Raw genomic sequence first — 288,358 nt, forward strand, 5'->3', positions numbered from 1 at the left:
GGATATATGCCTAGAGTGGTACTGCAGGGTCATATGGTGGTTTTCTTCCTAGTTTTTTAAGGAATCTCCATACCACCTTCCATAGTGGCTGTATCAATTTACATTCCCACAAACAGTGCAAGAGGGTTCCCTTTTCTCCACACCCTCTCCAGTATTTATTGTTTGTAGACTTTTTGATGATGGCCATTCTGACCAGTGTGAGGTGATATTTCATTGTGGTTTTGATTTGCATTTCTCTGATAATGAGTGATGTTGAGCATCTTTTCATGTGTTTGTTAGCCATCTGTATGTCCTCTTTGGAGAAATGTCTGTTTAGGTCTTTTCCCCACTTTTTGACAGGGTTGTTTGTTTTTCTGATATTGAGTTGTATGAGCTGCTTATATATTTTAGAAATTAATCCTTTGTCAGTTGTTTCATTTACTATTATTTTTTCCCATTCTGAGGGTTATCTTTTCACCTTGCTTATAGTTTCCTTTGCTGTGCAAAAGCTTTTATTTTTATTTATTTATTTATTTATTTGAACATGTAAGATTTCTTTTATCATAGTTTCAACCTTCCTTACAATATACACATTTTTTAATTAAAGAGAAAATATCAAAAAGAAAATTCAATTGACTATAGGTAAAGAAATTGCAGATTATTTTGCCCCAATCAAATGTTCATTGTTTGTGCAATGAAGCTCCAGAATCTGCATTTTCACAGGCACCTCAGGAGATTCTTAGCCTGGTGGTCTTCCTGCCACACTGTGAGAACCCAGCTCTGGGCTGACTTCACCCTTTAATCCACACACTCTTCTTATGGGAATGCAACCAATGAGGTTGTCAGAGTTAAATGCAACCAGCATTCAATTCTGCTTTGATGAGATGGTTCCTGTAGCACGTTGACTGGAGTCCTGGGTAGTTTTCCAACTCTTAACCAGGCATTGATTGAGAATCTGTTCCTTTCTCACCACAGATGGCTAATGACATCCACTGTGTGTGCGTTTATCTCATTTACCCTCAGGGGGCACCTTGATTTTCCTTCTCTTCAAGCTCTTGGGGGAGGTGACTGCTGCTGGCCCTGTGAAACAGGAGCTTTGTCATTTTCCTTTTGAGATGTGTATTAGGAGATGGTTTAATCGCTAAGTTGTGTCCAACTCTTGCGACCCCATGGACTGTAGCCCACCAGGCTCCTCTGTCCATGGGATTCTCCAGGCAAGAATACTGGAGTGGGTTGCCATTTCCTTCTCCATGCAAAAGCTTTTAAGTTTAATCAGGTCCCAGTTGTTTACTTTTATTTCCATTACTCTAGGAGGTGGGTAGTAGAGGATCTTGCTTTATGTCATTGAATGTTCTGTCTATGTTTTTCTCTAAGAGTTTTATAGCTTCTGGTCTTACATTTAGGTCTTTAATACATTTTATCTTTGTGTAGGGTGTTAGGAAGTGTTCTAATTTCATTCTTTTACATGTAGCTGTCCAGTTTTCCCAGCACCATTTATTGAAGAGGCTATCTTTGCCCCATTGTATATTCTTGCCTCATTTGTCAAAAATAAGGTACCCATAGGTGCATGGGTTTATCTCTGGGCTTTCTGTCTTGTTCCGTTGGTCTGTATTTCTGTTTTTGTGCCAGTACCATACTGTCTTGATGTCTGTTGCTTTGCAGTATAATATGAAGTCAAAAGGCTGATTCCTCCAGCTCCATTCTTCTTTCTCAAGACTGCTTTGGCTATTTGGGGTCTTTTGTGTTTCCATATGAATTGTGATATTTTTTGTTCTAGTTCTCTGAAAAATGTCATTGGTAATTTGATAGGGATCTCATTGAATCTGTAGATTGTGTTTGATAGTATAATCATTCTCACAATATTGATTGTTCCTACCAGGAACACAGAATATCTCTCCATCTGTTTGTCATCTTTGATTTCTTTCATCAGTGTCTTACAATTTTCTGTGTACAGTTCTTTTGTCTCCTTAGGTAAGTTTATTCCAAGATATTTTATTCTTTTTGTTGCAATGGTGAATGGGATTGAGTCCTTAATTGCTCTTTCTGATTTCTCATTGTTAGTATATATAAACCAAGTGATTTCTGTGTACTGATTTTGTATCCTGCAACTTTGCTAAATTCACTCATTAGCTCTAGTAATTTTCTGATACTATCTTTAGGATTTTCTATGTTCAGTATCATGTCATCTGCAAACAGTGAGAGGTTTACTTCTTCTTTTCCAATTTGGATTCCTTTTATTTCTTTTTCTTCTCAGATTGCTGTCGCTGGGACTTCTAGAACTATGTTGAATAATAGTGGTGGAAGTGGACACACTTGTCTTGTTCCTGACCTTAGGGGGAATGCTTTCAGTTTTTCACCATTGAGAATAATGTTTGCTGTAGGCTTATCATATATGGCCTTTACTATGTTAAGGTATGTTTCTTCTATGCCCATTTTTTGAAGGGTTTTAATCATAAATGAATGTTAAAATTTGTCCAAGGCTTTTTCTGCATCTACTGAGATTATCATATGGTTTTTATCTTTCAATTTGTTAATATGGTATATCACATTGATTGATTTGTATATATTGAAGAATCCTTGCATCCCTGGAATAAACCCAACTTGATCATGGTGTATGAGCTTTCTGATGTGTTTCTGAATTCTGTTTGCTAAAATTTTGTTGACAATTTTTGCATCTATGTTCATCAGTGATATTGGCCTGTAGTTTTCTTTTTTTGTGTTGTCTTTGTCTGATTTTGCTATCAGGGTAATGGTGGCCTTATAGGATGAGTTTGGAAGTATTCCTTCCTCTGAAATTTTTTGAAAGAGTTTTAGAAGGATAGGCATTAGCTCTTCCCTAGATGTTTGATAGAAATCTCCTGTGAAGCCATCTGGTCCTGGGCTTTTGTTTTTTGGGAGACTTTTGATCACAGCTTCCATTTCAGTGCTTGTAATTGGGTTGTTCATAATTTCTATTTCTTCCTGGTTCAGTCTTGGAAGATTGAACTTTTCTAAGAATCTGTCCATTTTTTCCAGGTTATCCATTTTGTTGCCATATTATTGTTCATAACAGTGTCTTATAATCCTTTGTATATCTTCATTATCTGTTGTAACCTCTCCTTTTTCACTTCTAATTTTGTTGATTTGATTCTTCTACTTTTCTTGATAAGTCAGACGAAAGGTTTGTCAATTTTGTTTATCTTCTCAAAGAACCAGCTTTTAGTTTTATTAATCTTTACTATTGTTTATTTCATTTCTTTTTCATTGATTCTGCTCAGATCTTTATGATTTCTTTCCTTTTACTAATTTGGGATTTTTCTGTTCATCTTTTTCCAGTTGTTTTAGGTTTAAAGTTAGGCTGTCTATTTGATGTTTTAGTTTCTTGTGGTAGGATTGTGTTGCTATAAACTTCCCTCTTAGAACTGCTTTTGCTGCATCCCACAGGTTTTGAGTTTTCATTGTCATTTGTTTCTAGAAAGGTTTTGATTTCCCTTTTTATTTCTTCAGTAACTCATTGATTATTTAGAAATGTGTTGTTTAATCTCTGTGTGTTTGTGTTTCTTATGTTTTTTTTCTTGTAATTGATATCAATGCTAGTCTCATAGCATGGTAGTCAGAGAAGATGCTTGATACAATTTCAATTTTCTTAAATTTACTGAGGTTTGATTTGTGACCCAAGATGTGGTCTATCCTGGAGAATGTTCCATGTGCACTTGAGAAGAAGGTGTATTCTTCTGCATTTGGATGGAATGTTCTGAAGATATCAGTGAGATCCATCTCATCTAATCCATCTCCTTTAAGACTTGTGTTTCCTTATTAACTTTCTGTTTTGATGATCTGTCCATTGGTGTGAGTGGGGTGTTAAAGTCTCCTCTATTATTGTGTTACTGTCAGTTTATCCTTTTATGTCTGTTAGTTTTGTCTTATATATTGAGGTGCTCCTATGTTGAGTGCATAGATATTTACAACTGCTATGTTTTCCTCTTGGATTGATCCCTTGATCATTACGTAGTGTCCTTCTTTATCTCTTGTAAACTTCTTTATTTTAAGATCTATTTTGTCTGATATGAGGATTGCTACTCCACCATTCTTTCACTTCCCATATGCATGGAATATATTTTTCCAACCTCTCACCTTCAGTCTGTATGTGTCTTGATGTCTGAAGTGGGTTTCTTGTAGACAGCATATATATGGGTCTTGTTTTTTTATCCATTCAGCCAGTCTGTATCTTTTGGTTGGAGCATTTAATCCATATACATTTAAAGTAATTATTGATATATATGTTCCTGTTGCCATTTTCATAATTGTTTGGGGTTAATTTTGTAGATCTTTTTCTTCTATTTCTTGACTATATAAGTCCCTTTAAAATTTGTTGTAAAGCTGGTTTGGTGGTACTGAATTCTCTTAACTTTTGCTTGTCTGAAAAGCTTTTTGTTTCTTCATAAAAGGAACCAAGGAAACCTAAAATTATATCTACCAGTTAAGAACAAAATTGACTAAAGCACAAACTGGAAAACAAAACTAAGGCAAGGTGTCAATTGGGGAATTAAGCAATGAAAATAAAACTAACAAATATGTTGATAGGAAAGGAAAGAAAGAATAGCTATGCAAAGTTAAACAGAGGTAGATAAAGAAGATTTATATACATTAAAGATTAAGTGCAGGGAGAAAAGAACAGTAGGAAAAGCAAACAAAAGAATAAATGTAGAAAAAATAACAATAGGTTTAAAAAAATTAAAACTAGAGAAAAGAAAAAAAAAAGAGAACTCCATAGAATTGCAAAAGCTCAACATAGAGGCAGAGGTTTATAACAACAATAAAAAAATGTGACTGAGGAAAAAAAAATGCTCAAAAGTTTAATTAGATTTCATGGTGCCAATAAAATCAACTACTAAACAGAGGGGGAAGAAAAAAAAGAAAAAAAATCCAAAAGAATCTACAGAACAAGTCAAAACATAAGAATAATAAATATTTTCCTTGAGTCACTGCTGTCAGGGTCCTTTCCCTTGCTGGGAGTCACAGTCCACCTCGCCTCCCTAGGATGCCCTCCAACTCTGTGTTGGTCTCTGGACCTGCTGTGCGGGCAGCTCAGAGTGTAATGTGGTCCTGCTCCAGAGTGTTCTTGCTTCCGAGGTCCACGGCTATCAGAACTAGTGCGATTTCTTCTGTGGGAGCTCTCAGTGGCCTTTTATATATTCCATACACACAGAGTCTGCCTAGTTAATCATGTGGATTTAATCTGCAGCTTCTACAGCTGGTGGGGAGGTTTGGGGTCTTCTTCCTTAGCCACACTGCCCCTGGGTTTCAATTCTGGTTTTATTTCCACCCCTGCATGTGGGTCACCCACTGGGGTTTGCTCCTGAGGCTGCCCTGGGGGAGCTTGGGTTTGTCCCCGTGAGGGCCAAGTGTGGAGGTGGTGCAGTTGCTTGGTTCGCAGGGGTTCCGGCAGCACCAGGTACTCAGGGGGGTTTGCGGCTCGGGCAGCAAGAAATGCAGTGCTCTAGAAGGTATGGCCACCGGTATTGGCCACTATGCTCCAGTATTCCTGCCTGGAGAATCCCCCTGACAGAGAAGCCTGGCAGGTCACAGTCTACAGGGTCACAAAGAGTTGGACACGACTGAAGACCCTGCACGTATAGATGCAAGACTTTTTTTCCTGTGGCAGCTCTGCCCCAGTAAGAATTGGGCATGAAGGTGGTGCAGCTGCTTGGCTTGCGGGGACCCTGGCAGTGCCAAGTGTGTAGGGACATGGACTGCCTCTGCCACAAGAGTTATGGCCCTATCAGAGTCTTTTTTCGAGAGGCTATGGTGATGGTTACACCTACGTGTGACTCAGCAGTATCGCCTTGCTTCCATGACTGCCTGGCTCTCCTCCACAGGCATTTCCCACCACAATCTCCTCCCTCACATCCCCTCGCTCTGTCTCTCCAGAGTCAATAGCTGCCCTCGTTCCAGGATTGTTCCATGATCCCTAAACTCCAGCTCCCAGCCACTGTGCCTTTCAGGGGACCTGTATCCCTGTCCGGGGTATGTACGGCTGTGGCAAGGACTGTCTGATTCTCTTTCCATTTAGGCTGCCATAGATCAGCTGTTTCACTCTCAGCCTTAAATGTTCCTCCTGTGACTCAGACAATTGCCCCAATGTGGGGATTGGACCCCTGCTTCAGTTCCCCCACCTCCTGAGGGCAGGTCCAGTCCTACTAACACTCCTGTTTCTCCCCCTAGCTCCTTCGTCCTACTGACTTTTGTGTGGTTCTATATATTCTTTTCTGCTGGTCAGGTCCTCCTGTCTGCTCTCAGCTGGTGTTCTGCATGCACTTCTGGGTCTGAAGGTGTATTCCTGATGTATCCGTGAAGAGAGATGTACTTCACGTCCACCTACTCCTCCACCATCTTGCTCTCCTTCATTGAGGTTTTGATTTGCATTTCTCTAATTCTTAGCAATGCTGAGAATATTTTCATGTTCCTATTGGTCATCTGTATGTCTTCTTTGGAGAAATGTCTATTTTGGTCTTCTGCCCATTTCCTTTTAATCAAGAAAAGTATACCCGGATATAACTGCCTGAAAAGTCTCTCCAGGAATGCTCTCACCCTGGTTTACCATGAGGCATGTCAGTTCCTTCCCATCCTGCAGGACCTGTCCAGTGTCTTCTTCTCTGAGAACTCTAAAGTGGTTTAACCCTCTTCACCTTATCATCTATCACAGTAAGTGACTCGAACTACAGTCCTTCATAACTAGCAATTTATATTTTTTTGGTCTACTTTTTTTTTTTTTTCTGTCTACTCTTTTAATGTCTATCTTTCTGCTAGGAAGTGAGCTCCATGAGGGCTGGAACTAGTCTGCCTCACCTGGGCCACACAGAGGTCCTTAAAAGAATGGTGAATGAATGCATGTGACTGCAACGGCAAGGGGAGAATGAGTGTCAAGCAAACAAAAGAATATCTGCTTGCAGATGATTCCAGCTTCTTATTAGGTAGCATATTTCTTATGAGGGAAGAATAGACTTTTATACTATCCCCTTCCAACCTAAGGAGACTGGTGTGCCAGAGTTTGATCGTGTTCAAGGAAAGGCTAATTCCTCAGTTTCTGTGGGTATTCTGTGCTACTAACAGGCAGATACCCAGAGAGAATGGCCTTTTGTTTAGCAGAGAGCCTTGATGAGGTTAAGGATTTACCAAGGGAGGCTCTCACGGGCTCCAAGCAGTGAAATGGAGAATAAAAGTGTTCTGCATTAAAAGCAGCAGCGTTGGCCAAGGCTGCCACGTGTGCCGTGTGTGCGCTTAGCCGCTCAGTCGTGTCCGACTCTTCGCGACCCCATGGACTGTAGCTCGGCAGACTCTTCTGTCCATGGGATTCTCCAGGCAAGAATACTGGAGTGGGTTGCCATGCCCTCCTCCAGGGGATCTTCCCAACCCAGGGATTGAACCCAGGTGTCCTGAGTTGCAGGTTGGTTCTTTACCGTCTGAGCCACCAGGGGTTGCCATAGCAAAGTAAAATAGACTGCACTGCTTTAACAACAAATTAAATTTCCCAGAGTTCTGCAGGCTAGGAGTTCAAGATCGATGTCAGGAGGGCGGGTTTCCTCTGAAGCCTTTCTTTGTGCAGACGGCCGTTTCCTCCCTCTGTCATCACACGGTCCTTCCTCTGAGTGTGTCTATTTCCTAACTGCCACTTACAAGGACACTCAGCATACTGGGTGAGGGCTCACTTTACTGACCTCATTTTAACTCAATTACCGCTTTAAAGACCCTATCTCCTTCTGTGACTGGCTCATTTCACTTGCATGAGGTCCTCCATTTGGACCCAGATTTAGTTGCTGTCTATTCTTTTTATTTACTTGTTTTTAAAAAAGTTTGGCTGTGCAAAGTGACTTGTGGGATCTTAGTTTCGCTACCAGGGATTGAACCTGGGCCCTCAGCAGTGAAAACTCCAAGTCCTAATGACTCTATCACCAGGGAATTCCCAGAATTTCCTTCTTTTTAAAGGCTGAACATTATTCCAGTGTATATATATACTACATTTGCTTTATCTATTTACCCATCAATGGATATTTAGATTGTTTCTATATTTTGGAAGTGTGAATAATGCTGCAGGAAGCATGGGAGTGCAGTTATCTCTTTGATACCTTTGGTATCTCTTCAACTTCCCTGGTGAGCCAGTGGCTAAGGATCTGCTTGCCGATGCAGGACACACAGGTTTGATTCCTGGTCTGGGAAGATCCCACATGCCATGGAGCAACTAAGCCTGTGCGCCCCAACTACTGAGGCCCATGTGCCCTACCGCCTGCGGGACACAGCAAGAGAAGCCCCCGCAATGAGAAGCCCATGAACCACAGCAAAGAGCGGCCCACACCTGCCACACTAAGGAAAGCCTGCTGGCAGCAGCAGAGACCCAGCACTGCCGAAAATACAAAGGTTAATTAAAAAAGATATTTCTTTGAGATCCAGACGCCAATCCTTTTGGACATATATACTCAGAAGTGAGATTGCTGGATCATGCGTGCATGCTAAGTTGCTCAGTCGTGTCCGACTCTTTACAACCCTGTGGACTGTAGCCCACTAGGCTCCTCTGCCCATGGGATACTCCAGGCAAGAATACTGGAGTGGGTTGCCATGCCCTCCTCTGCTGGATCATATGGTAGCTCTATTTTTAATTTTTCTGAGGAAGCTCCACACTGTCTTCCATAACAGTAGCACCTTATTACATTCCACCAACAACACACAAGGGTTTCAATGTCTCCACATCCTCTCCAACACTTGTTGTCTTTTGTGTTTTTGATAATATCCATCCTAATAGGTGTGAAGTGATATCTCATTACGATCCCACATAAATAACAAAGTATCTAAAATAGTCAAGCTCGCTGAAGCAGGAAGTAGAATGACACCAGGGGCTGGGGGGAGGAGGAAATGAGGAGTTGTTGCTCAGTGGGTATAAAGCTTTAGTTATGCTCGATGAGTAAATTCTGGGGAAATGCAGCACAACACAGTGCCTAGAGTTAACAAGACCGTAATGTATGCTGAAAAATGTGTTGAGAGGGCAGACCTCAGGTTAAGTGTTCTGCATACACATATCACAGGATACGGACAGGAGGAATCTTTGGGGGTGATGGCGATATTTATTTCCTGGATTGTGGTGATGGTTTCATGCGTGTTTGCCTATGCTCAAACCCATCAAATTATATACATTAAATATGTGCAGTTTTTAAACACATATCGATTACTCAGAGTAAGTTTAGCCACAACAAATAAGTAGAATACAGAGGTTGGAAAACTGGGAATGAGATGGATGGGGGAACACGGAAAACTCCATCCTATGGAGGGAGGCCAGGGATCCTGCAGGAGCAGATGGTGCTGGGAAGCCAGCTAGGGCCCGCTTCCAGAGGAGCAGAGTTCAGCTGTGCGCGGCTGCCAAGCTGAAGCTCCGCTCCCTGGTTGCCCTTGCCGCTGGGAGTGCTCCTGACCCTGGAATGAGAGCGCAGTGGCACAGGCAGCTTTTGCTCGCTCACTCAGAGAGAACTCGGGTGCCTGCGTTTCTGCTTTGTCTTGTCTGTCAACGGCAACCCAGCCTTGTCTGCAGCCCAGCTTTGGCTGTGCAGTGAAGAGTGGACAGTTCCCGGTCTTGTCGCAACCCATGAAATGGGTGGAGGACTATGAAAAATAGAGTATTTTTAGTTTGGCAGCAATTTATAAGTCATATGTGGCAGGAAGTTTTTTAAGCTCAGTGATTCAAATCTCACTTCTGTTTAAACTAGTCTGATTCCGTGCAGTGGATCAGACTGTACAGACAGAATTCTTGGTAAAAATCTCTGGAGAAAAGACCCTTTCAGGATTACCTGGTTTTATAGGGATCTGTGTCTTACATTGCCCCTCTTTTGGAAGTCTGGGGAAACTGAAGTTAACTTGTGAAAGGCTGATGATGATGCAAACAATTCCATTTTCAGAAATACAGTGAAGTTTACCCAGTGAAGGTGATCCGTTTCCACTCTGTGGGAGACGCCAGTTTTGTCTCTATCAGCAAATTCCCTTTTCCTTTCTGCCTGTATGTGTGCTTTTCATCTGGATTTTCCTTGGAACCACTTTTGAGTGCTCACTAGTTTCCTCACTAAATAATGAGTGGAATAAAATCTTTGACACACATTTTATACTTGTATGAGAGAGCACAATTTTAAAAAATTATTTGTTAGCACCCTGAGTTCATTCCCAAAAGTGGGTTGGCAAGGGGTTGGGGGAGATCCCTGAGTTTCTGATTGAGCATTTACCCAGAAGAGACTAGTTGAGTGAGCTAATAAAAAGGGAAAAACAATATCTACCCTCATTCCTGGACACAGAGGCTCTAGATTTGAGTTTATTTCAGTATTGAGTTATAAAAATCAAGCTTGCACAGCTGAATTTGAGGATTGCTGTGATTGGCCTCCTTTTTTTTTTTTTCCGACCCTACATGTTTAACTAGTTCACTTATATAAGAATAAAATGGTAATAACAGATGTTGTGCTGGGCTTAGAGAAATAGGATGGGAATCTGAATACCACTGGATATCTCTCTCTCTGCCTCCACCTCTCTCATCTCCCAGCACTTAAATCTTTACTGCTTCCTGTGTTAATCTCACTGTTTCTAAGACGACTTCTCCATCTTCTCCAAGTTGTGGACAGCTATTAGCATCTCAGCATCTCTTACGCAAATCCTTTGTGGAAAAAAACAAGAGTGCCATTAGCATAAGTCTTTTTTCAAAGCTGTCGGCAGGAGAAGGAGCTTTCTAACTTGGGAAGGAGGGAGGAATATTTTTACAGGGCTTCAGTAGGCAGGGTCAGCTGAAGTTCAGCTAGTTTCAAGAGTATTTGTTCCAAGAGGTTCTGGGGAAAAGCAGGAATTATTCTGAGTAATTAAGTGCCATTGTTCAGTGGAGCAATCTGGATTTTACTAAGAGGAGCGGGAAAAAAAGGGCGTGCAAGCAGGGGTGCAAGCTACCCTCAGCAAGGACACGCAGGGAACCGCTCCTCAGGGCCCTTTCTTTCTTATAAAGGAGAGACATGCCCGATGGACATAGTTACCACTGAAGAAAGATAAAGATTTAGGGGAAGGAAATATCTATTCTTATCACTCACATTTTGTTAGAAGAACAAGTTGGTTTCACACCGTGAGCTCTAGTCAAAATCCCCAGAATTTGAACCCTGACGTCCTACTGATTTTTTCCATGACCTTGGGCAAATACTTAACTTCAATAAATTCCAGTTTTCTCATTTAGTAAATGAAGAACATCTACTTCAAATTTAAATGGATTGTGTATACAAAGAGCACATCATTGTATCTGGAATATGTTCAACAATTATAATTTTTTGTGATGATGAAGATGATGGTGATATTATGAAACCTACTCATTTATACTTTTAAACCACCCCCTCATTATTATTTTTAAAATAGAATATTATGATTATAAGGACACTCACACATCACTTTAGCCAGTGATCAAGCCTCTCCAAAGAGACCACAAGGATCCAGGAAGGAGGGAATGGGGTGGGGATTCATGGGTGGTAACCTCTGCCCTACAGGAGAGGGTAAGTGAATATGGATAAGGGAACCCTCATTTTACAGTGGACTCCAAGCTCTCTCTTTGTCTTTTTGTGAGTGACAGAGAGTGTGAGTGTGAGTGTGTGTGTATCCATGTGCATTTACGTGTCTGGATCTAAGTATGCTCACAGGATGTGATGAGTAAACAGTATGTGGCATCAAGAAATTATCAACATTGACACTGATTACAGATGCTGGTGAATTAGCAATGTAGGAAGGAGAAATAAAATTTGGCTTAGCTATGAAAAAGTAATACTACAGTAGTTTTTTTTACAGTCCTTTTCATGAGCCCTTACCATTTATGCTAATTACCATGCAGCACAATCGTAATTACATGCATCATTAAATATATGCCCAGTTAGCTTTTGTGTAAGTTGTCTTGATTAGAATCATCATCTCTGCTTCACTCAAACACCTGTTCAGAAATATACTGTTTCAAGTCTTGCTACTTCAGGGACTATTGAGAGGGCCCTGAGTCCCTGGAGTTTCAGAACCGACTGCCAGGTCATATTGATACTAATTCTTGCTGGAGAGAACAGTTCTCTCAATCATGTCCCAGGGCAGGAGGAGGCACAAGATCTTTTTCTCTCTGCTTCCCTGCCAGCAATTCTTCAAAGGGCCGAGGGAGCTCACCTCCTACAGCTGAGGGGACCCACACACATGACAAGAGGCAATGACAGATACAGAGAGAAGCAGACAGGAAGAGTGGCAGAGAGAGGCAGACAGAAACCGTGGGGCGGAGGTATGAACAGTCTGCTCAGCGGGGAGAGTGGGTTCAGGGACCTTCACAAAGTGGCTTGTTTTTCTCTGATACTCCATGGGAAAAGAATCGTTCCCACAAGCAGACCCAGCTAGTTTTGGGATCCTTCACTGACTTGGATGGTGAAGACACAGGAAGAGGGGGATGAAAAGCAAAGGGCAGGCAGGGAGAAGGGAGGGAGGTAAAGTAGCAGAGAGACGGGGAAAGACAGGGGAGAGGAGGGAAGGCAAGAGGGCTGTGAGGGGCTGAGTCTGCTGGACGCTCAGTCAGCGCCCATCTGGTCACAGAAACCTAGGGGACACATTCATGTCCTCGTTCCTCTGTGATAAACCTGCCAAGTCCTTAATTAGCTATGTAGATGCAAGCAGTAACTGGCTTCCTGCCACAGACCTGGAACACAGCCAAGAGCCTTTACCTGGATTGACTCACTCAGTCCTCAGAATAATACAATCGTGATGCCATGTTATGGAAAAGGAAGCTGGCATGTGACTTGCCCACAGTCACCCAGGTAGTGAGTGAGATTCAAACCCTGCCATCTGGCCCCAGATCCCAAGTTCTCAACCACAACATAACACCACCAAGGCCAGTTACATAACAGCTCATAGTTAAGGGACCCCGGACTCAAAAACGTTGCTTAATTAAAATTTATTTAAAATTTATTTAACATACAAGTCAATCAACATTCGCAGAATAAGATATTTTCTTTTCCATGAAGATTTCACATTTTCAGTTCAGTCAGAGAAGCAGGGGCGGAATTCTAGTGTTGTGGTTAACAGAGAAACAGACGCCTCCAGGGGCTCAGTGACCCCAGGATTCCCACACGGAGGACAGTGCAGATTCCAGTGTTCCACCTCCTGTGTTTGGCTTCTGTTCCGTTTTTGTCAAAAGACATTGAAGGGGCTGGAATTTGGTACCTCAGTGGCCCCAATTTCCCCAGTATAAACTCATGCAAAATCTATCAGCTTTCAGCTTTCTAATTCATTAATAAGTAATGATAATTTTTAAAAGAAATCATTTGGTTATCATCCTTGGAGATTAATTGGGTAATTAATTTTAGCTAAGTACTTATGAAATATAAAGTGCTTCATAAGTCTTCAGGATTTATGCGCTCATGTTTCTCATCAGGCCTGTAGGGCAGAAAGTCTCCACCAAATGAGCAGCTGATTATGAATGGCCCTCATAAGGGCTGATTCTCACTAAATTGCACCAACCCCCATCAGAGAATCTTTTGGACAGGCAGAGGATTACCAGGGTCATTTTTATATCTCAGACTGAAACTCAAAGCACTGAAGTGCAAATCAAAGGAAACTGGCAAGAAAGGGCACTTGGTTTCCTGTTACTCTGTTGCAGGGCATTTACGCATCACACTGACTTTTCAACAGGGGAGACTTTGGGGGCTGATGGTGATGCAAAGGGGTTCTAATGTCTGCAGAACCCTTGCCAACCCAGGGACCGAGGGGATATTGGTATAACTTGACCCCATGCTTCCTTCCTGTAAATGTTGACTTCTACAATGTATCGACAGAATTAACATTTAAGAAGGGCAAGAAGGTGACAGCACCCATTTGTGATTAAAAGCATGAACTTCAGACTCTTACAGCCTGGCTTTGAACCTGGAATAACTGTTCACTAGCTGCAAGTTAGTAGGAGCTTCTCTTGTGGCTCAGCTGGTAAAGAATCCACCTGCAATCTGGGAGACCTGGGTTCTGTTCCTGGGTCGAGAAGAGCCCCTGGATAGGGCATGGCCACCCACTCCAGTACTCTTGCCTGGAGAGTCCCACAGACAGAAGGGCCTGGCGGGCTGCAGCCCACGGGGTTGCAGAGTCAGACACGACTGAGTGACTGAGCACAGCACTGCTGCATGTTCACAGCTCACCCACAACATCTATGCAAATAATTCCTAAATTCAGCTTCTATTACTATGTAAACATGACTATGCTAGAACCTTCAGAGAACTTGGTGACTGTAAAGACTGAACCAGAAAGATATGTGCACATTCGAATTCCCTGAACCTGTGAATATTATTTTACCATGGCAAACACTCAGGTATTTATCCTGAGTATCCAGTTGTTGATGTTCAGTTGCTAAGTCATGTCTGACTCTTTGCAACTCCAAGGACTGCAGCATGCCAGGCTCCCCTGACTCCAGTATCTTCTGGAGTTTGCTCAAACTCATGTCCACTGAGCCCGTGATGCTCTCTAACCATCTCATCCTCTGCGGCAGCTTTCTCCTCCTGCCCTCAATCTTTCCCAGCATCAGGGTCTTTTCCAATGAGTCAGCTCTTCACATCAGGTGGCCAAAGTATTGAAGCTTCAGCTTCAGCATCAGTCCTTCCAGTGAAAACTCACGGTTGATTTCTTTTAGGCTTGAGTGGTTTGATCTTGCAGTCTAAGGAACTCTCAAGAGTTTTCTCCAACACCACAATTCAAAAGCATCAATTTTTTGGTGCTCAGCCTTCCTTATGGTCCAACTCTCACATCTGTACATTATTATTATGGACCGTTGTTGGCAAAGTGACATCTCTGCTTTTAAATATGCTGTCTAGGTCTGTCATAGCTTTTCTTCTAAGGAACAAGTGTCTTTTAATTTCATGGCTGCAGTGATCATGAAGTCTGAAATGTAGTACTTGAATGCAATCTCAAAAACAACAGAATGATCTCTGTTCATTTCCAAGGCAAACCATTCAATATTACAGTAATCCAAGTCTATGCCCCAACCAGTAATGCTGAAGAAGCTGAAAGGTTCTATGATCTTCTAGAACTAACACCCAAAAAAGATGTCCTTTTCATTATAGGCAAAGTGAAAGAAAGAAAGTGAAGTCGCTCAGTTGTGTCCAACTCTTTGTGACCCCATGGACTGTAGCCTATGGGACGGATCCTCCGTTCATGGGATTTTCCAGGCAAGAGTACTGGAGTGGGATGCCATTTCCTTCTCCAGAGGATCTTCCCAACCCAGGGATTGAACCTGGGTCTCCCACATTGTAGACAGACGCTTTACTATCTGAGCCACCAGGGAAGTCCATTATAGGGAACTGGAATGCAAAAGTAGGAAGTCAAGAAATACCTGAATTAATAGGCAAATTTGGCCTTGGCGTACAGAATGAAGCAGGGCAAAGGCTAATAGAGTTTTGCCAAGAGAATGCACTGGTCATAACAAACACCTTCTTCCAACAACACAAGAGAAAACTCTACACATGCACATCACTAGATGGTCAATACTGAAATCAGACTGATTATATTCTTTGCAGTCAAAGATGGACAAGCTCTATACAGTCAGCAAAAACAAGACTGAGAGCTTACTGTGGCTCAGATCCTGAACTTCTTATTGCCAAATTCAGACTTAAATTGAAGAAAGTAGGGAAAACCACTAGACCATTCAGATATGACCTAAATAAAATCCCTTATAATTTTACAGTGGAAGTGACAAGTAGATTCAAGGGATTAGATCCAACAGACAGAATGCCTGAAGAACTATGGATGGAGGTCTGCAACATTATACAGGAGGCAGTGATCAAGACCATCCCCAAGGAAAAGAAATGCAAAAAGGCAAAATGGTTGTCTGAGGGGGTCTAACAAATAGCTGAGAAAAGAAGAGAAGCATAAGGCAAAGGAGAAAAGTGAAGATAAACCCATTTGAATGCAGAGTTCCAAAGAATAGCAAGGAGAGATAAGAAAGACTTCCTCAGTGATCAATGCAAAGAAATAGAGGAAAACAACAGAATGGGAAAGACTAGAGATCTCTTCAAGAAAATTAGAGATACCAAGGGAACATTTCATGCAAAGATGGGCACCATAAAGGACAGAAATGGTATGGACCTAACAGAAGCAGAAGATATTAAGAAGAGGTGGCAAGAATACACAGAAGAACTATACAAAAAAGATCTTCATGACCCAGATAATCATGATGGTGTGATCACTCACCTAGAGCCAGATATCCTGGAATGTGAAGTTAAGTGAGCTTTAGGAAGCATTACTATGAACAAAGCTAGTGGAGGTGATGAAATTCCAGTTGAGCTATTTAAAATCCTAAGACTGTGCTGTGAAAGTGCTGCACTTAATATGCCAGCAAATTTGGAAAACTCAGCAGTGGCCACAGGACTAGAAAAGGTCAGTTTTCATTCCAACCCCAAAGAATGCTCAAACTACCCCACAATTACACTCATCTCACACACTAGCAAAGTAATGCTCAAAATTCCCCAAGCCAGGCTTCAAGAGTAAGTGAACTGTGAACTTCCAGATGTTCAAGCTGGTTTTAGAAAAGGCAGAGGAACTGGAGCTCAAATTGCCAACTTCTGCTGGACCATCAAAAAAGCAAGAGAGTTCCAGAAAAAACATCTATTTCTGCTTTATTGACTATGCCAAAGCCTTTGACTGTGTGGATCACAATAAACTGTGGAAAATTCTGAAAGAGATGGGAATACCAGATCACCTGACCTGCCTCCTAAGAAATCTGTATGCAGGTCAGGAAGCAACAGTTAGAACTGGACATGGAACAATGAACTGGTTCCAAATAGGAAAAGAGGTATATCAAGGCTGTATATTGTCACTCCGCTTATTTAACTTATATGCAGAGTACATCATGAGAAACGCTGGGCTGGAAGAAGCACAAGCTGGAATCAAGACTGCTGTGAGAAATATCAATAACCTCAGATATACAGATGACACCACCCTTATGGCAGAAAGTGAAGAGGAACTAAAAAGACTCTTGATGGAAGTGAAAGAGGAGAGTGAAAAAGCTGGCTTAGAGCTCAACACTCAGAAAACTAAGATCATGGCATCTGGTTCCATCACTTCATGGAAAATAGATGGGGAAACAGTGGGAAAAGTGACAGACTTTATTTTCCTGGGCTCCAAAATCATTGCAGATGGTGACTGCACCTGTGAAATTAAAAGACACTTACTCCTTGGAAGACAAATTTTGAACAACCTGGATAGCATATTAAAAGGCAGAGACATTACTCTGCCAACAAAGGTCCATCTAGTCAAAGTTACGGTTTTTCCAGTAGTTCATGTATGGATGTGAGAGTTGGACTATAAAGAAAGCTGAGTGCCGAAGAATTGATACTTTTGATGTGTGGTGTTGGAGAAGACTCTTGAGAGTTCCTTGGACAGCAAGGAGATCCAACCAATTCATCCTAAAGGAAATCAGTTCTGAATATTCATTTGGAGTATTGATGCTGAAGCTGAAACTCCAATACTTTGGCCACCTGATGCAAAGAGTTGACTCATTGGAAAAGACCCTGTTGCTGGGCAAGATTGAGGGCAGGAGGAGAAGGGGACAACAGCGGATGAGATGGCTGGATGGCATCACTGACTCAACGGACATGAGTCTGAGTAAACTCTGGGAGCTGGTGATGGACAGGGAGGCCTGGAGAGCTGCAGTCCACGGGGTCACAAAGTGTTGGAGGCGATTCATTGACTGAACTGAACTGCACTGCAGTCATTGTGGAGCCCAAGCATATGAATCTGTCAATGTTTCCCCTTCTATTTGCCATAAATGATGGTACCAGATGCCATGATCTTAGTTTTGTGAATGTTGAATTTCAAATCAGCTTTTTCACTCTCCTCTTTCACCCTCATCAAGAGGCTCTTTAGTTCCTCTTCATATTTTTCCGTTAGAGTGGTACTATATGCATATCTGAGGTTGTTGATATTTCTCATGGCAATCTTGATTTCAGCTTGGGCTTCATTTAGCTTCGCATTTCTCATGATGTACTCTGCATAGAAGTTAAATATTCCAGATGATAATATACAGCCTTGTCATACTCCTTTCCCAATTTTGAACCAGTACATTGTTCTATGTCCATTTCTAACTGTTGCTTCTTGTCCTGCATACAGATTTCTCAGGAGACAGGTAAGGTAGTCTGGAATTCCCGTCTCTTTAAGAATGACCCACAGTTTGCTGTGATCCACACAGTTAAAGGCTACTACTACGTTACTACTTTACTTTTCTACTTCACTGAAGCAGAAGTAGATGTTTTTCTGAAACTCCCTTGCTTTCTCCATGATCCAATGAACATTGACAATCTGATATCTGCTTCCTCTGCCTTTTCTAAAACCAGCTTGTACATCTAAAGTTCTCAGTTCACGAATTGCTAAAGCCTAGCTTGAAGGATTTTGAGCATTACCTTGCTAGCGTGTGAGATGAGTGCCACTGTGCAGTAGTTTGAGCATTCTTTGGGATTGCCTTTCTTTGGGACTGGAATGAAAACGGACCTTTTTGAGGCCTGTGGTGACAGTTGAGTTTTCCAAATTTGGTGACATACTGAGTGCAGGAGTTGAGCAGCAGCATCCCTCAGGGTTTGAAATAGCTCAGCTGGAATTCCATCACCTCCACTAGCTTTGTTTATAGTGATGCTTTTTCCCACTTGACTTCACACTCCAGGATGTCTGTCTTTAGGTGAGTGATCACACCATCCTGATTATCTGGGTCATGAAGATCTTTTTTGTTTAGTTCTTGTGTATTCTTTTCACCTCTTCTTAATCTCTTCTGCTTCTGTTAGGTTCTCACCATTTCTGTCCTTTATCAGGCCTGTCCTTGCATGAAACATTCTCTTGATATCTCCAATTTTCTTGAAGAGATTTCTAGTCTTTCCCACTCTACTGTTTTTCTCCATTTCTTTGCACTGTTCATTGAAGAGGGCCTTCTTATTTCTCCTTGCCATTCTCTGGAACTCTGCATTCAGCTGGGTATATCTTTCCCTTTCTCTTTTGCCTTTCACTTTTCTTCTTTCCTCAGCTATCTGTAAAGCTTTCTTAGACAATCACTTGCGTTCTTTTATTTCTTCCTGTTTGAGATGGTTTGGTCACTGACTCCTGTACAATGTTACAAACCTTTGTTCAGAGTTCTCAGGCACTGTCTACCAGGTCTAATCCCTTGAGTCTATTCCTCACCTCCATTGTATAATCATAAGGGTGAATTTAGGTCAAATCCCCTTCATGGATCATAGTCTTCTCATGCAAAGGGGCTTATATGATTCAGTGAAGCTATAAGCCATGCCATGCAGGGCCACCCAAGACAGATGGGTCATAGTAAAGCATTCTGACAAAACATAGTTGACTGGAGGAGGGAATGGAAACCTACTCCAGTATTCTTGCCTTGAGAATCCCATGTGCAGTGTGAAAAGGCAAAAAGATGTAACATCAGAAGATGAACCCCCTGGTCAGGAGGTGTCCAGTATGGGAAGAGCAGAGGGCAATTACGAATAGCTCCAGAAAGAATGAAGCAGTTGGGCCAAAGTGGAAACAATGCTCAGTTGTGGATGTGTCTGGTGGTGAAAGTAAAGTCTGATACTGTAAAGAACAACATTGTATAGGAACCTGAATGTTAGGTGCATGAATCAAGGTAATTGGATGTGGTCAAGCAGGAGATGGCAAAAGTGAATATCAACATCTCAGGAATCAGTGAACTAAAATGGATGGGAATGGGAGAATTTAATTCAGATGACCACTATCTACTGCTGTGGGCAAAAATCCCTTAGAAGAAATGGACTAGCTTTTATAGTCAACAAAAGAGTCTGAAATGCATTACTTGAGTACAATCTCAAAAATGACAGAATGATCTTGGTTCGTTTCCAGGGCAAATCATTCAACAATACAGTAATCCAAGTCCATGCCCCAACCACTGATGCCGAAGAAACTGAAACTGAATGGTTCTGTGAAGACCCAGAAGACCTTCTAGAACTAATACCCGCCCCCCCCAAAAAAGATGTTCTTTTCGTCAGAGGGGATTGGAAGGCATAAGTAGGAAGTTAAGAAATACATGACAGAAAACTATAAGACACTGATGAAAGAAATCAAAGATGACATAAACAGATGGAGAGATATTCCATGTTCCTGGGTAGGAAGAATCAATACTGTGAAAATGACTATACTACCAAATGTAATCTACAGATTCAAAGCTATCCCTATCAAATTATCAATGGCATTTTTCACATAAAATAATCTCACAATTCATATGGAAACACAAAAGATTCTGAATAACCAAAGCAATCATGAGAAAGAAGAATGGAGCTGGAGGAAACAACCTTCCTGACTTCAGATTATACTACAAACTCCAGTCATCAAGGCAGTATGGTACTGGTACAAAAACAGAAGTACAGATCAATGAAACAAGATTGAAAGCCCAGAGATAAACTCATGCACCTATGGGTACCTTATTTTTGACAAAGGAGGCAAGAATATACCATGGGGCAAAGATAGTCTCTTCAATAAGTGTTGCTAGGAAAACTGGACAGCTACATGAAAAAGAATGAAATTAGAACACTTCTAACAGCATACACAAAGATAAACTCAAAATGGATTAAAGATCTAAATGTTAAGATAAGAAACTATAAAACTCTTAGAGGAAAACCTAGGCGGAACACTCAATGACATGAATTACAGCAAGATCCTCTATGACCCACCTCCAAGAGTAATGGAAATAAAAACAAAAATAAACAGGTGGGACCTAATTAAACTTAAAACATTTTGCACAGCAAAGGAAACTACAAAGTGAAAAGACAATCCTCAGAATGGGAGAAAAAATAGCAAATGAAACAACTGACAAAGGATTAATTTCCAAAATATACAAGCAGCTCATACAACTTAATACCAGAAAAACAAACAACATAATCAAATAGTGAGCAAAAGACCTAAACAGACATATCTCCAAAGAAGATACAGATGGCTAATAAGCACATGAAAAGATGTTCAAGATTGCTCATTATTAGAGAAATGCAAATCAACTACAAGGAGAAATCACCTCACACTGGTAAGATGGGAAGGATGGCCATCATCAAAAAATCTACAAACAATAAATGCTGGAGAGGGTGTGGAAAAAAGGGAACCCTCTTGCACTGTTGATCGGAATATAAATTGATACAGCCACTATGGAAGACAGTACGGAGATTCCTTAAAAAACTAGAAATAAAACCACCATATGACCCTGCAATCCCATGACTAGGCATAAACCCTGAAGAAACCAAAACTGAAAAAGACGCATGTACCCCAATGTTCACCGCAGAAATATTTACACTGGCCAGGACTTGGAAACAACCTAGATGTACATCGACAGATGAATGGATAAAGAACCTGTGGTACATATACACAATGGAATATTACTCAGCCATAAAAAGGAACGCCTTTGAGTCAGTTCTGGTGAGGTAGATGAACTTAGAACCTATTAAACAGAGTGAAGTGAGTCAGAAAGAGAAAAACTAATATCGTATATTAATGCATATAAATGGAATCTAGAAAGACAGTACTGATGAACCTATTTGCAGGGCAGCAAAGGAGACACAGACATAGAGAACAGAGTTCTGGGCATGGCGGACTGGGCGAGGGGAAGAGGGTGGGCTGTACGGAGGGAGCAATGTGAAACATGTACACTATCATATGTAAAATAGACAGCCAATGGGAATGTGCTGTCTGACTCTGGGAACTCAGACCAGGCCCTGTGACCACCTAGAGGGTGGGATGGGGAGGGAGGCAGAAGGGAGGACCAAGAGGAAGGGACATAGGTATACCTACAGCTGGCTCGTGCTGATATGTGGCAGACCAACACCATACTGTAAAGCAATTATCCTTCAATTAAAAGTAAATAAAATTTAAAAAAAGATACCTGGAGTAAAAGGCAAGTTTGGCCTTGGAGTACAGCATGAAGCAGGGCAAAGGCTAACAGAGTTTTATCAAGAGAACGCACTGGTCACAGCAAACACCCTTTTCCAACAACACAAGAGACGTCTCTATACATGGACATCACCAAATGGTCAACATCGAAATCAGACTGACTATATTCTTTGCAGCTGAAAATGGAGAAGCTCTATACAGTCAGCAAAAATGAGACCTGGATCTGACTGTGGCTCAGATCATGACCTCATTATTGCAAAACTCTGGCTTAAATTGAAGAAAGTAGGGACAACCACTAAGCCATTCTGGTATGACTGCAATCAAATCCCTTATGATTATACAGTGGGTTATCCAGATGGGTTTTAAATCCAATGACAGGTTTTCTCGAATGAGTGAGGCAGAAGGATATTTGACAGACAGATGAGGAGGAAGAGGAGGCAGTATGGGTCAGAGGTTCGGACCCATTCTTTACCAGCTGAGCCACAAGGGAAGCCTCGACGCATTCAGAGATTAATGTGGCCACAAACCAGGGAATTCCTGGTGTCACCAGGAGCTGAAGAGGCTAAGGATGGACTCTCCCCTAGAGTTTCAGAGGGAGCACAGCCCTGCCAATACCTTGATTTCACACTTGTGACCTCCAGAACTGTGAGAGAACAAATCTCTGTTGTCTATGTTAATTCGTTACAGCAGCCACAGGAAACGAATTCATAGGTTAATTGAGACGAGAAGACTACAACAGGGAGAAGCCTGAGACAACCGTCAGCTTTGCTTTGGGTGACTGGCGCAGAAGGTAGTGTCCTTCACCTAGACTGGAGACAGAAGAGCAGGTCTTCAGGAAGTTGGTAAGTTCAGTTTTGGTCATTCAGACCATTGGAACAATCTTCCACGGGGTCTCGCCCACTCCTACACATTTTGCAAAGTATGCTAAGAATGCAAGGCCCTGATTGCTCTTCATCTGGGTCATTTTTCAGGCGTGTTTTTGCTCTGAGTAACCGTGAGTGACTGTTTCCAGGACAGAGAGGAGGCTTGCTCACCACTGGCGATAAAACAGCAGGGTCCTCAGGCTCAGCGCCCCCTTCCTACAGTGCAATCCGCCGCACGGATACAGTGCCTCTGTCCGGCCCTCCATTCCACCCGTGGGACTTGAGGGTCTAGACTAACTGACGTCCACATGCTGATGGTGATGCTGCTTGCTGTGTTGGGAGGAGTAAGAACTTCTGTCTGAACCAAGAGCCTTACTTCTTTTGCCTTCATCCATGAAACAGCAATAAGCTAATTTACTGGCTAGAAAGTAGGGTAAAACCAGTCTCAACTGGAACCTGGGTTGAGGGTCCGTGAGTCCTCTTGGAAACATCACCTGGGGGGTGGTCTGTATCTCACCAAAGACATCTGGTTACAGATTTGGAAATCACCAGCTGAGACATCTTGATTAACACTACAAATGTGAATCATGTCACTCAGGAAAAATTTATGAGGTAGGAGAGGAAGGGACAAGAACAGAAGGAAAGGAAACTTGAGGAACACTGATATTTATGGGACAAGGAGAAGGACAATTTTAAAACGTAGACAAAAATCAGGCAAACATTTTCCTACTTAACCAGCCTCTGTATCTTAGTAATTCTTACCTATCTTTGCAAACTTCTGCATCTAATCTGTTGTCAGTTTCAGTTAATCAGTGTTTTCTTTTTTTTTTTTTTTTTACCATGCCACAGGGCATGTGGGATTTTAGCTTCCCAACCAGGACTGGAAACTGTGCCCCCTGCAGTAGAAGCGCAGGGCCTTAACCACTGGACTGCCAGGGAAGTCCCAATCCCAGGAACTTTGTCTGTGTCCACACCACACAGCAAAGGATATCTTAGTTCCCCAACCAGTGATCAAAGCCAAGCCCCTCACATTGGAAGTGCAGCGCCTTAACCACTGAAGAGCCAGGGAAGTCCCTACAATTAATCTTTGAATCCCACTTTGTCTCACACCCATCTATCTTTTCCATTCTTAGCTGATGTTCTACTTCAGGCTCCACATCTGTTATATACATTCTCTGCAATAATCTCCTAATTGGTCTCTATGCTGTCTTTTATATCTATGACAGTCCATCCTACACAGTGCTGCCAGATTAACTTCCCTAAAATATCACTTGGATTGACTCACTTTCCCTGGCTAGAAACCATGCACAGTTCCCCAGGATTCCTGATCTTTCTCTACCCATTGTTCTAGGGCTCTCATTACAGAATAGGAATTGGTGTCACAGGGAATAAAATATAACTGCGGAGAAAAGAAAAAAGGGGTAGAGGGAGGGAGAAAAGGAAAAGTCACAGGTTGTGAGGAGTCATCTTTGTGGGGTATCAGATGTCTTGTTCAAGGGTATGCAAGGTAGACCTGTGGGCCAAATCCAGCCTACTGTCTGTTATTATGACACAATCTTATTAGAACACAGCCACATTCATCATTCACACATTAGCCACGGCTGCTCTTATGCAGCAACTGAAGAGCTGAGTAGTTGTGACAAAGACTATCTGGTTCTTCATAGAAAAAGTCTGCCAATGCCTAGTCTAGTTACACCTGCAATATATGACGGGTTTTAGATCTTAAGGGATGAAGAAAGAGACGCTAAGGATTACCAATTGGCTGACTCTCTGTGGACAGTCTATGAAAGATTCCAGCAGAAATTCGATAACCTTTAACACTGGTGAGCCACAAGACAGTCCGCATTAAAGTGACTTTGTGCACTGATTCTTTGGAATCTTTGTTTACAGTGTCAATCTCTCTCCTGGGATTTTTCCTCACATTTTCAGGTCTACCGTATTCATTCAAATTCCTTCCTTCAAATGTCTATGTAACCTCTGTCTCCTTTAATAAGCTTTCTCTGTCCTTCACTGAACACAGTAAGTTTACCTCACATGCCAATAGTTGCATTTAATCAATGCTTCCCCAATTCAACCCGTATACAGTATACCCCTGTGTATTTTTGGTTAATCTTTTCATGGCTGGGTAATCTCCATATTAAATCAATAGCTTATTGAAGTTAAGGACTGTGTGTCATGTATTTTTTTGTTGCTTACAAGTTCTGGAAAAGGGACTTGAATAAAATTGTTCATAAATGTATTATAAATAGTCAAATCATGAAACAGATTTTCCAACTTCCCAGTCCTACAGAAATGCTATGAGCAAATATTTTAATACCTTATTGGTTGGATCATTTAAAAGTTTTAACTGGATTTATTATGTAAAATCCCCAATCTGTAATGAGAACATGAGCATGACTGGGCCATGAGTGACACCTCACCGATTCTGACGCTTGCGTTGGTGTTCCTGTGCTCCTTAACTCCTACCTAAACATTGCCTCTTGAAGCCACCTGCTCAAAGACGGTGGGGGGGGGGGGGGGGGCTTCTCAGACAGGAGGATGGCTCTGTGGTCACATGTGTGGTGGTGGTGGTGGTTTAGTTGCTAAGTTGTATCTGACTCTTGCTACCCCATGGACGGTAGCCCACCAGGCTCCTCTGTCCATGGGATTTTCCAGGCAAGAATACTGGAGTGGGTTGCCATTTCCTTCTCCAGGGGATCTTCCCGACCCAGGAATAGAACCCAGGTCTCCTGCACTGCAGGTAGATTCTTTACCGACTGAGCCATGAGGGAAGCCCCACGTGTGGTAGCCTGGTCTAATGTTCTAGTTTTCTATTTTAGGACACACATCTCCTATAGCTGGGCTTCCCCAATGGCTCAGCAGGTGTGCAGGAGACACAGGAGACATGGGTTCAATTCCTGGGTCAGGAAGTTACCCTGGAGGAGGAAATGGCAACCCACTCCAGCATCCTTGCTTGGAGAATCCCAAGGACAGAGGAGCTTGGCGGGCTACCGTCCATGGGGTCACAAAGAGTCAGACACAACTGAAGTGTCTGAGTACACATACATTCTCTTATAACTGTTCCATATATTTCTTTTTCATTTAAAAACATTTTTATTGAAAACACAATATATAAAAATGCACATATAATAAATGTATTGCTCAGTGACTATCACATTGAAAACCTGTACAAACAACTCCCAGATCAAGAAGCAGGACATTTGTTGTTGTTGTTTAGTTGCTAAGTCATGCCCAGCTCTATGACCCCACTGACTGTAGCCCTCCAGGCTCCTCCGCCCATGGGATTCTCCAGGCAAGAATACTGGAGTGGGTTGCATTTCCTTCTCCAGGGGATCTTCCTGATTCAGAGGTCGAACTCATGCAGGTGGATACTTTAACTCTGGGCCACCTTGGAGGCCTGTAACTACCTGACATTTTCAAAACAAGAAGCAGCTTATGAGTAACTACCACCGAATATTATTACATGATTTTAAAAAGTTTTGTTGGGAAAATCAATACCCTACCCTAAAAAATTAGCAGGTTCAATTATTCATTTATATCTATGCTCCAGACCAGTTAAATGTGGAATCTAAAATATGGCAAAAATGAACCTGTCTATAAAACAGAGACAGAATCATGGACATAGAGAACAAACTAGCAGTTGTCAAGGGTGGGGGTTAGGAGAGAGATGGAGTGGGAGGCTTGGGTTAGCAGATACAATCTTTTATATATAGAATGGATAAACTAGGTCCTACTTATAGCACACAGAACTACATTCAATATCCTATGATAAACCATAATGGAAAAAAATATATATATACATGTATATATATAACTGAATCACTTTGTTGTACAGTAGTAATTAACACAACACTGTAAATCGCCTGTACTTCAATTAAAAAAGAAAAGAAGAAAAGAATGTAATCCATCCCAAGAAATCCACATCATGCTCTCCTTCAGCTGCTCCCACAACTCCTCTCCACGGGGACTGCTGTGCGGACCTGTGACGCCGTGACTGGCTCTGTCAGGCGATGCACTTTATAAAGGGAACCACAGCAGGCGCGTTCTGGTGGCCGGCTTCTTTTGTTTGTGATTCACTCCCAGTGCAGTGCGCGTGCTGTAGGCTGTCCCTTCCACTGCTTTTCAATGAATAAATCAATTGTGATATATTTATACAGTGCAGTGCTACCCACTTCATTTTCATTAAAAATATTTTACATTGGAAACCTCAATGGCTTAGCTGTTGAAAGTGAAGTCCAGTGCTGCAATCAACACGGTGTTATTCTCAAATCTTAAATTTCATAATGGCCTCAGCATCTTGCATTAAGTAAAATATGGGTACTATCTCAGCTTCTGAGCCAGGAAAACCTGCTTTGCTTCATATCTGCTATTGGTTTTGTAACAAAATAACAGTCTCCTAAATTCCACTGTTAAGTACCATTATTAATCTTAGAACTCTATTCATACAGCAACATTCTTTCAGAATAAAATTAGACCAAACAAAAATATCAGCGTTTACATTCAAGTAACTTGATTTATTAACTCTGAAACTCTTCTTACCTTCACACTTTAAACACTTATGAAAACATGTTACTTTTAATGCCAAAAGTTCAGGTGCACTACATTTAGTTTTCTTTGATATGTGTTCAGTCTCTGTCCACCAACACACACACACACACACACAAGCACACACACACACATACACACACATACACACATACCTACACACACACATACACACACACACACATACACACATACATACATGCACACACACACAAACACACACACACATACACACACATACACACATACACACACATACACACATACACATACACACATACATACATGCATACACACACATACACACATATATATATACACATACATACACACACACACACACACACACACACACAGTACCACTCAGTAGGTTAAACTTCATTATGACAGTCTCCTCTTGATATTGCAGGAATTAATATTGCCTGGAAGAAACCCAAAACCTATATTATAGGAAAATTCAGAATGTCATGGTACCCTTCCATAAAAGTGCTTGCAGAAAAACATGTTTTTTAAAACTCAGGTTACGAAGGTACAATATAGTTTACATATGAAAGTGAAAGTGAAGTCGCTCAGTCACGTCTGACTCTTTGCGACCCCATGGACTGTAGCCTACCAGGTTCCTCCATCCATGGGATTTTCCAGGCAAAAATGCTGGAGTGGGTTGCCATTTCCCTCTCCAGGAGAGCTTCCAGACTCAGGCAGTGAACCTGGGCCTCCCACATTGTAGGTAGATGCTTTACCATCTGAGCCACCAGGGAAGCTCCCGTAGTTTACATATAGTAAACTATACATTGACTATAATATTATTATATTTACAATAAACCATATGTAAACTTACATAAAGTTTGCCCTCTTTAGTCTACAGTTCTGAGGTCCAACAAATGCATAGTCATGTAACCAGCACCACAATCAAGATACAGAACACCCCATCATCCCCAAACTCCCCTCGTGCCTTTTTGTACTCAGCTCCTACCCTTAACTCTACCTCCTGGTCACCATCTCCTGGAGCTTGCTCAAACTCATGTCCATTGAGTCAGTGATGCCATCCAGCCAACTCATCCTTTGTCATCCCCTTCTCCTCCTGCCTTCAATCTTTTCCATCATCAGGGTCTTTTCCAATGAGTCAGTGATGACATCCAACCAACTCATCCTTTGTCATCCCCTTCTCCTCCTGCCTTCAATCTTTTCCATCATCAGGGTCTTTTCCAATGAGTCAGCTCTTCACATCAGGTGGCCAAATATTGGAGCTTCAGCTTTAGCATCCATCCTTCCAATGAATATTCTGGACTGATTTCCTTTAGGATGGACTGGTTTGATCTCTTTGCAGTCCAAGGGACTCTCTGGAGTCCTCCAGCACCACAGTTCGAAGGCATCAATTCTTCGGCGCTCAGCCTTTTTCACTGTCCAGCTCTCACATCTGTACACGACTACTGGAAAAACCATTGTTTTGATTATACTTATCTTTGTCGGCAAAGTAATGTCACTGCTTTTCATGCTCTCTAGGTTACCATGCTTCCCTGATAGCTCAGTTGGTAAAGAATCCGTCTGCAATGCAGGAGACCCAAGTTCAATTCCTGGGTTGGGAAGATCCTCTAGAAAAGGGATAGGCTACCCACTCTGGTATTCTTGGGTTTCCCTGGTGGCTCAGCTGGTAAAGAATCCTCCTGCAGTGTGGGATACCTAGGTTCAATCTCTGGGTTGGGAAGATCCCCTGGAGTAGGGAAAGGCTACACACCCCAGAATTCTAACCTGGAGAATTCCATGCGGTCGCAGAGAGTTGGATACGATTGAGTGACTTTCACTTTATTTTCTAGGTTTATCATTACTTTTCTTCCAAGAAGCAAGCATCTCAGAAAAGTATGTAAAATATATCAATTCAGTTCAGTCACTCAGTCACGCCTAACTCTTTGTGACCCCATGGACTGCAGCATGCCAGGCTTCCCTGTCCATCACCAACTCCTGGAGCTTGCTCAAACCCATGTCCATTGCATTGGTGATGTCATCTAACCATCTCATTCTGTGTCATCCCCTTCTCCTCCTGCCTTCAATCTTTTCCAGCATCAGGGTCTTTCCAAATGAGTCAGTTCTTCACATCAGGTGGCCAAAGTATTGGAGTTTCAGCTTCAGCATCAGTCCTTCCAATGAATATTCAGGACTGATTTCCTTTAGGATTGACTGATTGGATCTTCTTGCAGTCAAGGGACTTTCAAGAGTCTTCTCCAACACCACAGTTCAAAAGCATCAATTCTTCGGTGCTCAGCTTTCTTTATAGTCCCTCTCACATCCATACATGACTACTGGAAAAACCATAGCCTTGACTAGACGGACCTTTGTTGGCAAAGTAATGTCTCTGCTTTTTAATATGCTGTCTAGGTTGGTCAAAACTTGTCTTCCAAGGAGTATCTTTCAATTTCATGGTTGCAGTCACCATTTGCAGTGATTTTGGAGCCCAAGAAAATAAAGTCTGACACTTTTCCCACTGTTTCCCCATCTATTTGCCATGAAGTAATGGGACCAGATGCCATGATCTTAGTTTTTGAATGTTGAGTTTTAAACCAGCCTTTTTACTCTCTTTCACTTTCATCAAGAGGCTCTTTAGTTTTCTTCACTTTCTGCCATAAGGGTGGTGTCATCTGCGTATCTGAGGTTACGGATATTTCTCCCAGCAATCGTGATTCCAGCTTGTGCTCCATCCAGCCTGGCATTTTGCATTATGTACACTGATGTAAGTTAAATAAACAGGGTGACAATATACAGTCTTGACATACTCCTATCCCAATTTGGAACCAGTCTTTTGTTCCATGTCCATTTCTAACTGTTGCTTCTTGATCTTCATACACTTTCTCAGGAGGCAGATAAGGTGGTCTGGTATTCCCATCTCTTTCAGAATTTTCCACAGTTTGTTGCAATCCACATAGTCAAAGGCTTTGGCATAGTCAATAAAGCAGAAGTAGATATTTTTCTGAAACTCTCTTGCTTTTTCAATGATTCAACGGATATTGGCAATTTGATCTCTTGATCCTCTGCCTTTTCTAAATCCAGCTTGAACATCTGGAAGTTCATGGTTCACATACTGTTGAAGCCTGGCTTGGAGGATTTTGAGCATTACTTCACTAGCATGTGAGACGAGAGCAATTGTGTGGTAGTCTGAACATTCTTTGGCATTGCCTTTCTTTGGGATTGGAATGAAAACTGACATTTTCCAGTCCTGTTGCCCCTGCTGAGTTTTCCAAATTTGCTGGCATACTGAGTGCAACACTTTCACAGCATCATCTTTTAGGATTTGAAAAAGCTCAACTGGAATCTCATCACCTCCACTAGCTTTGTTCATAGTGATGCTTCCTAGGCCCACTTGACTTCACATTCCAGGATGTCTGGCTCTAGGTGAGTGATCCCACCATCATGGTTATCTGGGTTAACTAAACAAGATCTTTCTTGTATAGTTCTTCTGTGTATTCTTGCCACCTCTTCTTAATATCTTCTGCTTCTGTCAGGTCCATACCATTTCTGTCCTTTACTGTGCCCATCTTTGCATGGAATGTTCCCTTGGTATCTCTAATTCTCTTGAAGAGATCTCTAGTCTTTCTGATATAAAATGTATACCCATCTCATAAAAGTATATAAAATGTTTTTCCTCCCCTCTTATTTCAGACACAGTAAGCAGAATTGAGGCTGGCTGCTTGCCACTCTGCACGTCCCCTGCACCAGCCACACCCCCTCCTCCAGAGCCTGGCCCTCTCCACGGTTCCACCTGTTAATCTTACCCCATCATCCCGTTTACCTAGAGCCCACTTCTCTTTCTTCTGTGCCCGGTCAACTCCTACTCATCCTTAAGATCTCAGTTTCAACGTTATTTCTTCAGAGAAGTCTTTCTTGTCTAGTTCCAAGCCCTCTACACTGCACTGTGCACATGTGAGGCAGTGATTTCATATTTATGTTTTATTTGATTAGCATTTATCTTCACATTCAACTGTGAGTTCATGAGGGCAGGGAGTGCATTTTGCTCAGGATCATATGCTGAGGATACAGCATAGTAGTAAACACTCAGTAAAGACTGAGTAAATGAGCATACAGTTTGAAACCAGCACTGTGCTAGGTGTTCACTTCTGATTCTTTCAAGGGCACATTAAGATCAGTATTAGTACTTCTGTTTTACTATGTGATGATCTTTAATCAAAAATTCTTTGACTTTCCTCCCTTCAAAGGACGGAGCCTAATTCCCTTCCCACCAAGCTAAGCTGACTCAGGGGCTTACTTACAATGGACAGAATGCAGCAGAAGCGACAGTATCATAAAGGGCACCGCGCTTCCGCCCTGTTCTCTCTGGGGTCACCCTCCCTGGGCACAGCCAGCTGCCGTGTCATTCAGACACACCAGCAGCCCTTTGGAGAGGTCCACACGGCGAGGAACCGGGGCCCCTGCCAGCAGCCACGTCAGTGAGCGGAGCAAGTCTTCAGATGATTACAGACCTGGCCAAAATCCTCACAGCAACCTCACGAAAGACCCTGAGCCAGAACCACGCAGCTAACCCACTTCCAGACGCCTGGCCCAAAGACACGGTGTGAGAGAATGAACGCTGCTTGGAGTTACCAAGTCTGAGGATAATATTGCTGTTACACAGTAGGTAACTGAAAGAACCGAAGACGGAAGTACAGTACAGCAAGTTTAAGTAGTTTGCTCAAGGTCATGTGACTAGTAAGTGGCAGATCCAGGATCAAACATGGGGCGGGGGGGACTCTGAAGCCCCTGGTTTCTGTACCAGGCCAGGCTGCCTCCTAAAGATGCTCAGTGTGGCAAAGACAAAATCGTCTGTCTGTGCGAGTGTAAAATCTTTGCACACTGGTTCAGGTTACAGTTTCAGGAGGTTGCTTTCTGGGTTTCCAAAGAAGCTGCTGACTTGAAGAATTTCTGAAACAGTGGTGGTAAAAAAGCAATTCTAATAAAGAAGTGTACTGCTCCATTTAAAGAATTTCTGTGAAGACATTTCATTGGGATAGAATGAAGCAAGTCTGTCATAAATCAAAAAAGAGCTAACTTCAAAGTAACTTTTTTCTTAAGCTTCTTATTATGGTATAATAGAATAGTTTTCAGGACTTCCCTGGTGGTCCAGTGGTTAAGAATCCACCTGCCAAGAGAGGGGGCATGGGTCTGACCCCCGGTCTGGGAAGATTCCTCATGACACAGGGCAACTGCACCCTTGAGCCACAGCTACTGAAGCGCACGCACCCGGAGCCTGAGCGTCACAGCCCGAGGAGCGCAGCAGCGGGAAGCCCACCAGCTGCAGCTAGAGAGTGGCCCCCTCGCAGTGGCTGGAGACAGCCCGAGCTCAGCAAGGGAGGCTCAGCCCAGACTGCAGAAATACATCAAACAAAAATAAGATAAAATAGTTTTCAGAGTGTGAAGAGATTGCTCCATTTTAAAATACATTCAGTGTATTTATATGTTCAATATTATTTATATACATCTTTAATATATTTGTATATATTCAAATAGTTATATTTAGTATTTATGAAGGAATTACTGAAAGGCAGTATTTCTCAGAGGTTTCTTAGTTACCATAGCAAAGGGCAAAATCTTGGAGTCGGCAAAGATTTCTTCAACAGGACACAAAAGGTACCAGTCTTAATAACACAACCTTGATTAGCCATTGTAAGCTATTTACATGCATGGTGTTCAGTGTAAGCTGATAAAACTTCATACCTTCATCCTAGCACTCTGGAATGATTCAATTTCCCTCCTCCTACTGTTCCTTCCATTTTCCTAGTCAAACTTAATAAAATGGTCCTTTCATCCAGTCATTCCACTAAGCTTATCATTAGTTCCCTCATCAGGAATATTACACTCTTTGCGCTTAAAAGAAGAGGAGTCTCCTGGCACCCCAAAGCAGGAATATTGCTGCGTCCCAGAGAGCTATGGAATTGTGAACTGGAGAGCTCTCTCTCTCCACTTCTTGTCTATGATTCCAACTTCATGTCTGTGGAGTAGGTTTAATGGAAGAATCTCTATTCAGTGGCAAAAAACATGCAACACTTTGGTTCTCCAAATAATTTTGCTTCTCCAGAGTCTTAGTTCACTCTGGAAATAGAAAAAAAAAACCTAATAATGTCAAGTAACAGCAACTTGGGTCTCTTTGGATAAATTAACTGATTCTGGTGATTGGTTTTAGACCTGATTACCAAAACCTCAGTCTCCTGACAAGTTCACATACCTTCTTCCCAAGGACAGCTTAGCTGTTAGTGATGTGGAGCCATGGGCCTTTCCATTTCCCTCTGTGGGCCTGCTTCATGACTGGAGGGATGAGTAGAGCCTGGGGAGAGAGTTCAGCCAGTGAGCATGTAAGTCCTGGCACATGGGAGGTCATGGTAAGGATACGAAGTAATTTCAATTGGTCTTTGCTGCTACTTCATCTAACACTAGCAACAAAACACTGGCGATGTCTGTGGCAGGGAATGGGTTTTAGGAGACTGAATAAATCACTCCCCTCCACTGGGATGCATACATGGAAGTCACGTTGAAGGAGACAGAAACACTAGATGCTCTGATGCTTATACTGGACCCGAGGGCCTAAAATGCCACATGGAGCAGGCAGGTGAATGCTCCACCTCTGAGTCAGACACATGGACCCAGGTATGGTTCCCAACAGTGCTGACTCCTATTCAGGGCCTCTGGGGGAGATGCTGACCCTGCTTCCTTTCTCTTAACCAAGAGAAAGAAAGGCAGTACTCAGACAGGCATCCACAGTTCCTCCACCCAAGTTCACCCATCTGGCAAGTCCATTTGCCTCCCTGGAGGGGCAGTGAGTGAGACAAACAGCTAAGAGAAATCTCAGCCAAGGTAAAAAACAACTCATATATTCATAAATGAAAATGAATGCATTTGTATTTGATTTTATAAGCAGCATAATGAAAAATATGCCAGGTAGGTGATTCATAGGATTAGCTGGTCTAGGCAGAATCATCTAAAGGACAACGTGAAAGAAAGTGGGAAGAGAATGGGAGATGAATGCAAAAGGAAAAGAAAGCAAATCACTACATATAGTATGTATACAGGTGGCCAACAGACCTGTGAAAATTTGCTCAATATTGTTGATTATCAGAGAAATACAAGTCAAAACTACAGTCAAAACTATCACCTCACACTGGTCAGAATGGCCATCATTAAAACCTCTACAAATAACAAATGCTGCAGAGGATATGGAGAAAAGGGACCCTTCCTACACTGTTGGTGGGAATGTAAGTTGGCGCAGCCACTATGGAAAATAGTATGGAGGTTCCTCAGAAAACAAAAAAAATAGACTTTCTATATGATTCAGCAATCCCACCCTTCAGCATATTCCTGGACAAAAATTTATAAAGATACACACACACCTATGTTCACAGAACCACCATTCACAGTAGCTGAGACATGAAAACAACCTAAATGTCCATCAGCAGATGAGTGGATAAAGACGTGGTGCACACATACAACAGAATACTCCTCAGCTATAAAAAGGAATGGATCTAACACCATACACAAAAATAAACTCTAAAGGATTAAAGATCTAAATGTAAGATCAGAAACTATAAAACTCCTAGAGGAGAACATAGGCAAAACACTCTCTGACATATATCACAGCAAGATCCTCTATGACCCACCTCCCAAAATATTGGAAATAAAAGCAAAAATAAACAAATGGGACCTAATGAAACTGAAAAGCTTTTGTACAACAAAGGAAACTAAAGCAAGGTGAAAAGAAAGCCTTCAGACTGGGAGAAAATAATAGCAAATGAAGAAACAGACAAAGGATTAATCTCAAAAATATAAAAGCAACTCCTGCAGCTCAATTCCGGAAAAATAAATGACCCAATCAAAAAGTGGGCCAAAGATCTAAACAGACATTTCTCCAAAGAAGACATACAGATGGCTAACAAACACATGAAAAGATGTTCAACCTCACTCATTATCAGAGAAATGCAAATCAAAACCTCAATGAGGTACCATTACACACCAGTCACAATGGCTGCTATCCAAAAGTCTACAAGCAATAAATGCTGGAGAGGGTGTGGAGAAAAGGGAACCCTCTTACACTGTTGGTGGGAATGCAAACTAGTACAGCCACTATGGAAAACAGTGTGGAGATTTCTTAAAAAACTGGAAGTAGAACTGCCATATGACCCAGCAATACCACTTCTGGGCATACACACCGAGGAAACCAGATCTGAAAGAGACACGTGCACCCCAATGTTCATCGCAGCACTGTTTATAATAGCCAGGACATGGAAGCAACCTAGATGCCCATCAGCAGACGAATGGATAAGGAAGCTGTGGTACATATACACCATGGAATATTACTCAGCCATTAAAAAGAATTCATTTGAATCAGTTCTAATGAGACGGATGAAACTGGAGCCCATTATACAGACTGAAGTAAGTCAGAAAGATAAATAACATTACAGCATACTAACACATATATATGGAATTTAGAAAGATGGTAATGATAACCCTATATGCAAAACAGAAAAAGAGACAGAGACGTACAGAACAGACTTTTAGACTCTGTGGGAGAAGGCGAGGGTGGGATGTTTTGAGAGAACAGCACTGAAACAAGTATACTATCAAAGGTGAAACAGATCACCAGCCCAAGTTGGATGCATGAGACAAGTGCTCGGGGCTGGTGCACTGGGAAGACCCAGAGGGATGGGATGGGGAGGGAGGAGGGAGGGGGGTTCAGGATGGGGAACACATGTAAATCCATGGCTGATTCATGTCAATGTATGGCAAAAACCACTACAATATAAAAAATAAAATAAAATAAAATTCTATGGCCATTAAAAAAAAAAAGGAATGGAATAATTCTCTTTGCAGAAACATGGATGAACCCAGAAATTATCACACTAAGTAAAGTAAGAAAGAGGAAGACAAATATCAAATGATATCACTTATATGAGAAATCTAAGCTATGACACTGGCGGCCAGTGGTTGAGACTCAGCACTTTCACTACCAAGGGCCTGAGGTTCACAGAACACAATATTCAAATTGCCCCAATTTTGTCTTCACTACACAGTTCATTTTGTTTCTTCAGATATATACATACATATATATATATATGTATATACATATGATCTCCTATTTCACTTCTCAAAAGGGTTAGAATAAAATATTGCAAATAACAGAAATAGATAAATTGATCTTCCCCCCCCCCAAAGTGAAAGTGAAAGTTGCTCAGCTGTATCCAACTCTTTGTGACCCCATGGACTATACAGTCCATGGAATTCTCCAGGCCAGAATACTGGAGTGGGTAGCCTTTCCCTTCTCCAGGGAATCTCCCCAACCCGGGGATTGAACCCAGTTCTCCTGCACTGCAGGCAGATTCTTTACCAGCTGAGCCACCAGGGAAGCCCAAGAATACAAGTGGGCAGCCTTTCCCTTCTCCAGGGGATCTTTTTGACCCAGGAATCAAACCAGGGTCTTCTGCATTGCAGGCAGATTCTTTACCAATTGAGCTATCAGGGAAGGCTTTCCCACCCTAAATAACCAAGAGAGTCTTCTCAAGGAGCACATCAGACAACACCCTTATCAAGTTATGCACAGGTTATCATTTGCTAATGTTCTTGTAGGCATTACTATCTTGGAGGATTGTATAAGAAACCCTGATTATTAAGACTAGGTATATTGCAAGTTAATGTAAATTTTAAGACATATAATACAAATTAGAAGAATCCAGTACAGGAGTTTAGTAAGTACAAAATGGCACGTAAATTGCGACAGAAACACAGGTAAAGTGTCAAGAAGTTTTACATAAATATACTTCTGAAATATGTATTAAGATTGCATATACTATGGGGTCCCCTTTTTAAAGAAAACAGACATTTCTGTTGCTGCAGTAAGGATTTCCCGATAGTGGGGGACAGAATGGAAACCACTCTGAGTAGTCCACAGAGTATACCCAATTACTAACTAGATATATTTAATCTGGGCATAAGAACCTTGATTGCTATAATCATTTGGGAGGCTTTCACCCAGACACTTGCCTATAAGGTCAGGCATTGCTGCCTGTTGATTTTACTTGGCGCTAAATACAAACATGCAAAGGAGGAGTCATAAGTGACAGAGACTAAAAAATTATGCATATTTGCTACACTGTTAAAATGCAAGTGTTTAGTCACTCAGTCGTGTCTGACTCTTTGCAACTCCATGGACTGTAGCCTGCCAGGTTCCTCTGTCCATGAAATTCTCCAGGCAAGAATACTGGAGTGGATTGCCATGCCCTTCTCTAGGAGATATTCCCAACTCAGCGATTGAACCCAGGTCTCCTGCATTGCAGGTGGATTCTTTACCGTCTTAGCTACCAGGGAAGCCCTTACTATACTGTTAACCTAAGCATAAATGTGATTCAACCACACGTCATCAATCCGTAAGGCTACAGGGAGGCCTTCGGCACAGACTTGGGAATAAAATTTCCTACTGAGAGCTGCTCTTTAAAATGAACAAATGACTATTTAGAACAGAGACATGCTAAGTCACTTGGAGGAAACGGAATGGCTTCCAGGATGGTAGAACGTTGCAGTGATTTAGTATTTTAAGAAGAAACTGGGTGCCTCGGTTTAGGTAGTGTTAGACACAAAAATGGAGTCACTGAGGCAAATCCAAATGTTGGTTGGCTCTCTGGGATCACTGCTCAGGAGAAGGGAGACTTAGTCAGTCTTTCCATTGGTCCATTTGTACTCATTCATTCACTGAACTTAGTAGAGTGCCTACTTGGCTAAGCAGTATCCTAAGTGCTGGAAATAGGGAAGTGAAAAAGTCCACGTTCTCAAGAAGTTTATTCTAGTGGGGACAGCAGTCATTGTAAAAAATAAACACACACACTAATAACATTAGATGTGTGCTTCAAAAAGAGCTTACCAAGGTAGCAAGGTCATGGAGAAGGAATGTGTTTAGATTGAAAAGTCAAGAAAGGTATCTCTAAGGAGATGACAACAAAGCAGTGATACCTGAATAAAGTGAGGAAGTGAGCCATGTGAAGGTCAGAGGGAAAGAAGTTTTTTTTTTTTTTTTAATATGGAACTCTTCATGAATTTGCACGTCATCCTTGCACAGGGGCCATGCTAATCTTCTCTGTATCGTTTCAATTTTAGTATATGTGCTGCCGAAGTGAGCACAGAGGGAAAGTTTTATGTAGACAGAACAGCAAATGGAAAACTCAGAGGCTGAGACGATGTGTGTGGTCAAGGGGCAGAGGGAATGCTGGTTTGGGTGTTCATTAGTGCTGTCTGCCAAGAGTTCTCTCCTCATCCAGGCGCAAGGAGGATGGAACCACCTGGTTCTTCTGTGAGTGGCTTAGCACCATGTGACTAATTCTGGGCAGTGAGTCATGAGTAGAAATGCCATGTGCTACTCCCAAACACAGCCAATGAAAGACCCTTTAGATCTCTTCTCTCTGGCATGATAACTGATAAAGTTAAAGACAGCAACTGCTCCATCAGCCCTGATCTAGGACTGAGGAAGAAAATCATGTGGGGTCAGAGCTCCTAGATGACCTTTAATAGCTATGTGAGGACATTAATATGAACTGTGGCAAGCCTCTTGAGATCTGGAGTTCTTTGTTACCTCAGTATGGCATAACTTGTCCTGACTGACAGTGTGACTGGTGAGGAGAAAGCTGCAGGGAGAGTAGCAGGAGGTAAGATTTAAGGATAAGCAGGAGATAGAACATGGACAGCCTTGTAGACTACGAAAAATTTGGATTTCATTCTGTGTGAAGGAAAAACCTTTGGCAGACTTTGAGCAGAGGGATGATATGACAGGATTTGCATCTTAAAAAGAATCATTTAGTCATGTAGGGGAAGCCTTTGTTCATGAGAAATACATACTGAGGTATTTAGGGATACAACTTGCTTTCAAGTAGTTCAGTAAAGTGTGGGTGTGTGCACACACTCATGCATGAACAAAGAGTTAAATGGTAATGGTGAATTGTGATGTAGGGTTTGTGGGTGTTGTGCTCTTTTATCAACTTTTTTTTGTGGAGTTAAAATTTTTGACATAAAAAGTTGGGGGTAGGGAAATCAGTGCAGGATAAAATCCAAGGTCTAGAAGCAAGACCATTAGGAAGCTACTGCAGGTGAGATGAAGTGACTGGAGGCTGGAAAGACAATCCTGAGAAATGGGCAGATTTGAAACCTACTTCATCTGTGGGGCAGTGGGACTTGCTGGTTGGCTGCAGGATGTGAAGGTAAGACGAGTCAAAACGGCTCCAGGTTTTTGTTCTGACTGAGAGGGAGACTGGTGATGCCACTAACTGATGGGACAGTTGAGGAAGCAGCAGGTTTAGACAACATGAAGCAGTCATCCTGCTTTGGACATGTTAAGGGTGAGCATCCGTGTGGACACTGGGCTGGGAGGTGGCTAAATGGGTTGGGAGGTGAGGGAAGAGTTTGGCTGGAAATACAAAGTTTGGAATCACTGGCATGTGGTGGCACCCACGTTATAGAACTAAATGGAACCTACAGAAGCAAGTGCAGGTGAAGGCCACGGCTGAGCACTGGGGAACTGGAGCATCACTGGCTGTGAGCGGGCTCACGTGGTTCATTTGATTTCTCCTGTTCTGATTCCATGCTTACTGAGCAACCACATGACTATTACTTGACTTCCCACATATAGGTCTGACTGGTCAGATGGACTTGGAATAATCTCGTTCCTGGGACAGTTCTTAATGTAAATAAATTGGTCACATTCACAAGTGTGGTTAGATTCAGTCCCTGAGACAGAGTCATTCTCGGCAGGCTGACAAAATCTGATGGTGAGTCTACATAAGGAGACATATGCAGGACTGGAAATTCTCCGAAGAAGTGAATGCCACACTGCTTGCCAGCACTTCTTTGGCTCAGAGTAACCTCCTGAGGAAGAATGCTTCCAGAATTGTTGCAAAAACCGCTACCTAGTTATGGCTAAGAGAATATTCCCCTTTTTGACTGTATCTTTTTTTTTTTTTTTTTTTTGCTGTAAAAGCACTGATCCATTAGTGTGTATCTCACATTGTTCTTCTTCCATCATAATCTTGCATTTCCTTAGATCAGGATCCTTATTTTATTAGCTATTTAATAGCTTATTTATTAGCTATCACTCCCAGCCAGTGATGCTCCAGTTCCCCAGTACTCAGCCGTGGCCTTCACCTGCACTTGCTTCTGTAGGTCCCATTTAGTTCTATAACGTGGGTGCCACCACATGCCAATGATTCCAAACTGTATTTCCAGCCAAACTCTTCCCTCACCTCCCAACCCATTTAGCCACCTCCCAGCCCGGTCTCCACACGGATGCTCACCCTTAACATGTCCAAAGCAGGATGACTGCTTCACGTTCTCTAAATAGTTATTTAGAGCATATGTGTATGCTCTAAATTTACTTTTTAAAATTTTATTTCATGTGAGTAAGTAGCATTCAAATGGCTCAAAAATCAAAATGCCATAAGGTATACACTGAGAAATCAGCTCTGCCCTATGCATGCTCGCCCCTCCAGTCACTGTCCCATTTACTTGTGGATCCATCTAGATTTGTATGTGTGCTTAGTCACTCAGTTGTGTCCGGCTCTTTGAGACCCCGTAGATTGCAGCCTGCCTGGCTCCTCTGCCCATGGAATTCTCCAGGCAAGAATATTGGAGTGGGTAGCCATTCCTTTCTTCAGGGTATTTTCCAGACCCAGATATCAAACCTGGGTCTCCTGTATTGCAGGCAGATTCTTTACTGTCTGCGCCAGGAGGGTTGCTACCAATCTCTTGCTATTTACAAAGCTCCAGCCTAGCCACCCACCCCCTCTCCCCATGCCAAACGGCAGTTTTTCTTTTCCCTGCTTTGCTGTGATGATGGGAAAAACATATACTATTCCTTTTGGAAGGGAAGGAGCAATTGCTGATAAAAGTTCAGGCTCAAATTGAACTCTTACCTGCCCGTTTTAGTCTAAAACATGGATATTATACACTTCCAGTGTAACATGGTTAAACAACTCTTTGGCTAAAGCAACTGAAGGATGTTCAACTATTTAATGCCTATTGTTTTGGGAATAAAAATGGCTTGTGCTGGCCCAATGAGAAAAAATAAGGGGTTCATAAAAGTTACTGGGGAAAATGTGTTTGTGGAAGGTAGACTCACATATAACTACAGAAACAAACAAACAAACAAAAAAACAACTACAGAAAATAAAAACCTCAGTTGAGAAGCTTTTCTCTCCCATGGTTTAGCAGATTCTGTTTTCCAAAGATAGCTGCCTCAACACATCTCATCCCACATGCTCTTCTTTTAAGGTGACATCGACATTTCTCATTGAGTGGTGGGGCCTGTATTTCCTCCCCTTGAATTTCAGCTGAACTTTATGGCTGCCTCAACCAACAGAATACAGTGAAACTTGTCCAGCTAAATTCAGGCAGCTCTCAGAGCTGTGAGAGGTAATGATACAGTGATTCAAATCAAGTAAAATTTGAATAAAATTTTTGAATGAATAAAAATATTCATCATGCAGCAATAAAAACAGGAACATGGTCTTGACTTTAATCATCTTTACATTTTCTTTGGTCTTCTTTAATTTTTATTCAGATTTTACTTTAATTTTATCTATTTTTGTTGCAGGTCAGCTCAAACCCTTTGTGAAAGTGGGTTTAAGTATAACGTAACCACATTTTTAGAAATGCTCTTTTATCTAACTCAGTAATGTGAATTCCCTAGTGTTATTCTGCAAAGAACAAGGATGACCCAGGAAAGCTTTATCACCATTTTTGAGGATGTTTTTAATGAAAAGAAAAAAGATTGCTTTGTATAGACTTGTTCTACATTTTCTGCTTCTTTCCCCTGCAAACAGATTCTTTGCCATGAAAGTTTGATAGAAATAATTAGGACCACATCTATAAGGACCAGAGCTCCTCAGCAGACATTTACTGGCCACTACTCTGCAGCAGATGTTAGATTAGGTACCAAACACAGAAGATCCACTCCCAGCTTACACAGGGGCTCCTGGGCCAGTGACTATTAATCGCTATAAATGCATACCAGATGAAAGGCATGGGCACTCACGGAAAAGCCTCTGAATGCCTTCACTGATGGAGAAGTATTTAAAACAACAGCAGCAAAATAAAGCAAAGTTATCAAGAGACCTGACAGGCAATTTTAAAAAGTGAATGAAAAAAATGATACAATAATTTTATAGTATATCTATATATCTATGGATTTAGTGTAAGAAAGAGAAAGAATATATTCTCTCCATAATCACAGAAGTGAAATAGTGTTACCACATATGACATAAGAGGTCCAGAGTGGCTTGGCTCAGATGGTAGGCTAAGATGGTGAAGAATCTTCCTGCAATGCAGACCTGGTTCGATCCCTGGGTCAGGAAGATCCCCTGGAGAAGGGAATAGCTACTCATTCCAGTATTCTAGCCTGGAGAATTCCATGGACAGAGGAGCCTGGCAGGCTACAGTCCATGGGGTCTCAAAGAGCCAGACACAACTGAGCAACTAACACTTTAACTTTCACATAACATCAACCTTACAAAAATACAATTTTATTTAATATGAAAGATTTGCAATGATGGAACATTAGTTTTTTGTGTGTCATCCTTGTGCAAGGGTCACGCTAATCTTCTTACTGCTCAAACTTTAGTATGTGTGCTGCCCAACTGAGCATGGGACATTACAGTCTTTTAATACACTGTCAGTCATTGCTTTTTCAAGTTTAACTGTAATGAAATTTTAAAAACTGGTTTCCCCAAATTTAATTTCAGTCCAAGTGGTGTCACTATCCACTCACTAGACTTAACCTTTAAGGAAAAGTGCCTGAAGGTAGGAACCATATCTATTTGTTTACCATGGTATATTCAGCATCTGGCACATAGTAAGCACTCAATAAGAATTTGTTGAATTAGTAAACAGGAAACACATAATTAGAACAGATTAAAGAAAACAGTTTTATTCAACAAGCCCTTCTGCAAACTCGGTATGAACATAGTACTGCCTAGGGTGTTACAGAGAACTACCAAAAGTAGAAGATACTGCCCTTATTCACAGCTAGAATCACAGTATTATTTGCATTTATAAACCTTTAAAACATAAACATTAAAAAATTCATATTAGACATAAATATAGCAGTCTCTCGGTATCTAAGGGGGATTGGTTCCAGAACACACCCCCAGCCCCGCCCCCCAGCAGACACTAAAATCTGTGGATGTTCAAGTCTCTTATAAAAAAATGGCACAGCATTTGCATATAAGCTATGCACACAGTCTTTGTACTTTAAATCATCTCTAGATTACTTATAATACCTAATACAATGTAAATAGTTGCCAGCGTACCTGGCAAATTAAAGTTATGCTTTTGGGAACTTTCTGCAAATTTTTTTCCTGAATATTTTCAATCCACAGTTGGTTGAATCCATTGATGTACAACCCACAGATCAGACAGCCAACTGTAACCCTCAAATTATTTGTTATTACTGAAGTATAGCTATGCATCAAATACAAGAAAACCCAACAGATACATGAACTATCTTGCAAGCTCTTAGAGAACAGGAGAAAATGATAGTACGATTTTCATATCCCTTTTGGAATTATTTCAACTAAAGAAATGAAAATAAATACAATCCACGAAATCCTATTTATGGTAACATATTCAATGGTGCATGAATGGTGAAAAAAATCTATCCAGGCTCTAAATAAGGGGACAATTACAGTAAAAAATAATTTTACTTATATACTGTTTGAGAAAAAAGAATGAGACTTTTGCTACAGAAATTATGAGTAGGGAAAATAAATTATTTTCAATAAAGCAAATAATGTTTTATGAACAACTAAAGTAGGATGGCATTTGAAGACTTCATCCAAATCTGAGATTATTCTATTAACTAACTACAGAAAGGCAAGGCAGAAGGGAAGAGTGAAAAACGGTGCAGAAAAGTAAAAGGGAGCTAAAAGGAAACACCTTCCCCCCAAACCACAGACTAACTCCAGAGCTGAGACAAGGGACACCAAGGGGGAAAATAAGATCCACTTACTCAGATCTTGGCTTCGCTCATCCAGGCTTCCTCCTCAGAACTGTTCCATAATGAATGCAATCTACAATATTCATATCTGAACGTCTGGTGGCCTCACGTACCTCTAAAGACTTTAAAGTTCTATTTTCCTAACTAGGTTGAATTAACTTGAAAATCAGTGGTCACATGCCTGCCTTGTTTTATGGCTTGAGTTGGATTAAAACTGATTAATAAAAAGCTTCCAATTTTATAGTTCCTCTTCTGAATCTTGATCACAAATTTCCCGAGGTTGTCTCTCAATACTGATTACTAAGTCAACAGTCAAAATGTTTGTCAAGCACTGAAGAACTGAAGTTAGTAACTGGTATTTACCAGCAACTGATTCCAAACCTGTCTGGTTGCTTATCATGGGTTGATTGGTTTGTAGTGTCTGGAGAGCTCTTACATATACTTGTGGAAAGCTGTAATTTCCTTTCTTAGACTTATACAAGATTTTGGGAACGCCTAAAAGTGCATTAGCTATTATCCTACTAACCATGGTTTGTTCTGATTGCTGGCATTTTTTTGCATAGTTGAGAAGATAGTAATGCAATAAGATCTCAAAATTACCACCCACAGGCAAAACACAACCAGCTGGTATAGATGAGAAATAGTAACGTTGGGAAGTGCACATCTTTAGTGACTTATATCTCAGTGGTAACATGCTGTCCTTTCTAGCAAGTTTTGTAACCTGTAAATTTCCGTAAGAAATTTCTCTTCTAGTATTTTCTGTTGTTGAGTTACCAGAATTACTTTCAATATATGGTTCATGGTCATCCATTATCGTCCCTTTGTTTGGGGATGAACATCTCAATGTTTCTTCTGTCTGGTATGAATCCGTTACTGCCACTTTTGGTCCTGAACACAATACATTTTTCTCTAATTTGACACCTGGAACTATCAAATTTGAACATACTTTTAAATTCGTTTGAGTTTTTGCCAGTTCACCTTTGCTCTTTACAACAGTGTCCTGATACGACCTTTGTATTGAGCTGTTAACAATTTTTGGTAACTCATTATTTTCTCTACTATTCTCATATATACAAGGACCTGATGTGCAATTTTGGTCACTGGTTTGTGTCACATAATTTAGATCAAGGTCTTTAAATACCTGTCGAAGCATTTTAAACGCTCCATGTAAAGCATCCTCATGTTGTTCAATGAGACCCTGCACCGGTCCACAAAGAACTACACAGTGTGGTGTAAACGAACAGGCGCTCATCAAGCCAAGATGAACATACCTTTTGGATCTAAGGATGAGGGGTTTACAGAATTCCACCAAAGCAGTATGCGACAGTTCATACTGAGAAGAGGCCTCTGGTAGTGCAAAGGGAGCAAGACCAATAACTCTCTGGATAAGAGAAAGTTCTTCAGATGATAAACACTCCACCACAGATATGCCATTCAGTCCTGCACAATAAATTACTAAGTCTGGTTGTTTCACAGTAGATAGGAGTAATTTTACATTCTGACTCTGTAAATGTTTCACTATTGCTTTTGTTCTTTCTGTAATCCAAAGCTGAGATGTCTGAAACTGCACTTCTGAATTTAGAATAAACTCTGATCCAGAAACTGAAAAAAGAGGCTGAATGGTTTCTGTTACTATCGCTATTCTTATGTCACCATCTGCTGGACAGTACACAGAAAAGTCTCTCTGAAGCACAAGCCCAGCTATGATCCTGGAATCAGAAACAGGGAGGCCGGTGACACCAACTTTCAACTCAACAAAACAGTCATCCACTATCTCAAGTACTTCTTCAAACCTACTTTCACAAGCTGTACACTTGAAAACATAGTCACACATCAACTGAGATATCAAGTTGTGATGATTTCTTCCCACTCTTCCACAAAAGTATGCTCCTAAGAGCATCTCTAAAGAGCTCCTACACAATGTTCTTTCTTTACTGCATGAAGAAAAGATGGACAAGAAGTGTCTACTTAAGTAATGGTCCATAATGTAGTCTAATATTTGTGTCTGAAATGTTAGAAGAGCTTGGGAAATAAATTTCCACTGACAGCAATTTTTCCAATGCCTTCCACAGGTTTGAATATTTTCAAAAATGAAATAATCCTTTTCCTTGTCTGTGATCTCACGAAGTCCTCTGAGTAAATGGCAAAGAAAGATAATAAATGTTTTAGCACCATCTCCTGTTTTTCTCAGATGACTGGAAACACAGGCCACCATCACCCTGCACAAGAAAGAAAGAAAGCAGCTTAGAATTTCAGAGGGCCGCCTTTCCACATCTGAATCAAGTTGAAAGCATGTTTTCACATCCATAAACGAGAATACTATCTCCTTGATGTCCTTAGTCCGTTTTTTCCCCTTTAAAATTTACTTAAAAATAGGCTGAATGGTTTCTGTTAATTAAAAAGGAAAAACAATAGAACCACCTTTGTTCTATTTCAAGTTTCTAGGGTTGGGTCGAGCTGGAAGGAAAAGAGAAATGTTTTCAGTTTTGGAATGTTCCCTAGGACGGCGCTCTAACTCTGAGCGTACACTGGTCTCCTCCAAGGTCAGTTTTCTCCAGGGACAGCACCCGAGAAGCCCCGACCTCTTTTTCCATCTTCGCGGGCTATTGGACCTCTAGCTCCTACTGGCAGAATGGCAGGGCTTTTTCTGCTGAGCGAGAGGGAAAAGGTCAATTTTCCCAAAGAGCAAAACCTTACGGACAAGAAGTCCAGAGAGATGACGTTAGGTGTCCATCTGGAGTGTGGGACGTGAGTACCTAATTAAGGGATGCTCTAACCGGCTGGAGCGTGCATCGCGGGTACCTGGCTACGGGATGCTCTAAATGTAGCGCCTTCAACAGGCGGCCTCCATCCCGGCTGAGCAGCACCTCGCCAGTGGGCTTGGTACACAGAACTTGCCGCCCTTCGGGCCCCAAGCAACCGCTCACGATGGTTTCCAGCACTTCCGCCACATGCAACGCCACCGCCACAGACCCCGCGGCGGCCATAGCCCTTCAGATTCCAGCAGCCTACGGACGCCGCTTGCAGAAAACCAGGATTCCCGGGAAGGAACACAGAAGGGTACCGCCGGAAGCGGAAGGGGCGGGTAGAAGACCGGAAGCCGGGGCAACTAGGCTTCTTGGTTGGGCGAGGGTCGGCCGTCCTGCCCGTCCACCGGAAATGGCCGCACCGTCAGGCCAGTAGAACTAGCGGTCCAAAAGCCCGCGAAGGTAGAAAACACGTCGGGGCTTCTCTGGAGCTGCCTCTGGAGAAGAAGCTGAAAGCCCTTCCCCAGCTCACTGGGTGAATTCATTCCTTTCTTGGAGGCTTCAGCTGCCACCAAATCCCTCCGTCCCCGAGGAGCTCGGCAAGATAGTGGAGGAACTGGGCGCTGCGGCTAGAATTCGGTTCGTTTCCCACTGCCGTCAAAAATTCGTTCCCAAACCTCTGCCTTGAACTTGTGTATATCCTGTCCACATTCTGCACCAGCGGTTTTCTTTCGCGATGCAGGTCAGATGAGGAGGGCCTGGCCACGGTTACGAGCTGCAGGCTTCATGCTTTCTGCAGGTGGCTTTGCGACATTTCCTGGGCTTAAGTATCAACAACATGAAATCCTCACCACCGCAATTTTCTTTAGCAGAGGTGATAGATGTGAAGACTTATTGGTAATCAATAGCATGCTTTCAAAACAGTGACCCAGAATTATTGCACATAATCCAATGGCAGGAAAAAAAAATACTGTTAAGCCGAAAGAACATACTGTTTCTTACGTTAAGACACACACCCCTCTCTCAAGGATGAAATGGTAAAGATCATGGGCTTAAGATTTACCTGGGTTTGCTGTGCCATTTACTTATCTGTGACATTCTTTTATCTCCACTTTCCTCATTGTAGAAGAAAAAATGGTGATATGTAAAAAAAAGTTTTGAGTGCGACAGTGGACAGTGTTTAGAAAGCTGTGGGATTTTTTTGGTTTTTTTTCGGCATGGGATGTCATACATACTAAGCACTCAACAAATACAACATTTCAACAAATGACTGTCACTTGTCACCGGCATTCAGTTCAGTTCAGTCACTCAGTCGTGTCCGACTCTTTGCGACCCCATGAATCGCAGCATGCCAGGTCTCCCTGTCCATCACCAACTCCTGGAGTTTACTCAAACTCGTGTCCATCGAGTTGGTGATGCCATACAGCCATCTCATCCTCTGTCGTCCCCTTCTCCTGCCCCCAATCCCTCCCAGCATCAGGGTCTCCAGTGTAGGGACCCACTATTTCTGCAAGAAAGGGATATTTTGTAAGGTTCAAAAGAATTATCAACCCACTACAACTGTAAGAGTTTGGTCAACATCAGTAAAATTACCTTGTAGGTATTTCATTGAGCTTCAACAGGGAGGGACTGTTTTCCCTAGCCTTTACTCCTAGTATAGGACAGGAGACACCTGTAAGCCCTCCCATTCCCCACAGTAAGACAAAACCAATTTGCTCTTAGCCAGAAGCAACTGAGGGGAGCAAATACAGGTTTGGAGGATGATGGAGGAAGACTAGAGGAATGATTTCTTGTAACATATGTGATGTTGATGTTGACTCAGTTGGAACTAACAGATAATTTGTTGGGGGGAAAACATTTTCATGTGAGTTTTGATATATGCTTATGTCAGACTTTATTTTTTTGGGCTCCAGAATCACTGCAGATGGTAACTGCAGCCATGAAATTAAAAGATGCTTACTCCTTGGAAGAAAAGTCATGACCAACCTAGACAGCATATTAAAAAGCAGAGACATTACTTTGCCAACAAAGGTCCGTCTAGTCAAAGCTATGGTTTTTCCAGTGGTCATGTATGGATGTGACAGTTGGACTGTGAAGAAAGCTGAGCGCTGAAAAATTGATGCTTTTGAACTGTGGTGTTGGAGAAGACTCTTGAGAGTCCCTTGGACTGCAAGGAGATCCAACCAGTTCATCCTAAAGAAGATCAGTCCTGGGTGTTCATTGGAGGGACTGATGCTGAAGCTGAAACTCCAGTACTTTGGCCACCTCATGGGAAGAGTTGACTCATTGGAAAAGACCCTGATGCTGGGAGGGATCGGGGGCAGGAGGAGGAGGGGACGACCGAGGATGAGATGACTGAATGGCATCACCGCCTCAATGGGCTTGAGTTTGAGTAAATTCCGGCAGTTAGTGATGGACAGGGAGGCCTGGCGTGCTGCGGTCCATGGGGTTGCAAAGAGTCAGACACGACTGAGCGACTGAACTGAACTGAAGGATAGCAAGGTTTTTTTCCTTATCCATCACAAAGGTGCTACTTGATTTGAGCAATGGATTATTACAAACATTTAAAAGTAAAGTGCTTCGATCAGAGTTCTATTTAAGTGTACAGTGGAAAGAGAATGGACGTTGAAGCCAGACATGGATTCAAACTTGGGCTTGCTATCACTATTAGTATATAGCTTTCAGAATTATTTAACTTCTCTGAGCCTCTTCATCTCTCAAATCTAAATTCCACTTATTTGAAAGTTATGGGTATTCATGAAGTATGAATGTAAAACATCATGTAAAGCATACATTAGAGACTCTAGCTGTTAAATCCCTTCACCATCCTTCACAGCTAACCCCCAAATGACTTAACTAAAAACTTAATACTAAGTAATTTTGTCACCATGTTATAATCAAAGTCATTTGATCAGTTTGGTCTTTTTAAAAATTTTATTTATAATGCCTACTTGAAGTTAGCATCACTTTACAGATTATTAGAAAAGTTCTTTTGTCTCTGCAAACACTTATAATAGGTTAGGAGTAACAGATTAGAAATGTAATACATTACAAAACAGTTGCCTGTGACTATCTGTACATTTACTATGCACCTTAAGGAAAAGAAATTGACAGTGTGCTGTACTTACACTGCAGATAACATACTTTTATTCTGTTTTACAAAACTGACCAGTGTTTGAATTTATAAATGATCATTAAACAGGATATTTAACTTAGATGTATAGTTAACATGCTAAAAAGTAAAAAATTACAACTGAAGTTGTGTGGCTCATCAGTTCAAATATTTCATGGCATTTTTTCTTTAAATTTATTATTTTAATTCTCAAATAATTTTTCATGATAAATTCAGAAAGAAAAATTTCTAAATATTTTAGAAAGTATATTCACATTCATTTTGTCACGGGTTTCTTGTGGCTCTTCTAAATATGTTAATCATATTAAGGAGACACTGGTCCTATACAATTTTAACAGTCTATCTTCAATTAAAACTGTAACAAAACAAACAACATGTTAAGAGTAACAAAAAGTAAATTAAATATACTAAATTCACGCTATAGGTAAACAAAGTAAAACCAAATTACATAACAGTGGCAAGTTAAACAGGTTCAAGAATCTCTTTTTCCACATAGTCAAATAAGATAGAAGTTCAAATGTAAACTTAGTGATCTGTGTGGGATTCCTCCCCTCTCAGCTATGGTTCAAATTGGAAAATTTGGTATAAATGCTAATTTTAATATTTCTGTGCATTTAACATAATTCAAAATAATCTTCAGTGTCATGTATGGCTCATCAAATGTCATTATCACTGTATGTCAAACAAAAAAACCCCAAATATATTCATTGTTCACTAGAAATGTGAAACACTGGAAAAAATGGAATTTTATACATTTGTTTTCTTAAAATATTTGACCAAAATATTCTTCAAAAAGGTAAAACTGCCTTCTCCACATAATTTTGTGTATATATGGCACAAGCTGACACCCTAAAACAGGAATTCCATCAAAAAGGCACTGTTTAACAATACTCAGAATAATCTGACAAGTCTACTTCAGTGATGTCTGAAAGTGAAGAATATATTTGAGATGGGTAAATGGACAAACCCTTATAAAAGTACAGCATTACTGTTTAAATATACTATAGCTATATAAAAGGAAATAAAGTGACATAGAGAAATGACCCTTTTATGACAATTAAGCCTATAAACACTTTGAATCATATTACAGTGCTGTAACACAAAAATGACAAAAAATTATTTTCTTAAAGGCACAAAAGCGTGAATACTAAATGAGAGTTGTATTTTACAAGGCCAACTTTTTCAATGGAATGGTAACAAAAATTACACTGTACCTTTATAAGTAATACAAAAAAAGTAGTGATATGAAATACAAATGAAATATCTACCACTGAAACTTACTTATATCACACACCCTATTTATTGTCTTTTCTTGGGCCAGCTCCATCTCATTAAATGGTAGATAACTGAAGGCATAGTATATTTAATAACTAAAACAAAAATGCACATGTCAATAAGTATTACTTATTTAAACTTTCCAGTGAAAAAATAAAATTTTTGATCAAATGAAAAAAAGAAAAAAAAACTGGTTATAGGTCTTAAATCCTAGAAACCATCATGAGACTCTCAGATAACTGGGAACTGTAAATCACAATTTTTATGAGTCCATGTGTGAAGGAAGATTAATCTCAGGTGGAAAACATTAAAAGTCAATTACATATATGGCGAAATACAAAGTTCATTATGTGTTCTAAAGGATTCACATACTAAGCCTAGTGCAAGAACCGATGTAAAACTAAGCCACCAACTCCTGAGTTTTGTGTTCAGTTCACAGAAAGGAGCTCACATAACTAAAAGTGTAAGACTATTAGACACATGCTTTTAGTGTATAAGAAACAGCATGAGTAACCCTGCTCTTTCTCATGAAATAGTTTTTGACTCCTGGGATAATAAGAACCCATAACATTTACCCTAACAAGAAAGTTCTAAAAATAAAGAAAACAACTCCCTCTCTAGTCTTAGAGGATAACCATACAAATAAAACATTAAGATCAAATGAGAGTATCATACAAGTAGACAACCCTAAAGCCCCAAAAGGGAGTTACCAACAAAAAAACTTCAGTTTTCAGGGTTTAAAGATGAAATTATTTTTGCAATTAGCCAATCAACATATATAAATTAATTCTAATTTAAGCCATAAAAAAGGATCAAGTTGTACAATATATACAAAATATATATTAATGAATAGGCAGTTGAGCATAATATTGGTAACAGTAAGTACAAAAATGATATCAACAAGTATGAAATACAAACAAAAACCCCACCTGTTCTAGCGTAGTCATACCTATGCTTATACTGGGTATAGGTATATCTTATTTATGTATAATCTATTTAAAAAACATTTTCACAATTATTGTTTTGCCAAAAATGCATGAGAAATGGCTCCTCATCAAACCTAAGGAGGCTAAAGATCACTCTGTTGGTCAGGAGGAACAAAGCAGGCTCTTCCTACCATTTCCAGTTCTCAGTAATTTAGTAATCATTCCTTTATTGTATACTTATCATGGCATAAACATTTGATTATTACTTTACTCGTGTCTCACAGTCTCTTCTTAGTCAAGGGCAAATGTAGCCAGAGCAATTATTTCCTCTTTGACCTTCATTTTCATTTCAAAATCTACTTTTGGAATTCTAAGATACATAAAGTAAAAATATTAAACTGAAAAAAAATTTAGGGAAACTGTTTGCCTGAGCCTGAACAAAAGGAACCTTGAGGAACTGTGGTTTTGCCACAGACTGCAGTTACTGAGAGCAGAGGAGAACAGAGAATTAAACTTCGGAACTTGATGCTCTTCTCAGATGCTCAACTTATTGCACATTTTAAAGAAACCAATTTTAAAATGCATAATTACCACCACACTAAGTGTCTTTTCTTATCACTCTTCTCTTATTTGGCTTTTGAAGTAAAATATTGGTTATATATATATATTTTTTTTTCTATTCTACTGTTTCACTGAACACACCAGAATCTAAATGAAAACTAAAGAAAGGTTTTCATAATGAAAAATCATGATTATCAGCATTTTATATGCCCTACAAACATCTCTAGAATTTAGCCTATGTTACTGGACCAACTGAGTTTAAAAAAATAAGAAAAAAGGACAGCAATCAAGTCTGACCACACTTTTTTCCAGCAAGTGCTTAAGTGGGTACTTATATACGTACAATAAGAAAGATAGAATCAATAGATCCAAGTAGCTGCATACCAGTTTTCTGCTGTTGATATACACATATATATATTTATACTTGTATCTATAAATATTAAATTCTAGGGATTAAAAAAATCTTGTGTAAACTTTTGAAAAAAGCCATTTGCCACTTTGTCTCAATTTGACCACACATTTTTTTTTGTTTGTTTGTTTTCTGTTTGTAAGAAGACAGGTGAGCTGAATACTTTGGAAATGATTTTTTTTAACAGTACAATGTGTTGGGCTTTTTATGTCTATTATCCCATTATTTCTCATCTGTAATTCCTTACTGACAAAAGTTTTGTGCCTGTTTTATGAAGAAAATAGATTGTTACATATATAAGATTGATAGCATTTTTGTTATGACTGACATTAATGCTATATATTTCATTACATGAACATACCATAGACTACAAAGATTACAGTAAGGTATATATAAGACACAATTGTGTATACATGTGGATTTATTATACTCACATGTAGTCACATTCTGACAACAGCTAGAAACGTTCTGGCACGTAACACACAGTTCACTTTAATAATCAAATAGAATAGCTCTTGTTTCAGGTTAAAGGTATGAAAAGTCAACACTTCTACATTTATTTCTAAGGTTTTCAGTTTTAGAAATATTGTGATGTTTTAATAAAGACCAAACCAACTTCAACATTGGTCCCAGGCCAAATCTGATCATTCCAGTTCATTAACTCAACTGTAAAGTAAAGGACTTCTACTTAAACATGAAGTTTATTATGACTTGAAGCAAAATCAGGAGAAAAATGATGATGTAGTCTTTTTGTTGAAGAAAATAATCCGTGGCAGGTGTGCTTGAAATTAAATGATTTCGAAGAGCCATAATATTTCTACAAAAATAAGCAACAATAAATGTAATAATTATTTATGAAAAATGATAGCAGAGAAATCACAATTTGCTAGATGGCCACATAATTCAACTGTATAAAATTCAACTGTATAAAGTTCAAACAGTTACCACCCCCTGAACAGGGAGCTGATTATGCTATGTGGAACCACCAGTAGGTTTTGCCTGAATCTGTACTGCACACTGTACCAAATGAATGACTTAATGCTCTGTGTTAAGCATGGCTTCCCTGATGACTCAGCAGGTAAAAAATCTGTCTGCAATGCAGGAGACACGGGAGACGCAGGTTTGGTCCCTGGGTCGGGAAGATGTCCTGGAGAAGGAAATGGCATCCCATCCCAGTATTCTTGCGTGGGAAACCCCATGGACAGAGGAGCCAGGTGGGCTACAGTGCAAAGGATTACAAAGAGTTGGACATGACTGAGCGACCAAGCATGTCAAGCATAATTTTTAAAGTTTGCAGACTTTAAAATATTGCCCCTCAGTTGGTCCACTAGGGTTCTTTTATCTTTTTTTTTAGGGAGACAAAGGTAGAGATGGAGAAAAATTCTTTATTTATCAGAAAAAAAAACAAATTTTATGATATTTCTAACTCGAAGAATGCTCTGTAAGCATGTCATATGCTAACAAAAATAAAATGTTAATTTAGTCACAATACAAGCTTACATTATCCTCGTGCAACTCTAAATACTTTGCCTAAAACAAGCTGATTAGTGAAGATATTTTCTTTTTATGACTTCTTTTAAAGTGTTTTCCCAGTATAGAAGAAGAAAGAAGGCAAAATGAACAAGTAGGCGCATTAATTTATAAATATAATTAAATTAGGAAATGTGATCACTTTATATAAGGACTGATGATACCAAGGTGCAGAAGACATGCTCCCTGCTCTAGAAGAGCTCACAGTCCAATTGGGGTGGAGTGGGAGAAGGTGAACAGACACACAGTTAGCACAACTCTGTAGTAGAGTAAGCACTCGGAAGGACTCATGGGAACCATACAAGCCAAGTGGGAGAGTTAGAAACTCCGGGGGCGGAGGGGATGAGTGATCAGAAATGTTACAAAAAGGGTAGCATTTGAATTATATTCTGAAGGATAAACAGGGATTTTCTTGAAGGGTAGGGCAGTTTAAAAAGTGGATTCACTGTGGGTAAAGATCCAAAGACAAAAGTGTTAATTCACTCAGTCATGTCCAACTCTTTGCAACCCCATGGACTGTAGCCCACAAGGTTCCTCTCCATGGAATTCTCCAGGCAAGAACACTAGAGTGGGTTGCCATTCCCTTCTCCAGGGGATCTTCCCAACTCAGGGATCAAACCTAGGTCTCCTGCATTGCAGGAAGCTTCTTTACCGTCTGAACCACTAGGGAAGCCCCTATATGAAAGGGCACACTATATTCTGGAGATGTGGGAAGTTTCACAGGACCAGAGCACGGGGTCAGTGTAGAGGAATGGCAGGAGATGAGGCTGAAAACAGCAACTAAATATAAGCTGTAAAATCACCAAGAATAGAATGAGTATCTTTAAAAAATCCTCCAGAACAGCTAGCACTGAGTGCTGAAGACACAAAAGCAGGTTGGCTGATATAAAAAATTTTAACGTCTGTTACAGCAATGGGATATAACCAATCTGAACTTGTGCTGGCCTGAGTGATAGAGCAGGATAGTAACCTTTCCTTACAAGGAACTGCCCCTGGGGTTACGACCTTTCGGTGCTGGATCATGGGGAGGTGAGAGTGGGGAAATGCAAAGGGAACACTCAAAAGGTCTCACCCACTGTTATCAAAGTATTTCAATATTTCAACAATTGGTGTATTCCAATTAAAAATAGCCATGTACAAAGAACTGTGGAAGCCTTGACTTTCTCAAAAACCATCCCACGTCCACATTTAACTCAGCTACATTCCTAGTATGCTACAGCAGTCAGATGAGATTCCAACTCTAGCCTCGCAGATGAGACAAAACCACCTCCCTCTCTCCCCCAGTACTTTAGTGCCAAAGGAATTTCCTATGTTTCCGTAATCGATGTTAGAAGCCAGGGTTCTACTTTAGCCTAGCAATGTTATAAAAGTTTAAAGTGTGCATATGACTTCCTACGTAACAGTGACTATTCAGTCACTGTCAGTATAGATTACCTTTTAATTTCTTCCTGTGTTTGTTTAATAGATTCAATTGAAGTTTGAATGTCTCCCAGTTCTATCCCCTTCTTTCTTCTTGAACTTGGTTTTACTGATTGAGCTAAAAAGACATTGAGAATAAACACAGTGAAAATAGTGGAAATACTTAATTATAAACAATTTACATTTCAGATTAATGATTCTCATGTAATAAAAATTTCCCTAGACATTATTTTTATGGTTTAGAGACTAACATACTACTCCTAATACTTGGGATTTTTGAAGTTTCAATCATATTTCAAAACTAGAACACTTCATATATATTAAAAGTAACCACAAAGTAGTTAAATTTTGGATTGAATGAGTTTTATTTTTTAGCCAATTAAAATGGACAAAAATATTTCTTTAAAAATACATTTATTAATTTGGGGGAGGTATTACTCTTCTATCTCTTGCCTACTTGTATACATATGAAGAAGTCAGCTTTTTGGGCTCCCTTTTCAGTTTTTTAAAATTAATTGTTAATGTTATCTTTATTCCCTTAGTCACCTAAATTTTAAAACTTTTCTGTTGGTTTTAGTATCTCTTCTACAAATTTTTATTGTCAACCAACAAAGTGTATGGTATTTTTTTAATCCCTTCTTGTATCCATTTCTTCCTTTCCACTTTTGTTCAGATCTTAATCTCTCTCCAGGTCTCAGCTATCTCATTTGTAAACTTGGGATAATAATACTACTCAAAGCTACATGGTTGTAGTAATGTGTGTTTAAACCCCCAGTTTGGCCATGTTAGCTACTGATGCGTTGTAGGTAATACAGTGGAGTGGATAAGACAATGAACTAAGGAGTCAGAATATCTGCATATATAACACACACACACTGCCTTACAGGGTATATGACCTTGGCAGTTTAACCTGTGCCTCAGCTTCCTTTACTGTGAAATGGGAACAACAGCATAAACAATATTCTCCTTTTGAGCACAATGGTACCATGTGACTCCTGCTTTTAGAAAAACTTTATTCATTTTACTCTTTCATCTTGTCCACTCACCTGCATCCCTCAAGCCTAGATTGCTATAATCCATTAAAAACTCCAGTAATTCTTGAGGGTTCCTTTCCTCTAAGAACCTTTCCTCAAACTGAATTCAGCTCCCTTTCCTTTAAACTCTTTACTATTTGTTATTTACTGATTTCTTAGCATTTACCATTTCTTCATCTCTAGTATTATCTTTGTAAAACTGAGTTCCCCAGCTTAGTGTAAGCTTAGTAAAGACTATGACTTTAAAAAAACTTTATTTTCTCATATCTCAGACATTACCTTAATCTTTGATTACATCTCAGTGTAGTTCAAGACAGCTTGTAAATTATGTGACTTAGAAATGGTACACTAGTTAATTTAGTTCATAATTTTGATACAGTTATATTTCTACTTGTCTGTGATTTCTAAACACCACAGTAATTTACTATGAGAATGAAACACTTCTGAAGCATGGAACTGAACCCAAAACTCAAGAAATGGTGCCTGTGCTGAATCTAGGAAACCATCAACAATTTTCCAGACGCTAACAAGGCATAAGAGCTACTTCTACTGTGTGGGTCTTGATTTCCATGCTTCCCCTTTTCTCCTTTCTACGACTTTACCTTGTGGCCTGGTTTTAAAATTTATCTATAATCTAAAAAAGCTTTTCTTGCACATCATCCCTATCCCTACCAAAACTTACAAATCTTCTTGAGTTAATATGAAAAACCATTTTCATATATCACAGTACAGTAATATCCTTTTAAAAATTCAGACTCTGTATAATCAGTAGTCTGCAGTAAGTACTTTTACCTTCACTCCCAGACGAGTCCTGGACATCAGGCTCCGGAGAGGAATAGCCTTTTGCCACTTTCTTCTGTTGCCTGGCTGGCTTATGTTTCATTTTGGGGACACTCACCTAAAAACAGAAAATCACAGTTATTACGTGAATTTGTGCTAAATTTTGTAACTAAAGATCAATGTTGTACAACTGTCAAAACTGTTCATGGGCACAATACTTAGAAATAAAAACAAATATGAAACAGTCTAATTAAAACTTAACAAGATGTGATACACTTATACAAAGTATTTAAAATGTTAATAGGAAATATTAATTTGGCACAAACATTAAAGAGTGTAAGAAAATATATAGTGAAGTGGTTTCCTCCCCACTGTTGATTCATATACACCCAGTTTCTCCCTCACTAAAAAGATACTCAGTGCTATTAGTCTGTGTACCTTTCAAGAGATATTTTTATGCACACACAAATATGAATACAGATACCCTACTTTTCTAACTGCACAGTTAGTACATCTGGTACAATTAGAAAAGTGCACTGCCATTTCCTACTCCAGGGACCTTCCCAGCCCACGTTCTCACCCACGTCTCCTGCGTCTCCTGCGTCTCCTGCATTGGCAGGCAGCCTTTACCACCAGCGCCACCTGGGAAGCCCATGTTAGTACCTCTAGTTGAATGCTGATTTAACAGTGCTACTTTAAGATCATAAACCTGTTTCCAACATTACAAACATTCTCACCGAATGATGTTGGGTTTCCAATAAAATTATTTACCTAAAAGTTTTAATAATACCTGGATAATGTAGAAAGCATCTTACAATAAATGGAAATGATATTATTCTCATGTAGAGCATAATTTAAACTTACTGTAAATATCTGAGTAAATGTACAAAATTCAAAAGTGTATTTAACCGTCAATTGGGACTAAATTTTCCTTAGAATAAAAAATGCAAGAGAAGAAATTAGAAATAGAAGGGCAAGGTAATTTATATGCTTAGAAAACATAGAATCAATGGTCTTAAGTCTTTATTCTTATCTGTTTACTGTTCTAAATAGGAATTATCCCCAGTTAACTATGCCTTGAAATAATTTTGCAAATCTTACTCATAGGCTTCAAATTGAAATTTGTATAATTTTATTACAGAGAATAAATAACAAGCCAGGTTCTAGATTCAGCCTACACTGTGCCCTCATACTTTAAATCATGGAAACCTAAAATTTTATAACATTTAGAATCCAAATCCACACTCTTAGAGAAGTAGGTCAAATAGTAGTTCAAGAGACTGACATGGCCTGATGCAAAGATAAGGAGATTGATAAGGCCTGGTGAGAAGTAATTTAAAATGAGACAGGGAATCAGTAATTCAACTCTCAGTAGACAAAGATTCAATGTGATCAGTAAACTCTATTGCTAGGAAATATAGATGCCTTATATGTCACTATATGATAGTGTTGTTAAAGGAAGAAACAAAATTTAAATTTTTAAAAAATTCTAAATTGTGATAATATGTATATATGTATACACACACCTATATATACACACACACTTTTTTTTTTTGCCATTTTAACCATTTTACATGTACAATTCAGTTGTATTAAGTGCATTCATAATATTTTGCAACCAATACCACTACTTCCAAAACACATTCATTATTCCAAAAAGAAACTCTGTAACAATTAAGCAGTAACTCCCTATTCTCTCCTCCCTTCAGTCCCTAGTAACCTCTAATCTTTCTATGAATTTGCTTATTAGATATCTTATGTAAGTACAACCAAACAGTATCAATCCTTTTGTGTTTCATTTAGTTCACTTAGCATGTTATTTTCAAAGTTAATTCATGATGCAGCATGTAATGGAACTTCATGCCTTTTTAAAATGGCTGCACAACCTCCTGTTGTAAACATACACCACATTTTGCTTGTCCGTCTGCTGATGGACGCTTGAATTGTTTCTGCCTTTGGCTCTTGAGAATAATGCCGCAGTGAACGCTGATGTGCAAGCGTGTGTCTGACTCTGTTCTCGATTCTTCTTCAGTAGAACTGCTGGCTTAGACAGCAATTCTATATTATGCTTTTTGAAGAACCACCAACTCATGCTCTAAGCAGCTGCACCACTTTATATTTCTCCACATCCTCTCAACACGTATTTTGTATTTTTAAAATTATTATCATTCTAGTAGGTGTGTAGTGGTACCCAACCTCCTTCTAGTTTTGAATTGCATTTCCCTTACGACTAATGATGCTAAGCATCTTTTCATGTTTGTTGGACATCTGTCTATCTTCTTTGGAGAAATGTCTATTCAAGTCCTTTGTTCATTTTCTACTTGGAATGTTTGTTTTTGGTTAAGTAAGGAGTTCTATTTACACCCTAGGTATTAAACTCCTACGAGATCAATTATTGCAAATATTCTCTGCTGTCTTTCACTTTGATAATATCCTTGATACACAAAAGTATTTTGATGAAGTTCAATGTTATCTATTTCTTCCTGTTGTTCCTCATGCCTTTAATGTCATTGTGTGTGTGTGTATGTATTGCTTAATTTAAAAACTATTCATATTAACAATAAAAAAGAATACAGGGCCAAATAAAAGATTATGAAGATTTACTCCTTTTTTCTTCTAAGAGTTTTATAATTTTAGCTCTTATTTTAGGTTGTGAATCCATTTAGAGTTAGTTTTTGCATATGGTTTGAGGTAGGGGATCCAACGTCATTCTTTTACATGTGGAAATCCAGAACAATTTACTAAGACAAAGAAGCAAAGGAAGGGCGGGGGAACTACCGGAGGCTGTTCCTCCAGGACTGGCTTTTTTAGTACTTTTATGACTTTTTTAGTACATACCATTGGAGTGCGATGTTTCACTTTGGTCTGGATAACACCATCTTTTTCATACTGTATCATATCATTAAGTGGGTCCCATGGTCGAGTACTACATAAATGAAAAAAACACCATTTGTTTAATGACTAAGCATAACACTCAAAAACTTTTTCAGAAACTTTCTATGATTAGATTTTCAATGGTAATGATAAACTTAGCCATAAAACTAAGCTCTGTCATATCTAATCTTCTGATCCTCAGCTTATCTTATAGGCTAACTATTATCAGAGTCAAATTTATAATGAACATCAAGGGTAAAATCTCATACTTTGTGTGTGTGTGTGTGTGCATGTGTGTATGTATCACTTAATTTAAAAACTATTCATACTAACGATAAAAAATCTAGAAATGAAGGCAAAAAACTATGAGATATTATTTGTAACATACTTTTTAATTACTTACTCTGCAAACTTGTAATGCCATTCTCCTGTAAGTGAGTCAAGTTCAAATAACTTGCAAGTCCACTCTTCATTTTTTGTTTTCCGCTCTCTGGCAGCTTGTCTTTGAGCTTCTTCTAAAACATACTTTTCTTGAGTAGCTTCTGTTTGGTCTTTGGCATTTATGGCTCGAGTTACCCGCTGCCAGAGTCTAATTCATGTGCAAAAATAACATTGAGAAAACAACAGAAAATCAAATCTACATGGAGTAGGTTTGAGTCCCCTTGAGAGGAAATGATGCCCATGTGGGTTTTTGGTTTTGACAAAGCTAAAGCTCAGATGCTTAGAAACAAGTCAAGATATAAAAAGTAATGCCTTAAATACAGCAAGACAGTGGAGACCAATTTTTTTTTCTTGGCAAGAGAAATTTATTACATGAGTTCTTAAATATATAGAAATGAATGGTGCTGACCCATGATGACAGAACTCTGGTGAAGGCTCAATAATCTACATTTTTAACAAGCTCCCTAGATGATTCCTGCACATGCTGATTAACATATACGGGCCTCAAAGATACAAAAGTGTAATGTCATGTTTCTCAACCTTGGATGCAGGATTTGTCAGGGAATTTAACAAATCAGAATCTATGGGAGTGGGCCCAAGTATTGTTTTCATAATGTTTCCCAAGTTATTTTAATGTGCAGCCAGTGTTGAGAATCACTGATTTAACAGAAAAGACTATTTTTCTATTAGAAGTAAAATATTTTCCCTACCAAAGTTTAGTTTTATATTAGATACATAAAAATATATCTATATTCTACCCATCTGGCAAGACAGTATGTTGGGACTGAAAGAATAAAGGTTACAGAATCAGATAATCCTAGATTTGCCACCTCTTGGCTGGGGAACTTACAGTTACTTATCTTGTCTAAAACTCATTTTCCCCATCTTAAAAATATGTTAAATTAAATTATATCCATGTCTTAAAAATAGTCGTATGCCTTGGCAAAGTTTCACTCTTGATGGACAGCATCATGTGGTTATAGTAAAAGAGAATTTTTTCTTTTAATGTGAAAAATTTTTTTAAGTTATTGAATTTGTTACAGTACTGCTTCTGCTTTATTTACTTATTTATTTTTTGGGCCACGAGGCATGTGGGACCTTAGTTCTCTGACCAGGGGTCAAACCCACTCCCTCTGCGCTGGAAGGCAAAGTCTTAACCACCGGACTGCCAAGTCCCCTGAAACAGAATTTTTAGAACATGACAAACCCAGTTTTAGAGTACAGAAAGAAGGAAAGTGCATGTAGACTTGAATCCTCATGAGGATGATGTGTGTGCAGAAACTCGTACTGAGAACTCAACTGCATAATGTATATAAAGTACCTAGTAGACTGTCTTTTACACAGCAGCCCCCTTCTCCTAACACAAAGAAAGGAATAGAAGAATACAAATGAGCAATATGGATACAATATTTTTGATGTACTTCTCTAGTGGCTCAGACAGTAAAGAAACTGCCTGCAATGTAGGAGACCTGGGTTCAATCCCTGGGTTGGGAAGATCCCCTGAAGAAGGGAATGGCAACCCACTCCTGTAAAGTATATGAGATTGAGCAAGAATTTCATGATTTAAGAACAGAAATCACGGCCTTAATTAGTCCCCAACTAATGTAAGTCCTCTAGAAGCTGCACATCCAGTGCTGTAATTTTTGTATTTTAGAAAATAAAACAAAAGTAGATTTTGTCCTGCTCCCTCCACCTAGAGTTCCACGTGCCTAACCCGGGTTAGAAAACTGCTGCCGGATAAAAACCAAGAGTCATTAGTCCCATATTGTTCTGTCTTTTTAGTTCCCTGATCAGGGATTGAACCTGTGCCCCTTGCTCTGGGAGCGAGGAGTGTTAACCACTGGACTGAAAGAAAAGACCTAGTCCCATAATTTTATGCAAGCAAAAAAAAGTTTTGTTTTTTTTTTTTTTTTTAAATAGGTCCTGGAGCAGATAAGAAGAGAAAGGAAAAAAATAGGAAGTTTTAATTTAGAGCTGAAGAGCAGCATGATTTGTATTGTAATTATTTGATATTCACATACACCAAAACAAAAATCCTGTAACATCCCACACATAGTAAACTACTTTGCTGAATTCAAATAGAAAAAAGTGATCACACTGTTGAGGGATTAAAAAAAAATAACTCTTTGGGTTCTCATGAAGTTAACTGAAAAATGGTATACTTACTTCTCTGATTCAAAGTCTCCCTGCTCTTCAAATTTCACAGTGTGCCTTATTAATCTCCACTGCTTAATGTCTGGTGTTGGATTCCAGAAAACCTCTGAATTATCCGTCTTTTTGTCAGTAATAAAAACTTCACTATCCTATATTTAAAGATATTAAAAATTAATGTAGAGAACTGTCTTTGTCTTTATTTAAAAGGGAATTATATAGCTCAGTAATAACCATTTCTTCTTGACACTTAATCCCAGTAAAACACATTTCTAAAACAAATATAACAAGTACTTTTCTAAAAGCCCCAAATCTCTTGTTATGAAAACGTTAAGATTAAATATGTAATACTTGTCCTTTACAAGTCTGGTTGAATAGACAAAAAGTTCATGAGTTTTCACAAGTTTCACTTAATACTCTGTATCGTCCAAGCAGAGCAGTGTTTGCTACAGTTACTGTAGACCAGTATGAGATGCTGTAGACCATCTGCGTATTCAATATATGTAGAGAAAGCTAAGAGTGTTTCTTAGCATTTAAAATCTGAGCACAATCTCATAAATTTCATTTTTTTAAAAAAAGAGTTCTATCTTTTTCCCAAAGATATTCAGATAGAAGAAAATTCTAAAAATAACAAAGCATTGTGACCTCTTAGTTGAGTTTCTAGGTCCATCTTCATTTTAACATCATATTTCCCATCATTTTCTGATTATAATGGGAAAAAAGCCTATACAAGAGTTAACAGTGAGAATGCATTTGGCACTAGCATGACATGATCCTTTTTTTTATTAATTTAATAAGCTCCTCTCAGAAAAATTACATAAACATGAATCATCAGAGAAGTAAATAAAAGCCACAGCTCTCAAAAAACACTGTATCTTTTCCAAGCTCCTTAGAAGAAACTAGAACTCTTACTGGAAACGCCTCTTCTGGTGAGAGGCAGTATACTGCGATGTGTAAGCATAGCCTTGGAACCAGAGTGTCTAGGCTGGGAATCTTACTTCACCACTCTGAACAAATTATTTAAATTCTCTGTGCCTCAGTGTCCTCCTCTGTAAAATGGGGACAAAATAATAACACTCACCTCGTAGGATCACTATATTAAATGAGTTAATATAAGTAACATTTTTAAACAATGCACTCCATAATAAGGGATATAAAAGTGTCAGCTATTTTTATTGATTTAAGGTTTTAGAAAGCTCAAATATTAAACTAAATATTATTGATAACAGAGCAATACCAAAATACTTAAGTTGAAGCTTATGTTGAATAGTCATGCTCTTAGAAATGGAATAAGTGAACTTATAAAATCTGATGTTTAATTTTTTCCCACTGAATAAAATTCTTTTTGTAAAGCTAAAATATAAAAACACTTACCCAGTGTCCTTCCAAAGTAGCTAGTACTTCTTTTCCCAGTTTTAGTTTACCTGATATTTGATTAACACAATCACTACTACCTAGAAATGGCTTTTAAAAGGAAAAAATGAAGAAACAATTTACTTTTAACATATTTACATACAATGTAGACCAAAAAAAGAAAAAAAAAACCAACAGAAAAAGTAACTGTATAACTATACAGTGCTGTTGAGGCACAAATGGTGAAATACTGACTCAAATTGTAGTCAGAAATGTTCAGTAAAACTTTTAAATTTATTGCTGTGAAAAAACAGATAAGAGCAGACTATATAGGTCCAGGTCTTTTGAACTGTCGTGTTGGAGAAGACTCTTCAGAGTCCCTTGGACTGCAAGGAGATCCAACCAGTCCATCCTAAAGGAGATCAGTCTTGGGTGTTCATTGGAAAGACTGATGCTGAAGCTGAAACTCCAATACTTTGGCCACCTGATGCGAAGAGCTGACTCATTGGAAAAGACCCTGATGCTGGGAAAGGTTGAAGGCAGGAGGAGAAGAGGACGACAGAGGATGAGACAGCTGGATGGCATCACCGACTCGATGGACATGGGTGTGAGTAAAGCCTGGCATGCTGGGATTCATGGGGTCGCAAAGAGTCGGACACAACTGAGCGACTGAACTGAAACAGGCTAAGAAAGCTAACACTGAAATAACTGGCTCGTGACTTGGGTTCTCTCGACTCAAGACTGCCCTCTATCCATGCTGCAGGATCTTAAGCAATAACAACTCAGTAAACATAAGAGACTTAACTCATATATTTAATAGGAGCTCCTCTTTTAAAACAAACCAATAAAACAACACTCAAATAAAAAAACTTCTGAAATTCAATTAGAAGAAATATAATTTGAGACACTGTATTGCCTTACTGATGTTTGTCCTCACTGACAAAATTTTGATGCTCCAATCTAATCCTTAAAGATGTCATAAATTACTTAAGACCTCTTCAGTCATGATTTTCAGTATCATTTGCTAAGAAGGAAAAAAAATCAAAGGGCACTGTCAGATAATACTTAAAGAGATCTTTCTTATTAGAGTAAAGCTGTTGATCTGCTGGATATCAACATAGCTGATACTTAGAACTAATATTTGGTTGTAAGCATTAAATAATTCATAGAAATATTTTTATCTAAAAATAATGCTGTGCTACATCAACAAATGATACTGTGAAAAGATCTTAAACTTCCCTTCCATGCTGAGGCAGACAGAATTTTCCAAAGATGACTTCAACTATATCTCCCCTTTTCCCTTCAGCCCATATGCTCTTCCTCAATGAGAGCCTGGCATCCTCTCACTGAGAAGTGGGCTCTATATCCCTTCCCCTTGCATTTAGGTGGGTTTGTAATTCTTCAACGAGTAGAGAATGGTGGAAATGATGTAATTTTATTTCTGAGGCTAGGTCATGGCCAGCAACGCGTCTTCTGCCTTGCTTACAAGGACACCCGTACTTGGAATCCTGAGCCAAGCAGAAGTCTATCTTGAAGTCCCCTTGATGTGAGGAAGACAAGACCACCCGCTCAGACCTGCACCCCCAGTCCTTCACCACTTGAACATTACTCACATGCCGTCAGTCACGTAAATGATGAGCTGCCAGGTGCGTCCAGCCCCCGCCTGCTAACTCTCTCACCGCCTGTGTAACTGCCGCCCCAGGCATACTGCAGCGGAGACAAGCCGTCTCCAACATGCCCTGTCCAAACTCCGGGCCCACAGAACCACTGAGAAACAGACATAGCTGCTTCTAGGCTTACAAATTTCAGAATATGCTAACTCAGAAATAGTAAGTAATACAACTGCTTTAATGTACACAGCTATAGCTCAAGCTGATACATACTTCTTTTCAGATATATACTTTTTGGTATTCTGTAAAGCAATGCTTCAATTTACTAAGAAATTTTCATTCATTCTCTACTTCTTAAATTTCCTGTGGACTTCCCTGATAGCTCAGTTGGTAAAGAATCTGCCTGCAATGCAGGAGACCCCAGTTTGAATCCTGGGTTGGGAAGATCTCCTGGAGAAGGGATAGGCTATCCACTCCAGTATTCTGGCCTGTAGAATTACATGGACTGTATATTCCATGGGGTTGCAGAGAGACAGACATGACTGAACGACTTCCGCTCACTCGCAAGAGTTTCATTAACTAAAATTAAAAACAAGAAAATCACGGCTTTCTATTGATTTGAATCTTCCAAGGCTGCCTTTTCATGAATTCTGTGTTCTTATATTTAGTTTTCAATTAGGAACAAAGTTGTGCTCTTTATTGAGTATTTACAGCACAGCTCCTCTTTAACGAGGTGATACCTCCTATCATTCTCTACTAACCTTTAGTTTGAACTCAAGTAATGCACTGTACCCAGTTTTTTGACATGTAATACTGACTGTTCCACCAAGCTCCAGGGTCATTGTGCCATAAAGAATTCCTAAAGGAAAAAAAAAACAATTATGACAAAAGTTTGAAGAGAGAGACACTGGCTTATCACAAGCAAACCTTTACAATTTAATCTCCTTCTAGTAGAAATTGATAATTCAAGAGGATTCTATCCTATCCAATAACAATCTATAATACACACACAAAGTTGGTTCTGAAGGATTTAAAAAGATAACAGTTGATCCACATTATCTGAAGATTCTACATTTGCAACTTAATACTCTCACTAAAATACCTTTTTCTTTTTTTTTTAAGCTGTACCATGCAGCATGTATGATCTTAGTTTCCAGTTCCCTCACCAAGGATCAAACCCACGTCCCCTGTAGTGAAAGTCAAAGTCCTAATCAGGGAATTCCCTATTTTCACCAAAATAAGTTAGTAGTCTCCACCCAGAGCATTTTTGTATTCATTCATGGGTAATGTGCAGAATGGTGAAATATTTGAGTTGTCCAGCGCGCACACTGAAGCTGAAGTCAACAAGGCGAGACGCTGACTTCCGGTTTCACTGCTCACGCAGAGTCCTTTACACAGTATATTCAGTGCACACTTTTGTGCTTTTTGTTGGTGATTTTACTATTCACAATGCCCCCAAATGCGGTGCTAAAGTGCTGTCTGGTGTTCCTAAATACAGGAGACTGTGATGTCCCTTACAGGGAAAATGTGTGGGTTAATGCTTGGTTTAGGCATGAGTTATAGTGCTGCAGGCTGTTAATTCAATGTTAATGAATCAAAAATATACACCATGAGAAAGACAGCAATCCTGGTCTCGAAAGAATCTGCCTGCAATGCGGGAAACCTGGGTTTGATTCCCTGGAGGAGCGCATAGCTCCACTCCAGTACTCTTGCCTGGAGGGTCCCCATGGACAGAGGAGCCTGGTGGGCCTCAGGGCAGGGGGTCGCACACGACTGAGCGACTAAGCACACACATAAAAACAAAACTATGTTTTGACTGGATGACGAAAATATGGTGACAGGAGGCTCACGAGAACCTCACCGTGCGTCTCCTCTAGGAGCAACAGTTTGGTATTCGTTAATTCAGCATTATGGTGACATTATAAAAAGTAAGTACTGCGAACAATAATTAACTGTGTCAGAAAAATTTTAAAATCTCCCCATTGTGGCACTTGACTAAAAGTTGGGAAATTCCGAGTTTGACAAGTTAAACAGGCTGTGTGTGTGTGTATATTCTTGGACTAATTTCTCTTTTCCCCCATATTCATCATTTCCATAGTTTGTATATTTTTACCATGTATGCACAGAAACTATATAAGCTCATTTTGCATACAATTATACTATACAGATCGTTCTTCAATTGGATTTTTTAAACATTTCAGATAGAATTTTTATCATTGATTCATATCAATGTATGACAAAACCCACTGAAAAATAAAAAATAAAAAAAATAAAAAGGCAAAAAAAATATTTTAAACTTTTCACACAATTTTAAAAGATTATTTTCCATTTACAGTATCACAAACTCTTGGTCATATTCCCCGCGCTGTAGACACATCCCTGAGCCGACCTTACACCCAACAGCTGTGCCCTCTACTTCCCTGCCGTCAAAGTCCACTCCCACTCCCAACCGGGAGCCACTAGTTTCTGCTCTCTATCTGCCAATCTGCTTCCTGTTTTGTTACATTCACTAGTTTGCTGTATTTTTTAGATTCCATGTATAAGTGATACACTGTATTTGTCCTTCTCTATCTGACTTTACTTCTTAGCATAATGCCTTCCAAGCTGGACTAAACTCCCACGGCAGTCTTTAATATGCAAATACACAATGCTAATTTTCAAGAGACGAACAGAGTGCAATGTTTCAAAGTTATTTGACTATGGAATTCTTGCTTTATAAAATAATTTGAGACTACTCATTTGGGGAACACATCTTAGAAAATATACAAAGGTAGAAAATAATAATTTCCTCATTCACAAGAGGCTATAATTTCCTCTTTTTTCCCTGCCATATAAACAGTGCTACGAAAAGTTTTCCCTGTTGCTATTTAGGTCTGATATCAGGTATTTATCTACATAAAATATCATTTTACTGATTCCAAAATTTAAAAAATATATTTATTCACGATTTCAAATGTTTCACTTCAGGCTTGTTTCAAGAACCACACATGAAGCTCTAGGAATCACCCAGCCTGAGGCCACAAGCTGGCGCTCTCGTACTTACTACAGAGAGATTCATGGAATAATGGCTGGGCTCCAATAGCCTAGCGCTTGGTCTCAGCATGCTTACTGACTAGCTGGTCTGCCTTTAGGTAAGATTCCTAACCCAAGTTTTTCATCTGTGAAATGAGGCCATATTAAGTAATTTCTATGTTTTCATGAATCAGTTCCTAAAATAGAGGATAATTACCCTAAAAAGCTATTTTTAAGAAATGGGTTGGAAAGGATGGTATGGATAATGATGGAGCAGAGTGTTTAAGATGATGCCATATAGAACTGCAGTACAGATTGCAGAACTTGTGCTAACCTCTTTCTGCCTCATTTTGCTTGTCCATCAACATAATATTACCTAATTTATAGGGCTACTGGAGTGATTAGATGAGTTTATAATGTAGAGTGCACAGAATAGTTGAGTGCCTGTCCTATCCTGATAGTTACTATTTAATATCTTTATCTGTACACTAAATAATGGGAGAAAAGCATAATACATTAATTTTTAAGAAATTGCCAAATAAGGACGAGAAAAAATTTTAAGGAGCCTGTTACAGTGAAAAGCAGTAAATTAACATTTAAGGAATGGGTAATGGTACAAAAAAATGAAAATCACTTTCAAGGATTCTGAAATAATAGTCAGCCTCACCAAATTCTACAACTTGCAGATAAGGCAAATGAAATTCCATTATTATAAATTAGTCTCTGCCAAACTAATATACATGTCACAGAAAGTCCATCACTATAGAAGTATTCAGCAGATGATAACAATGATCTTACATATCTGCAAATCAAGGACACTTTCAAACAAAAAGCCAAGAAACTCTATCAATCTCAAAACATAACAAATTACAGTCAAATACATTTACTTAAAAAGAAGATTTAGGGGAATCTAACAAGTATAGAAAATACTCACCTTTACAATGAGCATATGGCATCGTCATTACATAATCTTCACCTCTATTCAAGAAAGTTAACCGTGCTTCTCCTTCTAATATTGCAGATAATGAGTTTCCTGAAATAAATATTACTTATTAAATTTCACAGAAAATAATTTAACTATTCTAAAACAAATAAAACATATTGAGGACATCTATCAGATATCTACACTAGAAAAGGGTGCTTAGAGGGAAATTTACAACTTAAATTAGAAAAAAAGAAAAATTCAAATCAGTTATCTGACTATTTTACCCTATGAAATTAGAAAAGGAACTAATTAAATTCCAAGTAGGTAGAAGAAAGGAAATAAGGATAAGCAGACATCAGTGTATAAAGTGGACAGATAATTCAGAAAATTAGGGAAGCCAAGACTTGATACAGACAGACCAAAATAAAGAACACAAATTAGGAATAAGATGAGCAGAATCACTACAGAGCCTGCAGACACCGAGAGGAAGATAAGAGAATGCTATGGGTAATTTTATGACAATGAATCTGAGATCCCCCCCTCTGGCTCTTTGCCTTTTAGGGTTCCTGTTCTCTGTCTAGTGGCCATGGTTTCTCCAAATTTAGTGTTTGGTTCCCCAGGCTGGAAAGGTTGCAGTGTTTCTACCAGTTTACCCTGTTAATCATACGTAACCTGAAGCTGAGAAGCAAGGATTCATTCTGTGTGATTTGACTGTGGACTTCCCACTGAATTTGCCTGCAGCTGCTCTCTCTTTAATACCTTCAGGCGGCTGCTTTTGGTATTAGGGCCAGATGTACAGAGGAGAAGGATGGTCCAGGAGGGCTTCATTCAGACATTATTGTCCATACACATTTTTAACACAGTAAAACCACACAAATCTTTTGTATCCAACTGTATACATGTGCTGGCATATCATTAAATCGTTTACCTTTTATTATATAGTATTCATAGCCATATTATATCTTAAAATAACTGAATGTTTCCTTATTTTAAAGGAAATATGTGTTCTTCATGGGCAAGTTGAAAAATCCAAAGATAATTATCCATAATTCTATAATTCAGGTTAATCATGAAATCTTGATTTTTTTCCTAAACATGAATGCACGTTTACTTTTACTTTAAAAACATGAATACTTTTAAAGTAGAGGTGACTCAGAGCATAGATGTATTCTGCTTTTCATTTAACATTGTATCATCAGCTATTTCAGATTATAGTGTACATTACACTTACCTGAGATTATAAAAATGCATATTCTTGAGCCCAGTGATTTTGATTTGGTAAGTCAAGACTGGGGTTCAGAATTCCAAAATCTTAACTCATATTCTAATTATGAAATTGACGGTTCATGCATACTATTTGAAAAACAAGAGCAGCTGTCCCAAATGATGATAAATTATTTAACCCATAGCAAAATGGCTAAGTACCTATATTTCAACTGCTCCACAGAATATAAGAAACCCATTTAAAAATAAATGGTTCTTAGGGCAAAGACTAGTGGTACAAGAAAAAAAAACAGATCAACAGACCTCAGAAGATAGAACCTGAAATAGAAAATAATGCCACTAAAAGTCATTTATAAATAAACTAGATACTGAGAAAATTAGTTGGCTTTTAGGAAAAGAAAGTCGTGATCTTGCTTCACTCCATTCACAACGTATACATCAAAGTAAGTTCTAGACAAATTAAAGATCAATGAGAGCATAAAAGTATAAGAATATACAAGTGAATTATTACATAAGCTGAAGTGTGAAAGGATTTTTCTAACTGTGACATCAAAAGCAAAAACCATCAAAGGAAAAACTGATAATTTAGTACATCAAAATGTCAAGAGACTACTTGTTAAGAGGAATACACTCTGCCCAGATGTCATTAAATTTAGCTTAATTTAGATTCAAGAAAATGCACCAATTCTTAAAAACAAAATAAATTATCAAACTCTCTAGGCAAGAATCAATAACCAAAGAAGAAATGAGGAAGTTACAAAAAAACTGTCCTTACAAAGTCTGAACTTAGCAAATTCATTCAAATTACAAAGGAACAGACAGTTCTGATACACACAACTATATTCACTATAACACTGAAATAAGAAGGCTAGCTGCAAGTAATCCCAGAAAGCAAGTTATATAGTTGGTACTCAATAAAAATTCTACAAGGGCAGAACACACATTCACAAAAGCTATCTACACTATAGTCAGGGTAGGGACATGAAGAGATGAAGGGTACAGTGGGGAAAAACTCAAATACATGCAACTTTCAGAAGAAAATGATCACACTCTGAAACAAGAGAAATATAAAACTAGGCAAAAAAATCAAAACCAGAAGCCAAACAAAGCAAGCGTCAAGGGATGATCTGCTTGTTTGAATTGTCACAGGTTTTGGATTAAGAGTTCCTATTGTACATATTTCTTTATTTTCCTTCTTCTTTTTTTTTTTTAACAAAAGTTTTTAGTAGCATGTCACTTGATTCAAGGTAAAAATATCATTACTCTCAATATTGGACTCTGGACAGGTACTCTAACTGTATTTGGATTCTCTCTATTCAAAGACTAAATCAAAAGATCAACCTCTCAGGTACAGTAAAATTAAACAAAAAATCTTAGTAGAGCTAAAGGCTAAAAAAATATATTGTGGACTAAAATGGCAAGCTATAGTGGACAGTCATTCTGTCTTTTGATAAGTGGTGTTTGTGGTAAATTTACACGTATGTGATGAAACCTCTATTTATGAATGAGCAAAGAAAAACAACAAAAGCGAAAAGTCATTATCCAAGTAAAACCGATACTTAAAATGACATACAAATCCCTTGCTGAAAACAGTACAAGACACTGTCTATATTAAAGCTCACCAGAAAATACTAAATCCCAGAAAAGCATATAGACTGAGACATGGGTGGACTCACCATAGAACTTGGACTTAGCCAGGATACTGCCACTAAGGCAAAATCCATCTTTTCGGTTACTGACATAAAAGGCAGATATTGGTGGATGATGTGACACCTATTGAACACAGGAAACATACATGAAAATATAATAATTATGAGCATATTACTGTGATATTATCAAAAGCTCAAGTCTTAGAAGTATATTCTAATAATGAATTAAAACAAATATGTGGTAAGTATTTAACAGTAAAATTAAATATTGATGATTGTAGGAACCAATCTCCAAGATGTATCTCAAGGAAACCCACCTCCTGGTATTCACAGCAACAGATAAGCTCCTCTTACACTGTACCCACTGTACCCGGGTCAGTCTGTGTGGAAGTCACAGTATGTCACCTCTGAAATTAGGCTATAATGCAGCATGTATCTTGGGGTGTGTGTCTCTCTCAAATCACTAGCTTTGAATAGCCAGCTTCCACGATGTCAACAACTCTACGGAGGGGCCCACCTGATAAGGTACTGACCTCCTCTCAAAAGCCATGTGATGACCTTGGAAGCAGAATCCTTCAGCCCAGAAGCCTTCAGAAGATTGCAAAGCTGGCTGACATCTTGACCTCAACCTCAGGAGAGACCCTAAGCCAGAATCCCCCAGCTAAACAGCTCTCAGATCCCTAACCTTATTACACAAAATAATAAATGTTCGTTGTCTTAAGCCATGAAGTTTTGAATTTGTTATACATCAATGAGTAACTAATACAGTGGCTATTCTTCATGTAGATTACCGAATAGACTTAAGAAACTAACAAAAGCTTTAACAAATATGTCATTTTAATAATTAATATTTTGATACATATACAGCTGAAGGTTTCTAAAATGAGACAAAGGTAAAATTAATCACTTCTCAAGCTTCTCAGTGAAGAATTACAGCGAACTAACATGCAATCATTTAAAAAACTAATACAGATAAAGTGCTTTCAATCTGTGGAGTACATCAAAATTTATTGGGAAGATGAAGTTTTCTCAAATAACACCTGTATTCTCATCCTCCTTACATTCTCTATATGGAAGATAAGCAGGCCAGAATTTATTTAGATGAATAGCTGGGAAGAAATAGGGTTGGAGAATTAAATTGAAAAATAATGAGGCAAAAAAGTGCACTATCAGGTAATCTAATTGTGAATGCACAGATCTGACTACTGTGGAGTGCTTAAAAAAGCAGGTGAGTGCAAGTTGCTCAGCTGTATCCAACTCAGCGACCCCGTGGACTATACAGTCCATGGAACTCTCCAGGCCAGAACACTGGAGTGGGTAGCTGTTCCCTTCTCCAGGATCTTCCCAACCCAGGGATCGAACCCAGGTCTCCTGCATTGCAGGTGAATTCTTTTACCAGCTGAGCCACCACAGAAGCCCCAAAAGGCCAGTAATGTGAGATAAATTTAGGAAGATATGGAGGACTCTGAATGTTAGAGAAATGGGTTTAAATTTGATTTAGGAATTGGAGAACCACTGACGTATCTGGTCCAAAAAAACCAAAAAACAAAAACATAGAGCAAAGCAAGAAAAATAGAGACTTAATTTTGATCACAGGATTCTATGACTGTTAAGAGAGTATGGTATTTAGTAGTAGTCAGTATTAAGAGGTTGAATGCTTATCAAATGTTCCCTAGTAAGAAAGATTAATCAACAGTGAGTTTACTGAGTTAATATTTTCCCTAAAAAAAATCTTAACTTCCAAATCAGTTTTCCTTCTATAACAAGCATTTCTAATACCTGTTCAGCAATATAAAAAGTTTTGCTGTTTGTTCTGGGATGAATCCACAAACATCGGAAAGTCTCACCAAGTATAGGATTATAAGGTTTCTTCAGTCCCTAGTAAAAAACATACAAGTTTCAAATTATAAACATGGAAGATTCAAAGTACTAACTTAAACCAGTCAAGATGGGCTTAACTGTATCATCTGAGAATTATCCTTATAAAATTATAATGACATGAAATAAAACTAAATGACTTCAATCAGAATACAGGTCCATACAACCAAGTATTTTGCAATTTTGCTAATTGAAAGAGGGCTTGCAATGTAATTATTCATAAATAATCTAAGATAACCCGAAAAAACATATATAAGGCTAAAGAAAGTAAAGCATAATACACTACCTTTGGCTTTTTATAGAATCCTGACAAATACCATTTCACTACTTTCTTCAAACGGAAATAAGGATTTTCTTCAAGAGCAGCCCTAAAAAACAAAATGATAACATGGAAAAATTTTACAGAACATATTACAAAGCTTCCCTAATATTAATGAGGCCAACAACTGAATATGAAACGATAGGAAAGTATACAATTCATATTTAAAACAGCCGGTAAAAGTAACCATGGCGATCAGGATGCCAAGAGTCATTTTGCATAACCTAGTTATTTTTCTCCCCATTTTTCTTATTATTTGATATATTGCCCCAGCCTCTGCTTAAGTAGTTTTTGAATACTCTCTAAACCAAGGTTTCTCAACTGGGGTTCTAAAGAATCAAATAGATATTGCTATTTGAAAATGTGATTGAAAAAAATAAACACAGATTCTGAGATTCACGCACTGCATGATCCCTAGCATTTGCAATGCTGAAGCAATGGCCAAGCAGTCTTGCTAATGATTTCATTAGAAGTCTTTAGTCCTTTTTGTCAGAAAAGGACCACGTCCACTTGATCTAGTCTCTTCTCAGCTGGTGATGTTAACTAGAAGCGATCAACAGTAGCTGGTGAGTGCTATAGTGCAACATGCTAATATCAGCCTCTTCCATGAAATTGCCTCTCTGAAGCACATGACTATGTGCCCTTTTAGTCCCTAGTATAAAATGCAGAAGTTTCAAATCACCAATATGGAAAACAAAATAATTTATACCAATCAAAAAGGTTTTAACCCTATCTTTAGACTTGAATCTCCCCTATTTGCTACCAACTGATTTTCCAGAGTTATTTAATAACTACCAATTTAATAGATAAAGAACAGTTTTCATTTTAAAAGAGACAGTTTTAGAAGCTATGACTCACGTGTCCCCTCGCCCTTCTGCTATTGATGTGAACATAGTAAAACATTGATTGTGTTTTTCAGAAGTCAATCTGAGAAGTCTATATACACACACACACACACACACACAAACACAGCAATTTAACTATTTATACTACTCCCTTTAAGCATGTCTAAAGGGCCAATACAGTGATCTCCGAGATGAAGAGTGAGGTGGAGGAGGCTAGGCCTAGGCTTGCTGACAACTGGGCCAAGTTAAAGTTGTTGGGCTTTTCCGGAGTTATCCCTCTCATTGTGCTCTTCTTGCTTTAAATTCTCTTATTATGAAATTTATTTAAAACTTTACATGCATGTAGAATACATAGTTCAAACTCCAAAGCAATATAAAAAAGTATACAGTCTTGCCAAAGCCTCATCACTCCATGTTCTTCCTGCTTAATCTACCATAGGCAACTTTCTTTTTAAAATGTTTCTTTTCACTCAGTTTTCTTAAAGCATAAAGAAGCAGATATAATATACAGCTTTTTTCTTTAAAAGGGAGAGGAAACAACGCATTCTTTTGTACTTTGGTTTTGATTTTTTTTACACACACAGGTAAAATCCTGACGATCCCTCTAAATCAGTCTGCAGAGCTCTTCCTTAGTGTGGATGTACCATACATGACTTAACCAGTCAACTGTGGCTGGACACGAGTTATCTAATCTTTTGCTATTTCAAGCCCTGCTGCCACAATTTTGTACGTGTATCATCTTATGTATGTAGCGCTGTGTCTGTAGCAGTTATTCTCAGACGCAGCATTACTGGACCAAAGGGCTGAATGCACTGACATGTTTTGGCAAATACCGCCAGGTTCCCTTCAAAGGCACCATGCAGGTCTGGATGAGCCAGCGGCAGTCTGTGAGCGCCTAGCCACCCCACACATCCTCCCCAACAGTGTGCGGCCCAATGTGCAATCTCTGAATCTGGGGAGACGGGCATCTCTCAAGAACCTATTGTGATTCATAGGAAGCTGCCTCATATTCTGAGAGAAATGAGTTTCTAGCTAGATAAAAGAAAGGAGAACTGAGGTATAAGAGCATTTAGATTTTTGGTCAATGAGATGGATGGAAAAATAGACCTTACTACGGTCTGAATTTGCACTTTTCATATTTAAAGTAAAGTTTACATGTTTAAGGACTTGTTTCTGTTGTGTCTGTTAGTCACTCAGTTGTGTCTGACTCTGAGACCCGATGGACTGTAGCCCACCAGGCTCCTCTGTGTGTGGGATTCTCCAGGAGAGAATACTGGAGTGGGTAGTCATTCCCTTCTCCAGGGGATCTTCCTAACCCAGGGATTGAACCCAGGTCTTATGCATTGCAGGCAGATTCTTTACCACTTGAACCACCAGGGAAGGCTTAAGAATCTGCCTGCAGCGCAAGAGACCAGGGACCAATACCTGGGTCAGGAAGAGCCCCTGGAGAAGGGAATGGCTACACACTCCAGTATTCTTGCCTGCAGAATTCCTTGTTCCTATACTTCATTTTTAAACTGCTTGGTCATTTCCTCCACTCTTTTTTTTTCTATTAAGTTATTGACCATTTTCATTCACTGGTTAAGAACTCTTTTTATTTTAGGGAGCTTAACATTTCATGTTTGACTTAATTTGCAAAAATCTCCCACAGTTTTATCAGTTATCCTTTGAATCAGCTTACGCTTTTTTTCCTTGCAACATTCATTAATGCAACTAATGGACTAATAAACTGAATACAGATACTGATGAAGAATCTAAAAATCAGGTCACAAGGCCAGAACCTCGTATCTCAGAAAACACAGCGTCTTGAAACTGCTGCTGGAATGGGGGCAGCAGGTGGAACCTTGAAAAGTCTGGTTCTCCAAGAAACTGCTGGGCAGGAGGCAGGCAGATCCTCCTCCACCTCCTTTAGGCCTGCCTTTTTCAGAATTATACCGAGGATCAGCTGGCAGGAAGAAAAACAAAGAGAACGGGGATTTATGCCATGAGCCAGCAACTGGCAGGCTGTTCCAGATGCAGTAAGCGGCACATGCCTTATTGCATACAGAGAGGATATGCACAGACGCAAGCAGAGACCCCGAGACAGGACCTGCACGAGGGCTCAGGGGAGGAGAACATGGAATGCCAGCCAGCCCTCCCCGTGCGGGCTGAGCGCACAGGTCAGGGAGCCTGTGGCGGCAGTGCTGTCAAGGCAGACGCAGGATTCCTGTCTTCCTCAAGCTTGTGATCACCCCATTTGACCTCATAAACAGAAACATCACAGCAGAGCATTAAACATACTTCTTATAAGGTCAACTAGTGGTGGAGAAGAGAGAACAGGATCTCATTAGAGCTTGATTTTGGTACAGCATAACAGCATGTCTGACACTCTGCGACCCATGGACTGTAGCCCACCAGGCTCCTCCGTCCATGGGATTCTCCAGGCAAGAGTACTGGAGAGGGGTGCCGCTTCCTTCTTCAGGGGATCTTCCCAACCCAGGGATTGAACCCACATTTCCCGCATTGTGGGCAGACACTTTACTGTCTAAGCCACCAGGGAAACCAACAACTGAAATTAGCACTCTGAAAAATCTCTAAAACCATGAAGCGTCTTTTAAGAAATGAGGATTTACTTACTCAGACAGGAAATCTGCATGATAGTAGTAATCTGAAAGTTTATCCAGGAAAGAACGGGGTTCCAAAATAAATGTAGGCAGAACCACCCTGGACAGATCCATGCCAGGACGAACTTGTTTCAGCAAAGTCCAGATGAGGCTTTTGTTTTCTTCAGACACAGTTTCTGTTTGAGACGCCTCCCCTGCCTTTTGCAATTAACAAAAAATACTGAAATACTGTATTTATTTCAGACGCATAGATATGTATGTAGATAAGACAGCTAATGCAGAAAAAAATAATTCACTATAGGATTATTCCGAGCATTCTCAAAATGTGAAAATAACCCATTAGGCAATTAGTCAATAGCTATAAAATTTAATAAAAGGGTAGTTGCAAGAGACACTAAAATGAATGATATTTTCAAAGAATCCAATACAAAAAATATCATACTCTATACTATGTTTACTTCTATGCATTAGCAACAAGAAAGTTATAAATTCACACTTCCCTGCAGTTTACTTTGTATCTGGCAATAATATCAAGGAGTTTCTTATTTCAAAAGAAAACCTGAAGAAAATATAAACTTTAAATTCAATATACTATATTGGCATTTGTATGAGTATATATGTTTAGCTGTTCAAAATAAGTATTATATGAATACTATTCTCTTTTAGGAAAATAAGCAATAGGTCATACAAACGTCTTCAATTTCATCTGTACGTTCATAGAAAATAAAAATCTTTGAAAATCCCATACTGTTACCTCTCCGAGTTCTTCATGGCTCTGTTCAGTGTAGGTAGTTTCCTTCAGGGGCTCAACAGGCTCAGGCTCAATATATGAGTCATCTTGCCTTTCTGACGTGTCTGTGTCGCTTTCTTCACTTTTCCCCATTACCTCGTTGTCAGACTCATCATGCTCTTGATCATTTTCTTTATCAGATTTATCAGAATACATATCTTGGTCCTTAAAATGCTGTCGTTCAATTTCACTATCATTTAACCTTAAGGGAAAGAATTATTAGCAGGAAGGATAAAGGAGGTTAAGAATATTCAATTTATAAGTAAGAATGATATGTAACACTTACTGAGAATTTACTATGTGCTGGACACCATTCTAAGTGTTTTTTTATATATAGTTTTAATCATTTAATTGTAAAAATGCCCTATGAGATAAGTAAAATGACTATTCTCACTTCACAGATAAATGGGGGCATAGAGAAACTAAAACATGAAAAATATTAAAATTGACACTCTGAACTCTTTGCTTCTCTATCCTTTAGGTCTAAATTTTTCAAAACAAAAATTTTAGACTATTTCTTGCTAGAATTTTTGTTAGTTTTACAAATATCACTTGAATGTTTGAATCAACCTATCACTTCTGGTCTAAAGAAAAAACTTCAGGTCAAGACCACCAGATTCTCAAGTGAACACAAATGAATTATGACTTTCTACCTGTAAAGGTCTCCAAATTCACTCATAATAATTTCAACAATAAAAGGAGAAAATCTATGAGGCAATTATGTTGATTTAATACTTGACTAATAAGTTTAACCTTGGGAAAAAAATCCAGGAAGAATTAGAAATGCAAATTTCAGCTTAATTGAACTTTCAAGTCTAAAATTGTTAAGCTGCCATACCCAACCTTATTCTTACTTATATGATTAGGGTTGCTAATCTGCATAAAAATGAAATAACTAAATCATTTCCAGAATCAAATTTTTTTTTAGAAATTTCTTATTTGAGTAAGTACCTGTGAGTTTCATTTGGCATAAAAATTTTATAAAGCTCTTTACAAATGAATACATGGTGCCATTATATATAACTGATACTTTAATAATGTTGAGATAAGTAACAGACCATAGACGCTCCATTTGATTCTCATTTTAGTGTCTATTTTTAAAAAATCTTCCTACATCTAGATTTCAATCAGAGAACTCCTAATACGAATTCATTTTTTTAGAATACCTGCTATTTTCTTTTTTATCCTTTACAATTACATATTTTAAAAAACATGGTCTAAGATTTCTGCCTTTGCTTTCCTACCATTTAGTCTCTCCTTTACCCCTCACATGTGGTTTTTATTTTCTCTTTTATTTTGTTTGATCCTCTCTTCCCCTTTGGCAAGCTATCCAGTTTTAAGACTTCATCATCACTTCTATGTGATGATTTCCCGTGCTTGCTTTTAAATGCTTGGCTGACCATCTATATGTCCAGAAACCACTGCTTCTTCAACATGTCTAATATTTACATTATCCAATTACATACAAAGAAAAAGGCTCAAAGTTTTTTAATGAATACATATGTGAAGCAGATGAATTTTTAAGATCCCCACATAAGAGTATTTCAGGATTACCTGGTATTCAACAATACCAGGGGAAGAGATTCCTGTATCAGCTGCACCTCCCTCCCCCGCATCCTGCCTCACTCAGGCTCCTACACTAGGATAAAATAAAGCTACGCTGCTGTCACTTCAGGTGTGTCCGACTCTTTGTGACCCCATGGACTGAAGTCTGCCAGGCTCCTCTATCCATGGGATTCTGCAGGCAAGAATACTGGAGTGGGTTGCCATTTCCTTTTCCAAAAATAAAACTATAGGCTACATTACTAGATCTACAAAGAAAGCATGTAAAAGATCAGGTAATGGTAGTCTTAAAAGAGAGTAAAAAAACATAGTCAAAAGAAAAGGAAGAAAAAAGTTCAGTTCAGGTTACAGGGCAGAGAGGAGAGAAACAGCTTAACTTTGAGGAGAATAGCCTCAGTGCCAATATGAGCAAGTGACTACAGAGAAGCCGAGGGTCGGGGCCAGGGAGGAAAAGGGGAAGTCTATTTCTCTTGCGAAGCAACAGAAGAGATCTGAACCACAACAAACCTCTGAACCTCTTCTTTCCTTGGAGAAAAATTTTTTTACTATTAACTACAACAAATGCTTCAGGGGAAAAAAACAAAAATAGGATACAGTTCAAACTTGAAATACCATTTAACAGAAGAATTCCACAAACGCCAGGTAGAATAAGCCAAGTCCCATTTAAAACAAAACAAAAAAAACACTGCTATAGAAGAGCAATAGAAGGATGAATTACATCTCGTTTTTATGAGGCAAGAAAGGCTTCCCATATAATATTTGAGATTGAGATTGGCCTTGAAGAAAACACAGGAGTATGATAGAAAAAAAGCAAGGAGGACTAGAAATCGTTCTTAATTAATGGAGGGAGCACCATACACAAAGACAAGATTGTTAGTATGGTTGTATAAGAACAAGTTACTCACATTAGCTGGAATCAAAGAACTTTCTATACCTCATCATAGCAACTAAACAAATTTTAAACCAGGCCACAGGGGTTTAATGGAGTAGGAAATGGTAACCAACTCCAGTATTCTTGCCTGGAAAATTCCATGGACAGAGGAGCCTGGCAGGCTGCGGTCCGTGGGATTGCAGAGGGTCAGACACGACTGGGTGACTGAGCAAGCGCACAGAGGGTTTAAAGCAGACAGGCTTCAGTCCTAACTATAGCACAGAATTCTCGGCCTGCCAACGGACCTAGTGAATAGCACAGTCTTGAAAATAATCACCATGTTAGTGGCAATATCTACTTACTGGAAATTGTCACCACTGTGGAGATTGTTAGCACGTAATAAGCCATACAAAGTCACATGTGTGCTCTCTGATGAGATGCTCAGGTCATGTTCTTTTCCTTCCCTGATCATTGTACGTTTAAGAAGACTAGAACATTTCAAAGCCAACTCCAGAGCATCCATCCAGCACCTTCCTAGAAGAATGCAGATTCAAAAGCACTGTAACTCAAGGAACTAGAAAAACTAACATCCAACATAATTTATCATAGTTAACTTTTGAACATACTATTTCTCTCAGAATCATGCACTGTAAAAGCTAGTTCGCATATAAAGTCCTTCCAGGATTTCTTAATGCAGTTTTTTTCAGTATAATAAATGCTTTTTGCATGCTAAATATCTAGAAACCACTGGTAAATAAATAGCATTAATGCACATTAGGAAATACACTTAATCTAAAATAAGTGTACTTAATTTTTAAAAGCTTCCAATGTTAACACATAGTATAATTTGAAGGTACCAAAAAAGTACATAAAATATAACTAAGAATTATGTTTCTACTAGGAAACAAACTAAAATAATATTTTCTTGTTGATAAGACATCTATCCCAGGTTTAGCACCTCAATTTTAAGTCAGAAAAATGCCTGTACAAATAATGTTATTGTCATATTAGTCAGGAGAAACATTAACAACTTAATTTTTTAATGTGTGGTTGACTATATATATTTTTAAAAATTTTATTTTATATTGGACTAGAGTTGATTTACAATATTGTGCTGGTGGTATACAACAAAGTGATTCTGCTCTACATATACAAATATCTATTCTGTTTCAAAACCTTTCCCATTTAGGTTATTACAGAATGTTGAGCAGAGTTCCCTGTGCTATTCAGTAGGTCCTTGTTTATTATCCATTTTCTTTTTTTTTTTTTTTGGTTATCCATTTTAAATACAGGAGTATGTACATGTCGACCCCAAACTCCCAATTTAGTCCTCCTCTCCTACAAACTACTTTTGAAATTAAAATTCAGAACAGTATTAGCAGAAAAAAATGTTAATTGATCTGAGAAGTCATATATATTTGTTTCAAGATATGCTAAAAAATCAGCCAAATAAATCATTTTCATAATGAAAATGCATGCATATGATATTTTAATTTAAAAAATAATCATCTAGTAAAAGGAAATTTTAGAAGGTTACATGACTTCCTAAGCTAAGATGGTCTAAACTATAATACATAAAAGTTAGGGGAAAAAAATCCATTACCAGTTATTAAGGTTTTAAAGATACCTTGCATTCATATAAGTTACACCCTCCCTATGTTTGTCTCAGGAAGTAAATATTAAGTAATAAGTACATAAGACAAGTTTGCATTTGAGTGTCTTATGTAAAGAAAAATAATGCACGTGGTGTCTCATGTTAATATTTAATGATAAAATATAAACAGTACTAAATGTACTTCTAAAACGACAAAACAATGCATTACCACAGAGAACACTAACCAAGTCAAAAGAGTGTTGATATGTCATGAAAGATGAAGTAGAAACTCCAGGCTGCTAATTTATCATTCAGTTATACAACACTTCCTTTCTATCAGATTTCCCTGTTTGTCAACCAAGTTGATGATATAAATATTTAGTGTTCTAAATAATTTATGATTATAATACCTTTACTGAAATTCCATACTAAAGACAAATTTCCCAAAGGAAAACACAGTCATATATGAAATAAACCCTTAAAAATGAGGATCAAAATCCAGCCCATTATTTCTATTTACCGTCTGACTCTGAAGTGGCTCGGATGATCAAATAACTGCTAGGTAAGGGCTGAGTTATGGATCCAACTGCTTCACCTTTTGGACCCTTAAAAAGCAAAATACCAAAATAAATGGTGTATAGTATTATGAGATCTCAACTTTATATTTATTATTACCTGTAATAAACTAAGTAAGGCATGGATTATAATTTTTAAAAGCAAGCAAGGGTTAATTTCATGCTTCTTGAGAGCAAATGTCAACTAATCAGGAAAGCTTTCCTCTTCCACCAAACTTAACTTCCTTACCAGAAAACTGAATTTATAGTTAATACTTAATATTATCTCTGCAGATACTACTATATGGAATCTATATGGATGGTTTACGGGTTAAAGCAGATGGTTTATATATTAAAGCCTAAAATTTAACATACTAGACAAAATTTTAATTTAATGGAGAATTTCCACACTACAAAAACTGCTAGCTAAGAAATACTAAATTTCTGGAAGCCTAAAGAAACAGCTGGAAATATAGGAAAGAGAGAAATGAACTTTTACTAGGTCCAGGGAAAAATAATCTTTCTTTTAAGTTGCTAGATCAAAGAATAAAATGGATTTTAAGAAGCATATACATCAGGAAGTAAGAAGGAACATTCAAAATGAAAAAAGTAGAAACAAATCAATATGATTTCAACAAATCCTACAGCACCCCCGGGTGTTTTCAAATGGCTTTATAATTTATGGTCCAGTTCCTAGAACCACTATAGAGTAGGACCATGAGTCAAACTCCCTGGTTTTCAATCTAGGATGACTCCATACTAGAAAAATTACTTAAGTAACTTCTTTATGCCTCAATTTCTTTATCTAGGTAATAGGAGAAATTTGTATCCTCCTTACAAGTAGGAGAATTTAAGAAAAGATTCCATATAGCATGCTGAAAAGAGTCCCTGACACAAAGTAGAAGTTTATAAACATTATTGTTCCTATTCATAGAAATGACCAGAGTCATGCTTATTAGTTATAAAAGCATTTGAGCTCCATCTTCCCAGAAAGCTGCCTCTCAAGAGTAAATAAGACCACTTCTGTTTACAGGCTTCTAGTCACAAGTTTACATCACTATAGGAAATACCACCAAAAGAAATGGCAGCTTCAATTCTAGGGAATCTGACAAATTGATCAAGAGAAAAACAGTCACAGTAAACCACATACAATATCACAAAGCAAAGCTAGTAACTGCAAACTAAAAAATTAGTACAAACAATCCCACAAACGAGATAATAGGGTACAACATAAATTTGGGAAACATTTTCTGGAGAAATTTTTAAGTTAGATCTTAAAGGTAAAATAAACTAAGCATTTTGGTGCACATTTCATTGTGGGTAGGGACAGAACCAGGAACAATGTAACTGAAGACAGAAACAGAGTTCTAGCAGAGGACAGCAACCATTAACCACTCACTCACTGATTTAGTTCAGTTCTACTTAGAGATTGTCATCTTTACTTTTTACCTGTGTAACAAGTGCTTACTCACCTTCACTGCCCAAATAGACTGCTCCAAAGGATGGAAAAGTTTAAAACAAAAGCCATCCTTTTTTGATGGACGTTCAATGATCTCACAGGCATTCAGAAGGACTGTTCCTACCCACTGACCATTTTTCTGGGTTTTATAGATCAGCAGCACACCGGGTTTCAACACACACCACAGTTTGGTCCAGCTCTTTAAGGTACCACGGATCTACAAAAAGATAAGTTTATTTTAAGAAATAAAGGTCTGTTTTTCTGCTTTACAAGATACTAAAGGAATAGAGGCAAACAGGGTGTTTTAATCTAAAATTTTCAAAAAATGTACACATTAAATTCACTAGATGTATATTTGTTAAGTTACTAATTAGCCAGCACTGCAAATAAATGTGAAAACAGCATGACTACTATTTCTAAGGAATTTAAATTCTAGTGGGAGACTGCATCGCATCAACAGTTTCAAAATAATCCTATCCTTCCTGGCCAGGTCAGGGGCCATTAAAATATACTTTCCATTGCTTCTTGGCCTTTTGGCTAAGATCAAGTGTAAAATATACTTTCCTAGTACCAAGATCTGGAGCTTAAAGACTTAGTAAGTAGAGCCAATGTAAGTCCAAAGGTGTTTTCAGAATAACATGCAAGAAGACCTCAGTATTACCTGCACTATCACAGAAACTATCACTAGACTCCCGTTTTAGTAAGAGAACTTCCATGACAGATCTCGCCAAGATTTTAGTTTGAAGGCTGTACCAATCCTTGGAGAAAGAGAAAAGCTTTTCAGGCCTGGGGTGATTTTTAGGTGAAAGCGGGTACTGAAATTTTCTGGGAATCTGGGTCTTTCAAGACCATTCTCAAAGTTAGCATTAGTCTAAAAAAATCCTACTAAATATCCTACAAATAACAGTGATACAGAGAATAGTGACTAGGATGATAGAAATGGAAATAAAAATAAGTAGGAATAACCAGAGGCTAAAAGAATAAGATATGGAAATAGTAATATGCATGTTTTTCTGAAAATTAAAGCTTTTCAATGACAACTTTTACACTAACTTGGTCTCATATTTTCACTAAAATGCATAGACACCAAGTCTACAATCATAATAAATGAGAATTTGAACAGCAAACAGAATATTTCTTCACTTCACATTGATTAGACTATATCCTGTCACATATATCAAAAAGCTTTTTTAAAAGCACTGCTATTCATATTGATGTTACTGTCAAGAGAGCCAACATTAAGGTTCCTTCTCTCCATTAAGACTGGAACACAGATCTTCTGGGATGCAATTAATGGCTTCTTCGTCAGTGAAAAAAATCATCCTAGAGTTGTTTTTGTCTCACAGGCTTTTAGGCAGGTGCATTCTGGGCTTTCCTATGCCAGCTGGTAAGTATCCAGCAATTTGAATTCAAGACAATACAAACTGACCTTCAACCAATCAGCCATAACAATAACAGAAGGATCTGTGATTGTACTGAGTAACTCCTTCGTGGCTCTTTTCTTTTCTTCTCGGTAATTCTTCTTTTGTACCTATTTTACAGAAATAATAGAAAAATAAAAAATTCTTTAGAAACAGACAATTTCTTTTCAAGTTTTTAACTTTATGGAATGTGAAAACTTTACACTGTAAAATAAAATTTTAGAATTCTAGCATCTTAGGACAGAAGAGCTTTATTTTTTTTTAAAGAATTTTACCTTTTTAAAGTTACATAATACACGAGTATGAATTCATCATAAAAATTTCAAACAACAAAAGCTAAAAGCCATTTTTAATATACCCTCTCCTATTCTGATCCCCAGAATTGATCTCTGTTAACCTTCAGGAAAACACTATAACGTTCAGGAAACACCATGCACTCAGGTATTTTCAAATACATAGCTTTTATGTTTGCTTTTGCTTTTTCTAACACATAAAAAAAGGTTCTCCAATATTTCTTGGAGTATTTCAACTCTACTTCCATTCCTTGCCTACCTCATTCTTTCAACTGCTCCAAAGGATTCTCACTATGACCAGCACAATAAGAGGTAACGTTTCCTGGACACCTGTGTGCCAGTCACTACTGCAAGCACTTCACATGTGTTACCACATTTAATACTCACAGATACTCACAACAACCTCGGGCGGTAGGACTGTAATTATCCTTTTTCTACAGATGAGAACGTGATACACAGAGAGCAAACTGCTCGGTATCACGCCGCTAAGTCAGTCACAGAGCGGGATTCAGACAGAGGCAGGCCGGCTCTAAAAGACACGTCTGAGCCACCACGCCGCACTGCTTCTCTAAGTTTTCTTAATACACTCTCTTACTGACGGTAGTCTACTCTGTCATCAGTGTTTCATACCACAAACAATGCTATAACTATTTAGGACTGGCAATCTTGCTCTCTTTCCTGACACTAATACATAAGATATAAATAATTAAGAAATCACAACAGTGAAATTAATACATTCAAATTATCAAAGTTTTACCCTTCATAAGTCACTTCTGAGATAATCTGGGAAAGCAGCAGTGGAGCAATTTTATTATTTATTACTTTGTGTTGCTTATGAACAGAAGAAGACAACCTATCAGTGATTTTTCTTAAAGTAAAACACAGAATTTTCCTAGTTTCACTTAATGGTAAAGAGACTACATACACACAACAAAATTTTAATAATTACATAATCAAAAAAATTTAGACTTTGGTCTTTATTAATGTGCATAAGTGAACTAACAGATTTAATACATGATTGTAAATATAAATGCATATGGGATCAGATATGGAAAAGAGGCGGAGGTGGCAAAACAGACTGCATGGGAATCAAGACTCAATCAGAAAGCTCCTTAAGCTCCAGGGCCTGTGGCCATTCTAGAAGGCAAGCCCAGTATTAGCTATTTCTTAAGGGAAGCTAGAAACCTGGACCTGTAATTGTTGGCTAAAATTTTTAAACCATTGTGTAGGTCAAATAAAATGTGTCTACCTGTGGACCAAATTCAGCCCATGACCTAGCAGTCAGTACTTCCCAATAGGCGTTCCATAACACAGTGATGCACTCAGGCACAACTGTGCAGAGACACCCAGTCCTCAGCCCCGCTCCCAGCTGAGGGCAGAGCAGCGCTGGGACGGTCATCAGAAAGCCCTTTTAGCTGACTCCAGAGTGCCATGCAAACATTAACACTTTTTTTTCCTTTAGGACCACAAATACTTCTTTCTTTTTCTTACTAGTCTACTTTCAAAAGCACAGGTAAAGCGTAACATTAGTTATAAAATAACTGTGGAAACTAACCTTGAGAGATTCCTTTTTTGTAAGCTTGCTTGAAGCTGAACTGTCTTTCTCTGAGCCATTATAAAGTTTAGATTCAGACTGAAATCACACAGACATGAAGAAAAGAGAAATAATAGTTAAAACTGTCACTTACTCTCCACATACACACAGTACATAAAACTGAGGTTCCAACTGTGTTTGTGACCTTCCTCCCATTCATTACTGTGATTTTGGCAAGTAACAATTTTCAAATACTGATTTTTCTTATACAGTATTTGGGTTTGAAAACTAACCCACATTAAAGCCACAGAAACACAAAAATAAAAATGTCAATAAATCAGCATACAAAGTAAGGTTAAACAAGATCATTTGAAAATCTCTGCATTCTATTTTTCAGAGTACTTCTAAAGAATATAATTATTTTATACAAAATAATCCTTAGGACAAACATATCCAAAGCAGTAATTTTTTAGACTGAAATATTCTAAAAACCAAAAAACTGGCAAATTGCTGCAAACACTGCCCTGTTACTACTGCTTCTCCAAAGGGAGTAAATACAAACATCTTCAGAAACTAGTACTGAAATACCCTAATTTGTATAGTGTTTAAAAAACAATAATCCCAGCACTTCTTCCTAACTATCCAGTGCCTCAAAAAATAAATATTAATGTCTCAAACTTGTTTCCTGATTTTGCTTGTACTTGATATTTCAATTTGATCCTTATACGAATCTTGAAAAACAGGCATAACAAGTGGTTTTATCTCCATTTTACAAATCATGAAAGGGAGGTTCATAGACATTGATTTTCTAAATAATCAATCAATAGCAGGGATCAGAACCTAGTGCTCTTAATCCAGTCCTCTTTCAGAGACTACTTTCTTCTATCAGAGTAGAAGACTATAAAACTAAAAGCTGCCTCTATAAATACTGGAACAATAAAATCGAACATATTCCTTCACTGTCCTATGAATTTAATTTTTATCTATTCTTAGACATGTGAGAAGGTACTTCAAGTTCACAGAATTACTCCTAGGGCCAAAAAAGTATACGGAACTTGATTTAAATGGTAGCTTTCAAGTGTTTAAAATGGCCAGATCTGCATAATATCACTAGATGTGATCAAGGAGGAAGAACATTGAGAAATAAACTCCCTCACGCAATTTTTTTAAATAATTTTTTTTCACTTATTTTTATTAGTTGGAGGCTAATTACTTTACAATATTGTAGTGGTTCCTGCCATACACTGGCATGAATCAGCCATGGATTTACATGTGTTTCCCATCCTCAACCCCACTCCCACCTTTCTCCCCATCCCATCCCTCTGGGTCATCCCAGTGCACCAGCCCCGAGCACTTGTCTCATCCATCCAACCTGGACTGGCAATCTGTTTCACACTTGATAATATACATGTTTCGATGCTGTTCTCTCAGATCATCCCACCCTCACCTTCTCCCAAAGAGTCCAAAAGTCTGTTCTATACATCTGTGTCTCTTTTTCTGTCTTGCATATAGGGTTATCGTTACCATCTTTCTAAATTTCATATATATGCGTTAGTATACTGTATTGGTGTTTATCTTTCTGGCTTACTTCACTCTGTATAATGGGTTCCAGTTTCATCCATCTCATTAGAACTGATTCAAATGAATTCTTTTTAATGGCCGAGTAATATTTCATTGTGTATATGTACACAGCTTTCTCATCCATTTGTCTGCTGATGAGCATCTGGGTTGCTCCATGTCCTGGCTATTATAAACAGTGCTGTGATGAACACTGGGTTACACGTGTCTCTTTCAATTCTGGTTTTCTCGATGTGTATGCCCAGGAGTGGGATTGCTGGGTCATATGGCAGTTCTATTTCCAGTTTTTTAAGGAATCTCCACACTGTTCTCCATAGTGTACTAGTTTGCATTCCCACCAACAGCGTAAGAGGGTTCCCTTTTCTCCACACCCTCTCCAGCATTTATTGCTTGTAGACTTTTGGATAGCAGCCATTGGCGTGTAATGGTACCTCATTGTGGTTTTGATTTGCATTTCTCTGATCATGAGTGATGTTTGAGCATCTTTTTATGTGTTTGTTAGCCATCTGTATGTCTTCTTTGGAGAAATGTCTGTTTAGTTCTTTGGCCCATTGTTTGATTGGGTCATTTATTTTTCTGGAATTGAGCTGCAGGAGTTGCTTTTATATTTTTAAGATTAATCCTTTGTCTGTTTCTTCTTTTGCTATTATTTTCTCCCATTCTGCAGGCTGTCTTTTCACCTTGCTTATGGTTTCCTTTGTTGTGCAAAAGTTTTTAAGTTTCATTAGGTCCCATTTGTTTATTTTTGCTTTCATTTCCAATATTCTGGGAGGTGGGTCATAGAGGATCTTGCTGTGATTTATGTCGGAGAGTGTTTTGCCTATGTTCTCCTTTAGGAGTTTTATAGTTTCTGGTCTTACATTTAGATCTTTCATCCATTTTGAGTTTATTTTTGTGTATGGTGTTAGAAAGTGCTCTAGTTTCATTCTTTGACAAGTGGTTGACCAGTTTTCCCAGCACCACTTGTTAAAGAGGCTGTCTTTTTTCCATTGTACATTCTTGCCTCTTTTGTCGAAGATAAGGTGTCCATAGGTACGTGGATTTATCTCTGGGCTTTCTATTTTGATCCATTGATCTATATTTCTCTCTTTGTGCCAGTACCATACTGTCTTGATGACTGTGGCTTTGTAGTAGAGCCTGAAGTCAGGCAGGTTGATTCCTCCAGTTCCATTCTTCTTTCTTAAGATTGCTTTGGCTATTCAAGGTTTTTTGTATTTCCATACAAATTGTGAAATTATTTGTTCTAGTTCTGTGAAAAATACCGTTGGTAGCTTGATAGGGATTGCATTGAATCTATAGATTGCTTTGGGTAGTATACTCATTTTCACAATATTGATTCTTCCAGTCCATGAACATGTGTCCATCTACTTGTGTTCTCTTAGATTTCTTTCAGAGGTGTTTTATAGTTTTCTATGTATAGGTCTTTTGTTTCTTTAGGTAGATATCCTCCTAAGTATTTTATTCTTTTTGTTGCAATGGTGAATGGTATTGTTTCCTTAATTTCTCTTTCTGTTTTCTCATTGTTAGTGTATAGGAATGCAAGGGATTTCTGTGTGTTAATTTTATATCCTGCAACTTTACTATATTCATTGATTAGCTCTAGTAATTTTCTGGTAGAGTCTTTAGGGTTTTCTATGTAGAGGATCATGTCATCTGCGAACAGTGAGAGTTTCACCACTTCTTCTCCTATCTGGATTCCTTTTACTTCTTTTTCTGCTCTGATTGCTGTGGCTAAAACTTCCAAAACTATGTTGAATAGTAGTCCCTCACTCAATTTTAAGATCCATGAATACAGGGACCGTGCTTATTCAACAACTGCAGCCAGATATCATCTGGGGTAATTTGGGCTTTGCAGGTGGCGCTAGTGGTAAGAACCCACTTGCTAATGCAGGAGACTTAAGAGACCTGGGTTTGATCCCTGGGTCAGGAAGAACCCCTGGAGAAGGGCATGGCAAGTCACTCCAGTATTCTTGTCTGGAGGATCCTAGGGACAGAGAAGCCTTGCAGGCTATGGGCCGTAACGTTGCAAAGAGTTGGACACAACTGAAGTAAAGCAAGGGCTTTACTTCTGTAAAGAAAGGGCTCAATGAATCCCTTCAGAATTATCAAAATGAAACTAGCATTTGCAGTTCATCTCTTTTAAAAATGCCTCTGCTATTTAGTACAAAATGCAAATTATTATGCTGATGGTAAAATAAGTGGCTGAAATGAAAGGGAACTGCAAACTACACTCAATGTAGAAGGTGGGGATTAACCTAATTAAATTTTTGTTAAAGTTACTCCTTTGAGAACTACACTTGAAACATCACATGGCTTACTTTCATGATGACAAGATACACTGTGATATCAAAACCATTTCACAAAAGTCATCAAGCCAAACAGGTCTCTGTCCTCTGCTTGCTGCTGGGAACTCAAAGATGACACAGCTACTGTCAGAGGAATATAACAGTTTCTATTTCCCACAGCTTAATAGGAAAATGTATATTATAATGTATTTCTTCGATATTATTAAGTAAAGAATTTCCATGGTATTAAGTTAAAAGTTGGTGAAAATGAATGGTTGTTTGACTCTTTACCAAGTGCTATAATAAGTACTTTCTGTGTTCTGCCTCTTGTACTCCTCACAGCCACCTTATGGGACAGTAGTAGTTTCTTCTGCTGCTGACTAGGAAACTAAGACCGACAGATTAAATAACTTTCCAAGGTCACAGAGCCGTAAACAGATGAGCTGGGATTTCACTCCAGCATGCCTCGTCCTCGGTCTCGTGCTCTTAGACCTCTCACTACACTCATTGCTCATCTTTTTACCACTATTCATACAGAATCTTAGACTCAGATTTAAGACTTATCTTTATGAACAACAGGAAATCTATTTCCCTAGACATGACAAGATTGGCTTGGAGATTCCTAAATGATTCTATTATCTAAAGGACCAGTTGGCCAAATGGCTATAACAAGAGCTTGCTAAATTACAGTGCACATACTTCAAGAAATCCCGCCATACAGTGTAGCTAGTTTTGGGGAAAGAAAAGAAATCCAGTGACCAAGTTCTATATTCTTTTTAACATAATACTAAGTCTCATGAATCAACAAGTTACCTTTTAAATATCAAGAATCATAAATTGTTTTTATTGGAAGTATTTTATTAAACTAAGTGTCCTTCTTTGATAACCTTACTGACCACTGTCTTAATGATGACACCTAATGGGCTGTTTGACTATGGGAAGATATTCTCTTCCAGTCTTCACTGCCTTATTTATAAAATAAGGATATTCCTACTAACTGACAGGGCTGCTTTGGGTAATGAGGCAGTGTGCATGATGTGTTTAACACAGTACTTGATATATATTGTGCTTCAGATTTGTGACTATCTCCTAGATTGCAAGTGTTCACAAAAATGTAATCTCCAGATAAATGGAACATTAACAAAACTAGAACACTTTCAACTTGCTTTGAAAACTAAAATACTGTAGACATAAGGAATAACAGCAACAATGATGTTACTATGATTCTATCAGATATTTTGATTTGGAAAGTTTTTTTTTTTTTTAATGTCCAAGTAAACATATTTTTTTACAGCAAGTGATAGATGACTTAGCAAACCTACAGGCAAGGAGACTGATGACTGGAGAATCAAGTCAAGAGATCTCATCTCAGAAACTCCTTATCCATGTAATAGGATTCCTTTTATCCCACTAGAAATATTATTTATGCTGGCAATTCCTTTCATTGAGAGAGAGAATTAAAAATTTATTTAAAAATGCTAAAAGGAAGATGAGATGATCTGATTAACTGCCTTCTTCAATTCACTCATTTACAGGATGCATAAGAAACAGGAACTGCTTTTATTTCTAAAATGGTGGGGGCTGAGGTAAAGAAGGATTGTGCCTATTGGTCTCAATTATGCATTTTTAAGAAATAACACAACTGCAAACTCAATGACCTAAATGACAGTATTGATACTTTTGCATCAAATTCATAAAAGTATAAGTTAAAATTATTTAATGGCCTCAGTTATACAGATCAATCATAGAAGAAATAACAAGATTTTGTTTTCCAAAGTTTCTTAGGTAACAACAAAATCTTCATAATTCCATGAGAATAAGGCTTGATATAAGTGCATAAATTTTAGGATTCTTCTGAAAAGTAACACAGCAGAATATATGTTAAACTATTTAAGGACAAGCTAGTGACTGTATCTCTTAAGCTAACAGAATAAACTGAGATTAAGAATCAGTAAGATTCAGCTCTTGGAAAATAACAGGACGAGCACAATTTTACTTACACTAAATAGCTGCCACACCAAGCAGCCCATTCATTCACTGTAGTTCTTTATTCAAAGGAAGAAAAATGAGTTCTCGAACACCTATTATTAACCAGGTACTTTGTCAGGCACTTACAGCATCACAATGTGAGTTAGATTTTATCTCCTTTGTACAGAGAAGAAAACTGAAGCCACTGTGAATTCCAGCTCTAACACTTTGACCCTTGGAGAGCTATCTAACTTCTCTAAGTTTCATTTATAACATGGGGCCAATAATACCTGTCTTCTAGTATGGTTAAGAGAGTTAAAATGACACTTGGCAAGCTCTTAATACAAACTAGTTATTAATATCATTGTAATCAGCATCTAAGAAGTCATAGGCAATATATGAGAATCAAGATTCAAACTCACATTTTTTTACCTTAAAGTAGCGCGGGCTTGGTGTCCAGTAGAACTTTCTGAATAACAGAAATATTCTATATCTGAGTGGTTCAATATGGTAGCCACCAGCCACATATGGCTAATGAGTTATTGAGATGTGGCTTGTGCAACTGAGGATCCAAATTTCTAATTTTACTTAAAGTTCATATACAATTCGGTGCTATTATACTTGAGGTGCAGTCTAGTTTCCTTATTTTTTATTAATCCGCACTGCTTCCCTCTCCAGGCTCCCTGTCCTCCCAACCCTTCTGGTTCCTCCCCTCATTCTCCTGTTTAGAGACTAGGCGGCTGTGGTAGGTAGGTCTGGAGTTTAGGTTTCTGAGTAGGAATACCAATATAACATACATTCACCAATGCTGGTATTAACTGCTTGAAATGGGTCTTTAAAATTCCATAAATTTCACTGCATTTCTAACCATGGCAGAACCAAGATAAACTATCTCCTTGTTAATCACGCATCTTATATGAAATGATAAAGGTATTTCTCATGTATTTCTCTTTGTATTTTATACATACAAAGTATGACACTAAACTCTCACCTTATATACTTTTACCCATATTAAATAAAGGATGGACTTTTATGTAATGAAAAGTGTGAATAAAATTTGTGTCAAACATCATGGAATTCTCTCACTCAACCACTCTCAAGAATAGAACAAAAAATGTCCAATTTTACAAGCAAAGCCTATTCTAAGAACAGCAGAGAACTCACTAGCTTAAGAAATAGATTTTCTTACAATCATTGAAGTTTGATTCCATAAACATAAAAGCTGCTTCTGCTACTAAACCTGATCAGAAATAAGTCGAAAGTCAAATCCAGACAAATTATAGAAAACCTAGTGAATTACAAACCCATAGGAAAGCCTATGCATTATCCAGTACTTCTCAAATTTGAATAGTACTCTTAGAGAAAAAATTCTCAACAGACCTAAGAATATATTCAAGTACCCAATTTGAAAATTACTAATTTAGGAAACTCTGTCTTATTCTAAGAAACTGTCTTCAGTTGCATGCTGCTATAGCAAAAGATAGTTGGTCTTTAACTGTTAAAATGTACATGTTTCTGATAGTCATTTGAATGAACCCAAAACACTTAAAACTTTAAAAAAATGAACGCTGACAGTTTCTCCAGATGGAAGCCTCAGACTTAAGTCTGAGATGTGCTGCTGCAGCAGACATATCAGACTATCACTCAGGAGAGAACCCTGGTTACCAATCGGCTGTGCTTCCAAATAACCAATCCACCTAAATCAGCCCCAGGGGAATGCTCCTTTTCTCATAAATACTACCTGGTTTAGATATACCAACATAAACACAGCCCGTAAAAATCTGGTAAGATTTCAGAATTAGTTCACTCATCTTAAATATTAGAAAAATATTATGATCATATACTTGAGGACAATATGCTTACCTTGCTCTTTGACATAGAAAGTGAAGAATCATCTTTATTTTGAGAAATGTCTTCCTTTCCTCTTTCAAAACCTTTAAAAACATAGTCATTATTTCAGTATTGCCACATTTGAACATATACAGGCAATAAAAAGCAAATACACATAAGTTATTCACTTTCAAATATATATTATACAATATTTGATGTATATCAGTGCAAGAAGCCTAGATTCAACATACAGTTTTAAACTATTATAGTTTAAAGACTACTAAGGTTTCATCTCTAGTAATTCTTTAGAATAAATCAAGGCTTACAGAGGCACTGGTGTCTTTCCCTGAACCCACCAACATAAGATACATACCTCTTTTCTACGCTTATTCAACTGGAATGAATTCAGTACTCAACGGAATGTTTATTTCAGTTAGCTGCTTTCTAACAAAGAACCAACCCAACATACTTTTCATACCCCTTGTCAAACTGGAAAACAACTCCGGAATTGGTGATAAAAGAAGACCAGGGAAATGAATCTGCATTGAGGGACAGACTTTAAAAACAATCTAATAATGTGCTTACTGTGAGAATTAAATGAGGAAGCAATTAGCATAGCATTTGCAAACAGTATATATTCAGTTAACATTGACCCTTAATATTATTATTGACACTGACTACCGCTATATAAATTCTAAAAGGATGAGTATAAAATATGAGTGCCTTGGGATGCATGCACACATCTTTCCTACATGTAACATTAACACAGCACTATGTATATGTGCTAGTCACTCAGTGGTGTCCAACTCTCTGAGACCCCATAGCCTGCCAGGCTCCTCATGGTATTCTCCAGGCAAGAATACTAGAGTGGGCTGCCATTTCCTTCTCCAGGGGACCTTCCAGACCCAGGTATTGAACCCAGATCTCCTGCATTGCAGGAAGATTCTTTACCATCCGAGCCACCAGGGAAGCCAATATAGCACTGCCAAAAGCAGTTAACAAGTTAGTGCTGTATGGGTACAATCACAGAAATGCTAATGCTGAGATCTGTGTGGCCGCCCTAAGAGGAGGAGTACCCATGTTAATGAAGCTCTTTCTACTTTTGTGCACAACTAGCGTTAAGTCTTCTCTACACTACGTGTTCTGAGTCCAATAAAACCTATATAAAAATGTATAAATAATCATTCATAGAGCAGTGCTTAAAAAGTTACCAACAGTATCAGTGCCTGAAGCATTTAAAAATCATTTCTAACATATCAATGAGACCATTTATTCTGTATTTGATTTATATTAGCTAAAACAAATCCATTCTATTTTCTTAATTCAGTGATTTTACCAATTTTTTTTTCGGGGGGGGGGTTATACAAAAAAGAAATCTTTTTGTTTCTTTTTCCATCTTTGGTAAGGAGCAAGATCAGGCAATTTTAAAACTGAGGGCAGGAAAAAAATCTTATTAAATCTAACATGGAATTTTAAATGAAACTTACCAGAATTTGAAACTTTAGTGTAAAGCAAATCAGTTACATAATTCAGCTTAAAAATTCTAAAAATATTTATTCAGAATAATAAACATGGGCAATTCTTAATACTAATGAATTAACATTAATTATTTCAAAAATCTTCTAAATATATATATAAAAGAACAAAGATTTTCTAAAAATATAATTATGAATGGAAAAAAGATGATGTCTGTCTTTATTTTCATAAGAACAAGACTATTACTTCAATTTCTCCAGTGAGGTTTTGGTTTTAGATAAATCTATATCAATGCATTTATTAGACTAATAAAATGGCTACTTCACTGTATCTATATTCACATATTATTTTAACAACACAACAGGAAATTAAAACAAAGTTATAAATCTGAATAGACCTTTTTTGAACATGCAAATATGTCCTGCAGAAAGTTTCAAATATTGGAAAAGGACACCCAAAAACAAGACCAAACTAAATAAAAATCCCAAGAAAACAAAAAGAAGAGGTCACTCATAAACCTAGGCTGTATATTATGTCAGACCAATAAATGAATATCATTTTAAAAGATTTTCTGTACCTCAAACTTGGAAATCATTATTTTAAAAGGTGGCCCTGATGACTTCCACATTATTTAAAATTATAACAGATAAAGAAAAAGGCCAAGTCTGGTCAAATACTCTGAGTTTCAGCTAAGTGCAAATAAGCAGATGATTACCATAAAATGCAATGACCAAATGCGTGCATATATGATAAGTCGCTTCAGTTGTGTCCGACTCTTTGCAACCCTGTGGACTATAGCCCAAAATGTACAAAAGCCTTAAAAAAGAAGGTACTGGCATACTGTACACTATGCTTTCAAGGATAATTACAAGGTAAGCAAAGCAAAATGCATCATATGAAGGACATTTTCTTTAGACTGGATAAACATGGCTCCCTAAAAATGTGCAAAGTAATCTTTATTTTAAAATGTCAAACATGAAAGTATTGTATTTATTAGAAGCCAAAAAGGGCTCAGCCAAAATATTTCTTAGAATTTTATTTATTTTCCATGTGTGGGGATCTAACATTACTTTAAAATCGCTCCTTAACTTTTTTATTGTGATATTTATAAATAAAATCCTGAAGCCTACAATACATTATTGACCGTTATCAATAAAACGCATGGGTTCCCTCCTGGCTCAGTAGTAAAGAATCCACCTGCAATGCAGGAGACGTAAGAGATCCAGGTTCGATCCCTGGGTCGGGAAGATCCACTAGAGGAGGGCATGGCAATCCACTCCAGTATTCTTGCCTGGAGAATCCCACGGACAGAGGGGGCTGGTGGGCTAGAGTCCACAGGGTCACAAAGAGTTGGACATGACTGAAGCGACTAAGCATAGTACACAGCACACAGCAATTACTGACCATTATCAGTAAAGTGCAGAACAGTTACAGTTCATGACTTTTACCAAGTTTGCTCATTAGTGGTATCAGGCAGTAAATTCTCTTCCTACTGTCCTCCTCACTGCTACCACAAGATAAAAACCTACATCCACATCCAAATGGCTAAGATTAAAAGGACTAGGACCATCCAAATACAGGTAAGACTATGGCACAACTGGAACTCTATTCACTACTGGTGTGAATGGCATAGTCACTTTGGAAAGCTATTTGACAGTATCTACTAAAGTTGAAAGTACTCATATTCTAAAACAGAGCAATTCTGATCCTAGATGTACCAAACAGAGACGAGTGTGTTACATGGTCATTAAAAGACAGGTACAAAATGTTCACAGCAGTTTTATTCATAATAGCAAAATCTGAAGCCAACTCAAATGACTATTAATAGTAGAATAAATGAATACCTTATGTTATAGTCACACAATGGAATGATAAACATCAATGAAAAAGAACCAATTACCACTACACAAAACAACAAACAGAATACTAAGTGAAAAAAGCCACTTCTTGCCATAAAAAAAAAATCACATACCATATAATTCCATTTATACAAAGGTCAGGAACTAGCAGGAGAAGGAAATGGCAACCCACTCCACTACTCTTACCTGGAAAATACCATGGGCAGAGGAGCCTGATGGGCTACAGTCCATGGGGTCACAGGAGTCTGCCACGACTCAGCAGACTAAACCACGACAACTAGCAGACCTAACCTGTGGTGGCAGAGGCTGGAAGCGTGGTTTATTCCTGCTGTAGGCGAGACTGACCGGGGCAGGCGGGGACCTGAGAAGGCCTGGGATCTGGGGAGCGGCGACACATGTGGCTGTGTGCTGAGCTGTGCTCAGAGGCTCGGTCACATCCAGCTCTCTGTGACCCCTTGTATTGCAGCCTGCCAGATTCCTCTGGGGGTTCTCCAGTCCTGAGAAGGCCTGGGGTCTGGGGAGTGGTGACATATGTGGCTGTGTGCTGAGCTCTGCTCAGAGGCTCGGTCACATCCAGCTCTCTGTGAACCCTTGTATTGCAGCCTGCCAGATTCCTCTGGGGGTTCTCCAGGCAAGAATACTGGAGTAGATACATAACTAAAAATTCAAAACGTTGTGCAATTAACTATGTGTAGGTTATGCCTTAATACTTTTTAAAAAGTTCACAGATGTGCTCTACTAGGTCAGTTTGATCATGTCTGATTCTTTGCAGCCCCGTGAACTGCAGCCCACCAGGCTCCTCTGTCCATGGGGTTCTCCAGGAAAGAATACTGGAGGGGGTTGCCATTTCCTCTTCCAGGGATCTTCCCGATGCAGGGATCGAACCAGTGTCTCTCGTGTCTCCTGCAGGTGGGTTTTTCACTACTAGCGCCACACCCTTTCCTTATTCTTCTAATTTATTAGGCCTCTTTTGCTATGGCATCCTTGCTTACTTATTATATATCCCTTTAACATACCCTGCTCTGGGCTGATTCTGATTTCCAACAACAATGATAATTATGAAAATAATTAACATAATACTAATAAAAACAATAAAGCAACCAATATCCATTTGTAGGAACACTTGCAATTTTAAGATACTATGATAATTTACTTCAAGTTTTTAAAATCAAGCCCCGCCCTACCCCCCCCCCCCCCCCCCCGCCAAATATCAGGTATATTCTATATAATTGAAAAAACTGAGGCTTACAGAAATTAAGTAATGTGACAAATGACAACAGGTGACAGTATCAGTGCTAATTCAAACTCAGGTCTAACTTAAAATTCATGGTGTTTCTAGAATGTCAGAGTGCTTCTCTAGATTCAAGGCCAATGTCTTCTGGGAGGCATGTTTAGACTGCATAAACACAGTTAGCTGTCTCCTCTGATACACAGCACTTGGTACATTTGCACTACTCTATTTATCACAATATACTTCAATTGTCTGTTTTCATGTTCATGTCCCATACTTGACTGTGAGTTCCTGAAAAGAACGGTCTCAATTCTTATTCATCCATTTAAATTTTGATAAACTGATCCAAAGATTAATAAAAATGGACTCTACTTTTACATGCAGTGGCTTTTTAAAATATGTGAAATACAGCACACCTTCAGAAACATACCTAAAACATAAAAACATAATTTAATGTATACAATAACTATCTGCATAATCACCACCCAAATCAAGAAATACGGAACTGTCAACATCCTGCGAGAACCACCCCCTATGCTGTTCCATGCCATTCTTGACCCTATCTACTCTTCTTGCCCTCAGAAATAACTACCTTGGCTTTTACGATTATTTACCAGCATGCCACAACTGGTATTTTGTTCATTTTCATTGCTGATTAGAATCCTATTGCATGACTATATCACTATTTATCCATCTGCTGTGTTGTTTCTAGTTTGTCCCTCTTACAAATATAGATGATACAAATACTGTTGGAAATGCATCCCAGTAGACATATATCCATGAGTATCTCTAAGGTTTAAACCAGAAGCAGAACTCCTGGCCCGAGTCTATGTGTGTCTTTAAGAATACCAAACTGTTGACCATCTGTTTATTTCCCCCTAACCGTGTGTGATAGCACTCCTTTTCCCATATCCATGTTAATATCAATGTTGACAAACTTTTAATATTTTTGCCAATCTGTTGGGTGTGTCACTGTAAAGCAGTGAGGTTTTAGTTACTGTGTTTCTGATCACTAATGATATTGAGTACTATCTCATATGTTAATTACCATTTTAATATTCCCTTTGTGAAGAAACTCTTCAGTATATTAAAAAAAAAACCTCTGTACTTTTTCTTGATTTATATAGGAATTCATAATGTTTTCCAAATATTGGTTCTTTGCCAGTTATATTTATTATAAATATCTCCCGATTCTATGGCTTGTCTTTTAATTCTCTGCATGGTCTCTTTGGATTAATGTCTCTTAATTTGCACACTGTCAAATTTAGCAATCTTATTCTTTGAACAGTTAGTGCTTTTTGGTCTTAAGAAAGTCTTCCCTAAACCTGTGGGAAAATCATGAAGATATTTTCCAGTAATATAGCAGTAAAACTTTCTCCTACCAATTCAATGGAATATGATTCTTAAATAAATTAGTGTACTGTCCCTAACTTCTTCTTAACAGATGAAAAATGCTATCATCACTGAGAAGGTATAACTTTTTATATACCTCATTAAAAATTGGTTCAATAATGTTTAGATATAATAAAGCAAGTTTTATACTGCTTCAGTCTTGTTAAAATCAGATTACATACACAGTATCTAAAAATGTAGATTCAGTAAATATTTACAAATATAGAATTATTACATTAACTAAATTGAATACAGCCAAGAATTAAGAAATTATACAAGAAAAAAAATTCAGAGAAGTCAAGATATACTAAGAAGATCTAACTATATACTAAAGCTTTTACAGAGTGCCTGTAAATTTCCTTGCTCAAAGTTTACTTCAGGGGAGGAGCTAAGATGGCAGAGGAATAGGATGGGGAGACCACTTTCTCCCCTACAAATTCATCAAAAGAACATTAAACGGGGCTGGGAAGACCCAGAGGAATTGGGTGGAGAGGGAGGTGGGATGGGGGACCGGGATGGGGAATTCGTGTAACTCTATGGCTGATTCATATCAATGTATGACAAAACCCATTGAAAAATAAAAAATAAAAAATTAAAAAAAAATACAGACCTAAACTCACACAATATTGTAAATCAACTGTATTTCAATAAAAAAGAAGAGACTAAGGCAGATCAATGGAAAAAAAAAAAAGAACATTAAACGCTGAGCAAACTTCACAAAACAACTTCTGACCACTAGCAGAAGACATCAGGTGCCAAAGTTTATTTCAATTTCTAGGTACACGGACAAAGGGTACCATTCTATTTTATAATTCATCATATAGAAAAAGGTCATACTAATTTGTTCCTTAAGCTGGAAGTGACCAAAAAAAAAAGAGTGGGTGGATTTTCCTAAGGCAAATGAAAATTAAAAAGGGGTGTGGTCAAAGCAGTAAAAGAAAGCTATCTTTAAATATCACTAACGTATAACCTCTTTCTCTAATGATGTCAGCGAAAACAATAAAATGTCCCAGAAAAAATTGCATTTTTTACTTTTAACTTAAAAAAGCCACTCTTTGAAGTACCTAATTCTATTCAACTATTCTTCATAGCTGATAAAAATATTAGAAAGAACTTTTAATCATGGCTGGTTTTAATATTATTGTTAGTTGTATTAAGAGGACTATGGAAGCATCCTTATGAATATGACCTTATCTATTTCAAGAATTAGAAAACAAAGCCAAACATCTACTTTTCCACTAAAAGAAATCTATCTGGATGACCTTCAATATTCTCTTTGACAAGAGAAACTCACAACTCTGTCTTAAATTAAATGAAGCAAAAACCAAACTTCTTTTTTTTTTTTAAAAAATCCAAACTTCTAAAACGTTAAGTTTTCTATTGTTAAGTAAGGTCACCTGATTATTCTCTACATTAAGGAGACTCATAGCATGAAGGTCAGCAAACATGTGCCAGCAAGCTTGCTGGCTTATAAAAAGAAAAACAAGGAGCCAAATACAGAAATGGAACTAAGTCACATTGAAAAAGCAAGAAAGTATTCAACGATATTAAAAAAAAAAAAAACTTGTTATATTTTCAGAGTCACTTCTGAACAAAGACAAACAGTAACATTCACACCACTGCAACAACATTAAGAAAGAAGCATGACAGGGACCATGCCACACTAAGAAGACTAAATACGGATTATGAGTGCTGTTTAAAGCTTATGTTGCTTAGGCAACAGTTCAGGATATGTGGTTTCCAATACTTTTCAAAACGCTGTTAGAAAAGAAAATGAAGTCAGTGAATTTATAATAATTTATTTAATTGTCCCAGTAACACTGTATCTCAAGAGAATGTATGTACTGCCTATCAGCATGAGTATTCACAAAAAGCTAAGAAGGCTAGACTGAAAAATGAAAATAGAATTTCACAAAATGAGTGTCAGAAAAATATATAAACAATTAAAACAAGCACCAGTTTCAGTCAACATTTGTCATGAGGATTAAAAGAACATTTTTATTTTAAAAGAAAAATATAACCTTAAAAGAGTAGATATGATTATGTAGCAGTTTAATATTTTGAAAAGAAAACAAAGATTACTTATATCTTAACATCTATATCCAAATATTTGGTACAATAAATCTTTTTCAAACAATAAAAGATCAGTTAACAGCTACATCTCATTGACCAACTGTTTAATGTCTAAATCATAGCTGTCAAATGTCTAATTTCATTTAATAAATATTGCCCTAAAAATAACATTTTCTAAGCAAAAACTGATCATACATAAACACATTTAACAACATGAAGTAAGGCATTTCAAAAATTAAATTACACAGAAAACTTCATGTTATTCAGGACTTAATCTATTAAAGCATAAACTAAACATCAATTTTCACAGTTACTATTTTGCTTGAGAATAGTCAAACAAATATCAATATTAAATATGTGGGTTTCATTTGCAGAAACCTCAGGACAATCAGTTTATTTATAGAATTTTATCTCAAATCTACAATCTACAAAGGGCTTTATTTTTATCAAAGGGTTATAATATTTATTTCAATAATTAAAGTAAAAACTCATGCTATAAGCACTCAAGATACATACTTCACTCAATCATTAGCTTTCAAGTTCAAGCATAAAGAGACTGTAAAAGAAAATATGGCAAGCCAAGCTATACTGTAGCAGTTACTAAAATCTAACCTTTCACTATAGAATTGTTTTGTTTAGAAGAAAGCAGCTTTAAGACGTTCAGATGTCTAGTTTATTTTAATGAAAAGTCTATAAGAAATTAGGAATGCAAGATTAAACAAACAAACCTGGCAAAGAAGGAGAAAGTTCATTATATCCTCCAAATGAAGCGTTTCGGACAAGCTTTCGGCCATCAATTCGTGGAGGAAATAAAACAGGCGAGACCACAGTACAGGAAGAAAACCTACGCTGTTGTGAGCTGTCTTCTTTCATGGCTTAAAGGGCCTATGTAATGTATACGCTCACCCAGAAGGCTAATTAGACCAGTATGGCAACAACGGGCTTGTCTTCACATCCAAATACAGCGAACCCACCGGCACAAACAAAGGGCACACACATTTAACAGCAAAGGAGAAGGACCAGCGACTGTCAAATCAGCAATAAACAGACAGAGAGAGAGGCTGACAGGAAAGGCATTAGGCCATGCTGGTGGGTGTTTTAAAAGAAATGAGTTGAACAACAAGAAAGGCTATTCCACTGCTTCACCTTTTTATCAAACCAGTAATGCCCTGCACCGAATTGCTGCCTTAGTAAGACAAAAGCAAGATCAACACGCAGATATTCAGGATGAAATAATAAAACTCAGTTTTTCTTTTCTCAAAAAACGCAATTCTCTTCTCATATTCATTATGCTTTTATAGTATCTGCCACACTTCCCACGTCTTCCGATTCTTTCCTTTCCAGTTTTTGCTTACTTTAAAAATGGATATAATACTGTTTATCTTTCCTGAAGCTTCTAGATTTATATCTAATCTATTGCTTGCTTTAGCCATGATTAAGAATTCATGAGGGAAGATATTCTTTCAAGTACATTTTTGATGGATTCCAACAGCTAAAGCAGAGAATAAACACTTAAATTTTACCTCTAGTAGAGATACATGTGTCATTAAGACAGTGCTAATGCAAACCAATTAACAGAAAAGATTAAAAGGATATCACTAATAATGCTGTATGCTCCAATATGTTTCTCGGAAAGAGATGCCATAGTTCCTCTTCATTACATTTAAACTTTTCAAAACATATAATCAACCAATGAATATTTTCCACTTAAAACTCTTATTTTAAAAATGCAACTTGACTATCACAGTAACAAATACAAATATCTTTTTTTTTCCCTAGGTTAAAACTAAGTGACTAGGATGATCCCACATCATTAGATCTAACAGGAAAGTACCTCTAGCCAAAATGATACACTATGTCATCTCTTTATACCTAATCTTTAAAATTCCAAGGAAGACTTTCCTAGTTATATTAAAATCCATTTACTTTACTCTACACTTTAACTAAAGTTAAAAAGCTGTAAGTCAATTATTTTCTGTATATACCCTAGACTGATTTTTCTAATCACAGTTCTTTCAACCTGGAAATACACCTTCTTAGACAACAACAACTCAATTATAACTGACTTAGTGGTTCATTTTTATAGGCACCCTACTGTAAGATCTCCATTTCCTTCCTCATTATGCATACACTTCAAGGCTGGTTCTCTATTCACACACAACAGCATCCCACAAAATCTAAGACTATTTCTCTTCAAAAGAAAGGGCATTTAAGCAAACAATTTCCTGTACATACTATTTCTTTGGCAAAGGCATTTTAAAATCAGTTAGTGATAAAAATGGTTTATGGCTGATACCCACAACTATAACAGCTTTGGGGTTTGAGAGTTTTTCCCCCACTTTTCTCCCTTGTCATGAAATATAAACTGCCATTTAATATAGGTATCAGAGAAATAATTATAAATAATTCACACAGTGGTGCCTACCTCTTAAAGCAAAAAGAATATGTCACCACAAAAGGCATTAAAATTGCCTGGGTTCAAATCCTAGTTCTAACCTAGCTGGATACATTAGAGCCATTGACTTAATTTCTCTGTGTCTCTGTTTCCTCATCTATAAAATTTTAATAACATTATCTATATTACAGGACTGTTATAAGGATCAAATTGGAAAATAGATGGAAAATCAAGAAAGGTTCCAGGTTAAAATGGTAGAATGAAGATGGTGACCTAATAATGTACTCTCTCCTAAAATTCAACAAAATTTATAGGAATGGAGTATTTTTTTAAAAAAGCATACACAAGGGTGGGTATGTATCCCACAAGTATGCATGCAAGAGAGGACACATCAACACATAAACTTGCCCCTGGAAAGCATGAGATGAACGTGTAGTCACTTGTCCTGCAGGTTCAAGAAAGCTGAACCACACAGCAGTGGTAAAAACTGAGTACCAACTCTATTGACAGCAAAACAAATCCTTCTGCAGATAATTAACAGCACCAAGAATCGGAATCAGACAAGCTACTGACAGCAACAATACTGGAATCAGGACAAAAAAATAGGCAATGTCTTCAAAACTAGAAGGAAAATAATTTCCAATACAGAAGTACATATCCGGTCAAATTATCAATTACATATTAGGGTAAAATAAAGATATTTTTGGATATGCAAGGTCTTAAAATTTACTTTCCATGCATGTTTTTACAGAATTTACTAGAATAATGATTCTTACCTAGGGTTCTACAATGGAATTAGCCGAATGAACTAAAACATCCGCTCTTAAAATGAATTAACTTTTCTCCTATGTCTTTGTTATGGCTCTCACCATGCACTGTATTCTCAGGATAATTGAGAAAATATTCACCTATTTTATTTGTTATATGCCTTCTTCATTTCCCTCTCAGGAACTCCTTTGAGAAAGAATATAAAAGAATATATACTCTACCAAAAAGTGATAGCAAATCAAGGATACACAAAATACAGGAAATTAAAAGATGCTTGCTCAATGGAAGAAAAGCTATGACCAACCTAGACAGCATATTAAAAAGCAGAGACATTACTTTGCCAACAAAGGCCCACCTAGTCAAAGCTATGATTTCTCTAGTAGTCATGTATGGATATGAGAGTTGGACCATAAAAAAGGCTGAACGCCGAAGGATTGATGCTTTTGAACTGTGGTGTTGGAAAAGACTCTTGAGAATCCCTTCGACTGCAAGGAGATCAAACCAGTCCATCCTACAGGAAATCAGTCCTGAATTCATTGGAAGGCCTGATGTGGAAGCTGAAGTTCTAATACTTTGGCCACCTGATGCTAAGAACTGACTCATCAGAAAAGACCCTAATGCTGGGAAAGACTGAAGGCAGGAGAAGGGGACAACAGAGGATGAGATGGTTGGATGGCATCATGACTCGATGGACATGAGTTTGAGCAAGCTCCGGGAGTTGGTGATGGTCAGGGAAGCCTGGCATGCTGCAGTCCATGGGGTCGCAAAGAGTCGCACACGACTAAGTGACTGAACTGAACTGAACTGAGAATACAGGAAACAGGTTACTCAATATAAAGAGCTGTCATCATCAAAATGTCTCCTCCTATCACTGCACTCTCTCTTTTTGACCCAGAGACAAATTCTGTGAGACTTACCAACATTCTTTTCTGATGTTGACATGTCCTGACAGTATGTTGATGAGGCTTATTCTCTTTCCCTCATCCCCTGATGTACAGATAAACTAAGGAGACTTCAAATATATGGAGTGGTTTTATTTTTTTTAACTTTATTTTTTAGAGCAGTTTTAGGTTTACAGCAAATTGAGAGGAAAGTACAGGTATTTCCTATACCAGTAAATGTACTTTGAAATTCCCTAAGACTAAAAAGAACTAATACCTCTGAAGAGACAAACTGCATATATTATCTTTGGTCCAGGGGCTCTTTCCATATTAAAATGGCAGACATTTGGGCAGAGGCAAAAACCACAGCATGTACAGGACACAGTGACCAAAACCATCTCAAAGAAGAAAAAAATGCAAGAAGGCAAAGCAATTGTCTAAGGAGGCTTTACAAATAGCTGAGGAAAGAAGAAAAACGAAAGGCACAGGGGAAAGTGAAAGATAAACCCAACGGAATGCAGAGCTGTAGAGAACAGCATGGAGAGAAGAAGGCCTTCCTCAGCGACCAGAGCAGAGAGACAGAGGAGAACAGCAGTGATAAAAACTAGAGAGCTCTTCAAAAAAATTCGAGAGGTCGAGAGGCAATTTCATGCAAGGATGGCTACTATAAAAGACAGAAACTGTAAGGACCTAACAGAAGCAGAAGAGATTAGGAAGAGGTGGCAAGAATACACAGAGGAACTACAAGGAAGGTCTTAATGACCTGGATAACCGCGACAGTGTGGTCACTCACCTAGAGTTGAACATACTGGAGCATGAAGTCAGGCAGGCCTTAGGAAGCATTACTACAAACAAAGCTAAGGGAGGCTATGAAATCCCAGATGAGCTTTTTAAAATCCTAAAAGATGATGCTGTTGAAGTGCTGCACTCAACATGACAGCAAATTTGGAAAACTCAGCAGAGGCCACAGGACTGGAAAAAGCCATTTTTCATTTCAATCCCAAAGAAGAGCAATTCCAAACAATGTTCAAACTACCTTACAATTGTGTTCATTTCACATGCTAGCAAGGTATGCTCAAAATGCTTCAAGCTAGGCGTCAGCAGTAGAAGCTAGGTTTAGATAGGCAGAGGAAGCAGATATCAAACTGTCAACATTCACTGAATCATGGAGAAAGCAAGTGAATTCCAGAAAAAGACCTACTTCTGCTTCACTGACTAAGCTAAAGTTTTTGACTGTGTGAACCACAACAAACTGTGGAAAATTCTTCAAGATATGAGAGTACCAGACCACCTTACTTGTCTCCTGAGACACCTGGATGTGGGTCAAGAAACAACAGAACCACCGTGGAATAACTGACTGGTTCACAATTGGAATAGGAGTATGACAAAGCTCCATACTGTCACCTTGCTTATTTAACTCAGATGCAGAGTCCTTCAAGTGAAATGCTGGGCTGGATGAATCACAAGCTGGAATCAAGAGAAATATCAATAATTCAGAAATACAGATGATACCATTCTAATGGCAGAAAGTGAAGAGGAACTAAAGAGCCTCTTGAATGAGGGGGGAAAGAGGACAGTGAAAAGGCTGTGTTGAAACTCAACATTCAAAAAACTAAGATCATGGCATCTGGTCCCATTACTTCACGGCAAACAGAAGTGGAAAAAGTGGAAGTAGTGTCAGATTTTCTTTTCTTGGGCTTCAAAATCACTGCAGACAGTGACAGTGACTGTAGCCATGAAATTAAAAAATGCTTCCTCCTTGGAAGGAAAGCTGTGACGAACCTAGACAGCATATTAAAAAGCAGATACACCACTTTGTGGACAAAGGTCCATACAGTCAAAGCTATGGTTGTTTCAGCTGTCATGTACGGATGTGAGTTCAGTTCAGTTCAGTTGCTCAGTCATTTCTGACTCTTTGCAACCCCTTGAACTACAGCACACTAGGCTTCCCTGTCTATCACCAACTCCTGGAGCTTACCCAAACTCATGTCCATCGAGTCAGTGAACCATCTCATCCTCTGTCGTCCCCTTCTCCGCCTGCCTTCAATCTTTCCCAGCTCAGGGTCTTTTCCAATGAGTCAGTTCTTTGCATGAGGTGGCCAAGATATTGGAGCTTCAGTTTCAGCATCAGTCTTGACTTCCTTTAGGATGGACTGGTTTGATCTCCTTGCAGTCCAAGGGACTCTCAGCAGTCTTCTTCTTCACCACAGTTAAAAGCATCAGGTCTTCAGCAGCTGGGCCATAAAGAAGGCTGCTGTGCTTGGTCGCTCAGCCGTGTCCGGCTCTCTGCGACCCCATGGACTGTAGTCCGCCAGGTTCTTCTGTTCGTGGGGATTCTCCAGGCAAGAATACTGGAGTGGGTGGTCAGGTCTTCCTCTAGGGAACCTTCCCAACCCAGGGATCGAACTCTGGTCTCCTGCATTACAGGAGGATTCTTTACCGTCTGACCCACCAGGGAAGCCCTAAAGAAGGCTGAGTGCTAAAGAATTGATGCTTTCCAATTGTGATGTTGGAGAAGACTCTTAAGAGTCCCTTGGACTACCAAGAGATCAAACCAGTCATTCTTAAAAAAAAAAAAAAAACCCAACCCTGAATATTCACTGGGAGGACTGATGCTGAAGCTGAAGCTCCAATACTTTGGCCGCCTGATATGAACAGCCAACTCCTTGGAAAAGACCTTGATGCTGGGAAAGACTGAAGGCAAAAGCAGAAGGGGGCAGCAGAGGATGAGATGGTTAGACAGCATTACTGACTCAGTGGACAGGAGTTTGAGCAAACTCTAGGAGATAGCAGAGGACAGAGGAGCCTGGCATGCTGCAGTCCCTGGGGTCTCAAAGAGTCAAACACAACGTAGTGACTGGACAACAACAACAACAGAACCCACAAAGGCCATAATAAAAAGAACCCCTAGATTGTCCTGCTCTGTGCCCAAAGGAAACGCCCAGCTTCAGTTTCTCTTTCTATAGAACCAAAAGATCAGGACTAGAGGAGGCCGCTCACTATGAGTTAGTTCCCTGGACAAATTCCAGATCAGCTTTACTTAAAAAACAGATGACTGGCAAACATAGCGGATATTTTGAAATAATCTAATTCAGTAGCTGGAAAATCCACTTAAACCCTATAAAGTTCCATATGCACATTCAGGATAAAATATATTGGGCTTAAGTTATTATAAGAACTATATACTTTAATCTTGAATCTCAAGATAATTAGTGAGGCTTTAAGAGATTTAAAATTCTTAAAGCAGCAAGAAGAACTGGGAAAAAATCAAAATACTAAAAACAAACATCAGTCAACAAGAATTTAAGAAAGTATTACACCCAAAAATGAATAGAACTACCACCTTAAAAATGAACTAAATAGCTGACAGTGGTACTATACAAATTCAGCAGTAAGTTTCCTTACAGAGCACAAAATTTTAAAAATAATATAGCTATTTACTATTAATTAAGCAGCTCAGTCTTAGCAAACAAATCTATTAATAACCTTTCAAAGGACATATAATTTGAGATGGTTGACAATGATCTTTGCTTTAAAAAAGAAAACACAACAATAAAGCTCTCAATTTCCATCCTGCAAAGAGACAAAGTAATTTCTTAACTGTAATTAGTAAAATTTCACTGATGAGTATATGGCTTGAAAAGTACACAAAGCAATTTTATTTATCCCACATTTCCTCAGAAAATAACTCTTGCAGATTCTCAGTACTAAACATGTTCTCAACAGGACAAGCAAATGCACATACAAAATTAAAAGGATGGCTTAAGATAATTTTAGACTGGACAGCATTCTTGTCTATATATCCACATTCACATCAGCAAGTGTAAGACAGTACTTTCCTTCGGATGGAAAGTTCTTTGTACTTATGTGTGTATATTAAATAATCATTCATTTAATAAAAAATCTGATGAGCATCTACTCTGGGTTAAAAATTATGTTAAGCACAAGACAGTTATGATACAATAGCCCCTAATTTCTGCTCTTACTGAGCTTTCAACATGTGTGAGTACATGGTCATTAAAAGTTGACTGAAACTCAGGGTCTATTCCCATAAAACAAATGTTAAATGAGGTGCTTAGGTTTCTTTCTAAGACTGTTCTCAAGAATCTATTTAACTGAAAACGTACTAAGAGCATCTATGAATGTAGCCTTATTAATACTACCTAAGAATTATACAGTAAAAAGTTTTCAAAAGTGTTTTCACGTATGTTCTCAATAGATTCAAAGAACAACAGTATCTCGGTTTTACAGGTAATTAAGCTCTGAGGCATGGGTTTCCCAGGTGGTGCTAGTGGTAAAGAATCTACCTTCCAATACAGGATACGTAAGAGATATGGGTTCAGTCCCCGGGTGGAGAAGATCCTGTGGAGGAGGGCATGACAACTCATCCAGTATGCTTGCCTGGAGAATCCGATGGAGAGAAAAGCCTGGCGGGGCATAGTCCACGGAGTCGCAAAGAGTCGGACACGACTGAGGCAACTTAGCCCATACACAAACTCTGAGGCATACACGCTCAAAGTCGCACAACAAATGAGCAATAAGCCAGATGAGAATCCAGCCACTGAAGCAGTGTTTACTTTCCCCCATCTCCTCATTCTGCTTCCCCTACGCCTGCCAACACAAATGCCAGCATCAGGCAGTTTTGTAGTTAATGTGAGACTCAAAGAGTGGGGATAAAAAACACCATCCCAGGGTCTGTGGTAGGAAGGGATAAAGCGAGAAATATCTTAATGATAGTGAAGAAGAAAGTAGAGCCTATAGCACAGAGACCACTCAATTGGATCAGCTTTCACACATAGGGACACTTCGTAATCGAAGGACACAATTCAAAACCTTAAACATCTATTTCTCAAAAAATTTTCCACTAGAAAGCTGTGCAACTATAATGCTAGAAAAAAAACTACCACACTTTTTCCTTCTGTATAACTGAGTTGTCAAAACATAACAGATAAAACTCCACTCCTTTCCAGCCTTCTCTTCAAGTATGGGAACCATGTTATAGGATAACATTGCTTATACATTGTTCTAGGATGGCAAGAATGAATACTGATCTCTCTCCCTTCTTTCTCCGAGCTGATATTCAAATATTGGTGCCAATGTTCACATCATTTTACTTACCCACTAGAGACTCAATCCAACTCTATGCAGGCTTTGGAATTGGATATAATTTAAATTGTTGGCTGCCACACTCCAGATATTTCCTAATGATAAGCCTAATAAGGTCCTGAAGAAGCTATTTTGATTCCACAGTTGTAACCACATATCTAACTAACTTCATGGTCCATTACTCCATCCGAAGCACAAGGATTTCCTTATCTTTTACCCTAATATCCACAATCTCCTCACATAGGTAAATGACTATGTGAGTGAGGTAGGTAAACCACAGGTAAGACTATGGTTTCTAGATTTTGAATCTGTGGACCAATAAAATTCGCCCTCCACAAATTGTAGCACTGATATTAGGGTTCTCAACTTGGTAAGACACAATATTTTTACAATCTAAATTCACAGCCTTCAATTCAGAAAGGGATGTTAAATATCATATAGCAGGAAGACTATAATCTCATAATAAAGGGCAGTTCTTTAAACTGAAGGAAATCCACTTAGTGGAAGCTCCTCATAGTCTATTTATTTTCTCTTCTGGACAAGGGAATCGCCACATACGGCAGCACTAGCCCACAGTCTACACTGTTATAAATGCTCAACCTCTCAGACTTTAGAAACAAATGGCAGGCACTGGGGAGAGGGGGGAAATCCCATCAGAAAAGCGCTGAGAAGCAAGTGCATATATTCTTTGATAACCCTTTACTGCTATCTTAATAAAGCAGGGAGGAAGGAATATATGAATGTATATGTTTTTGGGGAGAAAAGTATCCTTTGTGGTTCTTATGTTCATCGTACTGCTTTGTTAAAGAAGCAATTAATAAGGCCTGGCAAGGATAAGACAAACTCTATCTTTGTAAAGATGCCTAAACAAGGTTGAATTATTCATTCTCACTTGTCAACAAATGATTTCAAAGTATTTCATATTTCCCTGTGGGAACAGTTGAAGAACACAGATACTGCAACATTTCACAAGAGAGATTAATAAAAATATTTTATTCTAATTTTCTTAACTTGCCAGATATTTCTCTTTCATTACATAATAGGTACTTTCATAGCTCTATGAAGCAATTACCCAAACACAAGGAATTTCAAAGCAGAAAACAACTATGTCTTAAGATATAACTTTGGAAGTCTAACTTATTTAGGGCTCAGAAACTTAGAAGAGAAAATCAATATAGCCTCTAATTTATACTCTTCCTAAAGAAAACAATCAACCAAAACACAGAGTGTAGGGGAAAAAAAGGAAGTGGGGGTGGGGAACAAATCCAAATTTTCTTTCAGGCAAAACAATTTTCATGAAATATAAGACATATATTCAGGAACACACCTGTTATGTGTGTATGGTCTCATATAGTTTCAGAACTGATCCTAGAAATGTCTTACCAAGGAAGGAGGAACTGCTTCGGTTCATGGAGGAAACTGAATTCTAGGTCTCCTTGTGTCTGTGGAGCCACTCTAGTGAAGCTGCTCTGTGCTAGTCACCTGGGATTACACCCGCAGCGTTCCCAACCGTCACCCTGGGAAATCTGTATGACATCTACACAATAGTAAACTCTCTCTTAAAGTTAGAAATATTAGATGTAGACCATCATGTCACATTCAACACTGCCAGAGCACTTAAGGTGAAGGGACTTCACAGGTTAAGAAGATTTGCTAAAGGATAAGAGAAACACAGTACTAAGTGTAGACATTTTAATTCAAGCCTAGATGAACCAAACATGGCTTAAATTAACTTTGATAAAACTGGTAAAACTTCTAGTTTTAAAACTTTATAAACACAAAATTAGCTTGAAATGGATTCATATAAATTTTGGCATGGCAACATTTTATATTCTCCCACAGAGCACTAAAATTGAAAGATGGTTTTTTAAAAATAAAAGCATGAAAAGAGCTTTTTATGACCAAAGAACCAAGGGAGCTACAAGATAAAAGTTAGGAATTCATCCAGTTTTGATGATAATCTCCAACATGATCTAGAGGGAAAAGAACAACCAGCTGTAAGATAAGCTATAATTTAGTCTCCAGGCCGCTCCAGAATTGTCCTTATTCACAAGCACAGGGGATAAGGGAGACAGCAAGCTGACTAACTACAAGTCTGTCTTTCTCGATAAACGATCAAAATACATTACCCTCAAATCAGCATGAAACAAATATCATCCTACTCAATAGACTGTAGTAATACTTAAAACTACTTGAAATAAACTAATACTTAGTATTCAAACTGGGAAAAAAAATCTGGCAAATGCACAATTTTTAGAATAACCTGATTCAACATCATAATCTAAACATACAAGAAATAAAATAATATCTTGAGCTTTAGTGAGGACACCCAGAGTCTCCCTAGTTTCTCCAAAAAACCAAGCAAACAAAAACTTAAAATGATGGAAGGAAACCACACTGCAAAAAAAAAAAAAAAAAAAAAAGCTATTTTTAAGGGAAAGTGACCCACATTAAATTGGTACAAATCAACATGTATAAAGGAGACTCAGTCAGAAAACAATGAGAATCTTTGCCATTCTAAAGTACTCACAAATTTCTATCATCATACCATGTATAAAACAAAAAGAAAACAGCTCATCTGTAATTCACTCCAGTACAGTAGAATAAACACCATGGGCTTGGATGGTCCTGAATTTGAAACCTGCCTCTGACATTTACTAGTTTTGTGAATTTGAACAAATTTCTTAACATCCCTCATTTTCAACTGTCTCACTGATAAAGCAGACATTGTAATTGTGTTTATATCTTGTGGGGTTGTTTCAAAAGTTAAATGTAAGTTGGCATATAAAATTTTCAATAGTCAAACTCAGTAAGTGCTTGATAAATGGCAGTTATTAGTATGAGTCCAGGAAATACCACCAAAACAAATGCCATTTGAAATTAAAAAAATAAATCTATCTAACCTACCTATTTGCCTGGTCATCCACTCTCTCTTGTCAGCAAACACAGGAATAATACATGTGGGGTTCATGTCAGAGAAGGGCTTCCAACACATAAAGATCATCTCCAAAATTTCATTTACTCATTAAAATGTGAGCCATAAGCTTCACAATGGCAGGGAGCAGCACAAAAGAGGTGCTCAATAAAGACACTTATGCACTTACAAACGCACAAGTGCTTCTGTTCCAGGCACTGTGCTAGGCATGGGGGAATATATATCAACACATCCACACACATTTATTTTCTCTCAACAATTCTCTTCCTTTTACATTAACCCTGTTGGTTTTGTCAGTTCTGTATTCATCTCTAAGAGAGCCCTCGCCCCTGCAGCCACTTTCTTGCACAGTGCTCCTCAGCTGCCCACTGATTCCGGCATTTCCTCCGATAGATCCTACCCCCTCCACCAAAGCAGTTCGCCAGACTCATCCGTTAAGCCTCCCCTCCCTTACCAGTGTCCCATACTGACTCTGCCACCATCCTTTCGTTGCACACCCCTAGCAAAGCCTACCATTACAAGAGAAAATCCCATACTAGGTCAGGCTGACACCAACCTCAACATTAGTTGGCACACCCACTACTGTGGGTCCTCCACTTTCTAGCTGGATTCCTAGTCCAGTCAACCCCTAAATCTTCACACCTGACTCTATCCCTGCCGCCTTCTCCGAAAACCTGCCTTATTGATTCTCCTGGCTTCCTCCTACAGTATTTCTCTTTACAGTTTATCCTTTCAATGTCTGAATGGGCTCAAATGTCTCATCTTACAACAAATCTTTCTGTCCCTGGTTCTTTTTCTTGAAGTGCTCCTGTTTTGCTGAGAGGCACTGTAAGCCTGAGGTCTCAACCAAAAAAGTCTTACAGAATCACTCTTGATCTGATCTTTATTTCGAGGCCATTTTTCCTGCACCCTGGGAACTGAGAAAAATTTAACATTGTGTTTACTTGTTTAGTTTTGGCTGCACTGGGTCTTTGCTAGGTTTGGGCTCTCTCAAGTTGCTGTGTGTGGGCTTCTTGTTGCAGTGACTCCTCTGTTGTGCAGCACACTCCCAACCACTGGCCCACCGGAGATCAGCACTGGGGAGAGGGCATTCCACAACAGAGAAGCAGAATAAATAAAAGCACAGTCTTTGGGGAACAGGGAAGAAAGTCATCCAGCTGAATTCATGATGGGAAAAATACAGAACAAAATTGGAAAGGAAGAATAAGATCAGAAACACTAAGAGCGCTGACTACAATATTACAAAATCTGTAATTTATGCTCTCCAGTGCTAGTTTCTGCTTGCTGATCCAAATACTGCTGTACCAGATACACCTGGAGAGCTTTATAAACACACAGCCTCACCCTAAGACTCTGCAAGGTTGGAGCACAATCTGCATCTAATCAAAGAAAGCTCCAGGTGATTCTCAGACACACCCAGACCTAGGAGCCACTGCTCTAGGCAACAGTCAGCCACCGACTTTTTGAGAATGGGAGTGTCATAAAGCAGATACCTAACGAAGTTTTCAGTTACAAGCTAGAATAATAAAGATTTGTATTTTCATTTATAATTTTCTATTTCCATTTATTCATATCATTTCCCTAAGAGACCTACTTCATTGGATCCATGTGTTCTCTGCCCACATACATCCATAAAACCCTAATCTTATCACAGTCTCACCTTACCAAGTAACAATAATTTTCTGTTTGGTTGTCTTGTTAAGAAAGATGAGCCTGGTTATTGGAAGGCAAAGCCCTAAGAGAAGCTAGAATATTGTGGTACTATGTAATGTAGGTGTGGAATAAGAAGAACCTGACCTAGGACGATGACAGTTAAGAAGGAAAATGAAGATAAAGACCAAAGCCATGACACTCTAACACTTCTAGAAGAAATTACAAAAAAAATGTTCTTTGAAACTTTAGGATAGACAAAGATTTCTTTAATTGGGGGGGGGGGGGGAGCTTGAGTCATGGGGGAAAACTGATAAATTGAATTCCATCAAAATTTAAAACATCTGTTCTTTGAAAGAAGTCATTTAGACAATGAAAAGGCATGCCAAGGCTGGAGGAAAATGTAACATATACAGTTAGCAAAGGAGGAGGCTGAAATATATTTTTAAAACTCTTAAAATTCAGTAAGACAAGAAAGCAAGCCAAATTTTTAAATGGGCAAAAATTCTAATCTGACACTTCAGATATATAAGTGGCCAATGAGCATATGAAAAGATGTTCCACACTTAGTCAACAGGGAAACACAAATTAAAATCACAATGTGATATTACTATACACCCACTAGAATGGCTAAAATAAAAAAGATCAAGGATATAAAGCAACTGAAATCCTCATACACTGCTGAGAGAAATGTAAAATGGCATAACTACTCTGGAAAACAGGTCACTTCTTATAAAGTAAAACACATATGATTTTATAACTGTACTCCTAGATATTACTCAAAAGAAAGGGAAAAAAATTAAACTTCACATAAAGCATTGTACACATAATGGGGTTATATCAAAAGACACAGGTGCCAGGTTGAAGGTTTGGAAAATTTTAGCCTCAAAAAAATCTAATGACTAAATTGACTGAAACCTTAAAAATATAAAACTCTGTCGTTACACCCAGGTTCAAGTTTTCGCCCTACTACCTACGAAGCATGTAAACTGGGGCAAGGCAATTTCCCCTACCAGCTGCTCAGTGTCCTCATCTGTGAAACAGGGAGAATGATTTATATACCATCAGGTCCTAGTAAGAATTCCAGGAGCTAACGCATGTGAACAGCACAGAGAGACATGGGGGATTTTAGTCATTCTCACTATTAATAAGCTTTTGGAATTCTATTTCTTTCCATTCAGAAACTGAAATGCTGATCTAGAGTATAATACTTGAGTTATGACAGACGTATCAGAGATTTTCTAGATATATGTTAATTTCCAACTATTTGTCTTTACAATAAGCAAGAGTTAATGGGTTTATCTTATTTTAAACATATCTTTCACTTCTGAAAACTATCATATGGAATCATGGTAAACCAGAGGGAGATATTGTGCATTAAAAAGCCCAATAAGCTGGCTTTAACAAACCAGTACATTCAATATGTAATTCACACTATAAATATTAATTTACCCATAACTTACCCAAGAATGTTTAGGTGTAAATCAAGATATATTTAACACTACGGCTAATGTAAATGCAAAAATTAGAGGTTGTACATGGCCATCCATACTAAAAGAATTTCCAAACAAGCTTCTATAAGACACTGAAGTGTAGCAAAGGTCAAAATATCACCCTTCAACTCAAACTCATTTATTTAAAATAATAATAGTAGTAATAATTGTTGTGGTTATTATTACAGTTATTTGTCAGCTATCCTGAGTGGTATTCATAGCCTGGTATTCATAGCCTGGTAGGCTATGTTCTAAGCTTTTTGGATTTATTAACTCATTTTAAGCCTTATAAAAATCTTATGTGATATACAGATACTATTATTATCTTCACTTTACTAATGACTGAAGCATAACTACTTTATTAAAATGTGTGAGTTCTTTATGATATTAAAAAAAATTTTAAGCCAAAAAAATTTGTCATCCCCAGAAGTACTTTATGTCTTCTCTTTAATCTAAAAACTAGTGCTTAGGAGGCAAGAACCATTTATCCTGACTTTCCTACAGGAACTATATTCCAATGTTTACTATGAAGCCTTAAGATAAGTGAGACTTCTTTCTTACAGAAAAACTTCAGTAACAAATGTAAAAGGAATGATAGATTTAGAAAAAAATCACTATTTTTCAACCCCTAAGGAATACGTCAAGGCTGTATATTGTCACTCTGCTTATTTAACTTATATGCAGAGCACATCATGAGAAACGCTGGGCTGGAAGAAGCACAAGCTGGAATCAAGATTGCCGGGAGAAATATCAATAACCTCAGATATGCAGATGACACCACCCTTATGGCAGAAAGTGAAGAAGAACTAAAGAGCCTCTTGATGAAAGTGAAAGAGGAGAGTGGGAAAAGTTGGCTTAAAACTCAACTTTCAGAAACTTAAGATCACGGCATCTGGTCCCATCACTTCATGGCAAATAGATGGGGAAACAGTGGAAACAGTGACTGACTTTACTTTTTGGGGCTTCAAAATCACTGCAGATGGTGATTGCAGCCATGAAATTAAAAGACACTTACTCCTTGGAAGGAAAGTTATGACCAACCTAGATAGCATATTAAAAAGCAGAGACATTACTTTGCCAACAAAGGTCCATCTAGTCAAGGCTATGGTTTTTCCAGTGGTCATGTATGGATGTGACAGTTGGACTGTGAAGAAAGCTGAGCGCCGAAGTATTGATGCTTTTGAAGCGTGGTGTTGGAGAAGACTCTTCAGAGTCCCTTGCACTGGAAGAGATCCAACTAGTCCATCCTAAAGGAGATCAGTCCTGGGTGTTCACTGGAAGGATTGACGCTGAAGCTGAAACTCCAATACTTTGGCCACCTCACGGGAAGAGTTGAGTCATTGGAAAAGACCCTGATGCTGGGAGGGATTGGGGGCAGGAGGAGAAGGGGACGACAGAGGATGAGATGGCTGGATGGCATCACCGACTCAATGGACATGGGTTTGAGTAAACTCTGGGAGTTGGTGATGGACAGGGAGGCCTGGCGTGCTGCAGTCTATGGGGTCATAAAGAGTTGGACACGACTGAGAGACTGAACTGAACTGAATGATCATCAAAGGGTGCTTACATTTTTAGGTAAAAAGTTAATGAGGAACAGAATATTTACTACATTTTACTTTCAGGTTATAAGGAGAGAAAAGATGCAACAAGAGGATCAGGCTGTTTACCAGCTGAGTTTACTGACCAACCTCACAACATGAAGAGCAGGACAATGACATGTCCCAAACAAGTGATATATCACACTAATATATATCTTGCCAAAAATGCTCAACCTGAACATAATCAAGCCTTTGCATTTACCTTTCAGTTCATATAAAATATAAAAGACAGGGAAACAAATAAAACAACACTGCAAGGAGGCAATCAAATTCAAAAGGTCAGACATAGGGACGTTGACTTAGTTTCTTAAAGAAGTCAAAGGCACAAGAAAAAATAAGAGAAAATAAGAGTAAGCAAGGAGACTCTTTGAATTAAAGGAGATATAATGACATAATCAAATGCAACGTATGAACTTTTCTTGGATCTTGGTTTCAACAAGCTTATTGGAAAAGACTTGGGGACAACTGGGGAAATTTTAAGTATGAACTAGGTAGAAAGCTGAGTGCCAAAAAATTGATGCTTTTGAACTATGGTGTTGGAAAAGACTCTTGAGAGTCCCTTGGACTGCAAGCAGATCCAACCAGTTCATCCTAAAGGAGATCAGTCCTGGGCGTTCATTGGAAGGACTGATGCTGAAGCTGAAACTCCAGTACTTTGGACACCTCATGCGATGAGTTGATTCACTGGAAAAGATCCTGATGCTGGGAGGGATTGGGGGCAGGAGGAGAAGGGGACAACTGAGGATGAGATGGCTGGATGGCAACACTGACTCGATGGACATAAGTTTGAGTTAACTCCAGGAGTTGGTGATGGACAGGGAGGCCTGGCGTGCTGCGATTCATGGGGTCGCAAAGAGTTGGACATGACTGAGCGACTGAACTGAACTGAGGTATTAAAGAAAGTGAAGTCACTCAGTTGTGTCCGACTCTTTGTGACCCCATGGACTGTAGCCTATAAGGCTTCTCTGTCCATGGGATTTTCTAGGCAAGAGTACTGGAGTGGGTTGCCATTTCCTTCTCCAAAACTAGGTATTAGCTTATATTAAATAATTATCATTAATTTTGTTAGACCTAATAAAGGTTTTAAGGTTATGTAAGAAAATATTCTTAAATGTTAGAGATGGATTAAGTATTTGGGGGTATAACATCATGAAGTCTATGATTTACTCCAAATATTCCAGCCCCACCCCCAAATAAATAAAATACAACAAAAGGTTAATAATTTCTTACATCTACCTGATGGGTTTGTTAGTATTAACTGCATTATTCTCACAAACTCTCTGCTTGTCTGAAAATATTCATGATGCATATAAATACAAGAAGCTTTAGTAACTAACCCTTTTGTTGTTTCATTAAATTTCAAGTTAAATAATTTCTCTAAATATTCTAGAAGACAGATACATGAAACAGACGAACCATATTTATTACAGTAAAAATTCTGGTGCATAGAACCAAAAAAAAAAAAAATCACATAAATTGCATCCTTCCAGAATTTTATGTTACAATTCTTTTTACAATGTTATGTAAAAATGTTTCCATCTAATACTTGACTAGAAAAACATTTTCTACTGGAGTAAATTAGAAAATGGTCATGCAACTTACAATCAACCAGTTAATACTCATTTAAAAAGAAGTAACTAAAGCCTACTCCAAGGGATAATCAAACAGTAACAACACCGAAACTCGACTAATTATGCAGACAGTGTAACATAACACTTAAGACTCACCTGGGGGTACTCTTTTGCCCCCTTCTGATGCCTATGTCAGAAGCTTTCTCTATCTCCTTTATACTTTAATAAAACTTAAAAAAAAAAAAAAGACTCATCTGTGGCTGATTCATGTCGATGTATGGCAAAACCATCACAATATTGTAAAGTATCCTCCAATTAAAATAACTAATTTTAAAAAGTTTGATAATGTAAGTATGTATTGGCTTTTAAATACCAAATTTAAGTTCTCAGTTTTAAAGCAGATGTCTTTCCCCTAGTCATCAGTAGTACTGATACTGATAAGGAGAGTTCAAAGCATTTGATCATATAAACTTCAGCTAAGAAACAGAATCCAATATATAAAAAATATCAATTTTGAATTAGAAATTATCATAATCACTGGAAGTTTCCAAGACACTTTCAAAAGGTCTGCAAGGTGAAAACTAGCTCCATAATACTGTTTTATTGTGCTGACGTTCTCACTAGTAGCGCAAAAGCAGTGCTGGAGGAGACCACTGGCACCGTGGCCCACATCAGAGCAGAGGCAGCTGACCGTAGCAGTCGTCACGGACTTCTTCACTGCCGTGCACTGGCACTAAAAGAAGGCTGGTTCCACTGACAAATATCCTTGATAAAGCTAGACATAAATTAAAGAGATGTGCAAAAATGTAAAACAGTAGTTCTCAGCCAGAAACAATTTTGTCCCGCAAGGGACATTTGTCAAGATCTGGGGCTAATTAGTTGTCACATCCAGGAAAATTGCTATTGGCATCTACTGCACAGAGGTCAAGAATGCTGCTAAATATCCTGCAATGCACAGGATAGCTCCCCTCAACAAAGAATTATCCAGCCCAAAATGACAACAGGGGCAAGGCTGTGGGACCTTGAAGGAAAAGAATACCACTCTTCTCATTCTCACTCAACTTTTCCTTGGTGGGGAGGGGTGGGTCAGTTATTTTTCATAAAACTATGTTATTCATATTAGCATGTAATACGTTTATTATTGTAACCTGAAATGAATTAAGGGTAAGCATTTTAAACAAACTATTATGTATAAAATAAGCTACAAGGCTGTATCATATGACACAGAGAATGTAACTGATATTTCATAATAACTATAAATGGAGTATGGGCTTCCTTGGCAGATCAGCTGGTAAAGAATCCCCCTGCAACGCAGGAGATCCCGGTTCAATTCCTGAGTCACGAAGATTCCTGGAGTGGGATAGGCTACCTACTCCAGTATTACTGGGCTTCCTTGGTGGCTCAAATGGTAAAGAATCCGCCTGCAATGTGGGACACCTGAGTTCAATCCCTGGGTTGGGAAGATCCCCGGGAGGAGAGCATGGCAACCCACTCCAATATTCTTGCCTGGAGAATCCCCATGGTCAGAGGAGTCTGGCAGGCCACAGTCCATGGGGTCGCAAAGACTAGGGCACGACTGAGTGACCAAGCCCAGCACAGCACATAACAGGAGTATAATCCTTAAAAACTGTGACTCACTATACTTACACCTGTAACATACATAACATGTATCTCAGTGTACAAAGTGTTAGTCACTCAGTCGTGTCTGGCTCCTTGCGACCCCATGGACTGTAGCCCGCCAGGCTCCTCTGTCCATGGGATTCTCCAGGCAAGAGTACTGGACTGGATTGCCACTTCCCTCTCCAGGGGATCTTCCCAAGCCAGGGATTGAAAACGGCTCTCCCACACTGCAGGCAGACTACTTACCCACTAAGCCACCAGGGAAGCCCGTATGTTTAAGTTGATATGTATATCAACTATACATTAATTCAAAAAACAAAGTAAACATTTTTTTAAAGTTTTAGTTTTAATATATAATATAGTTAAGTATCAACAGGCTAATTAATCCACATAAAAGTTCTTTGGGGGACAGTATTAAAGGAGTCCTGAGACCAGAAAGTTTGAAAATCACTGAATTAAAAGAATGGTAAAACTAACCAAATATTTTAGAGAATATAAAGAGAATTTAAGTACTCCAAAGGAAAATGCGCTCATTTCAAGTGTATTATGGGTGACCAAAACAAAACAAACATAAACCTGTCAAACCAAATAGTCAAGAAGAAAAGTCATGATACACCACTAAAGGACAGACCTCCCTAAAAAACAAAACAAATCATACACACAGAGCCCACCATCAGTAACAACAAGAAACATTAAAAGTACAATTCCATACCCGGGGTATGAGGACTTGCTGGACTAAAAGATGGCTGATACAAATCTTTGGTTGGCGTTGGAAAAGCCTCTTTCCCTTGGCGCTGACTCATCTTTCCTGGTGTTAGGTGTTGAGTATCGTCACTGTTTGCTACCACAGCTCAAGGAAAGAAGGGAAAAAAAACATTAGTACTTAAGTCATAGATTTACATAACAGCACAGTGGCATAGTTAATAACATGGACTAGAACTATGACTGGCATGGCCCCAATGGTTATATTCATTTTACCAACTCAATACCTTAACAATACTTTAATAAATTAAATTAGTTTAGTAAATAATTAATAAATATTTTATTTTTAGTTTGCTATCAATTCAAGAGGAATTTATAGGCATGCATCAAATTACACAAGTTACAGACTTCATAAAAATGAAAATACATATTCTGATAATGAAAGGTACTCCAAGGTTTACTATCAACCTTTCATTGTGTTATTGACTCTCTATATTTGCCAATAGAGCTATAAGCAAAAGACAGTGCAGAAGACATACAGATGGTCAGTGAACATATGAACAGATAGTCGACCTCACTGGTAGTGAGAAAACATTCCAATTAACAGCAGTATAAAATGGCGTGGTGGCGGGGTCTAGTCACTGAGTTGTATCCAACTCTGTGACTAGCCTGGCCTGCATGGACTCTGTGTGGACTGTCGCCCACCAGGGTCCTCCGACCACGGGATTGCCCCGGGCAGGAAAACTGGAGTGGGTGCCACTCCCTACGCCAGGGGATCTCCTGATCCAGGGACCGAACCCAGGTCTCCTGTACTGCAGGTGAATTCTTTACCAACTGAGCCACAAAACAGTATTTCATATGCACTAGAATTTCTCCTCTAATTTCCAATCTTCATGGAAAGTAGGTGTCATTCTTATTTTAAAGTTGGGGGAACGTGAGGTTCAGAGATTGCCTTGCCTAAAACTAATACCGTTAAGATTCTAAAAAAGGACCATTTGGTTTCTTTAAAAAGTCTGGTTTCTTAAAAGCTTGCTGCCCCAACAATAAGTCTAAATAGTGTTTAAGGCTTCTATTCACCCATTTGACCAAGCTGCTGATAGAGGTAGGCGATGCCCAGTTCCAGAGAGGACAGAAAAGAAAAAAATACTCATTGAAGGAGCAGGACAAATAGTGAGCAAGTCCACAGCGCCCCAGGATCTCCGTTCTTCAATTTTTATGTAGCTGTGCTTTCAGTCTACAAAAACCTTAGCTTTATCTTGAGAGAGAATGATTCTGTCTTCAATCTAGATGTAATTTCAAACTTAACCAGAACTTAGACTGACATTTTTAATCACCGTATCTGTCAAGGAAAATTGCTTCTTTAACATTTTAAACACAAATTATCTTTAACATAATCTTTAACATTCTTTTGATGGTGCTAAAGTTTTCAAAATTATATTTTAGCTCCTTAAGTTTTAAAGTGAAAATTCAAAAATACTCTCACTTATCATCTAAGTAAAATTACAAGAATTTATTTTCTCACCAAATTAATAAAAAAGCATCCTACACTGATGACTACTAAATTTTTATCTCCTCCTAAACTCAAAAACTCACATATCAGTTGCCTGCCTTATAATCACCACATTTCAAATTTATCCAGAATAGTCTTTATTTTGTCTATCCTTCAGATTTGCCTCTCTCCCATCTGTTAATGGAATCAGTATTCTCCTCTTCCACTTTCTCAGGCCAAAAACTTTAGGTATCTTCTTTGATTTTTCTCTTTCTCTCACGTTTCATACTCAATCAATCTGTGATATCTTTATCTTCAAAATTTACCTGGAATCCTCCTATTTCTCTGCACTTCCACAACTACTAACCTGTTCCAAGACACCATTACCTTTTTTCACTGATCACAGCAACATATTTCTACATAGTTTCCAGACCTATATCATCTTGCTCCTTGCTTGGGTAGAATTCATTGTCTGTACAGAAGCCTGAGCAATCTCTGAAACCATGAATGCAAAAAAGTAAAACTTGAAAACTTTTAGCAGAAAATAAATTTGGGGTAGGCAATGATTCCCTTAAAAAGACACATGAAACACTCACCAATGAAGAAAGCGCAGGGTGGGGACAGGGGGATTAAGAATTAACCTAATCACAAGATAAAAAGAAATTGGGGGGGGGGGTGAAGATTTGTAACACATATAATTAACGAAGAGTTGGAATCCAAAATACATTAAAAAAAATTCCTGTAAATCAATTAGAAAAAGATCAAAAAGGCAAAAGAAAAACGGGGAGAGGAATGCATCACAAAGAATGCCTAAGAGTAAATTTAACCAAGAGGTGAAGACCTGTACACTGAAAACTGTGAGCCCTTGAGGAAAGAGGCTGAAGACAGACACGGATGGAGAGGCATACTGTATGATGACTGGAGGAATAACATTAAAATGTCTGTCAAAGCAATCTACAGACAATGCAACTCCTCTCAAGATTCCAATGGAAATTTTTTTTTTTTTTTTTTTTTACAAAAACAGAGAAAACAATTTAACATTTGTGCGGAATCACAAAAGACCCCAAATGGCCAAAGCCATCTTGAAGAAGAACAGAACTAGAGGCATCATGCTTCCTGATCTCAAATCACATTACAAAGCCACGGCAATCAGAACTCTGCGCCACTTGCATAAAACGGCCCATGGCTCAGTGGCACAGAACTGAGAGCCCAGAAATAAACCTACATGTATGTGGTCAAAAACATACAACAGGGAAAAGACCAGTCTCTTTAATAAATACTGTTGGGAAAACTGGACAGCCACACACAAGAGAAACAAACTGGACCTCTATCTTGCTGTTACAAAAAAAATTAACTCAAAGTGGCTTAAAGCCTCAAATGTAAGACCTGAAGATATAAAATTCCTAGAAGAAAACCAGAAGTGAGCTCCCTGACATCAGTCTTGGCAATGATTCTTTTAGATTTGACACCAAAAGACAATAAAGGCAAAAATAAAGAATTGAAACTACATCAGACTAAAACATTTCTGCACAGCAAAGGAAACCATCAATACAATGAATGGCATAAAATGCTTGTAAATAGTGTATCTGATAAGGGGTTAATATCCAAAACATATAAAGAACTCTCATAGCTCAACAGTCAAAGTATACATGAAAAGATGATCAACATTACTATTTATCAGGGAAATGCAAATCAAAAGCACAGCGAAGTATCACTTCCCACCTGGTAAAACTGCTATTATTAAAAAGATAAGTATTGATGAGGATGCAGGGATAAGGCAACCCTTAAGCACTGTTGGTGGGAATGCACACTGGTACAGGCATTATGGAAAATAGTATGGAGGTTCCTCAAAAAGTAAACCTAGAACTACCATATGATCCACCAGCTCTACTTCTGGGTATTTATCCAAATGAAATGAGAACCCTAATTTGAAAAAGATACATGCAGTCCATGTTCATTGTAGCATTATTTACAACTGCCAAGATATGGAAACAACCTAAATATCCGTCAATGGAAGAATGGGTAAAGAAAATGTGGTGTATATATATTCAGTGGGATACAACTCAGTCATAAAACTGAGCTCACAGATACAGAGAACAAATTGGTGGTTTGCCAGAGAGGGGGATGGGGTTGTGGTTGTGCAAAATGGGTCAAAAAGTACAAACTCCCAGTTATGAAATAAAGAAGTCATGTGGATGTAACGTACCATATGGCAACTAGAGTTAATATGTACTGCATATCTGAAATACGCTAAGATAGTAAATCTTTTTTTTTAATTGAAGTGCGAGAGTGAAAGTCACTCAGTTATGTTTGACTATTTGCAGCCCCATGGACTATACAGTCCTGGGTATCCTCCAGGCCAGAATACTGGAGTGGGTAGGTAAGCTTTCCCTTCTCCGGGGCATCTTCCCAATCCACAGAGCAAACCCAGGTCTCCCACACTGCAGGCGGATTCTTCACCAGCTGAGCCACCAGGGAAGCCCAAGAATACTGGAGTGGGTAGCCTATCCCTAGAGTGGGTAGCCTATTCCTTCTACAGCGGACCTTTCCAGCCCAGGAATCAAACTGGGGTTCCCTGCATTGTAGGTGGATTCTTTACCAGCTAGGCTACCAGAGGAGCGTCCCTTGTGGCTCAGCTGGTAACTGAAGCAGAGTTGATTTATAATGTTTCAGGTGTAAAGTGACTCATTATATATTTATCTATATTCTTTTTCAGATTCTTCTCCATTATAGGTTATTATGAGAGTATGTTTTATAGGCTTTCATCATAAGAAAAAAAAACTCTGTAACAATCTATGGTGATGGATGCTAAGTAAATTTACTGTGACTACTACTTCATAGTATATACAAATATGGAATCATTACATTGCACACTGGAAACTAATACAATGTTTAATGTCAATTAAACATCAATTAATTTTTTAATTAAAGAAAATATGAAGGATTAATTAATTAATTTTAAAAATTAGTTAATTAGTAAAATTAATTAAAATTTTAAAATTAATTAATTAAAGGAAAACATGAACAATTAGTTCATGAAGAAGAAATGCAAATGGCCCATAAATGTACAAAAAGATTTTGATCCTCCTTAGTAATAAGGAAAAAAAACAAATCAAGATCAAAATGAAATAAATATTTTACACTCAGTAAAACTGAAAAAAATTAGTAAGTCTGATACTATCCAATGATGGCAAGGATAGGGTCAGCGAGCCAACATAAGCATTGCTGATAGAGTATGGACTGATACAAGCACTTTGGAAAACCACTTAGGTCTTATAACATTGTATTTTGGCATATTCTAATGGGTCCAAAAATTCCACTGTTAGCTTTATACCTGGAAATAGTCTTATATGTGTACACCAAAAGACAAGAATAAAAATGTTCATAGCAACACTGTTCATAATGGCAAAAATAAAAATAAATATTCATAAACTGAAAACAATATTGATTCATATATTGTGGTATACAGATATAATGGAATAGTATGTAGCAGTAAAAGTAGATGGTCTTTATCTATATCCAGGAACATGGCTCAAACTTGGAAACACAATGTTAACTACAGAAAACAAGTTATAGAAGATGACAGATAGCATGACACCATTCTTGTGAAATTAAAAACCTACTGATACATATGTAACCTAAAAATAACCAAAAAAATATAGTTTTGAGAAAGCAATGAATAAACAACAACAACAAATTAATCACCACCCTGGGAGAACAGGCAGACACGAGACATCTGTGAGATTTAAGTTCTTAAGTGAGTAGTGGGTTCAGTATGTACTCACTGTTTGAGTACACGTCATAATTCACACGTGCTTCATATAATCTTTCGTAGCATTAGTACATTTAAGGCTAGTTTAAACACATCATAAAGGGGCTTCCCTGGTGGGCCAGGGGCTAAGACTCCACACTCCCAAAGCAGGGGGCCCGGGTTCAATGCTTGGTCAGAAAACTGGATCCCACATGCAAGCAACTAAGAGTTTGCATGCCTCAGCTAAGACTCAGTGCGGACAAATAGATAAATAAATATTAAATACATTACGAGAACAGCGAACAGAATTAAAGCATGCTTTAGTATTCCATCAGAAAGACACATGTATATAAGGCTTAAATAACTTGACTATATAAAAAAGAAATACAAGTGCAAATTTAGTTCTATTCACCTCTTGCTAACTCCTTACTGACTGAGGTATTACTGTTTATAATTTTGATAACCTTGAAATGAGAGGAGTTGTAGAAATAGCAAAATACGGAGGATATCTCCTTACAAAAACCAGAAAGCCTATTTTTCTATTTGTTTTTTCTTACATCATTCACAAACACTATACAGAAAATTTGCATAATATAAAAATCATTTTGATGCCCTGCATCATTTGCACACTAGTAGAACATTTGCTTATAAACTCAGGGAAAGTCGTGACCTTTTTTTTACTTGTATTCTTTGGCATAATACTGACAATAAATACTTGCTAAATGCCTGGATCAATATTTGACCAATGAATCACTACAGGATTCCAAAACAGTTTCTGGTAATTTAACCAACTGCCTCCCTGCCTAGAGACAGCATTAGAGTGCCTTCTTCTGGTCCCACTTCATAACGAAAGTAAAACAAAGCGAAGCAAAACAGCCTACTTTGCTGAATACCATATTAAGTTAGAAATTAATCACACTGGGATCATTCATAGTAATATAATTAACAAACCAGCTTTTAAGGAGGATATGATTCTGTAACTACCATTCTTTACTTTCCAAATTTAACTCATCAATACAAAGTCAGGAGAATTTTACATGCTTCAAAGTCTGGTTCTCGCCCTTAATCTAAGTAAAAACTACTAAAAAGAAGTTAAGCTTTTTAAAGTCATAAATAACCTCTTCAAGGAAATCCTAAATATCCCCTTACAGACAAGATGGTATACCTTTTCTCAAATACATTAGTAATTTAAATATGTTGCTATGTATCTTTATAGCTTTTTCACTCAGTAGTATAGATCCTAATGAAGTACTAAATAGAATTACATTTCACACAAAATGATATATGGTCTACAGTAAATAACACAGTCACAGTCTTCTAATAGTTGGCAGAGTACAACACAAACTCTAATATATAATACAATATAAACTCACCTCTAATATATGTTATATATTTTAGTTCATATGTGCTTAAAATATATAACTATAATAAATGTCTTCTATTTCAAGTAGAAATTAAAGACCCCCATTTATAAAACACAGGTCCTAAGAAGAACCACTTCAACTGATATTAAAAATGCAATTCTATTTCTAAAGTTCAGCAATGACAGTAAGTTCAACTAAGTCAATATCTAAATACATGAGATAATTAAAGTAACTGAAAAATGCATTAAAACTATCTACCAGGTATCATAAGTAAGGCTGAACAAGAAAACAAAAACGTTTTAGGATGCAGATACTTTTTTTACTTCAAAAATTTTTTTTTAGTTTTTTGTTTTGTATTGGGGGGTATCCAATTAACGTTGTGGTAGTTTTAGGTGAACAGCGAAGGGTCTACTTTAAAATTTTACTACTCTAATAATGCTATGAACTACTCAATACTATGAATTGCTACAATTAGAATAAAAATGGAATTTTAGCATATTACTTTAAATTACTTCTCTATTTAGAATACAAAATTATAAACATACTACATCCATTATTTGAGACAAACAGTAACTGATCTAGACCGAAGTATTTTACAACTAGAAGAGATGCTGCCATTATCTCGCTAGGTCCAACCAATGAGGAAAATGAGCCCCAAAGCAGTGAACTGACTTGCAACAGTCACACAATTATTTAGGAATAAATACGAAAACTTCCTGAATCAATATAATTCCCACACGGGTCTTGAATAAAGTTAAAACCTTTGATTTATAATGCAGCAATATTTTAATTATTTGGTTAGATGTAAATAATGATATGATATCAGTGAAATGATAGCTTTATTCTGATTTTTGAAAACCAGAAGATGACTACTGAACTAGTAACCAATTCTAACTCCTTGGGTATAGTTAAGATCTTAGCTTCAGACTCTTTATCTACAAAAACTAATGCTTTATTTAAATGATCTCTGAAGTTTCATTCACATCAGTACACAAAGCTATGTCACAAAGCTTTGAAATTATGTATTCACGCATCTAACTCTCCTACTAGTATATAATGATCCTTAAGGCCAATGCACATGTTTTACTCATTGTGTATTCTCCAAAGCTAGCATAGTATCTAGTCAAAAACAGGTTTTTTCAAAACATAAATTTAAAGGATGTAGCTTCTAAATCCCTAGATAAAACAGGTTTCACTTATGAAATTACCAAAGTAAAAATAATTTTTTTCATAACCAGATTATCTATTATACAAAAATTCTGACAAAAATAAAACAGTATTTCTCAATTCATATGGCAGTGAATTTGTTATACCCTGTCCAGCCTCAAAGTAGTTTGATCTGTGCTTTGTGATGATTGTAGAAAGGATACTATAAAAACGTATTAGTTCATGATCTAGGAATTAAGAATTTATAAGTGGTAAATTAGATAACTAAGTAAACAATCCATCTTTAGATAATTAAGATGTAAGTACACAAACACTATTAATCTCAGATGGACACTGACAACAGATGGGTACTGAATGATCATTTATATTCTTTATATTTCAATGCCTGGAAACACAGTAGAAGACTTAATAAACAAAACGGAAATACCATATACCTTTTGTTAGTACAACATCAAAATATTATCACGTCTGCAAACATGCCATTCAAACTTTTAACTACTTACTTGATGGCCCAAGGACATCTTTGCTATCACCAAGAAGCTTTTAATGCAGGATAATTGAGCAGCAAACAAATAGAATCCAAACCAGGAAGAAGCAAAGTGTATCAGGATTGAAGCAGCAGTGAAACAAAAGGACAAGGAAAACGGCATTAGTTTATAAGTAGAAAGCACATGCTAATAATCATAATTTGCAAGGAATTTTCTTTTCCATGCATAAAAAGATCTTGTCTTAGGCATTATTTAATGTTTGTTCTAATTTTGGAAAATGAAGGTGGAAAGAGAAAAATGAAATCACTCAAGTATTTTGTTTTGAAAATTACTCAAGTGAAAAATTACTTCCAATTAGGATTCAAGGTATGGGTTAGGAGTGATTAAAAAATCATTTAGAAATGCAAAGGACAGCCAAAAGTTATTCATCCTTTAAATTCAAGTGGCATAAAAATATGTAACACGCATGCACTATTAAATATTAGTTCTCTGCATGCCATTAACACTATGTAGAAATTCAGTCTGTTTCTTCTACAAGAAGAAGCAAGCAGTTTACTGAGCACTTATGTCAAGCATTGTGCAAAGAGCTTTTATAAAGAGACATCAATAAAGTGGAACAAATTTTTTTCTCAAATGGCAAAAAAACAAAGAGAAGAGCAATAAAGTTAAGTTAGACAAAACTTTCCTAGGATCCACTAGTATCAAGCATATCATCTAGAGCTACTAGTCTCCAGGAAGGTAGAAGATCAAATTCTTGAATGATTAACTTGCAATCAACCAAAAGAAACAGGAAAAAGACTGCTGACTGTTTATCTAGTAACTATTTTAATAAACAATATGACACTAAACGTCACCTACAGACAAGTGTTTTGGTCTCCCTTGGCAAGAAAAGAGTCCTTAGTTCTCTTCCCTTCATTTCAAATACCAAGCGTGGATCTGTATCAGAACTAAAGCAACAACAAAAACAAATAACTCCCACTGATGACATTATTGTTTGGTCTTATTTAAAGGAAATGGGAAGTCTTAACTGGTTTTGCGTTCACCCTCCAAAAAACTTGCAGTTGTTTGCTTTGGGTTTCTGTTGACTCCCAGAGGGAAAATAAGCTTGGCCCTGCTACTTTCCTAAGTGAAGTTTATTTCACAATGCGCAAAATTATGTTCTAATGCCTCTAAAGGCATTTGCTTTATTTATTTTTCGATAGCTGCCCATTTAAGCTCATTCACGCATTTCAGTTTCACTGATAAAACTAAAAAAAAAAAAAATACAGCTTTAGGGACAATGAAGTAATTGTGCTCAAATTCTTATTACTGAAATGGCTGTGTTATTATAGCTAGCAAGCATGTGGAGAGATTAAAACATCTGTGGCAGGCAACTTCTAAAATGACCCCAGTGATCCCCATTTTTTGGTGTATAATTCCTTCTCTTTGAGTATATACTGGATGAGCTGAATTGCTTCTAATAAGAAGAATACGGCAGAAGTGAAAATGTCATTTCCAAAATCAGACTGTAACAAGACTATGACTTCCATTTTGTTTGACGTCTCTTTCTCTCCTCTCGCTCTCTCCCCCAGACAGATCATCTAGGGGAAAACCAGCCACTGAGTCATGAGGCGATCGTGTAGAAAGGCCCAAAAAGGAAAGGAACTGCAGCCTGACAAGCCTTACGTGAGCTGGGAAGGGGCTCTTCCGTCTCCCCTGACACCCTCAGCAGCAGCTCCTTCCCCAGCTCTTGACCACAGGAAAAGTTTTGAACTAGAAACAGCCAGATGTTCTCAGATTCCTTACTCACAGAAACTGTATGGTATTAAACACTTGTTTTCTACCACTTAATTTGGGGATATTTGTTACATATCAATAACTAAGACAATACTGGAAAACTGAAGGAGGTTAGGAAACTGACAGACAACTATGGCATACTTTACAAATGCTTCATAGACATCTTTGGAAAAATCTTCCTGTATTGATACAAATAATTATCAGCTTCCCTAGACTGACCAGTAGCTTCCTAAAGGAAAGCAATGATTCTAACCATGTGTACAGAGCCAAGAGTATTTACTCACAGGGCCAGTCACATTTGAAGTTCTCAAGCTGGTGTTCTACTTAGAATAAAAGATTAAGCTCAATTTCACTGTAGAGCTGTATATAATTCTTAAATTATGCTGATTAAAAGCACTATGTCATCTGCACAGCTGTACACTTTTCATTTTTACTCGCAGAAAAAAACCCTTAGCATATAAGCAACTGCTGAACAACTTACTTCAAACTATGTTTTCTAAAGCATTTGCTCAGGCATACCTGTGTCATATAAACCTGATTCTATTGGATTAACCCAGTATTTTTTTCAGACTGAGGCACTGGAGAATAATCGAAGGAAGCACTCTTTTTTTTTTTTTTTTTTTTAGGAAGCACTCTTATCATTGATCTATCACCTATCCATGGATCCGCCCACCCAAATATTCACTCAGTACCTACTATATAGACAGGTATCACTTTAGAGGAATAGAGCAGTGAACAACAAAAATTCTGCCCTTGTGGGAGTTACGTCTAGTGGGAAAGATAAACAATAACATAATAAAGTAAAATTTTGTTGTATAGTATATAGTATAAACACTAAGGAAAAATAAGCAGAAAATGAAGACATATAAAATGTTACGGAAGAAGGAGAAAGTTTTATATAGGGTGGCCTAGGGAGGCTTCACTACAAAGTTGACTGAATAAAATGAGGAAACTTCCCATGACATGAGGGGAAGAGTATTCCAGGGAGCAGGAAGATCAAGACGAGAGTAGAGGACTTGGATGGGAGCAAGTCTGGAGTGTTTGGAGAACAGTGAAAAGGTCAGAGGAGTGGAATACACGCAAGTAGGAGAGTGGGGGATGAAGTCAAAGAAGTAAACGGCTGCAGGACTTTACGGGACCTAGTCAAGACTTTTTGTTTTATTCTGGGTGAGTTGGGAAGCCACTGGATGGTTCTGAGGAAGGGAGTACCATATATGAGAAAGTTATAACAGGACTGCTCCAGCTGCTGTGTTGAGAACAGGTCAGAGGGATAAGGGTACTATCAGTTCAGAAGTTACAGCAATATTACAGGGGAGAGAAGATGGAAACTTGGACCACAATGGGAGCAGTGAGAGGGATGAGAAGTAGTTAAATTCTAAATATATTTTGAAGGTGAGGTCAACAGAATTTCCAAATAGGCCAAGTATGAGGTAAAAGAAAAAAGGAAACAAAATCAAGTCAAGTGTTGGACTTTGAGCACCTGGAAGGATGGAACTGCCATCATCTGAGATGGAAAAGATGGTAGGACAAGCTCATTTACAGGGAGAAATGTAACCACAATCATCCCTTGGTATCCAGAGGTTACTGGTTCCAAAACACCCCCCACCTCCATCGCAGAGCAATACCTAAATCTGTGGATGCTCAAGTCCCTTATTTAAAATGGTGCAATATTTGCATATAGCCCATGTACATCCTCCTATATACTTTATATCACCTCTAGGTTACTTATAATATCCAATACAAAGTTAACACTAAGTCACTAGTTGTAAATACAATGAAAATGCTATATAAATAGCTGCTAGCATGTGGCAAGTTCAAGTTTTACTTTTGGGGACTTTCTGGAATTTTTCCCCCCAAATATTTTCCAACTGCAGATGGCTGGATCCATGGATGTAGAACCCTCAGTTTTATATGGAGGGCCAACTGTCTCTCAGTTTGGAACAGGTTAAGTTTAAAACGTCTGTCAGACATCCAAGTCAAAATATCAAGTAGGCAGTTGGACATGCAGACTTGCATGTCCATGTACATGTATAGGGAATGGTCTAGGAATAGTATAAATTATGTATGTGTGAGAGTTAGGATATATGATCTGAATGGCTTCAACACAGGAGATTAGAAAATGCACCAGAAACAGGCACCAGAAAACCTGTATTATAATGGAACAGCAACAGAACCAAGAGTCACTCTGAAACATTACAAACAGAAGCAGAAGACACAAGGAAAAATGAGGGTCACTTCAGAAACCTTTCCCAGAGGATGTGATGTAGATAAAAAGGCACTAGACTGAGACGCAAGTGAAATCATCTCTCAGAGTTATTTGCAAGTGACGCTAATTGGGAAATGAGATATTATTAAAGATTACATATTAATTTTACCAGGTAACTGACATAACTGAAGACTTCTACACACTGCTGACCTACACACTACACTTCTTATTCTTACTGCTTTTAGGACTTGGGCTTAATTTGTGCAGTTCCATGTTGTGTAACACACAAATAAAGACAATATGAAAATACTGATGTTGAAATGCTCTGTACAAGTACCTTTTAAGGTAATTCAAAAAATAAAAAACTAGCCACTCTTCTTGGCTTTTGTTAAGAGAACCAAAATACTACTAAAATTTCAAAAAAAATCTAGCAACTTCTCAGCTCGTTCAGAAAAAGACCACTAAGGTATGATAGAACAATGTCCTCTCTCTGAGCAACTCAGCATGTTTACCATCATCCTGTGAACAATGTCCACACAGTCATCATCTCAATGTTTTTTATCATATAAATAAATTCTCTACTTCAGCAGAAAGCATTAGCTGACAAATAATAAAAGAGTAAAATGCCTAGAATTTGTTAATTTAGAATTCATTAGTATATTGTATACATAGTATATACTAACAGTACTTTAAAGAATGAAATATAGCCATTATCTAAATCTTTACTGATTTTAGTTTTAAAATTTCAGGAAAAGAGCATAATGCAAAAAAATGTGATTTTATTTTAATATATTTCTAAGTATTTGCCATGTCATCCATAATTAGCATAAAACTTGCAATCTTTAAGAAATATAAAGGGAGAAGTAGAAATTCATAATCGTACCCTTCATTCTGAGAAACCACTCAGTCCTAAACAATCCAGGACAGACGGCCACTCTCTCTAAATATAATACAGAAACAATACCAAGAGATCTATAGCTTGATTCCATTGCCTTTAGTACAGCATCTCCCTCTTTTATCGATTTGACTTAAGTTTGCCTGGAAAATCCCACGGACAGAGAAGCCTGGCAGGCAACAGTCCATGGGTCGCAAAAGAATCAAACATGATTTAGTGACTAAACAACAAAACAACAAAAAATTTGTTGAGCTTAAGAGAAAGTCCAAATAGCTTATCAACCACTGATATGAGTAGAGTTCAAAATAAACTTGCAAGCAGATGGCACCTCTTTCCCCAATATTGCTGATCAAGTTGCACTCGTAGAAGCGATCCTGCTTCAGTGGGCTCTCAGAAGCCACAACTCTAAAGAAGGGGTATATAAAGCATCTTAAGACTGCTCTCTTTAGCGTTATCTTCGGCTCTTAGAGTAAGCAACTATAGTGGGGAATATACTACACAGTTGAAATCTTTTTCTCCTATAAACAGGACTCATTACACTTAAATGAATTTTTTCATATTCCTACAATCATCTGCAAAACACACATGTCCACATTTTATTCCTGAGTTTTGCAGGAGAGGTTTTAAGGGAATATTTTTCTGGGACTAGAGTTTATCACTGTTAGAGAACATGATCCGTTCTGCCAGGCAGTTGCATTTTTTGATACAGTAATTCCACTACTAGGAATGCATACTAAGATGATCATTCAAAATGTTTAAAAAGATGTGTTCAAAGATATTTATCACAACATTTAGGGTACATGATATACTTAAAACATGGAATTAAATAAATAATAATATATTCACATAATAAAATACTATGTAGTCATTATAGTTTGGTTTTATTTTTTCAGGGACTGAAAAACATCCATTACATATTGGCTTTTAAAAGTAGCTTATACTGAATCCCTTTGCTGTACGGCAGAAATTAACACAACACTGTAAATCAACTATACTTTGGTAAAATAAATTTTTCTTAAAGCAGTGAAACAGAAATTTGTATGCTATGACTCCACTTTTATAAAATTTCATGTGTAAGATATACATGTGAATACACTGAAGAAGTGAAAGTCACTCAGTTGTGTCTGACTCTTTGCGACACCATGGACTATACAGTCCATGTAATTCTCCAGGCCAGGATACTGGGGTGAGTATCCTTTCCCTTCTCCAAGGAATCTTCCCAATCCAGGGATCATACCTAGGTCTCCGGCATTGCAGCCGGATTCTTTACCAGCTGAGTCACAAGGGAAGCCCAAGAATACTGGAGTGTGTAGCCTATACTTTCTCCAGCGGATCTTACCAACCCAGGGATCAAACCAGGGTCTCCTGCATTGCAGGTGGATTATTTACCAACTGAGCTATCAGAGAAGCCCTGACATCTGAGCACGTAAGAAAGAGGCCACCAAAAAACAACAGTGGTTATCTCTAGAAAATAAATTTTATTTACTATACTTTTCTTTAGTGTTTGATTATGCCACATTGTTACGTATTATTTTTATAATCAAAAAAGATTAAATGTATTTACATATTGGACAAATGAAAATGCAGTTTTTAAAGTAAGCTTTTCAATTTACATTAGCTACTTTTTATAATAACATAATCATCTAAGATTAAACATAGTAGAAAATGCATTTTAAGAATCTAACTTGAAGTCCTAAAAAAATACAAAAATGTTAACATTTTGAACATGGCACCATGTATTACTCACTGTCTCTTGAACTTCAGCAACTTCTGAATATGGCAAGATCTAAAAAAAAGACAAATTTTCTCAGGAGTGATTTAACTTTGTATACCTGAATCTGAATCTGGAGAGCACTCACAGTTTATCGAAGGAATTAAGTGCTTCATTAATTGTTTAAAAAGTGGCAAAAAAAGAACAAAAAAAGATCAATAGTATGTTTACACTGAAACTAAACCTTTAAAAATAAAAATTCTGAGACTTCAGGAAATTACAGTCAGTCTACCAATCTGTCAAGTCTTCTCTGGCATGTTTTGGGGCCTCCTTGCATATGTTTAATTATATCAGCCTTCCCACCAGGCCAGCCCTCTCTTCCTTTAGTTTTTAAAACACTCCGCTGTTCTGGCTTCCTTTCTGATGTCCCACCTCCACTCTGTCCTCCGTCCAGTACAACGCGCGAGCTTCACCAGCGCTCAGTCCCCTACTACCTGCGGTTTTCTTTCTATTTGCTTTCTTACCGCAGGTTCCATTCATACTCAAGGCTCATCTGCTAACTTTACTCAGACAACTTTCAAGTTTCTTCTTCAGACCTAGCCTATTTCCAAAACTTTATCCTAAAACATTGCTACCAGTATGTTCAGACATTACTGCAATTAACTTCTGGTTCTAAAATTCTGTTAACAAACTTTAGTATCTCCAGATCCCTCTATACTCCTAGAAATTGCCAAAGACTCCAAAGAATTGCTGTTTATATGGATTATACCTATTCATATTTGCGAAATTAAAAATGAGAAATTCACTATCTTTGCTAGCTAGCTGATCACGGGCAATGTCAGTGATAAGCCAAGTTGATAGTTTACATACTTTTCCATAATCATGTGATGAAACGGCATTTTACTTCTGTAGTCTCCTCCCCAAAAACCCAGTCTAATCATGAGAAAAGTATCAGACAAATCCTAGTTGAGTGACACTCAAAATATCTGACTAGAATGCCTCAAAAACATCAAGATTATCAAAAACAAGTAAACTCTAAGCAATTTTAACTGCTAAGAGGACCTTATGGAGATGTGATGACTAAATGTAAAGTGCTACCTGATGGGATTCACATAAACAGAAAAATAATATTAGGTTAAAAACTAAGGAAATCTGAAACAAAAAGCAAAATATGGACCTCAGGTAATAATGCATCAGTGTGGATTCATTAACTGTATCAGATGTACCATACTATTATGTTAATAATAGAGGAAGGAAACTGAGTACAAGCTATATGGAATTCTTCACTACATTCACAATTTTTCTGTAAGCCTAAAACTCTTATAGAAAATGAAGTTGTTTAAATTAAAAAACCACTGCTTAGGAAAAAAATTAAATGAAGAAAATCTGAAAACACAAGCATACACAAGCATACACTCCATGAGCCAGCAGAGCAATGACATCACACTTCATGCAGTCTTGGGTAAAAAGTGCACTATACATTCAGGAGAATGAGAAACAAAGCAAATAACATCAAGTACCATGGTATTACTACGGAAACAATGTAGACCTCACAGACTCTCTGAAAAGATCTTGAGTTCCACAGTCCTGGGAACACACTGAGAAAACCTCCAAACATAATGGAAATACAAAAGATTTTGACTTGGAATTTCTGCTGAAGTACAGTATAAAACACTGGCTATTTCTTCTACTTTTTCAGAGTTAACCCTTTCTTCAATTTAGCTCCCCAAACGTATTAAGAGTCCCATCATATACCTGGAAAATGTTTACATTATTCAGCTTATAAGAGAATCAAGGATAACTTTTAAAAGTCAAAAAAAAAAGGAATACATACTAAGAATCTAAGCACTCAAACAACAGAAAATACCGAGTAATATTTTCCTACTTGGGCAGTTCAAACATTACAAATATTTAAGTATATTTAACTACTGCTATTAATTTATGCTCCTATTGAATTAACAGATCTAAGTGATGATCATCAATGGCCATAAAATTTTTTTAAGGTACTGATACATAAATTTGTATGCTATGACCCCACTTATAAAACCTCATGTGTAAGATATACACATGAATACGCTTAGGAAAGAGGCCACCTAAATAATAACAGTGGTTACCTCTAGAAAATAAATTTTATTATATTTTTATTTATTGCTTAAATATGCCACATTGGTATGTGTTATTTTTTATAGTCAAAAAAGATTAAATGTATTTACATACTGGACAAATGAAAATGAATTATATGCCTCCTGATGGTAATACACAACAACATAAATGAATTATTCTTGTCAAAAAAAACCTGAACCTGAATCTGTGCAAGCCTCAGGTTAAAACTGTCTACTGACCAATTTGCAAGAAATAAGTAACTGAAGAACACATTAAATAATGACCATGGGGGAAAATCCAGATTGTGGGAAACCTACAGGACGAACTACCTTATTTCTTCAATAAATTGAAAACAAAAATTAAAACTGAAAAGGAAGAATCAAAAACAGATGCAGGAGAAACTTAAAAGATTAAAAAAGACAAAGTGACTTATCAACCAAGCCCAGTATAACAACAATAAAACTAAATTTAAGCAATAACTTAATATTTGATATTAAAGAATTACTTTTTTAGAGTAAGAATGGTATTTATGGTTAAAGTTTTAAAGAAAATTCTTTATATTTTAGAGATTATACTGAAATACTTATGAATAAAATGATACATATGGGATTTTCTCAAAAAGAAAAAAAAAAAGATGAGGTGGGAAGGCAGGGGTATACATGAACAAGACTGACCTGAACTAATAATGCTGAGGATTAGTGATGGGCACATTAGGATTCATTGTACTAGTTTCTCTTATTTTTTAAGCATGTTTGAGGGCGCTCCCTACTGGCCCAGTGGTGAAGAATCCGCCTGCTGGTGCAGGGCACCTGGTCCGAGAAGATCCCACATGCCGTGGGGCAGCTAAGCCCATGGACCACAGTTACGGAAGCCCAGGCGCCCTACAGCCCATGCTCTGCAATGAGAGAAGCTCCCGCCGCAGCCAGAGAGCAGCCCCAACCGCCACGAGAGAAAGCCCTCACGCGGCGAGGGAGAACCAGTACAGCCAAGTACACGCATGCACTCAAAACTCACATAACAGAGACCGCAAGGAAGGTCTCTATTATCAGTCTTGTATGTGCAATTAAACTGTTACAATTAGCAAATGGTTATTAGGAAGATGAAGCTATTTTAATATAAAAGACAATGAGTATGGAGGTAATAAATTGCTGACTAAAATTTCTAGTTATTTTATTATTTTACATAAGAAGATCTCTGCCACCTAAGAATTTACCTAATTCAGGACCTTAATCTAACTGGCAATTCCTTAGGTGAGATGCCCCACCAGACTACCTGATTTCGGATTATTTGGCAATAGGACCCACATCATTAGGCTGGGATGCACCAGAGGTTAGTACTACAACAGTGGTAGGCAGAATAATGGCCTCCCAAAAACGTTCATATTCCGAGAATTCCCTGGCAACCCAATGATTAGGACTGCATGCTCGCACTGCTAGGGGCTCAATCCCTGGTCAGGAAACTAAAATCCCACAAGTTGAGCTGCCAAAAAAAAAAAAAGACAACAAAAAAAGATAGTAGAATCTGTGACTGTTTAGAAGCCTTAGGATCTGTGAATGTTACTTTACATGAGGCAAAGGACTCTGCAGATGTGATTAAGTTAAAAATCTTTTTATTTATTTATTTATTTTTTTTGGAGGGTTTTGTCATACATTGATATGAATCAGCCACAGAGTTACACGTATTCCCCATCCCGATCCCCCCTCCCACCTCCCTCTCCACCTGATTCCTCTGGGTCTTCCCAGCGCACCAGGCCTGAGCACTTGACTCATGCATTCCGCCTGGGCTGGTGGTCTATTTCACCATAGATAATATACATGCTGTTCTTTCGAAACATCCCACCCTCACCTTCTCCCACAGAGTTCAAAAGTCTGTTCTGTACTTCCGTGTCTCTTTTTCTGTTTTGCATATAGGGTTATCGTTACCATCTTTCTAAATTCCATATATATGTGTTAGTATGCTGTAATGTTCTTTATCTTTCTGGCTTACTTTACTCTGTATAATGGGCTCCAGTTTCATCCATCTCATTAGAACTGATTCAAATGAATTCTTTTTAACAGCTGAGTAATATTCCATGGTGTATATGTACCACAGCTTCCTTATCCATTCGTCTGCTGATGGGCATCTAGGCTGCTTCCATGTCCTGGCTATTGTAAACAGTGCTGCGATGAACACTGGGGTGCACGTGTCTCTTTCAGATCTGGTTTCCTCAGTGTGTATGCCCAGAAGTGGTATTGCTGGGTCATATGGCAGTCCTATTTCCAGTTTTTTAAGAAATCTCCACACTGTTTTCCATAGTGGCTGTACTATTAAGTTAAAAATCTTGAGATAGAGCAATTATTCTGGATTACCTGAGTGGACCCAAAGTAAACCCAAGGGTCCTGACAAGAAGGAGACTAGATGGTGAGTGTAGCAGGAGACGTGACAACAAAGGCCAGAGGCTGAACAGGAGGAAGAAGCCATGAGTCAATGAAGACCACTACCTTCAGATATCGACAAACAGAAACAGACAGTCCCCTTAAAGCCTCCAGAATGAACACAACATCTTTTTAGACTTCTAATATCCAGAACTCTAAGATAATCAGTTACTGCTGTTTTAAGACTAAATTTGTGGTAACTTGTAGCAACAAGGAAACTAGCACAATGACTTGAGCTACCTTTTGAGAAACAGAGCTTCCTATAACTACAGGAGTGCATGCCGAGGCCGGATGACCTGCTGTCAGGGGATACTGTGGACAGAATCCTTACGTTAGACAGACTGATTCCTAAAAGTTTCCCACAAAGACTAAGGGGGAAAAGTAGCCACAGGACTCAGAGGTTTGCAAAAGGCTCTGCTGATAGCACAATCTTTGTTAAAGATGAAAAGAAAAGGCCTCTCACCAGCCCAGGTGGGATGCATGAGACAAGTGCTCGGGCCTGGTGCACTGGGATGACCCAGAGGGATCGGGTGGAGAGGGAGGTGGGAGGAGGGATTGGGATGGGGAATACATGTAACTCCATGGCTGATTCATGTCAATGTATGACAAAAACCACTACAATATTGTAAAGTAATTAGCCTCCAACTAATAAAAATAAATGGAAAAAAGAAAAGGCCTCTATGAGGCAATTATGAAGTATATAAGCATTAGCCGAACACTTAGCAGGCAGGTCTCAAAGCGTATTCAAATATTAGAAGAGCATATGTACCAAATTTGGTGACCCACTTATTATAGATAAGAAACTTCACAGCCTTTCTCCCTCCATTTCCACTTTGGGGTAAGAAGGGGGATCTAATAACAACCAAGTGCCATTGTACAAGAATACTTTATGAGGATTATTAATTGACATGTGTATAATTTATCATTAGACTTGAATGCATAAATGTCTTAAAGGTCAGTTACTGAGAAACTGTGTACCAAAAATACTGTCCTTATAAATCCAGGAGATCTTTCCAAGCCAGGGATCAAACCCAGGTCTCCCTCATTGCAGCCAGATTCTTTACCATCTGAGATACCAGGGAAGCCCCCAAACAAAAACATACAATATACTAAAGCAATAACGGTAATGAAGAAGCTAAATGAATGGTACAGCTGACCCTTGAACATGTGGGTGTGAACTACACAGCCCCACTTACAGGCAGACTTTTTTCAGCAGTAAATACCACAGGGCTACAGATGAGTGGTTTGCTGAATTGCAGACACCAGAGGATCATGGTTCCATATCAAGTGTCGGAAGTTCTACCCCAACCCACCTCCAAGCGTTCAAGAGTCAACTATATTTAAACAAGAGAATAAAAGTAACAACATTTAAAATATGTGACCTGCTCAAACATAATACTTAATGTTACCAAAAATTGGCAGTTTCATTGATTTACATGCCACATACATAAGCTGTATGTTGTCATCAAATGTTCCATATATATAGTAGCCATACTTCTTAGAATATGATTTAAAGCACTCGGTAAATGCTAATAAAATACCAATTTTACTTTATGAGCACTAAATCACAGTCATTGGTAAAAATTCATGTAGTAAATATAAAACTCAAAATTTCAGGAAGCTAGGTCATCTGTAGGCCCCTCAAGAAGATACTTACTCATTTATTACAGTCTAAGAATTACTGAGCTAAATTATCTTCACAATTCTTTCCACTTCAGAAAGCATATGACTCAAAGTGTCCAATTTAATTAGAATCTTAAGTTTCTCAATTGAGAGTCCCTAGTAACACTACAAGCTCCAATACTTTAGCCATCTCATGTGAAGAGTTGACTCACTGGAAAAGACCCTGATGCTGGGAGGGATTGGGGGCAGGAGGAGAAGGGGACAACAGAGGATGAGATGATTGGATGGCATCATCGACTCAATGGACATGAGTTTGAGTAAACTCCAGGAGTTGATGATGGACAGGGAGGCCTGGCGTGCTGCAGATCATGGGGTCGCAAAGAGTCGGACACAACTGAGCAACTGAACTAACTAATAATACTACAAAGATTTCTACATGTTTTTAAAATTTTATTCTCTTCTAAAAAGTCATTTATATAATCACTTTTTAATACAACAAAAGATCTTGACCTTTAAGAGACTTTATAACATAGTTTCCTCTGGTAATAGCATAGTATACATGACATTCAAAAGACAGGACTTTCCTTAATGTAAGGAATTTTTTTTAATCTACTTCACTTATTTGGTTTACCTCAATTTATTAATAAATATTTGACCCCTGCACTTAAAGGATTTCTCAGTGGTTAATTTCCAAAGTGTTATGAGTTCTGCACTTTTACAAAATATTTTAATACATATATTAAATGTAAACGTGTTCTGAAGTATATTTAGTATAAAGATTCAATTCGTATTTTTTAGTATTTACTACTTAAGACATACAGCACTACCACAAAAATAGAACTATAAACAATAAATGAGCAAATGAATGTTTTAAAAATAGGAAGCATAATCTCATGTAGAAGAAGAAAATTGAGTAAGAGGACACTAAAGTCAACCGAGTCCCAGCTTTCACCACCTCCACCAAGACTACAAGTCGTCTCAGACAGTATCTGTATCTCTCACTCTTCTAAATCATCTCATATCCTACTTCCAGATTCATCCTGTCCACCTTCATAAAACTATTCAGTGACATACCACTGTCTACAGAATCAAGTTCAAAATCCCTGGTCTGACACTCAAAGACTTCCATAAGTTTGGTCTCTATCTGCCACACTGGTCATTATTCTTGTAAACAACATTCAGTTCAGTTCAGTCGCTCAGTCGTGTCCAACTCTTTGCGACCCCATGAACCGTAGCACGCCAGGCCTCCCTGTCCATCACCAACTCCTGGAGTTTACCCAAACCCATGTCTATTGAGTCGGTGTTGCCATTCAACCATCTCATCCTCTATCGTCCCCTTCTCCTCCTGCCCTCAATCTTGCCCAGCATCAGGGTCTTTTCAAATAAGTCAGTTCTTCGCATCAGGTGGTCAAAGTATTGGAGTTTCAGCTTCAACATCAGTCCTTCCAATGAACACCCAGGACTGATCCTCCTTTAGGATGGACTGGTTTGATCTCCTTGCAGCCCAAGGGACTCTCAAGAGTCTTCTCCAACACCACAGTTCAAAACCATCAATTATTCAGTGCTCAGCTTTCTTTGTAGTTGAACTCTCACATCCATACATGACTGCTGGAAAAACCATAGCTTTGACTAGACAGATCTTTGTTGACAAAGTAATGTCTCTGCTTTTTAATATACTGTCTAGGTTGGTCATAACTTTCCTTTCAAGGAATAAACAATTTTACCTTCCAATTTTTCTATGCATTTCCCCCTGAATAAACCCTGTGCAATTAATTCAGCTTTTAGCCTTGCCTCTTGCCATCCTCCCTTCCTAGAATGCTCTCCTTCAATCGTTTTCAATCCCGTGACCCCTATACCCTATTCATAGTTTGTATTCTCTTAAGAAACCTTTTCTAACTACCCCGGTGTACGGCAACCACCCAATTTTCACAACTTGTATAACTACGCCTTATGTCCCTCATTTGACACTTCAGAAATGCTTATTACTGCCTTATCTATCCATCCCTGTATCTAGTCTTCTCAAAACAAACATAATTCAGACAGACTACATTTTATATCTCTTAACATCCCCTTCACTGACCACAGCATTTTGCACAAAGACTGCACTCAAAAGAAGCTAACTAATACTATCTTAAAAACCAGTGCACACAATTAGGTTTTATACAACACTGCCACCACATACTGACATGTTGCTTTATATTTTCAAAGAACTTTCTGGTTTCACTAGATCACATTGTCCCTCCCAAGTAGGCAGGATGAGTAGTCTTGTTTATGTATTCTTCATTGAAGCAGAATAGTTGCCTCAATATTTTAGATGGTAAAAATGAGATTCAGAGAAAGTGCAAATCCAAAATTACTCAACAGCGTGGGACTTTTAGAAATGGGTTTTGTTGCCTGTTCTGCCTCTAATTATTTATCTTTTTGGAGAAAAGGTTGAATATTAATAGTTATGTTAACAATAGCCATACTAGCTTTTGTTTACTGGATATTTATAAAATGTGCACAGATGTGTAAAAAAGCATTTTATAGATATATTATGTCAATTAAAACTCAAGTAAATATTAAGTAGATATTACTACTAATCTGTATTTAAAACCTGAGGAAAGCTGGAAACCCTGAGCACGTAGCTAAGTGCCAGAGCTCAGATTTTAACACACAGCCAGACATCTGCAAAGCCCATGTTCCTGACCACCTCTCTCAGATCCAAACTGACTAGCTGAGGCCATGCAGTTCAAAGGTGATATTTCATTAATAGATAGCTCAAAGGTGGACCTCAAGATTAGTTTCGAATAGAGAAAATTTCAGTAGTTCACACTGAAATCAGTGGTATTACTGTTTCTAAAATAAGCTACAATATTTCACCAAAGAAACAATGAAGAAGAAGAAAATAGATCTCACTGAGTTTTAAGTAACTTCCTCTAACCTCTCAATATCAATAGAATTAAGAATAAAAAATGAATTAAACTTTAGCAGTACAGTGCAGACATTCTGGTACAGAATTTAATACTATTTACTTAGACACTAAGTTTAAAAAGATAACAATAAATTTTAAGCAATTCTATCCAGAAAGACAGGTATGATGTAATCAACATATTAGTGGCAAAGGAAAGTATTCAGGGACAGACCTCAGTTGCATCATTTAAGCTGTAGCTTTTAGAGAAGATAATTAACCTCCCTGAGCCTATTTCCCTCTTTAAAAGTGAGGATAAGCAAATATCTACCTTTAATGGTTGTTGTGAAGACAGTCTGAAAAAGTGTATACCCAGAAAACAGCAATTGCTATTACTGATACTTATAACCAAAAAATTTAAAATATTTTAGCCAAAAGTAAACCTTCAGGAAGTCCATTAGCTTTACATAAGAAAATATTTATGGTAAAGTAAATAGTATGTTCCAAGAAAGGATTTCATCTTTTTTTTTTGAAGATATAGTGAAAACAAAATAACCTACCATCAGTTTTCCATTTAAAATCGGCGTTACAGTGACGTTCTTCATAAACCAAGTTCCGTCCATGTCCATTTTATTTTCTATTAACAAGCTATCATTTTAAAGTTTAACTTTTTCTGACCATTAAAGAAACAAGTTTGAACCAGAAATTCAGGAGAGGGTAGGACCAAGTTAACACAAGTAAGCAGAACTGCATTTTGCTATCAATCATTACTGATCCTACACTGGAGCCTGAACAAAGAACATTCACTACATTAAAATTCACAAACATCTCAATTTAGTAGTGACTTTCAACTTCACGGCAGTATGAAAGAAAAGCTGGCATGTGCATTATTTCAATAATGTAACTATCAAAGAATCTACCGCCTAACAAGCCACAGAGCTATCAGCTGGCTACACTTTACACAGCTGGCTATAGCTGACACATTTACTTTAGGTAGTACAAACATTCCTAATAAAGAGTCTATAAAACAATATTTAATGGCATCTTTAAAACAGAAACAAGAAAAATGAAAATGAAATGATCCTTGAGCAAAATGTTTCTACGCATGACAAGGCATCATTTAATTTACCCCACTGGTTAATTTTTATTTTTATTTTTTTACTTACTGGAGAAGGTACACTTATAACCACCACCCATACCTAAGTGTTTTAATTTCAGAATACAATTCAATCACAGGCAGCAATACTTAGTAAATCTTCGTATTTCTATAGAAAGAGTATCTATGGCAACATATATTAATGATTATATCTTAATTCTCTCATTCTGTCCACAGTTGCACAATTTAAGATTTCCAGGCATTTAATTTTCTCAGTTGTGAATAACCTCTTGATTTCAATAAGACAAAGTTTCTTGAGGAAAACACAAACACAAACTATTGTATCAATATGTCTTACTATATGGCCAGGAAAGCAAGGAAAAAGAGATAGGAGATAGGGTAGAAATGCAGAAAACTGGGTTATGCTTCAACAAGCTTTAAACTACCTATAATTTTTATATCAACTTTTTTGGAAGTTCGTTTTAAATATATTTGAAAAATAAAATGATGGCTTAAATCAAACACTTCCCAATACAGACGGTAGTATCTTATTATGCTGTATTTGAATCACTCACCAAAGTTCGGTCAGGTTCTCCATCTGCCAAACTTGCCTCCATAGTGAAAGAAGATAGGTTTACACTTCTGTTTCCATTAATGTTTAGTCATCCTGTAAACTTGGAAATCCTAGAAGAAGAAAATCATACACATTAGTTCTGGTATAAAACTGTGATAAGTGGAAAATAAAGCATCAAGTATACAAGGATGGAGATACCATTTTAGGCTGAGCTTATCAGGAAAATTCAATAATGGAGAAACAGATTTTGACATGGGCCTTGAAGAATGGTAAAAGTTCAGAAAAAAATGAATGACAATATTCCAAGTGAAGAGGAAAACCAAGAGCCAGGTTAAAGATATGAGACTGTTCAAAATTTGAAAATATGCTTAAACCTACTTATAACTGAGGAAATAAAATTAGATTCTTTTTCATTATTACACTGGCGAAAACTATGTGCTACCATCCAATGTTGGCACAAATGTGGGAAAACAGATGTTCTCAAACAATTTTGTGAATAGAATGTAAACTGAAACAATTTAGGAGAGGACAATTTAATGAGAGAACATAATATATAAAAAACTTTGTGCTTCTGAATTTTTCATTTTTACAATGAATATTATTTTTATACTTATTTTTAAGTCTTAGAATTATGTCTTCACAAGTCTTTTCCTTTGAGCTTTTTAACAAAGCCTCCAAGATGAACTCCTATAATAATTATATATATCCAGAAGTCTCTAATAATTCTTTCTTAAAACAATTAACAAAATTAAAACCAAAAAATAGGTAGATTTCTAGTCATTTCTTGGAGTTGCAAATCATTTTCTTGTTTTTTCAAGTGTAAAAGGTTGCACTGAAATATAAATACAGGATGACCATCCTGCGGATACAAGTCAGCATCTTTCCCCAGCCAACCCTATCACTGTCCAATGGGCTCACAACGTTGCCTTGGTGGTAGGGATGAAGGTCATGCATGGCTTCAGCAGCATGCACCTCCACTCACCAAGGCCAGTCTGGCTACTGCCACTGTTGAGCGCCAAATCTGCTGCAACAGAAACCTACACTGAGCCCCCAGTATGGCACTATTCCCCAGGGTGATCAGCCAGCTACCTGCGACACGCTGATTACACTGGACTTCTGGCTCCCCTGGTGGCGCAGACGGCAAAGAACCTACCTGCAGTGGGGGAGACCCAGGTGCAATCCCTGGGTCAGGAGGGTCAGGAGGATCCCCTGGAGAAGGGAATGGCAACCCACTCCAGTGTTCTTGCCTGGAGAATTCTACAGACAGAGGAGCCGGAGCCTGGAGAGCTACAGTTCACATGGTTCAAAGAGTCAGACAAGACTTAGCAATTAACACACTATCATGGAAGGGGCAGTGCTTTATTCTAGCTGAAACAGATACTTACTCTGTATATAGATTTGCCTTTCCTGCACAAAATGCTTCTGCCAAAACTATCCACAGACTTACAGAATGCCTTATCTACTTTCTCCCATTATTCTATAAAGCTGCTGACCAAGGAACTCATTTCACAGCAAAAAACAAAAAAGAATAAGTGTGGCAATGGCCTAGGGAATTCATTGGTCTTACTATAATCTGTATCATCCTGAAACAGCTGGTTTGATAGAACAGTGGCATGACCTTTTGAAGCCTCAGCCAGAACACCAGCCAGGTGGCAATACCTTGCACGCCTGGGCAAAAGATCCCCAAAAAGTTCTATGTGCTATGAACATCCAAAATATGGTGCTGCTTCTTACATAGCCAAGATTCACAGGTCCAAGAATCAGAGAAGGAAACAGAAGTGACGCCATTTATTGGCCCACAAGCAAAAATTTTAATTTTATCATTATCACAATGTTGTGCTAGCTTCTGATGTACAGCAAAGATTCAGATATAAACATATAACACACACACACACACACACACACATACACACATACTCTTTTCTGTTATGGTTTATTAGAGGACGCTGAATACACTTCCTTCTGCTATACAGTAGGACCCTGCTGTTCATACATTTTGTACATAGTAGGTTGAATCTGCTAAGCGCGAGCGCCTCATTTATCTGCCCCCACCCCCATCCCCCCTTTAGTGACCGTAGGTTTGTCTTCTGTATCTGTGAGTCTGTTTCTGTTTCCTAAGTAAGTTCATGCCCTATTTTAGATTTCACATATAGGTGGTATCATGTGGTATTTCTTTTTCTGACTGACTTCACTTAGCATGATAATCTTTAGGCCTATCCATGAGGCTGCAAATGGCATTATTTCATTCTTTTTATAGCTAAGCAGTGCTCCACTGTGTGTATATACCACATCTTTACCCATTCATCAGTAGATGGACATGCAGGTTGCTTCCATGACTTGGCTATCGTAAAATGCAATTAGAGTTTTCTCCAGACATATATCCAGGAGTAGGATTCCTGGATCATACGGTAATTCTATTTTTAGTTTTCTGAGGAACCTCCATACTGTCTTCCATAGTGGCTACAGCAACTTACATTCTCATCAACAGTGTAGGTGGGTTCCCTTTTCTCCACATCCTCTCCAGCATTTGTTATTTGTAGACTTTTTTAATGATGATCAATCTGACCAGCGCGGGGTGGTACCTCATTGTAGTTTTGATTTGCATTTCTCATACTTAGTGATGTTGAGCATTTTTTCAGTGCCTACTGCCCATCTGTATGCCTTCTTTGGAGAAACGTCCGTTTAGGTCTTCTCGTTTTTTGTTTGGGTCAGTTTTTTATTACTGAGTTGTTACCAGCTGTTCGTATACTTTAGAAACTAGGCCCATTTTGGTCAAATTGTTCACAAATATTTTCCCTAGTCCCTATGTTGTCTTTTCACTTTATTTATGGTTTCCTTTGCTGTGCAAAAGCTTACAAATTTGATTAGACTGCAGTTGTTTATTTTTGCTTTTATTTCTATAGTATTGGGAGACTGACCTTCTAAGAAAACAACGGTAAAATTTACGTCAGAGTAGGTTCTGTCTGTATTCTCTTCTAGGAGTTTAACGGTGTCGTGTCTTACATTGAAGTCTTCAAGTCATTTTGAGTTTATTTTCGTGTATGGTGTGAGGATGTGTTCTAACTTCATTGATTTACACGTAGCTGTCAAGCTTTCCCAACACCACTCACTAGTAAAATGCTTCTGTTTCCTCTTCCCACAGCCTTTGCTCTGCTGGTCTAGAGGTCTTAGTCCCAAAGGAAGGAATGCTTCCACTGAGCTGGCAGTTAAGCCTGCCACCTGGCACTTTAAGCTTCCCGTGCTTCTGAATCAGTAGGCAAAGGAGGAACTTACTATGCTGGCCCGGGTAACTGACTCTAATTGTCAAGGAGAAATGGGACTATAATGCCACAATGGTGGTGGTAAGAAGAGTATGCCCGGTTATTGGAAATCCCTAAGGGCATCTCTTAGTACTACCATGTCTTATGATTAAATTCAACAGAAAACTTCAATAGCCCAACCTAGGCAGGACTGCTACTGACTCAAACCCTTCAGAAACAAAAGTTTGGGTCACTCTACCAGTAAAGAACTATGGCTATCTGAGGTGCATGCTGAGGGCAAAGGAATACAAAAAGGGTAGTGGAAGAAGGAATTTATAAATCTCAGATACCACTACATTACCAGTTACAGAAATGAGAATTATAATTGTTACGAGTATTTTTCCCTTATTTTATTATGAAGGTTGTATACCGTGTGTTATATATGCTGTGTATACTCATCAAATAATTGGTTTCTTTTCTCTTCTTATCATATAACATAAGATACACTGACTTTGCATCACAGTAGTTAATTTCTCTTAACTTTATCTCAATATTTAACTTACAGGATATCAAGGACAGTGAACGTCACCAAGGACTTTGCAGCCTGCCCTGCAATTTCAGGCTTGCCAGCCCCCTTAATCACGTGAGTCAATTCCTTAAAATAAATCCATCTCTTTCTTCCCCCCTTTCTTTCTGTATATACGTTTATCTAATTGGTTCTGTTTCTCCAGAGAACCCTGACCAATAGAATAAACATGCGTGTATTCATATCTTATCCACAGACATAGATATATCTATTTCACTGTTCATCCTCACCACCTTCTGTGTGCTCCTCTGTATCTCCTCTTCCACAAAAGTTAAAAGGATGAGAATTCCATTTTACAAATCTCTGATCCCAGAATTCTGTATGTGATTTACATTCTGCAAATGCAATGCATTTACACAGCATTTGGAAGGCAGAAGAGAGACAGAACAAAGCCATTCTTCTGAATGAAGCAGACCTGGACTGTGACAGATAAGAGGTTTTACAGTAATCACCGAATGCTTCCCCGCCAGCTCCCTATGTTGGCACTACCCAAAAGCCGTATCAGCAGCAGCAGTGAAAGCTGATAAGTCTTTCAAGCTCCACACCTACAGTTTTTCCAATACATTTTAAGAATCTAATTCCCCTTACTAGTTTTCCTTTTGCTTTAAGTACCTATAGTGATTTGTTCTCCTCAATGAACCTGGCCTGACAAGAGTTTTTAAAAACTAATAATTAAAATATATTGTACATTAGATACTAATCAGTGTGGAGAAGAAAAAATAGGAAGGGAGTAATTATATGACGTGTACAGTAACAGGGAGAATTTTAGATAAGAATGAATCTGAGCCAAGATCTCAGTAACATGAGGGGGTGAGCTGCTCAAGTATCCAGAAAACCCTTCCAGGCAGAAGAGGAAACAGCAAACACAAAGATCCCAAGGCAGGAGCAAGAGGCGTGTTTAAAGGGCAGCAAATTAAGACTCTGTGCTTCCAACATGGTGGGCGTGAGTTTGATACCTGGTTGGGGAATAAGATCCCACATGCCGTGCAGCATGGCCAGAAGATTAAAAAAAATAGAAAAAGGTTTTTGAATTGACTAACAAAGCAAAATTCACATTATGTAGTTTATATGCACACACCCAAAACAATACAAATGGTACTTTATAACCACAAAAGGTGAGAGTACAGAATAAAGACAAAATATTTAAAAAATAAGATAAAGAACAGCCAAGAAGACTAACATGGCAAGTGGAATAAGGAAAAGAGCAATGAGTAATAAGAACAGAAAGATAACTATGTCCCAAATCACCAAGCCTCATAAGACAGAAGGACTCTGGCTTACTTACACTCTGAATGAGATGGGAAGTTATGTGCTGAACAGAGAGCAGAGAAGTAACAGAATCTGACTTATGCAGGATTACTCTGGCTACTGGCTGAGAAAACGTTAGAAACTGGAAGACCACCACTAAATGCAGACGTGTGCCAGAATAGCAGCGAGAAATGTGACAAACACTGTTAAATTATTTAAATATTTTGAATATGGAGTCAAAAGAATCTGTTAATGAACAGATGTAGGATGTGACTTTAACGAGGAGACAGAAGTATGTGTGGGGGAGTAAGACTTAGATGGTCTGTGTCCTGAGCAATGAGAAGAATGAAACTGCCACTAACATATGCTGAGTACATCACAGGAAGACTTGAAAATGAAAGGGCCGAATATCACAGCTCCTTTTGGGTATATTTACTGTGAGACACTAGTCAGACATCTGAATAGAGATATCAACTGGATATAGTTAGACCTATGACTGTGAGGTTAAGGAGAAATCAGGGTAGAAATGTAAACTGAGAGTCAGCATACAGATGGAATTTAGAACTATGAGACTAGTGAGATCTCCTTGGGAATCAGTATAGGCAGAAAAGAGGACAGAGTACAGAGCTCTGGGGTATTCAATATTAAAGAATCAATATTTATATAAATATTAAAGAATCAATATTTATAGAATGAATAAATCCCAATTTTTGCTTTTCAATTTTCAGGTCTACTCAATGTATTTTATGTAAAAACAAAATCACTCTATATAAAAAGCTAAAACAATTTTGAGAAAGAAGACCAAAGCTGAAGGTATCATGCTCCCTGACTTCAGACTAAGTACTAAAAAGCTACAGTAATCAAAACAGTATGGTACTGCCACAAAAACAAACACATAAATCAATAGAACAGAATAGGGAGCCCATAAATAAACCCACTCAACTGAAGTTAATTAACACAACAAAGGAGGCAAGAATATACAATAGGGAGAAGACAATCCCTTCAATAAATGGGGCTGGGAAACTAGACCGCTACATGTACAAGAATAAAATCAGAATATTTCCTTACACCATATACAAAAAAGAAAAATAAAACCTGAAAGTGGATTAAAGATCCTGATGCTAGACCAAAAACCATAAAACTCCAAGAAGAAAACACAGGCAGAGTACTCTTTGACATAAATCATAGCAATGGTTTTGGATCTGTCTCCCAAGGCAAAGGAAATAGCAGCAAAAATAAACAAATGGGACCTAATTCAATTTAAAAAGCTTATGCACAGAAAAGGAAACCATTGACAAAAGGAAAAGACAACCTACAGAATGGAGAAATTATTTGTAAATGATATGATCAATAAGGGGTTAAAAAGTTCATACAACTCAATACCACAAACAATAATACCACCCAGTTATAAACTGAACAGAAGACCTGAATAGACATTTTTCCAAAAAAGATACACAGATGGCCAAGTGGCACATGAAAATATGCTGAACACTGCAAATCATCAGAGGAATGAATGCAAATCAAAATCACAACAAAATACCATCTCACAATCTGCCAGAATGGCTATTACCAAAAAACCCCACAAATTACAAATGCAGATGAGGATGTGGAGAAAAAGGAACTCTTTTACACTACATGTAAAAGAATTCCCATGGCTGGTAAGAATGTAAATGGGTGCAGTCACTATGAAAAATAGTATGGAGCCCAGCATTTCTCATGATGTACTCTGCATATAAGTTAAATAGCAGGGTGACAATATACAGCCTTGACTTGACATACTCCTTTTCCTATTGGGAACCTGTCTGTTGTTTCATGTCCAGTTCTAAATGTTGCTTCCTGACCTGCATACAGGTTTCTCAAGAGGCAGGTCTGGTGGTCTGGTATTCCCATCTCTTTCAGAATTTTCCACAGTTTATTGTGATCCACACAACCAAAGGCTTTGGCATAGTCAATAAATCAGAAAAAGATGTTTTTCTGGAACTCTCTTGCTATTTGATGATCCAGCAGATGGCAATTTGATCTCTGGTTCCTCTGCCTTTTCTAAAACCAGCTTGAACATCTGGAAGTTCACAGTTCACATACTGCTGAAGCCTGGCTTGGAGAACTTTAACCATCACTTTACCAGCATGTCAGATGAATGCAATTGTGCAGTAGTTTGAGCATTCTTTGGCATTGCCTTTTTTGGGGATTGGAATGAAAACTGACCTTTTCCAGTCCTGTGGCCACTGCTGAGTTTTCTAAATTTGCTGGCATATTGAATACAGCACTTTCACAGCATCATCTTTCAGAATTTGAAATAGTTCAACTGGAATTCCATCACCTCCACTAGCTTTGTTCGTAGTGATGCTTCCTAAGGCCCACTTGACTTCACATTCCAGGATGTCTGGCTCTAGGTGAGTGATCACACCATCGTGATTATCTGGGTTATGAAGATCTTTTTTGTACAGTTCCTCTGTGTATTCTTGCAACCTTTTCTTAATATCTTCTGCTTCTGTTAGATCCCTACCATTTCTGTCCTTTATTGAGCCCATTTTTTTTTTTTTTATTGAGCCCATTTTTGCATGAAATGTTCCCTTGGTATCTCTAATTTTCTTGAAAAGTTCTCTAGTATTTCCCATTCTATTGTTTCCCTCTGTTTCTTTGCATTGATTGCTGAGGAAGGCTTTCTTATCTCTCCTTGCTATTCTCTGGAACTCTGCATTCAGATGGGTATATCTTTGCTTTTCTCCTTTGCCTTTAGCTTTGCTTCTTTTTCAGCTATTTGTACGGCCTCCTCAGACAGCCATTTTGCTTTTTTACATTTCTTTTTCTTGGGGATGGTCTTGATTCCTGTCTCTTGTACAATGTCACAAACCTTCATCCATAGTTCATCAGGCACTCTGTCTATCAGATCTAGTCCCTTACATCTGTTTCTCACTTCCACTGTATAGTCATAAGGGATTTGATTTAGGTCACACCTGAATGGTCTAGTGGTTTTCTCCACTTTTTTCAATTTCAGTTGAATTTGGCAATAAGGAGTTCATGATCTGAGCCACAGTCAGCTCCCGGTCTTGTTTTTGCTGACTGTATAGAGTTTCTCCATCTTCAGATACAAAGAATATCATCAATCTGATTTTGGTGTCGACCATATGGTGATGTCCATGTGTAGAGTCTTCTCTTGTGTTGTTGGAAAAGGGTGTTTGCTATATATATACACACACATATATATCTGTATCTTAATCTTTCTCTCTGTATATATATACATATATATGTGTGTGTATATATATATATACACACACACACACATTGGAATGTTACTTAGCCATACAAAGGATGAAAGTCAGGCATCTGTAGCAAAATGGATGAACCTAGAGAATATCTTGCTTATTGAAATATGAGACAGAAAGACAAACACAGTGTAACATCACTTATGTGTGGAATCTACAAAATAATGCAAATAAATCTTAATGCAAAACAGAAACAGACTTGCAGACACAGGAAACAAGTCTGTATTGTCACAGGGGCGCAGTCAGGGAGAAAGAACCAACGAGTGGTCTGGGTCTAATGGATACAAACCCCACGCCAAGGGTACACTGCACAGACAGAGGGTCACAGCCACCATCTCATGACAACCTAGGACGGAATACGATATGCAGAAACACAGAACCACTACGCTGTACACCTGAGTCTGGGTGCTCCCCCATCCAACCTGCCAACGCAGCAGATGCAGGCTCGATCCCTGGGCTGGGAATACCCCCTGGAGAAGAAAATGGAAACCCACTCTAGTATTCTTCCCTGGGAAATCCCATGGACAGAGGAGCCTGGAAGGCCACAGTCCATGGGGTCACAACAGAGTCAGACACACTTAGCAACTGAACAACACCTGAACCTAACACAATATTGTAAATGAATTATACTTTATGAAAAAATGAATTAGAAAGGGAGCAGGAAAAGAAAAATAATCGCCCTAAATTCCTCACAGTTGAAACTAGGGAGCTGAGATGCTACTAACATGTCAAGAAACAAATTTTTAGTATTTTCTTTGAAATCAAAGACTATAACTGAAAATGTATAATGAAAAATCCTACAGGGAGAGGGTGATTTACTGGAAGCTTAAAGTATAAGCAGACTTGTTTCCCCCTTTTTTTAAGAGTTTAAAGCTAAAGATGTCTAAATGATAATCTGAGAATAAAAAGTAGTTTTTAAAGTTAAAATTGTGATTAAACACAGACCTAGTGGCAGTAGGCTCTAGGGAGCAGACTTGAAGAGAAGAAAGGCAGTCTCCTTTTTTAACTCTTTTTAAACTGTGCATGTTGCTTCTATAACCAGAAAGAATGCCTAAGTTTTTGTAAAATAGTACAGTGCATCACAATCCTGAAGACTTCTTTCTCCAAACTGCCAAGCTAAAGCTAGGCCTGCATCCTAATTTAAACATAATTACTAGTTGGATTCAAAGTTTAAAGACTCTGTTCCCTCTTTTGTTCCTTTGTTATCAGTACTCTAGATATTGTTTGGGAGCACTGGTGCCTCACTTAAGAAAGTTGCTAGAGAAAAAAAAAATGCATAAAAATCTTCTCTATTCTGGACTTGAACTGTTATTCTAGTCACAGAAAGAATGAAGGAGCATCTACTAAGCAAGACTAATGACTTTAATATACACCATTTAACCATAACCACTTCTTGACACTGTGTTGAATGATGGCTGTCTCTGAAGGCAGTTACAAGTTGTATCGATTAGACTGTGGCTCCTGTCTCACAGGATGCTATTTTGTTTTGTTAAATGCTTAAGTTATAAAAACAAACATTCTCTAAAGCAAGAATGCCTATCAATGAACACACCATACATCTACAGATTATCACTGCCTTCTTATCATTGGAAACTAGGATTAAATTCAATAATCTTAACCTCATTCATTGCCAATTTGATGTTTAAAAAAAGATTGCAAATAAGAGTAATTTGGTCTAGTTAGTCTGAACTAATCTACAGTATTTATAGTAGACTAAATCCTAAAGGAAAGTCTAATGAGAAATTAATTGTATAAATGTGACACATCCCCAAAAGCGAGCACCAACAAGCAATTCACAAGCAGTTTGAAAAATATATATATGTGCGTGTGCACGCTTGTACACACACACAACTGCTTTGTTAGAGCCGTTTATCCAAACAGCTTTCAAAGCAATGTAGTACGTATTTTTCATAAAATGTATACATACTTTGGCACCTATGAATTATGTTAAGATGTTTTCCATTCTAAAAATCACAACAAGAATGATAGTGATGGTTCTAACTGAAGACTGAAAGACGAGCAAAAAGCTGGAAAGGGCTAGAGGGAAGCACGGTTGGAGTGTAAAGAGCAAATTACCCTACTGGGGCTGTACAGCCCTAGGGAGACAGAGGAGAGAGACGTGTCAGGGGGACGCCCAGAGAGAAGACACAGTCTGAGCTGTCAGACCACGCCTTGGAAAAGAGAAAGAAATGGTAAATTACCTAAAGATATAAAGTCGAAAGGAGAGAAAAAACCTAAATGACTCCTCTTATCTGGATTTCTCTGGAGTATGAGGTATATAGGCATTTTCAAGTACTGCCCCTCCTAAAATACCCTCATTAAAAGTACCTCATTTCAAAAAAATAAATAAATTAAAAAGTACCTCATTTCACAAACATGAGGCTTCCCTGGTGGCTCAGATGGAAAATATGCCTGCAATGCAGGAGACCCAGGTTCGATCCCTGGGTTGGAAAAATCCCCTGGAGAAGGGAATGGCAATCCACTCCAGTATTCTTGCCTGGAAAATTCCACTGACAGGAGTCTGGCAGGCTATATTCCATGGGGTTGCAAAGAGTCAATAGTGACTGAGCCACTTTCACAAGTGTGTCTGTTTCATAAAGTCACTATAATCTAGTTTGCATTTATCTAATGACTGCCTAACAACACATTAAAGCCCAATCAATTAGTTAAATTCTGAACTAGAAAGGTGCCCAAATACTTTTTATATCTCTGATTTGGCAAATTCATTAAACAGTTCAACTAGATGCACTCTTTTAGATAGATGTATGTATGTGTATTCTTCAGATATATTTGGTCTTCATCCACTGTTTCTTGTTCACAATTCCCAAAATCTTTGGAATTTTCTGAGCACAATAAAAGGGGGGGGGGGGATAATATTTAATCTCTTGTTCTCAGTCCCTGAAAACTCTTCAGGGAAGGTGACTTTTGGATCTCACCCGAGGGAAGGGGCTGGTTGCCAGGAGAAGCAACCATGTGAATAGAGGGTTGGAACTTTCAGTCCCACCCCTTTATCTTCAGGGAGGAGAGAAGGGCTTGAGGTTGAATCAATTACCATTGGCCAGTGATTTAGTCAATCATTACTATGTAATAATGCCTCCATAAACAGTCCAAAGAACAGCTTTTTGGACCCCTTTTCTCCAGAGAGCTTCCACCTCTGGGAAACAGACTCTTTGTCATGCTACCATGCTGAGCCCCAAGCTTCACAAGAACAGAAATTCCTTCGTTCAGGACCCTGTGCTATGTATATGTTCATCTGGCTGCTGATTCATATCCTTAGATATCCATTTATAATACATCAGTAATCTAGTAACTAAACATATTTTTGAGTTCCGTGAGTCATTCTAGCAAACTAGTCAAACCCAACAATGGAGCATGGGAACCTCTGACTTATAGCCAGACGTTCAGATAACAACTTGGACGTGCCACTGGCATCTGAAGTGGGGAGTGGGCCTGTGGGACTGAGCCCTTTACCTGTGGAATCAGACTCTATTTCCAGGTACACAGAATTAGAAATCAGGAGAATTCTCAGATGTCCTGCCGGTGGCAAAGAATTAACTGCTTGTTGGATTGGGGAAGCTTCCCTTGTAGCTCAGTCGGTAACGAATCTGCCTGCAGGGCAGGAGACCCAGGTTCGATCCCTAGGTTGGGAAGATCCCCTGGAGAAGGAAATGGTAACCCACTCCAGTATCCTTGCCTGGAAAATCTCACGGATAGAGGAGTCTGGTGGGCTGCAGTCCATGGGCTCGCAAAGAGTCAGGCATGACTGAGCGACTAACATACACACACACACGATGGCATCAGGTCTGGAAGACCTTTCCAATCCACAGAAGTGACAACGGATACTGATAAAAAGCACAAAGAAAAAGGTACTAAAGATTTTCTTGATTTGTTGCTTTACAAAATACACACTGTTGATGTACAGTACAGACAAAATGATACTGTAAGCACTTTGCCCAGAGGAAAACCAGGAAACCACTACCACCAAATTTCTGACAAGGTACAAAACAGAGCTCCATATAGTCAAGGGCATGGTTTTCTCCAGCAGTCATGTACAGATGTAAGAGTTGGACCATAAAGAAGGCTGAGTGCCGGAGAATTGATGCTTTTGAACCATGGTGCTAGAAAAGGCTCTTGAGAGTCCCTTGGACAGCAAGGAGATCCAACCAGCCAATCCTAAAGGAATCAGCCCTGAATATTCATTGGAAGGACTGATGACAAAGCTCCAACACTCTGGTCACCTGATGCAAAGAACTGACTCATTGGAAGAGACCCTGATTCTGGGAAAGATTGAAGGTGAGAGGAGAAGGGGATGGCAGAGGATGAGATGGTTGGATGGCATCACTGATTCAACGGACATGAGTTTGAACATCTGCATATCTGAAGTTATTGATATTTTCCCCATCAATCTTGATTCCAGCTTGTGCTTCATCCAGTCCAATATTTCTCATGATGTACTCTGCATATAAGTTAAATAAGCTGGGTGACAATATACAGCCTTGATGTACTCCTTTCCCGATTTGGAACCAGTCTGTTGTTCCATGTCCAGTTCTAACTGTTACTTCCTGACCTGCATACAGATTTCTCAGGAGGCAGGGTAGGTGGTCTGGTATTCCCATTTCTTTCAGAATTTTCCACAGTTTATTGTGATCCACTCAATCAAAGGCTTTGGCATAGTCAATAAAGCAGAAATAGATGTTTTTCTGGAACTCTCTTGCTTTTTTGATGATCCAACAGATGTTGGCAATTTGATCTCTTGTTTCTCTGTCTTTTCTAATCCAGCTTGAACATCTGGAAGTTCACGGTTCACATACTGTTGAAGCCTGGCTTGGAGAATTTTGAGCATTACTTTGCTAGCGTGTGAGTTGAGTGCAATTGTGCGGTAGTTTGAGTGTTCTTTGACACTGCCTTTCTTTGGGATTGGAATGAAAACTGACCTTTTCCAATCCTGTGGCTACTGCTGAGTTTTCTAAATTTGCTGGCATATTGAGTGCAGTACTTTCACAACATCATCTTTCAGGACTGAAATATCTCAGCTGGAATTTCATCACCTCCACTAGCTTTGTTCGTAGTGATGCTTCCTAAGGCCCACTTGACTTCACATTCCAGGATGTCTGGCTCTAGGTGAGTGATCATACCATCGTGATTATCTGGTCATGAAGATCTTTTTTGTACAGTTCTTCTGTTTATTCTCACCAGCTCTTCTTAGTTTCTTCTGCTTCTGTTAGGTCCCTACCATTTCTGTCCTTTACTGTGCCCATCTTTGCATGAAATGTTTCCTTGGTATCTCTAATTTTCTTGAAGAAACCTCTAGTCTTTCCCATTTTATTACTTTTTGCACTGATCACTGAGGAAAGCTTTCTTATCTCTCCTTGCTATTCTCTGGAACTCTGTATTCAAATGGGTATATCTTCTCTTTTCTCCTTTGCCTTTTGCTTCTCTTCTTTTCACAGCTATTTGTAAGGCCTCCTCAGACAAGCATTTTGCCTTTTTGCATTTCTTTTTCTTGGGGATGGTCTTGATCACTGCCTCCTGTACAATGTCATGAATCTCCATCCACAGTTCTTCAGGCACTCTGTCTATCAGATCTAATCCGTTGAATCTATCTGTCTCTTCCACTGTATAGTCATAAGGGATTTGATTTAGGTCATATCTGAGTGGTCTAGTGGTTTTCCCTACTTTCTTCAATTTAAGTCTGAATTTGGCAATAAGGAGTTCATGATCTGAGCCACAGTCAGCTCCCAGTCTTTTTTTTGCAGACTGAAGATAGCTTCTCCATCTTTGGCTGCAAAGAATATAATCAATCTGATTTTGGTATTGACCATCTGGTGATGTCCATGTGTAGAGTCTTCTCTTGTGTTGTTGGAAAAGGGTGTTTGCTATGACCAGTGTGTTCTCTTGGCAAAACTCTCTTAGCCTTTGACCTGCTTCATTGTGTACTCCAAGGCCAAATTTGCCCATTACTCTAGGTATCTCTTGACTTCCTACTTTTGCATTCTAGTCCCCTATAATGAAAAGGACATCTTTTTGGGTGTTAGTTCTAGAAGGTCTTGTAGGTCTTCATAGAACTGTTCAACTGCAGCTTCTTCAGCATTATTGGTGGGGGCATAGACTTGGATTACAGTGATGTTGAATGGTTTTTCTTGGAAATGATACTGTGATATTGAAAGGTTTGCCTTGGAAAAGAACAGAAATAGCAAAATACAAATGAACTTATTTACAAAACAGAAACAAGCTCACAGAAACTGAAAACAAACTTATAGTTTCCAAAGGGGGTAGTGGGAAGAAGGAGATAAATTAGGACTTTAGGATTACCATCTGCACACTATGATACGTAAAGTAAGTAAACAACAAGGACCTACCATATAGCACAGGGGACTATATTCAATATCTTGTAATGACCTATCAAGGAAAAGAATCTGAAAAAGAACATACATATGTATTGAGTATATGTGTGTGTGTGTGTAACTGAACCACTTTGCTATACATTGAAACTAATACATTATAAATAAATTATAAGAAATAGCAAGACAGCCCAGAGAAATAATAATCAACTCAGTAGCAACCAGATGCCAGCACCTAGTCTGTGATCTCTAAACAACATTTCTTAATGAGAAAAAGAAACCAGGACTTCTTGAAGAAGTGGCATATTCCAGATCTAAGACAACAAATGCACCAGATGAGCCTAGAGCATCTTGTACTTCAGAGAGCACGAAAGCTATCAGACACTGTTACAGCCATATAGTGAAGACTCAGGAGCCAACTTGAAGGGGCTACCATCAGTCAAACAAGGGACAAGTTAAGTACTGGAAAAAAGGTAACAATAAAGGGATACAGAAGCTTTGAAAAGTGAACTTAAAAACTTGATTAACTGACCTATAAATTTCATTGCACCAACCACAATATATCCTTTTCAAAGATATATATATATTTCCAAATTTTACTACATAATAAGCCAAAATGTAAGTCTCAAATAATTTGCAAAAGGCTGAAAACAGACAGACTGATCTCTGACCATAAAGCAATTAAGCTAGAAATCACTAACAAAAGGCAACTAGAAATTCTCCACACATTTTGCAATCTAGAAATAAACCTCTAAATAAGCTATGGATTAAAGAAGCAATCACAGTGGCAATTTAGGAAGCAACAAGAAAAATTAAATTTTTAACTAAATGATAAAAAAAAATTATTTACCAAACTTGAGGTGAGCAGAAAAAATGTACAGCTATCAAAGGCAGTTTGAAAATCAAATAACTAGTCATCTATTTCAAAAAGTGTGAAAGGGGAGCAAATCAAATCTACAAAAGTAAAGGATGGAAACAAACAAGAGCAGAAACAAATGACATAGAAACTAAAATACAAGAAAGGAAATCAACAAAGTTAAAAATTAGTTCTTTCAAAAAAGTAAAATTAATGAATGCTAGGTAAGACTAAACAACGTGAACAAAGAACAAAAATAACCAATATTATGATTGATAAAGACAAAACAGCAAATCCTCCAAACATCAAAAACATTTTAAAAGCAAAATGTAAATACTTCTATACCAATAAACTTGAAAATTTACAATAAACAAATTCCTAGAAAAATTCAGCTTACTGAAACTTCTACAAAAAGAAACCAGAAAATCAAAACAGTCCTAGTGAAACCATAATTAAAAAAAACTTTGCAACAAAGAAGCATTATCTATTATTAATGCATTCATTTGTATTTTTCTATATCTAGTACTTTGCATGAAGAATGGTAATTACTATTGGTAATTACAATGACATATTATTGTAATTGTATGTACCATACAAGCAGGTTATATTTGCTGAGATGACAATGGTAAATTCCAAATATTTGTCGTCAAGATCTAAAAAATTAAAGTAACATAAAATGAACTTATTAGTCTATTAAACCACCAAAAACAAAAAAGACAGTTGCCCCTCTCTTCTATCCTCTACACATGAACGTGTGTGTGCTCAGTTGTGTCTGACTCTCTGCGACCCCACAGACTTAACCTGCCAGGCTCCTCTGTCCATGGGGTGTCCCAGGCAAGAATAGTGGAGTGGATTGCTATTTCCTTTTCCAGGAGATCTTCCCAACCCAGGGATCAAACCCAGGTCTCCCACATTGCAGAAAGATTATTTACCGTCTGAGCCACCAGGGAATCCCCTACACACTCTCCTATAAAACAACTCAGAGGCAACAACTTTAAACAAAAAGCTATAAGACCCAAAATATGGGACATTTGTTTTGGAAAGCTTTGTTATGAACTTTCTGGCATAAAGAGACATGATGAGTAATTTTAAATGAATGAATACACTGGAAAAATACATTCTAATATCACACTAGTTCTAAAAAGAAACAAACAGCAGCAAATAGACTCCATTTATCCTCTAATGTAGAGTTTTCCTCCTATACAAAGAATGGCAAGAAACACATTCTGAAAACACATATAAGCCTTACGGCAGGAGACCAGTCATATATAAGAACAGCCCTATTTTATTCAAGTTTGTGTGTTTTAGATTCAACAACTCACATTTAAACATACTAGTTAATTAGGCCTTTTAAAGAAATTAAACTATTGGTGAGCCAGGGTCCGTTCAGTAGCTGCTTTTCCTCACCACTGTAAGACAACATGAAAGAAGCAATAGAGCAGGTAACATTTTGATGTTACTCTGCTCCAGAAGAAAGTTTCAAAAGTGTAATGTGCTAGACAGAAAGAGAAAAACATTTCCATCACCTTACTGAACTGCCATTCTCTTCCGAAAATTTTTTCTTGCACTCTAAGAATCCAACAAGGTTCAAATCTTTCTTACACCCACTAAATCAGCACTTAACAGTGTGAATGATAATATCTGTAACTGTTCATAACACACATCTTGGGTTTTCACAGTAGCCAAAACTCAATTCCTAATTATGCCATATATGACGGTAAAGGAATGTAAGTAACAAGACTAATGGTTCTGCCTATTAAAGAAGTGCATTAAGAATGGTGTGTGGCAAATGTGGAGAAAACTGGAGCCTTCATGAATTGCTGGCAGGAATGTAAAATGGTACAAACACTATAGAAAACAGTATGGTGGATCATCAAAAAAATTAAAAATAGAATTACCATCTGATCTAGCCAATTCCACTTCTGGTTATATACCCAAAACAACTGAAAGTAGGATCTTAAACTGATATCTGTACACTCATGTTCATGGCAGCATTATTCACAACAGTTAAAATACAGAAGTGTCCACTGATACATGAATGGACATACAATGGAATTTAAGAAATCAGTCTTAAAGGAGAAATTTCTGACACATACTACAGCATAGAAGAACTTTGAGGACATTATGCTAAGTGAAGTAAGTCAGTCACAGAAACAAACAAAAACTCTATGACCTCACTTACATGAGGTACCTAGAGTAGTCAAAATTATAGAGACAAAGTAGAATGGTGGTTTCCAAGAGTTGGAGGAAGGGGAAATAGGGACTTACTGTTCAATGAGTATAGAATTTCAATTTTGCAAGAGTGAAAAAATGGTTGCACAACAATATGAATGTACTTAACTGTATACTTAAAAATAGCTAAGATAGTAAATTTCATGTTATGCATATTTTACCACAATTTTTAAATTTAGGGCAAAAAAGTGGTGTGCAATTTTCCTATTTAGAAATACCATAATTAGATATCAGGTTTAAGACATTATCAACCTTCCTCAAAGATGAATATGTCTAGTTCTGTTTAGAAAGAAATCAGTCCTTATGGCATCGTGATCCCTTTTCATCATGCACTAGTTACTCACACTGAATCATTTAAACCTGAAGATCTCATCTCATTTGTGAGTAAATGACCATGTCTTGGGGTTTCCCAGGTGGTGCTAGTGGTAAAGAACTCGCCTGCCAATGGAGGAGACATTAAGAGATGCAGATTTGATCCCTGGGTGGGGAAGACCCCTTGGAGGAGGGCATGGCAACCACTCCAGTACTCTTGCCTGGAGAATCCCACGGACAGAGGAGCCTGCGGGGCTACAGGCCATGGGGTGGCAAAGCATCAGACACAACTGAAGTGACTTAGCACTCATGCATGACCATGCCTTTCCTATTAAAGGTTGTCTTAAATCTTTCAAGTAAACTGGGCTATCAGTGTGCTGCTTCTTAAGGACTGCCCATCAATTAAGTAGTTCTAGAACTCTAAGTTTTAAAAGAAAAAAAAAGTCCCAAATAAAAACAAACTATAACACTTGAAAAAAATGTAATACAGGGTTAAAGTATATGAACAAAGTCCTAAGCCAGTAATAGTTACAGTACTGAAATACAGCAGGTTCCTAGCTTGAGTTTCCAGTAAGAAATTCTATCATTCCCACTGTGTCAATATGTATTATCTGCTCAAAAGTTAACCATAAACTTATTTTCTATTTCCCTACAGGAAAAAAAACTTAAGAAGCAGGAGACAGTTTGCTGTTTTGTTCTTTCTTTTAAATTTCTAAAGTATCTCCTCCTTCCCTAAACCAAAGTAGCTGAAAGAATAAGGCCAGAGTTCATAGAGAATGTAGCAGCTATCCAAAGAGGAATACTTAGGGGATTTAAGCAACATGTATTTTATAAAAAGCTTGACTCCCCATCCACTCATCTCCAAGAGGAAGAAAATTCAAAGTAGCATACTTTAAACGTCAGTATAGTATACCTCTTCATTCAACTCAAAAACAGAACAGTTATGAATATGGCAAAATTTCTCAATGGAAAAGCGTAAGCATTTCACTGAGAAAAAAAAGGTATGATGACTATAAAGTAATATGAAATACAGACTATAATATGCTAACTTCTTTTAGAACACAAAATACAATACTTAGGTACTACACTGAATTACAATCATTCAGAGTATATATGTAAATATTAAAGGACTGAGAGGAAAGAAAACAAAATGGCCTCTGAGGTGAATGAATCTTTTAACCTTGTTAGCACACTGTTCTTAAGATAAAGAAAACTGGAGATTAAATAAGTTGTGGAAGAATGAAAGCGTCCATAAGCACCAGAGTGAAAGAAAGTGAAAGTGAAGTCGCTTAGTCGTGTCTGACTCTTAGCAACCCTATGGACTGTAGCCCACCAGGCTCCTCCGTCCATGGGATTCTCCAGGCAAGAGTACCAGAGTGGGTTGCCACTGCCTTCTCTGGGGATCTTCCCAACTCAGGGATCGAACACACGTCTCCTGCATGGCAGGCAGATGCTTTACCCTCTGAGCCATCAGGGAAGCCCCATAAACACCAAACCATGAACCAAAATAAAAAAATGACTATGAAAGCAATATAATAGAAGGCATAAAAATTTCAATGGATAAACTAAGCACAGAATAAACAATCTGTAAAGGACTGTAAATATTTCTTAGGAATTGACAGAGTCAGCTCTGCTCTTTTACCATCCTATTAACTGTTGATGGTACAACTACAAATTTAATCTGTAAAACCAAACAACAGTTGTAAGAACAATCATTTATTAAATACAAAAAAATGTCAGGGATTTGCATGCTTCCATCTATCATTACTAATCTTCAAACAAATCCTGAAAAATGAGTATAAAGTCATTTTTGTTTTAAAAACAGAGAAAGGACAATCAGGTACTAATGCCTCCTAACAGAAGTATACACTGCTGTGAAGAACTCTTGACCAAAGGGGAGAAAAAAAAAAATCAAACCTTATTCATAGGTTTCTGGACCTCACTGCAATTTATAAAAACCAAAGCTAGCAGAAGAACACATGAAATGAAACCATGGAGATTCAATACGCAAACTCCAGACCGTGATAAAGGAGAAAACAACCAGGCTTCTTCAATGAACTGCCACGGGGGGAAAATGCAGGAAAGACCTACAGATTAATAGATGCTCAGAAGTATCCAAGCCTCTGCAGGAGTTCCTAGGGGTCCAGTGCCTGCTGAGGACTTGGGACGTTCACTGCCAGGACCCAGGTTCAACTGCTGCTGGATGATCCAGGACCCCACAGCTGTGTGCTGCACCCCAGCCCGTCCTGCCCCCCAAAAAGAAGGAGGAAACAGGCATACAAGCCACTGCAGTGTATGAACCTTATCTGAATAGATATAAATAAATTATAAAAAATGTATAAATAAGAATGTAATTGAATACTGGCTGGACATTTTATATTATCAAGAAATTTTTTTTAGTATTTTACAGGTGTGAAAATATGATTTTAAAAAATATGTTCCTAAAAACAGATAAAGAGAAAATAGAAAATATATATAAAGTAATACAATCTCTGGAGATTTAGAAAAGTGAAGAAAAAGAATATGCACTTTTTAATCAACACTTACGTACTTTTTAATCATTACTTAAGTCATGAATTATTTATTATTTAAATAATAGTCAAAGAAAGTTCAAAATCTAAATTTAAGGTTATTTACTGGTATACGTATCACACAGTGCAAATAATTTGATTGGGAAAGCAATAATCATTCTATACAAACAGCAACACTTAAAACAAATATGCTCTAAACAACTGAAAACTGATTTAACTGCAAAATGTCTACTTTAAAATTAGAAAAAAAAATTTTAAGCCAGAATAAAATTGTGAATCAAGTAAGAATTAAATACGTGAGTTCAAATTATGAGAGGGGAATTAAAGGTGAATATTTACCTAATGCATGAAGAAATAATTTATCTTTGAGGGAGCATAAGAAATAAAGAAAAATGGTTAAATGTAATCACATTTTATACACTTTTAAAAATATAAATTATAAAGGTAAAACAAACTACAAAGTTAGTGATTATAATGTACAAACTATCCCTTCAAGCACCTAAGATCTTAAGACCTCACTCATACCACCAATAGTTTTGAGCCCTTACTGTGTGCCCCTCCTTGTTTTAGAAGCTTATGAAGTGCCTTTTCTTGGAGGGGAGTTACTGACCAGTAGAGGGCATCAAAGAGTCTATTGGGGGCTGGAAACGCTCTGCACCTTGACATCGGTTATGGTATACACATATATAAGCATTCCTTGAGCGGTACACTTATAATTTGTACACTTCAGCATACGTAAGTTGGACATCAATTTTTTGTGTGAAAGCTCATTCATAGTGCCTTCCATTGTTGCTAACTGTTCTTATATCTACTTCCTGAATGAATTTCTGGGGTACCAGAGAGTTAAGGTTATGTGACATGATGACAGAGGCTTTAATAACTCAAGAGGAGAAAACAGATGCATACTTTGAAAAGCCTATTACCTTTAATAGCTAAATACTCAAATCACTGGGTTCTAGTCATCAATATATAGCACAAAAGTATTAACTGAATTTTCACATACTTCTCCATCAACTACGTAATTATGCTACCAGGTATAAAATGAAGTTGCTCAGTCGTGCCCGACTCTTTGCTGCCCTGTGGAGTATAGCCCACCAGGCTCCTCTGTCCATGGGATGATTTTTCCAGGCAAGAATACTGGAGTGGGTTGCCATTTCCTTTTCCAGGGGGTCTTCCCAACCCAGGGATGGAACCCAGGTCTCCCGCATTGTAGGCAGATGCTTTACCCTCTGAGCCACCTCTGCATCAGTATTTCTCAATAGTCACTGGTGTAGGAACAACACCACATTTTGCGAAGTATATAGTTAAATTTTTTACTTGCCTTTATTTTAACTCACCTTATCAAACTCCACACATTTACTGGTTTGAGTCACAGGTTTTACTTTTTAAAAACACTAACACTTCTCTAAAATTTAAAACTGTTCATTAATGTACTGGCATATCTCACACCACCATACCAAATACTGGTAGAGATCGCCACAAACTACTTCATCCCAGTGTCCATTATCAAGGCATGCACTTTCCCTATCTGGATGCAGCATGATGAGATATGCAGAATATTAGTATTTCAGGCCCACACCTCTAACCGTTGTGGACCTTTAGACAGACTATTTCGTATCTCTGTACCTCAGTTTCCTTGTAAATAAGATCATGAAGTTAAAATGGCCGTTACTGAGACGTCTTTAAACTCTAACACACCTACCATCTGACAGCCAGTAGTTGCACCGCTTACCTAACTACTGCTGACATCATCACTCTCATGGAAAAGAACACAAGCTGTAAGGTACCACCTCAACTTCAAGGGCCATCCTAGAACCTTCCTTCAGAATACTATATTAAGGGGGGAAAAGGACGCGCGGTAACTTACAATAACTGTAACAAATCAATAAAGCACATTACAGTTTTCTAAGCTTTTTCAAATTCACCTGAAATCTTTTACTCCGCAGGATCAGTACAAACAGCTACTAGAGAGGGAAAATATCAGTTCAAATAGGTAATCAAAGCAATATTTATCTATCTTAAATGTTTTATTACAACTGAAATACATACATTCCCTCCTTTTCTCCTTCTCTTTCTCCGTGCCCCCTCGCCCCCATCCTTTAATGGAAAGGCATTCTCACTGAGTGGATCTCCAGATTAGAACTGGGCACTACCGCCCCTGCTTCAACCACAGCTGTAACACATTGTCTGAGATTTCTAGTGCCAGTTCTCTAAAATGAAACAAAACTTTAAAACACCTGCTAACTCTTAAGTTTAGAGAATCCTACTGTGTTTACATTAGTTTCCCTATGTTTTCTAGTTAGCCACACCAAGTCCCAAAGAAGCAATGTGGATGGGCCCAGATGGATGCCCTTAGAAGCAGTGGGTTACAACACAGAATCACTCTGAGCTTAGGAAACCCATATGTTATAGGCTGCATAATGAGTGGTAAGCATGTCTATCTTTTGCTCCAGAGGAAGAAAATCTCTGTCTTCCTAGGCTATTCATTACACAATAATCTTTGAAAAGATAGTCCAGAACAAAAGGCAGTCAGTTCTTTACTTGAAAGATATGCAGAAATGCAAGACACCAAGAAGGAATTGTATCCCAACATTCTTTTCATCCCTCTCTCATCCAGTACAATGCCCTGTAACATTTCACCTTGCACTACAAAAGTATTATTATTCATGATAGATCAAATCATTAGGGATTCACAAGGCAGTCCTAAGAGCACCTTTGCAAATGTCCACTGAGAGTAGCGATGAGCAGGACTTCTTCTGTTTGTAAACAATCTGAAGAATCTTTTTACACATAAATCACACCTCATCAAGTTCAGTCCTTAATTACCACATGTCTATTGCTTTGAAGTCAACCATCACCCCAAAAGATTCAGGGATCAAAATGGTGACACAGAAGCCCCCAGCCTCTATCCTCCCACAAGGAACAACAATTAGACAGATATCCATGAACAAAAACCGCTCTGGGAAGGGTGTGAAGTCCACATAAAGAACTTCAGCAAGGTAGAGGAATAAAAAAGGGGGGATGGGGGGTAAGGGGAGAGAGCAACCCCATCGAAAGGGAGGGAAGAAAGCTTCATTCTGCTTTTGGCATCCATCCCTAGGCCAGCACTGCTTAGCACGAAGCAGAAATTCCCCAGCCAGAAAGAGTCCCCATGCCAGGAAAAGGGCATCAGTGAGCAAGCAGCTTCCTCAGGTTTTCTGGGCAATGCACAAATACCACTTCGATTTCACCCCACCCAGACCAGCAAAGCTGAGGCAGAGATGGCTAGGAACAAGGAAGAAGAGCCGGGGTTACCAAGATCACCACAGTCTCAGCTGCTCTTCAAAGGACTTGAATTTTAAAGCCTTTTCAACTGAAAAAAACCAAGTGCCCGCACAGCTGCCACGGATCTCCCCCAGGTTTCACCAGCTTTGGCCCCACAGGCGTCTGTGTTCACCCGCTCACAGCTGCCCGAGTCCCTCGCTGCTCCTTCCCCTCCCCTGCCCCGCACAAGACCAGAACCCACGCCAGCCACCAGCCCACGCCTCTGGCTGCACGACTGCAAGATGCTGTCTGGACCCCCGTGGCTGACCTCGGCCGCCACATACCCGCTCCAGGAAGAACCTCCAGTTCTGCGCTTGCATGCCACTGGCATCGGTCATCGGCTCCTACTGTCCCGCGCATGCCTGGAGCAGACTATGCAGCCACGGAAAGTCATGTCCACAAGCAGGGCCACCGCAGCTGCCTGTGGGCCGCCACTGACCTGCCCGCCGTGCTCACCTGCAGCTGGCCCCGCCAGCTCTGCACCCGCACAGCCTGGACCAGCCCCCACACGGGCCTTGACTGTCACCCACCTGAAGCAAGACTGTAGTCATGGTAGTGTATGCTGACAGCCAAAATCTCCCCGGGCGTCAGTGCACCCACAGATGAGCCCAGCCCTTCCTGCCTACCCTGGCATCCACCCTACATGTGTGTCTGGAACCTCACCGGCCACTATAAAGGTACTTGTAGCTAGCTGATCCCGCAACTGAGCCTGTGCACACCGCCAGTGAGAGCCACTACCACTGAGGGCCCCAGATCCGTGCCCCGGGCCCGAAGGCACTTCTGAGGACCCCAAAGCCCTTGAAGCCTCAAGAGATCTTTGCAGTGCTAGCCCAGAACCACCATTGTTAATGCTGCAGATCCGAACAGCCCGAGCCAATGAGCCACCATGTCTCCTCTGGACCCAGTGCTGCCCAGGGCCCCCACACTTGGTGCTGCAGACCCCTAGACTCGGGGTTTACACCATGCTTCACCCTAACTATAGGTGAAAGTCTTCCCTTACTGAAGCCAGTCCATGAAGTCATGAAGGGGCAACTGCTTCTTCAAACACACAGATACTTACTTAGGCAAGGCTACAGGGGTCATGAAGAAAAAGTGAAATGTGAATCCACCAAAGCAATACAGTAACGCTCTGATAACCCTGGTGGCTCAGTGGTAAAGAATCTGCCTGCAATGCCGGAGACATGGGTTTGACCCCTAGGTCAGGAAGATCCCCTGGAGAAGGCAACGGCAATCTACTTCAATATTCTTGCCTGAAAAACCCCGTGGACAGAGGAGCCTGGTGGGCTACCACTCAGCAGCTAAGCAACAACTGGCCGCAAAGAAATGGAGATGCAGGGATCGTCCGGCAAAGAAAACAAGATAATTGTTCTGAGAATACTCAGAGTGCTACAGGACAGCACAGATAAAAACTTAACAATGTCATGAACACAATATAAGAACAAGATGAGAAGATTCAATACCAAAACAAAAACAAAACAAAAAACCCAAACCACCCAATTTAAAAAATGGGCAGGAGATCTAACTAGACATTTTCCCAAAGAAGACATATGAGTAGCCAACAGACACATGGAAATATCCTCACACAGAGCAATGCGAATCAAAACCACAATGTGGTATCACCTCACACCTGTCAAATGGCTCTGATCTAAAGTCTACAAATAATAAATGTCGGCAAGGATGCAGAGAAAAGGGAACCCTAGTATACTGTTGACAGGATTGTAAATTGGTGCAGCCACTATGGAAAACAGTATGGAGGGTCCTCAAAAACCTAAAAACAGAACTATCATATGATCCAGCAATTCCACTCCTGGGTACACAGCCAGAGAAAACAAAGACACAAATGTGAAAACATACACGCACCACCCCCGCCCCATGTTCACTGCAGCATTATTTACAACAGCCAAAATATGGAAGCAACCTAAGTGTCCACCAACAGATGAATAAAGAGGATGTGGTATACATACACAATGGAATATTTATTCGGCCACAAAAAGAATGAAATTGTGCCATTTGCAACAACACGGATTGACCTGGAGGGTATTACGCTTAGTGAAAGAAGTCAGACAATACTCTATCTTATCACTTTATATGTGAAATCTACAAAATAACACGAATGCAAATTATGAAACAGACTCAGATATAGACAGAACTAATGGCTACCAGTGAGAAGAGGGACAAAATACAGGTATAGGATTAAGAGACACAAACTAATATAAATAAAACATACAAGCAACAAGGATATATTGTAGAGCGCAGGGAAATACAGCTATCATTTGTAATAACTTTAAATAGAGTATGATCTATGGAAATACTGAATCAGTATGTTGTGTATCTGAAACAAATAAAATATTATACATCAACTATACCTCAACAAAAATAAATAGATAAAAATAAAATATAGTAACTTAGGGGGGGAAAACCCCCAAGATGGGAATTCACCAGAGAAAACATAAAAAAGAAACACAGGAATTTGGGAGATGAATATAATCACTAAACTGAATAATTCAACAGAGTTTCAACAGCAGCTGACAGTCAGAAGAATCTATGAGCTCATTGACAGGTCACTGATAATTAGTCAGCTAGTGGAGAGGGAAAAAAAACCCAAAAAACCACTAATGAAGAAAGCCTATGGGTCCTATGAGATTCTTTCAAAAGACACTATGTATCACTGAAGTCTCAGAAGGAAAAGAGAGAAGGGTAGAGAGTTTATTTACAGAAATAATGGAGCCAAGGATATACAATGGAAAAAAGACAATCTCTTTAACAAGTGGTGCTGGGAAAACTGGTCAACCACTTGTAAAAGAATGAAACTAGAACACTTCCTAACACCATACACAAAAATAAACTCAAAATGGATTAAAGATCTAAATGTAAGACCAGAAACCATAAAACTCCTAGAGGAGAACATAGGCAAAACACTCTCCGACATAAATCACAGCAAGATCTTCTATGACCCACCTCCCAGAATATTGGAAATAAAAGCAAAAATAAACAAATGGGACCTAATGAAAATTAAAAGCTTTGCACAACAAAGGAAACTATAAGTAAGGTGAAAAGACAGCCCTCGGATTGGGAGAAAATAATAACAAATGAGGAAACAGACAAAGGATTAATCTCAAAAATATACAAGCAACTCCTGAAGCTCAATTCCAGAAAAATAAACGACCCAATCAAAAAATGGGCCAAAGAACTAAACAGACATTTCTCCAAAGAAGACATACAGATGGCTAACAAACACATGAAAAGATGCTCAACATCACTCATCATCAGAGAAATGCAAATCAAAACCACAATGAGGTACCATTACACGCCAGTCAGGATGGCTGCTATCCAAAAGTCTACAAGCAATAAATGCTGGAGAGGGTGTGGAGAAAAGGGAACCCTCTTACACTGTTGGTGGGAATGCAAACTAGTACAGCCACTATGGAGAACAGTGTGGAGATTTCTTAAAAAACTGGAAATAGAACTGCCATATGACCCAGCAATACCACTTCTGGGCATACACACTGAGGAATCCAGATCTGAAAGAGACACGTGTACCCCAATGTTCATCGCAGCACTGTTTATAATAGCCAGGACATGGAAGCAACCCAGATGCCCATCAGCAGATGAATGGATAAGGAAGCTGTGGTACATATACACCATGGAATATTATTCAGCCGTTAAAAAGAATTCATTTGAATCAGTTCTAATGAGATGGATGAAACTGGAGCCCATTATACAGAGTGAAGTAAGCCAGAAAGATAAAGAACATTACAGCATACTAACGCATATATATGGAATTTAGATAGATGGTAGTGATAACCCTATATGCAAAACAGAAAAAAGAGACACAGAAGTACAGAACAGACTTTTGAACTCTGGGGGAGAACATGAGGGTGGGATGTTTTGAAAGAACAGCATGTATATTATCTATGGTGAAACAGACCACCAGCCCAGGTGGGATGCATGAGTCAAGTGCTCGGGCCTGGTGCACTGGGAGGACCCTGAGGAGTTGGGTGGAGAGGGAGGTGGGAGGGGGGATCGGGATGGGGAATACGTGTAACTATATGGCTGATTCATGTCAATGTATGACAAAACCCACTGAAATGTTGTGAAGTGATTGGCCTCCAACTAATAAAATAATATTTAAAAAAAAAAAAGAAATAATGGCTGAGAAAATTCCAAAACTTGGGGAAGAGATTTGAACATCAAGTTCATGAAACTAATACGTCACCCCAAATTTTCAAACCAAAATTATCTTGTCCAAAAAGGGAACCCTCCTACACTGTTGGTGGGAATGCAAAGTACAGTCGTCATGAACAGTAAGGAGATTCCTCAAAAACTAAAAATAGAACTACCATATGACCTAGCAATCCCACTCCTGGGCACATACCCAGAGAAAACTTTAATTCAGAAAGATACATATACCCTAATATTCACTGCAGCACTATTTTACAACAGCCAGGACATGGAAAAAACCTAAATGTCCATCAATAGAGAGATGGATAAAGAAAATGTGGAATATATATACCATGCAATATTACTCAACCATAAAAAGGAATGAAAGGGTGCCCCCCCCCACCCACACACAGGAATATTCAATTCAGTTCCGTTCAGTCGCTCAGTCGTGTCCGTCTCTTTGCAACCCCATGAACCTCAGCACGCCAGGCCTCCCTGTCCATCACCAACTTCCAGAGTTTACTCAAACTCATGTCCATCGAGTCAGTGATGCCAACCAGTCATCTCATCCTCTGTCGTCCTGTTCTCCTCCTGCCCTCAATCCCTCCCAGCATCAGGGTCTTTTCAAATGTGTCAACTCTTCGCATGAGGTGGCCAAAGTACTGGAGTTTCAGCTTCAGTATCAGTCCTTCCAATGAACACCCAGGACTGATCTCCTTCAGGATGGACTGGTTGGATCTCCTTGCAGTCCAAGGGACTCTCAAGAGTCCTCTGCAACACCACACTTTCAAAAGCATCAATTTTTCAGCACTCAGCTTTCTTCACAGTCCAACTCTCCCATCCATACATGACTGCTGAAAAAACCATAGCCTTGACCAGACGGACCTTTGTTGGCAAAGTAATGTCTCTGCTTTTACACAGGAATATTACACAACCATAAAAAAGAACAAAAATGGTGCCATTTACAGAGATATCTGCACTCACATGTCCGTTTGTGGCATTATTCACAACAGATAAAATATGGGAACAACCTGAAAGGCCAGCAACAGGAGAGCGGCTGAAGCAGATGTGGGGACTTCCCTGGTCCAGGGGTTAAGAACACACCTTCCGGGCAGGGACAGCAGTTTGACCCCAAGTCAGGAAATGCACGCACACAGGGAAACCAGGCTGGTGTGCCACAACTACTGAGCGTGTGTGCACTAAAGCTTCTGCTCCAACACAGGAGAACCCCCCACGCCACAGTGAGACCCCCCGTGCCACCACCAGAGAGAGACCCACACAGGAGAGAGAAAAAAAAGAAAAAGAGTACAGGGTTGGCCAAAAGGTCTGCTCAGGTTTTCCCGTAACATCTTATGAAAATACCAGAAGGAAACTTTTGGCCAACCCAATACATATGTACAATGGAATATTATTCTGTCCATTAAAAAAAAAGAAGGAAATCCTGCCATTTGTAACAACATGGATGGACCGTGAGAGCCAAGTAAAGTAAGTCAGATGAGAAAACACAAATCCTGTATGATCTCACTTACATGTGGAATCTAAAAACAATAAAGTCATAGGAACAGAGAGTAGAATGGTGGTAGCCAGAGGCTGAAGGTAGCCAGGGGAGAAATGGGAAGATGTTGATAAGAGGGTATAAACTTCAGACATAAGAGGATTAAGTTCTGGGAACATATCGGACAGCATGGTGACCACAGATAACACTGTATTGTGTGCTTTCAAGTGGCCATGGTAGCAGAGCTTTACTGTTCTTACCATAACACCAAAAACAAAATGGTAATTTGTGAGGTGAGGGATGTGTGTTAACTAGCCTTTCTGTGATAAATATTCATAATATATACATGAATCAAATGATCACACTGTACACCTTAAATGTATGCAGTTTTTATTATATGTCAATTATAGCTCAAAGTTTGGGGGTAGAGGCAGGCATGTTAACTCAATTATTTTTGAAACCCTGGCAGCATGGATAGTACCTGGCACACAGCTAACACTTAAAAAAAATTCATTTAATGAATAAAGGAAACAAACAAAAAAAAACAAAGGAAACAAAAAAGTTCTGAAAAGTAATTGACTTGAGGGACTTCTCTGGTGGTCCAGTGGCTAAGACCCCACGCTCCCAACACAGGGCTCTGGGTTCAATCCCTGGTCAGGGAACAAGATCTTACATGCCTCAACTAAGAGTTCTCATGCTGCACCTAAAAAAAGATCCCACAGGCCACAAGTAAGACCCAGCGCAGCCATGTAATAAATTTTTTCAAATTGACTCCACAGTTTAAATCACATATTCAAATAAGGGTATGAACTAAAGACAGGGGGAAAGCAACTAAAGCATAAAACAGAGCAGTCTTAGTAAAGCGCTACTTTATGATCATGGCAAATCTGTAAAGGCCGAAGGGTCCAAACCCAAGTTCAGCCAAGGAAGAGTTAAAACCGCAAGGCTAAACCAAGAGCTTTCCTGGTGGCTCAGCTGGTAAACAGCCTGCCTGCAATGCAGAAGACCCAGGTTCAACTCCTGGGTTGAGAAGATCCCCTGGAGAAGGAAATGGCAACCCACTCCAGTATTCTTCCCTGGAGAATCCCACGGACAGAGGAGCCTGGCAGGCTATAGTCCACGGGGATGCAAGAGTTGGACACGACTTAGCAGCTAAACCAAACCAAACCAACCAAGAAACTGAAATAATATTGTTTTTTTTCTTTAACCTGTCCGTATTTACTTCCTCTTCCTGTGATAACACACTGAGCTCTCCCTTTGAGGAAAAGGTCCGTCCTCCTCCGAAGCACAGAACTGGTGCCCCGGCCTCTCCTAACAAACAGCAGGCAGTAAACCCAAGCCAGGCCATCAATCTCTGAAAAATCTGACTCATGAGCAGAGTGACCACATGACTGGAAACACAAAGAAGAGCGCTCTGCCTTAACGGAAGCTCCGTGAAGACTACCCACTGCTTCCGGCTCTCTAGACCTCTGCAGCTGCTCAAGGGTCTGTTCTTTCCAAAACTCAGCTTCTCAGCTTTTACTTTAAGAGGATGAGCTCATCATTCTAGTGATTTACTTCAGTTAGTCAAAGAACCCTAAATGTTGGACATAGGTACTATTTCAGTCACTTATAAGCAAAACAGGTGACCCTCTGAATAATAAAACAAAAATGAAAGTTAACTTCAAAATACTTTAAAATGCATTTACAAAAATGAAATCAATGTCAGGCCTAGACTATAAAACACTATATATGCTATCATAAGAAAAAAATACAATAGCATTTTATTTGCCGATTTGTTTCTGGCTAGGTGCCCTAAGTTCATTAAGTAAGATCCATCATATGAACCTCATGCAAGATCAGGTTTTTATCAGAGTCATAAGGAGAAAAGATTGTGTTTAATCAGAAATATGATCTCTACCTCAATTTTAGTTTGGATCTTACTATCCAAGGTGCTTCCTCTGGAGCTCCCGTTTCATATCTTCTCATCCACTATCAAATGAAAGATTTGTGGTCAAGCGCATGATTAGTACTAAGAGAAGAAACATATCTAAAAATATCTATTCAAGCAGCTGACTGACATTTCCCTTTATCTGACTGATCTACTGCAGTCTAATGCACACACAGTGATGACAAACTCTTCTAGATGCCCTGGACCACAGGCAATCTATAACAACCTAAAAAGGGAAAGTTATTAACCTGCCTCTACCTCAACACCTACCTGATTTCTAAAATCCTAAGTTGTGTCAAGTGTGAAGCTAAGAAATATCTTTCAGAGGAGAAATGTGACTTCAGTAGGAAGAAAAAAATACACATATATTTCTACTGTGGCCTAAGACTTTATTTCACACTATAAGTTAATTAAAGTGCATAATCCAGGGAATTCCCTTGTGGTTCAGTGGTTAGGTTTCAGCGCTTTCACTGCAGAGGGCTGGATTCAGTCCCTGGGGAACTAAGATCCGACAGGCCGCGTGTCTGAGGCCAGAGAAAAGGAAAGGAAAGAAAAACAAAGGAAAAAACGCATAACTGAGATCCATCATCAACAGTTCTGGTATGTGAGAGGTGAAGAAAATGGATACAAGACAGGCAGAACATAGAAATCCCTGTCTGGTAAAGTATACAATATAATTGGAAGAACCAAAAATACACATGCAACATGTGTATTATCTGATTTGACAAACAGAAGTTTGTACATAATTGAATACATGTTACATTTACCTTTTCTCCTAATATGTTTACTCTTAGACAAGGCAAGGAGGTTTAACAATAAAAATGAAAGAATCTGGGCACTGTCCCAAAACCAAGAACCCAGGACTTTTTACATGTAGCCAGAAACTAAATTAAATGCAATCTGTATCTAATATTTTTCTTCAACATGTTCCCATTAAGCACACTCTATAGTTTTCGCAACTGCCATCAGAACTCTTCAAACATTTATGCAGCAGACTGCTTTAGGCAAGGCTGGGATGTTTCTGGTAAAGAGACAGAAGAAGGAAAGGAAATAGGTGAAGTAATTAAAAAGTGTTACAATTTCATTTCCTGTCAAGTTTCAGATTTGATATTTAAACACTTGGCTTCTGGTACACACTTCTGCTACTGCAGCTCCAATTTGCTGACCTTCTCAAAAATCATATATATGTACCAAAGAAATGCAGGATTGCTTACTGTCAATGATAGTGACACAAAGGAAAAACCCCGAATGCAGCTGAAAGTAGTTAACACCTTCCGTAATACAGTGTGTGCCCTGGCAGATGCAAACACAGAGCTCCCGCTGATGGCCCCATCTGTGAAAGCAGAAACCAACAAAGACACACGGAAACCAAAAGCCAGGATCAGACGCCAGTGGTGAGGGCCGGGAGTCAAGTGTGCAGGCTGCTTCTTCTGTTTCAAAACAGTGTCTGGGGGGGATTTACACTCTCTAAAAAACCATAAAAATAAAGAGCATGGCATTGGAATACCACGTATATATATCAACGGAACAGAACCCGAAGCCCAGAAATGGGTCACACACACATGGTCAATTATTTTTCAACAAAGGTGCCAAGGAAATCTAATGGAAAAAACAAAAAAACACTTTCAATTAAAACTAGCTATTAGGTAAAAGGAAAAAACCTTGGCTCTTACACTAAACACAAAAATTACCTCAAAATGAATTACAGACCTAAATATAGAAACACTGTAAAACTTCTAGAGTAAAACACGAGAGAAAATCTTCACAACTCTGCAGTAGGCAAAAATCTCTCAAGGGACCAAAAGCACAAACCATGAAAGAAAAAACTAGTACGCTGAACTTCATAAAACTTAAAAGCTTCTCCTCTTCAAAAACAGTTAGGAAAATAAAAAGGCAAGCCACAGACTGGGAGAAGAGAGGCACTATATCTATATATCACATATATATGACTATATATATACACACACAGATATACATGTGACAGATAACTAAGATCTTGACTATAAGAAAAAAGAACTTAAAAGTTAATAATAAGAAAACACCAATTTTTAAATAGACAAACACTTTTTAAATTTACCAGAAAAAGATACAAATAACCAATAAACCCATGAAAACATGTTTGATACCACTGGTCACCAGTGAAATACAAACGGAAAATCATGAGACATTACTGCGTAATCACTAGAATGGCTAAAACATTTCAACTGACAATGTAAGTTTTGATGAGGATGAGAGGGAAACAGAACTCTCATACACTGCTGGTTGGGATGCAAAATGGTACAGCCACTCTTAGACAGTTACACAGGAAAAATGGAAATATATCCACTCAAAGAACTGTACATGGACTTTCCACAGCAGCTTAATGTTTTACAGCCAAAATCTAGAAACAAGTCAAACTGTCTATCAACAGGTGAATGGTTAAATAAATTATGGCATATTCCATTCTATACAATTGAACAGTGTCTAACAATAAAAAGAAACAATTTCAAACACACACTGAGCAAAAGAAGCCAGACAAGAGAATACAGTCTACGATTCTATATATGTGAAATACTGGAATAAACAAGAACAACCTACAGTGGATAGAACCCGACCAGTTCCTGCCTGGGGAAGCGAGTGGGGAGTAAGGGACATGCAGTAGGAGAGGGCACGAGGGCACGAGGGACTCCGGAGATGCGTGAAAACGTTCTGCATCCTGACTGTGGTGGCTGTTACATTTGTCAAGATGCAAACTATATTCTTTAAGTGGGTATATTTTATTCTGTGTAAATCATACCTGAATTTCAAAAACTTTAAGTGCTGTTGGTGATTTAAGTGGTAGAAAGGATGAAAGGAAAGATTACAGAAACAAACGCAGAATGACATTATAAAAAGCTATGTTTTTAAAGATCACAAAGCTAAAATTCAGCACAACTGAAACTAGGACCATAACAGGGAACTTATTTAATTTCAAAGTAAGGCAATGCCAAAGAACGTTCAAACTATCGCACAATTGCACTCATCGCACATGCTAGCAAAGTAATGCTCAAAATTCTCCAAGCCAGGCCTCAACAGTATGTGAACTTCCAGATGTTCCAGCTGGATTTAGAAAAGGCAGAGGAACCAGAAATCAAATTGCCAACATCAGCTGGATCATCAAATAGCAAGACAGTTCCAGAAAAACATCTACTTCTCCTTTATTGACTATGACAAAGCCATTGACTGTGTGGATCACAACAAACTGTGGAAAATTCTTCAAGAGATAGGAATACCAGACCACCTGATCTGCCTCCTGAGAAATCTGTATGCAGGTCAGGAAGCAACAGTTAGAACTGGACATGGAACAACAGACTGGTTCCAAATTGGGAAAGGAGTCCATCAAGGCTGTATATTGTCACCCGGCTTATTTAACTTATATGCAGAGTACATCATGAGAAATGCTGGGCTGGATGAAGCACAAGCTGGAATCAAGATTGCCTGGAGAAATATCAATAAGCTCAGATATGCAGATGACACCACCCTTATAGCAGAAAATGAAGAAGAACTAAAGAGCCTCTTGATGAAAGTGAAGGAGGAGAGGGAGAAAGTTGGCTTAAAACTCAACATTCAGAAAACTAAGATAATGGCATACAGTCCCATCACTTCATAGCAAACAGATGGGGAAAAAATGGAAACAGTGAGAGACTTTATTTTTTGAGCCTCCAAAATCACTGCAGATGGTGACTGCAGCCATGAAATTAAAAGACGCTTGCTTCTTGGAAGAAAAGCTATGACAAACCTAGACAGCACATTTAAAAGCAGAGACATTACTTTACCAACAAAGGTCCATCTAGTCAAGGCTATAGTTTTTCCGGTAGTCATGTATGGATGTGACAGCTGAACTATAAAAGAAAACTTAGCACTGAAGAATTGATGCTTTTGAACTATGGGGTTGGAGGAGACTCTTGAGAGTCCCTTGGACATCAAGGAGATTCAACCAGTCCATCCTAAATGAAATCAGTCCTGAATATTCATTGGAAGGACTGATGCTGAAGCTGAAACCCCAGTACTTTGGCCACCTGATGCAAAGAACCAATTTAATGGAAAAGACCCTGATGCTGGGAAAGATTGAAGGCATGAGGAGAAGGGGACGACAGAGGATGAGATGGTTGGATGGCATCACCAACGTGATGGACATGAGTTTGAGTAAACTCCGGGAGTTGATGGACAGGGAGTCCTGGGGTGCTGCAGTCCATGGGATCACAAAGAGTCAGACACCATTAAGTGACTCAAGTGACCAATCAATTGGGAATAACTCACAGGATAGCTGAGATAATTAAATAAGACAGATCTGGTACACATTACAGAAACACAGCTCAGACTCAGAATCAGTGTTAGTCGCTCAGTCGTGTCCAACTCTTTGCAACCTCATGGACTGTATAGCCCGTCAGGATTCCCTGTCCATGGGATTCTCCAGGCAAGAATACTGGAGTGGGTTGCCATTCCCTTCTCCAGGGGATCTTCCTGACCCAGCGATTGAACCTGGGTCTTTTGCACTGCAGGCAGATTCTTTACTGTCTGAGTCACCAGGGAAGCTAGCTCAGAGTAGTTAAATCTGTACCTATCCATTGGATAGCAAACGGCAACTCACTCCAGCATTCTTGCCTGGAAAACTCTATGGACAGAGGAGCCTCATGGGCTACAGTCAATGGGGTTGTAAAGAGTTGGACATGACTGAATGACTGAGCACATATTTACCCAAGTGAAGTGTTAAGGTGAAACCAGGAAAATAGGTAATAATTACAGAGAATAAGGAGTTTTAGAGGAAATAATTTGATACCAGTTTTAAAAAGAGAAAAGAAAATGAATGAAAGGATGCAGGCAGAGGGAAGAGCAATGGGCAGAAGAACGGAGGCAGGAGGAGAGAACTGTGTGTAGAAGAAGGCAAGATTAGCCCATCTGTGGCTCCAAGTCCATATACGGGAGGAGCAAAAAACCAGGGCAATCGTCCCATTGGACAAAATATTCATTTAAATTTTATAGTAGGATCCAGGATAGAAATGATAAAATGATACTTCTGCTGAGAAAATACGAATACTTAACATTCACCAGTCTCTTGGAGGTTAGCCATAGTTCTTTCCTCCAAAGAGAAATAATTATTAAAATGCAATTATAGCTAAGCAACATATGGACTTGCTGTGTAGCTGTCATTGTGCTCTTTTACATTTTCCAGAATCTGAATTCTGTGATTGTTATTTTGGAAAACAACACTAAAAAGTACCCCCCAAAAACTATCAACTAAAGAATCATATCAAGGCACATTACTTAAAAAGGTACCAGAATGCTATAATTATATTTCAAGTGGCCTAAAGTGACCAAGATTAGGATTCTTAGGTATTCATAATTTTGAAATATTTTTACATGTATACATTTTAAAATGTTTAATAAAAGAGTGCAGGGTTTGCATTTTTATGGCATTTCAGTTCAATTCAGTTGTTCAGTTGTGTCGGACTCTTTGCGACCCCATGAATCGCAGCACGCCAGGCCTCCCTGTCTATCACCAACTCCCGGAGTTTACTCAAACCCATGTCCATCGAGTCGGTGATGCCATCCAGCCATCTCATCCTCTGTCATCCCCTTCTCCTCCTGCCCCCAATCCCTTCCAGCATCAGGGTCTTTTCCAGTGAGTCAACTCTTCACATGAGGTGGCCAAAGTATTGGAGTTTCAGCTTCAGCATCAGTCCTTTCAATGAATATTTAGGACTGATCTCCTTTAGGATGGACTGGCTGGATCTCCTCGCAGTCCAAGGGACGCTCAAGAGTCTTCTCCAACACCACAGTTCAAAAGCATCAATTCTTCGGTGCTCAGCTTTCTTCACAGTCCAACTCTCACATCCATATATGACTGCTGGAAAAACCATAGCCTTGACTAGACAGACTTTGGTGGCAAAGTAAAGTCTCTGCTTTTCAATATGTTGTCTAGGTTGGTCATAACTTTCCTTCCAAGGAGTAAGCATCTTTTAATTTCATGGCTGCAGTCACCATCTGCAGTGATTTTGGAGTCCAAAAAAAGAAAGTCTCTCACAGTTTCCATTGTTTACACATCTATTCACCATGAGGTGATGGGACCAGATGCCATGATCTTAGTTTTCTGAATGTTGAGCTTTAAGCCAAGTTTTTCACTTTCCTTCACTTTCATCAAGAGGGTTAGTTCCTCTTCACTTTTTGCCATAAGGGTGGTGTCATCTGCATATCTGAGGTTATTGATATTTCTCCCAACAAAATAAAAAAAATTTTTATGGCATTTAAACTAACTTAAGGAACCGGAAGCTGCCTCGAGGCTGACGGACAGGGTGTGGGTGGAGCTCGGCAGCGCGGAGGCTGCATCTCAGTCACATCCTGGGCCATCACCGGCCTAAATGGGAAGCCGCCTTGGTGCTGATGGACGGCACGTTTAGGAGCTGGGCATTGCGGAGGCTCGTCTCAGCCCTGTCCTGCAGGGCTGGTCATCCATCCGCCGGTCCACTGAACATTTGCGGAGGTGTGGCCAGCTGGCAGGGTCCATGGTCTCCTCGGTCCTCCGTGTGTCTCTTGGCGAATGCAGGGTGTGAGGTGATGGATGGAGGGCAAAGGGTTAAAGGTGTCACCTGAAGGAGAGTCCTGAACGCCTCACTGGGGCACAACCTCACTTTCATCATGGAGTTCCTGAAGGAGACCTGCACCACGTGACTCTCACAGGGACCCTGGATTCTGAGAACCAGGTTTCCTCCAGGGTGCGTCATTCACCTCTAGGCCACTAACTCTGGGATTACGAAGGGGGAGCTCCCAGCCATGGGCTGCACAGCAGCAGCCTTAACTTCCTCAACTGGCTGTCAGACCACAACTGCCCAGGATCAAACAAGATTGCTGAGGTGGAGTCTCTCTGGGCCTCTGCAGAATTGATGATTGCTATTAGAGTTCTCGGCTGCTCATGGGAGGGTTCGGGGCCTGGTCAGCCAAGTGCTGGCCTTGTTCGTGTTGCCAGCAGATCATCGACAAAGACTTGTTGATCAATCCCCTGCAGCACTACCCAGGTAGAAGGTTCTGAAAGGAGAGGTAACTGAGAGAACATGGGTTGTGAGGGGATTAGCAGCTGGGCCCTGAAGGCACAGCCGTGTAGAGGCCAGGACACTCCTTTCCCACATGGGGAATCTCAGGCTCATGCAGGCTGGATGTGGAGCCTGGATTCGTGTCATGCACGTAGACTGGATGATTGAGGACCTCACCTCAAGTCATGCTTAAGTCACTTCGTCTCCAAGTCCTACACGAAGCAGCTGTGCTTACAGCATGAGAGTCCTATGTGATTCTGATAGAGGTAGGGTTAATCTAGCTCCTTGGTCAGAACCTTCCTTTCCTGGGTCCTGCCATCCACAGGCCTCCTGCTGCTCATTGAGTTTGAGATTCCCTTGGTCATTCGCCCCCACCCCTTCTCCTGGGAAGCCCCACCAATTGCAATGGGCTTCTCTATGCTGTCACATTGCACTTGTGTGCTGAATTTGGATTCTTCTCTGAATTTCCACATCCGCCGCTTGGCCTCTCACCACCAACACACAGTCACAACTGGAAATGGCTTAAGAGAGGCTGGTGATAATACTGAAGGGCTGGGGGAGGAAATGGACAGGAATCCCAAAAGGGCAGGACATGGAGCCTCCTGACATCCTCTCCCACATTGCTGGACACGGGCGTCTTCAGCTACTGAAACACCTGTGTTCTCTGTTTGTGTTTATGTCCCTGTATCTTGCACGAGTGTGTGTATACAGGCGTGCTTGTGTCGCCTGTATTTGTGCGTGTGTCTGGCCCGCTGCAGACACAGAGGTGAAGGCGACAGAACGTGAGACGTGGAGCAACCAGAAGAGGAGGCACGAGGCATCCACAGACTCAGGGAGACTGGTCGAAGTATCTCTGCAGTGCCCATTTCCAGGACAGAAGTGAGGAAAGGATGGCCAGCGACAACTGTCCTGCAAGTGCCAGCCAGTCACACAGGCAGTATCTCCTGAACTTCTAGGCCACTGTACTGCAGTTGGTCTAGTCTGGTATTCTGTCCTCTCCTGGAGAAGTAGAAGAATGCTTATGAATGTAATTTATAAAATCCAAATGTATTCTTAACATGTTGAAAAAGATACTGTATAACTTTATTAAAAATTAATACATACTCATAACAGAAAATGTAAAGTTGCTAGAAAAATACAAGGAAAGAAAAAAGTCATCCATGATATCATTTATCATTAGCTCAGAATTCTGAGTTCCTGGGACAGGGAGATAAAAAGATGAGGGTGCACTAGTTCTTTAGTATAAAATTATCTTTTCTGCTATTTGAATGCCAACATAGAACTTGATTCTGATCAGTGATTCTTGCTTTCTTTACTTATTTTTCAGCCTCTAATTTTATAAATACCTAGTAATTTGACCCCCTGTTTAGAGACAGTTTGCTTTAAGGTTTTATGTTGTTGTTGTTTTTGCCATTTTTGCTATGATTAAAAAATATTGCATGAAAAAAAATAAACTAACTTAAATATTAATTAAGATTTTACATATGTGGCAGAATAATTCCTTTGTATATTTTATACGCAGAAGCGTTTTTTCAATGCTTTGTATTTGGGACATGCAAGGTAAGTCACTTCAGTTGTGTCTGACTCTGTGACCCCACGGACTGTAGCAGGCTAAGCTCCTCTGTACACAGGATTCTCCAGGTAAGAATACTGGAGTGGGTTGCCATGCCCTCCTCCAGGGAATCTTCCAGGAATCTTCTAGAGACCCAGGGATCAAATCTATGTCTCGTACATCTCCTGCATTGGTAGGCAGTTCTTTTATCACTAGCGCCAGCTGGGAAGCCTTCTGTATGAAGATTTGGCCAAAATAGTAATAATCTGAGCTAACTGAGTTGCTAGAATGAGGAACAGTCAAAAATGCAGAATGAGAAACATAATATTAAAGGACAGTAGTGCTGACCTTAAACCGAGTAGCAGCAATGCAGCTCCAGTGAGGGCAACACAGCTCCAGGATTGAATCCACCCACGTCTCTTACCGAGAAAGGGCCCTACAGAGTAACAGTCAGCTGAAAACCAAGGTTTTATCTGCTCCACCCACCTCGGGGCTATAAACAGGCAGAGGCCGTGGCCCAGAGTGGAACACAGAGACTAAAGGATCACCTTAGCTATCTTTGCTTTCTTGGGCCTGTATGTTATACATCAAAGTAATAACTGAAGTCTCTATGAAGACATAAACAATTATTGATATATCAGTCACAAACGCTTGTCTCTTTAACATTTATTTTTCATGACAATAGGATGTTATATCATAAAATACTTTTCAAAGAATGTCCTCTATGTACACTAAAAAAGGAAGCTACTAAAGAAATATAAATTAGAAGAATGTTTTTAATAATAAGATTAGCAGTAAACTATTAGGTAAGACCCACCATTGTTTTTTGTTTTCACTTTTTATTGAAAGCAGATCTGGGGAGGCTAATACTGCTAAAGATTATTTATTGTTTTTAAAATGATTGTGAAACTTTTAAAATCAAACACCTTCAAAATAATTAAAGGGATGATAAGAAACATGAGCGCACTCCTTTTATGTATAGTTAAAAGGCTTTCTCACTGTAAATAGATTAATTTTATTTATAGAGGTGGAAAATTTGCCCATAGTGCATACTCAGGTTAAAGCTAGGAGGAAGAGGTCCAAAATTTAAAGTAATAATAAGAAAGTCTGTTATGGGAAGCCCTGAGGGCTACTATTGGGTAAGTGGAGAGGACAAGTCACCCTGAATCTCTTACTTAGAGTGTGAAGTATTAGGTTAACCAAAAAGTTTGTTCCGTTTTCCCATAAGATTATGGAAGAACTAAACTAACTTTTTGGCCAACCCAATATATTCGAAGCCAATCATAAAAGAACCATGTAACCCAGCAGCCATGTTTATAGAAAAAAGGATACATGTATCAATAAAAATAAACTAAAGCTCTCCCTGGGCAAGCCATTGTTGGATCATTCCTTTTCTCAATTAGTCTTCTTTATACTTGTGTCTCTGCCTTAATAAAATGCTACTTGAAAAAAAAAAAGCTAATTTTTTAAAGACTTTAAACACAAAAAATCAAATATGAAGGCCAGAGAAATTCAAAATATGTAAAAGTGATGAGAAAATATTAGAAAAATACAAACTTAAGATTAGGGATACGAAGAGTCCCTGCAAGTTAAAAGGACAAAGAACACTATGGATAAAAAAAGGTGAAAATAATTAAAAACAGATAAAAATGGAAATAAAATAAGCAACTTGAGACACTGCAAGCAGGAAATAAGTGTAATATTCAGAATAAGAGCAGAGCAATGCTACTTCCAGAGCCAAACCACCTCACTCAGAGACCCTTCAAACCGAGACTGCTCTGCCTTCTCAAGTGTTCTGTGAAGACTACTTCGCAAGTCATCGCCCAGTGGAAAGCCGAAGGGCAGAGAGCACAGCTGCTGGCTCAGAGCCGGGTCTCCTGCCCTTCGTCGTTGTTGGTTAGTCCCTCAGTCGTGGCTGACTCTTTGTGACCCCGTGGACTGTAGCCCACCCGGCTCCTCGGGCCATGGGATCCCAGGTGGAACACTGGAGTGGGTTGCCATGTTCTTATCCAGGGGATCTTCCCGACCCAGGGATTGAACCTCTGTCTCCTGCACTACAGAAGGATTCTTTACCACTGAACCATCTGGAAAGCCCTGAGAGATATTAAAACTCTTCAAATCAATCACTGACCATCTCTAAATTTTACAGATGTAGAAACTAATAATAGAGGGATTAAGTGACTTGCCCAAGATCATGGAGCAAAGGAGACCAGAGCCCCAGTCTCAAGACTCAGATTGATGTTCAGAGAACAAAACATAAATTCAATGGATTTATTGAATTTTTACAGAGGAATTATTAAGATTCAGCCTTTTAGATTTAATATGTATTGGTGGGAAAAAACTGCAAAACAGCATTATAATCCCAGTTCTGTTGTTTTTTTTTTTTTAATTATACATACATGTACATATACAGAGAGAGAGAAGGGGGTCGGGGGTTAGGGGAAGAAGGGACAAGGGGAAGAACACCTGAAAGAATAAAACCAAACTGATAATAAGCAGACTCTTCAGGACACAGAGTGGGGTCTAGCGGCAACAGAAACTAACTGGATGAGCTTCTATAGCTATAGAATTTTACAGACACCATATGTTGATATGTTTTTGCTTTAAAAAACATTAGACAAAAATATGTCACCAAGAAAATACATCTCCAAATGGCTTAAGTCTATCTTCATCCCCCCTCCCCTCCCTCATGTGTATGCACACATGAACATGCACATAACTTGAAAGACTTTACTTTGTAGCTGGGGTTGACCTTGAAATTATCTTAATTTGGCTTCACATTAAATGTGGTCTTCCTTAAGAATAGTATAACATTAACCTGTTAGAATAATTCTAACAAGCTAGGGTAATTAAAGAAATTAGAAGTTTGAATTATAAAACACATTTAAAGAATTTTCCTTTGTACCTGGAACTAACACAACACTAAATCAATTGTACTTCAATTTATTTAATTTTTTAATTTTAATTATTCTTTAGATACCTAATAATAATAGATGAACTAATATATTTGTAATGAATAAGATTATTGTAACTTAAAAACTACTTTCATATAAATACACACTAAAATGGTCTCAATCATGTTAAAAAAAAACCTAGGTAGGCTAAACATCCACCCCGCAACCTCCCTCCCATAATTTTACTATTACACTATGGCACTCCTTGCAAAATGATAAAAACAATGATAAACCTGAGCTCAGTCCTCTATGTAAATTATGAATTTCAAAATCAATAGGTCCAAACACTGAGATTTTATTAATATCATATAGTTCTCAATAGAACCATATGCTGGTTAGTTGCCCACAAGGTTATCTACTTTTCCCATATTTTGGAATTTTAAATATCTCGCCAAAGAATAAAGAATAAGTAAATTATATTTTCTTCACTCCTTCCTCCATTTCCTTCTGAACCCACTGAAATCTGGTGCCTGCATCTATAATCCCACTACAGTTATTCACACGAAGATCCTTCATCGCCAAATTTAATGCTTCCTTTGTCATGCCCTTCCAAAGATGCTCCTGGTTGTCTAGTCCCTCTAACCAATCCTTTTCTAATTCTTTCCCTAGCTCCCTTCACTCTGTTACAGGTCTTGTAAACAAAGGTTCTCAGTGTTTCATTCTATTAGACCCTCTTCTCCTCTTCTTATTTTCAAATACCCTCTTCATGCAGCTACTCTGTATTCACATCACCAACTTAGAACTTTCTCCTATACCAAAATCATGTATCTAGTGACCTGGGGCAGAGGTTCGAAACTTCAGGAAGCATCAGAATCACCAGCAAGGCTTGTTCAAAATCACATTTCTAAGCTCCACTCCCAAAGCTTCTGGTCTCAAAACAGGTCTCAGTAAGAACCCAAGAAGCTGGACTTCTAATAAGCTTTCAGGTGACACACCTTGAAACCCAACGGCCTATGGGATTGTCCCTTGGATAAGCCATAGGGACCTTAATTTCCACACAACCTAACGAGTCTCCCAGCATCTACCCTGGCGGCTTCACACCATCTTACACGGCATCCAGAGTGATGAGGCTAAACTTGATCATTTCACGATCTCTTTAAGATATTCTAATGGACCTTGAGACAAAAATCCAAGTCCTTAACAAGATCTCTCGAGTCTTGCATGACCTGGCCCTTGCTTACTGTGCCACATGACTGTCACTCTCATTATTATTATTTTTTTTTTTTACACAAAGCGGACTCTCAGTTCTAGCAAAAGCCAAGTTCCTTGCTGTTCCAGGATATTTAAACAAGATGTTCTGCCAGAAATCTTCTTTTCCCTCTCAGCTTAAGTCACCTTCCTTGGCTTCCCTTCCTTGGCTCCCCTCCCCGACTAGGTCAGCAAAATCTTCTATCACCCTCTTATTTCCTCCTCTTAGCATGGTCCACAGTGGTGATTACACAGTGAATTGCACATTTTGTAGTTTACAGTCTGTTCCCCATCCTTCCCCCACACACAAATTCAAAGAGGTCACATGTCTATCTAGTTACCACTAAATTTTCAGTCCCGTGCATAATGAAAGTCAAAGTGTTAGTCGCTCAGCTGTATCCTTTGTGATCTCTTTGCGATCCCGTGGGCTGTAGTCTACCAGGCACCTCTGTCCATGGGATTCTCCAGGCAAGAATACTGGAGTGGATTGCCATTCCCTTCTCCAGGAGATCTTCCCCACCCAGGGAGCAAACACGGGTCTCCTGCATTGCAAGCAGATTCTTTACCACCTGAGCCACCAGTGAATGACTTACACTCAAATATCTGTCGAATTAAAGGTCTTGTAACATTCAATTATTCTGAAACCTCAAAAGGAAAAGTATTATGAAAAAGGGACTAGAGGCATTTTTTAGTATCCCTTAATAATCACAAATGAGGAAGCTTCATTAAGCTCTATCCTTTGGGAATTTAAATTAAAAAAAAATAATGCTTGAAAAGATAAAATGAAATCTTCCTGTCACAAGTTCTTCTGCAACAAAATATATAAGTATAGCATTGCTTAGTATCTGTACCAACAGAATACAGCACTGACATCCAAAAGCCATTCGGTAATATTTGTTCATAATGTCCCCCAGTATAATCTTTGCAAAAAAGTTATTTTATGTGTAAACCTACATCAAAGAGTATACTCAGGCTTAGCAGCAGAAGTGGTTTTAGTTCATACTAGGAAATGGGACAAGGTAGTTGACTGAAATTAAACCTAAATACAGATATTCATATTTATTCTATAATTTGTGATTATAACTGAGAATTATATTATGCAAACAAATGTTATATAGATTCTGATCTCCTTTAAAATGGAAAGACTACCACCTGCCTGCCATGTATAATTCATTCACCAACTCTGAAGCACATGCTAAATTAGCACAGACTGGCCTAAGTCACAAACAGAGAACAAGTATAACTATTTTAAGACATAACTTTAACTAAATAGCATAATTTACATCCAAATAAAGGTTATCTCCATTAGAGTAGTCATTTTGAGACTATTTCAGCTTGCCATCATACAAAACAATTCTAGAACTCCTCTCTTCTAATCACTTTCTTAGCTACCATATAAATGACACAAGAATAATAGGTTTCATCCTTTTGGTTACTGACTATTTTTAACTAAAAATGGCATTTCTCATTTTGTTCCCTAATTTTCTGTATGAGACTCAATTCAGAATGTCTTCCCATTTTTTCCAAGTATCAAATTCACTCTCAACAGATGTCATTTGCCATCAGAGAATACAGGTAAAAGAATGAGGTTGAAGTCAGTAAAGAAATGACAAAAGAATAGTTTCAAAAATGTTTCTGAAAAACAGTGACATTACTGAAATCAATTCAAAATAACTCTGAACACATCAATCATCTCTTAGGCATGTAAGTTTTAATACGCTGATCTAAAAGCTGATCACACATTTCTACTCCAGGCACAAGTCAGAAGGGCCTGATCCCTGACTTCTGGTTTCCTGAGTAACACATGATATCATGCAGAAGCACATGCACTATAAAGCACAGATTAAGAAATGGAACAAATTTTAAGAATAAAATCTAGTGGTCTACTCAAACAACATGGTTTGAAAAGGCAGTACTATAGTCTGAAAAAACCACGGCTATAGAATGAGATAGGCTAAGTTCAACTTTTTGCTTGGCCTCTTGGCAGCTACATGACTCATCATGTTACTTAACTGAACAAAGAGTTGGTACAACATTTATAATTCTATGTGTAAAATGGGAATAAAATCACCTATTTCAGAGTTATTGTAATGACTATATTACATGATGCCCCCTAGCATCATCAAGGAACTCTCAAAAGAACCTAAGAGGCTATCTATTCCAACCCTCCATTTTCCTAAGACCCACAGAGTTTAAATGCTTTGCCAAGGTCAGAAAGTTACTTAGCAGGAACGACAATACTTCTGGCAGGTTCTTTATTTTCCCAGTGTATCTGTTTACTAAATCAGTCGGTGTTTGTAATGCTAGGTTGCAGAAGGTTGTGACACACGGTCTCAACGAGGGTTTCTGATACAGTAACAAACCAAGGTCTCTTAAGGACAGTATTTGGAAATATGTCACTGGCCACCATGTATTAATAATTTAGCCTGATATATTAAATGTCTCCCTTGGATTTTAAGTCTTTAAACTTAGATATTTTAAAATACAGCTATAACTACCTCATTCTATGTGAATTTGCTGTTTTCTAAAAGGTTCTTTTCTAAGGAAAATATGAATCTTGTTTTAAATCATAATACTAGAAAAAAGTGAATGTGTTTCTCATTAATTACGGTAACTGGCTATAATAAACCAACAGACTTGCACCAGTTTCCTACAAGTAAATTCATATCCATACGTAAAGGTGGGGGTTCTTTATTAAGGATCAAAGTTTGAAATGCAAGACTAAAGTTAATTCAGGACAACCTCAAGGAATTTTACTACTGATTTTATTATTCAGTCTCCAAAACAATTTCTTCATAATTTGATACAGCTAAGAATGGCTTTCTACCTTGGGCATGAAAGAAAAATGAGTGTCTGAGTGCCTAACTCTGGCCTAGATGTTTCTGGGTTTTGAATTCAAAGTATAAATTACCACAACCAAACTACTCATCATCTTTAATTTATCATGTAAGGTAACCAAGATACATAACTACACTTCCACATGCCAATTCAAAAAGGATCTACGGGAATTAACAAAAATTTTTAATACTTCAATTAAAAATGACTATCAAAACAGACAAAGCATGTAAATAACTCATATTGAAAGACTTCCTAAAAGAAAACTGGTCAATATGGTGACAATGAAAAAAATTCTTAGAGAATATCAAAAAAAGCATAATTTTCTGAATTTAATTAAACTCAATTTGTGTCAGCCACAAAAATGTATGACTGATTAATTGCAACTTACAAACTTGAAGAGGCTAATCACTACTACTGTAAATTAAGCAGAAACCAACAAAGAGAACCAGGTAAGATTCTGCTGGTTACAACACGAAGTATGTGAAGCAGTCAACCTCTGAAATGAGTCTGGCTGCACACAGGAATTCTTCCTCAGTACTGACAGAGTATTATTTTTAAATTCTTACACCCTAATCAGAAATTGACAAAACAAAGATAATAAACCTACAATTCCCCAAACTGAAAAACAAGGTACTATCCATATAATGCTAAAGATTCTATTTTAAAACTTTAGGAACAGTGAGAAGAAATACCAAAACTATACACATAATAGAAGCAATAAAGTATACCATAATGAGTCAGACAAGAAGGATAGCGATTATAAAAAGTATCTAAAATGGAAAATGTTAAGAAAACCTGCAAAAGGTAGACCAGGAGACATATAACCATGATCCAATCAAACGTCTGGATTCTAAAACCAACAGTTCCACAGAATATAAAGTTCACAAAATAATCAGTGAATAAATATCAACCGCATTAGAGAATATTTACAACTTTGATATCCCCTAGAGCAGGCAAATAAAGAAACTACACAAGAGCCGATTTCTTTTCTAAGCTACTTTAAATTTCAAATAAGCATGTACTGTGTAGGTTCTACAGGATCTTACATAATCAGGCCAAATCTAGGCGTTTAAGCCTTCCAAATCACAACCCTTCTGACAGGATTTCAATTTCAAAGTAGTCAGCATTTTAAAAATCTGGATTAAATAAACTTCTGAGCAAGAGCATTGTAAGTCCAATCATAAAAGACACCTCAGCAGTCACAGCCTCAGCTGGAGAAGGAGGAATGGGAAGGTCCCGCGGGGGAAGGGCTGAGCAAAAGTCACAGGGAAGCGCGGCAGCGCCGTGGAAGGGGGGACAGGGGCATTTCAGTTCGTTTGCTCACCGCACACTATGATCCACCAAGTTCTCCAAAACTTTCAGAAAGGAGACTGGAAAATAAAAACCGGAATAAAGCGTACAGAATTTAAACAATGCTGGGGAGTTTTTCTGAGTATAAAATGAAAGAAGGAGATGAAAATTATGGCATTAGTGAACCACCTAGGCAATCTAAGCTCAACATTTAAAGTACCAAAAATAATTAGGAAGAAGAGAAAGAAAGGTAATAGAGAAAAATATCAATAACTAAGGAACCAAAGTAGATAACACAATTAAGGCAGAGAAGTAAATGAAAAAGAGTGACACCTCATCTGCCTTGACACAGTTGAGAAACAGGAAGTATATAATGAGTAACCACAATGCAACAGGAGTCATGGGCTTACAGGCGACACACCATTCTCTAGAGAAAAGATGCTATTTTACACACAATTCTAAACGGGCTCATTCAGTTTTCAAGAGACAAAGTAGAAGTGGCAAGAGAATCATAATGACATGTACAAACTGGGCCAGATGACCACAGGAGAGGAGACAGAAAAACTAAGAAGCAAACAAGAACTCAAAAAGCATCCACAAGTCAGAACTAACTGGCAGAAAGATACAAACATCTATACTAATCAATAGTGAAGAAATATCAACATAGTATCATGATCACAGTTTTTATGAATAAACCTGCGTTAACAACAACAACAAAAGATAGCAAAGGTCTCCAACAAAAAATGATAAAATTAAAATATAAAATTTCCCTCCAGTTATTCCAGATATCCCACTGAAATAAAAATGGTTCATACAGAAAAATAATAATAAGAGCAAAGAAATTAACAGTAGAGATGGGGCAATCAGGGAATGGGAGTACATACTACCAGGTGTAAGACGGGCTCAAGGATGTACCATGCAAAACAGGGAACAAAGCCAGTATTTTATAATAACTGTAAATCAAAAGAAACCTTTAAATTATAACCCAATTAAAAATAAGACACACACCAAAAGTAGAGATGAGCAGAACAGAGAGAAAAGTCAACAAGCTTATGAAAAATGAAAATAGATATGAAACTGCTTGATATAACAAGCAGAGAAAGCCACAGCCTCATTCTATCCTATAAGAGTTATATAAAAGGGTGGGAACCAATATATCTGATAGAACCCAAGAGAAGCATTATTGCAAAGCAAATAGTTTGGCAAAGGGCAGGATTAAATAATGGGCCTAAGAATTCTTTATTACCTGACTGACTGTTTAAGGGACAACTCCATTTCCCAACACCCATCTCCAAGCAGCATCTAAACAACTGGCATTTACTCCCTGGCAAAACGACAGTCGGCCTTTCTCTAAAGAAAGTGACTACTTGTCTAGGGGATGCTGGCACAGAGTAATAAACATTTCTAACCTGTGTATTATCACCCTGCTCATTTAACCTATATGCAGAGTACATCATAACTTATATGCAGAGAAATGCTGGGCTGGATGAAGCACAAGCTGGAATCAAGATTGCTGGGAGAAATATCAATTACCCCAGATATGCAGAAGACATCAACTTTATGGCAGAAAGCAAAGAGGAACTGAAGAGCCTCTTGATGAAGGTCAAAGAGAAGAGTGAAAACTCTGGCTGAAAACTCAACATTCAAAAAACTAAGATCACGGAATCTGGTCCCATCACGTCATGGCAAATAGATGTGGAAACAGTGAGAGACTTTATTTTCTTGGGCTCCAAAATCACTGCAGATGATGACTGCAACCATGAAATTAAAAGATACTTGCTCCTTGGAAGAAAAGCTATGACCAACCTAGACAACATACTGAAAAGCAGACACATCACTCTGCTGACAAAGGTCCATCTAGTCAAGGATATGGTTTTTTCAGTAGCCATGTATGGATGTAACAGTTGGACCATAAAGAAGGCTGAGGACCAAAGAATTGATGTTTTTGAACTGTGGTGTTGGAGAAGACTCTTGAGAGTGCCTTGGACTGCAAGAATATCAAACTAGTCAATCCTAAAGGAAATCAATCCTGAGTATTCATTGGAGAGACTGATGCTGAGGTTGAAGCTCCAATATTTTGGCCACCTGATGCAAAGAGCCAACTCACTGGAAAAGATCCTGACGCTGGGGAAAACTGATGGGAGAAGGAGAAGGGGACGACAGAGGATGAGATGGTTGGATGGCATCACTGACTTAACAGACATGAGTTTGAGCAAGCTCCGGGAGATGGTGAAGGACAGGGAAGCCTGGGTGCTGCAGTCCATGGGGTCGCAAAGAGTCGGGAATGACTGAACAACAATCTGGAATTTTGAGGGCCCATGGCCTGGCTCCCCTCCCTCTTAACATAACACTTGCCAATAGATAGGCCCCACCCAATAATGTCCTGCCCATGAAGTGCCTTGCCCAGAATTCCTATTCAAAGAAAAAACCTAACACCGAAAACAGTCCAAGGAACAGAGTGGGAGGGGAATATCCAGACCAGGAAGCTGGTCCTTCTTTCTGAAACATTAATAAGAGACAACTAAGAATAACCAGGCATATAAGAAAAACTAAGTATGAAAAAATATTACAAAAACAAACATAAAAGCTGACAGGAAAAGGAAATATTTGAGGAAACACAAAATGCCTTTAAAAAATATGTTACTCTGCATATTCTGAGACTAAAGAGAGCACCAACACATCAAACAAGAATGGCAGAAAAAGAGAACAAGAAAATTCATAGATTACCCTCTCCTCAAAAAATCAGGCAAACAAATTAGGGGAGAAAAAGTCACCTGAACACAGAGCTAAGAAAATCACAAAATATGAAAGCAAAAATAAGATGAGGATCAGTCCAAGCAAGAAAACATCTGCCTACTGTAGAACAAACAAGAAAACGAAGAGAAGAAAATATCAAAGACAGAAGAGGACTTCTTAGAGTTGAACAATCTGATTCCAATATGGGGAATTGAGTGCCCATAACAAATATAACCAAAACAAAACAAAAACATGCACTCCGCATCATGAGTTTGCAGCAAAAAGATGAAATAGAGAATATCCTCAAAGTTTTTAGTCAGAATAAAGAACAAATTACCTTAAAAGGATAGGAAATTAGACAGCATCTGACTTCAAACCAACTGCTGGAAGACAACTGAGCATTGCTTTTCAAAGCTTCAAGGAAAGTCATTTGCAACCTACAATACTGTACCAGAGTCAATCAGTCCAGTTCAGTAGCTCAGTCGTGTCAGATTCTTTGCGACCCCATGGAATGAAGCACGCCAGGCCTCCCTGTCCATCACCAAGTCCCAGAGCTTGCTCAAACCCATGTCCATTGAGTCGGTGATGCCATCCAACCATCTCATCCTCTGTCGTCCCCTTCTCCTCCTGCCTTCAATCCTTCCCAGCATCAGGGTCTTTTCCAATGAGTCAGTTCTTCGCATCAGGTGGCCAAAGTATTGGAGCTTCAGCTTCAGCACCAGTCCTTCCAATGGATATTCAGGACTGACTTCCTTTAGGATTGTACCTGTACTATCAGTTAAATACGAAAACAGAGTAAAGACATTTTCATCCATAGAATGTTTTAGAAATTCTGCCTCTCAAACACACTTTTTTTGGAAGTTAGTTTAAGATGTACTCCAGAAAAAAGATCAAGTAAGTTTAGTAAAAAAGTAACATCTATAATAGAATGGACTCAATTCAAGAGGCCAGTGAAAGGAAGCTCCAAAAGGAGACCTAAAAGGCAACTAGTTCAAACTGAAGCTGAATTACAGGCAAGGACACATAAATAGGGTCACAATACAACAGGGAGTATGCTGTAGAGTGGGTGGGAGAAGAGGGTGGAGACTATGATAGAAGAATTCAATACCCAAAAAGGAGGCAATTAGAAACATCAAGAAAATAAGATGTCATGTCCACTGTTTTTAATTCAATGGCTAGGTTGTAAACAACTGATAAAGTAAAATCCACAGCACCATAATGGTATCAAGATATTCTTCTTCAAGTGGCCTAAGGGCTGCTTAATAGAATCTGCAGGAAAGAAGTCATCATCTGAGCATACTACCTGGCCTACCATTACATATTATTTACATAGTCTTAGCATCGAAACTATATACTGGTTTTTGTCATTTAGAGATGGACATGTGGACATGACGGTTGGGGGTGGGGGGGGGGGCCGAGGGAAATGCGTTTAGATAGGCAATAACCACCGCAGCTACCAGTCTAGAAAGAAAAGAAAGGAAGAAAGAAAACGTGGAAGATCCAGACAATGTCTAAGCTGATAAATTAGTGTAAGTGTAGATTCAATAGAAACTATTTTATAAAAACAACACAGCTTCCTCTGTTGCATATTCATAAACAAACCTCCCCCATGAACTCCACCCATCTCCAAGAGGAGAAAAATCCCTTTAAATAAAGGTAAGTTTGTTTCCATTTAAAATAATTTCTTTCTGGTTAACTCCAGTTGTTGAGGGAGCAGTTCTCCACGGGGGTGATTTGCCCCCAGGGGACCTCTGGCACTATCTAGAGACACTCTGGTGGTACACTAACGGAGATTCTACTGGCGTCTCACAGGCAGACGACAGAATGCTGTTCCACAGTCTACAATGTACAGGACAGCATCATCCAGCCCCATATGTCCACAAAGCCAAGCTGGAGAAACTCTGTTTCACGGGAACTCTTCAGACTTCTATAGAAAAACGCTTATAGTTTCTGTGTTCCTTATTCTGACGATAGTATCTGGATGTAGAGGGAAGCTTCTGTGGGCACAGCGAGTGTCATGACTGGTCTGAATGTGGACCCATGGACTGCCCTCCGGGTCCTCATCAGCCTTTGAGGTTTGATAGGGTCACAGTGGCACCCACTGATGAGGATGCTCCAACAGCATCCCGTGGGCCTGCTGACTGGGCCCCACCTCAGCTCCTGCTGGAATGGACATTCTTAGGGCCTCAGCTACCTCTTCCAAGCAGCCCGTGCTTAGCATTAAGGCCACACTAGCTGCCTACAACAACCCTCAAAATGCCTCACTGCGATGACACAGTGCATCGCGAGTGCTGCTGTCTGGCGCACAGCCTTCTTCCACCGGGTGATCCAGGGGCCTGAGACCTCCCCAGCCTCAGGTTCTACCCTGGGCATCTGGCCCTTGGACTGGAGAAGAGAAGGCAGAGAAAGACAGCTGCTTTTCTCCCACCTCCACTTAGAAGTGCCAACACAAAACGTCCATGCACGTTCCCCTGATGAAAACCCATCATCCGGTCCCACTGCGATGCAGACGAGAGGATGACGAGGTTCCTGGGGGGCAGCCACTCCCAGTGTTCACTGAACTAAAGCTAGAGCACAAACTCCGGGGAGTGCTGAGCTGACCCGGCCACAGATGCCCTTGCCACAACTTCTAGGATCTAGCTGGTTCTTCTGCTCACAACAGTCCTTGCAGGACAGGCTGCTCTCACTCCGCTAACCTCTATTTCCTACACTTGGATTCTGTGAGAACTCCAGGTCTCTTTCACACCACGTAAGAAAAACAGGAAACTCAGGGTTGCCTCTCCAGGTCTTGCTTTGCCTGAAGACACCACTGTCTTCTCCTGCAGCACTCTCGTGTCACAGAGGGTCAGGACAAGACAACAAGCTAGTTGCATGGCTGTGGAGGTTCTGCATGAAGCGGTCTGACTCCACAGCCTCTGCTAGTCTGCCTCTCTAGATTTCTAAAATATTATATAGTAAGAAAGTCCTTTCATGATCATTAATGCGTATTTATAAAGCATTCACACCTTGCAAAACAGCCTAGGGAACTATTACAAACCCCCCACTATGATGCACAGCACTGCTTTTCTCTGCTTCTGGACTGTTGATCTTAAATGTTATTATAGTCAAAACAACAGGCAAAATTATACAGTAAGCAAAACTCATCCTCAGAAGTGCCTCACCCTACTCTCCACTTAACAGTACACCTGTGTCTTCACATCCAGGAAATCCCACCTCCTTATTCTTTTTTTAAAAAATAAATATTTATTTATTTGGCTACTTCAGGTCTCAGTTTCGGCATGTGGGATCTTCAGCTGCAGCATGAGAACTCCCAGCTGGGGTATGCGGGATCCAGTTCTCCGATCAGGGATGGGACCCGGGCTCCCTGCACTGGAAGCAAGGAGTCCCACCCACTGGAGCACCAGGGAAGTCCCCTCACCTCATTACTCATACAAAATAATAACATATTTTGCACCACGAATGAATAACATACAAAAGTGTTACTTTGACTGGACTATGTCTCCCCAAACCTATTAGGTGGGTTCTAAAGTAATTGCAGTTTTGCACTGTTGAACTCTGCTGTTTGATATTGGAACATGTTCTCGAATAAATGTGGCTATGTTATACATTGTTTTAATGCAAATTTCTCACTTTATGTTTTCTGGTTGATGACTTATTACTTGTTGTTTATTTTATATCTATTTTAGACTATAGAAATGATGTTAGACAAAAAGCAAATTCAACCAATTTTTTATTTGAGGTCAAAATGGGTCATAAAGCAGCAGAGACAATTCACAGCATCAACAACGCATTTGGCCCAGGAACTGCTAACATACAGTGCAGTGGTTGTCCAAGAAGTTTTACAAAAGAGAAGAGAGCCTTGAAGATGAGCAGACTGGCTAGCCATCGGAAGCTGACAACAGCCAGTTGAGTCATCATCGAAAATGACCCTCTCACAACGATACTAGAAATTGCCAAGAACGCAACATCGACCATTCTACTGTCATTTGGCATCTGAAGCAAACTGGAAAGGTGAAAGAGCTCGATAAGTGGGTGCTGACCCAAATATGAGCTGACCAAAAATTTTTAAAAATCACCATTTTGAAGTGTCATCTTCTCTTATTCTATGCAACAACACCACACCATTTCTCGCCTGGATTGTGACATGTGACGACAAGTGGACTGCGTAAAACCGGCACTAATCAGCTCAGTGGTTGGATTGAGAAGCAGCTCCAGAGCACTTCCAAAAGTCAAACCTGCATCAAAAAAAGGTCATGGTTCACTGTTGGCTGGTCTGCTGCTTGTCTGATATGCCTTTCTGAATCCCAGTGAAACCACCACATCTGAGAAGCATGCTCAGCAAATCAATGAGATGAATCGAAAATTGCAATGCCTGCAGTCTGCAATGGTCAACTGAATGGGCCCAACTCTTCTCCAAGACAGATCCCGATTGCACATTGCATAACCAACGGTTCAAAAGTTGAATGAATTGGGCTACCAAGTTTTGCCTCATCTACCATATTCCCCTAACTTCTCGCCAAATGACAACTCTTTGCAGGAAAAATGTTCCCTCAACCAGCAGGAGGCAGAAAAAGCTTTCAAAATGTTCACTGAATCCCAAAGCATGGATTTTTATGCTACAGGAATAAGAAAACTTATTTCTCATTGGCAAAAATGTGCTGACTGTAATGGTTCCTATTTTGATTAAAAAAGATGTGTTTGAGCCTAATAATAATAATTTAAAATTCATGGTCAGAAATCGCAGTGACTTTTCTATCAATCAAATACCATACCTTCACCCCATCAAAATGCACTTACACATATTTCATAATTATCACTGGAGTATGAGCCTTCTTTGTAAAAAGCTTTGTAATCTGATAAACTCAGTTCAGTTCAGTCGCTCAGTCATTTCTGACTCTTTGTGACTCCATTGACTGCAGCACGCCAGGCCTCCCTGTCCATCACCTACTCCCGGAGCTTACTCAAACTCATATCCAATGAGTCGGTGATGCCATCCAACCATCCAACCATCTCATCCTTTGTCATCCCCTTCTCCTCCCGCCTTCAATCCTTCCCAGAATCAGGGTCTTTTCCAGTAAGTCAGTTCTCGCATCAGGTGGCCAAAGGATTGGGAGTTTCAGGTTCACCATCAGTCCTCCCAATGAATACTCAGGACTGATCTCCTTTAGGATGGACTGGTTGGATCTCCTTGCAGTCCAAGGGACTCTCAAGAGTCTTCTCCAGCACCACAGTTCAAAAGCATCAATTCTTCGACGCTCAGCTTTCTTTATGGGCCAACTCTCACATCCATACATGACTACTGGAAAAACCATAGCTTTGACAAGATAACCTTTGTCAGCAAAGTAATGTCTCTGCTTTTTAATATGTTGTCTGGGTTGGTCATAGCTTTTCTTCCAAGGAGCAAGTGTCTTTTAATTTCATGGCTGCAGTCACCATCTGCAGTGATTCTGGAGCCTCAAAAATAAAGTCTGTCTGTTTCCACTGTTTTCCCACCTATTGGCCATGAAGTGATGGGACCACGGATGCCATGATCTTAGTTTTCTGAATGTTGAGCTTTAAGCCAGCTTTTTCACTCTCCTCTTTCACTTTCATCAGGAGGCTCTTCAGTCCCTCTTCACTTTCTGCCTTAAGGGTGGTGTCATCTGCATATCTGAAGTTATTGATAATTTTCCTATCAATCTTGATTCCAGCTTGTGCTTCATGCAGTCCAGCATTTCTCATGCTGTACTCTGCATATAAGTTAAATAAGCCAGGTGACAATATACAGCCTTAAGGTACTCCTTTTCCTATTTGGAACCAGTCTGTTGTTTCATGTCCAGTTCTACCTGTTGCTTCCTGACCTGCATACAGATTTCTCAACAGGCAGGTCAGGTGGCCTGGTATTCCCATCTCTTTCAGAATTTTCCACAGTTTGTTGTGATCCACACAGTCAAAGGCTTTAGCACAGTCAATAAAGCAGAAATAGATGTTTTTCTGGAAGTCTCTTTGCTTTTTCAATGATTCAACAGATGTTGGCAATTTGATCTCTGGTTCCTCTGCCTTTTCTAAATCCAGTTTCAACATCTGGAAGTTCTCAGTTCACATAATATTGAAGCTTGGGTGGGGAATTTTGAGCACTATTTTGCTAGCATGTGAGATGAGTGCAATTGCACAGTAGTTTGAGCATTCTTTGGCACTGCCTTTCTTTGGGGTTGGAATGAAAACTGACCTTTTCCAGTCCTGTGGCCACTGTTGAATTTTCCAAATTTGCTGGCATATTGAGTGCAGCACTTTATCAGCATCATCGTTTAGGATTTGAAATATCTCAGCTAGAATTCCATCACCTCCACTAGCTTTGCTCATAGTGATGCTTCCTAAGGCCCACTTGACTTTGGACTCCAGGATGTCTGGCTCTGGTGAGTGATCACACCATCATGGTCATCTGGGTCGTGAAGATCTTTTTTGCTTAGTTCTTCTGTGTATTCTTGCCACCTTTTCTTAGTATCTTCTGCTCTGTCAGATCCATACCATTTCTGTCCTTTTTTGAGCCCATCCTTGCATGAAATGTTCCCTTGGTATCTCTAAGTTTCTTGAAGAGATCTCTAGTCTTTCCCACTCTATTGTTTCTCCTGCTAATAGTGGCATTTGGCAGCCAAAAAAATTATTTAACAGTGGACATTTCAAAAGGATAATTTTAATTATGCAGATTTATATGATTAAATATCACTCATAAAAACCATAAATACCACTCATAATAACTCACTCATACCAATTCTGTGCATTAGTTTTACTCTTTAAAGAAAAAGTATGAATTTTTAAAATTGCAACAAATCACCTTAAAATACAACTCCAGTTCAGTCTACAATTTCCGAGTAAGGAAATAGCAACTGAACGAACAATAATGAATTATATGCTTTACTCCACATAAAATAAAGGATGTCATTCAAATACACATTAGATAAAGTAAATCGAGGTAATCTTATTACAAACTGTAATTTCATCAAATCACGAAGTCAAAATAGACTGAGAAAGATCATAAAGGTCAAGACCTGACACAAGGGGCAACTTCCAATAAACTACACAGGGCAGTATAATGCGATGGCTAAAAGGTCAGGTTCTGATGTGAAAAGTCAGGTTAAACCTTGAATTCAAATCCTTTTGGCAAGTTCCACCACCTGCGACTTACCCTCCCTGTGACTCAGGGTTAGTCCAAATCCTGGCTCCCCAGACTACTACTTAATCTCTCAGTGGCAGAGGTTTAAAAAGGGACAAGAAAATAGCCTGATTTGGGGGGAAGGGGATCACAGTCAAGTACATATGTCAAGGACCTGATACACAGTTAGTACTCAACACATATCAGTTACCATTATTATTATGACCAATCACTCCTACTAAGACACCTTCAGGAACTATCAATCTCCCTCTGAATCTATCATGATTTTAACAACCCTGAATTTAAAAGTTTCCTTTTTATTTGAAAAGTCTTCAAGTTCAAAAACTGTTTCCTCCCTTTTCTTCCCCCAGTCCTTTGTGAATATGGAAGATGGTAGGTAACTGGCTTATTGTTTGAAGATTCAAAACTCTTTTTGGTCCTTTATAATACAATTCCCTTTCAAATATTATACAAAGGACAGCCTGCTTTATGAATTTAAACACTGCAAAGAGTTCACAAAGTATAATGAAAGTTTGAGATTCATGAAAGAATACACAGCTACTAGAGCAAAAAGCTTAGATAAGAAATGATGCAGAAGTCTTATAAGACTGCCCACAAAATACTGAATTCTAAACTAAAACACAGCAGATACAGACTCTTCATGGTTTACAGTCACTCAGATCACTAAAAACATACAGATGACATTTTCAGTAATTTTTTTTCTGTAATAGCAGGAAATTGTACCTTTTTGTTTGTTTTTCACAACAGTGAATAGACAGATTGCCTGACAGGCAAGCACAATTTCTTCAAAAACAAATTCTCTAAAGAAACCCTAAAGGCTGACTTTTCAGTAACACATATCCCTTAAAGCTTTACAAATTTGAGGTATCTAACATTCCCTGTGGTTTGTAACATTAAGAAGTAACTCAATTAAGCATCATTTCTATCAGAAAACATTATGCTTGACTGAAAGAAAATTAAGTATCTAGAATTCAGATACTGGTAAATTTCAAGGTAACACAATGGGACAATGCAAATATAAGTAGATATCAGAGTCTGTGATAAATACATCAAAATATTTTTTAAAGCTCTAATGACAAACGTTTTAAGTAATTTAACGTTTGATTTCTCCTATGTGTTAGTACTGAAATAGGCACTTTCGGGCGGGGGGGCGGGGAGGGGGGCAGTTTCAGAGAGAATGGATACGTGTATATGCATAGCTCAGTCCCTTTGATGTTCACCTGAAACTACCACAACATTGTTCCTCAGATAAATCCCAATACAAAATAAAAAGTTTCAAGTTTGGGGGGAAAAAATACTGAAATAGGCACTTTGACATACATTTTGTAATCTCATTTCCCCAGCAACCATGTGAATAAGGATTATTATTCTCCTTTTACAAATGAGAAAGCTAAGGCCCAGTGGTTTACCTAGTTTTCTTATACAAAGTGAAAGTCACTCAGTAGTGTCTGATTCTTTGCAACCCCACGGACCATACAGTACATGGAATTCTCCAAACCAGAATAGTGGAGAGGGTAGCCTTTCCCTTCTCCAGGGGATCTTCCCAACCCAGGGATCCAGCCCAGGTCTCCTGCATTGTGGGCAGATTCTTGTCCAGCTGAGCCACAAGGGAAGCCCAAGAATACTGGAGTGGGTAGCCTATCCCTTCTCCAGCAGATCTTCCAGAGCCAGGAATTGAACCCTGGTCTCCTCCATTGCAGGCGGATTCTTTATCAACTGAGCTATCAAGGAAGGCCCTAATTTCCTTGTATAAAATGCAGTCAGAAATCCCATCAAGTTTTCCAACCTCCAGATCAATGCTCCTGCTTTCACTCTACCATTGTCACTTCCAAAACTCAAGACCTCTAAATTTCAGCACTTTTTATCAAAGAGAGGTAACAGTTAGAGGGAAGAAGAAAAATTCTTCATGTTACCAAAAAAGACTCACTGTGTTTAATCTGGCATGACCACCCAGTCCAATTTAAATGCTTTGGTTCAAGCTGTCTACCCCTTAGAACATCTGCTTATCATCAGATACACCGCTTTCAGTCAAGACTTAAATGAAAAATCACCTCTTCCAAGAAAGTTCCCCAGATGAAATGAGTCACCTCCCTTCTTCGACACCTACATCATTTTTGTCACTCCTTCCTTGTATCTAATCTGGATTATATTATCACATACTCCTCTTTGTTTTCCAGTCAAATATCTGGAACCACATTTTTTCATTCAATAACTCTTAAGCATTTGGAACTTCAATGGTTCTTGCTATCACAGAGAGTTTACATTGTTTCCAGCTTTAACAAAAAAATTAACAATGGGTAGAAGAGTATGATGTTTCAGGACAAGAACTCCTTCCTACAAAGTCTTGGGAGAAAGCTCTCTCCTTGCAAACTTGGTAACATTCTTCAGGGAGGAAAAATCCTTCTATCAAGTGTTCCAGATGAGACCTTCAATTTCATGCCTTTGAGAGGATATATGAGTGGGTGAGGACCAAGCTGGAAGGAAGGATAGATCTAAAATCTTTCAGAGGTTTCCAAAAGAAAACACTGATATGAAATCTTCACACATTAGTCCAGATAGCTCTTTCTGTGTTCAAACCACAAGGAAACTCTACTTCAATTTCCCTGCCCACAGCCACCTTCATTAATGAAGTAATCAGAGACTTAATTCAAGTTGCATTTATGTATTCTTTGTAGGTCATATTCATAAGATAGAACCTTTTTAATTCCACAATGCTCCAAGATCATTGCGATAAAAGTTTTCAGCTTTGGATATTATGATGTAAATATTAAAATACAACACTTCCAGTATTACTAGGATAAAGAATTTCCAAAATAATATTAGAAAACTCTAAGTATCACTTCTTTATTTTGTCATTTCCTTCTTCAATTCAAATGATCTGCTCTTGAAGGATTATTTATAAACCAAGTTTAAATGTACCAAGGACACTCATTAGAGAAATTATGCAATTAACTCCTTAAAAAGAGAGATATTTTTATAATGCAAGCTTTGTAAATTCATAACTTTACCACTTTTTTCTTAAATCAAAACTAAAGCATAATTCCATTACACAGAGTTGTCTTGTTTCTTAGCTATCTTTTAAGGCTTTTTCAACGCAAAAGAAACCTAAAAACTAGATATTACCAAATTTATAGGTACCATAAATGCTTTGTAAGAAACATTTGATTGCCTCTAAAAGGTCATAATAGTCTAACTGGGAAAAAAAAAATGTGAAAAACCTTTCCATAGATCACAACTACAACAAATATTATGAGTCAATGAAAGAGAAATAAACCATGACCTTGTTTAATTAAACAGGCCCTTCTAAGCACCTGTGTACAATGTATTGTAGCTCAAACGGTTCACATGGAGTTTGAACACAACTTAAGCTCCATAATTAAAGACCTAAAAAGTAGTTCTTATGTTTCATCTATTCCTTTTTCCATTACTTTGAACAGGCATGTTGCAGTCACTCCACACACAGTTACTAATGAAAAAAGAAAAAAATAGGTGGGGGGGGGGTAAAATATTTTAAATTAGCTGTAATAGAGGACACTCTTTCTTCTCCAACCTGTTTTATAAAGCCAGCATGATCTTAAAATTTTCACTGCAAAACAGGTTCGAGCAAGCACAGAAATTCACCCTACTCTCTCCGCTTGATCAAGTTTAGATAACATTGCTTGAGATAGAAGGAAACCTAACAAAGAATTCACAATCCTTGGAATCTTAAGGAAGGCAAAAAAAAAAAAAAAAAACTTTTAAATAATTATTTTTGAAAAGACCAACAGTGGCTCTAATTTGAAGCTAAGTTTCAGAGAAAGTTAATTAAAAACGAATAACCCTACCATATACAGTGCAATGTAATACTACTTAGAAGTCATTTACATCTTCCAGCATCAGAAAGACAAACACTTCATTAAATTGTTTAAAGTAAATATGCATATAACATCAGTCGGGTAAATTTCTCCATCTATTTAAGTAGGAGCCCAAGTTAACTATTGTTTCAGGCAGTGTTTAGAGAAAATTAAATTAGGTATGCTCCCCAATCGCAGATGTCTCTCATAAAGAGTGTCGAGTGACTTTTGTGAATGGAAAATCTGCATATACTGTTGCTTCGGCTGGGCCGGTCTTGAGTTGATGGCTCAAAGAACCAAAGGCAGTCTCTTTGTAAAGCTTCTTGGAACCCGATTCCATTCTCCAGAAAGGGCTCAGACACAAAGACTAAATGTACAAGCGCAGCAGAGGCTTCGCCTTCCTCCTACGCTACAAGAAGGCCACAGGAACTGAGGTTTAGAGGAACAACGCCGTGGCACTCGGCTCTCCCGGGGCGGGCGCGGTCTGCGGTGCGCGCCTCAGCCCTCCTCCGGGGCTGTCACAGGAAAACGGGAGCCTCGCCCGAACTGCCTCAAGTGACAAAGCGCCACTCTCCCCGGCGCCAGGGCTTCCGGAGCGACCCCGCCGTCCGCCCAAGCAAACTTCGGGCGGGGGCCGACACTCGGGGCCGTCCAAAAGACGGTACCGACGCCCTGCCCCTGCTGCGGCTTTGTGAGGTTGCAGACTAACTCACCGTGGGCCCCAAAGCACTCCATCCTCGCCAGCCTTTGGAATGTCCCACTCCAAGAGGGGACGCGGGGATCAAAGGAAACCTCCCCGGCGCGGGGTACCTGCAGTCCCCGCCGGCCCGAGCGCAGAACGTGGGAGGCAGGGGTGCCGCCGCCCGGAGGCTGCGGACAGAGACCCGCGCTACACTCACCGGTGCGGAGCCCCCGGAGAGGCGGGGCGCGGGCGGTCGGTTCCTGTAGGGGCCCGCACGCGTCCAGTCGGACCCCAACTTCTCTCGGCCGCAGTCGCCGGCGGCAGCTGGGGCGCGAGCCCAGTCCAAAGGCGCTGCCTCGCGGCCGAGGAGGCAGTGCCCGCTCGGCCCGCGAAGAGGGCGGGGACTCCGGTCCTACGGTCTGCCGGCCCCCCCTCCCTCTGTCTGCGGGCTACCGGCAGCGGCTACCGCGCCGGCGACAGCAATCGCTGCAGCCACTGGGGCTGCCGCTACCACCGCCGCCCGCCCGGGAACGCGTCGCGGACTGATGCAGTCATCGGCCGTGCCGCCGCCGCTCTGGGCCTCCGGAGCCGCCGAGCTCCTTCACACCCGAGGACCCGCCCCGGCCCCGCCCCCTGCTGGCGGACTCAGGTCACGCCCCCTTCCCGTCACGTGACGACGCGCGGAGGTGGGGACGAAGACGCCTCTCCAGCTGGGCGGGCGTCGGCCGCGCGGGAGTAACTGTCAACACCTGGTTCGGGCGGAGTCTTATCGCGGCCGAAAACTCCCCTGCACACCCTGGGGCGGTCTCGGGAGGCGAACCCAACCGCCTGCTCCGCGCCTGTTGAGGCGAAGCCTTTGGGACCGGTCGTGCAGGGCCCTGCCTAAACTAAGGAGACTGTCCCGTAGAGCTCCGGGTAGGACTCAGGGTCCCCCCACCTCCCCAGCCTGGGGCTTGCCTAAAGTGTTAGCCAAGCAAAGGAAAACAGAAAGCATCGTGGTATCTGCCTTGGAAAGCAGTAACTGCTTCTTCCTATTTCTAGTAGCACGTCAGTTGTGGCATTTAATGTACTGTTTTCTTCATTAGAGATTTTTATTTTTGAGGAGAGGATGGTGCATTTCTTTCATGCTGAGATGAAAATAGCTTAGCAGAGTTATTTTGGTTCCTAGTCCTGTTCGGGATCCTTCGTGCCAGTTTTACAGTCATTAAGTTTTACAATGTGTTAGGTTGGTGACTAAACAGATACACAGGAATTTCACGATTCATTCCATTTTTAAAATAAAGCCTAATTCTTGATTTTTTTTTTCAGGTACATTAACTTTTGGACACAATCTTTTGCCTTCCCTTTTAACCAGAATCCAAGGAACTCGCCCCTCAACCCCGTAATGAGAGGAAGAGTAAAGTGTCAGTGACCAAAAGACAGTAACAATACAAAAATAAAGGTGGTAGAAAAGCAGAAAGATCATAATCAAATCCTGTTAACAATGAAGGCACATGAAAAAGCTTTCTCTAATAAGTAAACTCAGTTTGTAACTCGTTTTTCCTTCTAACCCAGAACTAAGTTCTTTTCTTACGTTATTCTCATCTCATTACCTTTTCTTAAAAGGTCAAAAAACATTCTGATCAACTGAATACTTTGAATTGAATGAGCAGAAGAGTTTGGCCTATATAATCCTTATTACTAAAATATTTCATAGAAACTCTAAAAAATCATGGAATTTAAGACTCACCATTATTTCATGTTACCAAAGAAAGAAAAGAAACTTTGCCAATTAAATTGTGCCATGCCACTGATTTTTTAAAGATGCATCTTAAACTCGGAGATGTTAAAACGTGAAAAACAATGAGTCTTAGAATCTATGAGATATTACAATGAAGTGGTGTTCCAATGAGGAAAAGATTCTATAGGTTCTGTTCTGAAGTCTGAGAGATCGTAGTTGTGGTTCAGATACACATGAGGGAAGTTTAGTGTTCTGAATGACACGGTTTCAGCAAAGCTAGTAATTTTGGAGTTTGTGAGCAGATTGAAGCCTGTCTTCTATTTTCTACAGCAGGGGTGTTTGAACTGATTCAAAAGTCTATTTTACTTTCTAATGACAGGCTAGAATGGAATCTAAAATAAAAGATCAAAGTATATATAACAAGGGCAAGGATTCTGAAACTTTTGTTTCTGTTATGGAGGAGGGTGCCTATGACCTGTGTTAGGATTTAAACTGTGTTTCTTATTCTGAGTTGCAGTCAGATAGATTTCAAAATCTATGGACTTTCCTGGTGGCTCAGCAGTAAGAAATCAGCCTGCCAAGCTGGAGACAGGTGTTCGATCCCTGGGTCTGGAGGAAGATCCCCTAGAGAAGAAAATGGCAACCCACTCCAATGTTCTTGCCTGGGAAACCCCATGGACAGAGGAGCCGGGTGGGCTACAGTCCATGGAGTCACAAAGTGTAGAACACAACTTAAGGACAAAACAACAACAACAAGATTTCAAGAAGAATGTTCCCAGAGCATTGAAGATATAAATATACCATCTGGGCTCTTCAGCTTTTCCTTGACTTTGGGAATTGAGACTAAAGATTAGATGTAGGCTATGAATTGCCTTGTCTAGTCCTCTTCTGCCTCAACCCCACTTTCTTACACTGGCTGTTGAAAATAAAGCCATTTATTGAAATGGAAAGCACTGTACTGGAATCAATAAAACTTAGGTTAATTAGATGTGTGGCTAGATAAATTCAGTTCAGTGAGTTGCGCAGTCATGGACTCTGCAACCCCATGAACTGCAGCATGCCAGGCTTTCCTGTCCATCACCAACCCTTGAAGTTTACTCAAACTCATGTCCATTGAGTCAGTGATACCATCCAACCAATTCATCCTCTGCTCCTCTTGCCTTCAATCTTTCCCAGCATCAGGGTCTTTTCCAATGAGTCAATTCTTCCCATCAGGTGGCCAAAGTATTGGAGTTTCAGCTTCAACATCAGTTCTTCAAATGATTATTTAGAACTGATTTCCTTTAGGATTGACTGGTTGGATCTCCTTGCAGTCCAATGGACTCTCAAGAGTCTCCTAAAACACCACAGTTCAAAAGCATCAAATTCTTCAGTGCTCAGATCTTTATAGTTCTCACATCGGTACATGACTACTGGAAAAACCATAGCTTTGACTAGACAGATGTTTGTCAGCAAAGTAATGTCTCTGCTTTTTAGTATACTGTCTAGGTTGGTCAAAACTTGTCTTCCAAGGAGCAAGCATCTTTTAATTTCATGGCTACAGTCACCATCTGCAGTGATTTTAGAGTCCAAAATAAAGTCAGTCACAGTTTCCATTGTTTCCCCATCTATTTGTGATGAAGTGATGGGACCAGATGCCGTGATCTTAGTTTTCTGAATGTTGAGTTTTAAGTCAATTTTTCACTCTCCTCTTTCACTTTCACCAAGAGGCTCTTTAGTTCTTCTTCGCTTTCTGCCGTAAGGGTGGTGTCATCTGCATATTTGAGGTTATTGGTATTTCTCCCAGCAATCTTGATTCCAGCTTGTCCTTCATCCAGCCCAGCATTTCTCATGATGTACTCTGTAAATGAGTTAAATAAGCAGCGTGACAATATACAGACTTGACGGACTCCCTTCCTCATTTGGAATCAGCCTGTTTTTCCATATTCAGTTCCAACTGTTGCTTCCTGACCTGCATACAGATTTCTCAGGAGGCAGGTCAGGTGGTCTGGTATTCCCATCTCTTGAAGAATTTTCCACAGTTTGTTGTGATCCACACAGTCAAAGGCTTTGGCAGTCAATAACGCAGAAATAGATGTTTTTCTGGAACTTCTTGCTGTTTCAATGATCCAACAGATGTTGACAATTTGATCTCTGATTCCTCGTCCTTTTCTAAATCCAACTTGAACATCTGAAAGCTCACAGTTCACATACTATTGAAGCCTGGCTTGGAGAGTAATGAATATTATTTTGCTAGCATGTGAGATGAGTACAATTGTGCGGTAGTTTGAACATTCTTTGGCATTGCCTTTCTTTGGTGTTGGAATGAAAACTGACCTTTTTCAGTCATGTGGCCACTACTGAGTTTCCAAATTTGCTGACATGCTGAGTGCAGCACTTTCATAGCATCATCTTTTAGGATTTGAAATATCTCAGCTGGAATTCCATCACCTCCACTAGCTTTGTTTATAGTGATGCTTCCTAAGGCCCACTTGACTTCACATTCCAGGATGTCTGGCTCTAGGTGAGTGGTCACACCATTGTGATTATCTGGGTGGTGAAGATCTTTTTTTGTATAGTTCTGTGTATTCTTGCCACCTCTTCTTAATATCTTCTTCTTCTGTTAGGTCCATACCATTTCTGTCCTTTATGGTGCCCATCTTTGCATGAAATGTTCCCTTGGTATCTCTAATTTTCTTGAAGAGATCTCTAGTCTTTCCCATTCTGTTGTTTTCCTCTATTTCTTTGCATTGATCACTGAGGAAGGCTTTCTTCTCTCTCCTTGCTATTCTTTGAAACTCTGAATTCAAATGAGTATATCTTTCCTTTTCTCCTTTGCCTTTCAAGTCTCTTCTTTTCATATTTATTTGTAAGGCCTCCTCAGACAACCATTTCTTACACTGGCTGTTGAAAATAAAATCATTTATTGAAATGGAAAGCACTGTACTGGAATCAAGGAAGCTTAGGTTTATTAGATATGCAACTAGATAAGTTACTCTCTGCATTTCAAGTTCTGATAAAAGGGAGTTGGACTACATGCTCTTTAAGGAATGATATGCAATCTTTTTTTCCCATGGATGATGTTCACATTTGAAACAAATAGTCATGGTGTACCCAGGATTATGCAAATTGTTTTCAAACTAGTTGTAACTCCTCTCTCTCTCTCTCACACACACACACACACACACACACCCACACACCCACCCAGAATGCACATAAGTGAAAGTGAAGATATAATAGGGAAGACAAATGTAAATAATTAATATATCACAGAACCAAATTTGGGTCCCCTCACTGGTGCATAGTAAAGCCACTCCTTGACACCAAGTTGTGGTGAAGGAAAGTACAGGGTTTTTTGCAAGGTGCCCAGTGTGGGGTCAAGCAAAGAGAAGAGGCAGCTCATGCTCAAAAGACCCAAACTCCCTGATGGGAAGGGTTTTTAAAGGCAAAGTGAGGGTCTCAAGGTGCCTGATCAGTTTGTGGACATCCTTCTGATTGATTGGTGGTGAGGAAACAGGGTGGTATTTGAGAGTCAACATTATAATCTTTCTGGTCCAACAGGTCTGGGTTCTATGTGCTGGGGGTCAGCAGTTAACTTCTTCCACCTGGTGCGAATTTTAGCATCTGCAAGACAACTCAAGGATATGGCTTGGGATATTATCTATAGCCCTTGAGGAGGAACTAAAGGCCCTTGACTTTGTTTTACGGCTAAACTATTCTATTGTCCTGCTTGACCAGTTTCCTTTGTCTCTGCATTTTCTCACTGCTCTGATTAAATCTGCTCTTTGGAATTTGGAGAAAGCTAAAACTTTTCTATAAACAAGAGTGGGAGAGAGGATTCCAGGGTCTGTCCCTGGAAAGTCTTCTCAGGGTTCTGTTTGATTTCAAGTATATCTTTCATAACCTTCTGTATTTTAACTATTGCTAATTATAGTTATTTGTCATGAATGACTAATGAATTTAACATACATCACAATTCATGGCAGCAAAATGGCATCTCAGTGCATTACAGTTGAAAAATACATGCTTTTTAGATCCTTTCAAATCTGATATTCTAGGGTTTCAGGAAATAATCATGTAATCTTGCATTTTCAATGTAATCATAACATAAGCAGAAACTGTAATATGTGATTTTGTACTGTGACTGAAAAGTATTCAGTAGCTTCCATTTTCTGTGTTAAGAGAGGGCCTGCGTTTGCTACTCTTAAAATGATTTTAAGAACAGTGTTTTAAACTAAAACTTTTTATTATAACTATCCTATTTAAACTTCAATGAGAATCCATCTGTTTTGCCTAATGTTTAATTAATTATACATTTCTTTTTTTTTTTTTTTTTGGTAATTATACATTTCTAAGAATGAAAAGTTTTCTTTTGTCAAATCAGTTTAAGCACTGACAGGCATGATAATCTTTCCCATAGAAAACTCTGACGTAGAATGTGAGAGATTTGGTTTGAGGGGTTTAGGTTTTTTCTTTTTTCTTTTATTTTGGTTTTTCCTTTGAAAGAAAATGTTAGCCACTCAGTACTGTCCAACTCTTTGTGATCCCATGGACTGTAGCCCACCAGGCTCCTCTGTCCGTGGCATTTCCCAGGCAAGAACACTGGAGTGTGTAAGCATTCCCTTCTCCAGGGGATCTTCCTGACCCAGGGATTGAATCCAGCTCTCCTGCATTGCAGGAGATTCTTTACAGTCTGAGCTTTTTTCTATTAGCCTTCCACTTAGACACTTACATTGCCAAAGACTGCTGATGAGGCTTTTAGGTTAAAATCCTAATTTTTCAAAGAAGATTGAGAGCAATTTCAGACATAGATAAAGTTTTTGACATTATCTTGAAGTCTATGAAGTGGACTGTAGTATTACTCTTGGTCATGTGACTTGCTTTAGTCAGTTGTTTGTGAGTAGATGGGACACATGCTAACTTCTTTAATTTTTAATGTAATCCATTAGTCTTGAACTGCCTACAATGAGCAAAGTGTGTTCCAAGTAGTGTCTCAGAATGAGAAAATACGTGGAGCAAACCTGAAATTGACCTTTACCCTGGAGCAATACCCTGGAGCAGCTATAAATATGAAAGAAGAGTAAAACACAAATATTTCTTGTTCTAAATTACAGAGATTTTTGAAATTGTTATGTAACATAACCTCTCAGATCACCTAAAGTGGATTTTAACCAACAGATTAGCGGTTCAAAGACTAAATGCACTCTAGAACAATATGTAAGCTTCTACTTAATAAAATGAAATGATAGATATCTACAAAACAGTCAGCCAGATATCTGATAAACATTCAAATAAAATTTATATTAAAAAGAAAGTCTACCTATAAAATCTACAGGTTTGCTTGCAAAATATTTGCATATTGATTTTAAGCATTTCTGCTTACTATTATTTATCTTAAGAAAATATCCCTCCAAGAAAGTTTGGATAATAAACTTTAAGGAAGAACATAGGCTTTGTTTGTGGCTATATTATGGACTAGGTATCTCATTTATTAACTGGCAATAAAGAAATTATTAGGTCAAAGAAATTAAGTGAAGGCAGAAACCTAGAGTGGTGAGCAGATCCTAAAGCATGCTTTTACCCTATGGACATTTGCCAAACCCAGTTTACATGCGATTTTCTTTATCTAATAAGAGACAAAAGCTGTGACCTGCCCTATGGGCACACACACACACACACAGAGAAAGCGTTCCAAAAATAATTCATTCAGTTTAAATATGTACTAGAAATAAACTTCCCCCATGATAGCATATACAGCCATCTCCAATTCTACACAGAAAAGGTACTGTCTTAAACAGAAACAGATTTAAAACAGCTTCAACTACTGAAATTACCAACCACAGACTGTAAAATATATTGTTACTATTGTCCAGTAGCTCAGTCATGTCTGACTCTTCACAACCCCAAGGACTGCACCACGCCAGGCTTTCCTGTCCTTCACCATCTCCCGGAACTTGCCCAAGTTCATGTCCTGTAAATTGGTGATGCCATCCAACCATCTCATCCTCTGTCCTCCCCTTCTCCTCCTGCCTTCAGTCTTTCCCAGCCTCAGGGTCTTTTCCAGTGAGTTGGCTCTTTGCATCAGGTAGCCAAAGTATTGGAGTTTCAGCTTCAGTGTCAGTCTTTCTGATGAATATTCAGGACTGATTTCCTTTAGGATGGACTGGTTGGATCTCCTTGCAGTCCAAGGGACTCTCAAGAATCTTCTCCCAACACCACAGTTCAAAAGCATCAATTGTTTGGTGCTCAGCTTTCTTTATGGTCCAACTCTCACACCCATATATGACTACTGGACAAAACCATAGCTTTGACAAGATGGACCTTTGTTGAAAAAGTAATGTCTCTGCGTTTCAATATGCTGTCTAGGTTAGTCATAGCTTTTCTTCTAAGGAGCAAGCATCTTTTAATTTCATGGCAGCACTCACCATCTGCAGTGATTTTGGAGCCCAGAAAAATAGTCTCTCCCTGTTTCCATTGTTTTCCCATCTATTTACCATGAAGTGATGGGACAAGATGCTATGATTTGTTTTTTGAATATTGAGTTTTAAGCCAGTTTTTTCAATCTCCTCTCTCACCTTCATGAAGAGGCTCTTTAGTTCCTCTTCACTTTCTCCCTTAAGGACAGTATCAGCTGCATATCTGAGGTTACTGATATTTCTTCTGGCAGTCTTGATTCCAGCTTGTGCTTCATCCAGCCTGGCATTTCTCATGATGTACTCTACATATAAAACATGAATAAAAAATAAAAACAAGCTCGAAAATATGTACAGAGAAGAAACTATAAAAAAAGACTGCAGATATTTGGAAAAAATTGACAAGTTTAATTGTCATGGGCAAGTTTACCAGTCTATTTGACAGAGCAGAAGTATGATCTAGGGAACTAGGAGACAGAGATGATGAAATTATCCCAAATGCAATAGAAAAATATAAAAGAGATGTTAATTGATATGGAAGGCATTATGAGAAAATCTAAACTAATTCGAATTATAGCTCCAGAAGAATAGGAAAGAGAATATTGTGTAAAGGCAATATTTGACAAGATAATGGATGAGAATTTCCAGAACTGATGAAAGACTCCAACCCACAATCCTAAAAAGTCTCTCAAATCCCAAGCAATTTAAAGAATAATAAATGCATATTTAGATACATTATAATGACACTATAGAACACCAAAAAAAAAAACAAAACCCAGAAAAGAAAGCCATAAAAGTAGCAGACGAAAAAAATAGAGATTATTCTCAAAAGTGTCTGATAACTGACTTTTCATCAGTAACAATAGAAACCAAAAGGCAGTGGAATAATATCCTCCATGGGCTAAAAGAAAATGACTGTCAGTCTACAATTCAACAACCAGTGAAAAGGTCTTTCAGGAATGCCACAAAAATAAAGGCATTTTCAGGCAAGCAAGAGCAGAGTTTGCTGATAATAGATTCTCACCAACAGAAAGTCTAAAGAAGAAATATCTTTCTTCAGACAAAAATGAAATGATCCCAAATAGGAGGTCTGAGAGTTGAGGCTGAAAGAAAGACATTTGAAAGTGGCACATATTTGCATAAATATAAAAACTATTGACTATGCAAAACAGTTAAGAACTGTTAAAATTATTTTAATATTTTAAATGAAAAATAATCATCCATATGCCTAACAGCAGGATAAGTCCAATCAAATTCTCACTTTACAGTTACTATTCAATAAACCTCATCAGACCAACTATGTCACCCATTTGTATTATTATCTCCACCTAGAACATGCCTTTAAAAGCAAAATCACTAAACATTTCCGTTTTTTTCTCTTTTCTCATCCATATAGGCAAAATTGTATTAATATTTTATTGGCATTTTCTTTTAAAATAACTGTACTGGTGCCACATTTTAAGTGTTTTTCTTCATAATGACATTCTTAGTTCAAATTTGCATAATGTACCAATGAAGATGAGTCACTAATAATCAGGCTAAGAAATTAGCATATATTTAGGAGATCATGGTTTGGAATAATAAAAAACAGAATTATCACTGTTTTTCACATAACTATGAAGCATCAATGATTCCCACCACAGAAGTCTAAAAATGAAAGTTCATCATAATGAATTATGTAATTACATATTCAGAGGTTAAGGAAAATTAAATCTTGTTGAAAAGCTCTGCCTACTCTTTCCACCCACATTGCCTATTCAAAGTTAGGTGCATGCTATGACTTTTAATACATCTCTGGAAATAGTTATAAATTTATGCTCAGGTGTTAGGGTTGACTCCTGAGTTTTAATTCAGCTCAGAGGGCACTCTAAGCTCCAAATAAAATTTTAAAAGAAGAACCCATCTCTTTCTGATGACTACCCGACTACATATTACAAGTTCTTAATATGCTTTTCATTCCAATTTTCGAGGGTGTATAAAATGCTGTTTATCATAATTATGTAAAGATGGGAAACATGGGCCACACAATCCCTTAAGGTTCTAAAATTGTGGCAACTGTAATGCAAAGATGGTAAACAAGTTTTACCTCATTTTTTTCACCAAAGCTTTGCTCTCTTTCCCTCAACCACCATGATGTTATTCAAAATATACTTTCTTCTATAATACTTTCTAATAAAACTATAATTTCACTGCAGAATGCTCAAATGACTTTTATTTCTTTGAACTTTTTAATATATAAAAGATTACATATTACTAGTATAGATTATTCCAGTTAACTTTGTTCAGCTTATATTTACATATCTATAAACTTTCTGAGAGGTCACAAGTAATTCGGTTTGTTTAAACCAGATTGTACTTTAATTCTTCGATTTAGTAAGTTATTAGTTTTACCAGGACTGAGACCCATTCTCTTTCAAAAAAAATTTGTCAAGAATCGATGTTACTCCACCTCCTTCCTGAAATGAGTGAGAAGAGAGCGAGAGGCCTCAGCCTGTAAACTGACAGTGTTTCAGAAGTGTCCTTTCTGCTGTTCCCCGCTGGAATGAAGGGGCCCAACGCCAACATTATCAGGTAGCAGCCATCTGCCCTCCCCTCCCAACAAGGACAGGTCCTGCGTACCTAGATGACTTCTGCCAGGCATTCTAGGTAGGTAGTGTCTCTCCTACCCCTCCAGAGCACTGGCACCCAGAGGCGACAAAGTGAAGGAAGAAAGCACCTCCCCGTGCTCCAATAGCATCTGCCCAGTGCATTCCTGCCAGGGTCATCCCTCTGTTCCAGGTCTTGTTGATACTCCTCTCTACTCGTTTGCAGTCAGCTCCTTTGGGAACTTTACTTTTGTATACTATGCTCACATGCACAGCTAAATGAGGCTCCCAGTCCATTCCCCCAGTCATTTCCTTTAGCCATAAACCTCTGTAACCCCCTCTTAGAAATGAACTGGAGTTGACACAGCCCCATTTAAGATTTTGTCTTTGAATGCCAACTCCTTTCCAGAGATGGCTGAAGATTGCACCCCTAGTGGTCCTTCGCTGTTGATTACTTCCCACTACTTTTTGCTATCACCCAGTAGTCTTGGACCTGACATTATTTGCATTATAACTCTCCCCTCCTTTCTTATATTGTTACAAAAATAGTACCCTATGTAAACACAAGGATCTAACCTAAGAACAGGGACAATTCTGGGAGATAATGACCTTTATTCACAAAGGAAGGCAAGGAAAAGAAAGGAGGCACTGTCGTGGGTTAAAAGAGATGCATCAGACCAAATGCAATGTATGGACCTCTGATTCAAACAAACCACTTCTATAAAAAGACATTAGTGGGATATTAGGGAAATTTGGGGCTTCCTGGGTGGCTCAGTGGTAAAGAATCTGCCTGCCAACCAGGAGACCAGGGATCGAGCCCTGGGTCTGGAAGATCCCCTGGAGGAGGAGATGCAACCCACTCCAGTATTCTTGCCTGGGAAATTCCATGGACAGAGGAGACTGGCGGGCTATAGTCTATGGGGTCACAAAGAGTTGGACACGACTTAGCAACTAAACAAAAACAACAGGGAAATTTTAATACTGACTTCATATTCACTTCAGTTCAATTCAGTCGCTCAGTCATGTCTGACTCTTTGCGACCCCATGAACTGCCACACATCAGGCTTCTCTGTCCATCACCAACTCCTGAGCTGGCTCAAACTCATGTCCATCGAGTTGGTGATGCCATCCAACCATCTCATCCTCTGCCATGACTTCATGATACATGATATTAAAGAATTATTGTTTTAAGTGTGATAATCTATTTTTTAAATGTCTCATTTTCAAAAATTTATTTGTTTGGCTATATCTGGTCTTAGCTGGAGCACATGAGATCTTTGTTGCAGCATGCAAAATCTTTAGTTGCTGCATGCTAACTCTTAGTTGTGGGATCTACTCTTAGCCTGTGGGATCTACTTCTCCAGCCAGGGATCAAACTTGGTCCCCTGCACTGGGAATATGGAGTCTTAGCCACTGGACCACCAGGGAAGTCCCAAAATGTCTCATTTCTTAAAGAAACATATTCTCAACTATAACTGTGCCCCCTGCTTTAAAAAAAAAAAAACAAAACCCTTTAAAACATGTAACTTTCTTTTATCTACCGATAGGTGAGGCTAATGGGAATGTACTCTACAACTATTACTTATTTTCTACCCTTAACAAAATATAATAATTGTTTCTTTTTTATCACGTCTATAATTTTTCTGAGTAAAAGTATTCAAATCAAAAGCAGCTCATGCTACCTATTATTTGCTCCAAACCTCTGTTAAACTACTGTGAAAACCCTAACATTATACAACCTGTGGCAAATAGATCTTATTGAGCATGCTAACATCTTTAAATTTATATAAGACATTCTACAAATAAAGATTACTCTAGAGATGCTAACAAACAGTTGTACTGATCTCCTTGGCACTCACATGATTTAGCTACAAATAGAATTTGAACAGATTCCAAATGCACAACTGTCAGATTCATAAAAAGTAGCCCAAAGTGTCAAGTAAAAGCTTAGGCTTTGCCTTGAATAGCACTGACATCTGAAAGAAAATAAAAAATATTCTGTTAATGTTTTATTTCTTTGGTGCTAATATTTGACAAGAACTAAGTACTTTTATTTCATGCATAGAAATCCCATTAGGTTATTAATGATAGTTTAAAAACTGTTTTAAGTTAGTATGACTATTAGGTCCCCAAAAATCTCAAAAATCACTTCAATCAATGTTACAAAGTTTATTAATATAAATTGGACTCACCAAAGTAGTATAATGTAGAGGAGTTGAGCTCCAACTCTAAAATCAGACAGATCTCGATTCTAATCCTAACCATGTCATGTATTAGCTATGTGACCTCACCAAAGATCTTTTCCTCATCTGTAAAGTGGATATTTTAAAAGCATATTTTACAATGTTGTTATAGGAATCATAGAACTCAAGAAATAGAAACTCTTACCATTACAATCTTTTGGAAATACCACATTCTATACAATGTTACTAACTGTATTTTCACTCAGCTCAGTTGAAGGAGAATAATACAGAGACTAAATACCTCACCAACTTACCTTTGATACCAAATTTTGCATCAACTGGCCTAATTCTAAGAATTACAAATGATACATAGATAAGCATAACTTCAGGTCATAGGAACAGGTTTATTTAAGAATCTGGACAACTCTCATTTCAGATATAAGGATCTCACATGTAATGTAATAATGAAAGACATTTCTTCAGCAACCAGGCGATTGACTCAGATTCAGAGTTGTCTTTTCCATTCAAGTAAGATTTCCCACCAGCTCTCTTACGATGCTTAGAGTCAACACACTAAGTTGGTCACCTCTTGCCAAACTCATTTCTTAAGTACAGTGAGTCATAGTAAAACAAAATTTATCCCTAAGCACAATGCATACATCTCTTTATTTTTTTTTATTTTGCCTTCCCATTTGCTTAGCAACCCAGAATATGATTTTTTATAGTTATAAAACTGACTTTTTGAACTCTTTCTCTAAAAGATATTAAATGTTAAGACTTGATGTGTTCAAGGTTTACATTTTGGAATACTTGTAGATGATGTAGTATATTTTTATCTAGTATCTTTTATGATATTTGATGACAATTATTGACGCTTAAACTGATAACTGAATTAATGATATGGCAGGCTTATCCTTACTTTATGAACTTGTGACTAAGAAGTAATTTGTATGACATTACCTTGATACTACAGAGATGTCTGTTTTCTCTTCAAATATGAAGCTCATCCTCTAACACTCATTTAAAACCCTCATGTGAGCCAATAATTTCAATAACTATAAAATAATACTAATTTAATTATTTCTGCCCTATTCTGACATTCCTCAATAAACTTTATATCTTGGAACACTTTGGTTATCCTGAAATATGGTTCCTATAGGAAAGGAAAAATAATAATTCTTGGCTTTCAGTTACTATTTTCAAAGTAAAGATATTTTGGGACCTAATGAGAAAAACTGAATTGGGGTTTTAGATAAGATGAAAATGTATTGATCTGGAAAGGTGGAGATTTTTAATTTTTAAAAAGTGGCTAAGTTATAAAACTGTACATCAAGTATGATAAAGCCACTTCAATTAAAAAATACATATTTATATAATATTTATATGCATATATAGGGATAAATAAAGATATACAATAAACTGTTAACAGTGGTAAACATCTGGGTAGGGAATATAGTTGTTTTCATTTTCCTGTTTTGCTTATATATACTGGGTTGGCCAGAAGTTTTGTTACTTTTATCCATAAGATGGCTCTAGTAGCACTCAAATCATTTTTAACTTCATTCAAAACAATTTTGTTAGCTTGTATTGTGAAAGCTGTCATATCAGCAGGCATTTTTTAAAAAAAATCAAAATTGGTAGCTAAAAAGCACAAAACAACACAAAAGTGTTGTCATTGTTCTTCACTCAGTTGTGTCCGACTCTTTGTGACCCCATGGACTGCAGCACTCCAGGCTTCCCTGTCCTTCACCATCTCCCAGAGCTTGCTCAAACTCGTGTCCATTGAATTGGTGATGCCATCCAACTCAATGACTTTTTGTGTAGCCATTTTAATATCAAAGATGAAAGAAAAAAAGCAACATTTTCAGCATATTATGCTTTGTTATTTCAAGAAAGGTAAAAACACAACTGAAACACAAAAAAAGATTGTGCAGGGTATGCAGACGGTACTATGATTGAACATGTCACGAGTGGCTTGCAGGGCTTCTCTGGTGACTCAGTGGTAAAGAGTCTGCCTGCTAATGCAGGAGTTGCGGGTTCGATCCCTGGTCTGGGAGGATCCCACATGCTGTGCAAAGAAGCCTGCGTGCCACAGCTCCTGAGGCCATGTCCTGCAGCTCGGGAGCCACAACACTGAAGACTGCGTGCCCTAGAGCCCATGTTCCACAACAAGAGAGAAGCCTGAACACCGCAGCTAGGGAGTGGCCCCTACTTGGTGCACCTAGAGAAAGGACCCAGTGCAGCCATAAATAAACAAATAAATATTTTTTAAACGTGGTTAGCGAAGTTTCATGCTGGAGTCTTCTCACCGGATGATGCTCCACAGTCAGGCAGGCCAGTTGGTTAATAGTGATCAAATCAAGACACTGAGAACAACCAGCATTACACCACATGAGAGATAGCCGACGTGCTCAAAACATCCAAATCAAGCGCTGAGAATCATTTGCATCAGCGTGGTTGTGTTCATCACTTTGATGTTTGGGTTCCACATAGGTCAGGTGAAAAAAACTTTCTTGACTGTTTCCGCATGGTATTCTCTACTTAAACGTAACAAAAATGTCTGTTTTAAAAACAAATTGTGATGAGCAGTGAACGTGGATACTGTTCAGTAATATGGAATGGAAGAGATCCTGGGGCAAGCAAAATGAATCACCACCACCCACACTGAAGTCCAGTCTTCATCTGGAAAACGTGATGTTGTATGTATTGTGGGATTGGAGCTCTGTTATAAGCTCCTTCTGGAAAATCAAATAATTACTTCCAACAAGTACTGCTTCCAGTTAGACCCACAGAAAACAGCACTTAACAGGAAGTGTCTGGAATTAGTCAAAAGGAAATGCATGATTTTCCTTCAGGATAGCTCAAGATGACATGTTTCTTTGATGACCAGGCAAAAAACATTATAGCTTGACTGGGAAGTTCTGATTCATTGGCTGTGTTCACTAGACATTGCACCTTCAGATGTCCATTTATTTTCAGTCTTTATAAAATTCTCTTAATGGAAAAAATTTCAATCCCCTGGAAGATTGTCAAAGGCACCTGGAACAGTTCTTTGCTTGAAAAGATAAAAAGTTTTGGGAAGATGAAAGTTGAAGTTGCCTGAAAAATGGCAGAAGGTATTGGAACAAAAGGCTTCCCTGCTAGCTCAGCTGGTAAAGAATCCTCTTGCAACGCAGAAGACCCCAGCTCAATCCCTGGGTCAGGAAGATCTGGAGAAGGGGTAGGCTACCCACTCCAGTGTTTTGGGGCTTCCCTGGTGGCTCAGATGGTAAAGAATCTGCTTGCAATGCGGAGACCTGGGTTTGATCCCTGGGTTGGGAAGATACCCTGCAGGAGGGGATGGCAACCCACTTCAGTGTTCTTGCCTGGAGAATCCCATGGACAGAGGAGCCTGGCGGGCTACAGTCCATGGGGTTTCAAAGAGTTGGACATGACTGAGCAGCGCGGCACAGCACAGCACGATGAAACAAAACTGTGATTATGTTGTTCAATAAAGTTCTTGGCAAAAGTGACAAATGTGTCTTTCATTTTTAAATAAAAATTTAAATTATTTTTAATAAAAAAATGAAGGAACTTTTTAGACAGCCCAATAGATCCAACATTCTACTTTGCAGGTACTACCTTTATAATGACAAAAGCTTATTTAAAAAAAAAAATCTCTATTTCCTAGTGAGCCCACATACAGCTTCTGAATAATCATAAACCAAAGTCTGTGCATTCCAGCTTGGGAGTTTGCCAGGGCACCAGCCTAGCTGGTTATTTCTCTAGAGCCTCTCCTTGCCCGCGCGTTTCCTGGGCCCACGCCTCTTACCTGTGGCTCAGAAGGGCTACATTAGCACCAAGCCAGCACCGACTTTTCACTTTCACAGTCATCACTAATTAACAACTTCTTTGTCTCCTATTTGCCTTTGGGCAGAAACTATTTCTCCCTTTAGATTTGTTCATGTTTGTTTCATTTGTTTAGGTGCTCCCTTACCTGGCTCTTAAAAGAGTAATATGGTTCTTTTAGAACGTCCATGGTTCTTTAGTAACTTCCATTTTTATTTCCGCCACCTTCTGTAATTTGAAAGAGCATTTTATTTAATTAGTGATTTGGGGAGATGAAAATAAAATTCACCCCATTCTTGCCATATTTTTCAAATCTATCTATCCACAACAGATTATGTTCTGATCTGTCTCATTCTGTGTAATAAACTAAACCCATGTGAATCAAGCCCATGCTTCCCTTTTAGATGGAGGCCTGGTGTCTCAGATGGTAAAGAAATTGCCTGCAATGCCAGAGACCTAGGTTTGATCCCTGGGTCAGGAAGACCCCCTGAGAAGGAATTGATAACCCACTCCAGTATTCTTGCCTGTAGAATTTCATGGGCAGAGAAGCCTGGTCGGCTACATGGGATCTCAAAGAGTAAGACACAACTGAGCGATTAGCACTTTCTGAGGCCTAAACTTTCCTCCTTCTACTGTTGATCACACTGAGTGTGAAATGTTGACTCTGCCTAAGTTAATCTGTCCTGCAAACTGAAATTTTCCACTGGTATGTCATTTCCCATTTGGACTTGCGGAGGAGTATTGAAAATCTTGGTCATAACTGTACACTGAACTCATATTGTCCAAGCAGCTTTATCAGTAAGAAAGGGTATTCTTTTGTTTTGTTTTTCCCTCTCTCTGGCTCCCTATCAATTGGTTCTCAATTCAGAAGAAAGTTAAGACATGTAGGCACCTATCACTGCCTAATCCCCATTATTGACAGGACAATTCTATCCAAAAATGGCTGTTTAATAAGAACTTCGATTTTGGAAAATAAAATCTTACCAGCCTGAGAATAAGGGAATAAAGGATCCCAGGAAAGAACAATAGCAATTATCAGAGGAGCAGTAAAATAGGAATTTGTTCTTTATTCGTGAATTCCTACTGTGTATCAGGCAATGCTGTAAGTGGAAGTTTAGAGTTAGAATACTTTAAACAAAAGTTCCCTGGTACTCTGACTGTTGTGAGTTTTGATTGTTATAATGATCAACAGCCAAGCAATGTTTTTTTATTCGAAGACAATGTGATTCATTCAATATAATAATCATAACATTTGGGTGCTAATTACTTATCAGTCAAGAAATTCCCATAAAATATCCAATTGAATCATCAAAACAAATCTGTGAGACAGAACAGAATAGTCTAGGTTAAACTGCAGTTAAAAAACAAGTCAGTGGTTTAACTGAACACAGATTTATTTTCTGTTCCAAAAAATTGGCTTTGGCTGCAGACAACTGTTCTCCACATGGTGACATAATAACCCAAGCTCTTTCAACCTTGTGGGCTCACCATCTTAACATAAGTCTCCTTCTGTGATTGCCCCAGTAGGGGAAGAAAGACGGGAATTTCATAAGGGCCTCACATGCCCTCATTCTAAAACAGACACATATCAGTTCCACAGTATTTCATTGGCCAGACTGAGTCACATGGCCCCATCCAGTTGCAGGATACACAGTCAATCCACTGAATACCCAGAGGGAAAGAGAACGGAATACTAATTAACACTAGCGATGAATACATTAATGGTGATGGTGGTTTAGTCACCAAGTCGTGTCCGACTCTTGCAACCCCACAGACTGTAGCCCACCAGGCTCCTCTGTCCGTGGGATTCTCTAGGCAAGAATACTGGAGAGGGTTTCTGTTTTCTGCTCCAAAGGATTTTCCAACCCAGGAATCAAACCCTGGTGTCCTGCATTGCAGGCAGATTCTTTACCAACTGAGCTATAAGGAAAGCCCATTAATAGCTATTATTAATAGTTTCAATAGCATTGATGGTAGTAATAGTCAGAGGATACTCTGATTCCAGGGCCTAAACTCTGTGCTATATAACCTACCAATATCACACTGAAAGCCTGGCAGAACCTAGCCATCACTGGAGGATATTTAATTCAATTCACATAAATTCAGTTCAATTCAAATCAGCATACATTTACTGAATGCTATCTTTGTGTCAGGCATTGCAGTTTCATATGGAAAAGGTTTAGATTATTTGACCATATAGATCTATTCCTATAGATATAAACAAATAGAACAACTGTGATGGTTAATTTTATATGTCAACTTGACTGGGCCACAGTGCCCAGATATTTTGTCAAACTTAACTCTGGATGTTTCTGTGAAGATGTTTCTGAATGAGATTCACATTTAAACTGGTGGGCTTTAAGGAAAGCAGATCTCCCTCCATAATGTGGGTGGGCCTCATTGATCAGTTGAGAGCCTTAACAGAACAAAAACCTACTTCCTCCAACTGAAAAGGAATTCTGCCAGAAGACTACTTTTGGTCTTGAACTGCAATTCCTCTCTGAGTCTTCACAATTGCTTGAACCAATTCCTTAAAATAAATAAATCTTTCTCTCTCTCTGTATATATATATATATATATATATATATATATATATATATATATATATATATAAAACAAGATCCTATACAAGCTCTATTTTGATTTCAGATAAAAAAAAGCAGAATCCTAGAAAAACATACAGTAATAAGTCAATGTTTATTATATTTTCTTTTTTTGTATATTACATTTTCTTTTTCTTTTTTGTTTTGTCCATGCTGCATGGCTTTTGGGATCTTAGTTCCCTGACTAGGGATTGAACCTGGACCTTGGTAGTGAAAATGTCAAGTCCTAACCATTAGACAACCAGGGAATTCCCTATATTTTTTGTAATACAAGAAATTTAAAAAAAAATTCTATTATAAAATACATAGATTTTTGCAAAAATCTTAGCAGACTGAAAAAACAACCAAAACAATCTGCCACATATAGGCTTAGAATGTTGTCTGTCTTCTTAGGGGAGTGTTCTAATTATCTTCACAAATTCAGTGTTGTGAGAATGTGTGGCGAGGTGTTAATTATCATTTTAGAAGAAATTCAGTTCTACACTGCTGAGATGCTAACAGTCTCCAATTATAATTTGTTCTCCTGTACAAGATGTTGTTTCTGAAGTATTTAGTTGCCCCCTGCTGGTCACACAGATTTTAGATTTCCTAAAAATACGTATTTCTCAGTAAATTGCATATGATGATAAACTTCTAAAGAGATGCATTGAACTTTTCATCTAATGAATTCACCATAGGTTTCTAGTGCTCAGTTGAGATAAATTAACCCATAGTTCTCTTAAGCATGATCCTCTTCTTTCTTTCATGTCATATTTTATGTCTCTTTAAGTCCTTTTTGGAACCAAATGGGAATAACATCAAATTGAGAGGGATTAAAAAGCACTTGTTCAGTGCTCAGGCCTGGTGCACTGGGAAGACCCAGAGGAATCAGGTGGAGAGGGAGGTGGGAGGGGGGATCGGAATGGGGAATACATGTAACTCCATGGCTGATTCATGTCAATGTATGGCAAAACCCACTGAAATGTTGTGAAGTAATTAGCCTCCAACTAATAAAAAAAAAATTAAATTAAATTTTAAAAGCACTTGTTCTAGTATCTTGGATGCTGTATTTTTATTCTATCTCTGATACTATCTCTCTGGCTAATCTTAGACAAGACACTTTAATTTCTTGATTCTTACATCTTCATCTGCAATTTGAAGTATAATTGACATGTAGTAAACAGTACATATTTAAAGTATAATTTGATAAATTTTGACATATGTATACAACCATGACACCATCATTTTAATCAAGATAGAGAACATATTTGTCACCCCCTAAAGTGTTTTCATGTCACTTTGTATTTCCTTCCTCCTTCCTCCTGCCTCTCCCATCCTTCTCCCATCCTCAAGTACTGATGTGTTTTCTGTCACTAGAGTAGATTGCATTTTTTCAGAGAAAAACAGAAATTTTAGGCTCAGTAGTTTAAGTGACTGAAGGGAAATATGTAAGAGCTTAAATTCTTTTAAAATTGAGACTTCCTATTTGAAAGCTGAGAGAGCAGTGTGACGCAGGGGTGAAAGCCCTTAACTTCAGAGTAAGCAGACATGAGCTTGGGCCTTAGCTTCGTCATTCACTAGCTGTTATGACCTTGGGCAAATTACTCAATATCCTGACGTTGACAGTTTGCCCACATTTAGAGGAAGGGGTAATAATAGCATCTGTCCTCACAAAGATGTTGTGAAATCATATGCACAGCAATTAGCTCAGTACCGGGCCTGTTCATACAACTCAACCAACTAAACACCGTCACCTACCTTTAGACATTTCAGAGTCCTAACTCACATTTTAGGAAAAGGAAATGAGAACTCTGACCATGCAAACAGTGCAATCTTATGGCAACAAATTTAGAAGTTTTATGTGAAGATCACAATAATTCACTGTGCTACACATGATGTCCATATGACTCTGACTCGAGTCCTTTTGATGAGCACCCCTCGGGTTTTTCTTCCTCAGAACTCTTTCCCCAAGTGTCACGTGTTGTCATTATTCTATCCATACCATCGCCAAACTCAGGACCTGACAATCAATGATTTGACAGATGACTTGGCCAAAGTAGAGTGAATGGTCGTCACATGAGATGACAGGCGTTGAAAAAAGAGAGATAACTGAAAATAACTAGCTCTTTTTTGGTGACGAATGTTCTTTAGTAGCTTTCTTCTCTATATTAAAAAACTTCTGTCATTCTTCTTGAGCCATTACACTTTACTAGGTTTACTGGATAAAGCTCTCTCTCTCTACAACAGAAACTAATTAAGCTCCACTTGCTAGCCCAGCCCAGGGTAAGTTCTGACTTTATGAAGGAGGGAGTATCTTACAAAACTCTTCTGTGCTTTCTTTTTTTTTTTTTCCATTTAAAAAACGTATGTATTTTTGGCTGTGCTGCATCTTCTTTGCCGAGTGGGGGCCCCTCTCTAGCCGCAGCGTGCAGGCTTGTCGCTGCAGGGGCTCCTCTTCCTGGGGAGCCCAGGCAGGCTCTGGGGGGGCATGTGAGCTCAGTAGCCGTGGCTCCCAGGCTCTGGAGCACAGGCTCAGTACAGTTGTGGCGTGTGGACTTAGTTGCTCTGTGGTATGTGGGATCTTCCCGGACCAGGGATTGAACCCGTGTCTCCTGCATTGGCAGGCGGATGCTTTACCATGGAGCCACAAGGGAAGCGCATCCCGTGCTTTGTTTCATGAAGTCTTAGCATTGCCTTACTAAAAATAGTCTGGAGAAATTATATGGGGTTGAGGGATGTGTCTCCTACTTACTATCCCTCCTATTTTGCAATGTACTATCTATATAGGTTTATTCATTCCTTCTTCCTTAACCTGACTTCCTTCCAGAAATTAGAGTCTATGACTATAACTTATGTGCAGGTAGTTGATGTTGGACAGAGATCCCAATGAATAAGAGTGAAAAACCAGGAAACTGACAGATGGAAGGAGGGAAAGCCAATTCAAAACTAGATGATCAACCTAGACATTCCTGCAGGCAGTCAGGGTTCAGTTTTCTAGATCTCCAAACAGTATTCTAGAATTCACCCAGAGCTGTCTGCCTGAGGGAAGGGGAGGGAAGCATTTATCCACAAGTTTGCACCCCGCGTTGCTCAGTGTGCCAGACAGACCCTAAGATAACTGCCAGTGCCCCTGCCTTCTGGCATGAGCGCCCTTCTTTATGCTCCTATCCCTGTATGTAGGTGGAGCCTGAGAATTTCTTCCAGCCAAGTGTCATTATCCAGTCACCAAGTCATCACTGATTCATTTGTGACCCCATGGACTGCAGCAAACCAGGCTTCCCTGTCCCTCACCATCTCCCAGAGTTTGCCCAAGTTCATGTCCACTGAATTGGCGATGTCACCCAGCAATCTCATCCTCTTTCATCCTCTTCTGCCTTCAATCTTTCCAGCATCAGGGTCTTTTCCAATGAGTCAGCTCTTCACATCAAGTGACCAAAGTACTGGAGCTTCAGCTTCACCACAGTTCTTCCAAAGAGTATTCAGGTATGATTTCCTTTAAGATGGACTGGTTTGATCTCCCTGCTTGGTTATAGGGCATTACTCCCGTAATTACATTACGTGGCAGATGCAATGGGATACATCACTCCCATCATTGTGTTACATTAGGAAATAATTCATCTTGGCAGAATTGCTCTTTCTCATATTGCTGCCGCTTTGAAGACACAAGCTGCTATGTTTTGAACTGCCTATAGAGAGAACCACATGGCAAGGATCTCAGGGGGCCTCTGTAAGTGGTGGACAGCCTCTGGCTGACAGCCAGCAAAAACCTCTGAAACTCTCAGTCCAACAAGGGCAAGGAAATGAATTCTCCCAACAACCTAGAGTTTGGAAGCAGATTCTTCTTTACTTGAGCTTCCACATGGAAACAGAACCTAATCAAATGTTCAATGTGAGACCCCAAAGTGGCAACTCCAACTAAGCTATGCCTGAACTCTTGACCCACAGAAACAAGAGATAATGTGTGTAGTTTTAAACTGATAAGTTTATGGGGTTCGTCACATAGAAATAGAAAGCTAATACAGATTTTAGTACCTAGTAGTGGGACGCTGATGTAACAAATACCTAAAATGTGTCTGTGGTTTTGGAACTAAGTGATGGGTGGAAACCGGAAGAATGTTGAAGAGCATGATAGAGAAATTTAATCACCATGACTGGACTCACCACCACTATCAGTAGAAATACGGACACTGAGGATACTCTGAAGACCTCAGAAAGAAGTGAGGAGCCTGGTATTGGAAGCTAGAGGAAGGAGAATGCTTGCAGTGTAGTGACAAAAAACTTGGTGAAATTGTCTCCTGCAGTTATGTTGAAAGCGAAACTTGTAAGTGGTGAATTTGCTGTATATAGTTAAGGTGGTTTCTAAGCAAAGTGCTAGAGGTGACACTGGTTTTGGTACATGTAGCAAAATGCAAAATGTCAGGGAGAGAGAGAATGTAGCAGAAATATTGCTAAATAAAGAAGGATCAGGACTTGATGATTTTGAAAATCTTCATCTACCCCAGGTGGTTAAAAAATATTAATCCTAGGAGGTGGCTTCTGAACACTGTCAGGAAATCCTGCTCTAGAGAAAGATACCCAGGAAGTAACTCTGCAACTTTTTGTTAAAACTCCAAAGAGATCAAAAGGTCACTGGTTTTTAGTCACACAAAAGACCATTTTAAGAGATAAAAGGTGTCTCAGATCCTCTCTTCCCAGATGGCGCTACTGGTAAAGAACCCACCTGCCAATGCGGGAGATGCAAGAGACGTGGGTTCGTTCCCTGGGTCAGGAAGATCCCCTGGAGGAGGTAATGGCAACCCATCCCAGTATTCTTGCCTGGAGAATCCCATGGACAGAGGAGCCTGGCCGGCTACAGTCCACAGTGCCACGAAGAGTTGAACATGATGAAGCAGCTCAGCATGCACTCAGATCCTCTCACTCAAGGAGCCTCCAAGAAGTTCAAAGGCGCTATTCCTCAGCATTAGGCTCTCAGCAGTAGCCACAGACAGACACTGAGTTATTTTGAAGCAGTTGATGCATTGTGTGGTTTCTGTCTAAAAGAGTGAACTCATGCTCGCTCCGGCAGCACATATACTCAAAGAGTGAACTCCATGCCAACATGGAATGAGAAGGACAAGGAGGTAATAAAACGAAAGGAGGCTATCAGATCTTCTAAATGTTACTGGCAAGAAGTAGACTGATAAATCTTCTTATCCTCATTTGTGAACACATGCTACCTTCCATGAAGAAGAAAGGATGACTTCGAGGGTGGAACCAAGAACCGAGAGGGTACTGCCAAGAACCATGAAGGACTATTTTCAAGCCGAAGAACCTAATCAAGGAATTCCCAACATTCACCTAGCTGTATTTCAAAATTGCAATGGACCAGGAACTCTTTCTAGACTTTCATTTTTCCCCCTTTATAAACTAGAATGTCTATCAGTAATTTTATTAATACATCTGTCCCAGCATTGAATGTTGGGCTTGTTGGAAGCAGATAACTGATTTCTTTAGTTTCATAAATGCACAGAAAAAGAGGAATTGTACTCAGGAACAATCACTTTTTCTGAGTCCACTCAAAATTAGCAGTCTTCCAAGCCACCCCAAGTATCGCATATGACGGCTCACGGCGCCTTTTTCTTAGTGATAGAATGCTGTTCTCCTCCCCTCCAGTCTTCCATCAGTGATTGCTATTGGCTGCACATATCAGAAACCAACTGGCAAAGGAATCCTGGGAAATACCATCACTGTACGCTGTGATTCAGAGGAGAGCAGGAGAAGGGCTGGGAATGATGGATCTGACAGCAAATAGGCTGATGACCACCAAAGAGTCTAAACACCTAGAAATTTGCTACACTTCAGCCCTAATTTGGTTTCTCAGGAAAGGTTAATCTCTCCTTTTCATTTCTATTCTGTTTTGTAAGTAACTTTTTACCTCTTAGGTCATTTGCTTTTCCTTTGTTAATTTGTCTGATTGAGAGGACCATTGTCTACCCTCAAGACAAATAATTAGACCATTTTTCTTTTTCGTTACAGAATTCCCCTATAACAATAATAGAGCCCTCTACTTTTTAATGTCAAACCCTCCCTTCCATTTATGTTTTCCATTTTCCTTGTCCTTCAACTCTCTCACTATACTTTAGTCATGCACAACTAGTTTAGGGAACTAAAAACCATTGAATCAATGCACAGATTTTCATTCATCAAGTTGCAGCAGTCCCCAAGATATAATCCAGCTTATGTCAGGGATATTCTTGCAGTCAGGAGACTAAATTTGGGGCTATTTATGAGCTCTCCTTTCTAAAATCCTCTAAACATTATTTGATCTCTTCCTAGGCCCCTTCCCTACCACTAAGATCATAAAATTACAGTTCCTCTCCATTTTCTATATCTATCCCATATTTTACCAGTTTCTGCTCTTCTAAATAAAAATAAATGCGCCAGTTCCTTGCATCCTACACTCTCCAGTCCTATTCTAGTAAATGATGTAGATTATGAGTTTATATCACTTGATCACCTAACTATAATGAACACAGTCATGGTTTTGTTAACTGGAAAGGATATTGTTAAGAAAAACAAACCTGGGACCTTAGCATTCAAATCCACATACCGCAACTAGACTGAGGATTCTAGGGCCATTAAGCCTGTGCTCCAGTCTGTCTTCTAGAGGTTCTCTTGGATGGGGGCATCAGAATTCTAACCACATAAAGCTAAAGTTTAGATCAGACATCAATAAACCAGAGGATGCAATTAATTCTAACTTTATCTGACTCTCAAATTTTCTGCTACTTCAACTCAAGATAGATTTGAACAATTTCTGGATCGAAGAAATATAGCCATGTTCACAGAGGAGAAACTTTCTTTCTGTTTCCCAGTAGACTAAAGAAGATTGGCCTGGGTGGGGCTGTTGATGACCACAGTTCTTAAGTGTTTCGTCTCGAAGGCCATTTACACCTTTAAAAAGTATGGAGAAGTCCAAAGAACTCTTGTTTCTATGGATTATATCTGTGGATATTTACCATATTAGAAATTAAAACTAGCGATTTTTAAAAGATGGATTCCTTTAAAAATTAACAATAAGTCCATTATGTTTTAAGATAAATAACATTTATTCCATGAAAATTAACTGTATTTTCCAAAATAATTTAGTGAGAAAAGAAGTACAAGTTTTACATACTTGTAAATCTCTTTAATGTCTGGCTTAGTAGAAGACAGTTCAATTCTTATATATCTACTTCTGTAGTTCTGATAATGTTTTGGTTGCAATAAATGAGCCTCGCACACATACGTAATCAGAAAAGGAAGAGGCATTTGAATAGCTTTTTAAAAAGCTAATTGTGAATATAATTCTTTGCTTTCACACCACCAAAACCTTAAAAGTGAGTTTCCTAGTGGTTATCAGCAATGTAGAATCTGAAATTGTATGAATGAGCATTTGTATATTGTAACATTAGAATATATTTGTGTATTATGGTGTGTCTTGAACTTTGAATGGATCTTTTAGTCCTACATTATTTTGTAATGTCATGCATTGGTCATTTGGAAAATAGTGGTTCATCGAGTTATGCATATCTTCCACATGTTGACACATTTCATTTTGAAATATCAAAAACTCACATTCGTTAATGATATAACCACTCATCAGGACAGTCTTTAAGAATTAAGAAATTGTGAGACTCACAGGGATGGATATAAGTTTTCCAAAACTCTGAATTTTTCTTGAAAGCTCAAATTTTATTCATAACAAAAAATGCTGAAAGTTGTTTTCATTGAAGTTATAGGCTTACTTCATTAAATTTTGAGACAATGTCTGCCAAATACCCAAGTCTGAATACTATAGTTTTTCAGTCTGTCATTCTTTCAAGTAAAAGTGATGTTCCATATAAAAAGTGGCTTGTTCAGCTCACAACTTGATGACATAAATCCTTTTCCTTGAGACAATCATTGTTCTTTGGTAGGCAACAGGAATGCTTTATGCATTCTGCCTCACATAACTTTTGAAAGACATGTAATCAAGGATTCAGACTTAACAAAGTTAATAATTTTTACTATTTTATCAAGCATATTCTTAAATTCTCTTTTTTTCCTGTGAGTAAATCATTCCTTGGTATCTGTGGGGGTGGTTCCAGGACACCCTGCAGCTGCTAAAATTTGAGGGTGCTTGAGTCTCCTATATTAAATGGCATAGTATTTACATATAACCTATGGAATATCCTCCTGTATATTTTAAATCATCTCTGGATTACTTATAACATCCAATACACTGTAAATACTATGTAAATGGTTGTTGGAGCAGCAAATTCAAGTTTTGCTTTTTGGAACTTTTCAAAAGAAAAAACTTTTTAAAAATTTCAGTCCATGGTTGATTGAATCTGTGGGAATACAGGGGGACTGAGGATTGTATACAGCAATGAAGAACACAATGACTACTAGCAGCTTGGTGTCACTGTTTTGATTTCTGTTAAGGCACTAACAATTTTACCCACCACTGCCTTTGTATCATGGTACAAATATCAACATAGTAAGGGGGGGGCAAATAACGTCTTAGTATTATTGTGAAAATAGTTTTGACCTTGCAGATAGTATCCTAGGGACTCCATGGGGTCTGCAGGCCACGTTTTGAGACCCACCAGTCAAAAACAAATCTAAATTCTAAGTGGAAGCAATTCATTTTTTGCAAATTTTGCCCCTCTGAGTCAAGTCTGTGCTATTATAAACAATTCTGGCCTAACTGTTCTCTCACTGATCTTTTCTGCTTGCTAATAAGCATGATCCATCATATTCTGTTCTTGGTTCCAGCTCAGTTCCCTATTTCTAACCCTCCGTTCTTCTTGCCAAAGTAAAGATTTCTTGCCTCCATTTTTATCTACCTAATCAACCCCCACATTAATCTTCTAATGATTTCCATTTCAATTATTTTGATCTTGTTCCAGGAATCAACCTAGCCCTTCAGGGTAGAATTTTATTCTTTCATTTATTTCACTTGTACATTTATTGATTAATTTATTTAATCAATGAATCAAGTAAGTTCGTTCACTTTTAAATGAATTTTCTGCAAACCTACTATTTCATTTGTTAGAGAGATGGCATTCAGTTTTGTCTTTAAAGGGTGAGATGATTGGAAGAAATGAAACGAAAATTTAGGTTTCTAAAGTATGTGTAAGAAATAATAATAGATTTATAGAGGTAAAAAAAAACCCTCCTCCTTGCTTGGAGAAAGGCAACGAGGGGGATGCAGAAAGTAGAGTTATTAAGACAAGGCCAAAAAGTTAGTATATGGCCATCTTGTGAAGGTATTGAATGCCTGGAGTTCATTTGGTAAGCCATGGGGAACTACCAGGGATGTTTCAATAGAGGCAGAGGTAATGGGGTGAAACAGGCTCAGTCATTATTTGCTTAAGATTGTTTGGCAACTATAGATGAAAAGAATTTTTGGAGAAAAGAAACCTGAGGCAAGAAAAACAGGTTGGAGGCCTGAACCAGGGTGGTGGCCCCAGAAACGGAGATGAGTGGAGATGGATTTTGAGAAGAATGAGGAAGTAAGTTCAGTAGGTGGTGGGGAGGGAGAAGGGGTTGTCAACAATGACTCGGGTTTCAAGCAAGGGGGAATGGTGAGCTATTCAAAGAAACCAGGAAGCCAAAACAGGAACGGTTTGTGTCAGGCAAGATGATAAATTCAGTTCTTTACCTGTTGGGAACTTAATTTTATAGCAGTTACAAGAACTGGAACCTGACAAATATTAGAAGATTATGATTATGCTAGACTGGCCTTATAATTGTCTCTTTGCAATATAAATGTGAAGGGGAAAATGAGAAATGCAGTCAGTATTTTAGTCCTCTTGAGTTTCTCTTTAGACAAGTATAGCAGGAATCCATAGCTTTTCTGCGGTCCATATTTCACAAAGATATCACTCATAAAATGATATATATTTATTAAATGATTTGCAAGTGTTATTTACGATGCTAAATTGAGTGTCAATTAATCCTTGCAACAGCACTTAGACATTATAATCTGGATTTCATAAGACAAATCAAGGTACAAAGAGATTAAGTAACTTCTCTAAGTTCAAATAGGAAGTGATGGAATGACACTTGAAACCAGGTTCTGTGCAGTTTCAAAGTCCTTGTTTCTTCTCCACTGTATAGCTTAAGTATTTATGCGTCTTTCTTCCATTTTCCTTTTCACAGAATAAAAAGGGAATTGTGCCTTTTAACATGGACCATTGGTTGTTACTATATGATTGTATCCAGAGATTCATTAACGCCGTCTTAGGAGATCTGTGGTAAAGAATCTGCCTGCCAATACAGGAGACGCAAGAGACATGGGTTCAATCCCTGTGTCAGGAAGATCCTCTGGAGGAGGTCAAGGCAAACCACTCCAGTAATCTTGCCAGGAGAATACCATGAACAGATGAGCCTGGCAGGCAACAGACCATAGGATCACAGAGTCAGACATGACTGAGTGCATGTGTACACACACACACACACACACACACACACACACACGATCTATCTTAGGAAAGTATCCTGCTCAGGGGGCTCTCCTTTTTATTTTATTTCCACTTTTATTGAGATATAATTGACATGCATCACTGAATAAGTTTAAGGTATACAGCAAATGGTACATATATTGTGGTACAATCTATTGCATGTTTTATGGTAATGTTTAGCTAGAATCCATTATCCCAGAAAAAGAAAAAAACAGAAAAAATATTTTTTCCTTATGATAACTTTTAAAATTTACTCTCAACAACTTTTCTATACATTACACAGCAGTGTTAACTACAGTTATCATACTGTACCTTACATCCCTAGTACTTATTTATCTTGTAAGTGGAAGACACCACCCTTATGGCAGAAAGCAAAGAACTAAAGAGCCTCTTGATGAAAGTGACAGGGGAGAGTAAAAAAGTTGGCTTAAAACTCAACATTCAAAAAACTAAGACTATGGCATCTGGTTCTATCACTTCATCACAAATAGATGGGGAAACAACGGAAACAGTGACAGACTTTCTTTTTGAGGCGGCTCTAAAATCACTGCAGATGGTGACTGCAGCCATGAAATTAAGACGCTTGCTCCTTGGAAGAAAAGTTATGACCAACCTAGACAGCATATTAAAAAGTGGAGACATTACTTTGCCAACAAAGGTCCATCTAGTCAAAGCTATGATTTTTCCAGTAGTCATGTATCGATGTGAGGGTTGGACTATAAAGAAAGCTGAGAGCTGAAGAATTGATGCTTTTGAACTGTGGTGTTGGAGAAGACTCTCAAGAGTCCCTTGAACTGCAAGAAGATCCAATCAGTCAATCCTAAAGGAAATCAGTCCTGAATGTTCATTGGAAGGACTGATGTTGAAGCTGAAACTCTAATACTTTTGACCACCTGATGCGAAGAGCTGACTCATTGGAAAAGACCCTAATGCTGGGAAGAATTGAAGGGAGGAGGAGAAGGGGATGACAGAGGATGAGATGGCTGGATGGCATCACTGACTCTATGGACATGAGTCTGAGAAAGTTCTGGGAGTTGGTGATGGACAGGGAAGCCTGGCATGCTACAGTCCATGGGATTGCAAAGAGCTGGACTCGACTGAATGACTGAACTGAACTGATATGTTACTTCTATATTCCTAATTTATCCTTCCCTTCCATCTTTCCCCTTTGGTTACCAAAGTTTCTTTCCTATGTTTCTGAGTCTCTGTTTTATAAATGAGGTTAATTTGTTACCAGTTTCTCAGATTCCACATAAGAGTAATATCATATGATATCTGTATCTGCCTGACTTACTTCACTTATGATAATCCCTAGGTCCATCCATGTTGCTGTACATGGCAACATTTCATTCTTTTTGTGGCTGAATAGTATTCCATTGTATACAAACACACCATCTCTTCTTTATCCATTCATCTGTAGATGCACATTTAGGTTGTAGAAGTTTGACCACCTTCCTCCAATTGTGCCTTCCCTGACACCTACCACTTCTGATAACCACAAATCTGATCTCTTTTTCTTTGAGTTTGTGCTTTGTTTTTCAAGATTTTTCATTTAAGTGACATCATATGGTATTTGTCTCTGCTGACTTATTTCACTTAGCATAATGCCCTCAAGGTCGATCCATGTTGTTATAGATGGCAGGCTTCCTTCATTTTTATGACTGAACAATGTTCTATTCTATGTATACACTGAACTTCTTTATCCATGTGTTTGTGGACATTTAGGATTTTTCCACATCTTGGCTATTATAAATAATGCTGCTATGAACATGGGGATGCAGATAATCTCTTCAAGTTAGTATTTTTGCTTCCTTTGGATATATCCCTGAAGTGAATTGGCTGGGTCATATAGCAGTTCTATTTTTAATTTTTTGAGGGTCCTCTATGCTGTTTTCCCTGTGGCTGTACCAGTTTACATTCTCGCCAATAGTACACAAGGGCTCCCTTTTATCCACATCCTCACCAGAATTTTCTCTCTCTTATCCTTCGGATGAGGCTACTTTAACAGGCATAAGGGTGGTATCACATTGTAGCTTTAATTTGAGTTTCCCTAATGATGGGGTGTTGAGCCTCTTTTCATGTGCCTGTTGGCCTTCTTTTTTTGAAAAATGTCTATTCAGGTCTTTTGCCCATCTTGTAACTGGATTACTTGGGTCTTTTCATTTAGGTTTTTTTGTTTTGCGGAAATTTTTTGGCTACTGAGTTGTGTAAGTTCTTCATATATTTTGGGTAATAAGCCCTTATCAGATATCTGTTCACAAATATTTTTTTCCCATTCCATGGTTGTCTTTTTACTTTGTTGATTATTTCTTTTGCTCTGAATAAGTTTTTTAGTTTTATGTAGCCCAACTTGTTTATTTTTGCTTAGGTGACATATCAAAAAATCATTGCCAAAACCCAAGTCAAGGAATTTTTTTCCTATGTTTTTTCCTAGGGCTTTTATGGTTCAGGTCTTAGGTTGAAGTCATTAATTCATTTTGAGTTAGTTTTTGTGAGTGGTGTAAGATAGGAGCCTATTTTCATTATTTTATATGTGAATATCCAACTTTCCCAGCACTATTTATCAAAGAGACTGCCTTTTCCCCATTGAGTGGCTCTCTTTCAACAACCTTCATGGGCAACTAATTTCCCCTCCAACTACTTTTGACTACTTTAATGGGCAACTACTTTCCCCATTACAGTGATAATTCCTGTCCTTATTTAAGACTGAGAGAGCTATTAAGTAACAAATATAATTTAATTAAAAAACCACAATGTAAGAACAGATATAACAATTTTAAATGTAGCTATGGTAAATAATGTCATTAAAAAATGATAAAGAGCTAGGTAAGTTCCTCTGAAACCACTATTATTTTAAATAATTGTATTGGGATATAGTTGATTTATAATGTTGTGTTGGTTTCAAGTGTGCAGCAAAGTAAATCAGTTACATATATATTTATATCTCCATTTGTTTTAAGATTCTTTTCCCATATAGGTCATTACAGAGTATTGAGTAGAGTTTCCTGTGCCATACAGCAGGTCCCTATTAGTTATTTATTTTATATATGCATGTATGCTCTTCAGTCATGTCTGACTCTTTGCTGCTCCATGGACTGTAGCCCTCCAGGCTCCTCTGTCCATGGGATTCTCCAGGCAAGAATACTGGAGTGGGTTGCCATGTCTTCCTTCAGGGGATCTTCCCACTCCAGGGATCAAACTTGCATCTTTACAGTCTCCTGTATTGGCAGGTGAGTTCTTCACCACTAGGGCCACTTGGGAAGCGCATCTTATACATGGGAGTGTGTATATGTCGGGCTTCCCCAGTGGCCTTAGTGGTAAAGAACCTGCCAGCCAATGCTGGAGATGCAAGAGAACATGGATTTGATCCCTGGGTTGGGAAGAACCCCTGGAGGAGGGCATGGCAACCCACTTCAGTATCCTTGTCTGGAGAATCCCATGGTCAGAGTAATGTGGCAGGCAACAGTTCATAGAGCCACAAAGAGTTGGACACAGCTGAAGCAATATAGCACTCACGCATATTCAGTACTGATATCCCAACTTCTTCATTCCCCCATTTTCCCCTGGTTATGCAGAGTATATCATGAGAAATACCGGGCTGGAGGAAGCACAAGCTAGAATAAAGATTGCTGGGAGAAATATCAATAAACTCAGATATGCAGATGACATCACCCTTATGGCAGAAAGCAAAGAAGAACTAAAGAGCCTCTTGGTGAAAGTGAAAGAGGAGAGTGAAATAGTTGGCTTAAACTCAACATTCAGAAAACTAAGATCATGGCATCCGGTCCCATCACTTCATGGCAAATAGATGGGGAAACAGTGGAAACAGTGACAGGCTTTATTTTGGGGGTCTCCAAAATCACTGCAGATGGTGACTGCAGCCATGAAATTAAAAGACGCTTACTCCTTGGAAGGAAAGTTATGACCAACCTAGACAGCATACTAAAAAGCAGAGACATTACTTTGCCAACAAAGGTCCGTCTAGTCAAGGCTATGGTTATTCCAGTGGTCATGTATGGATGTGAGAGTTGGACTATAAAGAAAGCTGAGCACTGAAGAATTGATGCTTTTGAACTGTGATGTTGGAGAAGACTCTTGAGAGTCCCTTTGACTGCAAGGAGATCCAACCAGTCCATCCTAAAGGAGATTAGTCCTGCGTGTTCATTGGAAGGACTGATGCTGAAGCTGAAACTCCAATACTTTGGCCACCTAATGCGAAGAGCTGACTCATTGGAAAAGACCCTGATGCTAGGAAAGATTGGGGGCAGGAGGAGAAGGGGACGACAGAGGATGAGATGGATGGATGGCATCACCGACTCAATGGACATGGGTTTGGGTGGACTCCGGGAGTTGGTGATGGACAGGGAGACCCTGCTGCAGTTCATGGGGTCGCAGAGTCGGACACGACTGAGCAACTGAACTGAATTGAACTGAACTATAAGTTTGTTTTCCACATCTGTGACTCTGTTTCTGTTTCGTAAATAAGTTCAATTGTACCATTTTTTTAGATTCCACATATAAGCAATATCATATGATATTTGTCTGTCTGACTTATTTCACTCATTGTGACAATCTATAGTCCATCCATGTAGCTGCAAATCATACCATCTCATTTTTTATGACTTAGTAATATTCCATTGTCTATATGTGCCACATCTTTCTATCTATTCCTCTGTCAGTGGACATGTAGGTTGCTTTCATGTACTGGCTATTGTAAACAGTGATGCAATGAACATTGGGGTGCATGTATCTTTTTGAATTATGTGAAACCACTTTAAATTTAGACAAATAACAGAGAATGACCTTAATAGCAAATCAGAGCATTCATATATGCAGGTCTTCCTCTACATAGGAAAAATAGAGGATGATGAGTCTTGAAATTAACAATATGGTTGGATGTTCCCCCAGAGTGTGATGAGCAGAGAACCAAGAAAGACACACCTCTGCTACATCTGTTACACTGCAAAGTGTGGCACTCGGTCAGTACTCAGTGAAGGTAGGTCCCTTTCCCTTTTGCATTTTGCAAAGTATTTCCACGTCTCATTTTTTTACCCTATATTTTGAAAAGAAAATCACAAGGAATAAACTGTTATTGTACTGGTACATAAGAATCTTTACTCACTGAATCTGACTAGATGATTCTGTAAATTGGTCTCTGTAGCCTGAATGTTCTGCGTTTTCACTCTCTCTGTGGAAACTGATCACATATTCCTTTGGCCATTGAGCGGGATCTTGCTGCCTGGAGTTCAAACTGAGCATGGGTCTCACATAAACAAAGACCCATGACACTTTTTGTTTGTTTTTTGCTTTTGGCCATGCCAAACAGCTTATAGGATCTTAGTTCCCTGATCAGGGATTGAACCCATGTCCCCTGTATGGAAGTGAGGAGTCCTAAGCACAGGCCTGCCAGGGAAGCCCCCCATGACACTTTTTGTGTGATGTCATTGAACTGACACTACTGACTGTTGATCCCTTTGACCCCAGGGTTCAGTAGGTGACATTTTGTACTACAAAGATATATATGTGTGTGTGCATGCTAAGTTGCTTCAGTCATGTCCAGATCTTTATGATCCCAAGGACTTTGCTTGCCAGGCTCCTCTCTCCATGAGATTCTCCAGTAAGAATACTGAAGTGGGTTGCCTTGCCCTCCTCCAGGGGATCTTCCCAACCCAGGGGTCAAACCCAGGTCTCCGACACTGCAGGCAGATTCTTTACCAGCTGAGCCACAGGAAGCCCCAAAGATATATATTCCAGTGCTTAATTTGAGAGAGTTTCAAAGAAAGTCTCATGGAAAGTCTCAGTGATGAGGTGTGGTTTCTAGAACTGACCTCTTTGTGTAAGAGAAAAGTAGTTGGAATGGACATGAAGAAAGCAAAAGCACAGCATGACCATGTCACCCAAGGAGATAGGCCTGCCAACAAATAGCATGTTGAGAAAGTGAAAGGAAATAGGGTTAATTAGATCTTCAAAGTTCAGATGATAGAAGATGTTGACCAGGAAGATTATAAATTTTGACTATAAACTATTTAAGAAACATTTGCTTCTTAAGAAGGAAAGAATCTATTGACAAGGAAAACTAATATAATTTTGCCTAAGACACGTTTTTGTGTCTTTACTTCAGGTTCTTTCATTTTGTGAAAAGGGAAGGGGAGGAAAGCACATAATAAATAAAATAATAAATATTTTTTAAGAACAAAACAAACAAAAGAACCCAGAATAGAATGGCATTCTGGGTAAGCCAGAATACCTGCAACACAAATTTAAATAGATCCAGTATCTAATATCATTCCTAATGTCTACATTAGAAATGTTCATTCAATAAACATTTATGAATTCCCTGCCATATGCCAGACACTGAGGATACAGTATTTACAAGACAGATATGACCTCTAACCTCATGGAACTTGCAGGCATTAAAAACATAATTGCATTTTTTTTTTACTTTTATAATTTTGTAAAAAAATAGATAACTCTCGAGGTTTTTTTGCTGGGTGTTGGAGATACAAAGATCCACATCCACAAGGAAGTGAAAGGTACATCTACCTGGCTGTGACCATATTACATGAGTAAACGGTGTCCGGTTGTCACCCTTAATATCCAATACTGCTGCCTCTTTTGCCCTTTGAATTGGAGATCAAATCACCATCTCAGTCTACCTAAACCAATTACAGAGTACAGACCTACCATTGAATGCTAATAGAGGAGCCTGTGACTTTTCCCACCGAGCGAGATTTCTCTGCCACATTGAACCTCAGTTGACACGAAACAGGCCTCACTTCGGGTTCAGAAAGCAGCGAGCTGCCTTCTCTTTTATCTGAGAGTTTATAGAACCCCTAAGATCTGAAAATCCTATTTTGGAATATGACATGGTGAAGAACTGAACATAAAGTACCTGATCCAATAGCTCTCTGTCTAGGACTTGTCTTTATGTGTTAAGAAGAGATTTGTTTTTGAAAATGAGCCCCCTTATAGTTTAAGTTCTTTAAGGCAATGTAGAGACAAAGGTAAGCTGATCAACCTGTCCTCAGCAAACATCAGAGGGACTGTTTCTGAGTCATCAGACAAATACAAAAGACAATCAGAAAACTAAGATCAAGGTATCTGGTCCCATCACTTCATGGCAAATAGATGGGGAAACAGTGGAAACAGTGATAGACTTTATTTTGGGGGGCTCCAAAATCACTGCAGATGGTGACTGCAACCATGAAATTAAAAGATGCTTGCTCTTTGGAAGAAAAGCTATGACCAAACTAGACAGCATATTAAAAAGGAGAGACACTACTTTGCCAACAAAGGTCCATCTAGTCAAAGCTATGATTTTTCCTGTAGTCGTGAATGGATGTGATAGTTGGACTATAAAGAAAGCTGAGCGCCAAAGAATTGATGCTTTTGAACTGTGGTGTTGGAGAAGACTCTTAAGAGTCCCTTGGACTGCAAGGAGATCCAACCAGTCCATCCTAAAAGAAATCAGTCCTGAATATTCATTGAAAGGACTGATGCTGAAGCTGAAACTCCATTACTTTGGGCACCTGATGGGAAGGACTGACTCATTTGAAAAGAACATGACACTGGGAGTAAACTTTGGGAGCTGGTGATGGACAGGGAGGCCTGGCGCTGCAGTCCATGAAGTCACAAAGAGTCAGACATGACTGAGCAACTGAACTGAACTATCTCTCTCAAGTCCACCCCTCTAGAAATAGACCAGAACAGTCTCAAAGCACATGTTCCTCCACTGATGTATACTTAGAACTTTTAGATTTCTGCTCCCAATTTTGGAGCTGCTGCTGCTGCTAAGTCGCTTCAGTCATATCTGACTCTGTGCGACTTCTTAGATGGCATACCACCAGGCTCTGCCATCCCTGGGATTCTCCAGGCAAGAATACTGGAGTGGTTTGCCATTTCCTTCTCCAATGCATGAAAGTGAAAAGTGAAACTGAAGTCGCTCAGTCATGTCCGACTCTTAGCGACCCCATGGACTGCAGCCCACCAGGCTCCTCCGTCCATGGGATTTTCCAGGCAAGAATACTGGAGTGGGCTGCCACTTCCTTCTCCAAGAATACTGGAGTGGGTTGCCATTCCCTCCTCCAGGGAATCTTCACGACCCAGGGATTAAGTCTGGGTCTCTTGCATTGCAGGCAGATTCTTTGCCATCTGAGCCATCAGGAAAGCCCCAAATATTAATTTACTTTCTGTCAAAGAGCACAAAGACTAGATCTTTTCTGGTGTAGTTCCTAGAAAATCCAATTTGGGGAATTATACTTAATGTTGGTTTTAATACTTTATGAAACTAAAGATTCCTTTTATAAATATTTTCAGTGCTTCACACTTTGATGTGATTTAGGTTTAAATATGGCAGCCAATTTTCCATAATGAGAAATATAGACAAAGATATGAATGTTTATTAGTAAGACAATGACATTAAAAAGATTTGTGCTACTTGTCAGTAAAAACGTTTCTATTCCTTTGGTTGAGGTAAATTTATAGCTCTTTCCATGATGGTCCACCAGATGGCAGACATTTTGCAGCCACTTTGCAAATAAGGCATATTTGCATTTTTGCAAGGCTGAACAATACTTTTTGAAGATGCTAAAGGAAATAACGAGCACATTTGATTAAGCAACAACACATGCAGGAGCACATTTGCAATTTGGATTATTCTCTTATTTTTTCTCTTCCAGTCCACATCTCTCTTTAGAGTTCCAGAGGGTATTATCCAACTGATTGTTCCTAACATTTTCTTTCATGGAAATATGTGAATTTGAACATGGCTAAAACTGAACTTTTGGGAGACTTCCAGAGGCTACGACTGGTCCCTGGTGGGCTGGTGGTTAAGACTCCACACTCCCAAGGCAGGGGGCCTGGGTTCCACCCATGGTCAGGGAACTAGACCCCGCATGCCTCAGCTGAGTTCACACACTGCAAGTAAGCCACAGCTAAGACTCAGCACCGCCGATAAATTAATTAATTAACATTAAAAAAAACCCTGAACTTTTTTGATCTTTCCCTCTCTTCCAATACTGCTGCTCTTTTAGCCTTTTCTTCCAGCTGCTCATCCTTGATAATTTCGCTCTTGTTACCTTCCACATCTAAGTGTTACTGTTAGTTGCTCAGTTGTGTCTGACTCTTTGAGACCCCATGAACTGTAGCCCCACAGGCTCCTCTGTACATGGGATTTTCCAGGCAAGAATACTTGAGTGGGTTGCCATTCCCTTCTCCAGGGGATCTTCCCAACTCAGGGATAGAACCCAGGTCTCCTGCACTGCAGGCAGATTCTTTACGGTCTGAACTACCAGGGAAGCCTCTGGCATCAAATCCTCTTGATTCTCATCTATCATCTTCCCTGGGGATGACTGCTATAGCCTCCTAATTCATCTTCCTTCTTCTATCCTCCACACAACAGAAACAGCATTGTTTCAAATATGTACAACTGAGAACCTGTTATTCTCCTTTTTAAGTCCTTCAATGGCTTCTATCAACAAATTATTTTTCTTTCACTATTGACTTTTTTCCTTTAAAGTGATTTATTTTTTTACTTACTGTAGTAAAGTCTCAGAAAGAACTAGTAAATGTGAGCAGGTAAAAGTCACAATAATAAATTACAATGTCCACCTGGATACAGCTACTTTGGGTGCAAGTGATCTCCACAGAAAATAAACTGTTACTTCAGTGTCCTTGGACTCACCATCCACATGCCACCCATTATAGGAAAATTATCTGCTTGTCTACCTCAGGGAAATGAAAGGGAGATCTTAAGATCTTATTTTGAAGGACGTAAAATCTCTTGAAAGAAATTGTGATAGGAACTTTGATATGATGGTTGGATCCGAAGACAATAATATTAAGTGCTTCTGACTAGAAGAGGTTGAGATAGACCTGCTTCAACCCCTTGGGAAGGGTTCTTCAATGTTTTGGCTATCTGCAGCTGTGTAACTCACCGCCTTAACTGCTTAGCATGGAGCAGTGGTCTGTACTTTATTATTATCTCTTATAGTGTTGGGGCTGATGGGACTCAGTTGAGCCTAGTCTGTTGGAGGGGTTGAAGTCAGACAGCTGTGGCAGGAGGAGCTAAGATGGTGGAGGAAAAGGACGGGGAGACCACTTCCTCCCCCACAAATTCATCGAAAGAACATTTAAACGCTGAGCAGACTCCACAAAGCAACTTCTGATGGCTAGCAGAGGACATCAGGTGCCCAGAAAGGCAGCCCATTGTCTTCGAAAAGAGGTAGGACAAAATATAAAAGATAAAGAGAGACAAAAGAGCTAGGGATGGAGACCCGTCCCAGGAAAGGAGTCCTAATAGAGGAAGTTTCCAAACACCAGGAAACCCTCTCACCAAGGGGTCTGGGGGAAGTTTTCCAATCTGGGAGGGCAGCCTAACTGGGAGGAAAAATAAATAAAACCCACAGATTACATGGCTAAAAGCAACTCCCAGCAGAAGAGTACCCCAGAGGCCCGCATCCGCCACCAGCAAGTGGGGCGGAACGGAGAGGAGCGGGCGGCATTGCTTAGGGTAAGGACCGGCCCGAATGCCCTGAGGGCAATCGGAGGGAGCTTTTGTGAGACAGCAACTTAAACTGTGGGATAGCGAGAGAGAGAAAAAAAATTAACCTGCAAAAAGCGCTAACCGAAGACACTGCTGGCCCGTTCGCAGAACAAAGGAAGGACTGAGCAATTCCAGAGAAGAGCTAGCTGGCAGCGGACCTGCGCATCCCCCGCCGGAGGCAGGAGGCAGGGGAGAGGGGAGAGGGGCAAATGAGACCCCAGAGATGGCATCCCCTACCAAACTGCAAACAGGCTCCCAGTTTCTAACCAAAGACTTCCTGCAATTCTGGATGGTTGACATCCGCAGGGAGGGTCGCGGCTAGAGGCCAGCTCCCCAGAAAAGACACAAGGCGCACCCAACCACCACGCACAGAAACTGAGGCTGGGACTGCGGAGGGGATAAGGCACACTGCACCCGGGGAGAGTGCACTCGCCAAGCTCCTGGCTGCCTGAGCTGCTCGGGTGGGGAAGGCAAAAAACGGCAGGCCCAACTGAGTCTGCGCTTTTGTGGAGACCCCGAAAACTGGAACCACACGCAATGCAGGGCCCGCCCATATAGAGCAGCCTGGAGCCTGAGCAGTGTAGGCGGGGAAGGCACACGCGCTGTGAGCGGGGGCAAACCCAGTGTGGCCGGAACACTGCGAGTGCTCCCCACACACAGCGATATCTGTCTGCAGCGCCCCTCACTCCCCGCAGCACGACTGAACCAACAAACCTACACAAGAGACCACCTCCGCCCGCCTGTGTCAGGGTGGAAATTAGACACTGAAGAGACCGGCAAACAGAAGCCAAATAAACAAAGGGAACCGCTTCAGAAGTGACCGGTGCAACAGATTAAAATCCCTGTAGGTAATGCCTACTACACCGGAAGGGGCCTATAGATATCGAGAAGTATAATCTGGAACAAGGAGCTATCTGAAACTGAACCGAACCCACACTGCACACAACAGCTCCAGAGAAATTCCTAGATATATTTTTGCTATTTTTCTTCTTTTTTTCTTTTTTCTCTTTTATTGTCTTTTAAAATTCCCTATTACTCCTCAATTTTCATTTTCTTTTAGTTTCTTTTAAAGTCCTCTATTACTCCTTAATTTTCATTTTCATATATTTTTACTATTTTTTTAATTAAAATTTAAAAAAATTTTTTTCTGTTATTTTCTTTTAATGTCCTCTATTACTCCTTAATTTTCATTGCCATTTCACTATAACCTTGCAAAAAAAAGACCCTATTTTTAAAGCAAATTTCATATATATTTCTTAAATTTTTCGTGTTTTTGCTTTTAATATTGTATTTTTAAGAGTCTAACCTCTACTCTAGATTTTTAATCTTTGTTTTTCAGTATTTGATATCAATTTTGGACAGTCAGGAATCCAATATTCAGTACCCATTTTTACTCAGGAGTGTGATGACTACTCTCTCCCCCTTCTGACTCTCCCTTTTCTCCCCCAGGTCACCTCTATTTCCTCCCTCCCCCTTCTCTTCTCAGTCCAATTCTGTGAATCTCTGTGGGTGTTCTGGGCTACGGAGAACACTTAGAGAACAGACTACTGCGTAGAGCTGTCTCTCTCCTGTTGAGTCCCCCTTTTTCTCCTCCAGCTCGTCTCTATCTCCTTCCTCCCTCTCCTCTTCTTCATGTAACTCTGTGAACCTCTCTGGGTGTCCCTCACTGTGGAGAATCTTTTCACCATTAACCTAGAAATTTTATCATCAGTGCTGTATAGTTGGAGAAGTCTTGAGGCTACTGGAAGAATAAGACTGAAATCCAGAGGCAGGAGACTTAAGCCAAAAACCTGAGAACACCAGAGAACTCCTGACTACTGGGAACATTAAGTAATAAGAGATCATCCAAAAGCCTCCATACCTACACTGAAACCAACCACCACCCAAGAGCCAATAAGTTCCAGAGCAAGACATACCATGCAAATTCTCCAGCAACACAGGAACATAGCCCTGAGTGTCAACATACAGGCTGCCCAAAGTCACACCAAACACATAGACCCATCTCAAAACTCACTACTGGATACTCCATTGCACTCCAGAGAGAAGAAATCCAGTTCCATGCACCAGAACACCGACACAAGCTTCCCTAACCAGAAAACCTTGACAAATTAATTGTCCAACCCCACCCACTGGGTGAAACCTCCACAATAAAAAGGAACCACAGACCACCAGAATACAGAAAGCCCACTCCAGACACAGCAATCTAAACAAGATGAAAAGGCAGAGAAATACCCAACAGGTAAAGAAACATGAAAAATGCCCACCAAGCCAAACAAAAGAGGAGGAGATAGGGATCTACCTGAAAAAGGATTTAGAATAATGATAATAAAAATGATCCAAAATCTTGAAAACAAAATGGAGTTACAGATAAATAGCCTGGAGACAAGGACTGAGAAGATGCAAGAAATGTTTAACAAGGACCTAGAAGAAATAAAAAAGAGTCAATTAAAAATGAATAATGCAATAAATGAGATCAAAAATGCTCTGGAGGGAACCAACAGTAGAATAATGGAGGCAGAAGATAGGATAAGTGAGGTAGAAGATAAAATGGTGGAAATAAATGAAGCAGAGAGGAAAAAAGAAAAAAGAATCAAAAGAAATGAGGACAACCTCTGGGACAATGTGAAACGACCCAACATTCGAATCATAGGAGTCCCAGAAGAAGAAGACAAACAGAAAGGCCATGAGAACATACTGGAGGAGATAATAGCTGAAAACTTCCCTAAAATGGGGAAGGAAATAGTTACACAAGTCCAAGAAACCCAGGCGTCCCGAACAGGATAAACCCAAGGCGAAACACCCCAAGACACATATTAATCAAATTAACAATGATCAAACACAAAGAACAAATATTAAAAGCAGCAAGGGAGAAACAACAAATAACACACAAAGGGATTCCCATAAGGATAACAGCTGATCTATCAATAGAAACTCTTCAGGCCAGAAGGGAATGGCAGGACATACTGAAAGTAATGAAAGAGAATAAGCTACAACCTAGATTACTGTACCCAGCAAGGATCTCATTCAGATATGAAGGAGAATTCAAAAGCTTTACAGACAAGCAAAAGCTGAGAGAATTCAGCACCACCAAACCAGCTCTTCAACAAATGCTAAAGGATCTTCTCTAGACAGGAAACACAGAAAGGTTGTATGAACGCGAACCCAAAACAACAAAGTAAATGGTAACAAGACCATACCTATCAATAATTACCTTAAATGTAAATGGGTTGAATGCCCCAACCAAAAGACAAAGACTGGCTGAATGGATACAAAAACAAGACCCCTATATATGCTGTCTACAAGAGACCCACCTCAAAACAAGAGACACATACAGACTGAAAGTGAAGGGCTGGAAAAAAAAATACTTCACGCAAACAGAGACCAAAAGAAAGCAGGAGTCGCAATACTCATATCAGATAAAATAGACTTTAAAATAAAGGCTGTAAAAAGAGACAAAGAAGGACACTACATAATGATCAAAGGATCAATCCAAGAAGAAGATATAACAATTATAAATATATATGCACCCAACATAGGAGCACCGCAATATGTACGGCAAACACTAACAAGTATGAAAGAGGAAATTAACAATAACACAATAACAGTGGGAGACTTTAATACCCCACTCACACATATGGATAGATCAACTAAACAGAAAATTAACAAGGAAACACAAACTTTAAATGACACAATGGACCGGCTAGACCTAACTGATATCTATAGGACATTTCACCCCAAAGCAATCAATTTCACCTTTTTCTCAAGTGCACATGGAACCTTCTCCAGAATAGATCACATCCTGGGCCATAAATCTAGCCTTGGTGAATTCAAAATAATTGAAATCATTCCAGTCATCTTTTCTGACCACAATGCAGTAAGATTAGATCTCAATTACAGGAAAAAAAACTACTAAAAATTCAAACATATGGAAGCTAAATAACACGCTTCTGAATAACCAACAAATCAGAAGAAATCAAAAAAGAAATCAAAATATGCATTGAAACAAATGAAAATGAAAACACAACAACCCCAAACCTATGGGACACTGTAAAAGCAGTGCTAAGGGGAAGGTTCATAGCATTACAGGCTTACCTCAAGAAACAAGGAAAAAGTCAAATAAATAACCTAACTCTACACCTAAAGCAACTAGAGAAGGAAGAAATGAAGAACCCCAGGGTTAGTAGAAGGAAAGAAATCTTAAAAATTAGGGCAGAAATAAATGCAAAAGAAACAAAAGAGACCATAGCAAAAATCAACAAAGCTAAAAGCTGGGTTTTTTTTTTTTTTTTTTTCATGTTTTCCACACTGGTTTTATTTTTTATTTTTTTACATTTATTTATTTATTTATTTTTTTATTACTTGGAGGTCAACCACTTCACAACATTTCAGTGGGTTTTGTCATACTTTGACATGAATCAGTCATAGAGTTACACGTATTCCCCATCCCGATCCCCCCTCCCCCCATCCCGATCCCCCCTCCCTGGTTTTTTGAAAAGATAAACAAAATTTACAAACCGTTAGCAAGACTCATTAAGAAACAAAGGGAGAAGAACCAAATCAACAAAATTAGAAATGGAAATGGAGAGATCACAACAGACAACACTGAAATACAAAGGATCATAAGAGACTACTACCAGCAGCTCTATGCCAATAAAATGGACAACTTGGAAGAAATGGACAAATTCTTAGAAAAGTATAACTTTCCAAAACTGAACCAGGAAGAAATAGAAGATCTTAACAGAGCCATCACAAGCATGGAAATTGAAACTGTAATCAGAAATCTTCCAGCAAACAAAAGCCCAGGACCAGATGGCTTCACAGCTGAATTCTACCAAAAATTTAGAGAAGAGCTAACACACCTATCTTATTCAAACTCTTCCAGAAAATTGCAGAAAAAGGTAAATTCCCAAACTCATTCTATGAGGCCACCATCACCCTAATTCCAAAACCAGACAAAGATGCCACAAAAAAAGAAAACTACAGGCCAATATCACTGATGAACATAGATGCAAAAATCCTTAACAAAATTCTAGCAAACAGAAGCCAACAATACATTAAAAAAATCATACATCATGACCAAGTGGGCTTTATCCCAGGAATGCAAGGATTCTCTAATATCTGCAAAGCAATCAACGTAATACACCACATTAACAAATTGAAAGACAAAAACCATATGATTATCTCAATAGATGCAGAGAAAGCCTTTGACAAAAGTCAACATCCATTTATGATAACAAACAAACAAACAAACAAAAAAAACCTCTCCAGAAATCAGGAATAGAAGGAACATACCTCAACATAATAAAAGCTATATATGACAAACCCACAGCAAACATTATCCTCAATGGTGAAAAAATTGAAAGCATTTCCCCTAAAATCAGGAACAAGACAAGGGTGCCCACTCTCACCAAAATATTCAACATAGTTTTGGAAGTTTTGGCCACAACAATCAGAGCAGAAAAAGAAATAAAAGGAACCCAGATAGGAAAAGAAGAAGTGAAACTCTCACTGTTTGCAGATGACATGATCCTCTATGTAGAAAACCCTAAAGACTCTACCAGAAAATTACTAGAGCTAATCAATGAATATAGTAAAGTTGCAGGATATAAAATTAACACACAGAAATCCCTTGCATTCCTATATACTAACAATGAGAAAACAGACATTAAGGAAACAATACCATTCACCATTGCAACAAAAAGAATAAAATACTTAGGAGTATATCTACCTAAAGAAATAAAAGACCTATACATAGAAAACTATAAAACACTGATGAAAGAAATCAAAGTGGGTTGCCATGCCCTCCTCCAGGGGAATCTTCCCAACCCAGGGATCCAACCCAGGCTTCCCACATTGCAGGCAGATTCTTTACCATCTGAGCCACTAGGGAAGCCTGTATATATACAAATGTATATGTATAACTGATCACTTTGCTGCACAACTAACAGAACATTGTAAAGCAACTATAGTCCTATAAAAATTAATAATAATTATAAAAGAAACTTCTTGGAGACTGGGAATCTACCAAAACTCAGAGCATCAAAACCCATTATCTCCCAAGTATTAGCATGGCTTACTCTCTCTCTTTTTCTTTTAGATTTTTGCCAAGTATCCTCACCTTCCAAAGAGGCTTCCTTGACCATTAATTCTACTTAAATTAGCACCTCTATCACTCTTTATATTTATACTTCTTTTATTTTTATTTATGTTGCTTGCAACCACCTGACACAATTTTATGTATTTACTTGTTTATTGACTATCTTTCTCATGAGAATCTAGTTCTACAAGGGGAAAGAATTGGTCTATTTTTTTTTTTTTTATTACTGTCTACTGAGAACAACACAATAGCAATAACTTAACAGATATTTGTTGATTGAAAGATATTTGTTGATCAAAGATTTCAACTGTCTTAACTTCTAGAGACAGAGTTGTAGCTGGTGAATATTTTCTGCCCCGTGGTTTGGAGGACAGATAAAATTGGAGACTTGAAACGGCAGTGGAGACCCAGGATGGAGAGCCTCTTCTGACTTCCCCCTGCTGCTCGGGAACCTGGCTCCAGCCAACTCTCAAGGTCCTGCCCTGTCTTAGCCCTTGCGTTCTGTGAGACAGTCTCATTCCTCATAACAAATTCCATTCTTCCTCCTTTGTATGTTTCAGCTGCGTCTCTATCAATTGCCCCCAGAGTCTAACAAACATACTTTTCGAAAGTACATTTTAGCCTTGCCTTTTTCTCTCAAACTTCCCCTGAAATTTTTCAGAAAAACAAAGAGAAAGAGATGGTCTTTCTTCTCTTATAAAGAATTAGGCACATGTTACTGATAAGCACTTCAGTAAAATGAAGGTCAGGGTTAGGGTTTTGTTTGTGTTCACTTGGTCTTTGCGACACCACGAGGCAGGCAGGATCTTAGTTCCCCGAACTGGGATTGAACCCATGCCCTCAGCAGTGCAAATGTGGCATTCTAACTCCTGGATCACCAGAGAATTCCCAAGGTATTTCTGATAAAGGCTTGAATCTAGGATGTTCACAAAATTACCAGTCTTACTTTCTTTTTCAGTTTGGAGATACCTTAAAAACATATAATCTTGTGTTGTTTTCTGTTATTATAAAACTGTCTCTGCAAGATATTTATACAAAGGGATCTTCTTTTTTAATTTATTTATTTTCATTGGAGGCTAATTACTTTACAATATTGTAGCGGTTTTGCCATATAGTGACATGGATCCGCCACGGGTGTACATGTGTTCCCCATCCTGAACCCCCCTCCCACCTCCCTCCTCATCCCGCCCCTCTGGGTCATCCCAGTGCACCAGCCCTGAGCACCCTGTCTCATGCATCGGACCTGGACTGGCGAACTGTTTCACATATGGTAATATACATGTTTCAATGCTATTCTCTCAGATCATCCCACCCTCACCTCCCACAGAGTCCAAAAAGTCTGTTCTTTACATCTGTGTCTCTTTGCTGTCTTGCATATAGGGTCATCGTTACCATCTTTCTAAATTCCATATTTATGCGTTAGTATACTGTATTGGTGTTTTTCTTTCTGACTTACTTCACTCCGTATAATAGGCTCCAGTTTCATCCATCTCATTAGAACTGACTCAAATGTATTCTTTTTCAAGAAATCTTTTAAAGACAGATTTGCAGAGCAATTGCTTTTTTGTCCTCTGAAAAGTTTCCCTGCAAACTCCAACAACCTGCAGTTCGATTGGTTATCTTAATAATTTGCTTCCTTAGTAATTATTTTAAAACTGATATCTCTACTCTCTAAAAGGCAATGAGTGAAATATTTATGAGGTTTCCTTGTCAAGCTAGGAGAAGAGTTTTAGAATGCCCTTTTTCCTCCCTTTGTGCACAAGTGAACAACACATCTATGAATCTTTTCTCAAACAAAAGGTGCGAGCTTCTGTCTCATCGTCTGGGACCAGTCAGGGCTCCAGCTACTTTCAGTTTCAAACCCATTCTTATCACCAATATCCAGTTCGTTTTAATGTTGGGAAAAATATTTGAATCCCGTGGGTCTTTATTTCCCAAACAATATTAAAAAAGATGACTTTTCATTTCTGGAGTATACGCTTACTTCTTATCAGGATCCTAGGGGTCGAGCATGAGTGCTACTTAAAGAAAAAAATAATTTGATTTTTGAGTTCTCTTTGGGAAGCAGAAAACACTCTGTGGAATCAATTTGTGGGAAAAGCAAACTCACTTTTGGTTGCATGTCCAAATAATACCTCATCTGGTGTGCTTGAGTGGTGTCTCCTGGGTTTTAAACATCTGCTTGGTTCTAGGGTTGTTTATACAAAGTACAGTCCTGGACATCACAAACCAAAAAAGGAGACTAACAAATTGCTGGTGAATTGCGACCTTATATCTTTGATAAAATTGGGCCAGGGTCTCCCTTAAACTAAGACACCTAGGATTTCTCAAATGTGTGGGGTTGTTTGCCATGTTTGTGCAAAAAAGTCTTACAATCTCTGTTTTTTATGTTCTTGGCCACACTGATTCATCTACCTAATCATAGTATGCCAGGCAATTAAGGCACAAAACATTGATATATATTATATATACTATATATATAAACATTATAATATGCAATATATATGTTATATATAATATACCTAAACATTGTAATATGTAATATACATACTATATATAAACACTGTAATATGTAACATATACATGTTATGTATATATGTATGGGGAAATATTGGTACACACATTATATCACAAAGGCAATCTGATTCACAGGCTGTGATTTCTTCATTTTCTTCTAATCCATACAGAGAACTCTCTTCACTTTTCCCAGTTTGTTAGGAACTGATATTTCTTTCCTTCATTGCTTTTCTAAATTAACTTTTGGGTTCTGAATGAAGTTTATTTTATAACAGCTTGTAGTTCAGTTCAGTTCAGTTACACAGTTGTGTCTGACTCTTTGTGACTCCATGGGATGCAGCACGCCAGGCCTCCCTGTCCATCACCAACTCCCACAGTTTACTCAAACCCATGTCCGTCGACTTGGTGATGCCATCCAACATCTCATCCTCTGTTGTCCCCTTCTCCTCCTTCAATCTTTCCCAGAATCAGGGTCTTTTCAAATGAGTCAGTTCTTCATATCAGGTAGCCAAAGTATTGGAGTTTCACCTTCAGTATCAGTCCTTCCAATGAATATTCAGGGCTGATTTCCTTTAGCATGGACTGGTTAGATCTTCTTGCAGTCCAAGAGACTCTCAAGAGTCTTCTCCAACACTACAGTTCAAAAGCATCAGTTCTTTGACACTCAGCTTTCTTTATAGTCCAACTCTCACATCCATACATGACTACTGGAGAAACCATATCTTTGACTAGATGAACCTCTGTCAGCAAAGTAATGTCTCTGCCTTTTAATATGCTGTCTAGGTTGGTCATAGCTTTTCTTCCAAGGAGCAAGCGTCTTTTAATTTCATGGGTGCAGTCACCATCTGCAGTGATATTGGAGCCCCCCCCAAATAAAGTCTGTCACTGTTTCCACTGTTTCCCCATCTATTTGCCATGAAGTGATGGGACTGGATGCCATGACCTTAGTTTTCTGAATGTTGAGTTTTAAGCCAGCTTTTTCACTCTCCTCTTTCACTTTCATTAAGAGGCTCTTTAGTTCTTCTTCCCTTTCTGCCATAAGGTTGATGTCATCTGCATATCTGAGGTTATTGATATTTCTCCTGGCAATCTTTTTGATTCCAGCTTGTGCTTCATCCAGCCTGGCATTTCTCATGATGTACTCTGCATATAAGTTAAATAAGCAGGTGACAATATACAGCTTTGACATACTCCTTGCCTGATTTGGAACCAGTCTGTTGTTCCATTTCCACTTCTAACTGTTGCTTCTTGATCTGCATACAGATTTCTCAGGAGGCAGGTCAGGTGGTCTGGTATTCCCATCTCTTTCAGAATTTTCCACAGTTTGTTGTGATCCACACGGTCAAATTCTTTGGCATAGTCAATAAAGCAGAAATAAATGTTTTTCTGGAACTCTCTTGCTTTTTTAACGATCCAACAAATGTTGGCAATTTGATCTCTGGTTCCTCTGCCTTTTCTAAATCCAGTTTGAATATCTGGAAGTTCACACTTTATGTACTGTTGAAGCCTGGTTTGGAGAATTTTGAGCATTACTTTGCTAGCTTGTGAGATGAATGCAATTGTGTGGTAGTTTGAACATTCTTTGGCATTGCCTTTCTTTGGGATTGGAATGAAAACTGACCTTTTCCAGTCCTGTGGCCACTACTGAGTTTTCCAAATTTGCTGGCATATTGAGTGCAGCACTTTCACAGCACCATCTTTTAGGATTTGAAATAGCTCAACTGGAATTCCATCACCTCCACTAGCTTTGTTTGAAGTGATGCTTCCTAAGGCCCACTTGACTTCACATTCCAGGATGTCTGACTCTAGGTGAGTGATCACACCATTGTGATTATCTGGGTCATGAAGATCTTTTTTGCACGTTCTTCTGTGTATTCTTGCCACCTCTACTAATATCTTCTGCTTCTGTTAGGTCCATACCATTTCTGTCCTTTATTATGTCCATCTTTGCATGAAATGTTCTCTTGGTATCTCTTTTTCTTGAAGAAATTTCTAGTCTTTTCCATTCTATTGTTTTCCTCTATTTCTTTGCATTGATCACTGAGGAAGGCTTTCTTATCTCTCCTTGCTATTCTTTGGAACTCTGCATTCAAATGTGTATATCTTTCCTTTTCTCCTTTTCCTTTCACATCTTTTCTTTTCTCAGCTATTTGTAAGGCCTCCTCAGACAACCATTTTGCTTTTTTGCATTTCTTTCTCTTGGGGATGGTCTTGATCACTGCCTCCTGTGCACTGTCATGAACCTCCAGCCATAGTTCTTCAGGCACTCTCTCAGATCTAATCCCTTGAATCTATTTGTTACTTTCACTGTATAATCATAAGGGATTTGATTTAGGTCATACCTGAATGATCCAGTGGTTTTCCCCACTTTCTTCAATTTAAATCTGAATTTGGCAATTAGGAGTTCATGATCTGAGCCACAGTCAGCTCCTGGTCTTGTTTTGGCTGACTGTATAGAGCTTCTCCACCTTTGGCTGCAAAGAATATAATCAATCTGATTTCGGTGTTGGCCATCTGGTGATGTCATGTGTAGAGTCTTCTCTTGTGTTGCTGGAAGTCAGTGTTTGCTCCGACCAGTGCGTTCTCTTGGCAAAACTCTGTTAGACTTTGACCTGCTTCATTTTGTACTCCAAGGTCAAGTTTTTACTCCAAGACCAAATGACAGTTTGTAGCTTCCTATATATTTATATTCCATCAGCAGTTAGGTAACCATTTATTGAAGCTTCTCTTAACCAGTCTGTCATTTAGGTATGTAGTCTCTGGACAATTCCCTTGGGTTTTTTTTTCTCCTTTTAAAAATTTTTTTCCAATTATTGGAGTCTCAAGGCCACATTGCTAGTAGATGAGAAAGCCAAAATTCAAACTAGGCATTCTTTTTCTTGGCCTGGAATCTCAGTCAGTATAGTATTTTTTATAGAAGAATGGACATGGAATGAGGATGAGGCAAAACACGGGACAGGACAGAGGTTCCAGAGCACTTGTCCTGAACACCAGTCCAAGGCTCCTCATGGAGCAGGTGGGGTCTAAGACTATACTTCTCACTGCATGGGAGGCCAATAATTAAGATGGGAGTTCTTGGGGCAAGGAATACCGACTATTCCAAAAGCCCAGCTAACTGAAAAGATGGTGGGCCATGCCCTAAAGAACCATATTGCCTGAGTTACAATTCAAACTTCTTTTACACTAAAAGGGGAGGAAGTAAAATCAAACACTTCCTGGTTCCCATCAGCCTCCAGAGAGGATGTGTTAATTTCTTCTTCCCTACAGTCATTCAGGAGTGGCTCTGGTCAAGATGTTTCCTGTGAGCTAAACAAAGGTATTTTAGCTTAATGCTCATTACCTGGGAGGCAGAGTTCCCAGAGATTGGCCATTATGTATAACTTAAGCTTATAGGCAACATCCCTCTAGTGATTAACTCGTAATAGAATACAAAATGTTCTTCCCTATTACAGTACCATAGTCACATCAATTTATACCATAGTTAAATCTTCAAACTTTATTTTTGCACACCTTTGGATCCTCATGAAAATGGAATTTTTAGGTAACATATTTTCCAAAGTTCCTGACGTGGGGCATGCAGGTTGGTATCCCTCTCCCAAGCTGGGAAACACACCCGTGAGCATGTGCACAAAATCCATATGTTGAAACCCTGATTGTCAGAGTAATGGAGCTGGAGCTGGGCCTCCGGGAAGTCATTAGGCTAGATGAGGTCACAAGATGTAGTTCTCACGACTGAATGAGTGTCCTTATGAGAAGGGGCCAGAGAGCGGGCTACTCGCCTCTGCATATGAGAGCACAGCAAGAAGGCGACCAGTCGAAACTCAGGAAGGGGGGCCTATCCAGGCCCCAAACTACGAGCACCTTAAACTTGAAATTCCCGGCCTCCACAACTGTGAGAAACAAATGTCTCTTATTTAAGCCATCTTGTCTATGGTATTTTAGCTGCCCAAACAGACTGAGACAATAAGAAAATTGAGTATTTAGATTTAGAAATGCATTTTCCTACAGAAAATGGACTTAAATAGTAATTCACTTCTGAGGGGAGGCCACTGGTTGAATTCATAACAGAGTTGAAAGAGCAAGTATTTTTAAATGAAAAGACAATGTTTTAAAAAGCTGTGGCAATATTTTTTACCCCAAGAAAACAGGAAAAATAGGCTTTAGTCTGTGAGTCGGGAGCCCTGGGTTCAGTCTTCTGCTCTTTGCTGTCTGGCTGTGTGAATTTAGCCAGGTCATTTTACCCCTCCAGCCTTCAATTTCTTCATTTGTAAAATTAAAGAGTAAAAGAGGTTACAGTAAAAAGCATACTTTAAAAAATGGCCTTCCCATTCCTATACCCACTTAAAGGAACTGAAGGAAGCTAATTAGAGAAGGAAACTCTACCTACACTGCGGCTATGAAGGGCCCTAACCTCATACACAGTCTCTGAAGGACATTATCCAGCCCCACTAGAAGTCAGTTAGCAGAGAAGCCGGGTTCTGATGTTACTGGGCACATGCAACCTAGGGAGATAAAATGCAGGCGCCTTTAATTCTATTCAGTCTACAGAAATGAGAGCTTCAGAGGACGAGGTGGGCTTCAGCAAAGAGAGCAAACCTCTTGCTTTGAACCTACTAAACCTACTAAAGGTCTCCAGGAGGTAATAGCATGTCCAGAAATTCTATTTAGTGGGTTAGAGGCTGCACAGTGGTTAGAAGATAAGCCTTAAAGATGATTTTATAAAGCACAATATATCAATCAGACTGAGGAAATGTCAAAGGTCACCACCAAAGAACTGGGGATGAGGACGCTGATGAAATCATGAAATTATGGGGTGAGCAATTCCCCAGGTAACCTTCGACTCTGCCATTGCTGAAAATAATGGGACAGAAGGAGGAACGCTTGAATAAAGGAGACAATTATAATTTTTTCTTCTTGGAAACGACTTGGAGAATAGTATAGGGAAAAGGCTGAAGACTCGAGCTCAGAGCAGCTGACAGCTGTCCCATCCTCTCTGTCTCACCTGGTGTCCCTTGAGTGACCAGGGTGGGGAATCAGGACCACGGAGCCTCAAAGCTAACGTACGTCATGGTCAGTTCCCGTCTGGTGGCTGGACGGAGAGTTCCGCAGGTTTTGGCAGGGCCCAGTAACATAAATTTACTGGTACAGGCAACCAGTGAGGCCAGAGTTCCGGCCAGTCAGGGCTACCCCTTTGGCAACTGGCGTGAGCAACTGACCAGACACTGTTCCCTTTCTGGCTCCAGTGAGGCTGTGCAGTGGATGGAAACAGGCGTAACCTTCTTTCTTGTGAGACCTCTGGACACCTAGCTGAAACTTTGGTGATTCTGACAAAAACCACAGCTCTGGCTGAAAACCCACTGGAGCTATGCAATGAGAACACAACCTGCTCTGGGAAAGGAGGTGCAAGGACATCCTTGGGGACACAGGTCCACCTGGAGAGTTATCTTGAGCTCTGGGCAGAAAGTAAATACTTCTGACAAGAATTGCAGCTGATTAAGAACTATTGGGGAAAAGCAGAGTGTGAACTGAGAACCAGCTGCACCAGCGTCCTGAGATTGTTGGATAACTAACGTCACAGCCAATGCAGCTAACCCAGAGAGTGATCTTTCATCTGAAAATGGAGATTACTTCTGGTTCCTCTGTTGCATAAGGTGATGATCAAAAACAAACTATGGACACTTCCCAAGGAGTGTCCCAGAAGGCATTAGATATGAACATGGAATAGATGCAACCTACTCACCCAATCGCCCTTGGGCTGGCTCTTAGCTTTTCTATAGTTTACTATGAAATTCTGAGTAACCCAGAGTTTGCCTGAATACTGGCTGAAACCACCTTTGATGAAGCCATGATAGAGTCTGATGTGCTGAATGAAGACTCAGAGAAAAACATCCTTATCATGCAACAGCTTAGAGACAACCTAACTCTGTTGATATCAGACAATGCAGGAGAAGAATGTGAAGTGCAGAGGGGACAGAAGGCTAAATGAATACAGAGTGTCATCTTTTTTTCCTTCAAGAAAACTTGTTACACATCTCCATTGCTCATTCTACTTGGATTCTCTACAGCAAAGAAACCCATTCAGTGTATGGAACTACTGAAATTTTACAATGTATGGACTACACTTCTTAGGGTAAGTGTTTTACTTACATGGATCAATCTCATGATCATCTCTTCTTCAGATGTAAATGATATGCATTAAGTGTTGTATGGAATAAAATGGGGATTTTAAAACTAGGAAATACATGGAATGTAAGATAGACCTTCACTGCCCTAGAAACACTCGCAGAAGGAAAAATAAGATTTTAGGGAAGATACTGAATCAGGCAGTTCTCTGCGCTGGTCAACAGGTGGCATCAGAGTAGCTTGGATGCCAACTGAAACAAAGGGTGTTAATCAGTGTTCAGAATAAAGGCAGTCTTTGGGTGAATGTGTGGGGGAGACAGTGTGACTGCTGGTTTATATTTCAATACGCCTTAACTCTAAACTGTGCATTGGCTGAAGGGAAGAACATTTCCAGGTAAACTAAAAGTTGGTTTCCTCCCTGTAGAATGAATATAAAAGTAATATCTGGGCTTCCCTGGTGTCACAGTGCTAAAGAAGTTGCCTGCCAACGCAGGAGACATGGGTTCCGTCCCTGATCTGGGTGATCCCACGTGCTGCAGAGCAGCTGAGCCCCCACACCACAACTCCTGAGCCTGTGCTCGAGAGCTGCAGAGCCTCAGCCACTGAAGCCCTCGCTTCCTAGAGACTTTACTCCACAACGAGAGAAGCCAGCACAATGAGAGGCCTGCCTGCTGCAGCCAAGACCCAGCATAGCCAAAAATAAATAAGTTACTTCTAAAAAGTGATGCCTACTTCTTAGCATGATTGTGAGCAGAGATGAGCTGATCATGTAAACATAACCATGCAGATTACAGAGTAAATGCTCCATCAATGTCAGTCACTGGGACTCTGTACAGTCACCGCGAGGCACGTGTACTATCAACAAGTTTTAGCGGATACACGATTGGACAGGATGCTCACAAGCCCGATACTCATAACTCAGAGATGAGTGCTAAAATATCCATAGTACAGTTTGCTAAGGGAATAATCATCTATACTGGTAATGGGACTCTTTAAAAGTGCATAGCCTTGCGAGTTCATTGAAATGAGTATCATTTAGAGCTTACACGTATGTTGTTGAGTCTTTCCAGAGAGGTATATACGTATTACAAACCCAGACAAACTTATCTGGATTTATTCCTCAGATAAGAATTGTGCAGTCCCTAACATGTTCAGTTCTGCCCCCACACAGGTGTGTGGCCTTAGCAACGCAGCTCTAGCATCACCCACAATGCCACTTAGAGAAAGCAGCTGGAATTAGTCTTGCTGTTTTAAGGTAGATATTCAGGGGACCAAAGGAGAACTCTGGAGTGCTTGCTCAACCATCAAGCTGCAGGTCCCCTTCTTAACTTTGACTCTCTGAGTTCAGATCTTAGAGGAGGGCTTCTTCCTGGTTTCCTGACTTTTATGCCAATTTTTCCTAAGAATATAACTCAGTCATGGATCCCAGCCATTACCTTAACAATCTGCCTATACATTTCTCCCCTCTTATCTTGATACCCAAACTATGCCACTGTTCCTCAGATGTAACTGAGATTCTGCTTCGAACCCCTGGAACAACTATAGATCCCTCTGGAAAAACTCCCACTGCCCCTCTGACAAATACCGCTAGCGTCAGAAAGGTGGTAGCAATAGCACCACCCGTTCTTTGACGTGGACCCCAGCACGGGCTAACCCTGCATTCTCCACGCCACTTCAGACCCTGTTATTGAGACCACTTCTCAGGCCAGCACAATTTGGCCACACTGCCAGGTTAGCCTCCCTTTCCCTGCCTGTTTCCATCTTCCTTTCCTTCTTTCCCTCCCGGCTCAGAAAGCCTTATTTAATGCGGACAGGAAGAGAAGGTTGGCATGGGGTAAGAGAGAAGCAGATGTGATAAAGAAGAGGAGGAATAAGAATACTTTTAGTTCTGAGATGTTGAAGCCATACGTAGGAAATGGAAAATAAACAAAATGATCTTGAAATTTTAACATGAGGGGGACAACGCAATTTCATAGAGGCAGTATGGAAATAAAATGGGATTTAGCTGTGCTGGAGTCCTGCATTTTGCACCTTCAGGTTAAGTGACTTTGTGCAGGCTTCAGCTCTCCAAATCTCGGTTTCCTCCTGTATAAATTGGGGTCATAAAAAGTTTATTGTGTAGTGTTGTGAAGATTAAATGAGATAAGCCATGCAAAAATGCTCTGTTTTGGGGTCATGGCTCTACTGCCAATGGTAATTCCTAGATTAGAAGCTGAAAAGTAAGCCCTGTGGGCTGGATTTGGCTTAGAGATGTTTTGTTTAACTTTGTATCGGGAGTCTCCGAGACTACCCCCAAGTTCAGTGATTCAGCATATAGTCATACTCATGGCTATGACTTCTCACGGCAAAGGATACAAAGCCGGATCCGCATAGGACGAAGCTCACGGGGCGCCACACAAGTTTTGAAGGGTCCTCTCCACGGAGTCTCACAGGACATGCTCAACGGCCCCAGAAGTAAACGGTGACGCCACATGAGAAACGCTGCCAACCAAGGAGATGCTCAGAGATTTAGCACCCAAGGTTTCACTGGCGGTTGGCCATGTGGGCAGGCTTTGCCAGGCACATACTAACATTCTGTACTCCCAGAAGGAAGGCAGGTGCTGGGCGCAAGCCATATTGTTTGCAAAAACAGTTTAGCCCAGTGAGTCATCATTACCAGTTCTGGGAAAGCTGGGAGCGAAATTCAAGTTCCTAGATGCCAGCCAAGGGTCAACTACATAGGTAGGAGGCCTTTCTAAGAAAAAGCAGGCGGGCCTGCTGCGTTAGCTCATTTTCTGCGCAAGCCTCAGCAGCATTTGTCATGTGGTATTGTCTCTTTCTCTCTCTCTCTCTCATCCTTCTCCCCTCCCTTCCTCCTTCCCTCCTTCTCTACTCTCTCCTTCCTTCCTTTCCTCCCTCGCCATCCTTCAGAACCTATGAAATTTTACCCAGGATTTCCAACTTCTTGTGAAAAATCAGATATGTGGTAACAATAGATCCATAGACCCACATGGCAATAATTGATACTCCCCTTTAAATAAGGTTTAAATTAATTAACCCCAGTCTTCACCACTGTCTACAGTTTTCCCCACAGTTGTGTGCCAATGGCCTTTTAATGTCACACTTCTGTGACTCTGGCCACGGGCTGCTTAATCCAAGAGTGGCCGACCGGCCAGAGTATAAGTATAAGCAAAGGAAGCAATCATGTGGAATACCACTGAGCCATGATAATGAGCAACAATTCAAACGAGTCAAGTTCACGAATTCCTGCTGCTGACATCCTCAGAAATGTCTTCAATCCAGAACTCCTCCCTGGCACTTCCTATTATAGCAATGACTCACGGGTATTCTGGAATTGACATGACGACACTTTTATTGTTATATACAATAACAATCTTATTGTTCACCCTTTTATGTCAGTTAACTTCAGTCTTTGTTCCTAGCCACCTAAAGATTACCAACTAGAATAATGACGATATATCGATAAATAAAACATTATATATAGTCTACTTTATAAATGTGAAGTCATTATCATCCCTGCCAAGACTTGTTAGAGTGAATTAACATATAGCAACAGAAAGGTAAACCTTGTTCAAAGGAAATAGATGCAATGAATATTCAAGTAGGTCTGCACATGAATGTATCCACTTATTTATTAACTTAACCAATGTTTGCTGAATGCCTACCATGTGTACAAGATAATGTTAGGTATAAAAATTTATTTTTACATTCTAGGACCTAGAAAAGTACCTGGTATGGAGTCTGGATTTAAGAAATATCTCCGGACTTAATAAATAAAGTTCACCTAGGAAATCAAGAAGCACAAGGCTAGAGATGATGAAACTAATTTTGTTCCATATGAAAAAGGGAAACTGAAAGTGATATTTTTATAGGCGTACGCTGCATGCCATCTAACCAGACAGATGTCCTAGAACCTGCTTTTTGGATTCCAGCTATCAAGCTGGCACAGAGGAAGAACTGAAACTATCCCAAGGTTCCATTTTATCAAAAGCAGAGAATTTGAAAAATTCTTTGCTTATCTCCATATAATTTCATTCCTTAGGAGATGGAGGAAGCAATTAGGGGGACTAAACATTCTAGATATGACTTTTCCTAATAAGGAAAAACTGGTATGTAAAAGCTAGAAGAAAATCAAGATAAAATATCAAGAGGTCCTGTCATGTCAGCGTTGGACACTGGAAGTGGACTTTGAGTTGTAAGTTTTTAGTTGTAAGTGGCGGGAATCCAGTTCAAATTGGCTCAGGCACAACTGGATCCAGGTTTTCAGACGAAGTCCCCAGGAATCAGTATTCCCTGTTGATATTATTTACTTTCCTGGGTTCTGGCTTCATTCTCAAGACAGGGTCACCTCTTGCAGTGGCAAGACGATCTCTAATAACTCTGAGCTTATGTCCTATGAGGCAATCAACCTCCTTAGAAAAAAAACATCTCTTCCCCAGTAGTTTCCAAGAATTTGGAATTTGAGCATCATTGGATAAGCTTGTGTTGTGGGCCCATCCCTACATCAATTATGTGACCCGTATGGGGGTTGGGAATAGGTACGTACCAGGAATGTTAGGTCTGAAGCTGAGGAGGTAAAGTTAGCACAAGTCAACTGAAAAGGAATGGCCCCATGAGGGAAAAGTAAGGGTCCCCTCTAAGAATTGAAGGTGCTAGGGATTCATTCAACAAAAATATTTACTGAGTGCCTACTCCGGGAGTTGGTGATGGACAGGGAGGCCTGGCATGCTATAGTCCATGGGGTTGCAAACAGTCAGACACGACTGAGCAACTGAACTGGACTGAATGTATGTATGCCTATTTTATATTCCAGGTATATATTCCAGTGAATAATATAGAAAAAGTTCCTGCTCTATAGGACATTACATTCCAGTTGGGGTGAGGGAGAAAAACAACAAACAGCTACATTAATAAACGATGTTATGGAACTTGGTGATGGTCCAGGGCCTAAGACTCTGTGCTCCCAATGCAAAGGGCCTGGATTTGACCCCTGGTCAGGGGACTAGATCACACACGCTGCAGCTAAGAGTTTGCATGCCACAATTAAAAGATTCCACATGCTGCAATGAAGACCCGGCACAACCAAATAAATAAGTATTTAAACAAAAAAACCATGCCATATTTCAGGTGATTATATGTCCTGTGAAGAAAAATAGCACAGTACATATAAGAAGAATGGAGATAGCTGGGAAGAAGGGTGCTGCAAGTTTATGCAGGGTTATCATTGAGAAGGGGACATGTGAGCCAAAGCAGACAAGACAATGAGCTCTCTGAATATGTGGGTGAAAGGGAAAGAAAAGAGCAGTGCTTGTGAGGGTCTGTACCTTGCACAATGAGCCAAGGGAGAGTAGATGAGGTCAAAGATTGTAAAATGTCTTGTAGGCTACTGATTCTCAGTTCAGAAGTTACTGGAAGGCTTGAGCAGGTTGGTGACATGAGCTAGTTGACATTTTAAAATGTAGATCAAAGGGAGAAAGCAGGAGATTAGGTAAGAGATTAGTGTAATAATCCAGATTAGAGATACTAATGGTTTAGACCAAGATGATAACAGTGGACCTCGTTAAAGGAGGTCAGATGCTGGAAATATTTTCAAGGCAGTGGATTTGGGGGTGGGGGTGGGGTGCAAAGTGAGGGAAACTATCAAGGATAACTGAGATTTTTGACTAGAGTGATTGAAAGCCTGGAGTTGTCATTAACTGAGATGCAGAAAACTGTGGAAGCAACAGGCCTGTAGGAGAAGAGGCGTTCCACTGAAGACATAATAAATTTGAGGTACTTTCATGATTCAAACTGGAGGTGTTGACAGGCAGTAGAATATATGAGCGTGGGATTCAAGTAAGAGTCCCTGGCCACAGAGTTATTCGTATACAGGAGGTCCCTGTCCATTTATCACTCAGTTGTGTCTGATTCTTTGCAACCCCATGAACTGTGGCCCACCAGGCTCCTCTGTCCATGGAATTCTCCAGGCAAGAATACTGGAGTGGGTAGCCATTCCCTTCTCCAGGGGATCTTCCCAGCCCAGGAATCGAGCCAGGGTCTCCTGCATTGCAGGGAGATTCTTTACCAACTGAGCCACCAGGGAAGCTCAAATATTTATTTACTTGGCGGCATCAGATCTTAGCTGTTGGGATCTTTCGTTGTAGTGCAGGCTTAGTTGCTCCACAGCATGTGGGACCTTAATTCCCTGACTAGGGATCAAACCTGTGTCCCCTGCATTGCAAAGAGGATGCTTAACCACTGGCCTACCAGGCAGGTTCCTACAGGTGGTATTTAACACCGTAAGACTGGATAAGACCACTGAAGGAGAGTATGAAGATCAACAGTTACCAGACGAGGTACTTCAATGTTCAGACATTAGGGTAATGATAAGGAATCAGCCTCGGAGACTGGAGGCCGAGAAGCAGCAGCCAATCTCAACAAGGGCTGCAGAGAATGAGAAATCCTGGAAGCAAAGGGAATCATATGCTTCAAGGAGAAAGAGGTCACTCTGTCAAATGAAGGGAGGTCAAGTGAAAATGACTGACCTTTGGATTTAACTTTACGCAAGCCTTGACTTGAACTGTTTAAATGGTGTAAGGTGAAAAAAAACAACAAAACAAACCCTATTGGAGTCTCTTCAAAAGAGAATGAGAAGAAAGGCATTTGGAGACTATAAATGTTAAAAACAAATACAACACTGTTTATTTCTATGTGTTTTTCATAAGAAGGAGCAGAGAAATGGGGTAGTAGCTAGAAGAGGGATATCAAGAGAAGCTGCTGTTGTTGTTTTTTTTTAATATTTATTTACTTATTTTGCTGTGCCAAATCTTAGTTGCAGCATGCAAGATCCTCAGTCTTCACGGAGCATGCAAACTCCTAGCTGTGGCAGAAGTTTATCTAGGTCCCTGACTAGGGGTCGATCCTGGGCCCCCTACATTGGAAGCACAGAGTCTTAGCCACTGGACCTCCAGGGAAATCCCTGTTTTTTGTCTCTTTTTAATGGGAGAAATTTATATATTGATAGACTGATTCAATGGGGAGAAGAAACTGATGATGTAGTAGGGTGAAGGCAGAATTTATGGAGAAATGTTCTTGAGGAGACTTGCAAAAACAGCAGATGTCCACTACCAAAACATATGTGAGACTTTAGAAAAACAGATTTCTAAAAGCCCAGAGTAAAGCTAACTCTGGTTTTCTGACCAACATCATTTAAAACGGACAACAGATTAAGAAGAATGAGAACAGCAGAGGGGGGGTGGGATTCTGATGAGGTGGCACGATTCTGGCTTGAACCTCAGTTTTGATCACCACTGGCATTCAGATATGCCACATGTGCAGTGTCAGGGCCAGTTGTCTCCTGGGAGAGGATTCATTCCAAATGGAGAGGACGGAGGGCTCTTAAATTTGGACCAGTAACTGGCCAGATGGGAGGGAAAACCAGGACCGCATGGTGTCTGTCTCTCTGATTTAGCCTCTGGTTTATACGTCAGAGAGCAATACAAGGAACGAGAGTTCTGCTTCAATAAATTATGTAAGATACCAGGATCACAAGACAGTGCTATACTGTTGCTCATCGTCTGTTGATGCTAACACACCAGGGAGGAAAGCCGCATCCCCGCTTTGGTGCACATGGCCTCAGAGCTTCCAGAACTCTAAAAACTTCCCCACCCCAATTGTAACATTCAATGAGCAACGGAGAGCAGCCCTGATGGCTGAGGCAACAACAGAGGCCTCATTGCTCCGTATTAGTGGAAACCAGTTTTAAGAGCAGGAGAGACTTTGATAGCTGGCAGCTTCAGAAGACGCTATCCTTAGGGTGGATTGCCCCTGCAGGGGTGCAGTGGTCAGGCACCAGCAAGTCCCTTCATGGGAAGCAGTGGCTTTGGCAGCAAGTGCCACTGATGGGGGCCAGGGAGGAGGGGATCGTGGCAGACACAGGTGGTAACTGACATGACTCATTCATGAGCACCTGTCTGAGCACCCATAGGCTTCCTACAGGTGCCTGGACGAGGCTTTGAGAATCGCTAGATGTCCCAAATGGAGGTGTGCGTGAAAGTCAGACACAGCCCTGCTTATTATTGTTAATATAGTCTCACCGTTTCCATAGGTTGGTGTGCCAGGGAAACACAGGCTATAAGAAATCACTATCACATATAAAGCTGATGAGGAAGAAAATGTTTTTTAAAATGTGTGTGGTCAAACAGAATGGGCTTGTTGAGGTATATGCTGATGATAGAAAGAGGTGTGTGTAACTATCACACACATGAAGGGAAAAAACTCAGGAAGGAGAAAGTATAGAACCAGCTGAAGTTGAGGATAATAAAAACAATCCAATGAAAGAAAAAAAAAAAACATTATGTTTGGAGCAAGAAAATGATGTAATGCTGACAGATGGCAGAGAAAGTCTTAACTACTTGATTGCTGCTTTACTTTTTTTTTTTAATAAAGGAACTGGCTCTCAAAGTGGGAGGTAGGAAACATAACTAAGCTTGATCTGATTGCGTGGAATGATTATGAGAGAGCCACCTCATTATTCCTGCTTTCCTCTATTTCCTGAAAATTTTAGAATGAGCATTATTTTTTTTTACTTAATATTGAAGTAAAATATTTACTTAAGTAATTAAAGGTAATTTAAGTAATTTGCTAAACAATTTAAGTAATTTTAAAAAGATTCTTAACATTTTATTGAAAAACAAGGAAATAAAGCAAGGCTTAGGTAAAAGATTTACAGGTCAAATCAATGCTCTTGATAACGCCAGGTCCCCAATTCCGGATGAGTTCTGTCCTTAGCTCCTGGAAAAGCATAGATGTGATAATAGGGTGAGAGCTGCTGGTCCTCAAGCAGTGGTGGAGAAAACAAAGTTGCCAACAGATTATATCTGATGATTTTAGTTTATAAAGCAACTGTGTGTGTGATTCTACCCGCTCTTTCAGTTACATGCCAGGCATTGTACGAGAACCAGGTTGGCAAACCATGGCTTCCAGGTCAGTTTCAGCTCACTGCTTGTTTTTGTGCTAAGAATCATCAGTTTAATGGTTTGGAAAAAATCAAAAGAAGATTTCACATCATGTAACGTGTATATGAAAATCATTCATCATCCATAAATAAAGTTTGATTAGAACACATCCATGCCCACTTGTTTACATATTGTCCATGGCTGTTTCATGCAACCGTGGCAGAGTCGGGTAGTTGTGACACAGGTTTATGACCTAGAAAGCCTAAAATATTTATTATTTAGTCTTTTACCAAAAAAAAGAAATCACCAATTCCTAGGCTAGATGCATACCTGATGTTACCTGATGTTATCTCGAATGCATGGTGTCTGTGAATGTTTGTATTTCGTTTCTCTCCAGGTCCTGCGCAGGGAGGTGGACTGGGTAAACACGTTTATCTCCATGATAAAATGGAAGCCTGGAGCAACATTGCACATGTCACTTAAAGGCTATGACCCAGGTCTTCTGGCTTTCAGTTCAGTGTTCAGGATATAGTAAAATAGTTAACATTTATTACATTCTGAATTTGTGCGAGGACTTGCTCTAAATACCTTACCCATAACTTACCTGAGTTTCATGATGACACTGTGAAATACGTTCTGTTATTATTTACTCCTATTTTACTGATGAGAAAACCAAGGCACAGAGTGATCTAGTCACTTGCTGAAGACCACAGAGTGCATGGCAGGAGGTGGAGCCAGGGTCTAAGCTAGACTAGCTGGTTTTAGAGCCAGAGGACTGAACCACAACTATTCTTCCTCTGGGCCATGACACTGTCCCATTTTATCACTCTGAACCAACAGCAAACCTGCATGCTGGTGAAAATGCAGTTAGCTGACACATTGTTTATGGAATAACAGTACCAAGAGTAGTGATGAAAGGTTTACAGCATCCTGAGTGGGAGTTCCTCAGAGGAAAGGGATTTGTACTGAAGCCTTAAATGGTTTGTTCCTTTTTTTGCCTATTGTGTTGTATTGCAGGTTACAAAGACAGGAAGTGAATTTACAGGTTGTATTATCTGATTTGAACTAAGTAAGCCTCTCAAAATAAGAGGATTGCCTGAAAGAATCCATACAAAGAAACTGTGTGTGGTGAGCCATTTATGCTAATAGAAACATGGGCATATTTTGCATATTCTAATAACACACATACAATCAATTAATAAGATGATGACAGGGCCACTATGTGTAAAGTGAGAGGGAATCCTTTGTGAGTCAAAGTGAAATGAAGCAATTGAAAATCTGAGCAGATCTAACATAGGTAGTCTTATTGCCCTCTTTAGAAACATAATTAATAGTATACAAGATGTTTTACAGTCAAAACAGTTGGTGGCCACTAACCTACACACACAAAGTCATGCTGAACACTTGGACAGTGAACTGGATCACTGAGCTCAGTAAACATTGATACTAGGAACATTCAGGGACAGGTCTGGGCCTTTCATATGATACATAACAATTTCTTTCATACTCTTTGTTTTGCAAGTGTAACAGAACGTGTCCTTTAGGACTTGTAAACAACCCCCTAGAAGTTATTTACAATTATTCTAAACCAGAGTTTCAGGGACTATGGCTGGAGGACTAGCACCTTAACATCACCTGGGAACAAGTTAGGAGAGCAAATTTTCAGACCCCACTCCAGATTTACCAAGAGAGAAGCTTTTGTGGGGCCCGACAATCTATGCTTAAACAAGTTGTCCAGATGACTTTGTTTATAATGTAAGAACCATGCATTGTGTATACCTAGGACATTTAAATTAGAAAGAGCTGGAAGTATACGGAAGTCTTTCTCAACACTCAAAGCTAATAAGTATCGAATAAAGGCCACTTAAAGTGAATCTACTTGAATCACAATTTTACAGTCCTGGTATTCAAAGTAAGGTCCAGACACTAACCATATCAACATTCATGGGAGACTGTTAGAAACGCAGAGTTCTGGGGCCCCTTCTCTGATCTAACTAAATCATAACTTGCAATTTAACAAGATTTTCACGTGATTCCTATGCTCAGTAATATTTGTGAAACTGTGTTACAGGAAATAGTTTTTTTTTAATATTTCATTGAGAATTAACTTTTAAAATACTGATATTTTGGCTTTTCTTTTGGACAAAAACTGAATGACAGTGTTATACAGCCTTCTTCCCCATTTTACATCTGAAATTTGGGGTGCTATCAAAACTTTTGTAACAAAAATAATTTGAGGGCTTTATTATATTTCAAAGGCTTTTTTCAATCTTTGATAATCAAATCATTCTCTTTTGAAGGGCTTGTCATCATCCTTGCTTATTTTCTCAGTACATGCACATCAATCGAGTCTAATGCCTCCCTTTTCTGTGGCTTTTACATGACCCAGCAGTTTGCCAACATTATGGTCACTGATTTTATGAAACATACCTTGTTTTAAAAAAATCCACAATCCGCTTTGATTCAATTTCCGTGACGTTTGTGGGTGTTTACATCCAACTGCCTAGAAGCTTGTTGACAGGATGGGTGGGGACGGGAGCGAGTGCAAAGCTGAGGATGTTTGGGTGGGCATGGACTTTACAAGCAGTCAGCTCATTAGCTAACTGTATCCATATCATGGGAACTATTGCTATCTTGGGTAACCTTGTAACTGGAATGCTGCGACAATGAAAAGCCAGATAACAATGACTCAAGCATATTATCCCTGGGCAGTGAAAGTCCAAGTAATTTTTACATTTCTTTTGTGGTTGTCGATATTTTCTAAACTTTCTGGAATGAATGCATGTTATTTTTGTTACCGGAAAAATCTTGTTATTTAATATTGTAAACTGAGGTATAATTTACATTCAGTAAAATGCACAGAGATCTTAAGCATTCAGTTAGAATTGTTGAGCAAAATTGTATACTCCCATGTAACCACCACTCCAAACAACATAGGTAGGAATTATTTCCAGCACCCAAAATGTTCCTTTGTGCCCTTTTAAACCAAAAATTACGCTAATATATCACTCCTCCTGTAACACACACACCGCCTCCAAGCTGTCTAACCTCTAGCGTGGTTACAGCGTGGTACACTGGAACAGCACACTACATACAGATTTTAGTAAATACACATTTTTGCTGGCCTCAAGCATAGAGCTTAAGCATACAGAGGGAGTCACTGCTGCATTCTGCATTTCTTTCCATAAACTCCCCTTGTGTGTCTCTAACTCATACTTTAAGTAGAAAATGAGAAAAAATGTTTTCCTTCCATAATTTCCTCTCCCACACATTTTCTTCTTTTTTTCCTTCCTGCCTTGAAACAGCTATGTAACTGCCCTGCAGAAGATTCCATTAAGACGAGAGCTTCGTCCTTGCCAAGGCAGAATTAAATAAAGCCTGCTTGCCAGCAACTGGGACAGGAAGAGGTGTATCCTTCTCCTGGCCCCCACACCTGACCGCACCCACACCCACACCCACCTCTCAAACATCTCTTTCTTATTGCTCTGGTTTATGGTAGCAATAAAAAACAGTAAAAGGAATGCAGATTAAAAGATGATAAAGTTTAAAACACACAAAGGACTTTCATGAAGATGATCTTACTTTGTTCGGTTCTTCTGCAATACCCCTTGAGTTCTGTGGGGAAATAACCAGTATTTGTTAATTATTTCCTTTGTTCATTCCCACAACACATATTTACATATGTAGATACTATGTGCCCGGGGAAGTATTAGGAACTAACTAACAGTGGCAAAAGAGGAATAGACTCTCACAATGTTTCTTGTCCACTGGGGGAAATGGACGAGTAAGCAGGCAATTATGACTCAGGGTGCAATAATCTGTGTAGGAGCATCTTTACCCCAGGTTAATTATAACACTGCAAAGTTGGAAACAACCTATCTTAACCGTGTGTGTGTGTGTGTGTGTGTGTGTGTGTGTGTGTGTGTGTGCATGTGCACATCTGTGCTCAGTTCTGTCCGACTCTTTGCAACCCCATGGACTGTAGCCCACCAGGCTCCTCTCCACATGGTATTTTCCAGGCCAGAATACTGGGGTGGGTTGCCATTTCCTCTTCCAGGGGAGTAAGATGTTAAATCACTGTGCAGCTGCTCAGTGGAATGTCTTGTGGCCATTAAGAGTTATTTTTTGGAAGATATATTTGAGGATATATATTAATAAGCACATATACTTTTATAGGACTTACCTGGTGGCTCAGATAGTAAAGAATCTGCCTATAATGCAGGAGATGCAGGTTCAATCCCTGGGTCGGGAAGATCCCCTAGAGAAGGGAATGGCAACCCACTCCAGTATTCTTGCCTGGAGAACTCCATGGACAGAGGAGCCTGGCAGGCTATGGTCCATGTGGTCACAAAGAGTAGGACATGACTGAAGTGAGTAACACACACACACATGTTATTTTTATAATCAGATTTTTTAAATTGTAAGCTAAAAAACACAAGATTGTTACAAGCATGCTAGTGTATTAGCCAGCACCTAGAGATGGTAATATTTATCTACAATTGTACTTTGTGTTAAAATATACTTTCTAAAAACATTTAAAATGTTCCATTATAATTTTTAATAGGTTATCTATAGTTGTCTTTTAGCTTTTTATTTTTTAATTTTTTTTCATTTATTTATATTAGTTGGAGGCTCATTACTTTACAATATTGTAGTGGTTTTTGCCATACATTGACATGAATCAGCCATGGATTTACATGTGTTTCCCATCCCGATCCCCACTCCCACCACCCTCCCCATCCCATCCCTCTGGGTCTTCCCAGTTCACCAGCCCCGAGCACTTGTCTCATGCATTCAACCTGGACTGGCAATCTGTTTCACACTTGATAATATATATGTTTCAGTGCTGTTCTCTCAGATCATCCCACCCTCGCCTTCTCCCACAGAGCCCAAAAGTCTGTTCTATACATCTGTGTCTCTTTTTCTGTCTTGCATATAGGGTTATTGTTACCATCTTTCTTCCACATAGATGCGTTAGTATATTGTATTGGTCTTTATCTTTCCGGCTTACTTCACTCTGTATAATGGGCTCCAGTTTCATCCATCTCATTAGAACTGATTCACATGTATTCTTTTTAATGGCTGAGTAATATTCCATGGTGTATATGTAGCACAGCTTCCTTATCCATTCGTCTGCTGATGGGCATCTAGGTTGCTTCCATGTCCTGGCAATTATAAACAGTGCTGCAATGAACACTGGGGTGCACGTGTCTCTTTCAGTTCTGGTTTCCTCAGTGTGTATGCCCAGCAGTGGTATTGCTGGGTCATATGGCAGTTCTATTTCCAGTTTTTTAAGGAATCTCCACACTGTTCTCCATAGTGGCTGTACTAGTTTGCATTCCTACCAACAGTGTAAGAGGGTTCCTTTTTCTCCACAACCTCTCCAGCATTCTCCACACCTTCTCCAGCATTTTTTTGTTTGTTTGTTTTTAAAACCTAATATTTAAAGAATGATTTAAAAATATATACTTATTCATACATACATATACATATAGTTGCTTACAGTGCTTTCACATATTATTTTGCTTCATCTCAACAATAATCCTGTGAAGTCAGTTATTTCCCCCTTTCTGCAGGGGGAAACCAAGGCTCAGTGATGTTGAAGAACTTAACCAACATTAACTACTTAGTGGGAGGCAGAGCCAGAACTCCAATCTAGCTTTTTAACTCCAAGTCCAGAGTTTCTTGCATTTTTCATTAAGTACCTAACTTTATCATTTATATCCCAAAGGGCCCAGACACTTCAATCAAGCAGAGGTGTTTGGACTAGCATAGTTTACTCATGCTCTTAAATTTACTTTCATTGTTGCTTTTTAGAACTAATTACTGAATAATTTCAAATACTTAACGTGCATAATATGTAGGGGCTTTCCAGATGGTGCTAGTGGTAAAGAACTCACCTGCCAATGCAGGAGACTTAAGAGATTCGAGTTCGATCCCTGAGTTGGGAAGATCCCCTGGAAAAGGAAATGGCAACCCACTGCAGTACTCTTGCCTGGAAAATCCCATGGACGGAGGAGCCTGGTAGGCTACAGTCCAAAGTGTCTAAAAGAGCTGAACATGACTGAAGCGACTCATGCATAGTATATAGAACCAACATATTAGTGATTGTACCTCATCTTTTCTTTATTTTTTAAAGTATTTTTAGTATGTATTTGTATTTTCTTCCTTATAATAGTAAAAATTTTTGGCATAGAACTTTTTAACATGAGGATTATTCTGTCATGCCTATTTTAAAAACTCCCCCTGACCTTTAATTTGATGGATCTGCCATATAGTTTTTTCAAGTTAATGTCCACTGGGAGAAATGGATGAGTAAGTATGCAATTATGACTCAGTATGCAGATGAAATAGTCCAAGAGTATGATTAAACCTATATGAAAAACAGCAGTCTCTCGTCTCATCCACTCTCTCTTGTCCTGATTACCATTTCCCAACAGATAACTGATCTTATCCAGTATATACCCTTATGGCAGAAAGTGAAGAGAAACTAAAGAGCCTCTTGATGAAAGTGAAAGAGGAGAGTGAAAAAGTTGGCTTAAAACTCAACATTCAGAAAACTAAGATCATGGCATCTGGTCCTATCACTTCATGGCAAATAGGGAAACAATGGAAACAGCAACAGACTTTATTTGGTGGTGGGTCCAAAATCACTGCAGATGGTGACTGCACTCATGAAATTAAAAGACGCTTGCTCCTTGGAAGAAAAGTTATGATCAACCTAGATAGCATATTAAAAAGCTGAGACATTACTTTGTCAGCAAAGGTCCATCTAGTCAAGGCTATGGTTTTTCCAGTAGTCATGTATGGATGTGAGAGTTAAACTATAAAGAAAACTTAGCACCAGAGAACTGATACTTTTGAACTGTGGTGTTGGAGAAGACTCTTGAGAGTCCCTTGAACTGCAAGGAGATCCAACCAGTCCACACTAGAGGAAATCAGTCCTGGGTGTTCATTGTAAGGACTGATGTTGAAGCTGGAATTCCAATACTTTGGCCACCTCATGCGGAGAACTGACTCATTTGAAATGACCCTGATGCTGGGAAAGATTGAAGGCAGGAGGAGAAGGGGATGACAGAGGATGAGATGGCTGGATGGCATCACTGACTCAATGGACATGAGTTTGAGTAAACTCCGGGAGTTGGTGATGGACAGGGAGGCCTGGCGTGCTGCAGTCCATGGTGTCACAAAGAATCGGATATGACTGAACAACTGAACTGATACCTTGATACTCTGAAATAACAAGTGAATATGATTTCCTTTCTTTCTTTCCTTATTAAGTTTTATACGCTGGTTTCTGTCGGGCCTTCCATTTCCTGGGCTTCTCTCTCCACACGGAAGGCTCTGGTTACTCTCCCCTGCGTTCTCTCCCTCACGTCCTCCCCAGAGAGAAGTGACACCCTGGCTAGTGAGCAGGCCCACCAGAGCCCCGTCCTCTTCCTCCTGGATGCGCCTACATGTCACGTGTCACTGCAGCTCCGCTCCCCTGATCTGTGAATGTATTGGGCCAGAGCCTGCCAGTGCTTAAGGCCAATGATGTAGGAGCCAAGTCCGCCGAATTCACAGTTGAAATATTAGAACATCCACCCTCCGAGCTTCACTCCACCTTCTGTTTGACAGACTCTGTTAATGCCCCTTCCCCCAGCCCCTGCCACCTCTGAGCTCAGCTGCTGCGGCTGTAGCGACAACTCCTGCATTTCTTCACTTCTCCGTGAACGTTCTTAGTTGAATGACCAGAAGCAAAATTGCAGAGAGATCGACACCATCTTCAGCTAGTGGGACAAGCCTTCCTGTTCTCTGATGGGATAATTCAAAGTTGGGTCCCACACGGTTGCGCAGAAGGTTCCCCAAGGGAATTGGCATCAGGGACCTGTTCTTTACTGGCTCTTTTCCTTTCTCTGGCTCTCTCCCCCACATCCTTACTTTACTTTCTAGAAACACTTCCCCACAAACTTCTTGGACCCAAATCTTGTCTCTCAGAAGAGACGTTGGTATTTCAATGTTCATCTGTCCAAGTCTTTTTGTCTAACATTTTTGTTCATTTGGCTGTGCTGGGTCTTCACTGCCGCACACAGCCTTTTCTCTTGGGGTGAGTGGGGGCTCCTCCCTAGTTGGGATGCAGGGGCTTATCACTGCGATGTCTTCTCCCATGGAGCACAGGCTAAGTAAGTGTGGTGAATGGGCTTAGCTTCCCCACAGCATGTAGAATCTTCCCAGACCAGGAATCCAACCCACGTCCCCTGCGTGGGCAGGCGGATTCTTAACTCCTGGACCACCAGGGAAGTCCTATCTGACTCATTTCCATGGCTCAACCTCCTATTATGAGAGATAAGGGTTTAATCCTCTCTCATCACCCTCCCTTTCCCGTTCACACATACATGCTTTTCCAGTTCTCATGTCTCAAATATAGTTCTATAACCTGTGTTAGAGTAATTACTCTTTGTTACTAACAACATAACTGTCATTGACGAATCACATCATATGGCCATAAATACAAATCCAATCTGTTTCGCATGCATCCTACACACCTCGTGTCAGGAAAACCCCTCTGACATGGTCAACACAGCTGACAATCTGTCAGTCTCAGTTTTCCTTGGTGGTGCTGCTTCTGCCACCAGCTCCACTCTAGACTAGCTTCTGTCGGACCAGAATTAAATTTCAATTTTCTCTGCTCTGCTAAGTCAATTACCTCTCCAACACATGATTTCTAGCAAGTGAAAGACTTCCTTCCATACAGTCTTCAGACTGACATCACTCCTGACTATCTCCTTAATAATGGCATAATGCTGTGTAGGGTGTTGTAGTTGATAGAATACTTTCACGAATGTCTTCCCATGTAATCCTTCCATCACTTCAGTGAAACAGAGGTCATTACTTTCATTGTGCAGATTCATTTAACACAACGCTTGATGGATGCCAAGCCCTGACAAGCCACCTTTCCAAATAATTCATCTGTGTGTGTGTGCGTGCGTGTGTCCAACTCCCTGCAACCCCATGGACTGTAGCCCACCAGGCTCCTCTGTCCATGGAATTCTCCAGGCAACAATACTGAAGTGGGTTGCCATTCCCTTCTCCAGGGGATATTCCTGACCCAGGGAACGAACCTGTGTCTCCTGCATTGGCTTGTGGATTCTTTACCACTAGCACCAACTTAAGCCCTCAAAACAACTCTAGATAAGAAGAACCATTATTATCACCATTTCACAAGATGGAAAAATTGAGGCACTGGGATTTACTCAAGTTCATTTAACAAGTATAGAGTAGAGCTAGGAATCAATACAATCTGGTGATCTTAAAATATTTTATGATGCAGACGAAAATGTTAAATAACACACTAAAAAAGTAATTTCTAGAGTCAGCTCATTGACAAAGGAGTCAGAGCAAAGCCTTGATCCTGTTGTTTTTTTTTAACTCCATGTCTAAAATGTTCTTCAAATAATGACACAAGGTGGGTGTCACCACTGCCGCTCATAGCCGACCAGTTAGACACTCCAGGAGCATGAGCTGCAGGGAATCCTGCTTTCTTGACGTGGCTGTGAGCAGTGCATTTGTATGTAAATCTTCAATTCCATCTGCAACTGTTTTCTTAGGTTGGATTTTTAGAAGCTATATTTACTGGATTAAGAATAATGAAGTCCATGTTGATATATGGCAGGAACCAACACGATATTGTAATTATCCTTCAATTTAAAATAAATAAATTAATAAAAAAGAATATGTGAGGAAATAACTTTTTTAAAGAATTTTATACAGTTTGCTGAATAATTTGCCAGAAAGATTAAAACTCATCCATGGAACAGGAAATCACACCAATGCAACTATTGATGCTCTCTCTCTTCCCCTTGTTTTGAAATCACAGATGGAAAATCAAAGTTTACCTTTCACAAATTTTGCAAAAATTAGATAGAACACTTTTTGACTCTTAGCCATTAGTACTTCTTGTTTTAAAAAATATCTTTCAGTTTTTAAAAGTAAGAAAAGCAAATCAGAACAAATACCAAAACGCTTCCCTGGCTCACAGAAAAGGCTTTCTTCTCCATTGTGTTTATATACTTTGCCAACAAAGGTCGGTCTAGTCAAGGCTATGGTTTTTCCAGTGGTCATGTACTGATGTGAGAGTTGGACTATAATGAAAGCTGAGCGCCAAAAAATTGATACTTTTGAACTGTGGTATTGGAGAAGACTCTTGAGAGTCCCTTGGACTACAAGGAGATCCAACCAGTCCATCCTAAAGGACATCAGTCCTGGGTGTTCATTGGAAGGACTGATGTTGAAGCTGAAACTCCAATACTTTGGCCACCTGATGAGAAGAGCTGACTCATTTGAAAAGACCCTGATGCTGGGAAAGATTGAAGGCAGAAGAAGGGGACGACAGAGGATGAGATGGCTGGATGGCATCACCGACTCTATGGACACGAGTTTGAGTAAACTCCGGGAGTTGGCGATGGACAGGGAGGCCTGGTGTGCTGCGATTCATGGGGTCACAAAGAGTCGGCCATGACTGAGTGACTGAACTGAACTGAACTGAAAGACCTCTAAGGCTTTGCAAACTGAAGTCAAAATGATGCAGTGAAATAT

The 288,358-nt window shown here is 39.0% G+C and overlaps 2 protein-coding genes, 2 non-coding genes and 1 pseudogene across 8 annotated transcripts; 1 reads left to right on the forward strand and 4 right to left on the reverse strand.

The window, feature by feature from the left end:
• Window positions 1–38,334: 38,334 nt before the first annotated feature.
• On the reverse strand, window positions 38,335–38,441 carry LOC136168011 (U6 spliceosomal RNA). The gene has a single exon (XR_010663178.1). It is a non-coding gene; the product is annotated as a U6 spliceosomal RNA (small nuclear RNA).
• A 4,397-nt stretch (window positions 38,442–42,838) lies between these two features.
• Window positions 42,839–42,948, reverse strand: LOC136168076 (U6 spliceosomal RNA). Its single transcript, XR_010663230.1, has one exon. It is a non-coding gene; the product is annotated as a U6 spliceosomal RNA (small nuclear RNA).
• Window positions 42,949–43,137: 189 nt separating this feature from the next.
• Window positions 43,138–47,333, reverse strand: BBS10 (Bardet-Biedl syndrome 10). Of its 2 annotated transcripts, none has more exons than XM_065934123.1 (2): window positions 47,101–47,333; window positions 43,138–46,517 (listed from the first exon to the last, which is right to left on the reverse strand). In XM_065934123.1, the coding sequence occupies exons 1-2, from the start codon at window positions 47,283–47,285 to the stop codon at window positions 44,537–44,539; spliced, it is 2,166 nt and encodes a 721-aa protein (XP_065790195.1). In that variant the 5' UTR covers window positions 47,286–47,333; the 3' UTR covers window positions 43,138–44,536. The 2 variants fall into 2 exon arrangements, with proteins under 2 accessions (XP_065790195.1, XP_065790196.1); XM_065934124.1 differs by having other exon boundaries at window positions 47,055–47,153.
• Window positions 47,334–49,960: 2,627 nt separating this feature from the next.
• OSBPL8 (oxysterol binding protein like 8) lies at window positions 49,961–214,387 on the reverse strand. 4 transcript variants are annotated; one of them, XM_065934118.1, is made up of 24 exons: window positions 214,023–214,387; window positions 151,035–151,143; window positions 133,761–133,797; window positions 125,497–125,634; window positions 96,770–96,840; window positions 89,097–89,174; window positions 87,257–87,358; window positions 85,841–86,044; window positions 84,335–84,419; window positions 82,583–82,754; window positions 79,751–79,988; window positions 79,010–79,194; window positions 75,516–75,597; window positions 75,131–75,229; window positions 73,379–73,475; window positions 70,488–70,586; window positions 67,303–67,400; window positions 64,953–65,042; window positions 63,594–63,730; window positions 61,390–61,575; window positions 60,951–61,038; window positions 58,125–58,230; window positions 56,314–56,416; window positions 49,961–54,166 (listed from the first exon to the last, which is right to left on the reverse strand). In XM_065934118.1, the coding sequence occupies exons 2-24, from the start codon at window positions 151,074–151,076 to the stop codon at window positions 54,034–54,036; spliced, it is 2,670 nt and encodes an 889-aa protein (XP_065790190.1). In that variant the 5' UTR covers window positions 151,077–151,143; window positions 214,023–214,387; the 3' UTR covers window positions 49,961–54,033. The 4 variants fall into 4 exon arrangements, with proteins under 4 accessions (XP_065790190.1, XP_065790191.1, XP_065790193.1 ...); XM_065934119.1 differs by lacking the exon at window positions 133,761–133,797; XM_065934121.1 differs by lacking the exons at window positions 133,761–133,797; window positions 214,023–214,387 and having other exon boundaries at window positions 125,497–125,625.
• Window positions 214,388–268,091: 53,704 nt separating this feature from the next.
• LOC136167508 (14-3-3 protein theta pseudogene) lies at window positions 268,092–268,707 on the forward strand (annotated as a pseudogene).
• The last annotated feature ends 19,651 nt before the right edge of the window (window positions 268,708–288,358 follow it).

This window comes from Muntiacus reevesi, chromosome 4, assembly GCF_963930625.1.
Source record: "Muntiacus reevesi chromosome 4, mMunRee1.1, whole genome shotgun sequence".
Lineage (NCBI taxonomy): Eukaryota > Metazoa > Chordata > Mammalia > Artiodactyla > Cervidae > Muntiacus > Muntiacus reevesi.

Bases quoted from the DNA above. Each gene is read 5' to 3' on its own strand.
- BBS10 (XM_065934123.1), bottom strand. From the start codon at position 47,285: ATGGCCGCCGCGGGGTCTGTGGCGGTGGCGTTGCATGTGGCGGAAGTG. The intron at 46,518-47,100 runs GTACCCGCGATG...TTTCTTGTGCAG, and splicing joins TTAGAGCATCCCGTAGCCAG to GGTGATGGTGGCCTGTGTTT.
- OSBPL8 (XM_065934118.1), bottom strand. From the start codon at position 151,076: ATGGAGGCAAGTTTGGCAGATGGAGAACCTGACCGAACTTTG. The intron at 133,798-151,034 runs GTGAGTGATTCA...CTGCATTAAAAG, and splicing joins GAGAACCTGACCGAACTTTG to CTTCTTGGTGATAGCAAAGA. The intron at 56,417-58,124 runs GTAAAAGTACTT...ATGTCTTTTTAG, and splicing joins GGACTCGTCTGGGAGTGAAG to CTCAATCAGTAAAACCAAGT.